Source organism: Delphinapterus leucas, chromosome 3 (genome assembly GCF_059928025.1).
Source record: "Delphinapterus leucas isolate spDelLeu-1000000601 "Yukka" chromosome 3, BTC_Dleu_Yukka2, whole genome shotgun sequence".
Lineage (NCBI taxonomy): Eukaryota > Metazoa > Chordata > Mammalia > Artiodactyla > Monodontidae > Delphinapterus > Delphinapterus leucas.
This window is the reverse complement of record NC_143131.1, coordinates 160695490-160983847: the sequence shown is the minus strand read 5'-3', so window position 1 is coordinate 160983847 and position 288358 is coordinate 160695490. Positions and strand designations below refer to the sequence as shown.

Sequence of the window (288358 nt, the reverse complement as noted above, 5' to 3'; positions counted from 1 at the left end):
CTGTATGATTCCAAGAGCAAATGCTGTACAATTCCACTTATATGATCCTATAGCAGTCAAATTCAGAGACAGAAAGTAGAATGAGGATTGCAGGATTGGGGGAAGGGAAGTGGAGAGTCATTAATAAATACAGTCTTAGTTTTACAAGATGAAAAGATATGGATGTTGGTGATGGCTGCACACAATATGAATGTATTTCATACCACTGAAATGTACACTAAAAATGGTTAAGATGGTAAGCTTTATGTTATGTGTATTTTGCCACAATAAAAAATCTAAAAATGAGTAAAGAGGCAAACCACAGAATTGGAAAAAATATTTGCAAATCACATAAAGGATTAATATTCAGAATATATAAACAATGCCTAAAACTCTACAACAACAGAAAGCAAGCAAATAAAAAATGGGCAAGGGGTTTGAATAAACATTTCTCCAAAGAAATGGCCAATAAACACATGAAGAGATGTTTAACATCACTAATAATTAGGGAAACGTAAATCCAAACACAAGACTACACATACATTAGAATGGCTATTATAAAAAATCAGAAAACAAGTGTTTTCGAAGTTGTGGAGAAGTTGGACCTCTTGTACATTGCTGCTGAGAATGTAAAATGGTGCACCTGCTGTGAAAACAGTATGGAAGTTCCTCAAAAAATTAAATATAGAATTACCATATGATCCAGCAATTCTACTTCTGGGTATATACACAAAAGAATTGAAAGCAGGACTCAGATATTTGTACACAAATGTGCATAGCAGCATTATTCACATTAGCCAAAAGGTAGAAACAACGCAAATGCCCAATGACAGATGAATGGACAAACAAAATGTAGTGTATACATCTGATGGAATATTATTCACTCTCGAAAGGAATTAAATTCTGGTACAGATTACAACATGGAAGAACCCTGAAAACATTATGCTAAGTGAAATGTCAGACACAAAATGACAAATACTGTGTCATTCCTCTTATATGAGTTTCTTGGAGTAGCAAATTCATAGAGACAGAAAGTGGAATGGTGGGTTCCAGGGACTAGGGAAGGAGGGAATAAGAGTTATTGTTTAACGGGCAAAGAGTTTCAGTTTGGGAAGGTGAAAAAGTTCTGGTGATGAGTAGTGGTGATGGTTGTACAACAATGTAAACTGAACTTAATGCCACTGAAATAACTGTACGCTTTTAAATGGTCTAAATGCTAATTTTTATGTTATGTGTATTTACCACAATAAAAAAAGTTTAAAACAAAACAGTAAGTGGAAACTTTAGTCTTGGAGAACTTACCAAGACATCATAAAAGTTTGACCACCTAATACCTTGTTTAAACATTGGTTGAACCTTCTAAATGTGTGTTCTCTTTGATTCTCTGTAAATATTATTGTGATCATGCCTGAAAAACAAATTCTTTCACATTAGCAGTGTTGATGAACTGCACTCACAGTGGAAGAACATGGGACTTACCAAGATCAACAAATTCATCAAAACAACCTGCTGTGCCCACCCTTCTGGCCCTCTCACTATGTGTTGTCACTTTCACTTCTGCTGTTTCAGTTCGTGATTAGAATGTCCTTGTTCTCATAAACTGCTTCGACTCTTCTGTTGTCATTTCCATTCTCTCGCAACTGGTTCTCATGACTGTTATCCTTATTTCCTTCATGATTTTGACTACCAGAGTCTTTAGTTTGCATTTGGATGTAATAAGAGAAGTTTTGTCTCTGAAGTCTTTTCTTTTTTTTTCTGGTTTGCATTTTTGGCTTCTTTTTCTCTTGATTATTGTTTGACTAGGTTACTCCCTGCCTGTCATTATTTGCATTTTAATATGATCAAGAATACTGAAAAAATGTACAAATTAATTTGATATTAAGGCCTCCACAAGAGCAATTCAAGATGCATTTTAAGTTGCCACTTTGTACTACTGAGTGGTGGTCACTGATGCACTGACATGTGTGTAGGAGTTGTGTCATTGGAGCACTTACCTTTCCAGGCAGTTTGGCTGCATCTGCAGCCATAGTGTGTTTTTTCACCAGGAACCAACAAAACTTTTCCAAGGCAGACCAGGAAGAGGAATTAAGGCATGCAGGTCATCTGGGATGCATGAAGCACTCAGCTTCAATGGCCACTTTGCCATTGTGTACTTTAAGTTTTCTGGCCAACTGACACAGGGATTTGTAAGTTGTATTTCCTGAAATTCCATTCAAACAGGAGACGTTTGGTATGTTTACTACTGCACATGCTGCATTATCAGCTATATTCCTGACAGCAGAGAGCTTCCATCTTGACCTGTGTGGTAAGAACTAAACTCTCGCTCGCAGACGAGCTTGTGCCTCTGTGCCGCACAGCACAGGACCTGAGTGTTCCTGGCAGCATTGCTGCACCCAAATGGCTAGCAGTTACTCACCTTTTCACAGAAGGATGTATACCATGTAAATAAGTGCAATGCGGGAAGATGTATCACACACTGACTCTCCCTTAACTGGATCCCCAGTGGCCCTGGATGAGAATGAAGGAGAGGCAGGGAAAGACACCAAATGCAGTTAAAGTTTGTCTTAACCAATTGCTGTTAAAATACTCAAGTGTTGCAAACATCACAGATCACAATGATGGGAATGCATTGCTCTGGCCCCGAGTGCAGCTTCGTCTCAGCTTCACGCCAAGGTGCCTCTTGTCACTCCAAGGTCCTGACAGTGCTTGGCACACAGCAGTGTTCAACAAATATCTTGTGACTGTTGCATGGAATGAATGTGGTTATGTTTTGACTATTAAAAGAATTGTAGTGTTCAATCATTCCAAAATTCCTGGAATAAAGTCTACTTGGTCAGGATGTATACTGTTTCTGGGACCAACTTTTTATGGCCATGCCGAATTGCACTTTTGAAAACTTAAATACCTTCAGTGATTTAAAGTGACACATTTCCCATATACTGATTTTCCAACATGTACTTGGGCCCAGTTCTGAGTGTTTTATCCACTGGTGTGTATGCACAGACACAAACTGTCAAGTCTTTACAACATGTTATAATTGCAGCATCTTTATGGGATATTTTAATTTCTGCTGGGTTAGTCCCCACCATGGCCTTCATATTTAGTTTTATTCCTGGGTTTTCTCACTTTTTTGTGTTTCGATACAAACTCTGAAATCAATTTATCTAGCTCCAGAAAAAAAAATACACACACACACATTTTGAGTTGATCTGTTCAAGAATATAGGCTGCCTTATCATTCATCCAAATCTACTTTTTCTTTTGTATGTATGTGTGATGTTTTGTTTTGGTTTTTTTTTTCCCCAGGAGTATTTTAAAGATTTCCTCATATCTATGTTCACATTTCTTGTTAAGGTCATAGGTATCTTATCTCTTTCATTATTATAATTGGAGTCTTGTCTTCCATTATGTAACTTCTAACTGGAATATAGACTGGTTTTGTCTTGTTTTATCTAATGACTTTACCGAATTTTCTTACTATTTGTGGTAGTTTCATAGTTTTCTCTTGGGTGTTCCAGATATGCTCTCTTTTTATAATAGGAGGTAGTTTAAAAGGCTCTTTTCCATTTCCCTGGTTGATCCTCTTGTGCCGCTGTGGTGGCCAATCTTCCAATACGGTGTTAATTAAGCAGCAGGGGATAGAGGAGCAACATTTCTGTGACCCTAACTTCAGCAGAAAGGCACTCAATGTTTCCTCACTAAGGAAAGTGCTAACTTTTAGGCTGAGGTATATATATCTTATTATCCATTGATTCCTTTTTTAAAAGTTGGAAATGGGTTTTGAATTTGTTAAGCACCTTTTCATTAATTTTATTCTCCTTAGAAAAGCAATTAGTATGGTGAATTATATCTATGGGTTTTCTAATACTTAATCATCTTTGCGTTACTGGAATAAATCCTACATGATTATAATGTACTATTTAAAAAATAATGTTGAATTGTTTGTTAATCTTTCATCAGGATTTTTTTTTAATTGACAAGTTGGATTGTCTTGTTTTCTGTGTGATCAGTTTTTGTCTTCACAACACTCTGCTCCCTTGTCTGTGTCTGGAACAGCATGGACAGCATTGGGACAATCCTGTGGTTGAAGGCCTGATATGATTCCCAAGGAGGCCATCTCAGCTAAGGACTTTTACTAGGATAGAGAATTTTTTCTTAAATTTCCCCATTTCTTCTATGGAAACTGGTCTCTAGTCTTCTGTCTCTACTGAGGTTAGTTTTGGTAAATTAGTTATTTCCTAAAAAGTGATACTTTTCATTTTGAATTTATTTATATAGAGGTGTACAGTATCTCTTATGATTTCTTAAATTTTCTGCGCTTAATTGTCGTTTCTTGTTTTGTGTATTTTTGGTCTTACATTATATCTCTTTTTGTGTGTGGCTGCATTGGGTCTTCGTTGAGGTGCGCAGGCTTCTCACTGCAGTGGCTTCTCTTGTTGTGGAGCACGGGCTGTAGGTGCGCGGGCCTCAGTTGTTGTGGCTCGCAGGCTCTAGAGTGCAGGCTCAGTAGTTGTGGCACACGGGCTTAGTTGCTCTGCGGCATGTGGGATCTTCCCGGACCAGGGATCGAACCCGTGTCCCCTGCATTGGCAGGCGTATTCTTAACAACTGCACCACCAGGGAAGTCCCCTCACATTATATCTTGATTATATTCATGATTTATTTTCCTACTTCTTGATTTTTTTTCAAAATCTATATTTCTAAAATGCTAGTTTTAGAGTTTTCTGATGTTTGGCTATTGAATTCTGCTTTTATCTTTTTTAGTTTCCTGTGTGCCTACTCTCAGCTCATGTTTTCCATTTTCCAAATTAGATGTTTGAATATTTAAAACTCTCTGATATTGATAGGTCTAAGTTTTTAAGATGACGACCTTCCCTTTGCCCTGGCTTTGGTCACACCCTGGATTCTATATCCAGACACCAGGGTTTGTATGGCTATCCTTTCTAGAGATGCTGCAGTTTGGTTTATTCTTCTCCTCTCACCCTTCTGCCTGTCATTCTGATAAGGCAGGGTGATGAACATACTCTGTGTGCATGAGGGAGCCTGCACTCTGGATAGAAAATGAACATAAGACTTCTGGGACACTTGCTTTGTAAATATTTAATATCTTACCAAATCTCAGGTGCCCAGAGCACTCAACCAATGTGCTCTGCTCTCCCATGTACCCCTGCCCTTCTGTGATGAGACCAGCCTCTGCCTTCCTGGGTGTGGCCCTGGTCAGCCTCCTCTTGGACCTCACATGTGGGCCTGGCTGATTGCCCACACCTTGCTCAGGTGTGTGAAGGCTTCGGCTGGAGCTGGGTAGGAACAGAGGCATGCAGCCATGAAGAAGCTGGATGAGTGCTGTGGTCCTTACAACATTGACAGGACAGCCAGTGAAGTCACAAGGACATCGATGGCAGCCCCCGGAGTGGAGGAGAGGGTAGGGAGTGGCTGAAGAGGTAAGGGTGTGTTTTCTATGTGATAACGAATCCATTCTGAGAAAAAGGAGACTCGGGCATAAACTGCAGGATACATAGGGTATGTACAACCATGCCCCCAGCTCACTACTCCAATTTGCATCCAGGTGCGGTTGAATTCACAGACAAGTGGGCCCCCAGAGTCACCCTGGAAAAAAGAGGAGTTTCTTGTGAACTGGGAGTTTGGGGCCTCCTGCATGAGGGTGGCCCAATGCCAACACTGTGGGATGGGGCCAGGATCCTGCCACTCATGCAGCCCCACCTTGTTAGTGGGGAGGCCCTGCTGCAGGCAAGCAGTGTTCACTGCATTGTCCTGCAAGTAGAGGGTGGGTGCTATGGAGTGACAGTCAACAGGCATGGCCCCTGGGCAGACGTGGAGCCCTGGGCTGCTCTGGCCAGCACTGGGGTCCACAGGGCCTGACTGAGGCCTGTGTTCCATTTGCACATAAGCTACCCTGTGGCTTCCCACTCAACCCATGGCTGCATGGAGATGTACTTCTGATCCCCACAGGAGCCAGGTGGTCTGGGACCACCTACCCAACTGGCAGAAGTGCCCTGGGCTTAAAGCAGATGGAAGATCTGAAATCCCTGGGCTTAGCCTCCCGCCCCCACAGTGGGTTGTACCTCACAAGCAGTCTTCATGTTCCTGAGGTCCCCGGCACACAGCATGTCCGGCAGAATGTAGGACGTGTGTCCATAGAGCAGCTGGCATAGGGGCAATGGGACCAGAGGCAGCTGCACCTCCTGCAGCTTGTCTGAAGTGTCTCCTGTCAGAAAGGAGTGCAGGCCCAGTGAATGGTCTTCTCACACCTGTTCCACAGGGCACACCAAGCCCCAGGGCCTAGTGGGCTCACACTGGAGTTCCTTCTCTTACTCCCACCCTCCACATGGCTCCTTTCTCTGCAATGGGGACTGAGGCTTTGGTCAATAAAGTTTAAACATATGTCACATGACACTTCCTAAGAGAGATGTTAAGAGCCAGGACTTGGTTCAGCCCATTACATTCCCATTGCCGTGGCTCAAGTGCAAACAGCTCCATCAGCTGAGTCCCTGGGTGAGAGTGAGCGGATGACACAGTGTGTGCAAGAAAGTAGCCTCCAATTTTTGTGGGTTGTCACTCCATGTGTCCTTGTCTATACCAATGGATATAGTAATTGCTCCCAGAAAACTTGCACTTTCCTGACCAATGTGCAAGTGGGCCTGCTCCGCCTGGAAAGGAGCTGTTCTCACAGGTTAAAGACTCAAACGATTGGGTATCAAGTGGGGGCATGTATTTGGGGATGGCATAGCCTGCGGTAGGTGGGGAATCAGTTTTAGAGCTAACGAATGTGTACCTCGAAGGAAGAAAATGGGAAGCAGAATATCAGCAGTGTTTGCAGTTGCTGCTGTGTTGGCAAGTTAATATCAGGAGAGGAGCCATGGAAGAATTAGATGATTGCAAATAGGAATGCAGAGCAACAGAAGGAGTCAAAAAACTCAGGGTGGGGGATGATGGAGAAGCAACACAGTGAAATGCAGTTGGGAAATACTTTTAACTACTAAGCCAGCTAAAAATCTACCTGAGGCCTTTCATTGTGCCCACAGTGGGGTGACTGGGAGTGAACTTCCCTCTACCATAAGCTAGCAGTAAACATGTCTACCCAGCAGGAAATTATTTCCCACTGGACCTGAGTCAGGGCAGGGCTGTGGCCCCTGAGCAAAGAGAACAGATGAGGCAAGGTCTACAAGGGCCCCATCATCCTGCCTGGGGCACACTCCAGGCTGTGGCATGAGGAGGAGCACAGGCAGCTGGAATCCGCAAAGGCAGATGCCAGAAGGAGGGTGCTCCAGAGAGAAGGACCCTAGAGGGAACACAGGGGGCCTCAGTGCCCCACGTCTGCCATTGGACCCCGAGCCATGTGTGCAGAATGTACAATTCCACAGGAAGGGCAGAATGGCCAGGTTAGACTTCACAGTTCCCAGAGTCAAGAGTGGAGAGTCTTGTGGCGCAACCAAGACATTGAGTGAAAACAGTGTAGATGCAGGGTAAAATATCCCTTACACAGATGCCAAGGCCCACATGGAACCAGGTGGACAGAGGGCCAGAATGATGGGCTCTGCACAATTATTAGCACAGCACAAAGGAAGAGGTGTATCACAGAAGTGGAAGGGAGAAATCAGCTAGCTGTAACTTCAATGAGTTCTTCAATTGTGGGCTAGTGTGCCAGTTCAGAATGATGAGAAATCAGACAAGAGGAGGATTGCACTCACTGGTAGGTCTTTCCCTTAGCTCTCCACTAGCAGCTCATGAAATATAGGGGCACAGCAGGGGTCCACAGAGAGGGAACCTCAGTGCAGGTGTTCAGAAAATGACCACTACCACTGGGGACCTGTAAGAATACAGCTTGCTTCCCTACTCACATGTGGAGCAAAAGCCTTCTACTGGTTGTGTGTGTGTGTGTGTGTGTGGGGCCACCACATACTCCTGCCCTCAGAACCTGGTACAGGTGGACTATTCTGGAGGAAGAGTAGAAACAAGCCCTACATCCCTGGAAAACCTGAGGTGCCAAGAGCCCACATCAGTAACATGAGAGGTCTGCTAACATGAGGGCAGGGTCTAGATTCTCTCAGAGCCATCACAGATACAAAGCAGAGCTTAGCTGCCCCAAAGGTAGAGTAGTGGTGCACAGAGGTCCATTTCCAAATCTAAGACCTACAGCTCTGCCTGAGGCTGAGGCTGGATCAGGGGATCAAGTTTCCTCCTTCTCAATAGCAGCCTAGTAATGAACACCAAGAACAGTAATTTTCTTCTGGAGGGCAGGCAAAATGTGCTGTGGATGTACAGAGATGTGAAGTGAAGGGTGAAGCAGGAACAGAGAAACACCCCAGGTCTCACACAGAGCACAACATTGCAGCAGCCCACCATGGAGGGACCTGAAGCCTCTGGTGCTCTGAAGTCAGTAAGAGCAACAACAGAAGCCACAACCCAGCTCAAGTTCTCACTAGCCTGAATCAGCCCTGCCCCACCCTACTAATGCTTTGGCAGAAGAAGAGGAATGCCTATTTTGGGGTACAGAATATTTAGTCTTAAATATTCTTCTATAATGTCTAACATTCAACCAAAAATTAAAAGATACACATATATCCACACACACATGCACAGACACAAAGGTATGGGGAAGGCAGGAATAAAACACTGGACCCACTGTCAAGAGATAAAACATTGAAGACAGTCAGGCCCAGAGATGACCAAAATGTTGAAAGTATATTTAAGGAACATTAAAATAACTATGATTAATATGTTGAAGAAATTATTAAGAAGTAAACAACAAGCATGAAAAAAATGAAGAATTTAAGCAGAGATATGGAAACTACAAAAAAAAGGACCAACTGGAAATGCCAGAAATACACATTATCAGAGATTAAAAAATTACTTCAATGGGTGTATCAGCAGACTGGACACAAATGAGGAAAAAAAATCAATGAATGTGAAAATAGGTTAATAGCTATTACCCATGCTGAAACACAAAAGGAAAAGAGTGGGGAATAAAGCAAAACAGAGCACTTAAGAGCTGTGGGACAATAGCAGCGTAACATATGTGGAATTATTCCCAGAAGAAGAGAGTACAGAGGATAAGAAATATGTGGAGATATAATGGTCAAGAAATTTCCAAAATTAAAGACTATAATAACCAGAGATTCAAGAAGTTCAGAGAGCCCCAGGCCAGAATAAAACAAGCAAACACATACACTTAGAAACATCATAGTCAATGGAATTCCCTGGTGGACCAGTTGTTGGGACTCTGCCCTTCCACTGCAGGGGGCATGGATTCAATCCTTGGTCAGGGAAATAAGGATCCTGCAGGCTGCATGGCTGAAAGAAAGAAAGAAAGAAAGAAAGAAGGAATCATAGTCAAATGGCTGTGAAACAAAGTCAAGGAAAAGCCTGAAGACAGGGAGGGTGGGGAAATATTTCATACAGAATATCATGAATAAGAGTTACAAGTTTATCATCAAAAACTATGCAAGCCAGAATAAAATGAAGCAGCCTCTTGCAAAGCAAAATAAAACCAGAAAACCGTCTACCCAGAATTCTGTATCTAGAATTATCTTTCAAAACTGAAGGTAAAATAAAGACTTCTTCAGACAAAGAGATCTGTAACTCTTATTCATTGCTGACAGTGTAAAATTGTACATACATTTTGGAAAATCCTTTGTAGTTTCTCAGAACTGCATAAATAAGTAAACACATTGTCATGTATGCACCCAAGAGCAATGAAAGCACATATGTAGAGAGAGTTGTGAGAGAATGTTCCTAAGAGTTTTATTCACAATAGCCCCAAACTGAAGCAACCCAAATGTCAGTCAACAGAAGAATAGACAAATGAATTTTGGTATTTATGTGATTAAATATTCCTCAACAATAAACAAAAAGGAACTAATGATACATGCAAAACATGAATAAATCTTACAGAGTATATTGAGCAAAAGAGTACTGTAATTCCATTTATATAAAGTCCAAAAATATAAAACTCATTAATAGGGACAGAAATGAGAACAATACTTACCTTAGAAGAAAGAGTTTGGCTGCAGAGCAGTAAGAGAGCTTTTAGAGATGATGAAAATGTTAAATGTATTGATTTGCGAGATTCATGAATGTTTATAAGAAAAAGAAACAATCCTAAAAGCTAAAAAAAAAGACCAGAGAAGCTCACTGAAGAACATTCAAAGAAGAGTTGAGTGAGTGGGAAACGGTGTGGTCTTGTGAGCTGAGTGTCAGAGAATTCTTTTTGTTGGTAATTTTCAGAGGTTTGCTGGTGTAGAATAGGAGAAGAGGGGAATAAAGAAGAAATATGTATTGTATTGAAGTCAGAACCCATGTAATGTTATCTAAGCGACCTAAATAAAGATGGGGCTACTTTCTAGTTATTTTTGGTTTGTTGGCCTTGACTGAGAAACTGCAAAACTGCATTAGGTGGTCCTAGGGTTACTTGGACCACTTTTTTTTTTTTTTTTTTTTTTGCAGTATGCGGGCCTCTCACTGTTGTGGCCTCTCCCGCTGCAGAGCACAGGCTCCAGACGCACAGGCCCAGCGGCCATGGCTCATGGGCCCAGCCACTCCACAGCGTGTGGGATCTTCCTGGACTGGGGCACGAACCCGTGACCCCTGCATCGGCAGGCAGACTCTCAACCACTGCGCCACCAGGGAAGCCTTTGGACCACTTTTGATTTGTGCATCCTAGAGCATGTTCTTGCATTCTAGATGGTTCTCTCACTGAGTGCTGCTGAGGGAAGGCCATAATGCTGTGGTTGTATCTTGAATGAAGGGTAAGTCAGGCCCAGGGTCTCATACAGGATGAGAAGATATATAAAGGCAGCTTCCAGCTAGAAGAGAATGGAACCTGCCATTCTTTTATTTAGGTCCAAGCTTCCCAATCTGTGGCCTTAGTTCCTGAGGGGTAGTGGATTCTATGCCCTGGAATCCATGTATATACCATGATTGTCTGTGAGAGATTTGCGGAGAGGATCCTGGGAGATGGCCAAGTAGGAAACACGGAATCTGTCTCCCACCAGGACAACTGCACTGGCAGAATTTGTCTGATATAAGTATTTTGGAACTCTAGAATCTGTTGAAGGCTTGGAGGGTAAATTGCAGTCAACTTTAGTCAGTTTCAGCTCTTAGCACAGTAACAGCTACAAACCCCCACCCCTGGGACAGGCAGCTGTACACATATCCCTGGAGAGCTTGCACACAGCATGTGAGAGCCAAGGTGAGCAAAGAAGACCCTGTCCTCTGTATATTGGGGATCTGTGCTTTGATTGCTGTTCTGATCACAGAGGTACACACAAAGAGGGAGGCAGCCATTGTTGTTGCATCTCTCCCAATTGTCACAAGCACCTCCTGCTCCAGATGAAGTGACTTCTAGGGAATTTATGGGGCCATGGCCCTTTTCTCCCTTCATTTTTCTTTTTTTGGGATCCAGACATTAAAGACTAGGACATTCAAAAGCAACTGAATATATGGGGAAAATTAGAAAGTAACCATGCATGCCCAGGTAAAGGTTCAGAAAAAACATAAGATCTCAACCTCAAACTGGTCCTCTGCACAGAGACAGCCTACAACAATCACTAACACACACAAATTTTTTTAAACCCAGAAAACCCTGGGTAAGGGGGAGGATCTGATTTCCATAGCTACCACATTGTTAGATTAAAATGTCCAGTGTTCGACAAAAAACCACAAGACACACAGAGAAACAGGAAATGGCTCAATCAAAGGAAAAATATAATTAACAGAATCTGTCCCTAAGAAAGACATAAAGGCAGATATATTAGATAAACTTTAAAACATGGTCTTAAAGATGCTCAAAGAACTAAAAGATGTGGAGAAAGTCAAGAAAATAATGTGTGAGCAAAGTGGAACTATCAACCAAGATAGAAAATCTAAAAATAAAACAAAAAGGAGGGGCTTCCCTGGTGGCGCAGTGGTTGAGAGACCGCCTGCCAATGCAGAGGACATGGTTTCATGCCCTGGTCCGGGAGGATCCCACATGCCGCGGAGCAGCTGGGCCCGTGAGCCATGGCCGCTGAGCCTGCATGTCCGGAGCCTGTGCTCCGCAACGGGAGAGGCCACAACAGTGAGAGGCCCACATGCCGCAAAAAAAACCAACAACAAAACAAAACAAAAAGGAACTCCAAAGCTGAAAAGTACAATGACTGAAATGAAAACTTCACTAGATGGATTCAAAGGCAGCTCTGAGCAGGCAGAAGAAAGAAGCGGTGAACTTCAAGATAGGACAATGGAAATTATTGAGGTTGAGGAACAGAAATAAAAAAGATGGAAGAAAAGCAAACAGAGCCTAAGGGACCTGTGGGACACCATCAAGAAGCCAACATACACATTATGGGTGTCCCAGGAGAAGAGAGAGATAAAGGGGCAGAAAGAATATTTTAAGAAATAATAGCTGAAAAATTTGCAAATTTAATGAAAGACATAAATATAAAAATCCAAGGGGCTCAACAAACTCCAGGAAAGATGAATTCAAAAGGATCCACACTGAAACACATTATAATCAAACTTTCAAAAGCCAAAGCCAGAGAGCGAATTCTGAAAGCAGTAAAAGAGAAGAGAATCATCACATACAAGGGATCCTCAATAAGATTATCAGTATATTTCTCATCAGAAACTTTGGAGACCAGAAGACAATGGACAGATATAGTTAAAGTGATAAAAGAGAAAAACTGTCAAACCAAGAATTTTAATCTGGCAAAAGTGTCTCTCCAAAGAGGGGAGGAACCAAGCTATTCTTAGAAATTCCTAGATAAACAAATGTAGAGTGGGTTTGTGACCACTAGACTTGCCATGCAAGAAATGCTCAGGGGAGTACTGCAGGTAAAAAAAAAATGGACACTAGACAGTAACTTAAAGGCATATTAAAAAATGAAGATCTCAATAAAAATAAATACATTGTTAGTGATAAGAGCCATTTTATTGTAACAATGTTTTGTAACTGCACTTTTTGTTTTCTACATGATTTAAAAGACCAATACATTTAAAAGAATTGTTAGTTTATGTTTGGGAGCACAAAATGTATAAGATGTAATTTTGTGACATCAACAACCAGATTGGCTGTGGATGGAACTCTAAAGGAGCAGAGTTTTTGTATGTTATTGAAGTTAAGCTGTTGTAAATTCAAATTAGAAAGTTAAAGGTAATCCCCAAGATAATCACAAAGAAAATAGCTATAAAATATACACAAAAGGAAAGAAATTTAAACATTTTACTACAAAAAATCAACTAAATACAAAAAAATAGTCATGCAGGAAATTAGAGACAAAAAAGCTATGGGGCATATAGAAAACTAGTATCACAATGACAGAAGTAAGTCCCTCCTTATCAATAATTATTTTAAATCTAAATAGACTTAAACTCTCCAATCAAAAGGCAGAGATTTTCAGAATGGATTAAAAACACGTGACCTAACTATATGATGACTACAAGAGTCACTTGAGATCCAAAGGCACAAACAAGTTGAAAGTGAAAAAATGGAAAAAGATAGTTCATGCAAATAGTAACCAAAAAAGAGCAGGAGTGGTTATTCTAATATCAGACAAAAAAAAGATTTTTAAATCAAAAAACTTTATAAGAGACAAAGAAGGACATTACATATTAATAAAAGACTCAAAACAGCAAGAAGATATAACAATTATAAATATTTACATCTAAATATATGAAGCAAAAACTGACAGAATTCAAGGGAGAAATAGAAAGTTCTACAATAATATTTGCAGACTTCTATACCTCTCTCACAATAATGGATAGGACAATCAGACATAAGATAAACAAGGAAACAGAGGACTTAACACAATAAACCAACTAGATATAATAGACATATACAAAACATTCCACCCAACAACAGCATAAACATTTTCCTCAAGTACACGTGGGACATTTTCCAGGAGAGACCATATTTTAGGCCACAAATTAAATCTCAATAGATTTAAAAATATTGATAGGATGAAAATTTCATGACATTGGATTTGGCCGTGATTTCTTGGATACGACACCAAAGGCACATGTAGCAGAAGAAAAAATAGACAAACTGGACTTCATGAAGATTTTAAAATTTTGTACATGAAAGACACTATCCACAGTTGCCTTTTTAAGGCAACCTATGGTCTAGGAATAAATATTTGCAAATCATATATCTTATAAGGTATTAGCATCCAAAATATATAGAAAACTCCTAAAACTCAACAACAAAAATACCCAAACAACCCGATTCCAAAATGGGCAAAGAACTCAAATAGACATTTCTCCGAAGAAGACATATGAATTGCCAATCAACTCATGAAAAGATGCTCAACATGCACATCAAAACTGCAATGAGATACCACTCCACACCCATAAGGATGGCTACCATCAAAACACAGAAAACAACAAGGGTTGGCAAGGATGTGGAGAAATTGGAACACTTGTGCACTCTTGGTGGGAATATAAAACGGTACAGCTACTATGAGAAACAGAATGGAGGTTGCTCAAAAAATTAAAAATATGATTACCATTTGACCCAGTACTTCTATTTCTGGGTATATACCTAAAGAATTGAAAGCAGGGGCTAAAATAGCTATTTGTACATCCATTTTCATACCACCATTATTCACAATAGCTAAAACATGGAAGCAACCCAAGTGTCCACTGACTGATGAATGGATTACCAAAATGTGGTGTGTGCACACTATGGAATATTATTCAGCCTTCAAAAGGAAGGAAATTTTGCAGGCCTGATAGACATTTCTCCAAAGAAGACATACAGATGGCCAACAGGCACATGAAAAGATGCTCAACATCGCTAATCATTAGAGAAATGCAAATCAAAACTACTGGTGTATCACCTCACACCAGTCAGAATAGCCATTATTAAAAAGACTACAAATAATAAATGCTAAAAAGGTGTGGAGAAAAAGAAACACTCCTATACTGTTGGTGGCTTCAGCCACTATGGAGAACAGTATGGAGGTTCCTTAAAAAACTAAAAATACAGTTACCATATGATCCTGCAATCCCACTCCTGGGCATATACCCAGAGTAATTCGAAAAGATACATGCATCCCAATGTTCATAGCAGCACTATTTACAATAGCCAAGACATGGAAGCAACCTAAATGTCCATTGACACATGAATAGATAAAGAAGATGTGGTATATATACACAGTAGAATATTAGTCATCCATAAAAAGAATGAAATAATGCCATTTGCAGCAACATGGATGGATCTAGAGATTATCATATTAAGTGAAGTAAGTCAAAGGCAAATATCATATGATATCACTTATATGTGGAATCTAAAAAAATGATACAAATGAACTTATTTATAAAACAGAAACAGACTCACAGACATGGAAAACAAACTTATGATTACCAAAGGGGATAGTGGGGGTGGGGGCAGACAAACTGAGATATATGTACTACTATATATAAAATAGATAAACAAGGACCTACTGTATAGCACAGGGAACTATATTCAATATCTTATAATAATCTGTTATGGAAAAATATCTGAGAATATATATATATATATATATATATATATATATATATATAGTTTAATGGGTATACAGTTTCAGATTTACAAGATGACAAGAATCCTGGGGATGGATGGTGGTGATGGATGCACACCAATGTGAATGTATTTAACACCACTGAACTGAACACTTAAAAATAGTTAATGTGGTAAATTTTATATTTTGTGTATTTTAACACAGTAAAAAAAAATAAAGATTTGTGCTAAGAAGTTCCCTCAACTGAGAAGACCCAAGAGGGTCAGGATCATAAAGCAGATACAAGTTACAGTGTACTAATTTCCCTATTTGAGAGATGTTTACATAGGTATGCATTATATTATTACAAACAAACATAAAGAAGATCACATATGAACCAATGAATAATATTTTTTGAACCATGAATTAGGATGACTCCCATTCTCTGCCCCTGATGGCCAAAGAAAGCAAGATAGACAGATACCAGACATATGAAATGACACTGGATGTCTGATAAGAGAGAGAGGACTGGGATGAATTTGGGAAAGGTCTCCTAGAATGAGAATACCGTGGAGAATTCATATGATCTGGGCCTACAGAGATCATGGGTGTGCATCCCCCCATTCCCCTGCAGAGGTTGGGGTGCAGACATTTGTAAGATAAACCTGGGGGACGAGAAATATTGCTAGGAGATGAGTGGTCCTGGTTTCAGAGTAAACTGAATTTGAGCGTTGGGTCAATCATTTCCTGAATGAGGTTAAAAACGAGACTATTGAAAAGTATGTTGGAAGATTACTGAAGGTTTAAAGCAACAATAATGTCAATATAGTGTGCAGAAGTAAAATATAGAACAATAGCATAAGGAATTGAAGGGGGAAATGGAGTTATACTATGCTAAGTGTTTATCTGTTAAGCAGTAAACTATAAACTGAGGGGAGATAAATTTCATTAATGAATCCAATTCTCCACACTTTCCGACATATATGCCCTTTGCCATATGTCTTTGCAGTCACTCCTGTTGAGAGGTGTAATGTATTTTCTCAGTCCTTAGGTCTGAATTTTACCACATGACATGCTTTGTCAATGGGATTTGAGCAGAACTGTTGCAAACAAAGGCTTCAAAACGTGTTGTGTTTCTCCCATAATTCAAAAGAGTCATGTACACAACGTTCATTGCAGCACTATTTACAATAGTCAGGACATGGAAGCAACCTAAGTGTCCATCGACAGATGAATGGATAAAGAAGATGTGGCACATATATACAATGGAATATTACTCAGCCATAAAAAGAAACGAAATTGAGTTATTTGTAGTGAGGTGGATGGACCTAGAGTCTGTCATACAGAGTGAAGTAAGTCAGAAAGAGAAAAACAAATACTGTATGCTAACACATATATATGGAATCTAAAAAAAAAAAAAAGATTCTGAAGAACCTAGGGGCAGGACAGGAATAAAGACGCAGATGTAGAGAATGGACTTGAGGACACTGGGAAGGGGAAGGGGAAGCTGGGGCGAAGTGAGAGAGTAGCATTGACATATATACACTACCAAATGTAAAATAGATAGCTAGTGGGAAGCAGCTGCATAGCACAGGGAGATCAGCTCGGTGCTTTGTGACCACCTAGACGGATGAGGTAAGAAGGATGGGAGGGAGACGCAAGAGGGAGGGGATATGGGGATATATGTGTACATATAGCTGATTCACTTTGTTATACAGCAGAAACTAACATGACATTCTAAAGCAATTATACTCCAAAAAGATGTTTTAAAAAAGGTGTTGTGTTTCTCCACCACTGCCTGTGTACATTTTCTGGCCAGCCTGCTGGACAGTGAAAGATGCATGAATCAGAGTCTAGCACTCCAGCTCAGTATGTCACAGGCCAGCCCATAGAGAGACAACGATTAGATACACAGGCAAGCTCAGCCATAATCAGCAGGACCACACAGCTCAAGACCTGTTCATGTAAAAGTGTTGCCAGTCTGGGCTAAAAGGTAGTGTGATGTTCAAAATGTCAAAAAGGCTCTGGGCCCCAGGAGAGGCTGGGAAATTTGCTCAATGTGATATTTTTCAAGGCCCTTTTAAGAAGTAGCTAAGGAGCAGGATATCTCAGAGAACAGTGCCAAGAGCCATGGAAAACAATGAGTCATTCAAAATCTTAGGAGGTTTATTGTAGAAATTGGGGAACTAATTCTAAAATTCATATGGAAACGCAAAGGACCCAGAATGCTCATGATAATCTTGAAGAAGAGAAACAACTGTGGAGGATGTGTTAAGACCAGACTCATCATAAAGTTATGGTAAACACAGCACTGTTGTACTGGAGAGATCCATGTGGCAGAATAGTAAGCCTGGAAGTAGACCCCCACACATACGGTCACAAGATGTTTGACAAAGGTGCCAATACAGGTCAGTGGGAAAAGGCGATATTCTTTACAAATGGTGCTAGAGCAAGTGAATATCAATATAGAAAAAAGTGAACCTTTTTTTCCCTCACATCACATGCAAAAAATTAATTTTAGATGGATCTTATAACTAAAGGTAAAAATTAAACTCATAATGCTTCTAGGATAAATGGAGAAATTATCTTCATGAGCTTACAATAAGCAAATCTTCATAAGCAGGATACAAAAGACCCTACGTATGAAAGAAAAAAAACAAGCCATAGTCTAGCAGAGAATATTTACATACCTATCAAAGTACATGTATCTAGAATATATAAAAAATTCTACAAATCATAAAACCTCAAGAAGCTATCATGACACAATGACCGGCATAGCTAAAGTGAAAAAGACTGATACTATCAAGTGTTGGCAATGATGTGGAGCAACTAGCACTCTCATACATTGGTGATGGGAATATAAAAAGTCACAACCAGTTTATAAAACTGTTTGGCCATTTCTAATAGAGTTAAATTTACCCCACTCAATAGCCAACACATTCTATATTACCAAGTATATCCCCAAGATAAGCAAGTACGTATGTTCACAAAAGGACTTATACAATAATATTTGTTGTAGACTTTTTCATATGACCTAAAAACTGGGGACAACTCAGATGTCTATCTAAAGGAATATGGATAAAATAACTTTTGCCAAGTTCATACAATGGAAGATTAAATGACAGAAAAACAAGATGACTACTGATATGAACAACAATGTGGATGAATCTCACAAACAGCAGGATGAAGGAAAGAGAAAAAAGAATACATGCTATGTGATTTCTTAAACATGAGGTTTAAGACAAAGCATATCTGGGCTTCCCTGGTGGCGCAGTGGTTGAGAGTCTGCCTGCCAATGCAGGGGACACGGGTTCATGCCCCTGTCCAGGAGGATCCCCCATGCCGCACAGCGGCTGGGCCCGTGAGCCATGGCCGCTGAGCCTGTGCGTCTGGAGCCTGTGCTCCACAACGGGAGAGGCCACAACAGTGAGAGGCCCACGTACCGAAAAAAAAAAAAAAAAAAGACAAAGTGTATCTAAGAATCCACTGCCAAATCCAAGGTCATGAAGATTTACTCCTATGTTTTCTTCTAAGATGTTTTTTGTTGTTTTTTTTTTTGGTACGCAGGCCTCTCACTGCTGTGGCCTCTCCCGTTGCGGAGCACAGGCTCTGGATGTGCAGGCTCAGCAGCCATGGCTCACGGGCCCAGCCGCTCCGCGGTATGTGGGATCCTCCCAGACTGGGGCACGAACCCGTGTCCCCTGCATTGGCAGGCAGACTCTCAACCACTGTGCCACCAGGGAAGCCCCTAAGAGTTTTATATTAACTCTTAATTTTAGGTTGTTGACCCATTTAAAATTTTGTGTATGGTGTGAGATGGGGGTCCAACTTCATTCTTCTGAATGTGGGTATTCAGTTGTCCCACCATCATTTGTTGAACAAACTATTCTTTCCCCATTTAATGGAGTGGCACCCTTGTCAAAAGTCAATTGGCTATAGATGTATGCATTTATTTCTGGGCTTTCAATACTATTCCACTGATCTATATATCTATTCTTATGCCAGTACCACATTGTTTTGATTATTGTAGCTTTGTAGAAAATTTTGAAATCAGGAAGTGTGAGTCTTTCAACTTTGATCTTTTTCAAGACTGTTTTGGCTATGCAGGCTCCCTTCCAATTCCACAGGATTTTGAGGATCAGTTTTTCCATTTCTGCAAAATGTTGGAATTTTGATAGAGACTGCACTGAGTATGTAGATCACTTTGGGGAGTGCTGACATCTTAACAGTATTAAGTTTTCCAATTCAGGAACGTGACTTGTCTTTACATTTATTTAGGTCTTGTAAAATTTCTTTTAGCAATGTTTTATAGCTTTCAGTATACCAGTCTTTCACTTCCTTGGATAAATTTATTTATAGGTAATTTTCCTTCTGGATGATATGGAATTGTTTTCTTAATTTCCTTTTTCAATTGTTCATTAATGTGTATAGAAACTGATTTTTTTTGTGTGTGTTGATCTTGTGCCCTGCAAATTTGTTGAATTTGTTTATTGTCTGTCATCTGCGAAGAGAGATAGTTTTACTTCTTCATTTCCTATTTGGATGTCTTTCATTTCTTTTTATTGCCTAATGTATCTGTCTAGAGTCTGGTACAATATAGAACACCAGTGGTGAAAATGAGCATCCCGTCTTGTTCCTGATATTAGGGGTAAGTTCTCAGTCTTTCTTCACTGAGTATAATGTTAGCTGTGAGTTTTTCATAAACGCCTTTAATCATCTTGAAGAAGTACCTTCCTATCCCTAGTTTTATGAGTGTTTCTTTAAACTATGAAAGGATGTTGGATCCTGTCAAATACTTTTTATCCATCATTTGAGATTATCATATGGTTTTTTTCCACTTTTTAATGTGGTATATTACATTGATCAATTATTGTGTGTTGAACCTCCTTTGTATTCCAGGAATAAATCCTACTTTGTTGTAGTGTATAATCTTTCTAATATACTGTTGGATTCAGTTTGCTGGTATTGGTTGATGATTTTTGCATATATATTCATGAGGGATAGTGGTCTGTGATTTTCTTTTCTTGTGGCATCTTTGTCTGGCTTTGGTGTCTGCGTAATGTTAGCCCCATAGAATGAGCTCCTCTCCTGTTTTTTGGAGAATCTGAAAATAATTGGTGTTAATTTTTCTTAAAATGTTTGGTAGTATTTACCAGGGAAGTCATCTGGTCCTGGACTATTCTTTGTTGAGAGGTTTTTGAATATTGATTCAATCTTTTTACTTGTTATAAATCTATCCAGAAACTTTATTTTTTCTTGATTCAGTTTTGATAATTTGACTGTTTATAGTAATTTTCCCATTTCATGTTAATTATCTAATTTGTTGATATAGAATTCATTGTAGTATTATCTTATAATCCTTTTTATTTCTGTAAGGTCAGTTGTGATGTTCCCTGTTTCATTTCTGATTTTAGCTATTTGTACTTTACCTTGTTTTTCTATTTTTGTGGTCAGTCTAGCTAAAGTTTTGTTAATTTTGTCAATCTATTCAAATAACTAACTTTTATTTCATTCACTCTAATTTTTTCTATTCTCTATTTCATTTTTTTCTGCTCTAATCTTCATTATTTCCTTCCTCTTGCTAGCTTTGGGTTTAGCTTATTCTTTTTACAGTTCCTTAAGTCATAAAATGAAGCTATTTATTTGGGGTCTGACTTCTTGTATAGCTATAAATTTCCCTCTGAGCATTGATTTCACTGCATTCTATAAGTTTTGGTAATGTGTTTTTGTTTTTATTCACCTCAAAATATTTTCTAATTTAATATGTGATTTCTCCTTTAATCCTTGTTTGTTTAAGAGTTGTAACATGTTCTTTGGAAATAAGGAAAGTAAACCTAATTGAAAGAAGTATAATGCTAGGAATAAAGAAATTAGATTAACATGTGCATAAAGCCAGATAAGCATGTGCTGTATAAAACAGCAGTAAAAGAGAATAACCTTGATTGTATAAAAAAGATGGAATGAAAATACTGGAAAACAGTAACATACAGAATGGAAGTAACATATGAAATAATAAAACATATATATGTTCATATATATAAATATATGAAACGGTATTTTTTCCTTTGGATAACATGTATAACTGAACATACATGAGTATATATGTTCATAACTCATGTATGTTCAGGTATGCATGTTAAAAATTTAAGAAGAGCTACAAGAAGATTAAAAATTGTAAATTTAACTTGCAGAACAGTAGACAGTAAAAAAGTAATATAGAAAATCAGGGACTTCCCTGGTGGTGCAGTGGTTAAGAATCCACCTGCCAATGAAGGGGACATGGGTTTGAGCCCTGGTCCAGGAAGATCCCACATGCCACGTGGCAACTAAGCCCATGTGCCACAACTACTGAACCTCCATTTTAGAGCCTGCAAGCCACAACTACTGAGCCTGTGTGCCACAACTACTGAAGCCCACATGCCTAGAGCCCATGCTCCACAACAAGAGAAGCCACTGTAATGAGAAGCCCGTGCACCACAACGAAGAGTAGCCTCCACTCTCAGCAACTAGAGAAAGCCTACATGCAGCAACAGACCCAACACACCCCAAACTAAAATAAATTAATTAATAAAAAAAGGAAATCAGTCTATTGGAAAGGGAGAATGACAGGGAAAATATTTAAAAGAAAGCAGCAAACAGACAGTACAAAATAATAATTTAGAAATAAGTCTACACATGAGATTTCTGGCTAGGATGGAGTGAAGAGGTCAGCAAACCCTTTCTCCAATAAACAAGTATAAAACTGAACAAAATTATTTTTAAAAATTTCAGGGCTCCATAGGTCAAACAAAAGCAAAGGAAACTTGAGAGGTGCTTATTCATGAACAACTGGTAGAACTTTGGATAACAATGGCAAAAGTCTGACCTAGTTGTCTGGGGCTTCACCACTCTTGACACTCCTCTATCTCTGCTCTGTCACTGTGGTAGTTTTACCTTGGTAGGGCTGGCTGGGAAAGCAGTTTTTCTGCCAGAGGGAGAGAACTTGATTTGGAGGGGACAGCTAAAAAAAAACAACACTTTGTACTGTCATTTAAAGTATTTAGATTTGTAGGAAATGAGTAAGGAAGACCTAAAGCAGTATTGGTCTGAGACTGTCATTCTGGGTGGGGTGAACAGTGTCTCTGATGGAAATTTATGGGGACTCTGGAAATAAAAGGGCAATAGAAAGGCTAGATAAATCTCCACTGATCCCTGGGATGACTGTGTAACTATATGTATAAACATGGAGGCACAAGTGGGCTCAGGGAAAAGTAAAAGCTGAGGCAGACTCAAGAGTCACACAGACTCTAAATGTGTTCACCAGCCTCCACACAAAACCCACTGTCAAAGGTGGAAGCCTTAGAAGTTTGAGATGTCCAAATCATTGGCTAACCAATGAGATATTAAGACACAGTGGTGACACTTAGGAAGCCAGAATAAAAATAATAAATAGAAGAATTAAGAATAAAAAAATGAGCACAGACCTCAGCAACTACAAACTACAAGAGAGATTCTGCAAACTAAGTCCAGGCAAATTACTCAAAACAAAGCAAAAGAAATCAAAACCTTCAGGGAAAATCAGAATCCAAAGTTCTTACAATGTTTTATGTATGTCCAATTTTCAACAATAAAAATTCTATGCAAAAAATAAGAAAGTATGACCCATATTCAGGAAAAAACAAGTCAATATAAAGAAGCTCTGTGTGGCCCCAGGTGTTGATTTTAGTTGATAAATATTTCAAAACAGTTGTTATAAGTATGTTTAAAGAATTTTTTAAACTACATTAAAAAAGTTAAATGAAAATATCATGATAATGAGTCAACACATAGGGAATCTTAGCAGAAATACAAAAACTATAAATAAAAAGAATAAAATGAAAATTCTAAAGTTGAAAAGTTCAGTAACCAGTATTAATAATTCAGTAGGTTGGATCAACAGAAGATATGAGATAGCAGAAAAAATAATCAGTGAAATTGAAGCTAGATTAGTAGAAGTTATCTAATTTAAAAAATAGAGCACAGACTTCCCTGGTGGCACAGTGGTTAAGAATTTGCCTGCAAATGCAGGGGAAATGGGTTTAAGCCCTGGTCTGTGAAGATCCCACATGCTGTGGAGCAACTAAGCCCATGTGTCACAACTACTGAGCCTGCACTCTAGAGCCCATGAGCCATGACTACTGAAGCCCATGTGCCCAGAGCCTGTGCTCCACAACAAAGACAAGCCACTGCAATGAGAAGCCCACACACTGCAATGAAGAGTAGCCCCTGCTCACCGCAACTAGAGAAAGCCCAAGAGCAGCAATGAAGACCCATGCAGCCAAAAATAAATTAATTCATTTTTAAAAAAGAATAGAGCAAAAAAAGTGAAGAAAAGTGAACAGGCCCTAGAGACCTGTGGATGCCATGAAGCGCATCAACACACATGTAACAAGACTGCCAGAAAGAGGGGAAAGGAGAGAGGTGAGAAGAGGAGAGGAAAGAGAGAGAAAGGGAGGTGGGGAGGAGGGAGAGAGAGAAGTGCAAAAAAAATTGAAGAAAATGTGGCCCAAAACATCCTGAATTTGATGAAAAAGAATCTTCATATCTGAGAATCTCACTGAACCTCAGGAAAGATAAACACAAAGAGATACACATCTAGACACAATATGATTAAACTCCTGAAAACCAAAGACAAAAGAAAATCCTGAGATCAGTAAGAGAAAAGCAACCAATTACATGGTGATAAACAGTATGGTTAATAGCTGACTTCTCACCAGAAACAATGAAAGCCAGAGGCAGTAGAACAACAGGTTCAAAAGTGTTGAAAGAAAAAACCCTTCAAGGAAGAATTCTGTATCCAACAGAACTATCCTTCAGACATGAAGGTGAAATCAAAATATTCCAAGATAAATAATGTATAAATATATGTATCTATTATAGATTTTATTTGTGGTTAACATGTGGTTAGCATTGTATAATGCTTCTATATATACACATGATTATTTTACATTGCTGATCTTTTATTTTCAAATGCATTTTAACAACACTGCATTTTTACTCCCCTTTCTTCAAGATTACTGTTTTTGACAACATATTTTACTTCTTTTTGTTTTGTGTATTACTTAACTACTTATTGTGGATATAGATGGTTTTGTTACTTTCATCTTTTAACCTTCTTACTAGTTTTGTATGTGGTTGATTTACTATCTTTACTGTATAAATATACAGTAAAAAATATACAGTGCCTTTACTGATGAGTTTCTTCCTTTCATAATTTTCATGTTCTAGTTGTGGCTCTTTTTCACTTAGAGAAGTCCCTTTAACATTTCTTGTAAAGCTGGTTTGGTGGTGCTGAACTCTTTTAATTTTTCTTGTCTGTAAAACTTTGGATCTCTCCATCAAATCTGAATGAAAGCCTTGCCAGGTAGATTATTCTTAGTTGTATGCTTTTCCCTTTCACTCTTTAAATATACCATGCCATTCACTTCTAGCCTGCAGAGTTTCTGCTGAAAAGTCAGCTGATAGCCTTATGGGAGTTCCCTGTATGTAACTTGTTGCTTTTCCCTTGCTGCTTTTAATATTCTTTCTTTATCTTTAACTTTCGCCATTTTAATTACAATGTGTCTTGGTGTGGTTGATCCTGTTTGGGACTCTGTGCTTCCTGGACCTGATGTCTGTTTCCTTTCCCCAGTTAGGAAAGTTTTTAGCTATTATGTCTTCACATATATTCTCTGCCTCTTTCTCTCTCTCTTCTCATTCTGGGACTCCTATCATGCAATTGTTAGTATGCTTGATGTTGTCCCAGAGGTCTCTTAAACCGTCCTCATTTCTCTCTATTTTTTCTTTTTTCTGTTCTGTTTAGCTTCATTGATTTCCACTACTCTGTCTTCCAGCTTGCTGATCTGTTCCTCTGTATCACCTAATCTATTGTTGATTCCTTCTAGTGTATTTTTCATTTCAGTCATTGTATTCTTCATCTCTATTTGGTTCTTCTTTATATTTTCAAATTCTTTGTTAAAACATCTAACTGCTCACTCTGTTCATCCATTCTTCTCCTGAGTTCTTTGGTCATCTTTATGATCACTACCTTGAACTCTATCAGGTAGATTACCTATCTCCACTTCACTTAGTTCTTCTTCTGGGGTTTCATCTTGTTCCTTTATTTGGAATATGTTCCCCTGTCACCTCATTTTGACTAATTTGCTGTGTTAATATCTATGTATCTGGTATGTTGGTTGCACTTTCCCACCTTGGATAAATAGCCTTTTGTAGGAGACATTCTATGCATCCCAGCTGTGTAATCCCCTCTGGTCACCAGAGCTATATGCTCTAGTGATGCCCCCTATGTGGGCTGCGTGGGTCCTCCTACTGTGGCAAGCTGAGTTCTGAGGATTGTCTGGTAGGCATGGCTGACCCCCAGTCAGATTGGTTGCCAGGCCCTGCTTTGTGTGGAGGCTGCCAGTTGATTGTTGGTGCCAGGTCATGAGGTGGCTGCCTGAGTAACACTGTGGGGTCCTGGTGCTAGTGCTGGCTCACTCGTGGAAAGAGTCAAGGTTCTGGTGTGGGTGGTTGTGGGGTCAAGATTCTTGGATCTAGTGTTGGCCTACTGGTAAGTGGGGCTGGATCCCAGGGTGGTTGGCTGAGGAGTCCAAGATATCTCAGAGCTGGTGTTGGTCTGCTGGTGAGTTGGCTGCTTCCTACAAGATAGGATGAAAGGCTGTGGTGTTTCTGGGGTGAAAGGCTGTGGTGTTTCTGGGGCTGGTATACGTCTGGTGGTGCGTGGGGCCAGGGGCCAGGAGATCTGGACCTGGTGTCTGCCCACTGGTGGGCAGAGCCAGGTCCTGGGGTTTCTCGTTGCAGATCCTAGAGGCCCCAAATCTTGTGTATTGCTCTGCTGGTGGGCAGTGCTCAGGCCCAGCTTGTCTCAGGGCTGGTGCCAGCTTGATGGTAGATGAGCTGGATCCTGCCATAGCAGGCTGTGTATCTGCAGTTGTCCTGGGCCTGTTGTCCACCCACTGGTGGGTGAGGCTGGTCCTGAGGCCAGAGCCAGCTCACTGATGGGTAGGGCCAAGCCCCAGGGGCTTCTGGGGCTTGTGCCTCCCCACTGGTGGATGGAGCTGTGTCCTGGTGTCTCTGGCTGCAGGGCCTTGTGTGCCCTGGGTCTACTGCCTGCACAGTGACATGTGGCGCCAGGTCCTGAGCCATCTGGTAGACAGGGCCATGTCCAGTGGTGGCTGTTGTCTCAGGAAGTCTTAAGGTAACCTGTCTATTGGTGGATGGACCTGTAACCAGCCCAGCTAGTTGCTAGAGTTGAGGAGTCCCAGTACTGGTGACTATAGGCTGGTGGGCAAGGACAGGGCTGAGTTCTGAGGCTGATAAGCTAGATGGAGGATTCCAAAATTAGTGCTTGTCAACACAAATGTCCATGTGGTAGAAAGAGCTCCCCAAAATAGCGCCACCAGTGTCTGTGTCCCCAGGGTGAACTCCAGTTGCCTCCTGCCTCTCTGGGAGACCCTCCAAGATCAGTAGGTGGGTCTGACCTAGGTCCCTTTCAAATCACTGCTTCTGCTCTGGGTCCTGGAGCATGTAAGATTTTGCATGTGCCTTTTAAGAGTCTTTATTTCTCACAGCTTTCTGGGTCTCCCAAAATTAAGCCTTGTTGGCCTCCAAAACCAAATATTCCTGGTGCATGACTCCAGGACTGGGGAGCCCAATGTGGGGCTCAGACCCTTTACTCCTTGGGGAGAAGCTCCATATTTGTAATTATTCTCCTGTTTATGGGTCAGCCACCCAAGGGTATAGGTCTTGACTATACTATGACTTTGCCCCTCTTATCCATCTCTTTGTGGTTCCTTCTTTATATCTTTAGTTGTAGAAAACCTTTTCCGGTGGATTCCAGTCTTTCTCATCAATAGTTGTTGTATCAGTAGTTGTAATTTTGATGCTCCAGTGAGAAGAGGTGAGCTCAGGGTCTTCCTATTCCACCGTCTTGGCTATATCTCCCTAACTCTGGTCTCTGTCTTTTGATTTGCGAGTTTAACCCATTTACATTTAAAGTAATTACTGACAAGGAGGAACTTGCTTCTGTCATTTTGCTACTTATTTTCTACATGCCCTATAGCTTTTTCCCCCCTCATTTTCTTGTATTCCTGTCTTCTTTGCATTTAGTTGATTTTTTGTAGTGAAATGTTTAAATTCCTTCTTAATTTCCTTTTGTGGTTACCATTGGGACTACATTTAACATTTAAAGTTTTAACATTCTAATCTGAATTTATATCCACTTAACTGCAATAATGTTTTTATACTTAAGTAAACCAGATATGAAACTTTCTTAAACTGGTATAAGATATCAACCTGAAATCTCCAAACCAAGCCACAGACTTAATAGTAAACCATTAGAAGCATTTCCATTAAAATAAAAAACAAGAAAAGTAAACCTAGCAACATTTCTACTAGAGGTTCTAACCATTGCAATAAGAAAAATAAATATAAAATATAGGAAAGGAAGTGATGAAACAATATTTATTTGAAGAAAATATATTTAAAAATCTAGAACAATTAAATAATCAACTGACAAAATATTATAAATGAGTACTGTATGGTGGCTGGAAACAAGATCAATGCGCAGAAATTAACAGCTGTGTCTGATTAGCAAATGCAATTGAAAATAATCTTTTAAATAACCATAAAAATTCTAAATTATGCAGATTTAAACCTAGAAAGAAAGTACAAGGCTTTTATGGATAATTAGAATAACTAAAATGTTTTTTCATAGGTTAAAAAAAGATTATCTCTAAATTGAATTTAAAATCTTAAGAAAAACTATGTTTGGAAATTTGTGTTCTCAGTATACTAAATATTCATTCCACACTCAAAGTAGATGTAACTACTTCTCTGTAAACTACAAAGCCAGCCAGGAGTAAAACAAAATTCTACATTGACAGAGAAACAGATAGCGATTGATGGATAGGGATTCCAGTCCTCAGATACTTGCAACCCCTTAATGAACAGAACATGTTCTCTACTGTAATGTCATAGAGCCATCATCCCTCCCTCAAGCTCCAATAATGGGATCGACCCTGCACTTTGTTTTCTTACCTTGTTGGGAGATGGATCCCCATCCTGTAGCCCAGCAAGAAAGGTTTGAAAGAGTCACATCTGGGGGTGCAATACAGATGGGAAGCACAGAGTCGGAAAACACAATGCGAGTTTTCAGCTGCACCAGAGCGATGTCACCTCCAACAGGATGGTACATTTCATATGTGGGGTGTATGATCACCTTATTCACCTCAAACCATTGGGTGTGATTGCCTGCAACCCTGAGGTCCACAAGGCCCACATACATATCAAATGCTTCAGTGACCTTGTTCCTGTAGGGACAGAGGACAAAGGCATAGTGGTTTGAGCACCTTGAACCTGGGAAGAGGAGCTTCCATGAGATCACAGACTCAGGGAGTCCTGGAGCATGGCAGCCTGGGTATCCAAGCTCTCAGCCAGGATGTGGAAAGCAAGCCCTTCCAGCACATTAGGGACCTGACTGTCTGGCAGAATTGCTCCCAACAAAGTCCTGACCTGAGCCCATGGAGGATTCAGGGACCCACCAAGACCTGCTGGACAGCCCAGGATGGTGAGCTTGTCAGATGTACAATGAGCTGCCAATGAAGATAACTCTTTCATCACCTCTCATCCTGTGATTTGTCCTCTCTTCTCTCCTCTCATCTAAGATGTGGCTCCTCTCCTCACCTCTCACCCTATTATGTGGTTCCACACCTTTCTGGAAGAGCTGAGGTCCCTAAAGGAGCCCTCAGCCCTGTGCAAGAAATTGTAGTGGATGGAGCTGTGTGCTGGGTCCCACTCTCTCCCCTGCCTCCAAGAAGTCCCAGTCCTATGTGACCCACGTGGTTGGTCTTGCAGCCCTAGACCTCCATGGGAGTGGTATCCAGCACTGCCCACTCACCTGTCAAAGCAGTGGGCGGCTGACAGGATCCAGTATTCATCAATGATGGACCCACCACAGATGTGGAAGCCTGCATAGTGCACACTGACCTGCCATGGCCACTTTTTCTCGAGGGTATCCACGCCTCCCATGATCCTCCCCTGCATATGACGCTGGCCACAAGCTGAGGAAAGAAGTACCAAGTATGCGAGTAGCAGTGGCACCAGGGCAGGGCTGGCCACAGGCAAAGCCGAGGAGGGTGAGTGGGAGGAGGGAAAAGGGGGAGGGCCGCGGAAGACTGGGTCTCCACCCTTGGGGGGAGGAAGGCCGGGATTCACCGCAGGGACCACGGCCAACCCGGGCTTGGAGGGGTCCTACCCACATCACGGCTAAAGGCGACCCCTTCACTGGCAGGGTGCCTGTGGGCCGTGGCTGCAGCCTGGGTGTGAGGCAGGAGAAACAGGAGCAGGAGGAGGCTCGGGGTCCTGGACTCTCCAGGCCCAGTGCGAGGGCCGGTCAGCGTGGCGGCCATGAAGTGGGAGTGCCTCATGGATGCGAGGGCTAGAGCACACAACTTGTGACGTCACAAACATGCGACAGTGCCCAGGCACACGATGGCATTAAAGCGCGACAGCATAAACACCGGCTCTCTCACTCCTCAGCTGGGAGCCGTCTCTCAATGGTCCTCCCCTCCATCACCCCCCAACCCCGCTATGGCTGGCTCGCTGTGGTCTCATTCCCTAGAGAGTAGTCAGTAGACTCTGGGTGGTCTTGCTCCCCGGATGGTGGTGGTCATTGGTTTCTCTCCCCACTCTTGGCTGATGTAATGGAAAGAATTTCGTCCTGAGTCTCCCAACATCCAGCCAGTAAGTTGGGGTTTGGTCATGTCTCAGTTGCAGCATTCCAGAAATGTACAAACACTTTTCACGCCTCTTCTTGATCATATTTGCTAATGTGCCATTGAATAGAGCAAGTTATACAGGTGTTGGGAAAAAAGCGATGGAAAAATGCCTTATACTACTTAAGCCTTCTCCCTGGAAACTCCAGAACTCTGCTGCTGTGACAATACATACGGAAATGAACAGGACTGTATTCCAATAAAACTGTATTTACAGACACTGAAACTTGAAGTTCATTTAATTTTCACGTCTCACAAAATATTCTCTTGTTTTACCCCCAAGCAATAAAAAGTGTACAAACCATTCTTAGTTCAGAATGTACAGATGTACATTAGTTCAGATGTACAGAAACAGGTAGTTTGCCAACCTCTACTCTGTTTCTTATATCTCTTTTTTTTAAAATAGATTTTATTTTCTATAGCAGTTTTGGGATCACAGCAAAATTAAACAGAAGGCACAGATATTGTTAATGGGGCAGGCAATGCATGTGTTAGGGTAGGAGGTATTGGGAAATCTCTGTACCTTCTATTTCTTGATATTAATCCCTTGTCTTTTATATGTATTGCCAATAATTTCTCTTTCTTCATTGTTCCTTGTCCTTTAATATGTTTCAAGTGTGTTCATAACTGTTCAATGGAGAATTTTTATAATGGCTGCTTTAAAATCCTTGTCTAATAATTCAACAGCTATGTTAGCTTGATGTTGGTGTCTATTAATTGTCTTTTCTTATTGGAATTGAGAGTTTACTAGTTCTTAGTGTGACAAGTCACTTTGGACTGTGTCCTAGGCATTTTGAGTATTACTCTATGAGACTCTCTGGTTCCCACTTAAATCTTCTACTGATATTTTAGCAAGTTGCAAACCTGTTTAGGTTCAGAACGCACATTCTGGTTCACTCTGGTGGACTGTGGTTCCAACAGCAATTTAGTTTATCACGTCTCTGCAGGGCTATTCTGGTCTGTCCACTTGCATGTTTCCCAGATGACAGGACTCCACCTCATGGTCTTCTCAGTGCTGGCTTGAGATGGGGAATGGTGTTACTTCCTACTACAGGTGGGGAGAGAAGACAGTCTCCACAATGTGTCTGGCTTGTGTGTCCCATCCTTCCTGCAGGGGGTTGTGGAAGTCAGATAGCACTGGTTCTCAATCAGGGGTGATGTTGCAAGGGCACATTTGGTAGTAACTGGATACATTTCAGAATTGGGGGAGTGTGCTATTGGCATCTGATGGGTTTTACAGGGATACTGCTATACATCCTATAATGCATAGGATACCCTTCTAGAACAAAGACTTTTTCAGCCCCAGATGTCAATAATGCTGAGGTTGAGATATCTTGGCTTATAGATTCCACGAGGAGCACCTTACTGCGGGGCAAAGTGGTTGGAACATAGCCTCTTACCAGTGAACTCAGTGTCTGCGATGCTTGTTAGGGAACAGAGGGGTGCAGCTCTCCTCATGTTTGCCCCAAGAACAGGCAGGGTGGCGAAAATGTTTCTGTCATGGTGGGCAACCCTTTTCTGGGCCTTTGACTTTTCTTAAGGTGTGTGTGTGTGTGTGTGTGATCGTGTGTTGGTATTTCGAGGTTGCAGGCTTCTCTAACCCCAAGTCGGACACATGGGAGGAAAGAAAACCCCAGGAAACTCCCCACTGGGTTGTTCTTCAAGTCCTGGAATCCCTAGCTAGTCTGCCTCCTTTTTTCTACATTTCAGAATCTTCTAGTAGGTGATTTGTGGCCTTGTGATCAGTGGGAGGAATAAAATGAAATGTATTCGTCATTTTTATCTAAGCCTTAAGGAACTTGAAATCTTTAATAACTTAATTGTTTTCTTCTCCCAGCTGAGTTTGTTTCCTACGCATTGCTATTTTCAACTTGATTGATTTGGTGCTTATTTTCTGTGTTTAGAGGCTTTCCTTGGATATCTGGTCTATTTGAAATTATGAGTGTTGGAATAAAAGGTGATTGGAAACTCTGGGATGTGGACATGGCTTGTTTACTTTGAGCTTCCAAGTGAGAGAACAGGATGAGTCATGGGAGAGCTGCTGATGTCAGTATCATTAGGTGGTCCCTCTTGGGCTTGTCAGCTTCTCCAGAGGATCCCAAACTCCTTCCTGAATGGCAGGAGTCTTACTGCAGGGTTCTGGTAGCTCAGGTTGAAGACGGCTATGTCTTTTTTAATAAATTTATTTATTTTATTTTTGGCTGCATTGGGTCTTCATTGTGACTCGCAGGCTTTCTCTAGTTGCGGGGAGTGGGGGCTACTCTTTGTTGCGGTGTGCGGGCTTCTCATTGCAGTGGCTTCTCTTTTTTATTTTAATTTTTTTAGTTATAATATTTTTAACATCTTTATTGGGGTATAATTGCTCTACAACGTTGTGTTAGTTTCTGCTGTATAACAAAGTGAATCAGATATATGTACACATATATCCCCATATCTCCTCCCTCTTACACCTCCCTCCCACCCTCCCTATCCCACCCCTCTAGGTGGTCACAAAACACCGAGCTGATCTCCCTGTGCTATGTAGATCCTTCCCACGAGCTCTCTATTTTACATTTGGTAGTATATATATGTCAATGCTACTCTCTCCCTTCGTCACAGCTTACCCTTCCCCCTACCCGTCTCCTCAAGTCCATTTTCTACATCTGCATCTTTATTACTGTCCTATCACTAGGTTCATCAGAACCTTTTTTTTTTTTTTAGATTCCATACATATGTGTTAGCATACAGTATTTGTTTTTCTCTTTCTGACTTACTTCACTCTGTATGACAGTCTCTAGGTCCACGCACCTCACTACAAATAGTTCAATTTCCTTTCTTGTTATGGCTGAGTAATATTCCATTGCAATATGTGCCACATCTTATTTATCCATTCATCTGTTGATGCACACTTAGGTTGCTTCCATGTCCTGGCTATTGTAAATAGTGCTGCAATGAACATTGTGGTACATGTCTCTTTTGAATTATGGCTTTCTCAGGGTATATGCCCAGTAGTGGGATTGCTGGGTCATATGGTAGTTCTATTTTTAGTTTTTTAAGGAACCTCCATACTGTTCTCCATAGTGGCTGTATCAATTTACATTCCCACCAACAGTGCAAGAGGGTTCCCTTTTCTCCACACCCTCTCCAGTATTTATTATTCGTAGATTTTTTGATGATGGCCATTCTGACTGGTGTGAGGTAATACCTCATTTTAGTTTTCATTTGCATTTCTCTGATTAGTGATGTTGAGCATCCTTTCATGTGTTTATTTGCAATCTGTATATCTTCTTTGGAGAAATGTCTATTTAGGTCTTCTGCCAATTTTTGGATTGGGTTGTTTGTTTTTTTGATATTTAGCTGCATGAGATGTTTGTATATTTGGGAGATTAATCCTTTGTCAGTTGCTTCATTTGCAAATATTTTCTCCCATTCTGAGGGTTGTCTTTTGGTCTTGTTTATGGTTTCCTTTGCTGTGCAAAAGCTTTGAAGTTTCATTAGGTCTCATTTGTTTATTTTTGATTTATTTCCATTTCTCTAGGAGGTGGGTCAAAAAGGATCTTGCTGTGATTTATGTCATAGAGTGTTCTGCCTATGTTTTCCTCTAAGAGTTTTATAGTGTCTGGCCTTACATTTAGGTCTTTAGTCCATTTTGAGTTTATTTTTGTAAGCGGTGTTAGGGAGAGTCTAATTTCCTTCTTTTACATGTAGCTGTCCAGTTTTCCCAGCACCACTTATTGAAGAGGCTGTCTTTTCTCCATTGTATATTCTTGCCTCCTTTATCAAAGATAAGGTGATCATATGTGCGTGGGTTTATCTCTGGGCTATCTGTCCTGTTCCATTGGTCTATATTTCTATTTTTGTGCCAGTACCATACTGTCTTGATTACTGTAGCTTTGTAGCATAGTCTGAAGTCCAGTAGCCTGATTCCTCCAGCTCCATTTTTCTTTCTCAAGATTGCTTTGTCTATTTGGGGTCTTTTGTGTTTCCATACAAGTTGTGAATTTTTTTGTTCTAGTTCTGTGAATAATGCCATTGGTACTTTGAGAGGGAATGCATTGAATCTGTAGATTGCTTTGGGTAGTGTAGTCATTTTCACAATATTTATTCTTCCAGTCCAAGAACATGGTATATCTCTCCATCTGTTTATATCATCTTTAATTTCTTTCATCAGTGTCTTATAGTTTTCTGCGCACAGGTCTTTTGTCTCCTTAGGGAGGTTTATTCCTAAATATTCCTAAAGAGCTATTCCTAGATATTTTATTCTTTATGTTGCAATGGTAAATGGGAGTGTTTCCTTATTTTCTTTTTCTGATTTTTCATTGTCAGTGTATAGGAATGCAAGAGATTTATGTACATTAATTTTGTATCCTGCTACCTTTCCAAACTCATTGATTAGCTCTAGTAGTTTTCTGGTAACAACTTTAGGATTCTCTATGTATAGTATCATGTCATCTGAAGACAGTGAAAGCTTTATTTCTTCTTTTCCACTTTGGATGCCTTTCATTTCTTTTTCTTCTCTGATTGCTGTGGCTAAAAATTACAAAATTATGTTGAATAATACTGGTGAGAGTGGACAACCTTCTCTTGTTCCTGATCTTAGAGGAAATGGTGTCAGTTTTTCACCATTGAGAATGATGTTGGCTGTGGGTTTGTCATATATGGCCTTTATCATGTTGAGGTAAGTTCCCTCTATGCCTACTTTCTGGAGGGTTTTTATCATATATTGGTGTTGAATTTTGTCAAAAGCTTTTTCTGCATCTATTGAGATGATCATATGGTTTTTCTCCTTCAATTTGTTAATATGGTGTATCACAGTGATTGATTTGCATATATTGAAGAATCCTTGCATTCCTGGGATAAACCCCACTTGATCATGGTGTATGATCCTTTTAATGTGGGGTTGGATTCTGTTTGCTAGTATTTTGTCCAGGATTACTGCATCTGTGTTCATAAGTGATATTGGCCTGTAGTTTTCTTTCTTTCTGACATCTTTGTCTTGTTTTGGTATCAGGGTGATGGTGGCCTCATAGAATGAGTTTGGGAGTGTTCCTCCCTCTGCTATATTTTGGAAGAGTTTGAAAAGGATAGCTCTTCTCTAAATGTTTGATAGAATTCCCCTGTGAAGTCATCTGGTCCTGGACTTTTGTTCGAAGATTTTAAATCACAGTCTCAGTTTCAGTGCTTGTGATTGGTCTGTTTATATTTTCTATTTCTTGCTGATTCAGTCTCAGAAGGTTGTGCTTTTCTAAGAATTTGTCCGGGCTTCCATGATGGTGCAGTGGTTGAGAGTCCACCTGCCAATGCAGGGGACATGGGTTTGTGCCCTGGTCTGGGAGGATCCCGCATGCCGCGGAGCGGCTGGGCCTGTGAGCCATGGCTATGGAGCCTGTGCGTCTGGAGCCTGTGCTCCGCAATGGGAGAGGCCACAACAGTGAGAGGCTCGTGTAACACAAAAAAAAAAAAAAAAAAGAATTTGTCCATTTCTTCCAGGTTATCTATTTTATTGGCATATAGTTGCTTGTAGTAATCTCTCATGATCCTTTATTTCTACAGAGTCAGTTGTTAATCCTCCTTTTTCTTTTGTAATTCTGTTGATTTGAGTCTTCTTGCTTTTTCACTTGATGAGTCTGGTTAATGGTTTATCAATTTTGTTTATCTTCTCAAAGAACCAGCTTTTAGTTTTATTGATCTTTGCAATTGTTTCCTTCATTTCTTTTTCATTTATTTCTGATCTTATCTTTATGATTTCTTTGCTTCTGCTAACTTTGTGTTTTTTTTGTTCTTCTTTCTCTAATTGCTTTAAGTGTAAGGTTAGGTTGTTTATTTGAGATTTTTCTTGTTTCTTGAGGTAGGATTGTATTGTTATAAGCTTCTCTCTTAGAACTGCTTCTGCTACACCCCATAGGCTTTGGGTCATCGTGTTTTCATTGTCATTTGTCTCTAGGTATTTTTTGATTTCCTCTTTGATGTGGTGGCTTCTCTTGTTGTGGAGCACAGGCTCTAGGTGCACAGGCTTCAGTAGTTGTGGCTCGCAGGTTCAGAGTGCAGGCCCCGTAGTTGTGGTGTGCATGCTTATTTGCTCCATGGCATGTGGGATCTTCCCAGACCAGGGCTTGAACCCTTGTCCCCTGCATTGGCAGGCGGATTCTTAAACACTGCGCCACCAAGGAAGTCCAAAGATGGCTATGTCTTAACATTCTTCATTAAGTATGTCATCTCCTAACCTTCCAGTTTTGGCATCCAGAGCCTTAAACTGGCCTGAGACTCCTCAATGTGAATTACCTGTTTCACTCCTGGCAGAAAACAAAACTCCAGATTTCTGCAACAGTCTGTAAGGTACTCTAGACTAGAGATATGTAGTGGGGAGAAGTTTTAGGGATATAACTGCTTCTCAAACCACTTTTTCCCCAATAGTCCTTCCTTCCTAGTCAGATCTAGACACACCGGTTCTTTTTGAGAATTCTGTATTATAGATCATTTTGTTTTCAGCTTTCTCCATGTTGTACTTAATTCTTTTAGGTCAATTACTATTTATAGATCTGCCATCCACTTGCCAAGACCTTTTTGATTAAGATATAATTTACAAACAGTAAATTGTAGCCAATCATGCAAGTTTTGACAAATATATACAGTCCTGTTACCACCACCATCAAGCTATAGAAGAGTTCCATTGTACCCCCTCAGCCCCACCACCATTTTCCCTGTGCACCTTTGTTGTCAAGCCCTCCTTCTTCCCCCAGCCCCTTTAAACCACTAATCTAGTTTTCCATCCACATAGTCTGGCCTTTTCCAGAATGTCACATAGATAGTCTTCTAAGTCTGGCTTCCTCTACTTAGCATAATGCAACTGAGGTTCATCCATATGATGGCCAGTAAAATCCCTGGGCCTAGAATTTTCTTTTCTGAAGGGTTTTTAACCATGAATTTAATTTCTGTAATACATATAGGACTATTCAAATGATTGAGTTCTCCCTGAGTTAATTTTAGTACTTTGTATCTTTTAAGGAAATTATCCATTTCACTTGAGTTGTTGAATTTACATTTATAAAATTAGTAAATATCCCCTTATTATTCTTTCAATGCCTGTAGTTATCACCCACCTTCATTCCTGATATTGGTATCTTCTAACACGTTATTAATTAATTAATTAATTTATTTATTTATTTTTACCTGTGCTGCCCAACTTGTGGGATCTTAGTTCCCTGACCAAGGATTGAACCCAGGCCCCGTCAGTGAAAGTGCCTAGTCCTAACCATTGGACTGCCAGGGAATTCCCTAACATGTTATCATTTTATATATGCAGGCTATTTGGTTTTTGTATGCTACTTTACTGAATATTCTTTCAGTTTGTGATAGTTTCACATTGATACTTTTTTGTTATTGAGTTGTAAGAATGCTTTATAAATTCTTGATATAAGTCTCATCAGATATATGGTTTGCAAATATCTTCTCACAGTAGGTTGGCTGTCTTTTCACTGTCTTGAATGTGCTTTATGACACATAAAATTTTTAATTGTAAAGAAGTCCAAATTATCTATTTTCTTTTGCCATTTGGGCCTTTAGTGTCATATCTAAGAAACCATTGCTTAACCTAAGGTCATAAAGATTTATTCCTGTGTTTTCCTATAAGCAGTTTATCATTTTAACTCTTACATTTAGGCCTATGATCCATTATCAGTTAAATTTTGTGTCATGATGTGAGGTAGGAGGTCCAACTTCATTCATTTGCATGGGATATTCAGTTGTCCCAACATCATTTGTTGAACAGATTAATCTTTTCTCACTTATTTTCTTGGAATCCTGGCCAAAAAAATGTTGATAATAAGTGTATGGGGTTTTTTTTTCTAGACTTTTAATTGTAATTGATCTATATTTCTATCCTTATGCCAGTTCTACACTGTCACAATTACTGTAATCTTGTAGTAAGTTTGTAATCATGAAAATTTAAGTCTTCCAACTTCGCTTTTTTCTTTTTCAAGATTGTCTTGGCTAGTCTGAGTATTTTTCCATATGAATTTTAGGGTCAGCTTGTTAATTTCTGTAGAAAATCCAGCTGGAATTTTGATAAGGATGCAATCAATCTGTAGATCAACTTTGAGAGTATTACCATCTGTTATGGGTTGAATTGTATTCCCCAACAGATACGTCCTACCCTCAGTATTTCAGAATGTGACCTCATTTGGAAATACGGTTATTGAATATGAAATTAAAGTTATGATGAGGTCAAACTGGAGTAGGGTGGGCCCTTAATCCAATATAACTGGTATCTTTATAAGAAGCAGTTGACCAGATGATGCCCACTAACATATCAGGGATAATCTCCTTTATTTAAAGTCAACTGATTGTAAATGTTAATTACACCTACAAAATACCTTCACAGCAACATCTAAACAACATTTGAAGAAACAATTGGGCATCATAACCTAGACATGTTGACACATAAAATTAACCAAGACAGTCCTCCCTTCTCAACTTGGCACCCATACACATCTAATCCATACTTAATCTCCAAATAAAGACAACAGCAGAGTCATACTTCTGTCTAACATGATGTACCCATATTGAGTACAACTGAAAATGCAGTAAACCTTTTCCCAGGAGAAAATCCAAGTCCTTGAGTGATGTTGTCTCTTCTCTTTGGCATCCTGAAACGTACACACACACACACACACACACACACACACACACACACACCTCTCTCTCTCTCTCTCTCTCTCTCTCTCTCTCTCATAGAAAAATGAGGAAAAAATACTCATAACACCTATAATCCTAGTTTCTGCAAATGGTCGCATGGTCCTAGCTGGTATTTACACTTCCCTCTTCCACGGCTCATTCCATATTCCCCTTGCCCAGCAAGCACCCTAAGATGGTCATGGTTCTTTATCTCATAGGTCATAGGTGACTCAAACTTTCATTCCTGAAGGATCTGGGCCATTACTAGTCCTACCTGAATTGGGTTGTAGTTTTTCATTGATTTTAATCATAGCGTGGTGATATGGAGAGACACTGTAAGGGATCTTCTGGGTTCCAGACATATTCTTCCTCACTTCCACTGTGGAGTAGTAGTCCAGTTTCCCTTTGGTAATCAGCCTTAATCATCCCAGCTAGTAACTCCCTTTTTTTGCCTGTTGATTCAGAAGCATGAGGAGCAAAAATTAGCTGGGTGGCAGTCTTAAATTCCAATTCAATGGCATCATTGTTGTGTTTCCTTATGGAAGCATTCCTCTCTGTGGAACAAAGACCTCTATATCAGGATTAGGAAACTAATACACAATCTTAACAATATTAAATCTGATCCATGAACACGAATGTCTTTTTATTTATTTATATTTTAAATTTCTTTCAAGATTTCTCCCAAGTCTTGCATTTCTCTCATTAAATTTATTCCTAAATATTTTATTCTTTTTGGTGCAACTGTAAATTGAGTTAATTTCCTAATTTCATTTTTGGATTATTTGTTGCTAGTGTACACAAATACAATTGATTGCTGTCTATTGATCTTATGTCCTACAACTATTATAAGTTATAACAGATTTTTAGTGGCTTCTTTAGGATTTTTGTATATACATGATCATGTTATCTCCAAGTAGAGATCATTTTACTTCTTCCTTTCCAATCTGGATTAAAATTTTAATTGTCTTTTATTTCATTTTCTCACCTAATTTTGAATAGAAGTGGCAAGAGCAGACATCCTTACCTTGTTTCTGGTCTTAGTGGGAAAGCTTCCAGTCTTTCATTATTAACTATGGTGCTAGCTGTGGATTTTTCCTAGATACCCTTTATAAGGGCGAGAAAATTCCCTCAAATTCCTAGTTTGTTGGGTTTTTTTAAATCATGAAAGGGTGCTGAATTTTGTAAAATGCTTTTTCTACATGTATAAGATAATCATGTGGGGTTTTGGCCTTTATTCTATTAATATGTTTTATTATATTAGTTAATTTTGGAATGTTAACACAACCTTGCATTCCAGGACAAATCCCACTTGGTCATGGTGTATAATCCAGTTGCTATGTTGCTGAATTCAGTTTAATACCATTTTTTAAAAAACATCTTTATTGGAGTATAATTGCTTTACAATGGTGTGTTAGTTTCTGCATTATAACAAAGTGAATCGGCTATACATATAAATATAACCCCATATCTCTTCCCTCTTGCATCTCCCCCCTGCACCCTTCCTATCCCACCCCTCTAGGGGGTCACAAAGCATCGAGCTGATCTCCCTGTACTATGCAGCTGCTTCCCACTAGCTATCTATTTTACATTTGGTAGTGTATATATGTCAATGCTATTCTCTCACTTTGTCCCAGCTTACACATCCCCCTCCCAGTGTCCTCAAGTCCATTCTCTACATCTGCATCTTTATTCCTGTCCTGCCCCTGGGTTCTTCAGACCTTTTTTTTTTTTCAGATTCCATATATATGTGTTAGCATACAGTATTTGTTTTTCTCTTTCTGACTTACTTCACTCTGTATGACAGTCTCTAGGTCCATCCACCTCACTACAAATAACTCAATTTTGTTTCTTTTTATGGCGAGTAATATTCCATTGTATATATGTGCCACATCTTCTTTATCCATTCATCTGTCGATGGACACTTAGGTTGCTTCTATATCCTGGCTATTGTAAATAGTGCTGCAATGGACATTGTGGTACATGACTCTTTTTGAATTATGGTTTTCTCAGGGTATATGCCCAGTAGTGGGATTGCTGAGTTGTATGGTAGTTCTATTTTTAGTTTTTTAAGGAACCTCCATACTGTTCTCCATAGTGGCTGTATCAATTTACATTCCCGCCAACAGTGTAAGAGGGTTCCCTTTTCTCCACACCCTCTCCAGCATTTATTGTTTGTAGACTTTCTGATGATGGCCATTCTGACTGGTATGAAGTGATACCTCACTGTGGTTGCAATTTGCATTTCTCTAATGATTAGTGATGTTGAGCATCCTTTTATGTGTTTGTTGGCAATCTGTATATCTTCTTTGGAGAAATGTCTATTTAGGACTTCTCCCCATTTTTGAATTGGGTTTTTGTTTTATTGATATTGAGCTGCATGAGCTGCTTGTATATTTGGGAGATTAATCCTGTGTCAGTTGCTTCATTTGCAAATATTTTCTCCCATTTTTAGGGTTGTCTTTTTTATGTTTTCCTTTGCTATGCAAAGTTTTTCAGTTTCATTAGGTCCCATTTGTTTATATTTGTTATTTCCATTTCTCTAGTAGGTGGGTCAAAAAGGATCTTGCTGTGATTTATACCATAGAGTGTTCTGCCTATGTTTTCCTCTAAGACTTTTATAGTGTCTGGCTTATATTTAGGTCTTTAATCCATTTTGAGTTTATTTTTGTGTCTGGTGTTAGGGAGAGTTCTAATTTCCTTCTTTTACATGTAGCTGTCCAGTTTTCCCAGCACCACTTATTGAAGAGGTGTATATGTTCTCCATTGTATATTCTTGCCTCCTTTATCAAAGATAAGGTGACCATACATGCGTGGATTTATCTCTGGGTTTTCTATCCTGTTCCATTGATCTATATTCCTGTTTTTGTGCCAGTACCATACTGTCTTAATTACTGTAGCTTTGTAGTATGGTCTGAAGTCAGGGAGCCTGATTCCTCCAGCTCTGTTTTTTTGTTTTTCTCAAGATTGCTTTGTCTACTCGGAGTCTTTTGTGTTTCCATACAAATTGTGAAATTTTTGGTTCTACTTCTGTGAAAAATGCCATTGGTAGCTTGATAGGGATTGCATTGAATCTGTAGATTGCTTTGGGTAGTAGAGTCATTTTCACAATGTTGATTCTTCTAGTCCAAGAACATGGTATATCTCTCCATCTGTTTGTATCATCTTTAATTTCTTTCATCAGTGTCTTATAATTTTCTGCATACAGGTCTTTTGTCTCCTTAGGTAGGTTTATTCCTAGATATTTTATTCTTTTTGTTGCAATGGTAAATGGGAGTGTTTCCTTAATTTCTTTTTCTGATTTTTCAACATTAGTATATAGAAAGGCAAGAGATTTCTGTGCATTAATTTTGTATCCTGTTACTATACCAAATTCATTGATTAGCTCTAGTAGTTTTCTGGTAGCATCTTTAGGATTCTCTATGGATAGTATCATGTCATCTGCAAACAGTGAAATCTTTACTTCTTCTTTTCCAGTTTGGATTCCTTTTATTTCTTTTCCTTCTCTGATTGCTGTGGCTAAAACTTACAAAATTATGTTGAATAACACTGGTAAGAGTGGACAACCTTGTCTTGTTCCAGATCTTAGAGGAAATGGTGTCAGTTTTTCACCATTGAGAATGACGTTGGTTGTGTGTTTGTCATATATGGCCTTTATTATGTTGAGGTAAGTTCCCTCTATGCCTACTTTCTGGAGGGTTTTTATCATAAATCAGTGTTGAATTTTGTCAAAAGCTTTTTCTGCATCTATTGAGATGATCATATGGTTTTTCTCCTTCAATTTGTTAATATGGTGTATCACAGTGATTGATTTGCATATATTGAAGAATCCTTGCATTCCTGGGAAAAACTCACTCGATCATGGTGTATGATCCTTTTAGTGTGGGGTTGGATTCTGTTTGCTAGTATTTTGTCCAGGATTACTGCATCTGTGTTCATAAGTGATATTGGCCTGTACTTTTCTTTCTTTCTGACATTTTTGTCTGGTTTTGGTATCAGGATAATGGTGGCCTCATAGATTGAGTTTGGGAGTGTTCCTCCCTCTGCTATATTTTGGAAGAGTTTGAGAAGGATAGTTGTTAGCTCTTCTCTAAATGTTTGATAGAATTCGCCTGTGAAGCCATCTGGTCCTGGGCTTTTGTTTCTTTGAAGGTTTTAAATCACAGTCTCAGTTTTAGTGCTTGTGATTGGTCTGTTAATATTTTCTATTTCTTGCTTATTCAGTCTCAAAAGTTGTGTTTTTCTAAGAATTTGTCCATTTCTTCCAGGTTGTCCATTTTATTGGCATAGAGTTGCTTGTAGTAATCTCTCATGATCCTTTGTATTTCTGCAGTGTCAGATGTTACTTCTTTTTCATTTCTAATTTTGTTGATTTGAGTCTTCTCTCTTTTTATGGATGAGTCTGACTAATGGTTTATCAATTTTGTTTATCTTCTCAAAGAAACAGCTTTTAGTTTTATTGACCTTTGCAATTGTTTCCTTCATTTCTTTTTCATTTAATTCTGATCTGATCTTTATGATTTATTTCTTTCTGCTAACTTTAGGATTTGTTGTTTTTGTTGTTGTTGTTCTTTCTCTAATAGCTTTAGGTGTAAGTTTAGGTTGTTTATTTGAGATGTTTCTTGTTTCTTGAGGTAGGATTGTATTGCTATAAACTTCGCTCTTAGAACTGCTGTTGTTGCATCCCATAGGTTTTGGGTCGTCATGTTTTCATTGTCATTTGTTTCAAGGTATTTTTTTATTTCCTCTTTGATTTCTTCAGTGATCTCTTGGTTATTAAGTAGTGTATTGTTTAGCCTCCATGTTTTTGTATTTTTTACACATTTTTTCCTGTAATTGATATCTAGTCTCATAACGTTGTGGTTGAAAAAGATGATACTTGATATGATTTCAATTTTCTTAAATTTCCCAAGGCTTGATTTGTGACCCAAGATATGATCTATCCTGGAGAAAGTTCCATGAGCACTTGAGAAGAAAGTGTATTCTGTTGGTTTTGGATGGAATGTACTATAAATATCAGTTGAGTCCATCTTGTTTAATGTTTCATTTTAAGCTTGCATTTCCTTATTTATTTTCATTTTGGTTGATCTGTCCATTGGTGAAAGTGAGGTGTTAAACTCCCCTACTATTATTGTGTTACTGTTGATTTCCCCTTTTATGCCTGTTAGCATTTGCCTTATGTATTGACGTGCTCCTATGTTGCTTGCATAAATATTTACCATTGTTATATCTTCTTCTTGGATTGATCCCTTGATCATTATGTAGTGTCCTTCTTTTCTCTTGTAATAGTCTTTATTTTAAAGTCTATTTTGTCTGACATGAGAATTGCTACTGCAGCTTTCTTTTGATTTCCATTTGCATGGAATATGTTTTTCCATCACCTCACTTTCAGTCTCTATGTGTCCCTAGGTCTGAAGTGGGTCTGAAGTGGGTCAAAATTTTAATCAAAATTTTATAAGTTTCTTTAAATCTATAGATTGATTGGAAGATAACTATATTTATAACATTAAGTCTTTGTATCCATGAACATTGGGTATCTCACCATTTATAATTTATCTTATCCTTTGTTATCTTTTTTAAAAATTTATTTATTTCATTTATTTTTGGCTGTGTTGAGTCTTTGTTGCTGTGTGCAGGCTTTCTCTAGTTGCAACAAGTGGGGGCTACTCTTTGTTGCGGTGCATGTGTTTCTCATTGCAGTGGCTTCTCTTGTTTGTGGAGCACAGGTTCTCAGCGTGCAGGCTACAGTAGTTGTGGCACGCAGGCTCAGTAGTTGTGGCTCATGGGCTCAGTAGTTGTGGCTCATGGGCTGTAGAGTGCAGGTTCAGTAGTTTTGGTGCACGGGCTTAGTTGCTCCGTGGCATGTGGATCTTCCTGGACCAGGGCACGAATCTGTGTCCCCTGCATTGGCAGGCAGATCCTTAACCCCTGCACCACCAGGGATGTCCCTGTTGGTTTATCTTAAATACTTGAATATTTTTGTTTTATGGTAAATGTTCTCATCTTTTTAAATTTGTGTCCCAGATGTTTGTTGCTTATATATACAATATGATTATTTATATTTGATCTTCAATCCAGTCAATTTGCTAAATTTTTCTATAACTAGAATAATTTTTCTTTAGATTCTTCTGACTTTTCAGTGCAGAACCCAGGTTATCTCTATATGACACAGTTATTTCCTCTCTCATTTTCTTTATTGCAGGAATGTAATGATATAAATAATAGAATTATTATTAGAGTAACAATCTCATTAATAGAATAAAAGAGAGCTCATTTCAATAGAGAAGACATTTAATAATGGTCATTATAAACACATGATTAAAAATCTTAGTAAAGTGGAAACAAAAGGGAAATTTCCTAACTTGATGGAGAGTATCAAAAAAAACCCCACCACCAACAACAAAGCCTGTAGGAAACATCATTATAATTGGGGAGGAGTTTTGACCATTTATTATAAAATCAGGATGGGAACAGATGCTATCATAGTTCTATTTGACACTGGGGAGAAGCTAGGGTACTCACTCTAAAATCAGGAATGGGAAAGGATGCTATCACCATCATATAAGACACAGGGCAGAAACTAGATATCAGGTATAGGAAATAATGCTATCATTGTTTTATTTGACATTGGGAGAAGCTAGGAGCATTCACTCTAAAATTGAAAATAGAAAAGGATGTTGTCACCCTTCAATTTGACGTTGGGGAGAAGTTAGAAGAATTCATTCTAGAATCGAGAATAGGAAAAGATGCTATCACCATTTTATTTGACACTGGGGAGAATCTAGAGCATTTACTCTGAAATCAGGAATAAGAAAGAGTGCTATCACGATTCTATTTCGCATTGCTTTGGATCTCCTCACCTGATTCTCTACCTCAGCACTGATCCCTCTCAACTTCAGCCATGATTGTTACTATGCTTGCTGGTGCTTTCATTTTCAAGAAGTGAGAATTTAAGCACTTTTGTCTCCACCATGAAACACAGGTGCATGGATAAGACTTGGTACATGAATGCATGTTGCCCTAGTGTGTTTGCATCCATTTATGCTCAATGATGATTATGCCTGGTTTGTTGGTTACACCTCATGTTTTCCACTGGGGCTTGAAGAAATGAAAGAAAGTGTTCCTCTTGTCCATTAGCTCTTAGTCCTTCTTCTAACAGCCATAAGTTCAGAGTTTCTCTAGGAGCTTGAAATGCACATGTATCCTGGTGCTCTTTTTAACAAATTTTAGAGTTTTTACCTAGGAAGTGTCCAAGGTAACTTGCTATGTGTCAAGATGATAGAACAAAGTTTTCTTGTGAAATGAGTGCCACAAATGAGTGTGGGTGGATGGTTGTAGAAGAAATGAGAAGGAAAAGCTAATGGTTTTCAAAGGCCCTAGTTTTTTAAGGGACTGCTTTCACCAAATAGAAGCTTGCATTTGGGTCTAAGTATGGGACACTAGTCACTGGTCCCAGGAATATGACTGCACGCTCTGGTCTGGATTATGGGAAAGTTTCTGCAAGGGTTTACCTGGGGCATGGAAGTGAAAGCAGAAAAGGCCAGAATCCTGAGGCCTAGAGCTAGTGATAACTGCCTAGGGCTGCAAGATTCATTATAGCACAATGGTCCAAAGGTGTGGGAACTGCAGCCATGGGCATCCCTGGCCTACAGGTCTGTGGACAGAAAAGCTTCCAAGTGTCCTCTCTTCCTCAGTTCTCCTTTGTCCTGTAGAGCTTCCAGCTCTGCAGGATGGTGTTGGTTAACTCTTCATGCACAGAATCATAACCCCTGGACTCTGCAGCTCACTTAGGTGAGGTGAGGAGAGGTGAGACATGTCTTTAGGGCAGGAACATATGGAAAGAGACACCTCATAAGCTGGCCAGATCCAGACCTTGGTTGGTTCCCAGCATAGCCACACTGGGCACTTGGCCATGAAATCCTGGGGACTGAGTTGTGAGGGTGGGAGACAGGCAAGCCCACTCTTTTTCCAGCTGAAAGCAAACTCTCCTTCTTCCCAGGGTGCTGTACTTACAGAAAACAGCTACAAATCAGAATGATGATCTGGCCCAAATTTCTCAAGGATAAATGGAAACATGCCATATTCTTATGTTTCATTAATGTTGCCAGCCATATTGAATGGGTCAGTATGACTGCAAGAGTTGTCTCCCTATCCATCTGTTCCACCTAACCCACTAAAAATATAGGTCTTAGCCCTGTGGGCAAATTCATCACCTGGTGACTATGCTTGTCTCTTTACCATGATGTGGTCTCTTTACCAGGCTCATACAAAATTTCTCAAGACCCTCCTTCTCAGGCTGCTACACCATCCCTCTCCTGCCCTTGCCTTTTCAAATAGGGTGGGCTTTCTTCTCAAAATTGCTGTTTGTTTTCTGCCAATTTCATGGATTGTCCAAAGAGTCAGGGCCATCCATAGGAGTGTGCTCCAGCCTGGGGGTCTGGTGAGGGATTGAAGGAGAGAGTTCAGGATTTCAGACACCCCTGAAGGCAGGGCATGGATCTGGCAAGCCTTGAAGGGTGGTGGTCCTGAAGCACACTTATGGGATGCAAGATTTCCTAGGGACTAGATGTAAGAGAAAATAGTCTCTACTGAATGATAATTGCCCCTAAGGTACTGAGAGATTCCTTAAAGGTTTATGAACTGAGAGGCCCTAGGATTTCTTCATTTAACTTTGTGACATCAGGACTCCATGATTCCTTTGCATATACATGAATGGGATCTATACATGTAGCCACAGGAACCTTGTGAGAACCAAGTAATGCAGCCTGAAATGAGAAGAGGAACTCTGTGCAGCAAACCTTTTAAATGACACCACAGTGTGTTAGAATGACAGCACTGACTTCCCTCCCAACTTAAGAGGGGGTACCACAGATGCATTTTCTCTTCCCATTGAAAGGATGAAAGAAGAACCAAAATTGCATCACCATAGAAATAAGGGTAATGATGACACTACATTAAATGTACAATGCATTTCTCATTAAAACACTTAAAAAAAAGAATTTATGGATGCATAATATTCATCATATTCTTAAGGGAAAATCCCAGATGCATTCCCCATGAAGCAACTAATTCACTGAATAACCTGTTAGGAAATTATTAGCCCAATATCAGATAGGAGAAAATAATCTGAAGAATTGGGAAAGAATGACTTTATACTCTTATTGATAACCCTAAAGAATCAATGTGATTTAGCTAGACTGACCAAGGAAAACAAAGGGAGAAAATTCAAATTACTAAACTCAGGAATGAAAGCAAAGTCATCACTACCAACCCTAAAGAAATAAAAAGGATTATAAAGGAAACCAAGAACAACTACACCAACAAATGGGATAATGTAGAGAGACTGAACAATTTATTCTTTCTTTTTGAAAACTAGAAAATCACATTTTTTATTAGAAATATTTAATATAAACCAATAAAACAAAATTTATACCAATGACTAAACTAGAACCAAATATCAAAATATGAAATATCAGATATAAAACAGTATTATTTTGTTCTACTATACTGTCAAATTTTGTTATTTCATTGTATGGTACGTAAGATATTTAATTTTTTTTCTTTTCCTTTATATGAACAATTTCTTAAAATTAACTCAAGAAGAAATACAAAATATAAATAGATCTACAACAAATAAAGAGATTGAATTAGTAGAAACTTCCCACTAATAAATGTCCAGGCTCCAAATTCTTCAATGGTAAATTCTATCAGACATAAAAATCAAGACCTGTACTCAGAAAACTATAAGATACTGATGAAAGAAATATAAAAGATGACACAAACAAATGGAGAGATATACAATGTTCTTGGATTGGAAGAATCACCATTGTGAAAATGACTATACTACCCAAACAATCTACAGATTTAATGCATTCCCTATAAAATTACCAATGACATTTTTCACAGAATTAGAATAAAAATTTTTTAATTTGTATGGAAACACAAAAGGCCACAAATAGCCAGAGCAATCTTGTGAAAGAAAAACAGATAGAGGAATCAGGCTCCCTGACTTCAGATTATACTACAAAGCTACAGTCATCCAAACAGTATGGTATTGGCACAAAAACAGAAATATAGATCAATGGAACAGGATAGAAAGTCCAGAGATAAACCTATGGTCACCTAATCTATGACAAATGAGGCAAGAATATACAATAGAGAGAGGACAGTCTTTCAATAAGTGGTGCTGGGAAAACAGGACAACTACATGTAAAAGAATGAAATTATAACACTCCCTAATACCATACACAAAAATAAACTCAAAATGAATTAAAGGCCTAAATGTAAGGCTGGCTACTATAAAGCTCTTAGAGGAAAATATAGGCAGAACACCCTCTGACATAAATCACAGCAAGATCTTTTTCGATCCACCACCTAGAGTAATGAAAATAAAAACAAAAATAAACAAATGGGACCTAATGAAACTTAAAAGCTTTTGCACAGCAAAGGAAACCATAAACAAGACAAAAAGACAACCCTCAGAGTGGGAGAAAATATTTGCAAACGAAGCAACCGATAAGGGATTAATCTCCCCAATATACAACCAGCTCATGCAGCTCAATATCAAAAAAACCCAAACAACCCAATCAAAAGATGTGTGGAAGACCAAAATAGACATTTCTCCAAAGAAGACATACAGATGGCCAAGAGGCACATGAAAAGATGCTCAACATCACTAATTATTAGGGAAATGCAAATCAAAACTACAATGAGGTTATCACCTCACACTGGTCAGAATGGCCATATCAAAAAATCTACAAACAATAAATACTGGAGAGGGTGTGGAGAAATGGGAACCCTCCTACACTGTTGGTGGGAATGTAAATTGGTACAGCTACTATAGAGAACAGTATGGAGGTTCCTTGAAAAACTAAAAATAGAGCTACCATATGATCCAGCAATCCCACTCCTGGCATATATCCTGAGGAAACCATAATTCAAAAAGATACAGGCACCCCAATGTTCATTGCAACACTATTTACAATAGTCAGGACATGGAAGCAACCTAAATGTCCATTGACAGAGGAATAAAAGAAGCTGTGGTACACATATATAATGGAATATTAGCCATAAAAAAAGAATGAAATAATGTCGTTTGCAGCAACATGGATGGGCCTAGAGTTTGTCATACTGAGTGAAGTAGGTCAGACAGAAAAAGACAAATATCATATGATATCGCTTATATGTGGGATCTAATAAAAGGGTACAAGTGAACTTACCTACAGAACAGAAATAGAGTTATATATGTAGAAAACAAACTTATGGTTATCAGGGGAAAAGGGGGAGAGGGACAAATTGGGAGATTGGGATTGACATATACACACTACTATATATAAAATAAATAACTAATAAGGACCTACTGCATAGGACAGGAAACTCTACTCAATACTCTGTAATGGGCTATATGGGAAAAGAATCTAAAAAAGAGTGGATATATGTATATGTATAACTGATTCACTTTTCTGTACACCTGAAACTAACACAACATTGTAAAGCAACTATACTCCAATAAAAATTTTTAAAAATCAATACCAACGCTTCACAAACTCTTCTAAAAAATAGAAGAGGGAACATTTATTAATTCATTCTTTGAGGATAGAATTTCTCTGACATCAAAACCAGATAAAAACATCAGAAGAAAACTACAGATCATTATCTTTTATGATATAGACACAAAAATTCTCAACATAATGCTATTAAACTAGAGGGGAGCTTCAAGATGATGGAGGAGTAAGATGTGGAGATCACCTTCCTCCCCACAAATACATCAGAAATACATCTACATGTGGAAAAACTCCTACAGAACACCTACTGAACGCTGGCAGAAGACCTCAGACTTCCTAAAAGGCAAGATACTCCCCATGCACCTGGGTAGGGCAAAAGAAAAAAGAAAAAACAGAGGCAAAAGAATAGGGATGGGACCTGAACCTCGGGGAGGGAGCTGTGAAGGAGGAAAAGTTTCCACACACTAGGAAGCCCCTTCACTGGTGGAGATAGGGGATGGGCTGTGGGGAAGCTTTGGAGCCACGGAGGAGAGAGAAGCAACAGGGATGCAGAAGGCAAAGCAGAGAGATTTCTGCACGGAGGATCACTGCCGACCAACACTCACCAGCCTGAGAGGCTTGTCTGCTCACCCGCTGGGATGGGTGGGGGCTGGGAGCTGAAGCTCCGGCTTTGGAGGTCAGATCCCAGGGAGAGGACTGGGGTTGGCTGCGTGAACACAGCCTGAAGAGGGCTAGTGCACCACAGCTAGCTGGCAGGGAGTCCAGGAAAAAGTCTGGACCTGCCTAAGAGGCAAGAGACGTTTGTTTTGGGGTGCACGAGGAGAGGGGATTCAGAGAACTGCCTAAACGGGCTCCAGAGATGGGTGTGAGCCACGGCTATCAGTGCGGACACCAGAGATGGGCATGAAACTCTAAGTCTGCTGCTGCAGCCACCAAGAAGCCTGTGTGCAACCACAGGTCACTATCCACACCTCCCCTCCCAGGAGCCTGAGCAGCCCACCACTGCCAGGGTCCCGTGATCCAGGGACAACATCCCAAGGAGAACACACGGCACGCCTCACGCAGTTGCAACGTCACGCCGGTCTCTGCCACTGCCGCAGGCTCTCCCCACATTCGGTACACCTCCTTCCCCCTGGTCTGAGTGAGCCAGAGCACCCTAATCAGCTGCTACTTTAACCCCGTCCTGTCTGGGCGGCAACAGATGCCCTCAGGTGACCTACACACAGAGGCGGGGCCAATCCAAAGCTGAACCCCAGGAGCTGTGCAAACAAAGAAGAGAAAGGGAAATTTCTCCCAGCAGCCTCAGGAGCAGCGGATTAAATCTCCACAATCAACTTGCTGTACCCTGCATCTGTGGAATACCTGAATAGAAAACGAATCATCCCAAAATTGAGGTGGTGGACTTTGGGAGCAACTGTAGACTTGGGCTTTGCAGTATGCAACTGACTGGTTTCTGGTTTTATGTTTATCTTAGTTTCGTATTTAGAGTTTATTACCATTGGTAGGTTTGCTTATTGCTTCTGTTGCTCTCTTCCATTTTTTTAAATATATATAGATACATATTTTCTTTTCCTTTTTCTCTTTTTGTGAGTTTGTATGTGTATGCTTCATTGTGTGATTTTGTCTGCATAGCTTTGCTTTTACCATTTGTCCTAAGTTTCTATCTGTCCGTTTTTGTTTTGTTTTGTTTTGTTTTTGAGTATAGTTTTTAGCACTTGTTATCACTGCTGGATTAGTATTTTGGTTTAGTTGCTCTCCTCTTTCTTTCTTTTTTTTATTACTTGTTAATTTTTAATAATTTTTAAAATATTTTATTTTAATACCTTTATTTCTTTTTCTTTTATTTATTTCTTTCTTTTTTTTCCTCCCTTTTCTTCTGAGCCGAGTGGCTGACAGGGTCTTGGTGCTTCGGCCGGGTGTCAGGCCTGTGCCTCTGAGGTGGGAGAGACGAGTTCAGGACATTGGCCCTAAAGAGACATCCTGGCTCCACATACTATCAAATGGTGAAAGCTCTCCCAGAGATCTCCATGTCAACGCTAAGACCCAGGTCCACTCAACAGCCAGCAAGCTACAGTGCTGGACACCCCATGCCAAACAGCTAGCAAGACAGGAACACAACCCCACCCATTAGCAGAGAGGTTACCTAAAACCATAATAAGTTCACAGACATCCCAAAACACACACCAGATGCGGTCTTGCCCAGAAAGACAAGATCCAGCCTCATCCATCAGAACACAGGCACTAGTCCCCTCCACAAGGAAGCCTACATAACCCACTGAACCAAACTTACCCACTGGAGGCAGACACCAGAAACAACGGGAATTATGAACCTGCAGCCTGTGAAAAGGAGACCCCAAACACAGTAAGTTAAGAAAAATGAGAAGACAGAGAAACACACAGCAGATGAAGGAGCAAGGTAAAACCCCACCAGACCAAATGGAAATAGACAGTCTACTTGAAAAAGAATTCAGAGTAATAATAGTAAAGATGATCCAAAATCTTGGAAATAGAATGGAGAAAATACAAGAAACGTTTAAAAAGGACCTAGAAGAACTAAAGAGCAAACAAACAATGATGAACAACACAATAAATGAAATTTAAAATTCTCTAGAAGGAATCAAGAGCAGAATAACTGAGGCAGAAGAACGGATAAGTGACCTGGAAGATAAAATATTGGAAATAACCACTGCAGAGAGAATAAAGAAAACAGAATGAAAAGAATTGAGGACAATCTCAGCGACCTCTGGGACAACATTAAACACACCAACATTCGAATTATAGAGGTCCCAGAAGAAGAAGAGAAAAAGAAGGGGTCTGAGTAAATATTTGAAGAGATTATAGTCAAAAAATTCCCTAACATGGGAAAGGAAATAGTGAATCAAATCCAGGAAGCACAAGGAGTCCCATACAATATAAATCCAAGGAGAAACACGCCAAGACACATATTAATCAAACTATCAAAAATTAAATACAAAGAAAAAAAATTAAAAGGAGCAAGGGAAAAGCGACAAATAAAATACAAGGGAATCCCCATAAAGTTACTGCTGATCTTTCAGCAGAAACTCTGCAAGCCAGATGGGAGTGGCAGGACATATTTAAAGTGAGGAAAGGGAAAAACCTACAACAAAGATTACTCTACCCAGCCAAGGTCTCATTCAGATTCGATGGAGAAATTAAAACCTTTATAGACAAGCAAAAGCTAAGAGAAATCAGCACCACCAAACCGCTTTACAACAAATGCTAAAGGAACTTCTCTAGACAGGAAACACAAGAGAAAGATAAGACCTAGAATAACAAACTCAAAACAATTTAAAAATGGTAATCGGAACATACATATCAATAATTACCTTAAATGTAAATGGATTAAATGCTCCCACCAAAAGACATAGACTGGTTGAATGGATACAAAAACAAGACCCGCATATATACTGTCTACAAGACCCACTTTAGACCTAGGGACACATAGAGACTGAAAGTGAGGTGATGGAAAAACATATTCCATGCAAATGGAAATCAAAAGAAAGCTGCAGTAGCAATTCTCATGTCAGACAAAAAGACTTTAAAATAAAGACTATTACAAGAGACAAAGAAGGACACTACATAATGATCAAGGGACCAATCCAAGAAGAAGATATAACAATGGTAAATATTTATGCAAGCAACATAGGAGCACGTCAATACATAAGGCAAATGCTAACAGGCATAAAAGGGGAAATCGACAGTAACACAATAATAGTAGGGGAGTTTAACACCTCACTTTCACCAATGGACAGATCAACCAAAATGAAAATAAATAAGGAAATGCAAGCTTAAAATGAAACATTAAACAAGATGGACTCAATTGATATTTGTAGTACATTCCATCCAAAACCAACAGAATACACTTTCTTCTCAAGTGCTCATGGAACTTTCTCCAGGATAGATCATATCTTGGGTCACAAATCAAACCTTGGGAAATTTAAGAAAATTGAAATCGTATCAACTATCATCTTTTCCAACCACAACGCTATGAGACTATATATCAATTACAGGAAAAAATGTGTAAAAAATACAAACACATGGAGGCTAAACAATACACTACTTAATAACCAAGAGGTCACTGAAGAAATCAAAGAGGAAATCAAAAAGTACCTAGAAACAGGGGCTTCCCTGGTGGTGCAGTGGTTGGGAGTCCGCCTGCCAATGCAGGGGACACGGGTTCATGCCCCGGTCTGTGAGGATCCCACATGCTGTGGAACGGCTGGGCCCGTGAGCCATGGTTGCTGAGCCTGCACGTCCGGAGCCTGTGCTCCACAGCGGGAGAGGCCACAGCAGTGGGAGGCCCGCATACCGAAAAAAAAAAGTACCTAGAAACAAATGACAATTAAAACATGAAGACCCCAAACCTATGGGATGCAGCAATAGCAGTTCTAAGAGGGAATTTTATAGCAATACAATCCTACCTCAAGAGCGAAGAAACATCTCAAATAAACAACCTAACCTTACACCTAAAGCAATTAATTAGAGAAAGAACAACAACAACAACAACAAACCCTAAAGTTAGCAGAAGGAAAGAAATCATAAAGATCAAATCAGAAATAAATGAAAAAGAAATGAAGGAAACAATTGCAAAGATAAAACTAAAAGCTAATTCTTCAAGAAGATAAACAAAATTGATAAACCATTAGCCAGACTCATCCAGAAAAAAGGGAGAAGACTCAAATCAACAAAATTAGAAATGAAAAAGAAGTAACATCTGACACTGCAGAAATACAAAGGATCATGAGAGATTACTACAAGCAACTATATGCCAATAAAATGGACAACCTGGAAGAAATGGACAAATTCTTAGAAAAGCACAACCTCCTGAGACTGATCCAACAAGAAATAGAAAACATAAACAGACCAATCACAAGCTCTAAAAGTGAGATTGTGAATTAAAACCTTTGAAGAAACAAAAGCCCAGGACCAGATGGCTTCATAGGCAAATTCTATCAAACATTTAGAGAAGAGCTAATACCAATCCTTCTCAAACTCTTCCAAAATATAGCAGAGGGAAGAACACTCCCAAGCTCATTCTACGAGGCCACTATCACTTTGATACCAAAACCAGACAAAGATGTCACAAAAAAAGAAAAGTACAGGCCAATATCACTGATGAACAGAGATGCAAAAATCCTGGACAAAATACTAGAAAACAGAATCCAACAGCACATTAAAACGATCATACACCATGATCAAGTGGGGTTTTTCCCAAGAATGCAAGGATTCTTCAATGTACGCAAATCAATGTGATACACCACATTAACAAATTAAAGGAGAAAAAACATATGATCTTATCAATAGATGCAGAAAAAGCTTTTGAAAAAATTCAACACTGATTTATGATAAAAAAAACTCTAGAAAGTAGGCATAGAGGGAACTTACCTCAACATAATAAAGGCCAATATGACAAACCCACAGCCAACGTGGTTCTCAATGGTGAAAAACTGAAACCATTTCCTCTAAGATCTGGAACAAGACATGCTTGTCCACTCTCACCACTATTATTCAACATAGTTTTGGAAGTTTTAGCCACAGGAATCAGAGAAGAAAAAGAAATAAAAAGAATCCAAGTTGGAAAAGAAGAATTAAAACTGTCACTGTTTGCAGATGACATGATACTATACATACAGAGTCCTAAAGATTCTATCAGAATACTACTAGAGTTAATCAATGAATTTGGTAAGGTATCAGGATACAATATTAATGCACAGAAATCCCTTTCATTCATATACACTAATGATGAAATATCTGAAAGAGAAATTAAGGAAACAGTCCCATTTACCATTGCAACAAAAAGAATAAAATACCTAAGATTAAACCTACCTAAGGAGACAAAAGACCTGTATGCAGAAAACTATAAGACACTGATGAAAGAAATTAAAGATGATACAAACAGATGGAGAGATATACCATGTTCTTGGATTGGAAGAATCAACATTGTGAAAATGACTATAGTACCCAAAGCAATCTACAGATTCAATGCATTCCCTATCAAAGTACCAATAGCATTTTTCACAGAACTAGAAAAATTTTTTTCACAATTTGTATTGAAACACAAAAGACCCCGGATAGCCAAATCAATCTTGAGAATGAAAAACGGAGCTGAAGGAATCAGGCTCCCTGACTTAAGACTATACTACAAAGCTACAGTAATCAAGACAGTATGGTACTGGCACAAAAACAAAAATATACATCAATGGAACAGGATAGAAAGCCTAGAGATAAACCCATGCACATATGGTGACCTTATCTTTGTTTAAGGATGCAAGAATATACAATGGAAAAAAGACAGCCTTTTCAATAAGTGCTGCTGGGAAAACTGGCAGCTACATGTAAAAGAATGGAACTGGAACACTCCCTAGCACCATACACAAGAATAAACTCAAAATGGATTAAAGACCTAAATGTAAGGCCAGACACTATAAAACTCTTAGAGGAAAACATAGGCAGAACACTCTTACATAAATCACAGCAAGATCCTTTCTGACCCACCTCCTAGAGAAATGGAAATAAAAACAAAAATAAACAAATGGGACCTAATGAAACTTAAAAGCTTTTGCACACCAAAGGAAACCATAAACAAGAAAAAAAGAGAATCCTCAGAATGGGAGAAAATATTTGCAGATGAAGCAACTGACAAAGGATTAATCTCCAAAGTTTACAAGCAGCTCATGCAGCTCAATAACAAAAAAACAAACAACCCAATCCAAAAATGGGCAGAATACCTAAACAGACATTTCTCCAGAGAAGATATACAGATTGCCAACAAACACATGAAAGGATGCTCAACATCATTAATCATTAGAGAAATGCAAATCAAAACTACAATGAAGTATCACCTCACACCGGTCAGAATGGCCATCATGAAAAAATCTACAAACAATAAATACTGGAGAGGGTGTGGAGAAAAAGGAACCCTCTTGCACTGTTGTTGGGAATGTAAATTGATACAGCCACTATGGAGAACAGTATGGAGTTTCCTTAGAAAATTAAAAATAGAACTACCATATGACCCTGCAATCCCACTGCTGGGTATATACCCTGAGAAAACCATAATTCAAAAAGAGTCCTGTACCACAATGTTCATTGCAGCACTATTTACAATAGCCAGGACACAGAAGCAACCTAAGTGTCCACTGACAGATGAATGGATAAAGAAGATGTGGCACATATATACAATGGAATATTACTCAGCCATAAAAAACAAAACTGAGTTATTTGTAGTGAGGTGGATGTACATAGAGTCTGTCATACAGAGTGAAGTAAGTCAGAAAGAGAAAAATAAATTCCATATGCTAACATATATATATGTATATGGAATCTAAAAGAAAAATGGTTCTGAAGAACCTAGGGTTAGGGCTGGAATAAAGATGCAGACATAGAGAATGGACTTATGGACATGGGGAGGGGGAAGGATAAGCTGGGATGAAGTGAGAGAGTGGCATTGGCATATATACACTACCAAATGTAAAATAGATAGCTAGTGGGAAGCAGTCGCATAGCACAGGGAGATCAGCTCGGTGTTTTGTGACCACCTAGAGGGGTGGGATAGGGAGGGTGGGAGGGAGACATAAGAGGAAGGGGATATGGGGATATAAGTATATGTATAGCTGATTCACTTTGCTATACAGCAGAAAGTAACACAAAAATGTAAAGCAATTATACTCCAAGTAAAAAGTTTTAAAAAAAATTAACCCAACCCCCCCAAAAAAATTCAGTGGTGCATATGCCAGGATAAAAATGGACTGGTAATTGATAATGGAATAGAGCCCAAGATTAAAGCTTTATGTATATGGACCTTTGATGTAAGTGCACTGGCATGTGAAATCAACACTGAGAGGAGGAGCTTTTCAATAAAAGGTATTTGGAAAATTGACTATCCACAAGAAGAAAAATAAAATAAGAACTCTACTTCACACTTCATACAAAAATAAATATAAATGACAGAGAAAAGACTTAAAAACTTTTAGTTTAAGTATGGATACGTTTCCAATAATGGCAAACAATGTAATATGATCTTCTCAATGAAGACAGTTAAAAATTCATGACAAAACATAATACCTGTCTCCAAGATCTAGAGGTAAGTTAGGCATTCAAGGCTATTTCTGCCTCAGAAATGGCAGCTAAATGATTTTGTGTCACTGTTTTTTTTTTTTTTTTTTGCGGTACGTGGGCCTCTCACTGTTGTGGCCTCTCCCGTTGCGGAGCACAGGCTCCGGACGCACAGGCTCAGCGGCCATGGCTCACGGGCCCAGCCGCTCCGCGGCATGTGGTATCTTCCCGGACCGGGGCACGAACCCGTGTCCCCTGCATCGGCAGGCGGACTCTCAACCACTGCGCCACCAGGGAAGACCCTTGTGTCACTTTTGACAGTCTTTTGGGATTACAGAAACAAAAGTAGGAGTCCAGCATTCACCAAGGGTGTGGACCATGATGAATTACACCTGCTTTGGTTTGAAACAAGTAAGGATTCACCCTAGGAATGAGTCAGCAGAGGGCCAGCAGCCTAGCCTTGAATCACACTGGTGGCTCAGAAAATCTTAAAACTGAACTTGGTGTAAGGTAACTCCAGATTGCAAGTGCACCCTGTGCCTAGCAAATATCCTCTTAGAAAAATGGTAATATCATCCTTAACTTTAAATTATTCCCAAAAGTAACATTTAAATTCCTTTCCAGCACATAAACAGAGATGACCGGAAACTTGAGACAATATACCATGACTGAGAAACAAGAAAAACAGCCCTAAGGAGGAATCAGGATGGCGGAGTAAGAGGACATGGAACTCACCTCTCCCCATGAACACATCAAAAATACACCTACATGTGGAACAGTTCTTACTGAAAACTAACTGGAGATAAACAGAAAGACTCCCATACAACCAAGGCTATAGGAAAGATCCACATAGAATTGTGGGAAGAGAAGAGGAAGGGAAGAAAAGCAATCAGGCCAGGACCTGTGCCCCTGGGAGAGGACACAGAAGGAAAGGTGGAAGACCCTTCTTGGGGAGAGAGGAGTTCAAGCCACATATTGGGCACCTGAGCCCTGGCGTCCAACAAAGGGAAGATGAACCCCAGCAGTGGGGTTGAACCCCCTTGGCTGGTTGGAGGGCTGGTGGGACTAACAGGAGGGCTGTAGGAAGCCTAGAATCCACTTGTGAGGAGTGTGGAGACACTTACTTGCTCCCAAGGCAAGGTGGAGGGAGCAGATTGAAATTAAAATTGCATGGGTAGCTGACTTGTTTCCTGTGACCAGCCCAGCACATGCCCCAGACTGAGCCAAGGGAATGCTCTAGCACCACTTGCCTCATGTCCCAGCTCCACACTTGAGTGAGAGCTACTATGACTGAGGAAAGAGCTCAGCCAGTGGTGAGATGTTGAGGGGACTCTGAACAGGGAGAGGACAGCCATTACTGGCGATTGCACAGGTGGTGCATCAGAGGCCATCTGGATTTCTGAGGGTGGCCAGACCACAACAGCCTGTGCCCTGACCCTTGCCAAATATGCACACTTGCTCCAGCACTGCTCCCCTTTGGGGCAAGGGTGCTGGGGTTGGTAGGGAGAAGAACACACACTTAAAGGAAACTGAGTCAGCTAGGACTTGACCCTCAGGCCTTCTGCTCCAGCAACATAAGACCCCACCCCCAATAGGGTGTTGACAACCACTGAGCAGGGGAGGAGCCCCACCTCACACCTAGCTCTTGCCCTAACCCCTCCATCTCCAGTCCAACCTCCTACCAAGGTGATAGCTGCCAGCACACCTTGAGGAAAGGCATGACTTGTGTTCGTGTCAAATCCAGCTCTCCCACCAAAGCCAGTGGACACACACAGACTGTATAGGGATCTTTCAAGACTACCATAGGTACCTGTGTCACCTAATTCATAGAGACAGAGGAAGATAAGCAAAATGAGAAGACTGAGGAATGAATTTGTCTCAATTGACAGAGAGAGAAAAAAACCCTGAAAAAACAACTAATGAAACAGAAAAAAACAATTTACTAGATAAAGATTCAAAGCGTTAGTAATAAGAATGCTAACTGAATTAGGGAAAAGAATAGATGAACACAATGAGAATTTTAACAAGGAACAAGAAAATTTAAAAAAGAAACAGGCAGAACTGAAGAATACAATAACTGAAATAAAAAAGCACATTGCAAGAAATGAACAGCAGACTAGGTGATAGAGAAGAATGCATAAGTGATCTGGAAAATAGAATAATGAAAATCACCCCAAAAGAAAAACAAATAAAAAATGAATGCAATTTAAGGGATCTTTGGGATAACATGAGGTGTAACAATATTTGCATTATAGGGGTCCCAGAAAGAGAAGAGAGAAATAAGGGGTTTGAAAATGTATTTAATGAAATTGTGGCTGAAAAATCCCCAAGGCTGCAGATGGAAACAAATATCCAGGTACAGGAAACACAGAGGGTCCTAAACAAGATGAACCCAAACAGAGCTACAAGACATATCATAACGGCAAGAGTTAGAGAGAGAATCTAAGGCAGAAAGAGAAAAACAGAGTTATATACAAAGGAACTCCCATAAGGGTAACAGGTGATCTTTCTGCAGAAACTTTGCAGGCCAGAAGGCATACACATAATATGCATATTTAAAGTGCTAAAAGGGAAAAACTTGCAACCTAGGATACTCTACCCAGCAAGACTATCATTTCAATTGAAGGAGAGATAAAGAACTTCCCAGAAAAGCAAATACTAAGAGTTCATTAATACTAAATCAACTCTGAAAGAAATGTTACATGTTTTTCTCTAATTGGAAAAGAAAAGGCTATAATAAGAAGTAAGTATATATAGGAAAGGAAAAATCCCACTAGTAAAGACAAATGTAGGTGGCATCAAGATGGTGGAGGAGTAGGAGGATGTGGAGTTCATCTGTCCCCACAAATGCATCAAGAATACATCTACAGGGCTTCCCTGGTGGCGCAGCGGTTAAGAGTCCGCCTGCCGATGCAGGGGACACGGGTTCGTGCCCCGGTCCGGGAAGATCCCACATACCGCAGAGCGGCTGGGCCCGTGAGCCATGGCTGCTGAGCCTGCACATCCGGAGCCTGTGCTCCGCAACGGGAGAGGCCACAACAGTGAGAGGCCCGCGTACCGCAAAAAAAAAAAAAAAAGAATACATCTACAAATGGAAAACTCTCATGGAGCATTGGCTGAACACTATCAGAGGACCTCAGACACCTAAAAGGACAAGAAAGATACCCACGTAAATGGGTAGGATGAAAGAAAAAAGAAAAGAAAAAGAAGAGGTGAGGAAATGGGACAGGAACGGCACCCCTGGGAGAGAAGCTGTAGGTGAGGAGAGGTTCCCGCATCCGGGGAAGACCCCCTCACCTGCAGAGAGGACAGTTGGGATAAGAAGGGGAGCTTTGGGTGCTATCGGAAGAGAGTATAGCAACTGGTTTGTGGCAGGCAGGATAGAGTAAGACTTACACACATGGTCTGTGCCACAGCCCTGCTGCATGCCCCAGGCTGAGACGTGTGTCTCCAGTGCAGATGAGGGCTGGGTGTTGGAACATGGGGTTTCCAGAACAAACTAGGAAGAGGACTGCTGTTGGCTGTAAGGAGATAGCCTGAGGGGATGGGAGTGAGGAAATCTGCAACTGGGAATGCTTGTGGAGGAAACCCAGACTGCCATAGAATCAAAGCTCCATTGTTAAGTGACACATACGGGGCAGAACTGTCATTGCAGCCTCTCTCCCCATGCACCTGCCCCTGCCTCCCCTGGTATCAGGAAAGGCCCCCACCAGGGCTGGCTCTCTCACCCCACAGCTGCTGGCTTTCCCGCATGCCTCATCACCACCAGGGCCGTCTCTCTTGCACCCACAGCCAGGCAATAGGAAGGGTCTCTGCTGGGTTGGCTCTATCATGCCCACGACTGCTGGCTCCCCCATGTGCCTAGTCACTGCTGGGGCCGGCTCTCTCACATGTGTGACCAGACAGTAGGAAGGGTCCCTGCCAGGGCCGACTCTTGTGCCCATGGCCTCTGGCTCCCCTACGCACCTGTTGCCACTGGGCCTCCTGCATCCCTGGCCACTGTGCCACCTCTGCACCTCCTCCACACTGGGGCAGACTTGTGTGCTCCAGGGAAGCCTCAGGAGCAGACCCGTGTGGGTGGCCCACATGCAGAGGTAGGGCTGAAACTACAGCTGAGCCCCTGGGGACATGCAACTAAGGAAGTAAAGCTGAAACCTCTCCTTGCAGCTGTGCAAACCATGAATTGATACCCCTGCAACTGGCCTTGTCAACTCAGCACCTACAGAACATTTGAACAGACAACAAGTGCTCCCACAGCTAAGACAGGCCTAGCTTTAGCAGCTGTAGACTTTGTGGTCACATACACAGGAGGGTTGGGCCAGGCTAGAGTCAGAACTGCTCCCATAGCACCCACAGTGGGTCCAGATCCATGATTACTGCAATCCTGGAACCTAACTTCAGTGGATCTACACTGGTGGCCTGGTGAAAACAACGTCTGAGAGACACCAGGGCCAATTGCCGGCATACCCATAGTTAAGGTGGGGCCATAGGCAGTGCCAACAACAGTGTAATCTGAGAGCTCACACAATGGGTGACACAACAGAGCACACCCATAGGTAAACAGCTCCAGAGGAGGAATACTCAGTGGCTTCCCTCCCAGTGGGAGTGCTCCAATCCCACCTACCTCACACCGCAGATCAGAAACACAGCTAAGAAACAGAACTGGGGGCCTATACTTCAACATCTAAGGAGCAGATCCCTCCTCTGACAGGGCAGTGACAACCACAGAGCAAAGGGGAGGCCCTGCTCAATATCCAGTGCAGGCTCTGGTCCTCACAACATCAGTCACACCTCCTATAAAGGGGATAATGGCCAGCATACACTGAGGAAAGAGGTGGCAGACATCTATAATAAAAACAACACTTGCATCAAAAAGTATTAAACCCACACAGGCTACACAAGGATGTTTTTACATAAAATAGTCCTCCAAGACAGTCTGAGGGGCTGGCATCAGGCAGAAGAACCACCAGAGCATTTAGGATTGAAGGCCAGCAAGGCTTGAGTTCAGGAGCTCCACCGGGCTGGGAGAAAAGACTCCACTCTTGGAGGGCTCACACAAGGTCTCACTTGCACTGGGACCCAGCACAAAGCAGTACCTCCATAGAACCCTGGGCTACACCTACCTAGGGGTCTTAGAGGGTCTCCGGGGAAGGTGAAAGTTGACTATTGCTCACTGTGGAGTCAAGGACACTGGTAGTGAAAGCCCCAGGGAATAGTGATTGGAGTGAGATCTCCCAGAGGTCCACATTTTGGCACCAAGGCCCAGCCCCACCCAACAGCCTGTAGGATCCAGAGTTGGAAAGCCTCAGGCCAAACAACCACCAAGATAGAAACACAGCCCCATCCATCAGAAGACAGGCTGCCTAAAGTTGTACTGAGCTCAAAGTCACGTCAAAACACACCCCTTGACACGGCACTGTCCATCAGAGGGACAATACCCAGCTCCACCCACAAGAGGGCAGGTACCAGTTCCTCACACCAGGAAGTGTACACAAGCCCCTGGATCAACCTCACCCACCAGAGAGCAGACACCAGAAATAAGAGGAGCTATATCCTGCAGCCTGTGGAAAGGAGACCACAAACACAGAAAGTTAGACAAAATGAGATGACAGAGAAATATGTTGCAAAAGAAGGAGCAAGATAAAAACACACAAGAACAACTAAATGAAGAGAAGATAGGCAATCTACCTGAAAAAGAATTCAGAGTACTGATAGGAAAGATGATCCAAAATCTCTGAAAATGAGTGGAGGCACAGATCAAGAAGATATAAGAAATGTTTAACAAGGGGCTAGAAGATTTAAAGAACAAACAAACAGAGGTGAATGATACAATAACTGAAATGAAAAATACACTAGAAGGAATCAATATCAGAAAAACGGAGGCAGAAGAACGAAAAAGTGAGCTGGAAGACAGAGTGGTGGAAATCAATGCCACAGAGCAGAATAAAGAAAAAAGAGTGAAAAGAAGTGAGGACAGTCTCAGAGACTTCTGGGACAGTATTAAATGCACCAACATTTGCATAATAGGGGTCACAGAAGGAGAAGAGAAAGAAAAAGGGCCTGAGAAAATTTTTGAACATATTATAGCTGAAAACTTCCTTAATGTGAGAAAGGAAACACTTACTCAAGTCCAGGAAGTGCAGAGAATCCCATACAGAATGAACCAAAGGAGGAACATGTCAAGACACATATTAATCAAACTGACAAAAAATTTTGAGACAGAAAAAATATTAAAAGCACAAGGGAAAAGCAACAAATAACAAGAAAGGGAATGCCCATAAGGTTATCAGCTGATTGTTCAGCAGAAACACAGCAGGCCAGAATGGAGTGGCAGGATATATTTCAAGTGATGAAAGGGAAAAATCTACAACCAAGAATACTCTACCCAACAAGGCTCTCATTCAGATTTGATGGAAAATCAAAGGCTTTACCAACAAGAATCTCTAAGAGAATTCAGCACCACCAAATCAGCTTTACAACAAATGCTAAAGGAAATACTTTAGGTGGGAAAGAGAGCAGCAACTTACAACAATCTTGTATATATAGAGACAGATGAATCAAAACCTCATGTGAACAGCAAACCCAAAAACTACAATAGATACACACACACACAAAAAAAGAAAAAGCAACCCAAACACAACACTGAAAGTGGTCATCAAACCAAAGAGAAGAGAACGAAAGAGGAAGGGAAGAAAAAAGACCTACAAAAACGAACCCAAAACAATTAAGAAAATGGTAATAGGAACATACATATTGATAATTACCTTAAATGTAAATGGATTAAATGTGCCAACCAAAAGACGTAGACTGGCTGAATGGATACAAAAAAAACCCCGTATATATGCTGTCTACAACAGACCCACTTCAGATCTAGAGACACATACAGACTGAAAGTGAGGGGATGGAAAAAGATACTCCATGCAAATGGAAATCAAAAGAAAGCTGGAGTAGCAATACTTATATCAGACAAAATGGACTTTAAAATAAAGACTGTTACAAGACACAAGGAAGGACACTACGTAATAAGCAATAGATTAATCCAAAAGAAGGTATAACAATTGTAAATATATATGCACCCAACATAGGAGCACCTCAATATATAAGGCAAATGCTAACAGCCATCAAAGGGGAAATTGAAAGTAACACAGTAAGAGTGGGGGACTTTAATGCCCCACTTACACCAATGGACAAATCATCCAGACAGAAAATTAATAAGGAAACACAAGCCTAAATGACACATTAGATCAGATGGACTTAATTGATATCTACAGAACATTCTATCTGAAAGCAGCAGAGTAAACTTTCTTCTCAAGTACACATGGAACATTCTCCAGGATAGATCACATCTTGAACCACAAATCAAGCCTTGGTAAATTTAAGAAAACTGAAATCATATCAAGCATCATTTCCAACCACAAGGCTATAAGATCAGAAATCAATTACAGGGGGGAAAAACTGTAAAAAAAACCCCACAAACATATGGAGACTAAACAATATGTTACTAACCAAGCAATGGATCACTGAAGAAATAAAAAAGGAAATAAAAAAATACCTAGAGACAAATGACAAAGAAAATACAACCATCCAAAACCTATGGGATGCAGCAAAAGCAGTTCTAAGAGGGAAGTTTATAGCTTCAATTCTCTGTAATGACCTATATAAGAATAGAATCTAAAAAAAGAGTGGATATATGTGTATGTATAACTGAGTCACTTTGCCGTACAGAGAAACAAATGCAACATTTTAAATCAACAATACTCCAATAAGTTTTTTTAAAAACCAAATACATAGTAATGGCTGAGTATCAACCACTTAAATATGCTAGTACAAAGATTAATAGCCAAGAAATTGTAAAATCAAAAATAAATGAGGCCACCATTACCCTGATACCAAAACCAGACAAAGACACTGCAAAAAAAAATTACCAGTATCTTTGATAAATGAAGAGGCAAACTACTCAACAAAATATTAGCAAACCTTCACAGGTAAATGCTATCAAATATTTAGAGAAGAGTTAACACCTATCCTTTTGAAACTCTTCCCCAAAATTGCAGACAAAGAAACACTCCCAAAGTCATTCTATGAGGCCACCATCACTCTATACCAAAACCAAACAAAGATATCATAAAAAAAGAAATTTACGGGCCAATATCACTGTTGAACATAGACAAAAACCCTGAAGAAAATACTAGCAAAGGGAATCCGACAACACATTAAAAGGATCATACACCATGATCAAGTTGGATTTATCCCAGGGATGCAAGGATTTTTCAATATCCAGAAATCAATCAGTGTGCTACACCACATTAACAAATTGAAGAATAGAAATCACATGATCATCTCAATAGATGCAGAAAAAGATTTTGACAAAATTCAACACCCATTTATGATAAAAACTCTCAAGAAACTGGCCATAGAGGGAACATACCTCAACATAACAAAGGTCATATATGGCAAACCCACAGCTAACACTGGTATCAGTGGGGGGAAAGCTGACAGCATTTCATCTAAGATCAGGAACAAGACAAGGATGTCCACTCTCACCACTTTTATTCAACATAGATTTGGAAGTCCTAGCCATGGCAATCAAAGAAGAAAAATAAATAAAAGGATTCAATTTGGAAAGAAGTGAAACTGTCACTGTTTACAGATGACATGATACTATACATAGAAAATCCTAAAGATGCTACCAGAAAACTACTAGAGCTCATCAATGAATTTGGTAAAGTTGCAGGATACAAAATTAATACACAGAAATCTCTTGCATTCCTATACACTAACAACAAAAGATCACAAAGGGAAATTAAGGAAACAATCCCATTTACCATCTCATCAAAAAGAATAAAATTTCTAGATATAAATCTACCTAAGGATATAAAAGACCTGTATTCTGAAAGCTATATGATGCTGATGAAAGAAATCAAAGATGATACAAACAGATGGAGAGATATCATGTTCTGGGATTGGAATAATCAATATTGTCAAAATGACTATACTACCCAAAGCAATCTACAGATTCAATGCAATCCTTGTCAAACTACCAGTGGAATTTTGCACAGAACTAGAACAAACATTTTTTAAAAATTTTTATGAAAAAACAAAAGACCCTGAATAGCCAAGGCAAACTTGAGAAAGAAAAATGAAGGTGGAGGAATCAGGCTCCCTGACTTCAGACTATACTACAAAACTACAGTCATCAAAACAGTATGGTACTGGCACAAAAACAGAAATATAAATTAATAGGATAGAATAGAAAGCCCAAAAATACACCCATGCACCTACTGTCTGTTAACCTATGACAAAGGGGGCAAGACTATATGATGGAGAGAAGACAGGCTCTTCAGTAAGTGGTGCTGGGAAAACTGGACAGCTACATGTAAAGAATGAAATTAGAACATTCTCTAACACCACACACAAAAATAAACTCAAAGTGGATTAAAGACCTAAATGTAAGACTGCATACTGTAAAACACTTAAAGGAAAACATAGGCAGAACACGCTTTGACATAAATCTCAGCATATCTTTCTGGACCCACCTCCTAGAGTAATGAAAATAACAACAAAAATAAACAAATGGGACCTAATTAAACTTAAAAGCTTTGGCACAGCAAAGGAAACTATAAACAAAGACAACAACAGAATGGGGGAAAATAAATACAAACGAAGCAGCCAACAAGGGATTCATCTCCAAAATATACCAACAGCTCATGCAGCTCAATTAAAAAAAAAAAGGCAACCCAATCAAAAAGTGGGCAGAAGATCTAAATATACATTTCTCCAAAAAAACAGACAGATGCCCAAAAAGCACTTGAAAAAAGTTCAACAACCCTAATTATTAGAGAAATGCAAATCAAAACTACAATGGGGTATCACCTCACACCAAACAGAATGGCCATCATGAAAAAGTCTGCAAACAATAAATGCTGGTGAGGGTGCAGAGAAAAGGGAACCCTCCTACACTGTTGGTGGGAATGTAAATTGATGTAGCCACTATGGAGAACAGTATGGAGGTTTATTAGAAAAACTAAACATAGAGTTACTATATGATCCAGCAATCCCACTTCTGGGCATATATCTGGAGAAAACCATAATTTGAAAAGATACATACACCCCAGTGTTCACTGCAGCACTATTTACAATAGCCAGGACATAGAAGCAACTTAAATGTCCATCAACAGAGAAATGGATAAAGAAGATGTGGTACATATATACAATGGAATATTACTCGCCATAAAAAGAATGAAAAATACCATTTGCAACAACATGAATGGACATAGAGATTATCATACTAAGTGAAGTATGATAGACAGAGAAAGACAAATATCATATGATATCACTTATATGTGGAATCGAAAAAAATGATACAGATGAATTTATTTACAAAACAGAAACAGACACATAGACTTTGAAAACAAACTTATGGTTACCAAAGGGGAAACATCATTGGGGGGGAGGGATAAATTAGGAGTTTGGGATTAACATATACACATTACTATATATAAAATAGATAACAAATAAGGACCTACTGTATGGCACAGGGAACACTACTTAATATTCTGTAATAACCTATATGGGGAAAAATATGAAAAATAATGGATATATATATATGTGTAACAATCACTTTGCTGTACACCTGAAACTAACACAACATTGTGAATCAACTATACTCCAATATAAAATAAAAATCAAATTTAAAAAATAATTTTCTTAAAGAAAATAAGAGATAAAGAGATAAATTATTTTCTTAAATATCTGGAAATTGAAGAAATGTTATAAATTTTTAAACTCCAAATTGAAATGTGAAATAAATCATTAACAACTGGATAATCTGTTATATATTGTTAACAGAAATAATAGTAAAGGCTATTTCATGTGCCTATAAATGTAAAAAAAATATTGAAACCAAATCCAACAATGTATAAAAAGGATTATATGTCATGATCAAGTGGGATTTATTCCAGGGATGCAAGGATGATTCAATATTCACAAGGTGAATTCAATCAATGTAATACATCACATTAACAAACAGAAGGATAAAAATCACATGATCATCTCAATAGATGCAGAAAATGCATTTGACAAAATGCAACATCGATTCATCATAAAAACTCTCATCAAAGTTGGTATAGAGGAAACATATCTGAATATAATAAAGGGCATTTATGACAAAATCTTACCTAACATCATTCTCGACTGTGAAAAACTGAAAGTCTTTCCTCTAAATTCAGAAACAAGACAAAGGTGCCCACTCTTGCCACTTCAATTTAACATAGTGTTGGAAGTCCTAGCCACAGCAATCAGACAAGAAAAAGAAAAAGTCTCCACCAAAAAACGATTAGAACTAATAAGTGAATTCAATAAAATTGCAAGATAAAAGATTAATATACAAAAACCTGTTGCTTTTCAACATAATAATAATGACTATCAGAAAGAGAAAGTAAAAAACCAATCCCGTTTAAAATTGCATCAAAAAAATACCTAGGGTAAACTTAACCAAGAAGGTGAAAAACCTATACTTTGAAAACTATAAAATATTGATGAAGGAAATTTAAAATGATCCAAAGAAATGGAAAGATATCCCATGTTCTTGGGTTGGAAGAATTAATATTGTTAAAATATCCATACTACCAAAGCAATCTACATACGTAATGCAATCCCTATCAAAATATCCATGACAGTTTTACAGAACTGGAACAAATAATCTTAAAATTTATATTGAACCACAGAAAGACCCTGAATTGCCAAAGCATTCTTGAGAAAAAAGAACACAGTTCGAAGTATCACACTCCCTGGCTTGAGACTATACTACAAAGCAACAGTAATCAAAACAGCATGGCACACAGACACATAGATGAATGGAACTGAATAGAGAGCCCAGAAATAAACCCACACTTATGGTCAATTAATCTATGAAAAAGGAGGCAAGAATATACAATGAATAAAAGACTGTCTCTTCAACACGTGGTGCTGTGAAAACTGGACAGCTACATGTAAAAGAATGAGATTAGAACATTTCCTTATCTCATATACAAAAATAAATTCAAAGTGGATTAAGGACCTAAATGTAAGACCTGAAACCATAAAACTTCTAGCAGAGAACACAGGCAGAACACTCTTTGACATAAATAGTAGCAATATTTTTTGAAATCTGTCTCCTAAGGCAAAAGAAATAAAAGCAAAAATAAACAAATGGGATCTAATTAAACTTAAAATCTTTTGCACAGCAAAGGAAACCATCAGCAAAACAAAAAGACAACATACTGAATGGGAGAAAATATTTGCAAATGATATGACCAATGAGGGTTAATATCCAAAATATATAAAGAACTCATACAACTCAATATCAAGAAAACAAAGAATCTGATTTAAAAATTGGCAGAAGACTGAATAGAAATTTTTCCAAAGAAGATATACAGATAACAGCAGGTACATGAAAAAAATGCTCAATATTACTAATGATCAGAGAAATGCAAAGCAAAACCTCCATGAGATATCACCTCACACTTGTCAAAATGGCTATCATCAAAAGTCTACAAATAATAAATATTGTCAAGGCTGTGGAGAAATAGGAACTTTAGTACACTTGGTGGAATTGTAAATTGGTGCATCCACTATGGAAAACAGTATGGAGGTTTCTCAAAAAAAACTAAATATAGAACTACCATATGATCCAGTAATTCCACTGCTGACTATATATTCAAAGAAAATAAAAACACTAATTTGAAAAGATACGTGCACACCAATGGTCATAGCAGCATTATTTACAATATCCTAGATATGTAAGCACACTAAGTATCCATCAACAGATGAATGGACAAAGAAGATGTGGACTATTGCTCAGCCATAAAAAAGAATGAAATTCTGCCACTTGCAACAACATGGATGGACCTAGAGTATATTATGCTTAGTGAAATAAGTCAGACAGACAGAGAAAGACAAATACTCCATGTTATCACTTGTATATGGAATCTAAAAAAATAAAAGTGATGAACATAACAAAACAGACTCACAGATATAGAGAACAAAATGGTGGTTATTAGTAGAGAGAGGGAAGGGGGGAGGGGTGAGATAGTTGTATAAGATGAAGCGACACAAACTACAATGTATAGAATAAATAAGCAACAAAGACATATTGTAAAGCTCAGGAAATTTAGTCATTAATCTGTAATAACCTTAAATGGAGTGTAATCTATAAAAATATTGAATTACTATGTTGTACACCAGAAACTAATATAATATTGTAATTCATCTATACTTCTATAAAAAAAAGAAAAATCTGGGAAAGGAAGAAATCAGACCTCCACAATTAGTAAGATTTAGTGGACAGCAATCCTTTAAAGCAGGGGTCTCCAAAATTTTTCTGTGGAGGGCCAGATAAAAAAATATTTTACAATTTGTGTGTCACACTGTCTCTGTCACAACTGCTCAATTCTGCCATTATAGGGCAACAGCCTTAGGCAATATATAAAGAAATGAGCGCGGCTGTGTTTCAATAAAACTTTATTTATAAGTAAAAGGTGAAAGGCTAGATAAGAACCACAGGCCATACTGTCAAAATATTTTCCTCTGTTCTAAAGGAATCAAATGGGAATAATTAGGCAAATTTTTTTTGAATTGTAACTTTTCCAAGTTTATAAATAGGTTGCACCCAACTAGATATAAACTATTTAGACAGATGAAGGCGAATAACATAGGAATAGAATAAACAGTATTCTTTAGTAGGTAATGAAGAAGATATTAATGCCCTCAAAGGGTGGAGATGCTTTGAAATAGAAGATAATAAATGTTATTTTCATTATATATAAACATTATTTCCCTTCTAAATGTTTGGATTGTAAAACAATGCTGATAAAACAGCATAGGTTTCATGCAGAAAACTCCAAAACTTGAAAAGTATATTTGAAACAAACAAACAAAAGAAAAATTATTGAATCTTCCATTCTAAGGGTTTCTTTTCCTTTTTTCCTTCCCTCCCTCCCTCCCTCCCTTGCTCCCTCCCTTCCATCCTCCTTCCTTTCTTTCTCTCTTTTTCTTTGTTTTAATTTAGTCTGTCAGTCCTTCTAAAAAGAACTCATTTGGTATAGATAAACTAATTCTGAATCTCATTCCAGACTTTCAAAATATAAAAAGTTATACCAGGGAAAGGTATAGAATTCCAGGTAGAATAGCAACTGAAAGCTATTGTTCCCTCCAAAGGATTTTAAACACTAAATATTTTTTAAAAAAGAAAAACAGACCTGAAGAAATCCAAATACTTGGATTATCAGTAACACAAATGTAAACTATAAAACAAATGTCCTTATTATGTTCAAGGGGATAAAACCAAGCTTGTAAATTTCTGTAACAACTGGAAACTATAAATTTGACATAGAAGATTCAAAAAAGAACCAAAAATGAAAAACACAAAAATCAAAGTTCAGAATTCATTGACTGTCTTTAACAACAGTTTAGACCCAGTCTTAAAAATGAATGAAATTTTGATACATTCTAAAATATTGATGAGCCTTGAAAACATTATGCTGAGTGAAATAAGCAAGACACAAAAGAACAAATGCTGTATGATTCCACTTATATGAGATCCCTAGAACAGGCAAATTCATAGGGACAGTAAGTAGAGTGGTGGTAACCAAGGGCAGGGGGAGGTGCGAAATGGGGAGTTAGTTTAATGTGGACGGAGTTTCAGTTTGGGAAAATAGAAAGTTCTGGAGATGGATGGTGGTGATGGCTGCACAATGCTATGAGTGTACTTAATGCCACTGAACTGTACACTATAAATGTTTTAAAAGAGATTTCATACTACGTCTATTTCATCACAATAAAAATTTTAATCTAATCTTTATGAAGGGAATAAAACTATATTTTCACCAAATGTTTATATGTCTAATATAAAAATCTTTCAAAATTAAAATAATTGTCTTCCCTTCTACCCTCAGAGTATGGAAAGATTGTCTGGACTTGAGGGGCAGGTGACAGAGGGGAAGCAAGAGAGATACATCTCAAAACAGCTCTCAAAAGGGCCCTGTGCCTTGTTGTTCTGGGAAGCCAGACCCCCACAAAAGTGTTGGACATGAGAGCTGTAGTGGAAATACACTCCCTTTTCCTGAATAAGTAGGCATAAAGCATCAAAACCAGAGTTTCCCTATGGGTATAGGGAGCTTATTGGTGTTGAGCATATCAATGGTGGGCTTGAGAGCAGCTCAAATTTCCCAGGAGGATATATCTCTGAGAGGCTGAATGGAGCCCAGAGACCAGTGAAAGTGGGAGCCATGTGTTTTGGATCAGGAGGTCAATCCAGGAAGGGACAGGAGCCAATGACCAGAGTCCCATCAAAGTCCATGCACATCTGAAAGATGAATGATGACCAAAGATGAGATATCCCCATGTCAATGCCTTGGCATAAACAAAGTCATCATCCTTCCCAGGATGGGGATAACTCCTGAACTAAGTGAGATCTAGTTTTACATAACAAGCAGTTTGGGCTTGCAAAGTGGAATGTTCATTTACAGATAGATGAAGAAAAATACTATTCTTATTGTAATGTTGGATTAAGATTTATAACTGTGAACTCTGGAGAGAGAATACACATTCTTTTAAAACATAGGTAGAATGTCTTTCAAATAAAAGCCTATAATAGACTACAAGCAATATCTCAACAAGTCCCAAATTTTTATATAATACAGGTCGTGTCCACTGACTACAATGGCTTAAAGCTCAAAATCAGTAATAAAATGTGGGGCTTTTCCAAAACATCTCTAAACCTAGAAAAAAAAAAACCCCACAACTTCTAGAGGATTCTTGGGTGAAAGAGAAAGCCACCTACCACTCACATCACAGTTAAGGCTTTCCTCTTAAGATCAGAAAGAAGACAGGAATGTCCACTCTTACCACTCCTATTCAACATTGTCCTGGAGTTCCTGGCCAGTGTAACAAAAGAAGAAAAAGAAATAAAAAGAGTTTTATAAAAAGAGAAAGCAAGGAGTGAATCCATTTCTATTCACATGGTTGCCCATGTAGAAAATTCCAAATAATTTATCAAAAAGCTACTAGAGGCTGAGGGCGGGAACGCTGAGGTGGGACAGTTGCAAAGGCTGAGGACGCGGAAGCGTCAGAATGATGGAATTCTCGGAGAGAGGGGAGAGCGGTCCCTCTCTACACTCAGATAAGAGTGAGCTCTGTTCAAGAGGTCTCTTAGTGAGCTTCGACATTCGAAGGCCAGATGCGGCCCTCAGTACCCCACCTCACAGTGCGGCATGGAGGTCGAACAAACACCTAGACTCCAGCATGCGGTTTTGCTCAGAGACAGTTTGAACAAACATCCCAACTCTGTGAACTTCGGCTTGGGCATAAATTTCAGGTTGGTCATATGTGCCATTGTCTTAGCAAATGGCACCACCAAGTCCAGTCAACAGTATCCCTAACAGCAGCAGTGGGAGTACCTGTAAATGACCAGCTGAGTGAAATCAACTTCTACATCAGGGCATTGCAGCCAAGCACTACTGACCAGGACCTAGTCAAGTTGTGTCAGCCATATGGCAAGTTTGTCTCCACTAAGGCCATACTAGGCAAGACCACAAACAAGTGCAAAGGCTATGGCTTTGTGGACTTTGACAGCCCTTCAGCAACACAGAAAGCTGTAAAAGCACTGAAAACCAGTGGTGTACAAGCACAGATGGCAAAGCAACCGGAGCAGAACCCCACAAATTTATACATCTCAAACCTCCCATTGTCAACGGATGAGCAAAAACTGGAAGGAATGCTAAAGTCCTTTGGTCAGGTTATCTCCACTCGAATCCTTCGAAATACCAGTGGAACCAGCAGAGGGGTTGGCTTTGCAAGGATGGAGCCCCCACAGAGAAGTGTAAAACTATCATCACTTTGGAAAATATATTAAGGCACCTCCTGGTGTACCAGCCCCATCTGATCCCTTGCTTTGCAAATTTGCTGATGGGGGTCCAAAGAAATGACAGAACCAAGGAAATTTTATGCAAAATGGAAAGCCTGGCCAAGGAATGCAGACATGCGTGGTATGGCCTTGACCTATGACCCCACCACAGCTCTTCAGAATGGGTTTTACTCAGCTCCTTATAACATCACCCCCAACAAGATGCTTGCTCAGTCTGCACTGTCCCCATATCTTCCATCTCCTGTGTCTTCATATCAGAGAGTAACTCAGAAATCTCCTCTTATAAGTATCTAACCCATCTTGGATGCACCACCAGTCATATCTCATGTAGCCTTCAGGTTCAATTCTGACACCAGGAATGTATCATCCCATTTCTCTCCAGCCTGCCTCCATGATGGGATCTCTTACCCAGCAACTGGGCCACCTTTCCCTGAGCAGCAAGGGCATAAATATGCCAACAGCTGCAGCTATGCAAGGAGCTTACATCTCCCAATACACCCCTGTGCCTTCCTCTTTTTCAGTTGAGGAGAGCAGCGGCCAGCAAAATCAAGTGACCGTGGATGCTCCCTCAGACCATGGGGTCTATTCTTTCCAGTTCAACAAGTAACAGTGGATTTCCCTCCCCATATTTTTTGAATATAAATGAATTCTTGGAGATGCTGATGCTCCAGACTCAAGAGGGCTGACTAGGAATACAGCCCCTCTGTGGGCCCTGCTGAGGACTAACACTTGGCCATCGTTTTTCACAAGCCTAGGCCTGGAAAAAGAAATCTCTGCACTCTTGTCCTCTGCTCTTCCTCTACTCCTGGTGGAGCCTGGGAGAACTGTCACTTTTTGTGTGTGCTACAGTCAAGGAGATCAGAAAAACTTTTAAGAAAAAAAAAGCCACTAGAAATAATGAGTTTGCAAGGTTGCAGGATACAAGGTCAGTACACAAGTATCAGCTGTATTTCTACATAATAGCAATGAGCAATTGGAATCTGAACGTTTTAAAAATGCTACTTGTGATAATAACTAAAAATCATAAGGTGCAGAGGCATAAATATAGAAAAGTGTGTAATATCTAAATGTTGAATGATGTGTATAATAAAGGAAGTCAAAGAAGACCTAAATAAATTGTAGAGATATACCACATTCATGGACTAGAAGATTCAATATTGCTTAAGAATAGCTGCTTCCCCTAAATTGACCTATAGATTCAACACAATCATCATAAAAATCCCAGCAAGCTTTTTTTTTTCGTAGAAATTGGCAAAATGATGAAAAGATGATCCATGAGGGTAGGGGTAATTGCAAAACACATGTCGGATAGGTGACATATCCAGAATATATAAAAATCTCAAAACTTAATATAAGAAAATAACAAAAATATTTCAAGACACTTCATCAAATATATGTATAGCAATTAAGCATGTGAAAAGATACTCAACATCATTAGTTATTAGAAAAATGCATATTAAAACAACAATGTGATACTGCTATACATACAACACCATTGATATTACCAAGTGCTGACAAGGATGTGGAGCAACTGGAACTCTGAACCATTGTTGGTGGGAATGCAAAATGGTACTGCCACTGTGAAATCAGTTGATAATCTTCTGTAAAGTTAGATGTGCATTTGCCATATGACCCAGCAACCCCACATCTAGTTATCTATGCAAAGGAAATGGAAGCTTGTGTTTGTTCAAAACCTGTACATAAATGTTTATAGCTTTATTCATAATTGCCAAAAGAGTAAACAATCCAAATGTCCTATAACTGACAGATGCATGAACAAACTGTGGTACACTGATATGACAGAATACTACTGTGCAATGTAAAGGGAAAACTGCTGATAAAAGAAACAGCATGGATGAGAATTTTCAAAATCATCAAGCCCTGGTGTCTTTTTGTTTAACAGATCTTCCCTCAATTTATCTCTCCTTTTGCATTTTTCCTGTAGCAATAAGTAGAAACTAGGCCTCCTCTTGAAGTTTGGAAACAATTTTTGCTAAGCATTCTTCCACTACATAACAAGGATCCTCCTTCTTCCAGTCACCTGCAGCATTCTCAACATCCACTTTGCTACTATCATTTTCTTCTATACAATCTAGTCTTTTCCCATTATACTCTACAAAATATTTCCAGCCACCACCCACTGCCAGATTTCAAACCCACCCCACATTTAGGTACTTATTAAGGCACCAGCTTATGCTTGGTACCAAAATCTGTATTCATTTTCTATTGCTGCGTAACAAATTATCACAAACCTATCAGCTTAAATAAAAGCATATATATATTATCTCAGTTTCATTAGGTCAGAAGTGCAGAATGCTGTGGCTGAATTCTCTGCACAAAGCCAAAATCAACTTGTCAGCCAGACTGAGTTCTCGTGTGGAGGCTCTGGGCAAAAACTCACTTTCAAGCTTATTCTTGTTAGCAGTATTCAATTTCTTGAATCTGTATAACTGAGGTCCTTGTTTACCTGCTGGCTGTCAACCAGGGGCTACTTCCAGCTCCTAGAGGTCACCGACATTCCTCATCATATGGCTCCTCCATCTTCAAGTCAGCTGCAGTGCATCAAATCCTTCTTGTGTTTTGCATCTCTCTGACTTTTCCTTCTGCTATCAGCTGGGAAAAGCTCTCTGCTTTTCAAGGGTTCATGTGATTAGGTCAGACTCAGGATAATCTTCCTATCTTAAGGTCAACTGTGCCATATAACATAAATAATCATGGGAGTAAAATCCATAAAACCTAAGCCCCAGGGATTATTTTGGACATGATTTATAGATTTAACACCATTCTTATCAAAATACCAGAAAAAAAATTTTTGTAGACCTAAATAAGCTTCTTCTAAAATTTATATGGAAAGGCAATGGTTCTTTTGCATACCAAAAAAAATTTTAAAGAAGAATAAAGTGAGAGGAATTACTCTATCTGATGTTAAGGCCTACTACAATATCGGCAATAATCAAGACAGTGTGATATTAGTGGAGAGAAGACACATAGATCACTAGAATAAAATAGACAAACAGAAATATACCAATGAAATAAGCCCAACTAATTTCTGACAAAGGCAGAAAAGCATTTAAATATGGGTAAATATAGTCTTTCAACAAATGATGCTGGAGCAATTAGACATACATAAGGTAAAAAAGTGTAAACCAAACTCTATACTTCATAAAAAATTATTTCAAAATTGACCATGGGTTTATGAATAAATTTTAAAAGCTAAAAAAAAATTAGGAGAAAAATCTCCAGGGCCTAAAGCTAGGTGAACAGTTCATAGATGAGACACCAAAAGTATGATCCATAAAAGAAAAAATTAATAAATTATACATAATCAAAATTTAAAGCTTTTGCTCTACGACATACCATGCCAAGAGGATAAAGAGACAAGATAAAGAGTTGGAGAAAACATTTAAAAATTATATATCTGACACAAGACTCACACCTAGACTATATGAAGAACACTCAAAACTCAACAGTAAACAAACAATCTGATTATAAATGGGCAGAAGACATGAATAGACATTTTATCAAAGGGATGGTAAAGTTGATGGTAAATAGCAAATGAAAAGATGTTCAACATCATTAGCTATTAGGGGAATAAGATATCACTACACGCTTAATATAACAGGTAAAATTTTAAAAAATAGTGACAATACCAAACGTTGGTGAGGATATTGAGAATCTAGGCCTCTCAAAGATTGCTGGTGACAATGTAAAATGGCACAGGCTCTCTGGCAAATAGTTTGGCAGTTTCTTCCCAAATTAAACAAGCACTTACCATACAAGCCAGCAATTGCACTCTTGCACATGTATTTCAGAGAAATGAGCATTTTTGTTCACACAAAAATCTATATGTGAATGTCTATAGCAGCTTTACTCATAATAGCAAAAAACTGGAAATAATCTAAATGTCCTTCAATGGGTGAATGATTGTACAAATTCTAGTACATCCATACAAAAGAATACTACTCAGCAATAAAAAGAATGTGGTAAGATTTCCAGAATGGTGGTGTGAAGAGCTTAAGGAAACCTCTCCCCTGGAGAGACATCTATTAGCCTGGCCAAAATTTGCAGATATAAACATTTAAAGACTAGATATTGATCAAAGGGCTTACAACAAATTGAGAAATATTTATTTTAAAAAATCTATGGGGGCTTCCCCGGTGGTGCAGTGGTTGAGAATCCACCTGCCGATGCCCCGGTCCGGGAAGATCCCACATGCCACGGAGCGACTAGGCCTGTAAGCCATGGCCGCTGAGCCTGCGCATCCGGAGCCTGTGCTCCACAACGGGAGAGGCCACAACAGTGAGAGGCCTGCGTACCGCAAAAAAAAACCAAAAAAAAACAAAAAAAACAAAAAAATCTATAGAAACTCAATAAATGGGAGACTGTGGCATTCAAGCTAGGGACTGCATCCATTCCCTCACATCTCTGTCTTGCTGTTTCAGTTCAGTAGGCAGCCAGGTTGCATTTCCCATCTCTTCAAGTTCCATGGTATAGAAGAGCTATTCAGGATGGGTCTGGCAGCCAGTGAACATCAGCAGATGTTATCTTCCATTGCTCAATGCTACAGAAGGCCTATCTTGAGTGGGTAGTGGCAGCCAGGCAACATCCATCTTCCCACCCTCACCTTCCACCATGTAGGGAGGATCTGGGTGGGTGCCTGGTGAAGAGTGCAGAAACTCTTTCCAAAACAGCTTTGTGTACTGGGGAAGCTACTTTGGTGTTCTTAGCAGCAGAGTTGCAACTCCCATCTCCACCAGCTTCTTGGGGCAGAAGAACTATTCTGGGTAGATTCAACAGCCAGTGAACATATGCAGATCCCCTCCTTCCTGGCTCTGAGCTGTGGAAGCTCCATAGTGGGTAGTGCCAGGAACTGGAAAGCAATACCTGCTCCTGCGCACCGCCCCTACACACAACTCCTATTCCATAGCACAAAAGTACTTCCTAGGGGATGGGTGGAGCAAGCCTCAAAGACTGGCAACACCCTTGCCCCTACCAAGGAGCTTGACTTTAACTGGATCAGACTGTGGGGCAATTTATGTCACAGGGTTGTTATAAACATTGGAGGAGTCAGCTAACAGTTAGTGGAGGATAACAGCTGGGTGTGATACCAGTAGAGGCAGACCAGCCAAAAACTTGATGGGGAGACTGGACACAGAGACAAAGAGAGCCAGCTAAAACCACAGTCATCCTGGTGGACAGGGAGACTGCACACATTCCCAAGACTCTTAACTCTGTGGAGCAACACCAGAGGCTACATTGCAGGGGAAATGGATTTCACTGAACTAGACCAGCCAGGGCTCTAAACAACTGAACAAGCAAACAGTACAACAAGCCCCATTTCTGGGGGAGGGGGCAGTATTCAAAGTTACTACAATATATTATCTGAAATGTCCTGTTTTAACAAAATCTATATAAATAAACAGTAAAGTGTGACTGATACACAAGAAAAAAAACAGGTGATAGAAACTGCCTGTGAAAGAGCCTGTATATTTAAGCCACTAACATTCTGGTAAACAAAGATGTCAAAGAAGCTATTATAATATGTTCAAACTACTGATGACAATGTCTGGCCAAACAGATAATAGCAATAGAGATAAAAATCATGAAAAAGAATCAAATAAAGTTATGGGCCTAAAAGGAACAATAACCAAAAAGAAAAATTTACTACAGAAGTCAACAGTAGATTTGAAGTAGAAGAATAATCATCAATCTTGAAGAGAGTTGTGCAATCTGAAGGAATAAAGAAAAAAGAGTGAAGAAAAACTGACAGAGCCTCCAAGAAATGTTAGACACCATTAAGGGCAACATATACATAACATGAATACCAGAAGGTAAGGAGGAAGGAACAGAACAAATGTTAGAAGAAATCATTGTTGAACATTTTCCACATTAGGTGAAAAATAGTAATTGACACACCTGTTGTAAGCTGAAGAATGGCCTTCCCAAATATGTCCTCACCCTAATTCTCAGAGAATATTATCTTGTATGGCAAAGAGACTTTGCAGAAATGATTAAATTAAAGATCTTGAGAAAGGGAGATTTATCCTGGATTATTTGGGTGGGCCCAATGTAATGACAAGGGTCTTTATAAGAGGGAGGCAGAAGGGTCAGAGTGAGTAGTAGGAGATATGACAGTAGCAAGAGATTGGATTACTGTGGCCATAAACCAGGGAATATCAGCAGCCTCCAGAAGTTAGAGGAGACAGGGAACAGATTCTTCCCAGGAGCATCCAGAAGGAACTAGCCCTGATGGTATCTTAATTTTAGCCCTGTAAGACTCATTTCAGACTTCTGACATCCAGAACAATAAGAGAATAAATTTGTGTTGTTTTAAGCCCTAAATCTGTAGTAATTTGTTACAGCAGCAATAGGAAGCTAACACAACATCCAAGAAGCTCAAGAACTTCAAGTAGAAGAAATTCAAAGAGATACACACCCAGACACATCATAGTCGAAATATTGAAAGACAAAGACAAAAAGAAAAATCTTGAAACCAGAAAAAAAAAATGAATCATCAAAAGGGACCTCCAAAATATTAACAACAGACTTCTCATCAGAAACAATGGTAACCAGACGGCAGTGGATAACATATTCAAAATGCTGAAAGCAAAAACCATCAACTAAGAATCTTATATAGTAAAACTATCTTTAAAAAATGAAGGCATAGTAAAAACATTCCCAGATAAGAGAATTTTCTGCTTGCAGACTTGCTTCACAAGATTTATTAAAGAAATTCTTTGGGCTGGAAGCAAGTGACCACAGATGGCAATTTGAATCCATATGAAAAAATGAAGAGTTCTGGTAAAGGTAATTATATAGGTAATTACAAAAGACAGTATAATGTATACACCCTCTCTTTTCTTCCTTTAACTTATTTTAAGAGCAATTTCATAAAGCTATATGTATATAATTGTATTTGGGGGTCATTAACATATAAATGTAATACATTTGATAATGATAATAAGAGCACAAAGGTGGTGGTTGGGTAAGGAAGTCACATTAGATGGCAACACAAATTCACAGGAAGACATGAAGATAGAGATGGCAAATGAGAAAGTTAACATAAACTCTATAACTGTATGCTTGCTCTTCTTTCTTCCCTCAGATTCCTTAAAGAGACATAAAATTAGGTAAATTAATAATTATAGCAATGTATTATTGTGTTTGTAACACACACACACATACATGTAAAATATGTATAGTAATACAACAAAAGGGGGGAAAAGTAAAACTATAAAGGAGTAAAGTTTCTACATATCCTTGATTTAAGTTAATATAAATCTGGAGTCAACTTTGATAAGTTAAGATTTATACAGGCACATCTCATTTTACTGTGCTTCACTTTATTGTGTTTTGCAGATACTGCACTTTTTTACAAATTGAAGGTTTGCAGCAACCCTGTATCAAGCAAATCTATTGGTGCCATTTTTCCAGCAGCATTTGCTCATTTCATGTCTCTGTGTCATGGTAATTTTGGCAATATTTCAACCCCTTCACCAGCAAAAAGATTATGACTTGCTGAAGGCTCAGATGATGCTTAGCATGTTTTAGCAATAAAATATTTTTAAATTAAGGTCTGTACATTGTATTTTTAGACATAATGCTATTGCACACTTAACAGACTACAGTATAGTGTAAACATACCTTTCATACACACTAGGAAACAAAAAAATTTATGTGACTTGCTTTATTGCAATATTTGTTTTATGGCAATGGTGTGGAACCTAATCTGCAATATCTTCAAGGTATGGCTGTATTGTAAGCCTTAGCAATCACTAAGAAAATCACACAAAAAATACAGTTAAATATTATTAAATTAATTAAAATGTTACACCAGAAAATGTTAAAAATAATGCAAAAGAAAGCAGTAAGGGGAAACAAAATAAGTATGAGACATATAGAAAACAAAAAGCAGAACAAAATAGGTATGAGACATATAGAAAACAAAAATCAAAAGGTAGACATGTATGCAACAATAGCAACAATAACATTAACTATGAATGGATTAAAATATCCAATCAAAATGTAGAAAATATGAGACTGGATAAAACAAAATAAAACAAAGATCCTACTATTTGTTGTCCACAAGTGACACAAAGATACAAATAGGCCAAAAGAAAAGGTTGTAAAAAAATATACCATGAACACCACAGAAGAACTGAAGTAGCTATACCAATACCAGACAAAATAGATGCTAAAACAAAAATATTACTAGAGATAAAGAAGGACATTTAAAAATTATAAAAGTACAAACAGATGGAAAGATATACCATGTCCTTGGATTGGAAGAATCAACACTGTGAAAATGACTATACTACCCAAAGCATTCTACAGATTCAATGCAATCCCTATCAAATTTACCAATGGCATTTTTCACAGAACTAAAACAAACAATTTTAAAATTTGTATGGAAACACAAAAGACCTCGAATAGCCAAAGCAATCTTGAGAAAGAAAAAGGGAGCTGGAGGAATCAGGTTCCCTGACTTCAGACTATAGTACAAAGCTATGGTAATCAAGACAGTATGGAACTGGCACAAAAATAGAAATACAGATCAATGGAACAGGATAGAAAGCCCATAGATAAACCCACACACATATGGTCACCTTATTTTTGACAAAGGAGGCAAGAATATACAATGGAGAAAAGATAGCCTCTTCAATAAGTGATGCTGGGAAAACTGGACAGCTACATGTAAAAGAATGAAATTAGAATACTTCCTAACACCATACACAAAAATAAACTCCAAATGGATCAAAGACCTAAATGTAAGGCCAGACACTATAAAACTCTTACAGGAAAATATAGGCAGAACACTCTATGACATAAATCAGAGCAAGATCCTATTTGAACCACCTCCTAGAATAATGGAAATAAAATAAAAAATAAACAAATGGGACCTTATGAAACTTAAAAGCTTTTGCACAGCAAAGGAAACTATAAATAAGACAAAAAAAACAATCCTCAGAATGGGAGAAAATATTTGCCAACAAAGCAACTGACAAAGGATTAATCTCCAAAATATACAAGCAGATCATGCAGCTCAATATCAAAAAAACAAAGATCCCATTCCAAGAATGGTTGGAGACCTAAATAGACATTTCTCCAAAGTAAACATACAGATTGCCGACAAACACATGAAAAGATGCTCAACATCACTAATCATCATAGAAATGCAAATCAAAACTACAATGAGGTATTACCTCACACCAGTCAGAATGGCCATCATCAAAAAAATCTACAAACAATAAATGCTGGAGAGGGTGTGGAGAAAAGGGAACCCTCTTGCACTGTTGTTGGGAATGTAAATTGATACAGCCACTATGGAGAACAGTATGAAGGTTCCTTAAAAAACTAAAAATAGAACTACCAGATGACTCAGCAATTCCACTACTGGACATATACCTTGAGAAAACCATAATTCAAAAAGTCATGTCTCACAATGTTCATTGCAGCTCTATTTACAATAGCCAGGACATAGAAGCAACCTAAGTGTCCATCGACAGATGAATGCAGAAAGAAGATGTGGCACATATATACAATAGAATATTACTCAGCCATAAAAAGAAACGAAATTGAGCTATTTGTAATGAGGTGGATAGACCTACAGTCTGTCATACAGAGTGAAGTAAGTCAGAAAGAGAAAGACAAATACCGTATGCTAACACATATGTATGGAATTTAAGGAAAAAAATGTCATGAAGAACCTAGGGGTAAGACAGGAATAAAGACACAGACCTACTAGAGAATGGACTTGAGGATATGGGGAGGGGGAAGGGTAAGTTGTGACAAAGCAAGAGAGAGGCATGGACATATATACACTACCAAACATAAGGTAGATAGCTAGTAGGAAGCTGACGCATAGCACAGGGAGATCAGCTCTTGGTGATTTGTGACCGCCTAGAGGGGTGGGATAGGGAGGGTGGGAGGGAGGGAGACTCAAGAGGGAAGTGATACGGGAACATATGTATATGTATAACTGAATCACTTTGTTATAAAGCAAAAACTAACACACCATTGTAAAGCAATTATACTCCAATAAAGGTGTAAAAAAAAAAGATGTGGCACATATATACAATGGAATATTACTCAGCCATAAAAAGAAACGAAATTGAGTTATTTGTAGTGAGGTGGATGGACCTAGAGTCTGTCATACAGAGTGAAGTAAGTCAGAAAGAGAAAAACAAATACTGTATGCTAACACATATATATGGAATCTAAAAATTGTCTGAAGAGCCTAGGGGCAGGACAGAAATAAAGATGCAGATGTAGATAATGGACTTGAGGACACAGGGAGGGGGAAGGGTAAGCTAGGACGAAATCAGGGAGTGGCATGGACATATATACACTACCAAATGTAAAATAGATAACTAGTGGGAAGCAGCCGCATAGCACAGGGAGATCAGCTCGCTGCTTTGTGACCACCTTAAGGGGTGGGATAGGGAGGGTGGGAGGGAGATGCAAGAGGGAGGAGATATGGGGATATATGTATAGCTGAGTCACTTTGTTATAAAGCAGAAACTAACACACCATTGTAAAGCAATTATACTCCAATAAAGATGTTAAAAAAACAAAAAGATACATGTACCACAGTGTTCATTGCAGGTCTACTTACAATAGCCAGGACATGGAAGCAACCTAAGTGTCCATTAACAGATGATCGGATAAAGAAGATATGGCACATATATACAATGGAATATTACTCAGCCATAAAAAGGAACGAAATTGAGTTATTTGTAATGAGGTGGATGGACCTAGAGTCTGTCATACAGAGTGAAGTAAGTCAGAAAGAGAAAAATACTGGGTGCTAATGCACATATATGGAATCTAAAAGAACGGTACTGATGAACCTAGTGGCAGGGCAGGAATAAAGTCACAGATATAGAGAACGGACTTGAGGACACAGTGGGGGAAGGGGAAGCTGGGACTAAGTGAGAGAGTAGCACTGACATATATACACTACCAAATGTAAAATGGATGGCTAGTGGGAAGCTGCTAGAGATGAGCTCGATGCTTTGTGACACCTAGAGGGGTGGGATAGGGAGGGTGGGGGGGAGACTCAAGAGCGAGGATATATGTGTACATATAGCTGATCCACTTTGTTATACAGCAGAAACTAACACAACATTGTAAAGCAATTATACTTCAATAAAGATATAAAAAATTATAAAAGGGTCAATTCATCATGAAGATACCATAATTATAAACATATATGCATCTAAAAGAGAGTCCAAAATTCATGTAGCAAGAATTGAAGGGAGAAATAGACAATTAAACAATGTCAAGATGAATACTTTAATAACACATTTCAATAATAGATAAAACAAAAGTTGAAGATAAACAATGATGAACAGTACTGGAACAATACCATAAACCAACTAGACCTAAGATCTATAGAATGCTTCACCCAACAACAGCAAGATACGAATTCTTCTCTGGAACACATGGGATGTTCTCTAGAATAGACTGCATGCGAGATCAAAAAAAATAACCTCAATAAATTTAAAGGATTAAAATCATACCACTTATGTCCTTTAGCCAAAATGGAATTGTCTGAAATGAATAATAGAATAAAATCTGAGAAATAACACACCTCTAAATAACCAATGGGTCAAAGAAAATATGACAAGGTAAGTTAGAAAATACTATTAGATAAATGAAAATAAAGCACAGCATCATAACACATCAAAACATCAGATGTAGCTAAACCAAGTCTTAAGAGTAACTTTATGGCTTCAAATGCCTACATGAAGAAAAGAAAGTTCTCAAATCAATAACGACCTTAAGTAATAAGACGGAGGAGAAACTAAGCCCAAAGCAAACAAAAGGAAGGAGTTGATAAAGATTAGAGTGAATCAATGAAATAAAAAAATAGAATACAAAATACAAAATAGAGAAAATCAACAAAACCAAAAAGTTTTTCTTTGTAAAGAGCAACAAAATTGATCAACATCTTAATTAGACTGACAACGAAAAAAAGGACTCAAATACTATAATCAGGAATGATTTACCAAAAAAAGAAGTTTTATGAGGGAATACTATGAACAACTCTATGCCAACAAATGAGATAATTTAGATGAGATGGAGAGGTTCCTAAAAAGCACAAACAACCTAGACTCAAGTAGAAAGAGAGTATCTGAATAGAGCTATTACAAAGATTGGATTAGTAATTTTTAAGACTTTCCACAAAGAAAAGCCTTGGACCAGATGACTTCAATGGTGAATTCTACCAATAATTTAAAGAATTAATGTCATTCATTCACAAACTCCTCTGAAAATAGAAGAGGGAACACTTCTCAACTCATTCTCTGAGGCCAATGTTTCCCTGATCCAAAGACAAACAACACCATCACAAGAAAACTACAGACTATTATCTCATATAATGTAGACATAAATATTCTCAGTAAAATACTATCAAACCGAATCTAGCAACAAATGAAAGGAATTATACACCATGACTAAGTGGGATTCATGCCAGAAATGCAAGGTTGGATTAACACCCCAAAATCAATTAATGTAATAAACTACATTAATAGATTAAGAACAAAGTCTACATATCTACATTATCTATTGATAATCTCAATAGATGCAGTAAAAGCATTTGAAAAAATTCAACACCCTTTCACAATAAAACACTCAACAAACTGGGAATATAAAGGACTTCCTTAATGTGATCAAGACTGTCTGCAAAACCTCCACGGCTAACATCATACTTAATAGTGAATGATTGGATGCTTTCTCCATAAGATGAGGAACAAGACAAAGATGTCTGTTCTCACCACTTCTATTCAGCATTTTGCTGGAGCCTAGGAAATTAGACAAGAAAAGAAATAAAAAGTATCCAGATTGGAAAATAAGAAGTACTGAACAATTGAAATTAATAAAACAATCCATTTACAATAGCATCAAAAAGAATAAAATACTTAAATAGAAGAAGTGGAAGCTATGTACACTGAAAACCATAAAGCCTTCTAGAAAGAGTTTAAAGAATATCTAAATAAACAGAAAGACATTCAATGTTCATGGATCAGAAGACTTAATATTGTTAAGATGGCAATATTCCCCAGATTGATCTACAGAGTCAATAAAATTCCTATCAAAATTCCAGGTGCCTAGTCTTTTCATAATTCAACAAACTGATCCTAAAATTTATATGAAAATTCAAGGATTCAGAATTGCCAAAACAATTTTGAAAAAAAAAAACAACCCAAAACCCAAAGATGGAAGACTCATACTTCCTGATTTTAAAGCTGCAAAATTACACAAAGACAGTGTGGTGTTGGCATAAGGATATTACACATAAAAATTAGCTCAAAATGATCATAAAAACCTAAATGTAAGAGCTAAAACTTTTAGATGAGAACATAAGAGTAAATCTTCATGACTTTGGGTTAGCCAATGTTTTCTTAAATGTGATATAAATCACACCTCGTCATGGTATATAATCCTTTTTATATATTTTTCTTTATTAGATGCTCCTTGGGTTGTGGCAAATTTTTGATTAGTTTCCAGAGTACTGAGAAAGTTGGTTTTGACAACTTTTGATGTTGCTTTATGGAGAAGTGGGTTTTCGGGGCAGTGTAAGTCTAAAGGGGCAGTATTAGAGCTCCTCTGTGGTGACAGAGCAGTTCAGTACCTTGATGGTGGTTATTAATGAGATCCAATTGCAAGGAACTGGACACATGCACACATGCATGCACACATGCATGCACACACACATGAACATAGGTTTTTAAAAAGGTGAAAATTGACTAAGGTCTGTAGTCTAGTTCCCTTTATTGTATCAATGTCAATTTTCTGGTTTTGACATTATGCTGCACTTGTAAAAGATGTCAGTCTTGGATGAAAGTTACCTGGGTCACTTTGTACTATAACTGCAGCTTCCTATAAATCTATAATCATTTCACAATAAAAAGTTAAGAAAAGAAACAAATATCTTTCCCAAAGAAGCACTTTTAAAATGCCTGTGTTATCAGAAAGCAAGAAAGTAAAAAAGTAAGTAAAAAGGGTAATTTTAAAATTTCCAAAATATTTAAAGCTCATAAAGTGGCGTAACTTAAAGCTCATACTATTCATGGGATTATAATAGGATTTGGATGGACTTCAGAGTAAAAAATAATCTGGGGCTTCCCTGGGAGCGCAGTGGTTGAGAGTCCGCCTGCCGGTGCAGTGGACACAGGTTCGTGCCCCAGTCCGGGAGGGTCCCACGTGCCACGGAGCGGCTGGGCCCGTGAGCCATGGCCGTTGGGCCTGCATGTCCGGAGCCTGTGCTCCGCAACGGGAGAGGCCACAACAGTGAGTGGCCCGCGTACTGCAAAAAATAAAAATAAAAACCTAACCTGTCGTGCCATTACTCAAACCTGCATGTTACCTACATATGTGCAAGCAATACATAAAATGAGCAGTTTTGACTTTGGTTCATAAACACATAGGGGGAAAAGATTAACCTGAAGTGTGTGTAAAAACTTGTGCTTAATTTCAAGAACTAAATTAATCCACAAAATTGGAAAAAATTATTAGGACTGAAGTGCCAATAATAACAGAAATTATGACATGTTGGGGTATAAAGAATGTTGAGCCATAAATGTCATCAGAGATGGCAAATGTTTTTAGCTTTCCTTCCTCTCTAATGTTCAATGTCCCACTGCATGTTTTTCCATAGTTTATTGATTGATATTTAGTTTACTATTTCGCTACTACAAATAATGTTTTAGTGAATTTTCTTATCATATGTCTTCTTATTATAGTAAAATATACATAACATAATAATTATCATTTTAACAATTTATGAGCGTACAATTCAGTGGCATTAAGTTGCACATTCACAATGCTGTGCAACTATCACCACCATTTATTTCCAAAACTTTTTCATCACACCAAATAGAAACCGTGTACACATTAAATTATTTCCTGTTACCCTCCTCCTCCCAATCCCTGGTAACCTCTCTTCTCCTTTCATGTCTATGAATTTGCCTCTTCTAGAAACTTCATGTAAGTGGGATAATACAATATTTGTCCTTTTTGTCTGGCTTATTTCATTTAGCTTAATGTTTTCAAGGACTTTCCACGCTGTAGCATGTATCAGAATTTTATCTCTATTTAAGGCTGAATAATATTCCATCGTATGGATATACCACATTTTGTTTATCCATTCATCCATTGATGGGCACTTAGGTTGTTTCCACCTTTTGGCCTGATTGAGGCCGAGAGTTCTAGGATAGCTTGGGAGAGGCAGGGAGTCCTAGCACAGGCCTGGGGGTGGCAGGGGGCTCTGAACTTGCCTGGGAGGCAGCAAGGGCTTTTATTAGGCTCAAACTCAGAGCTAAGGTAAGAGGTGGGAGAAGTGCAGACCACCCAAGCTCACAGACTGGTAGGTCCTCCTTGTACCTGCCATGTGGGGACACCTCGTAAATATCCTTTTACTGGTGAGGGGACCATGTGTGAGCAGGACTGTGGAGGCCTGCACTCTGAACTTTAGGTTAGCACAGAGGTTATGGGAGAATCTGCTGAGAAGCTCTGAGAGCTCAGAGGCCCTAAATGTGGGTCAGCCAGGAGCTGAGTCAGTACAGAGCACCATGTACTGGCGACCAGCTGAGCCAGTGCTGCTCCAACCAGCCCAGCACCTAAATCAAGTCTGCTGCTGGGACCCCAGTCAGAGGGCTCCTGCAGCACTTCTGTGGGTCAGAGGACTTCAGTCAGAGCAGAGCCCCTGACTCCCCGGCTAATGCGACAAGACCTGGGAGCTGGAAGCAGCAGGGACAGACACACCCAGATCAGCCATCTGCCTTTGAACTTGGGAAAACGGGAGGCAGATTCCTACAGTCAGAAAAGCGTCTGACGGTGGAATAGTGAGGGCTGGTGGCTGGCCACGCTGACCTCTTCCTGGCACTTTCACCACCAGTGTTTGGAGCTTCCATGAGCCCTGGGGGTTGGGACTGAGCTGCAGTGATGAAAAAAAACCATGACCACAGTGTGATTGCAAGGGCATCTCCTACTTTGGGGGCTGGCAGAGGGAGCCGAGAGGCTGTTGCACTTGCTAAGGCCTTAAGGTTGGGTTCTGCGCGCTGTGCTGGCCTGTGCCCTCACCCAGGACACCCGACAGCTGTTCAGGGAGCTGTCAGTGACCACTGTCCCCAGGGGCCGCACAGATATATGCTATCCAGCCGCCCGTGACCCGAAGAGGTTCCTCCCCCTCCCTCCTCTGACCCCTCACCTGGCAGGGTTCCCTCACCTGGCAGGGTTCCTCCCCGAAGGCGTTCAGAGATGAGCATCGCATCATGAGGAGGGGCCTGGCCAGGTGCACGTTGACAGGAACTTCGGGCTGCCTTCCGAGGAGGAGCCAGGAGCCGGGTCAGCCAGAGGCCTCAAAAGGCTGCCGCCAGGCAGGCGAGGAAGGCCCGGCAGCGGCATCTGCGGAATGTTCTCTAATCCGCCTCCCGCCCCAGCTAGGGCGGCCACGGGTGAGGCCCCCTCTCCTTTGCTGCTCCAGCTCCACCGCCTCTCAACGAAGACTGTCCCAGCTCCTCCGCGACCAGGGAGAGGCCCCAATCCTCACGACCATCACTAGGGGATAATGTGTAGACACAGGTGGAAATGGATGTGAACCCACTTAACATACAGAAGTATGTTCCATGTAACCAACACATCCTTTCACAGATGTTAACTATCTCAATAACCCCCTAGTAAAAATCACAGTTTTCCAGTCTTACAGATAATGCCACATTCTTGCACTCTCAACATGTATTCCTGTGGGATGGATTTTCTTTTAAATGCAATTGCTGGTTGGAAGGTCAGCATATTTAAGTTGGTGGGCACTGTCAAATTCCCCTGAAAAGACTGTACTAGCTTAAACTCCCACCAATACACTGCCAAGGAGTTTCCTAGGAGAATCTGGGCTGCTTGACAGCATTTACCAGCAGTACCCACAGTTGCCCATCTCCACGGCCAGCTGAGTATTGCATATTATTGTATTTTCATGTTATAATTCTTAAAAGCTTTGCCATTCTAGCTCAACTTAACACTCTGGTTTATACCTGCTTTGGGATTGCCTGCCATCTAAGAGTGATTTTATGTTTTTAAATGAATGGGAAAAAAAAGTAAAATATATCATAACGTGAAAATTATATGAAATTCAAATTTCAGTGTGCATGAATAAGGTCTTATTGAAACCTAGTCATGCTCAATCATTTATGGGTCATCCTGGCTGCTTTTCTGAGACAGCCACAGAGGTAAGGGATGGGACTGTAGGGCCCAGGCCTCTGGCCCTTCAGAGAAAAAGTTTGCTGGCCCCTGACACAGCTCATGAAAACCATGGGAATTCACTGTTGTTTGTGAGTGTGGGTCCCCATGTGAAGGCTGCTCCTGCCATCCCCCATGTCCCCTACTGCAGCTCCTGACTGTCCTTACCACAGGCCTGCTTTTCCACCCCTCATGTCTTCTCTTTCCCTTCCCACTAACTGTTCCCCACAGGCCTATTCCTCCCCACCACCCCAAGTCCCCTCCTGCATCCTTCATGTCTCCTTCTGTCCTCCTGGGGCTGTCCTCCCACAGACCTGCTCCTTCTACGCTCATGTCCCCCTCTATACCTCCGACTGTCCCCACAGTCCTACTCCTTCCATCCTCCATGTTCCCTCCTGCCCCACCCATGTGTCCCCCATAGACCTGCTCCCTCCACCCCAGGCTGTCCGCTACTAGTACTTCCCACCCCTGCGATATGGCTCTTCCTCTGTTCATCTTGACCCAGGAGTCCACTGTGGCCCCACAGACCCTCCTGACTGCGCTTTCCACTTCATGGGCCTGTTTCTGCAGAGCCATGCTGCCCTCCAGCTGGCATGGATGATGCCCCTGGGTGGGAGGACTCAGGCTATCCCTGGGAACCTGCCCTTGTGGGGGCTTTCTGCTGGGCAACCTCTCCCAGGATCAATTCTGAGGATTCCCCGCCCCACATGTTGGGTCTCATGGGCCTTAGTCAGGGTCAGTGGGGTGGATGAGCTGCAAGATGGGCTCAGACCAGGCTGCCTCTGATTCCCTGGAGTTGCTATCTGAGGCCAGCATAGCAGGAAAATACCAGGAACAATACTGGGCTCCTGCCCGGGGACCAGCCCACCCACACCTTGGTTCATGCCCTCAGTGTTCTCTACCCACTCTTCGCCCCCATGAACTCCATGCCAGACAGACCCAGGACATACCTAGGAGGCCAGGAAGGAGAGGCCTGGCCCTGCAATAGGTCCTGAGTGACTGCGAGTGGCATGGGGTCCTGGGTCCCGGCATCAACCCCAGGTGTGGTCATCATTTATCCTCAGGCCTGACATAGGCCTCCCTCTGCTCAGAGCCTAGACCCAGGGGCTGGGCCAAGTAGCTCCCACCTGCCTCCTGCCTGGGAACCTCTGCCAGGCCTAAACCAGGCCATGGGCATCCTCACTCTACCTCTCACCCCACTGCAGTTCCCCACCCCTGTCCCTAGCCCTTTCCAGGAGGGCTCAACCAAACTGGAAGCCCCAATGAGCTGTAACTCCAGTGCCATCCAGCCTCTGACCCCTGTGGCCCTGCAGACACCTGTGTGAAGACATCATAACACTCAGCTCCAGCCAGCCACCTGGGAAGCCCATAGAGTCATGAGAAATGAGACATATCTGTTGTCCTAAGCCATCAAGTTTGGGAATGGTCTGTTATGCAGCAAAAACTAACTGATACATAGTTAGTAAGAGGTAGTAAGAGCTGAATTTTAGGATGTCTAGGGCTGAAGATCATGTGGTGGGGTAAGATCAGGCAGCTGGGATAAGCCTGGATTCTCCTACTGCCAGTGGCAGGCTGCTGGGGTTACACTCCCCACACCATGGCTATTACCCTTCCCAGAAACAACCCTAAGCTGACGGACCTGTGAATTATTCCTAATGTACAAAGCCTGTGTGCCCCCAAGACCTGGTGTGGGAAGAAACGCTCCTCACTCCTGAGTGCCCTAACCTGAGGGGAAGCTGTGAGGGTACTAAAGGGAAGCAAAGCAAACAAGAGCAAGCCAGAACATGCAAGTCTCACCCTGGGGAGCATGGAAACCAGACAGGCAGGTTCTGGTCAAGGAGGGCTGGGTGGGAGGCACACAGACCAGGAGCTGGGCCAACCCTGTTGGGGAGCTTTGCCTGGGCCTGAGGACAGTCCCCCTGGGCAGTGACCTCAAGGAGAAGCCATATGGAGGCCTGGCTCAAGGATCGCCAGCTGCAGTCTGTGTGGAGGAGCCCTGGACATGGGTCTATTGTGGCCCACCTCCCTGGGCCTCAGTTTCCCCAGCTGCAAAAGAAGTGTTATACGAAGTCTTCCCTGGGAGATGACTTGAGCAGGGAGTACGTGGCCTGTGCTCCTTCCAGACACAGCTTCCCCCTCCCACAGCTGGTTCCCATTAGAACAGGGCTCAGATCCCACTGGTTAAGTGAACTTGTCAAGCAAATGAGGAAACCTGATCCTTCTCTCATTCCACATTCCAGCCTTGGGAGCAGGCGGAGCAGCATGCTCCTGTCTCCTCAACCCTGCCCTCCTGGACCTTTATTCTCAACCGGCTACAGAGGGCAGGCAGGGACTCCCAGGAAGAGGAGCCCTGGATGTGGCCCATTCCAACAAGACAGCTATTTGGAGAGCCGCCTTCTTGTGGCCTAGCTTCTGGGGCCACTGGCTTTTGGCTTGAGTCCTGTTGACCTAAAACAAATAGACTGCCAGCTATTTCTCCAGCGAATATGGGTTTATTCGGGATCAGCAGAGAATTGAAATTCAGGGTCAGCCACCATGGCAAGCCATGTGCAAGCTCTTGCACAGCAAGGAAAGGAGAACTCTTTTATAGAGGGGAAAAGAAAGTTGGGAGGGCTACAGTAAACAAGGAGTCTATGGCTTTTCATTGGCTGAGTCCTTGCCGGAAAAAAAGAGGAGTCTTTCTTCTTCCTATTGGGCTGTGTTATTGACACAGGGAGTGAGAGCTCCCTTTTCTAGTGTCCCAACTCTATTTAATTGAGGTTTCTGTTTATTAGTTTTTTACATTTCTCTCTTTATGATCTCTGAAAGCATTGCAGATCAAGAGTCAGGTTTTCAGGTTTCAGCAGCTTTTTTTCTCTCAGAGCCAAGAAGGACCTTTCCTGGATGTAGTGTCCTATGTTGGAGGGTAAGTACGCAGATTGGAAACCTACTGAAGTTACATTTCAGTAACAAGAAGGGGTAGGAGGGAGAACTCTCAGGCACTTTTTATCTAAAGTCCATATGTTATCAAGATCATACCAAGGCTTGGTCTGGATATCTTAGGAAAGTTGTCTCATCAGATGTCATCTGCTTTAATTCTAGGAAATCTTTACTTTCAGGTCACCAGATGATGTGCAGGTCCAGTCAGAGTTTGGTGCTTTCTTTAGGTGTGTCATGTGAATCCAAAGGTTTATTCCCTGGAGATTGGTGGCACAACAGTTGGTTAGAAGTATTTGATGGACACTTTTTAGTGAGGTTGAAGAGAGTCTTTCTGGAGGTATCTTTTCCAATAGACAAAGTATCCAGGTTTCAAGGTATGATGCTTAAGGTCTTCATCTCTTGAGAGTACACTGTGAAAAGATTGTTCAACCAAAACATGGTAATTTTAAATAGAAGCAATTAGATCTTTGCAATATTGGAGTCTCTCTCCTTTTATCAGTAGTGGGTAAAAAGAGACAGGAGGTAAGTATGTTGGGCATCCTCTGACTATCTCAGTGGGTGAGAGTTTATGAGTTCTGAAATGCTTTTGGTCAAGATATTTGGAGAGTCTCTATGAATTTTGCCAATTGAGTGTTAATAGTGCCATTAGTGCCTTCGACTAACCAGAGTATTGAGGGTGGTAAGTGCAATAAAAGAGTCGTAAAATCAGCCAACCTGTAGAGACGTGTTGAAGTACCTGGCCAATAAAATGGGTTCCTTGATCACTATGAATTCAAGAGGAATTCTGCAGATAGGGATAATTTTTTCCAAAAGGGCTTTAGCCGCAAAAGGGGCAGTAGCCTGTCTGCAAGGGAAAGCTTCAGTCCAGTGTGAAAACATGCATACCATGACTAAAACATATTTACATCCACTAGACAGAGAAAGTTGTATGAAATCCATTTGCCAGAACTCAAATGGTCCATTAGGCAGTTTAAAACATCCAGGAGCAGTACAAGTAGGCCTCCTTGGGTTGTGATTTGGACCAGCAGGGCAAGTGAGGTAGGAAATTTTTGTAGCCTTGTTAATGTTTCCCCATCAATATTGATTCATGAAGGCTATCTTTTTTCAGTGGACCACTGGATTAAGGCATGTACCGTGGTGAGGAGTGGGAATTTTAGAGTCTCCAGTAGGACTGGGCTGTTATTTGGTCTGAACCAAATTATTTGGTCTGAACCAGAGCTTTCTCTTTTTATGGAACCAACAATTCTTGGATTTCCGATCTTATTTTTCCTTTTCTGAGGCCAGTTGTTGGGCTTCTCTAGCCAGTTTTTCTAAGTTATCCTTTGGGGGAAATATTCCTTTGGACCACGACAGAGGTTTGGCTGCTGTTGGTTCCTTTAAGGGCAGCATTCCTTGCAGAAATGTCAGCAAGGTGAGTTCCCTTAGCTTCCAGAAAGTCAAGTATAGGATGCCCCAGAATCTTACTAATAGCTAAAGCATCAGGTAAAATATCGTATCCAATAATTCCTGAACATAGGGGTCATTTTAAACTTTATTTCTGCTGGAAGTAAGGAAGACACATTGCTTTCGCCATATCCCAAAATCGTGAGCTATCTGAAAGTATATTTACTATCAACATAAATATTGTCCGTTTTGTCCTTGGCTAAAGGGTAAGCCTATGTAAGAATGTATCGGGCTGAGGTAGCCACAGGTAAAGATGCTGCCTCAACAACATCAAAAGGGGTTGCAATAGCATTCCCAGCACAATATTTACCATTGTTACCTTTTATTTATTTTCTTATAAATGGCTGCTACATTTTAATCCTGAATTATGTGATTATCCCTAGAAAGGTAAAAGAAAAATACATAAACATGATGACTATCTGGATTATAATATGGTGATATTACTTGTAAGATGATATTAAACCTCATTTTTTAAATTTCTTTTTTTATTAATTTTTATTGGTGTATAGTTGCTTTACAATGTTGTGTTAGTTTCTGCTGTACAGCAAAGTGAATCAGCTATACATAAACATATATGCCCTCTTTCCTGAATTTCCTTCAATCTCACTCCTGGACATATACCAGGAGAAAACCATAATTCAAAAAGATACATGTACCCCAATGTTCATTGCAGCACTATTTACAATAGCCAGGACATGGAAGCAACCTAAATGTCCAGAGGAATGGATAAAGAAGATGTGGTACATATATACAATGGTATATTACTCAGCCATATAAAGGAAATAAATTGTGCCATTTGCAGAGATGCGGATGGACCTAGAGACTGTCATACAGAGTGAAGTAAATCAGAAAGAGAAAAGCAAATATCGTATAATATTGCTTATATGTGGAATCTAGAAAAATGGTACAGGTGAACTTATTTGCAAAGCAGAAATAGAGACACAGATGTAGAAAACAAACATATGTATACCAAGGGGAGAAGGGGGTGGTGGAATGAATTGGATGATTGGGATTGGCATATATACACTACTATGTATAAAATAGATAACTAATGAGAGCCTACTCTATAGCACAGGGAACTCTACTCAATGCTCTGTGGTGACCATTGTTACCTTTTAAATAAGAACCATCAGTGAACCATGAGACTTAGCATTACGCAGAGGAGCTTCATCACAAGGAGTCAGGAGGTGGTCCATCAGCATTAAGCAGTTGAAGAAGAGTAACAGGGTTAAAGTTACCACAGTGCAAAAGCATTACATGAGGAACAGTTAACAAAAGGACTTCACAGGAGGTGAGGCAGCTGGCTGAGAAATATTGGGTGGGATGAAAATTCAGGAGAGCTTCTACTGCACGAGGTACAAAAATAGTTAAAGAAGATCCCACAGTGATTTTCTCAGTGACCTTCACCAAAAAGACAGTGGCAGTAATGGCCCTAAGGCAAAGTGAGTCATCCACATGCCACAGGGACCAGCTTCTGGTTATAATACTCTGTGGGTTGATGGTGGTTCCCTTGTTTTTGGGTGAGTACCCCAAGGGCATTCCCTTTCTTTTCACATACAAAAAAGAAAAATGGAATCTGATAATTATGATGCCCAAGGGCAGGTGGGTTCATCACACTCTCCTTTAAGGCCTTAAAAGTTATATTATTCAGTTCTGCCCATAAAATTGGGTTGGGGTTGTTATTCTTTAGTTAAAAAAATAAATAAATACAGAGATTTGGCCATAAGAGATAAATTTGGAATCCAATTTCACCAATAACTGACTAACCTAAGAAAACCTTGCAGTTGGCACTTATTCTTGGGTTTTGGGAAACTTAGGTCACAATGAAGCATATCTGGATCTAGATATAGCCCTTGTTCTGATATCAGATGCCCTAAATATCAAACCTGGGTTTGGTCAAACTGCAGTTTTTCTTTAGTGACCTTATATTCCTTTAAGGCTAAAAGTTTTAGCAAGTGGAAGGTGCCTTTCCGTGAGGAGGCTTGAGAAGGAGAGCAAAGAAGCAAATTATCCACATACTGCAACAGAGTAGACCCTCTAGGGAACCTAATGTCATCCATATCAGCCTTCAGGATTTGTGAGACTCCCAGTAAAACCCTGAGGCAATACTGTCCAGGTGAATTGTTTTTCTTCCCAAGTGAGGGCAAAAGGTATCGGCTAGCTCTATCAACTGGAGTATGAAGAATGCACTGCACAAAGCAATTCTGGTGGGAATGGATGTTAGTACAAGGGTTAGGAACAACAGGGTGTCGAGGGATAACAATGTTGTTTATTGCTTGGGGGTCCTGGACAAACCTCCACCCTTGGCCCTTAGGTTTTATCATTGATAAAATGGGAGTGCTACAGGGGCTAGTCCAAGGGATAATAAGATCTTGAACTTTGTAATCTTCTATTATGGGCCTTGTGCCTTAAAGGGCTTCTTTACTTATATTACTATATATATACATTCTGGGAAGAGGCTTTGAAGGATATATTTGAATCTTGATGAGATGTACATGTGAATTTTGCCAAAATCAGTTGGAGATTTTGCCCAAAGGAGGATGGTAGCTAATTCAATATGGACAAATTATCAGTGTTCCCAGAATCAGCTCTGCTATCAGAGACAGAGCAAATAAAAGGTGTCAAAAGGTCATTTAATTCACCTGATTGGTTACTTTGATGACTACTGTCAAATTCTAGAATTATTTACTCTTTTTGGAGAAAATTCCAGTATAATACTTCTTTAAGAAATCTTGGCCTAATAAATGGATAGGGGCAGAGGAACTAAAGAGAAAAGGGTGTGGATCTCTCAGAGGGCCTAAGAAAAACAGAATAGGTTCAGAAACAGGAATCTGTTGAGGTTCATTAGAGATCCCCACTATTTAAACATTTTGGTACTAGAGTGTGGCTCCCTTGTCAGTTAGTACTGGAAGAGACCCAACCCTAATCTGGAGAAGTGTTTCTCCAAGATGATTAAGAGGGAATATTGGGAACAGCCTCTGTTGTTCCTTTGAGCCTCATCATTGAGAACTGGACGGACATTGGAAAAGTTGGTCAAAGGGCTGCAGGTGCCTAAAGCACTTAAATTTGTAACAATCTCTTTTCCAATATCATTGTTTTGCAGTAACAGCAGAAACAAGAAGAGTTTTGGTTTCCCTTAGGGGCCCTCATTTGCTGGAGTTGAAGATTAAGCATTTTAGCAGTCTTCCTTTTAGGTGACTCATTTAGAAAGTTTGTTTGCCAGATTAACTAAATGTGGAGTAGACACAGTTTCCCATTCCATCCCGGTCATTTTTACTAGAAAGGTAAGGCCCTGATTCAGTCCATTAATAAACATAGAGTTAAAATCTACCTTGGTGGAATCAATATCTGAAGGAAGACCAGAATTTTCTTTAAAAATAATCCGAAGTCAATTATAATAGTCATGAACATGTTCTTCAGATTTTTGTGTGCAAGTCTGACTTTTGTCCTAATCAACAACCTTTGGAAAAGCCCTAGGAATTGTCCAATGAAGTTGTGTAGTGATTGCCTGAACCTAATCATATAATAAGTTAGAAGGCTGATCTCCTGGTTGTAATACTAGAGACCTTTCAAGGTTTTCCCAGTTATCAGTTTTCATCAATGCTGGGCCTGGCCTTCAGTGACAAGCATATGAACTAGCTGATGTAAGTCAGAGAAACCAGGTTGATAAGTTTGAATGACTGTATTAAATTCCTCAGAAAATATCTGAGGATCTTTGGTTATTTTGGGAAATTCCTTGACTATGACTCACAGTTCAGCTTTAGTGTAGGGCATATAAGGAATTAAAGATTTAGCCTCTGGATCCTTAGAAGACTTAATTTTAAAGGAACAGATTCTAACAAATTCAGAGGAAAGGGGAGTGGAGAGAGTTTCAGAGAAAAGGGAAATATGGTGACAGAAATAAGATAGGGGAATTGAGAGTATAGCCTCAAAATACCAATCAAAATAGGCATTCCATTCAGTTTGGGAAATTTTAGAGCTATGGTAGCCTAATTTGGTTTTAAGAAAATTAAATTTGGGGATTTCAAACTTTCCCATAATGGTCATTAACGTTCTAAATTGCCTTTGGTTAGGTTGGTCCATTTAGTTAGAATTGTGCATGAGGAAGGACGGTGGTTTTTAAACATAAAATCAGCCAAAGTCCCTGTGTCGGGGGTAACCTCAAAATATTTAGGTAACTAGGATCCCGTTTATCAGGGTTTCTTCTCTAGAGTGGAAGAATAATTTTCAAATGGCCTAAACAGCTTACAGCTCAAACAGTTTACAGTTCAAACAGTTTAAAGAGCTCAGATAGCTGTGGAGGCTTGAAACTCAAACAGCCTGCAGGCCTAATACCAGCCAGTTCTAAGGAAACAGCTTGGTCCTGGAGGAGCCAGGCCGAAGCCTCAGCTCAGTTCCCATAGGACAACCCCTATTTCAAAGGAATGGGCCAAAGGCTGAACTGGCACAGCTCCAATAAACCAGCCTCCCCCTCACCCCCTACCCCATTCCCAAATGGGTTGAAGACTAGCCACTTCCAGGAGAAACAGCCCCTGTTCCAAAGGGAATTTGCTGAAAGCTAACACAGAATGCCAAATGAGTACTCACATACAAAACAAGGCCTTAACCAGAAAGGATGAAACTTTAAATTGATCCCAAGTAAAACCTGGAGAGCTTCAAAATGCAAAGAGAACATGAGCTCAGATCCAGGAGAAAGATGTACCTTCAAATCCCAGGGTCAGCAAGAAAAGCAGTGAGTGACAGTGGGGTCTCACATCTGTTTGATTACTAGCTCTGGAGCCTTCTATGACCCCCATGTGGGCCACCAAAATGTTGACCTAAAACAGACTGCCAGTTATTTCTCCAGCAAAAATGTGAAATAACTGGAGACTGCCAGTTATTACTCCAGCAGAGAATTGCATTTTGGGGTCTGCAACCACGGTGAGCCACAGGCAAGTCCCTGTGTGGCTAGGGTAGGAGAACACTTTTATAGAGGGGAAAAGGAAGTTGGGTGGGCTACAGTAAACAAAGAGTCTATGACCTTTCATTGGCTGAGTCCTTGCCAGGAAAGAAGAGGAGTTGCAGGGTGTGAGAGCTCCCCCTTCTGGTCTCCTGACTCCATTTAATTGGGGTTTCTGTTCATTAATTTTTTTTTACATCCCTGAGGGAGGCTGGGCTGCTTGCCCCACTTCCAGGACGAAACACCACCCTGTCCTCTGATGTGAGAGAGATCCCCTTACCCTGCGAGGGCCTACCCAGTGAGAAGGAAGGAAAGAAGCTGCCCCAGGACCCCCAGAAGCCCACCCTGCTTGTGCCTGTGGAGTCATAACTCTGAGCACTGCATATGTTGTGCTGTGGCCCCACATCTCCACCTGCCCCAGCCTGTCTTCTTTCCCCATTCTGTCCACCTGGCCTGTGTCTGCCCCCAGACAGGCCAAGCCATGGGACATTGTCCCTTGTCCAGGAGACCCAAGCTGGAATGGCCAGGGTCCAGTGTCCTTGCTTGCTGCAGAGCTCCCTGCCCCACCTGCCTGGAGGTTGCTACGTCCTCCCCACACCACTGCGGGGGCTCCTTGGCATTGTACAGATGAAGGTTAAAGGGACGGGGAAGCCCTGACCCCAGGGAAGCTGATCCTCAGGACATGCCATGCATGCACAGCAGGGATTGTGGCCTTGCTGTGCACACGTGTGGAGCTGTGTGTGGGTGCCATGTGTGGGTACAGGGGTTGTGTCCTGTGCACTTTTCTTGGGGGCACCATGAAGGGGCCATTGGTGCCCCTGGTTCGTAGCCCCCAGCCTGGCCCTGGTGACAGGGGAGATTCACACTGGCATGTCCCTCCGGAGAGCAGAGGCCTCAGCCACTGTCCCTGAGGCCCACGAGGGAAGCTGCCATGAGTCTTCATTCTCTAGAACAGGAAATGAGGCTTGCCCCTGGCCAAACATGCTGCCCCTCTTCTCAGACCTTGTCTTACTCCTGACCCTGTGGCCTCTTGGTGGGGCCTGCTGGGAGAAGGGCAGGTGGGGCAGGGGGCACTGAGCTCCTGTTCTAGGCTGGGCCTCATGCCCAGTGTCCACTTCTCCTTATTCCCCACCTGCCCTGGGGCACGTTCCCCTAGGGCTTCTTGACCCCAGGGGCCTCCTGGGGTTTCACTGTGTCTCACTGAGGAGAAAGCTAGAGACTGTTCTAGGTCCTGGGACCCTTTGCCTTCAGGTACCAGGGCTCTCGCAGCTGTAGGGGAGGCCCTGAGGCAGCACAGGTTGGGTAGCTCGTGGCCCTGGGAGATCCTGGTCATGGGGCTCAGGACCCTGGGGACAAGTGCCAGCCAGGCTGTGCTGGAGGAGTGGTCCAAACCTTAGCTGAGACCAACAGGGACTCAGGAGGTGGAGCTGACCCTGCTCCACAGTCTGGGAGCCAGCCAGACCCGTCCTTGAGTGCGACCCTTCAGGCCCATGTCCAACCCGGCTATGGGGGTCTGTGATTCCAGATTACCTGGAATCTGGCAGGACAGGGTCTCTTGCTCCCAAGTCCTGAGACCTCTTTACTCTCAACTGAGGATCACCACTTCCCTTGGGTACCCACCTATCTGTCCATTTCACTTGTGCTCTGGGCTTGTCCCTCTTACTGTTTGGACCATAGCTCTCAGCCTCCATCTGACCCTGGTCCTCACCACCTGGGTTCTAGGAGCCTGTCTGCACCAATCTATAGCAATTCTGCTCCACACCCTAGGAGGCCTCACTGATGCTGCAGGATGTCCACCTGGGGGGTGTTGCTGGAGCCCCTGCCCTTTATCAACCATCTAGGGCATTGGTCCATACTGGACACACAAACAGGTACTCTGGAATGCACACATGCACACACATACTCGTACATATGCACTGTGCACACACACACACATTTGTACTCACATGGGCAAACATACAAATGAACACTTGCATATGCACACACATGCACTCGTAGGTGCACTTGCATAACACACTCACACACTTGTATTCACACATGCATGCACTCACACTAGTATACTTGCATGCACGAGCACACTGGCATACATGCAGTCACGTGCACACAATATACACGTACACACATGAGCATTTCCACACATGCATTCACATACATGAACACATTGCACACACTCTGGCATGCTTGCACACATGCAATCACATGTATACATTACACCCACACCCATGCAGTCACACACACAAACACTTGCATGTATGCACACTTGTACGTATATGCACACATTTGCACATGCACAGGTACACTTGCACACATGTGATGACACTCATAGGAACTCATAAGAATTCAGGTTCACATGTGCTCTGGTCACACCAGCTGTGCCCACCTTCACCCATACAAGCCATCCTCTTTTCTTCTCTGGACTTTGAGTTTCAGTTGCCCCCCACACCCTCCCTGTTCCCTCTATCTGGTCAGCTTGTGGTCCGCCCTCAGGGTCCAGTTCCTACAGGCTTCCACTCTGCAACGCCAAGCCTCTCAGATGGTTATCTATAATCCTATACCTGAGCAGTGGTTAGCTGTCCCCACATGCTTCTTGAGGGCAGGACTGTTCCAGGAACATAACCCCACCCAGGAAATTCCTGCCTGGTTTAATCAGCAGTGACTCACCCTGGCTGCAGTCTTCCCAGGGGCTCTGAAGGCTCAGGCCCAAGCAGGGGTAGAAAAGATGGGCTCAGCCCCTCACGGCACTAGGTCACTCTCTACTACAGGGTGGGCAGCCAGTCCAGGTTCAGACCATGGACGTGGTCGAGCTGGGAGCTGAGCCCATGGGCGTGGGTGTCAGAACTGGGCCTTTACATGTACATACACAGGATCACCAACAAGTCCTGAATTCCCAGAACTGGGGCTTCCCCATAGCCCTAGGGTTTTGATGGGGCCACACTCCCGACCAGGATGGCTCATGGATGAGGGGTGCTGGACCTCTGCTCTGAGACTTAAACATGGAGCAGGGACCCAGGCCCAGCCCCGCTCAGGAGAGGGCCAACTGCATGGAGGTGGAAGGAGGGGAGGAGGGTGAGAATTGGGTGAGAAGGACCCACTGCCCTCCTCATTAGTGGGGCACTACCCAGGATGGACACAGGTAACAGTGGTGGAGAAGGGCCAGCACAGATACCCACAGGCCACAGCTGGAGTAGACTTAGTGTGAAGCATGTCTAACCCCCCTTCAGGCAGGGACAGTAAATCAGAGGTAAAGCTGGGAAGAGGCTCAGGACCCAGGTACCCAGGAAGAATGTGAGTCCTGGTGAAGCTGAAGGAACAGTGATGGTTCAAATGCAAGGCAGGTTGTTGCACAGGGATAGACATAGGACCAATGGGATGGAGCTGGGAGTACAGGGACACATCAAGCATCTATGGCCAGTGGATTTCACCAGGAGTACAAAGACCATTTGGGGAAAGAAGAATCTCATCAACAAATGATGCTGGGACAATTGGATAGCCACACACAAGTGGAGTTGGACCCCTACCTCAAATTAACCCCCCACGTCAATTAATCAAAACGGGTCCTAGATGTAAAACTATAAAACTCATAGAAGAAAACACAGGGACAAATCATGATCTGGGATTTGGCAATGAATTCTTAAATATGACACTACAAGCAATAAAAGAAAAATAGACCATCAAAATTAAAAACTTTTGTGTATCAGAGGACATTATTAATAAAGTGAAAGACAATGTATAGGAGAAAAATTTTGCAAATCATACATCTGAAAAGAGTTTAGTATACAGAATATATAAGGAATTCTTTCAACTCACCAACAAAAGGACAAACAACCCAGTTAAAATGGGCAAAGGACTAATAGACATTTTAAAGACAATATACAAATGGTCAGCAAGCACATGATAAGATGTTCATTATTACCAGTCATTAGGGTCATGCAAATTAAAACCACAACAAAATACTACTTTACACATGCTGAGATACAAGAAAAAGGGTGTGTGTGTGGGGGGGGAATAACAACAAGGATGTGTAGAAATTGGAACCTGTGTACAATGCTGGTGAGAATGTAAAGTGGTACATCCACTGTGGAAAACAGAATGATGGTTTCTCAAATATAGAATTACCATATGACCCAGCAACTTCACTCCTAGGTAATGGAGTCCCTAGGACCGAAAACAGGGACTCGAGCAAATACATGTACACCCATGTTCACAGCAGCACTATTCACAATAGTCAAAAAATGAAAACAGCCCAATATCCACCAATGGATCATTCAGCCATAAAAGGGAATGAAGTACTGACACATGCCACAACATGGATGAATCTCAAGAATATTGTGCTAAGTTAAAGAAGCCAGACACAAAAGGCCACATTTTATTTGATTCCATTTATATGAAATGTCCAGAGTAGGCAAATTCACAGAGACAGAAAGCAAGTTGGCGGTTGCTAGGGACCAGGGGGAAAGGAATGGGTAGAAACTGTTTATTGGCATTTTATTTGGGGGTAACAAAATGTTCTGGAACTAGATAAAGATGGTGGCTTCACAACATTGTGAAAGCACCAAATACCACTGAACTTAAAATGGTTACTTAGAGGGCTTCCCTGGTGGCGCAGTGGTTGAGAGTCCGCCTGCCGATGCAGGGGACACGGGTTCGTGCCCCGGTCCGGGAAGATACCACATGCCGCGGAGCGGCTGGGCCCGTGAGCCATGGCCGCTGAGCCTGTGCGACCGGAGCCTGTGCTCCTCAGTGGGAGAGGCCGCAGCAGTGAAAGGCCCGCGTACCGCAAAAAAAAAAAAAAAGGTTACTTAAAAATGGTTACTTGCATGTTATGCAAATTTCACCTCAGTAAAAAGTATAAGGGCAGGTGGGGTAGTTGGGGGTGACCAGGACAGGGTGCACAGAGAGAGAGTGCAGTAGGACTGGAGCAGAGACTCTGTCCTGTAGGGATGAGGGGACCACCAGTGGTGTCTTCTCAGAGACTGTTGACAGCCCGCTCAGTGTGGACTGGGGAGTCCCAGGAAAGGTGGGACCTCTCCCATAGCACCTCAGCCTCATCAACACCTCTGCACCCCACGCCCCTGTGCTGACTCAAGACAGGCAAGGAAAAGGAGAGTCAGACAGGGCCAAGCCACACCTGCCTAGGGTAGATGGCCATGGGGGGGTCAGCAAACCTGCCTGTAGTGTTGGCTTCCCCCAGTGGACATCAGACTGCTGCCTGAGGGTGGGGCCCAGGACTTGGAAGACCCTGGCCCATGTACTCAGCATCATAGCCCACCCTGGGCCTGCAGGGAGCCATCTCCCACCCCAGGCAGGCCAGCTGGTCCATACAAGTTCAGTGATACCTGTCTTAGTGCCTCTGGGCCACCCCTCAGGGAAAGCTCAGAGGTGTCCACACCGAGGCTCCCTCCCCTCCCAGGGCCCTGGCCACCCTGTGGCCTTCTCAGCAGTCTCCCTTGGCCCCTCTACTGCACCCCCAGGCCCTGGGCCACACCCTCCAGACCCTACCACAGGTGAGTCCTCTAGCCTACTCTACCCTAACCCCAGTCATGGAGCCCACGGCCAGGGCACACTGCCATGATGGGTGACCATTCCCTGGCTGTGTGGGTCATGTGGAACGAGGAGTACTTCCGTCAGACTTTTTTCAGGGGAGGGGTCTTAGTAACTGGGTACTATCGCTTCTGGAGAAAGGGGTTCACACACCACAGGCTTCAGAGTCATTAGGCTACAAATGCAGATCTCTGGGCTCCCTAGGGTTCTGGTCCTGGCCTGTTGTGGGGCTCAGGAATCTGTATTTGTACCTTGAAACCCAGGTGAGGCAGGGAGGGGTCAGAGCCCTACAGACCCTGAAGGAGTGAGCCTCAGGTGCTGGAGGGTGTCACCCCTTCCCCTGCCCAACTCAGCTGCATCCCTGAAGCCCCTTCCCTTGGTGACCCAGCAACTCCACTGATGTGCTGGGTGCTACAGCTGAGCCTCCTCCTTCAACTGGCTCTCTGAGGGGAGGACACCCAGAAAACCAACACGGCCCTCAAGAAGCCCACACTCTGGATGCTAAGACAGCCTAACTCCAGAGAAGGAAGCAGAGATCCCAGCCACTCCTTTTTTTTTTTTTAAGGAATCCCTTAATTTTTATTGTTTATTTATTTATTTATTTATGGCTGTGTTGGGTCTTCGTTTCTGTGCGAGGGCTTTCTCTAGTTGCAGCGAGCGGGGGCCACTCTTCATCGCAGTGCGCGGGCCTCTCACTATCGCGGCCTCTCTTGTTGCAGAGCACAGGCTCCAGATGCGCAGGCTCAGTAGTTGTGGCTCACGGGCCTAGTTGCTCCGCAGCATGTGGGATCCTCCCAGACCAGGGCTCGAACCCATGTCCCCTGCATTGGCAGGCAGATTCTCAACCACTGCGTCACCAGGGAAGCCCCACTCCTGTTCTTGAAGTCTGTCGAGTATGTGTGAAATCAGATATTCTGAGTATCTCACCATTCAGGACTTTCCAAAGCTTTCAGGAGACAATGCAGGGCCAGAGGCAAGCAGCACTGGGTGAGACCCTGGGCAGCAGCCCACCTCTTTTAGCCCTTCCGAGGGATGACGCTCTGGAGTCCAGCGGGCCAGAAGGCTATGTGGAGGAACAGCCTGTGCTGAGCTCTGAGAGAAGGAACTATACTATCCCGGTAAGCTGGGGTCTTGGCCAAGCTTGTGCAGCAGGAGAGAGCAGGAGCAGGGTGCTGGGAACTGCTGGCAGAGAGAGGTAAAGCCCCTGCCTGGGAGGGGTCTCTGGGGAGTTGGGGCAGGGCCAGGAGGGGACTGATGAGCTTAGCGTCCTTGGGGTGGGGAGCCCAGGCAAGAGTGGGGCGGGGCCTGGGTGGGACATGGTGGCCAAGCTGGGGCTGCAAGACCCACTTGGCCTGAGGACCAGATGGTGGGGGTACCTGGGAGATCCCAGCTCCTAGCCACCCAGGGCAAGTTCGGGCCTCTCTCCTGCCTGTACAGCTCTCTTTCATGCATCACCCTCTCATTCATTCAGGAGGTCCATCCCTACTCAGAGAGTGCAGCCAGCCTGGGGTATAGGGACCCCTCCAAGGGTAATAGGGGGCAGGTTAAAGGAGGTGATGTGTACGTCAGTCCCAGCCAACCCAGGGGTTGCCTAAGCACAAGGAAAACCCTAACTGCAGAGCCCAGGCTTGATTGCCCAGGAGAGAGCATATACCTGTGGGCCTAAGACACCAGAAACTCAAGGCTGGGATTGGCTGTGGGCCTTTGGCCCTCCTGTGAGTCATCTTGGTGGCCCCACTGGTCCTGGCCCACCCCAGGGGACAAGAGGGTGGTTCCACCCTTCCTGGAAGCAGCAGGCCAGTCTAGTTCCGGTGATGCCATGAGGATTTTCTAAATTACGTTTCCAGTCCATCACATGGGTCAGAGGCAGCCTCGAGGGACAGGCCAGGAGCTGGTCCCTTCCCTCTCTCCTCCAGACTGCAGCCCAGACATCCCACCCCTACTGCTTTGCCCCACAGAGCCCACCGAGTGTCTCTCCAGCATCTGGGGACCTGAGTCTAGATTCTGCCAAGAGGAACTGGGATTCAGAGCGGCTTCCTGGACCCTGGGCCTGGCCTCCCCTGCTGTCTCTGACTAGGGAAGTTCCAGCATGTCCTCCTGAGCCAAGGCCCCTCTGCCACCCCCTGCAAACCCCGTTACATCCCAGCAGTTCGTCAACAATCCATGGGCATCCAGGGCTGCACAGTTTGTGAATCAGAGCACCCCTTGGTCAGCACCCAGAGTCCCACTCTGGTCAGGAGACCCCAGGTCTCCCTTTCCTCACTGCAAAAAACCTGACTGTGAGTGTGCATGGAGCTCCCACTCACTGTGGGCCTCTCTACAGTGGTGAGGCCACCCTGTATCCCATTGCTCAGTCCTCTCCCAGGACATCACAGATAGAATTCATAGGTGGTACCCTCCAAGCACCTCACAGGTAGATGTTAAGTATCAGTGAGTGGCGGGGACAGGAGCCTGTCTGGAGGGGGAGATTCCCAGCTGGTGGCTGGGGGGCAAGCACAGGGAAGCATTTGGAGTCTCTTGGAGGAGCAGTAAGTGGAGAGGACTGCGGGGATGAGGGGAGGGTGTCTGTTTTAAGATGGTCTTCGAGCGTGAGTGTAAACTGATGAGATGATCTAGGACGGGTTGGTAAACTATGGCCCGTGGGCCAAGTCTGACTGCCACCTGTTTCATAAATGAAGTTTTATTGGAACAGCCACACCCCTTTGTTTCTATATTGTCGCTGGCTGCTTCTACTCTACAATGGCAGAGTTAAGTACCTAGTTGTAACAGAGACCATAATCAGCTAGATTAAAGCCACCGGGGACCACTGGGGAGGATGGGAAAGATTTACACGATGTGCTCCTGTCCTCATTAAAGGAAACTGCATGGTTGATGAGGCTTGGACAGAAACAACCAAGTATGACAGCTGAGCACCCTTCAAACTGTCCCCTGGGGGGCTATAGCTGTGACTCAACTCCAGCATGCTGTTGCTCAGAGAGTGAAGTACACATGTGCAGGCCTTGGACCTTCTCCTCTCTTGAGGCCTATGTCTCAACACCTGCTCTACTTCACCTGGGCTGCTCCACCTCACTCAGGCTGCCAATGAGGCCCGATGTGCACCTGAGATGGAACCTCCAACTCATCGATAATTTTGGATAAAGTCCCAGGTCTTATGGGTCTTACACCGCAGTTGTTGGGTGGGGACAGATAAGGATTTAAACAAACAGGAGAGCTTCAGACAGTATGAGTGCTACAAAGACTCTGGCAGGATCCTGATCATGCACCTGCCCCATGAGGATCCTGTTCACTTGGTGGGGTTTTACCTGAGTTTTTGCTTCTCTTCCACTCTAGCTTTTCCAGGCTGCCAGATGGTATCTATCGGTTGAGAATTCGCACCTGTTCTGTTCTGAGGTCCCGCCTGTGGTTTCTATTCCCATCATGTGAGTGCAGAGTCTAGTCTTACCAGAAAAACAAGCTCATTTAAAGGGCCTGAAGATGGTTTTTCAGAGACACTAGTCTGCCATTTCTTGATCTACCAGCTTTCCGAATAAAGTCGTATTCCTTGCCTCAAAAAATAAATAAATAAAGGGCCCAAGAAGCAGCAGGCCCTTACTGACCAGGTGGCCAAGCTGCAAAGGCCTGGAGAGGGAAGGAAATGCCTGGGACCACATGGCCATACAGCTGGGACAGGTCTCTTGGCTGCCAATCATTCCTCTGAACAAAAAGGACAGAGATGATGACACAGGGGTTGTCCAAACATGAGCCCCCCCACCCCTCCTTAAAATATCTTCTCTGACTCCAAACCATATTTGGGTCCAAGAGAACAGCCCACAATGCTCCAGCAATGGCCTTTGTAAATGCCAAAGCCACAGCATTCATCTGGGGCATGAGAGATGCCAGACACAGGCTGCGGGAGCAGAGCACACACACAGAGACCTCAGGAGGGAATCCCGTTCTGTCACCAAGAGGCACCGACCTGTGCGAGGCATTGCCTGGCGCTGGTCACAAACGTGGCTCAGAGGGGTTCCTGATGGATGGTTCTGTGCTTCACATGCTGACACCATCAAAAGATGCCAGAAGAGGTGGCTGGACATGCAGCTTCTCACCTGGGAAATGCAGGATAATCACACATGCCTCAGCCCAGGCACATGGTGAGTGATGTAGGAGAGCTAGCTCTCACTGCATTAGCATCGTTATGCTTTCTGTTAGCTTTTATTCCTACCTCCATCTGAAGTCACTATCCTTTTCCCAAATTTTCTTTCTTGTAACTAATCTATTTTCTGAGATATTTTATGCATCTTTTAGAAGCTGCTCTAAAAACTTTTGGAACAAGGTACATTGAGTATATGCTGTGTGTGTGCCTGTCTGCATGTGCCTGCACGTTTCCATGTGTCTGTGTGTCTGCATGTTTCTGTGTGGGACTGCAGGTCTCCTCATGCCTGTGTGTCTCCATGTGCATCATGTGCCTGAGTCTGTCTGCACATATGTGTCTGTGTGTGTGTGTATGCCTCTGTGTGTGCACACACAGGGACATATGAATAAATAACTGCATAATTACCTCTGAGTTGGTGGGGGATGAAGTCCCAGAACAGCTCCCCCACATTGGTTTTAGTGGATTAGCACATGCTCCAGGAGCCCATGTGATGAAAGGCTTGCTTCCATGGAGTGGCCACCAAAGGTGATGGAGATACAACCTCCTCCTTCTGGGCCCAGTTCCATGGGAAAGAAGTTTGTGTGACAAAATCTTGAATGTATAGAAACATTGCATAACATTACAAATGTACCTGACATCATAGGAAGACATGAAACTTGACAGCAGCTCACGGTTGGCATTGCTCCTCAGGGCATGCGTGGCCAGAAAGTTCTTCTGATGGCCCTTGGAGCATGGGCTTCCAGAGTCAAACACTCTAGCTGTGTCCGCAAGTCAGAGTTTTACCTGAAAATAACCTCTTTTTCCTTATGTAGATTAAAAGGTAACTAGGAAAGAAAACTATTTTTCCAGCATAAATTTCCCCTCTTCTTTCCTCTCACAAAGAATATCTGCTAAAATAGTTTTGAGAATATCACCACAAGGTGTACTGAAAAGCAACCATCAGTCTGGAGGGGAGATGCACAGGCTCCCACCCTGCAGGGCACCTGGTGAAAATGTGTCTGCACAGTTACTACTGCATACAGTTCTTCAGGACCAGTTATTATCATAGGAATTAATGTTTAATGGTCAATCCATAAATAAGATGAGAATTGCAATTGAAGAACAATCCCAGAGAGAAGGTCATGAATTTAAAGCTTGATCTCAAATCAGTCTAATGATACAATTACTACTATGTGTTTAAACTGTGACTTTTACCATGGTAGTCAAGGAAGAGGCTGTTTTATGGTCAGTCTCAGCTACAATTTATTTTGTTGGTTTTACAGGAAATTTAATGTTTTGTTTTTAAGTTTGCCTTGCAATGTCAAGACACGGATCCAGAAGCTCCAGGGAAGGCAAACTTGTGTTGCAAAGCTCCACACAGATGCTTGCATTTTTAATCATAAATTAGAAAAGTCAGTAAGAAGCACCCAACACTTGCAAGGACCCTGGAGCCATCCCTAATCTATGCAGACATTTAGTTCCAATGTTTGTGGGTCACGGAAGAACCAGGAGGGTTCCAGAACTGCAGCATGCAGTTAGTACCTTAAAGAAGGACCCCAGACGGCTCTGCATGGAAGGTGGTGTGTGGGAAAAACCTATTTCTGCCGTGAACTCTTCAGCTTGCCCACATTCATCCAGAGATATGACAAAAGTAGGTATTTACATGCCCGTTTGGCCTTGGCCTAGCCTCCCGAGGTGACTCCACCCAGTATCCTGGTTTGTTTCCTCCTCCACAAGCCAGAGTTTCCTAAGCTTTTTTCCAGTTTTAAGCATTCCAAATACATGTTTTTATTTTAAGCCAGCATGATCCTTTCTGAGAGAAAGTAAACATAAACCATTAATTAGTTGACCCTCATTATTTGCAGATTCTGTATTTGTGAATTTTTCTACTTTTTAATTTTGATTTCCTTAAAATTTTTGAAACTCATTTGGCCTCTTTCAGTGAAGACCTGAAAATACAGGACTAGAATTGGGGAGAAACACCTGACCTCCTGGGCAGGATGGTTTGGCCCAGAGGGTGGACTCAGAGGTTGTCTGCCCTATGCTCCTTCTCAGGGTAATACTGTTTTTGGCTCTCACCACAGTGGGGCCCTGAGCTGCCTAGGGGATGGTCCACTCTCCTTCTGCAGAGCCTCAGCTTCCCTTCCCTTTGTCAGGGGGTGGAGATTAAACCAGGAGCCTCTCTTCCTCCTAAACCCTCCTCAGCTGCCTCTCCTTGAGCTCTGTGCAGTATCGTCCGTCACTCAAGGAGAAGATGAGCCAGGCTTAGGAAGGGAGGTTGGACAGCAGCCTCCCTTTCCTCAGTGGAAAGTTGGTCCAAAGGCTTCCTTTGGCTGTAACAAGGCACTGCGTACACTGCAGTGGGGAGTGGGACCAACAGCAACTGGGGAGGAACTGACAGCACTCAGGGAGGATGGGGTCCAAGAGATGAGGCCATGAGGGTCCTACTTCCCCTTGGAGTGAGGAGCTGGGTGTGGGCCCACTCGCGGGGGTCACCATCCCTGTCTGGAGCCTGTGCCTAGGTGAGCTGGCGTAGCTGTCTCATGCACATTTCCTTCTCCCATCCTTGGCTCTCAGCTGGCCAGGAGCCAAAGCCTGGCCAGCTAGGAGAGGCACCCCGCCCAGGGGGGCAGGAGGGTGGGGTGATACCAGGGAAGATGGTGATACCATTCTCTGCTGGTCTGCAGAGAACTTGGGGTGCCACAACTCCTGTCCTTCCAAGAGAAATTCTATGTCTGACCCAGCTTCCCCAGCCTTCCCAGAGTCCAGAGCTCGACCCAAGTTTCCCTGGGTGGTGCATTAAGAACAGGGCCCTTGGTGTCCGGTGGGGCGTTGGGCCACTCAAAGCCAGCAGCAGATGGGCCGAAGGGAGCCCCGTGGCTGCGCACATCCTGTGCCCTTCCCAGCTAGTCCTTGGAGTGCTCTGATGAGCATGTGGTCCCTCTCGCATGGAGGGAGGAAGCAGTGGAGGTGGAGATGGGAGAGCACAGGAAACTAGTGTAGCATGCCCCCACAAAGGATGTGTGTGCCTTGCTTATTTGAGAAACACAGGTGGGAGGTTTTAGCGCTGTGAAGCCACTTTGGCTAATGAATTTCTTTACCGCTGTGCCTTTTCAGAGGGACCATGTGGACCCTGCATTCACTAGGGTTCCTCAGGTCCCAGGACAGGGAAGTGACATCCTAGTGTTCATGCCAAAGTCCCACATCCTGGGAAACTCCCCCCTGGGGTGTGAAAGGTCCAGGGTCTGTGACTGAAGCAGAAGACTGGGAGAAGAGTAAAAAGTTCGTATGGTGGCCCCAAAACTTGATGAAAGCAGTACTGTTTGGTGTCCACTGGATAGGGCACAGATTGCTGGTCTTCCATAGTTACTGGGTGCTGTGACCTGTGACTCACACTGGTGGGCCACTCAGATGGAGTGATGTAGTCCAAGGACTGCTGTGCTCCGTGCTGAGGTGGTACTAGTTAACTGTTGCATGGGGAGTGCACAGAGTATGAAAAACTAGTGCCAGTACAACCTGGCTGTCACCAATAGGAAGGCTTCAACATCAGACGGAAGGACCACACACCTGGATGGGAAGCCAGAGCCCACACAGAGCACAGGTATCACACGCTGGATCTGGAGTGGGCAAGGAGCAAGGGTTGACCACACACGTGGAGACCAAACTCAAGTCCCTCTGAGACGACAACACTTCTGCCCCAGACACAGGTTTCCATCTCCCTAAGGGACACCAATGTGCAGCTGACAGTAGTGGCTGCTAAGTATCTTTGGCACGCCACCCAAACGAGCACCATTCCCTCAACCGCCGTGGCTGAGAATACTCACATTTCCTGATTCAGATGTTGCAACTAATGTACTGTGGGTGGTAGAGGGGAAAGTCTGGAGCAGACAGCCTCAGATCCACCCTTGCCCAGGGCTGCACAGCTTCTTTGGCAGCTACTGCCCGGCGACAGAACAGAACATGGCTGACCTCGGCTATTAGGAAGCAGAATTCCTTGTCCTGCCACAGGGCACCCTGGTCCAGGCTCCCAACCCACCCAGATCCTCTCACACACCCATGCACACACACTCACACCCCAACCCCTTCACGTGCACATAGGTCCCACACCCAAATCCATATACATACTCATGCACACATTCATTCACATCCACACACTCACACAAATCCTAAAACCACATGCACACACACATATACATACACCCATGCACATACACACTCATGCACACTGAAACCTACACACATACCCATACACACACACCTCTAAATCCACCCACATACCCTCCATCACACACACCTGACCCCACACCCAATACACACACACACACACACACTCACGTACACACACCATTGTCCCGTGATGTGTCTTCACCCAGGCTCAGGAACACTGACAGCAACAGCACCAAGGGAGCCTGGTGGGCTACAGGTCAGAATACTCTCTCCCACTGGCTCCTCTGCCCTAGAGCCAGGCTAGCCCTCTCTCTTCCACCCCACAAGGCTGTTCCTGCTGCACCCTTGGACACCCCAGGCATGCATCCCCTGACCAAACCTAGCTCTGGAATCGGGAGGGAGAGAGGCCGGCCCTGGGCAGGGCTCCTGGTTAGTATCCTGTGCAAATCCTGGTGACCAAGGCCTGAGGAGCTGAAGGTTAGGAATTGAGGAGGCCAGGGGTCTGGTCAGAAAGTGAGACCCTAAGGATCTATTGTACAGCACAGGAAACTCTGCTCAATGTTATGTAGCAGCCTGGATGGGAGGGGAGTTTGGGGGAGAATGGATACATGTATGCGTACGGCTGAGCTGCCTGGCTGTGCACCTGAAACTATCACAACGCTGTTAATCAGCGATACTCCAATGTAAAATTAAAAGTTTAAAGAAAAACAGGTGGGACGCTCATCAAGGAGCAGGGAGCCTCCCGTGGTCTGCTGATGCCTGCCCAAGCTGAGGGCGGCCTACGTGCAGAAACACTTGTCCAGGAGGCTCCACGGTGTGTGCAGGTACCACTGTATCAGCTCAGTTATTGTTTTCAGAACACCAATCAGGGTTTCACCGTCTCCCTGTCTAGGCGTGGTGCCTGGAGGGTGTGGGTCCTTTGCTCCCCTCACCCTGATGCTTTACCAAAGACAAGCAGCTCATCACAGTCCACCCCTTCCCACCTTCCATACACCCCAGATTCCAGCTGCTGGGAGATGCCACCTGAGCTCTGCACCAGCTGCACCCTGCCCCTTCCATCGCCTGTCCCCTCCACTTGGATGCCCTCCCCCTGCCCGTGTCCAAATTCCCTGCCATCTGACCATTGCCCAGCCCACTTCTGCCTCGCTGTGGCTATAAGCTCACTCTCACATCTTCCCAGGGGTCCTGAGGCGGGGGTCCAGGCAAGCCCACACTCAGAGGTGAGTGTGCTCAACAAATGAATGAGCAAAATACTTCCCGCACAAAATTTTATCTTGATCCTTTAGCACTACACAGATAGCAGGACTGTATTAAAATAGGCCTCAATCTGTATCTCATTTTTATCAGACTCTGAACATAAGGAAAGAATTAAGCTTTGAAGGAGGTATCATTTCCAAATCCAAGCAGACTTTTGTTTTGGAACTTTCTCCCTTGAAAATTACTGAAAGCCAATACTGACAGGCATGCTTTACTTCTGAAATTGCAGAGTAATTTATTTATTTATTCAGGCCATGTGCTCGCTGGGATGGCATCTGGAGATAAACATCTGCTTTTGGTGAGAGCCTGCGATTTAGTCATGCCAAGCACACAGCAACTTCAGTCATACAAACGCACAAAATGTCCGGCCCTCTTTCTAAAATAAGAGCCTGGTCAGAGGCGGGTGCCAAGTGTGGAGTCCTTCCACAGGGACCGCCGACACCCTCCTGCAGGACTGTGCTTGTCCCAAGCAATGGGGCCTTCTTCTTTACAGGAAGGGGCCTTAGGAACGCCCACCCCTCCCTCTCCCCAGGACGCTGCCCAGGCCCTCTGCTTTCTGCTTCCTCACTCCCACCACCCATGCTCACCACTCCCCTGCTCAGAGACACACCCAAGCTGGAGGCTTGAGGTTTAGGGCAATAAAAATAGCTTTTCCCGGCGGCATACACATCAGGAGCCCTCCCCTATGCCATCCAACTGGACTTCATGTAGCCACGACCCTAAATGGGGTTTGGCGCCAACTGTGTGCCAGGAATGCCCTTATGGGTATAAATGTGCCCACTTGACCCCTGGCAGGCCCCACGGGAAGGGTGGAGGAACCCAGCTGCACGTGGGTATAGCTGATGCACCTAGACCCTAATGGGGGCTCCAGTATCACCTCTGGGCCTGCTTAGGGCTCACCCTGAATGCCAGCATGCTGCAGCCACCTGCCCTATCTCCCCAGGGGGAGTGGGGGCCAAAACCAGAGAGCACAGACTGGGGCCTTGTCTCTGCTTCCTCTGCCAAGCACCCTCCTACAGGTGGGCCCCTCCCCACGGGGTTCCTGCAGCCCTGGTGCAAAGAGGAGAGAGAAGACGGTAGCCCCAAGGGGCTGCCACCTGGAGAATCTGCATCTCTGTCTCCCAGAGACTCACTCCATGGCAATTTCCAGAAAGGTTCCCAGGCACTGGACAGGTGAGCTTTGCTCCGTGCAGTCAGTCAATTCATCACAAGATCTGTCAACAGCACTGAGAACTTCACCCAGAACTTCAGACACCCTGGCTAGTTCTCCCCATTCTGTTTCAATCAGAGGGAGCCTCCTAGTGCCCTGGGTGCTATCAGAAGATCTCTGCCCCACTTTGGACCTCGGCCCCTCTCTCCATGGATGCTGAGCCCTTCCAAGGCAGGGACTGCCTCTCTTCCCTCCCAGAAGCTGAGGTGTGTTTGTTGAACAAAGTGCTGATCTCAGTGCTGGCCAGGAGGGCCAGACTTGTCTCAGGCCCAAACACGAGCAATTTGAGTTAGTGACCCTCTTGTAACAAGCAGGTAGGAAGGCGGGTTTTTGAACCACAGCATTACATGATGTTACATGATGGACAGGTCCCTATGGCAGTTTCTCCAAAAAAAGTACAGTCACTGTTCGAGAGTGCCCTGGTTCCTGGAACACCTCCAGTGATAGGAGCTCACCACCTGTGCTCGATGACTGTCAGAAATGCTTGATGTCTACTGCACTGAAATGCTGTGGGAAGGAACTAAATTCAAGGGGATCCTGCTTTCAAACAGACAAGGTTCAAGCCCCAGAGGGCAGAGTGCTCTGGACTTGCTCTCCAATCAGGCAGAGCCAGTTTCCCATCAGAAACACTGTCTCACCGATCCATCCACAGCATGCAGAGCGCTGAGGGACCCCACATGGAGCAGAGTGAGCTCCGTAGAGGCCTCACCCCTCAGGTCTGCATCTCTTCCTGCTCTCCCTTTGCACCGCCCTTCTCTTGGTGTGAGCTGTACCCACAAACAGCAGCAAACCACGATGTCCCCTCTCAGACCCTTACTCACACCCCTGGTCACTGGCAACTGGGCAGTGCCCTACTCGCTATATGGGGATCCTGGGCCCACAGTTACCTCCTGTCTGTCCTGACTTTACTGCTGGAAACACTGTGCACCACAATAGAAACCATTAAACTAAAAACACGCCGAACATGTGGAACAAATAGGAACATTTCTGTGGATGGGGCTGGTGTCCAGCTGGCCATTTTCATTGGAAGTCCCCAGCTGTACCTCCCTGGCCCGCTGCAGGTTCTGGTCTGGCTGTCACCCTGAAAATAGCCTGCTAGAACCATAGCAAGAGGTTCCTTTTGAGACGACAAAGGCACCTGGTCACCTCGCCCTCCAGGCCAAGAGGGTGAGGGGGTTTCTTCCCCACAGCTGCAGCCCTCATGATTGGCTTCATCGTGCTCCTTCCGTCTCCTCAAACGTGTGAAGGAGAGGAAGGGGACTTCTCCCAGGCCCTCGGCACTAACAGCCTCCTGGAACAGGAGTGGCTTCATAAAGCCCTTTCTTCACTCTCTCCTAGCTCCTGAAGCCAGCGTGAGGACATCTCACAGCCGTCAGGGGTGGGGGCGTCTCACAGAGAAGCAGAGAGGAAGTAAGCCTGGGCCAGGGGCTCTGCCTGGTTGTGACAGTGGATCTTCAGAATCCACCTATTATAGGTGCAGAAATGAATCTTCAAAGGTGGGAGGTAACTTACTGAAGTCCTACAGTCAGCAAGGAGAGCCAGCACTGTGGGTCGATGCGTCTACTCCTTGTGGGTGAGGAATGAGGGACGGGCCACAGCTTTCCTGGATGCTGGAAACAAAGAGGGGCAGATCCTAAGATACCCTCAAAATTCCTGCCCTGGTGTACACACAGCCTCTCCCAGTTATTTGATCAAACACTAATAAGGTGCTGTTGCAAAGGGATTTTGCAGATATATAGAATCAAAGTCCCAGATCAGTGGACCTTAAGATAGGAAGATATCCAGGTGGGCCTGACCTAATCACATGACTTCCTTTAAAAGTAGTTTTCTCCAGCTGGTTGCAAAGGGAGAGTCCTAGGCTCACAGCATGAGAGGGATTTGGCCTCTGCTGCTAGTGTGAAGATGGAGGGGCCATGTGGCAAGGAACATGGGTGACCTCCAAGGGCTCAGAGTGGCCCAGCTGACAGCCAGAAAGGAAATGAGGACCTCAGTCTCACTGCTGCAAGGAGCTGAATTCTGCCAACAACCTGGATGAGCTTGGAGCCCCAGATGAGCCCAGATGAGGACGCAGCCCAGCCAACACCCTGATTTCAGAATTCTGGCCTCCGAAACTATGAGAGTAACTTTCTGTTGTTTCAAGCCACCCAGTTCGTAGTACTTTGTTATGGTCCCGGGAAACAAATACAGATTCTATTACCCAGGAGTGGGGTGCCACTGCAACAAATACCTAAAAATAAGGAAGTGGCTTTAGAATTAGGTAATGCCTTGAAAAGTTTTGAGACACGTGATAGAAAAAGCCTAAACTGCCTTGAATAGACTATTAGTAGAAATATGGATGTTAAAAACTCTGCCAGTGAGTGCTCAGAAGGAAATGAGTAACATGTTATTGGAAACTGGAGGAAACTTATTATAAAGTGGCAGAGAACTCAGCTGAACTGTATTCTACTGTTGGGTGGAAAGCATAACTTGTAAATGAACATGAAGAGATAGATTTCTAAGCAAAGTTTTGAAGGTGTAGCCTGGTACCTCCTGGCTGTTTACAGTAACATTTGAGAGGGAAGAGATAAATTGAGGAAGGAACTAACAGAAATGATGAGCACCTGATGATTTGGGAAATTCTCAGCCTGTTCAGATAGCAAAAGAGGCTAAAATTAGGAGATTCATGGTTGGGAAAGTGTGCACTGGTGAGAAAGCCAACAGTGTGGCTGAAGAGATTAAGGGTGTGACCTCATGGATGCACTCAACCATCTCAGCAGAAGCCAGGAATAGAGATGGTGTTACCCAGGAAGGATCTATGGAGGATCTTCTTGTCTATGGTGTGGATCCCCATGACAAACACAGGCAACCCACAAGTTTTTTGAGAATGTTAATCAGCAGAAACACTGACAGCTTAAACTGAAAGGGATGGAGCGAAAAAAGGGCTGTTGGACTTCTGAAATTCTACAGGCAGCAAACAGGCTGATAGGACTACTGAGCTGTTGACATGTTCTATCCTTCAAGAAAAAGGAAGAACGACTCCAAGAGTGGAGTTGGGCCCAGAGGGCGAAGCCTTGAATCACAGAGGATTATTCTCAGGTCTTGAAACTGAAAGGACTTTACTGGATTTTAGTATTGCTTGGGACTGGAGACTGCTTTCATTCCTTCCTTTACCTCCCTCTCTCCTTCCCTCCTTTCCCTTTTTTTTTTTTTTTAAGTAGTCTTTCTTTCTTAGAGCAGATTTATGCAGCAAAATTGAGTGCAAGGTATAGAGATGGTACTCCCTGTCCCTACATACACAGAGTGTCTCCCACTACCAAAATCCCACAACAGAGGGGTACATATGTTATAATCGATAAGCTTACACTGACACATCATTACCACCCAAAGTCCATAGTTTACATTAGGGTTCACTCTTGGTGTTATATTCTATGGGTTTTGACAAATATAACCATTATTATGTTTGTATCATACGGAGTAGTTTCACTGCCCTAAAAACCCTCTGTGCTCTGCCTATCCATCCCTTTCTCCCTGAAATCCCTGGAAACCATTGGTCTTCTTACTGTCTCCACGGTCTTGACTTTTCCAGAACATCATATTGTTGGAATCGTATAGTATGTAGCCTTCTCATATTGTTTTCTTTCACTTAGTAATACACATTTAAGGGTCTTCCATGTCTTTTCATGACTTGATAGCTCATTTCTTTTTAGTGCTAACATTCCATTGTCTAGATGCTCCGCAGTTTGTTCATTCAGTCCTTTGGATAACAGTCCTTATCAGGTATGTCTTTTGCAAATATTTTCTCCCATTCTGTGGCTTGACTTGTCATTCTCTTGACAGTATCTTTCACAGAGCAGACAATTTAAATTTTAATGAAGTCCAACTTATCAGTTATTTCTTCCATGGATCATGACTTTGGTGTTGTATCTAAAAGGCAACACTATACCCAAGATCATCTAGGTTTTCTCCTATGTTATCTTCTAGGTATAGTTTCATGTTTTACATTTAGGCCTATGATCCATTTTGAGTTAATTTTTGTGAAGGATGTAAGGTATGTGCCTAGATTCATATTTTTTATTTTTGCATGTGGATGTCCAGTTGTTCCAGCACCATTTGTTGAAAAGACTATATTTGCTCCATTGTATTGCCTTTGCCCTTTTATCAAAGATCCATTGACTATATGCATGTGAGTCTACTTCTGGGCTGTCTATTCTGTTTCACTTATTTGTCTATTTTTTCACCAATACCACACTGTCTTGATTACTACAGCATTATAGTAGTCTTGAAGTCAGGTTATGCTCTGACTCTGTTCTTCTCATTGAATATTAAGTCACCTATTCTGAGTCTTTTGCCTCTCCAGATAAACTTTAGAATCAGTTTGTTGACATCCACGCAATGATTTACTGGGATTTTGATTGGAATTGCATTGAATTTATAGATCTAGTTGGGAAATACTGACATCTTGACAATATTGAGTCTTCCTATCCATGAACATAGAATATCTATTTAGCTCTTCTTTGATTTCTTTCATTAGTATTTTGTAGTTTTTCTCATAGAGATCTTGTACATATTTTTTTAGATTTCTACCTAAGTATTTCATTTGGAGGGGTGCTAATGCAAATGACGTTGTTTTTAATTTCAAATTACACATGTTCATCAACAGTATATAGGAAAGTGACTTTTGTATATTAACATTGTATCCTGCAAATTTGCTATAATGGTTTATTAGTTCCAGCAGATTGTTTGGGTTTTTTTGGTCAATTCTATCAGATTTTCTACATAGACAATCATATTCTCTGCAAGCATAAAGTTTTATTTTTTCCTTCCCAATCAGTATACTTTTCTTTTTCTTATCTTATTGCATTAGCTTTCAGTACAATGTTGAAAAGGGTGAGAAGGAACACCTTTGTCTTGTTCCTGATTCTAGCAGGAAAACGTCTAGTTTTTCACCATTATGATATTTGCTGTAGATTTTTTTGTAGATGTTCCTTATGAAGTTGAGAAATCTCCCCTCTGTTCCTAGCTTGCTGTTTTTATCATGAATATTGGATTTTATCATATGCTTTTTCTATATCTATTGATATGATCATGTGATTTTCATTCTTTAGTCTGTTGATGTGATGGACTATATTGATTGTTTTTTGAATGTTAAACTAGCCTTGCAAACATGGGATAAATCCCACTTGGTCATTGTGTGTAATCATTTTATGCATTGTTGATTTGGTTTGCTAATATTTTGTTGAGGGTTTTTGCATCTATGGTCATGAGAAATATTGGTCTGTAGTTTTCCTGTAATGCCTTTGTCTGGTTTTGTATTAAGGAAATGCTGGCCTCCTAGAATGAGTTAGGAAGTTTGCCCTGTGAACTCACTTCTTTAATGGATCCAAGAAGGGTTGTTCATTTTCTGTCTGTTCAGTTTTTAAATTGTTGTTAGGATGGAGTAGGGACTTCCCAGCTCCTCACATGCCAGACAGGAAACAAGCAACTCTGGTGACCCTTCCTAACTTCCACTCCCCCTCTCCTCCCCCAACCTTTTGGAGTAGGAACAGTCTGTCATGTATCACATGCTTGTCCCACCACTGTATTTTGGAAGCAGATAATTTGTTTTCTGGTTTCACAGATCAGAGATGGAGAGGAATTTTGCCCCAGAAGGACCATACCAAGAGTCTCACCAATACTGGATTTAGATGATTCAGATGATGAGATCAGAGCTGATGATATTTAGATGAGATTTTGGATGAAGAGCTGTTATATAATGGGTTGAGACTCTTGGAGATGTTGGGATGGAGTGAATGTATTTTGTATGCGGGATGAATGTGAATTTAGGAGGAACAGCAGGCAGACTATAATAGGCTGAACTGTTGCCCTCAAAAGATATGTCCAATCCTAATTCCAGGAACCTGTAAATATGACCTACTTGGAAAATGTGTCTCTACATATGCAGTTAGGTTAAGAATCTTAAGATGAGCAGATCACGCGGGATTGCCTGGTGGATGCTAAATCCACTGACAAGTGTCCTTATAGGACAGAGGCAGTGGGAATTTTGAGACAGACACACAGAAGAGGAAGAGGCAATGCGAAGATGCAGTGGAAATGGAGAGACGTAGCCTCAGAAGGTGGAAAGGCGAAAGAATTCTCCCCTAGAGCCTCTGAGGAGAGCAGGGCCCTGCCGACACCTTGATTTCAGAATTCTGACCTCCAGAATTGTGAGAGCTTAAATTCTGGTGTTTCAAGACACCCAGTTCGTGGTATTTTGTTATAGCAGCCCCAGGAAGATCATACACCTCCATCTGCTCTTTTGTACAGTTTGCAGCCAGGCCAGGTGAGGGGGAGACCCTACTCCATGCTGTAAGGTCTGGTAAGAGTGAAGGGCTGGGTGATGGGGAGAACCCACCCATGCTGAGGTCTGTGGACCCTGAGGGCAGAGTAACAGGGAGACCCCACCCATGATGATGTTTCTGTGCTGGGCAGTGTGACAAGGGAGAGCTAAGCAAGCAAGAGTGGGTCGAGCTGTGAGCAGCCTCAGGCTAGCTTATGATGCCAAGAGGGCAGAGTGCTTACTTCATAGGACCCAGAGGTCAGAGTGGGCTTGAACAAGATGCAATGGTGTCTTTCCTCATGACCGCACACTCCAGCAAGCACACAGAGTGAGTGAGGCTCCAGGTTCAGGCACCTCCTGATTTGGGGTTAAGCTGGAGGGATCAGGACAGTGAGTGTCCCAGAGGGCATCTCACCGCCTCCCCAGCTACTGCTTCAACCCCTCTCTGTGACCCTCCTGCACCAAGGCAATGTCCTACATGAACAAGCCAATTGGTAAGAAAGGTGGTCTGAAAGTTTAGCAGGCAGCTACTGCTTCCGAAAAGAAACCAGTTTTCTATGAGATGGGGCATAAATGGGTGGGTTTGGATCTGTAAGTAACCCTGGCTCATCCAGACCACACCCACGACCTGGGACACTTTCCCTTCTCCCCACAGTCCTTCCTGTGGGTTTGCTCCTGTTGGGCAGTCAGGATCTCAGCAGCCCCCAGAGGCTTGAGTGCAGACCCTGGGTGGGAGTTAGGTGTTTGTTTCCTTGCCCATAAGAAAGGTAAACAGAGCTCCCCTCTGGGGAGCTTCTGTAAGCACTCAGAGCAAGGTAAGCACTCAGAGCAAGGCAAGCACACATGAGCAGACTTGAGTGTTTGATTCACAGATGACCCACTTACTGGGCACTTGGGAATGGGATCCCTGGCCTTGCCCTCTGACCCATCCCTATCATCTTCATTCCCATGCTGTGCATCTCAATGCTGCCATCACATTAGGAAACAGACTGCCCTCTAGAGCGTCATTTCCATTGGAAAATGCAGCGCAAGGTCCAAACAACTACACCCAAGGGACTTCACAAGGCTGTGCATTCTCTGCTTTTCCTCACCTTCCATGGTGTGGGAGCCCAATGGCTGCACCCCACCTCCCACCCCTTTCCAAGGCATCTGCCCTGAGCCTCTAAAAAACGGCCAGCCTCATTAATCTCTCAGCACCAGCTCCATGGGCCAGGCGTGGGAACAGAACAGCCACTGCTGATGGGTGGAAGCAGCCTAAGAGTGTGGAGAAAGAGGCATCCTGGGACACCTGTGAGGCCCTGACCCTCCTTCATGTACAGCTGGGTTTCTGCACCCTGCCCTTTACTCATTCTAGGAAACATGCCCTAGATCTCCCTAACCCTCCGACTTCCAGAAGGGATAGATGGGGGAAGTGAGTTGCCCATTCCCTAGCTCACACTTGCCTCCCCAGGGTGAGACAAAGGGGCAGAGGTTGTGATAGGTGATAAGAGTAAAATCCAGAGGGCTCTGAGGAACAAGTTCTGCTTCAGACCTGGTGGGAGAACATGTTGGACAGTTAGTGCAGCACCAGTGCCCCCCAGGACAGTAGCCACTCATGATGGGATGGCCTGGACTCGGTTGCCTAACCAGCGAGAGCCCAGGACATGAGTCAGGCCCACAGAACACAGCCTTGGCCATGGTCCTGCTCATAGCTCCCCACCCCTGCAGCCTGGGTCTCCTCACCTGGACACTGCATGTGTCCCCTGAATGGCTCTCCTGGGCTGGCGAGCAGCTCCTGCTGTCTCTGAATCTATGCCTTCCCCACTCTGCCCATGCCAGTCTACTTCTCACTGAGGAAGCTGAGGGATGAGACTGAGCAGTCCTTTTGGGAAGCAGGACCACCCTAGCTGAAGGACCAACCCTGTGACTTTTCACTTTCAAAATGAATCAGGGAAAATTACCTCCTGAGCAAACCCACTGCTGTTCTTAGTTTCCAGATGGGTGCCAAAAGCTTGAGATATTATGTGGCTGTGGAAATCAGTTGCAAATGTGAAAACTGATTACAACTTGCAAGTGTTTCAAGTTTTATTCAAACCCATAGCTAATAATTAAACTGGGATCAGTGAAAGGGGAGAGGGCTCCTCACAGGTGAGACCAGTGGGGCCTTGGAGGCACCTGCTTGTCGTGTAGTCTCATGCCAGGGTTGAGGCCCCAATCAATACAAGTGTCTCCAAGAGGCCATTTCATCAAACCCAAAACCAAAGCCCCCACCCCAACTGACTGCATATAGTTGAGTTCCCTGTGTTATTTGAAAATGTCTCAAGGATTGACTTTTTTATTTTTTATTTTTTTTTTGCGGTACGCGGGCCTCTCACTGTTGTGGCCTCTCCCATTGCAGAGCACAGGCTCCGGACACGCAGGCTCAGCGGCCATGGCTCACAGGCCTAGCTGCTCCGCGGCATGTGGGATCTTCCCAGACCGGGGCACGAACCCGTGTCCCCTGCATCGGCAGGCGGACTCTCAACCACTCCGCCACCAGGGAAGCCCTCAAGGATTGACTTTTGTTTTTTCCTCTCTCCTAAAATTTGTGTGTGTGCTGATTTGGGGCCTCCAGAGAAGATCACTTGTGGAAACCAGTACCTGCCATTTCCCATCTCACTCCCCTCTCTCTACAATTTCCTGTTTCTGCCTTTAAAAGGAACAGGACTGACTTTGTGCCATCAGTGCAGGCTTTGAGGCTCTGAACAGCTGAGCACAGTCAAGAAACAAGGTGGTAGGGGTCTCCCAGCCTATGACCGGTATGTTTGCTGTAAGCATCTTTGCTGCAAGCATTTCGGTCACACAACTAATTGGCTGTACGGCAACTGTGCCATAAAAGATAAAGTAACTAATTCACAACAGTCTTTGAGGGCATTAATTATCGATTATTTAGCTAATTTAGATATGGCAGCTTGTTCTCTGCTTTCTTTACCAAACTTATGCAATATTAGAAGTTGGAGGGAAAAGAAGAATCTAGGACCTCCTATCCCTCACAAAAATAAATGGTTACATGATTCCTGATGAGCATAAGTTTCTTGAAAATGGTGAAACGTTTTTGCTATTTGATAGCGGAGTACATGATGTAACCAGAATTTTGGCATTTGGCACAGATCTTGCTAGATGATTTGGTTAAATATAAGAACTGGACATGTGATGGAACATTTAAATGTAGTCCAGATATGTACTACCAGTTATACACAAGAAATATATTGATAAGAAATAGCATCCTTCATCTGTTATTTTACTTCCAGAAAAATCTGAAGAGACAACAGATTTTTTTATATCGTAAAGAACTTACAACTGACATTAGATCCTGAATCCCTAATGACTGACTTTGAGAAAGGAAGTATCATCACTTCCTCTAAGTTATACCCAAATACAACTATAACCATGAATCTACACACATTTTAATTGTATTAAAATATGTTTAGTATTTTCATTTTCCCATAATAAAATCTTTTAAAGATTTTGTCATTAATTTTTCATGTTTCATTATGCCATTTTTGTCTTTTTCATTATGCCCTTTTTATTTTTTATGGCAAAAATACCCAGAACCCTCCCAGCCGCAACCCTAGGCTCAGCTTTGGCCACCAGCAGCAGTGGCATGTGAAGAGCTCAGGCCATGCTTGAGTTTGGGGCTGAGGAGGGAAGTAAGTTGCCCTCCAGGACAGACAATGCTGGAGAACTTTATGTGAAACCTCAAAAGGAACACACCCACCTGGGCAGGTGACTACAAAGCCCTGCAGTCTGTTCTCCTATGGTCTGCAAGCTAAGGACATGTCTGAATTTTCAAATGGTTGAACGAAGAAAATCAAAACAAGAATAACATTTCAGGACACATGACATACATGAAATTCTAATCTCACAGGTAGTTTTACTGGAACATAGCATGGCCATTTGTTCACAACAGACACCATATGGCTTGAAAGATGAAATATTTTCTACCTGACCCTTATATAGAAACAAAACAAACAAAAGGATCAGCCATTTTTGATGAAATGTCAAAGCAGTTTCATTTCAGCTCAATATTGGTCTCACAGCTGCATCAGACGTGGGTCTTGTATTCTGCCCACCTCTACAGAGTGTAAAACTGAGCTCAAAGTGTTACATGTTTTAGGAAGTACAAACACCTTATGGGGTGACAACAAACTAACATAATCCCCTCATAATTCCCTCAGTCACAGGCTAAACAGCGGCAAATAGAGTTTGGTACTCATGTGGGTGAGCCTGACCCCACACGTAAACCTAATGTCAATGTTAGAGGACATACTCCACATCAGGAAAGTAAAAAACAAAACAGGAGACACAATAGGTCCTGATCCAAACACCAGCAATGATGATGCCAACAGGCTCAGTGTGCCCTTCCTGCCACTCTCCAAAGGGTCTACTCACCTGATGGGATCCACTTGGTTCTAACCATCACGGCACTTACCACCTGGGCTGCCTGAGGATGGCAGGAGAGATCACCAGCCTACCTGCTCATCTCCTTCCCCTGGTACTGCTTCTAGGAGCATCATAATATCTGTTCCCCCTCGTGTCCTTCCCATGTCTGAAGTGTGGAGGCAGAGTCAGTGCACCATAAGTTGAGGGAGCAATGGGAGGTGGAATTAGTGCACCTGGGGTGGGGAATCAGTGTGCCGTGGGAATCAATGCCTGGTGTTATACGGTTCCTGGCAATTTTGTTTCAGCCTTGGTGACTAACAGTTTGGCACATGGATTTTCTGCTACTGGAAGGGTTTAAGGTTAAAAAAGTTAACTCTAGGGCCAAGGTTAAAAAAAATAGCATAAAATGGCCCTTGATGGCCTTTTTTTTTTTTACACTCTAAGTCTCCACATAAACAGACCATAGTCTCTATCAATTTAACTATTCATGGGAGAGAAAAGGCCCAGAGAATAATCCTCTAGCAGTACAATGTCTTCTGTACCACACACCTTCATGCCCAGAGTGTCTGGGCTTTATGCATCCCCAGGTGATGGATTAGGAGAGCGTGAGGCCCAGAGAGCTCAGGGCTTGCTCCTGGCGAGGGATCACCAAGAGCCCTGGCCCCCTGCTTTCCAGAGGCCTGTTAGCAGCCGAGGTGTGTACAGCCCTGATGCCACATGAGTGCTGGGTGGTATCTGTTTTCAGGACAAGCAGAGGCTGGCTGGCTGCTGGAGGCTGCACTGGGAACTCCTGAGCAGTGCCCACCTGGATTCAGAAGAGCATCATGAGTGGGACAGATTCGTTTTCATTTCAGCTGTTCAGGGCTCTCTAGAGCTAGATGTAGAGAGAGAGCAGGTCTAGTGGCAGTAAGTCACCTGGCCTGTGGATCTTCCCCTTCTGCTCATTAGAAACATCTGGGTAATGTATATACCCTCAGAGATTCTGACTGAGGGGTCTGGGGTCAGTGCACGTGTGTGTGCGTGTGTGTTTGTATCTTCTGAGTTCCTGGCATGAGCCCAGTGTGTGGCCACGGTGAGAACCACATACTCTACCTCAGGGGAACTCACTCTTCATGGGCTGCTGTGAGAAGCTACAGTATTTGGGCGCAGCCTGCACACCTGCACTTGCCCTGTGCCCAGGGCACGAGCTGCCTTTCCTCCAGCATTCCTCCAAGTTCCCTAGGGATGTGATCCAGCTGCCGCTGCCTTTAGGCATGAGCTCTCAATAACTGTCCTTGCTGACACATCTTCACACCTGCCATGTCCTCCCCGACCTCCTTGTCATCAAGCACTAGAAGGGGCTGCATGGGGCTCAGACCCCCTGGAAGGACCATGAGCTCCAAGAGCTCCATCACTTGATGTGCCAGGAAAGGTCAAGAGCAAACTGCTCACATGCTGCATTAGCGTGAGAAACCTTGACAGAACAGGTCCACCCGTCATTTTGGAAGTTGGTAAGTACTAACCAAGTAAGACAAACAGAGACTAGGAATATAATATACCAAATTGCAAAACAGGAAAGAACTGAAAGACTCCTATGAACATTACTTTCTAAAAGTGCTACTTTCCATGTCTTTTTGGAATGGGTCAGCTATGACAAGGCTGGGCATCCCTAGGTGACCCAAAATTCATACTCACTGGGAACCTCTGAATGTGACCTTATCTGGAAATGGGGTCTCTGTAGATGTCATCAAGGTAAGGATCTCAAGATAAGATGACCTTGGATTAGGATGGATCCTTGTAAGAGAGAGGAGAGGGAGATTTGAGACACAGAAACACAGGAAGATGGCCACATGACGATGGAGGCAGAGATTGGGGTGATGTGGCCATAAGCTCAGGGATACATGGAGGTACCAGCAACTAGAAGTGGCAGGAATGATCCTCTCCTAGAGCCTCCAGAAGGAGCACAGCCTGCCTACACCTCGATCCTGGACTTCTGGCCTCCGGAAGTACATTCCTATTGTTGTAAGCCTCCTGTTTGTGGTACTTTGTTGGGGCAGCCCCAGAAAACTTACACTGCATCTGTGAATTAATTCTTAAAACGATCCAGGACTTAGTATGCACGTGGAGTGGTGCAGCAGGGCAGCACAGGGCTTGCGAGCGCCATCCCAGGAGGGCTGTAGGAAACGCGCTTCAAAGTAACATCTCTACAAGGTCTAAGTGAGCAAGGTTCTTTGGGATGCTATTTCAAAGCAGTCTGGAGGTGGCTTGTTGTGAGAATCGGGGGAGGTCACCCACTTCTCTACTTTCCTCTTGTCTCCCCATGAGGGGCTCTCCCAGGGACACACTAAGATACCCAAAACCAAGCAAAAAGCAGCATCAACGCATAGCTTCAAAAAATATTCTAAAGCTAGCATTTCTCTTTTGTTTCTGGGTAGAAATGGGTCAAAAAAGCAAAAATTAACACTTTTTAAAATAGGTGCAGTATGTACTATTTTCATGTTTGACTAAAAACTGAGCAGTGAAAATATTTCAGGTGCTTATAGGATGACCTTGAGGTATACTAGACTCAGCTTTGGTTAGAAATTATAATACAACCAAAAAGAAACTGACCTGTTCACCAAAGAAAAATGGAACAAAGTGAAGGCAGTGGGGTCTGTGCTGAGCAGCCCATGTAGGAGAGGCAGGCTCAGACCTGAATGTGATCCTGGAGAAGAGATTTTGCTGACGTAGGATATGCCTAGAGTGTTCAGATAGGCAGAGGGTTAGAAATAAGTAGATTTCTTTCACAGAGACTTAAACCAACCTTTTTATGCTTATCAAGAGTGGAAAAAGGATGAAAATGCAGCTAGTTGTGCCACTGGAGACCTGGGATTGTGGCCAAGCAAAGTGGTCCCTGAGTGCTGGGTGCGGCCCACCCTCAGAATGAAGAGCCACCTTGCTGTCGTGGCCACCTCAATAGGGCTCAGCCCATGTTTGAATGCGTGTGTGCTCCTGACTCCACAAGCAGCCCGAGAGGGCCTTGGGAGGAAGTGGCTCGCTGTATTTGCAGGCAGAACTCCTCTCCTTCAGCTGCACTTTCAGCTCCCTGCAAGGGAATCCCTTGGTGGAAGCCACAATCACCCCAAGCTAAGCTGCTCACAGCTGTCAAAAGCAGCCCTTCACCCTGAGGCAGCTGTGCACCTCCTGGGGCAGGGCGCTTGGAATGACTTCCTGGGGTCTTCATCTCAAAGGAAGCATGCAGGAGTTGAGAACAACGTACTCAGAGAAGTGATTCTCAACAAAAGCAGTCACCTCTATGCTTTCTTGTCCTTCTAGGTCAGTTTTTTCACTCGTCGATTATGCTTGTCAATGGTTAAGGTTGTCCGGTCCACAGCTGCAGTGATGCCATCCAAGGCCTCATCCTGTCTCTCCAGCTCTGATTCGGCATCCAACGCGAGATCTTTTAGTTTCCTCAGGATCTGCAAGGGAAGTACAAATGATAGGAGGGGTGCCTTTTCTTATACTCTCAAAAACAGACAATATTTCTTTCCGTTATTTTTACAGTACTTGTAAAATTACAAGAAAATTACAGAAAATTTGTAAGTCAATGGGAATGATGAACACTCTGAGCAGAGCCAGAGCTTGCAGCTCTGACCCTGGGTTTGGGTCTCAGTTCTGCCACTTTCTGGCACTGACCTTCAGTGAGGTAGAGCTGTTGGAAGATGATGTATTTGCTCTCTGGCCCTGCTCCAAGCCATAAGCAAGGAGACTGACCACACAGCCCCAGGAGATGCACCCCTGCGGCACTGCTGTTTCCAACCCACGGTTTGCTGTTTCACCAACCCTGACAGCCTTGCTGGGAATGTTACCACATCCACGTGGAATTCCTGCAAACAGTAGCAGCACAGGGCAGAACCAGGGATCTGGATCCTACAACTCAGATCTGAGTTCCAGCTCTCACCCAATCATTGTTTTCATTACCTTTCTGCATCCAAGTGCCTAACTGCAGACTGAAGCTGGAAAAACAAAATTTAAGAAGAAAGGCAAAACACTTTTTTGTCTACATGTTTGAAATATTTCACATACAAATACAAAAGGCAGAACAAAACACAGCACAAATAACCCAAGGTGATGAAGCAGTTACACAACATAACCCCGTGGGCCTACTGAGAAAAACTGGGAGACGGCAGGGTTCTGTGGAGAGGCAAAAAGGATATCTGTGGGCACAGACACGTGGAGGACACTCAGAAATGCCATAAACACACAGTGATGCCACAGGGGAGGATGGCGCCCACAGCATGGAGGGCTGCTCCAGCATGGCTAGACCAAGGGAGCCGACCAGGCTGGATGGCAGCTCCTCGTCCCCATTTCTGTGACTCATGTCATACTTCATACAGTTTCATAAACTAGTTAAGAGCAGCACTGTATTACAATTCTATTGGGACTAGTTGCATTGTGAAATGCACTTTAATTACATACTTACTGAACCTTGGTTTAAAAATTTAATATCCCCAAGCCGAAACAAAAAGTAATGATTTTAAGAGAAATCTTAATGACCAACTACTTGCAATGAATGTTAATACCTCTTTTCTTTTAGGGAAAGTTTCAGATCATTGGTTAGGTCAAGAAAAAGGAACTGCAGAATCTGAATTATTAAGATGAGCCCTTGGTGCCCTGCTTACTAACTCCCAGTGGATGAACCTGCCTACAGAGCCATTCAAAGTCCTTTATCACACAGGGATGGATGTTACTAGTGAACAGCCTGGGTGACCACCTCAGAGGACCCCAAGTGCAATCTACTGATAATATATCATACTCCACACTGAAATCCTGCCCCCTGCTCCCAGAGGTCCCACCAGGTGACACAGGCAAGAAAGCTCTAGGTTCCACAGGTGGCCTGGGACAATCCTGAGCAGTGCTACTGCCGGGAAAGGAGGCCACACCTCAAGGAGAGTAAACTGTACCCGTGTGGTGTCTCAGAAGGCATAATAGTACCCGTGAGGTCAAATGGAAGCAGCTCTGTGCTTAGAATCAAAAGGAATGCCTGACCACCTGGCCCAGCACCCACTGCCTGGAAGAACTGCTTCATCTGATTAACAAGAAACAATAAAGGCAGGGAGATGGCCAGGAGAATAATAAGATCAACTCCTGCCCTAAGAACGGTGAGGCTCAAATGAGATCACAAATGTGAACAAGCTGTGAAAACCATAAAGTGCTATGTAAGGTGCCGCCGCCAAGTCTTAGAACACTCAGACTGAAGGAGCCCAGCAAAGCACCCCCACTTTTGGAGGGGGATGTGGAGATGAGGTGAGCTGGGGTCATCCGCAGTCATCCGCAAGCTAGTGACAGAGGTGGGATTCACCCCCACATCTCTCTTTGAACAAAGCATCATCGCTGGGATCTTCGTCATGAGAAAGAATAAATCCAGATCCAAGTTAGCTGTCTCAGACACCACCTTTCTGCACCTTCTGGGAGCTGGTGGAAACTCCATCAGTTGAGTCACTTGAAAAACTGGACGGAGCTCTGGAAAGCACACTGTGGGGTCAGTCAGCTCTGGAGGGGATGGGCTGGATGACCTAATACAGGAGGTCTTTTCCATCTCTCATTTCTATGATCTCATATGGCTGAGGCCCAGAGAGCATAATAAAAAAGTCACCACTCATCACTATGTTAGGCAGGTCCTTCCATGCTGTTCTCTCTGGTCAACTATTCCTTCCTCATTACCTCCATTTTAGTGCGATAATAAGGCCGTTCTACCAGGAACTTGCATAAAATGTCCCCTTTGTCACACACCTGCATCCGATTTGACACCCTCGAGGAGGGTGTCAAATCTCTATCCTATGCTGAGTGATCAGCCCGCACAGACCTTGCGGCTCTCTTTGCTACCTCTACATCCTTGTCAATCATATCAAAATGTGGTCAAGTTTATTTTCAATTGAACTGTCTTTCAGGACCACCAGATTCTGAACTGTAAACAATCAGTGTTTGCACGTGCACTGATGGCAGGAGATGGGCTTTCAGCAAGGCAGCCATGTACTCCCTTTAGTGCACGCAGACAGTCAACTGTCCTGTTCTGTTCCGATAATTACAGTGCACATAGAAAACCAGGGAACAGAACTTAGAACTGAGAAAATAAAATTCCTCCAAAATTCAAATGCAAATTACTGCCTGTCAGATAAGCACTGCTGATAATATTGTGTGGCCTTCTCATCTTGCTTTCTCATCCCAACATCCGTACACTTTCAGAGAAAAGAAAAACTGGCGATTAAAGTATATATATATATATATATATATATACATGGTTTTGTTTTCTGTTTCCTCATCCTCCAGTTATCCTAAATAAGGATAGGAGTTATGAGACCCCTGCAATGTGCCCTAACTATTCACTGTTGATCCTCGATCTAACTCTGTTTCACAGATGAGGTTGAGAAGGGTGGGTGACTTGCTCAAGCTCTTGGGGTCCAGCTCCCAGAGCAGCCCTGACATGACTGTTGCGTGGACAATAGATGTCATGGCCATGACTCAGAGGTCACATCACTGAGACACTGAAAGAAATTGCCTAAGACCCTTAAAAAATGGCAAAAGGGCTCCCACCAGGAATAGGCAGTCCATTCACACACCCCAGAACCTGTGCCAGCTCTTAGAGTCCTGAGCAACTGTGGCAAGATGTCCAGTTAGGGGAGAGCCATACCTGTAATTTCAAATTTTCTAATAAAAAGTAAATAGTATAATTAATTTTAATAATATATTTTATTTAAACCCATCAACCCAAAACATTATCATTTCAACATGAAGTCAATATAAACAATTATTAATGAGATATTTTATATTCTTTTTTTATATGAAGTCCTAGCAAGTTAGTATGAACTTGGACCAGCTGCTTTTTTTTAATCAATTTATTTTATTTATTTATTTATTTTTGGCTGTGTTGGGTCTTCAACGCTGCACACGGGCTTTCTCTAGTTGTGGCAAGTGGGGACTACTCTTCATTGTGGTGTGCGGGCTTCTCACTGCGGTCGCTTCTCTCGTTGCAGAGCACAGGTTCTAGGTGCGCAGGCTTCAGTAGTTGTGGCAGGCAGGCTCAGTAGTTGTGGCTCACGGGCTCTAGAGTACAGGCTCAGTAGTTGTGGTGCTCTGCAGCATGTGGGATCCTCCCGGACCAGGGCTCGAACCTGTGTCCCCTGCATGAGCAGGCAGATTCTTAACCACTGTGCCACCAGGGAAGTCACGGACCAACTGCTTTTTAAGTGCTCAGTAGCCAGTGGCTACTGTGCCAGGTAGCACAGGACCACATCACCACATGATAGCACTTCCACCAAGGGCCACTTTGTGTGACTGACCTTATGTGTCCTACGTTTCCATGGCCATCTTTCTCTAGGGAATGAATCAACTGCCTCTTTCCAAAATGAAACAGTGGCAAAAACAAGAACACCTACGTTCCTGAGTCTACACTTAAGCACAGTAATAAAAGGCACATACAACTTATTTTGTAAGAACTGCTGACATGCCTACAAAAGTTGAGCATTTTACTGAGTGTACAGTCCAAATAAAGGCTGGTTCCTGTTGAATTTCATTTGGAAAAAGCTTCACTGAGATGATGGCCTTAAAAATAGCACCCATTCTATGCAGCCTGTTGAGACCCTTGGTTTGTCTGCCAAAACTGCACTTGAAATTAATTAATACCACAAAAATATAAACGAGATCTTTACAGCTACTAAGTCTGCAAAGAAAATTACTGAGTAAACTTTCAAACTACTAGTACTGCTGGAATATTGGTCCAGTGTCTTTTTCCTTTAAGAAAGGGACTGAAGTAATTAAATGGCATCGTGTGCATTCCATATAACATGCGATGGAAAGAATGGAGAATATGAAGTCTGGCCAAACCTTAAAAACAGTTGTTACTTCTGTGGCCCAGGATGACAAGCTGTCTAGTCATCAATGTATGATGTTGCCAGCCTCTGGAATATCAACTGGCCTCTCAGATGAGACTTCGCTGGGCTCTGAGTCAAAGACCAGGGTCAAAATGGACTTTTCCCCAAGTTTCTGCTCCACTAATAAATAAACCCAGCAGCCAGCCATCTTTCCAGCCACATTTGTACCTACACAGAAATTACCTGATTAATAGTACATTGAGTTGTAGGAGAAACTAACTCCAAAGAAATATATAATGCACATAACCACAAGTTAAGACATAAAAACATACAGGCCAATACCTCTGGGAGCAGTATCTTGGAAATAAAACCCACAGAAACATTCAGTGCTCTTCAGCTCAGGGGTCACAGGCGCTCAACAAAGCCAGAGCAGGAGGCTTGGTTCCCCACAGGCAGGATGCTGGGCTCGCTCACAGCGTCAGTAACCGGCAAGGGGGATAGCCGAGATGACTCAGGCAGGAAGTGGGAGGCACCGCATGGTCCCCAGGGCAGAGAAGAAGTTATTGTCCTCTCTGGAAGAGGAAGACCTTCTGCTTTGGTCACATGCTACAGTGACCTCCATCTCTGCAATACCACAGACCTCGGAAAGGTGGCACAGACACCGTCTGGGTTGATATAAGAGCTGATATGGAGACATTTTAGCCTTCCAACCATTTCCAGTTTATTTATAAAAACAGAAAATAAATTATGGAAAAATAGCTCATCCAGTAGACGAGGTTCACTTATCAAAACAGATGTATTTAACTGTGTGCCTCATGCCAGCTATCAAGGTGTGCAAGTCTGGGAATCAGAGGCCCCAAGCTCTGCTGTAAGCTGTGCCCCCAAGGGGGTCCTGAAACAACCAAGCTTGTGCTTTCACTGTGTAAGGACATGGTACATACAAGTACGGGCCTTAATATTTCTAAAATGTCTACAATATGCTAGTTGTTGCCTCAACTTATAGTCTGAAAAAAAATGTTTTGCTCTACCTCATGACAGAACCGCAGGATTTAGAGCATTAGTATATTAATATTAAGCACCTAAAGTGAGTTAGAATTAGCTAGACTGTTTGCCTTGATCTTGTTATTAAACTGACCCACTGAAAAACTGAATTTTCTTGCAGTGAGAAACTAGCAACCATTTAAGCGTAGAGCTGGGATAAATCAAGTTGTCTGCAATTCCACCAGTTGGAGTAGAACATGCTGTAAAGAAGGTGAAGAGGGAAAAACTGGCTCCCTCTCAGCCAGAGCTCTGGAGGCTGTAAAGAATATCCTAAGCTGCAACCTGTCACTTTCAGCACTCACAGACCACCCCCCGCGTCCCACCCTGTCCTCTGTGCTGCATTCCTTGAGGACCTGAGGATGCTCTGTGGATGAACAGGGGCAGCACGGGGTTCTCTTTTAAGGAGCTCCCCCACCACGGTGCTCCCTTCCTCACGACCCCCTCTCAGTGCAGAGGGTGGAGGAGCACAAACCTGCCTTAGGCACCACGGCTGTGTCTGTATAGCAAGACTCAGAGCTGAGTCTTCAGGGATCTATTAGCCCTCACTTGAAGTCTGCTGACTGGCCTCCAGTTACAAATGGCCCCAATGGCCCACAGCAAAGACGGCCCCTGTAACTCAAGGTCTGGGCAGGGAAAGCACCTCCCAGGACTAGAGAGGGGTCCTGGGAGCCAAGCTGCTATCAGAGCTTCCCATGATGAGAACCACGTTTTTAAGAGAACAATGGAATCCCTACCAAGTGAAATGCTCAATAAACTGAAGGTTCATCTTACATGCGGAAGTAAATGCCTCAGCAGGGACATTCTCAGAATATGAAACAGACAGAAAATGCATTAAGTTTGGGGCTCTTCAGAGTTGACTAGGTCAAAGACAGTTGGGGTCCCACTGATACATTTATTTAGAACTCAATATGTGCTAGAATTCTGCTCCATATAGTACAGGCCTCATCCTCACTTCAAACCCATGCAAGCCTTAAGGCAGGACCCTGTTGTGTAAAAAGTGAAATGTGAAGCCTGCTGAAGGCCACATGGCTAACATGGCAAAGGTACTTATTGGCTACGAGAAACCATGTTTCCAACAATCAGTCCCCAGCCCTATGCCACAGATGGGATGGACAGACATATGCTGCCCAAGGCCACACAGCCTACTCAACACTGTGTTCATGCATACAGTCCAATTTCACATTTAAAAACTGCACAAAACCAACTACCCAGACTGAACCCAAAAACCGTCTAATACTTGTTAACTATTTTTAAAAGTTAATAAAAAGATGTTGGTAATGGATAATGCACCCAGATAGAAGATCAGTAAGGAAACAGAAGACTTGAACAACACTATAGACCATCTGGACCCAACAGACATACACAAAATACTCCATCCGAATCAGCAGAACCCACATTCTTCTCAAGTGCACACAGAACATCCTCCAGGACAGACCACATGGTAGGCCTCAAAATAAACCTCAAACTTAAGATTGAAGTAATAGAAAGTACCTTCACAGTGAAATGAAACTGGAAATCTAGACAACTAAAAAAGTCAAAAGTATGTAGAAATCAAACAACCAGTGGGTCAAAGAGGGAAATTAGTAAATTCTTTGAGACAAATGAAAACAAAACCACAACATACTAAAATACTAGCAAACTGAATCCAAGTAGGATTTATCTCAGAATACAAGGTTGGTTCACCCTTAGAAAATCAATTAATGCAATATACCACATTATTAGAACAAAGAGGAAAAAAACACAATCAACTCAATTGATGGAGAAATGGCAACGACAAACCCAACACCCTTTCACGATAAAAATTCAGAAAACTGGGACTAGAAGAGAACTTCTTCAACATGATAAAAGGCACCTAACCTATCCTTCTGAAACTATTCCAAAAAGCTGCAGAGGAAGGAATATCCCCAAACTAATTCTATGAGGCCACCATCACCCTGATACCAAAACCAGACAAAGATACCACAAAAGAAAATTACAGACCAATATCACTGATGAACATAGACGCAAAAATCCTCAACAAAATACTAGCAAACTGAATCCAACAATACATTAAAAGGATCATACACCATGATCAAGTGGAATTTATCCCAGGGATGCAAGGATTTTTCACTGCCTCAAATCAATCAGTGTGATACACCATATCAACAAATTGAAGAATAAAAACCATATGATCATCTCAATAGATGCAGAAAAAGTTTTTGACAAAATTCAACACGCATTCATGATAAAACTCTCCAGGAAGTGGGCATAGAGGGAACAAACCTCAACATAATAGAGGCTATATATGACAAACCTACAGCTAACATCATACACAACAGTGAAAAGCTGAAAGCATTTTCTCTAAGATCAGGAAAAAGACAAAGATGTCCACTCTCGCCACTTTTGGAAGTCCTAGCCACAGCAATCAAAGAAGAAAAAGAAATAGAAGGAATCGGGCTTCCCTGGTGGCGCAGTGGTTGAGAGTCCGCCTGCCAATGCAGGGGATGTGGGTTCGTGCCCCGGTCCGGGAGGATCCCACGTGCCGCGGAGCGGCTGGGCCCGTGAGCCATGGCCGCTGGGCCTGCGTGTCCGGAGCCTGTGCTCCACAACAGGAGAGGTCACATCATTGAGAGGCCTGCATACCGCAAAGAAAAAAAAAAAGAAATAGAAGGAATCCAAATTAGAAAAGAATAAGTAAAACTGTCACTGTTTGCAGATGAGATAATACTATACATAACAAATCCTAAACAGCTACCAGAAAATTACTAGTGCTCATCAATGAATTTGGTAAAGTTTCAGGTTACAAAATACACGAAAATCTCTCGCATTCCTATACACTAACAACGAAAGATCAGAAAGAGAAATTAAGGAAACAATCCCATTTATCATCACATCAAAAAGAATAAAATACCTAGGAATAAACCTACCTAAGGAGACAAAAGGCCTGTACTCTGAAAACTATACGACACTGATGAAAGAAATCAAAGATGATACAAACAGAAAGATATACCATGTTCTTGGATTGGAAGAATCAATATTGTCAAAATGACTATACTACCCTAGGCAACCTGCAGATTCAATGCAATCCCTATCAAATTACCAACGGCATTTTTCACAGAACTAGAACAAAATACTTTACAATTTGTATGGAAACACAAAAGACCCCAAATAGCCAAAGCAATCCTGAGAAAGAAAAATGGAGCTGGAGGAATCAGGCCCCCTGACTTCAGACTATACTACAAAGCTACAGTCATCAAAACAGTATGGTACTGGCACAAAAAGAGAAATATAGACTGATGCGTGAACAGGATAGAAAACCCAGAACTAAACCCACACACCTATGGTCAATTAATCTATGACAGAGGAAGCAAGACTCTACAATGCAGAGAAGAGAGTCTCTTCAGTAAATGGTGCTGGGAAAACTGGTCAGCTACATGTGAAATTAGAACATTATTTAACACCATACACAAAAATAACTCAGAAAACATAGGCAGAACACTCTTTGACATAAATTGCAGCAATATCTTTTTTGAGCCGTCTCCTAGAATAATGGGAAAAAAAATAAACAAATGGGACCTAGTGAAACTCAAAAGTTTTTGCACAACAAAGGAAACCATAGACAAAACGAAAAAAACCCTCAGAATGGGAGAAAATATTTGCAAACAATGTGACTGACAAGGAATTAGTCTCCAAAATTTACAAACAACAGCTCATATGGCTCAATATCAAAAAAAAATCAACAACCCAATCCAAAAATGGACGGAAGATCTAAGTAGACATTTCCCAAAGAAGACACACAGATGGCCAAGAGGCACATGAAAAGATGCTCAACATCACTAATTATTAGAGAAATGTAAATCAAAACTACAGTGAGGTATCACCTCACACTGGTCAGAATGGCCATCATTAAAAAATCTACAAACAATAATGCTGGAGAGTGTGTGGAGAAAAGGGAACCCTCCTACACTGTTAGTGGGAACGTAAATTGCTACAACCACTATGGAGAACAGTATGGAGGTTCCTTAAAAAACTAAAAATAGAGCTACTATACGATCCAGCAATCTCACTCCTGGGCATATATCCGGCGAAAACCATAATTTAGAAGATACATGCACACCATTCATTGCAGAACTCTTTACAATAGTCAGGATGTGGAAGCAACCTAAATGTCCATCGACAGAGGAATGGATAAAGAAGATGTGGTACAATGAAATGAAATATTACTATGAAATAATACAATGAAATATTACTGAGCCATTGCAAAGAATGAAATGATGCCATTTGCAGCAACATGGATGAACCTGGAGATTATCATACTAAGTGAAGTAAGTCAGACAAAGACAAATATCATACGATATCGCTTATATGCAGAACCCCCCCCTCAAAATGATAAAAGGAACTTATTTACAAAACAGAAACAGACTCACACACTTAGAGAATGAACTTATAGTTACCAGAGGGGAAGGGTGGGAGGGAGGGATAGACTGGGAGTTTGGGATTGACATGTACACACTACTATATTTAAAATAGATAACCAACAAACCCCTATTATATAGCACTGGGAACTCTGCTCAAAATTCTCTAATAACCTAAATGGGAAAAGAATTTATAAAAGAATAGATACATGTATATGTACAACTGAATCACTTTGCTGTACACCTGAGACTAACACAATATTATTAATCAACTATGCTCCAGTATAAGATAAAAATTTAAAAAAAAGAAAATAGTAGACATAACTTGAATATATGATAGACAGATGGGAATCATAATGAAATATAAATGGAATACAATGGAGCAGATAAATGAAATGTTGAAAACATTTGTAATGATTAGAAATAGAAAAGCCTGTAATAAAGTAAAAACTTAAAACACTTTTTAAAAAAAGGGGGGACTTGTGAAAAATTCAGCTAATAGGATACTCAATGGGGAAAGACTGAAAGCCCTAAGATCAGAAAAAGACAAGAATGCCTACTTTCACCACTGCCACACAGTACTGCTATGCACTGGAAGTCCTAGACAGAGCAAGTAGGCAAGAAAAAGAAATAAAAGGTATCCAAACTGGAAAAGAAGAAGTAAAACTATCTCTATTTTCATATGACATGACCCTATATATATAGAATATCCCAAAGAATCCACAAGAAAACTAGAAGAACTAATTAACAAATTTAGCAAAGTTACGGTATACAAGAGCAACACACAAAAATCAGTTGTGTTTCTATACAGCAGCAATGAAGAATCAGAAAAAGAAATTAAGAAAATAATCCCATTTATAATAGCATCCAAAAGAATAAAATACCTAGGAAAAAAGAACCATGCAGGTGAAAGACTAAAAATTATAAAATCATGCTGGCATAAAGACTACCTAAATAAATAAAAGACATCTTGTGTTCCTAGACTGGAAGACAATATTGGCAAGAGGGCAATACTCCTCAAAGTGATATACAGATTCAATGTAATCCCTATCAAATTTCCAACAGCCCCCCTACTCGGAAATGGAAAAGCTAATCCTCAAATTCATATAGAATTGCAAGGGGCCCTGAATAGTAAAAACAAGTTGAAAAAGAAGAATGAAATTAAACTCACACTTCCCAATTTAAAATCTTACCCAAAGTTATAGTAATAAAAACAGCTTGGTACTGGCATAAGAATAGACTAATGGAATAAAGAGTCCTCAGATCAACAGATTTTTGACAAGGGTGCCAAGTCTACTCAATGGAGAAAGGATAGTCTGTTCAACAAGTGGTGCTGGGACAACTAGACAGCCACATGCAAAAGAATGAAGTTGGACCCTTACCTCCAACACTTACCTCCTTATCTATTCTATTTGATAGTTAGAATAATTTTAAAATTTAAAAAAAAGAAAATAAGTGTTGGCAGGGATGTGGAAAAACTGGAATCCTCATACATTGCTGGTGAGAGTGTAAAATGGTGTAGCTGCTAAGGAGATAATTTGGCAGCTCATCAAAAAGTTAAACATAGAATTATCCTATAACCAAGCAATTCTACTCTTAGGTATATGTCCAAAAGAACTGAAAGGTGGAAATAATCCAAGTGTCCATCGACGATGAATGGATAAACCAAGTATGTTTTAACCATACAACAGAATATTATTCACCTATAAAAAGGAAAGAAGTACCAATTCATGCTACAAGATGGATCAGCCTTGAAAACATTATGCTAAGTGAAAAAAGCCAGATGCAAAAGGATTACACTTATAGGAGGTTCCTAGAATAGGCAAATTCATAGAGACAGAGAGAAGATTAGAGGTTACCAGGGACTGGGGGGAGGCAAAATGTGGAGTTACTGCTTCATGGTAACAGAGTTTCTGTTGGGGTGATAAATGAGCTTTGGAAATAAAATAGATAGCGGTGATGGTTGCACAATATTTTGAATGTAATTAATGATATTAAATTATACACTTAAAATAGTTAAAATGGCAAGATTTTATTCTATATATTTTACCACAATAAAAACATGGTTATAATATATGAAACCTTCCATAGCCAAGCACTCAATAACAATATAATCAAACACTTGATTTTAAGACTTGAGGTTCATTTGAAAGCTGACCAAGAGCACAGGAAAATGTTCCAAAGGGGGAACAAGTCATCCTCCCAGTCTAAATGCCTGAGGATCTGTTTCTTGCTCCTTGGCATTCTACCTTCTGCACAGCCAAGCAGCTGCTCTAGAATTTGTTTGCTGAGATGCTGGTACATTCTGGAATCCTGCCCTTGGCACAATATCTTAAGAGTTCCTTATTTGGCAGCTTCCTCCCTGTCCACAGTTCCCAGGGGCAGTGGAAGGGACAGAATACACCCCCAAGATTCATCTGCATGGGTATTTGGACCTGAAGGGCAGATGCCACCTCCATGCAGCTCAGGTTTACACCATGGCCTCTATGTGAGGGAGGTCCGGTGTGCCCACATAGCCTTCTCTGTCAACTGCAGAGGACACACAGCCACACGCTTTGATAAGTCCTCCCACTCCGAACAACCACTGCCACAGACAACATGGGCCTCTGCTAGAGTGGTGACCACATCCAACCTAATGGGAGTTCTGAAGGCTGCTGTGGAGAAGAGCTGGTTGTCCCAGGCAATTACAGAAGGCAGCAGTGGGAGGCACATGAAACCACAGCAGGCAGGGCTGGGCTAGCGGTGGGGGCACCGTGTGTCTGTCTCCTGTCTGTCAAAGTAATGCTCATCGTTACCAGTGACCTAGTTAACCAACAGAGCAGACAGGAAAACCATGAACGAATATTTAAAAGTAAGGCGTGACATTTTTCTGTAACTCAGCTTTCATTTCATTGCGGTGGATTCTACAGTAGACGGTAGATACTGGAATACGCTACAAGTCAGTGCCCTTTTCAGAGCTGGAGACTGAGGACAGGGAAGCAAACCAGCCTTCCCAGGACTACAGAGCTGACAGGGAGGGGCTGGGACCAGCGCCAGGATGCCAGGTTCCTAGGCCAGGGCTCATCCTAAGACATATGACCTCTCATTGAAATGTCCACTGTGTGTGGACATCAAAAGTTACTAGGTATGTTTTCCTGGTTACCAAGGCTCTTCTTATGGTTTAACGTTTAGAAGTGACATAGGATATGATGTCAGAAACATTTATTAATAATTCACAATTAGAGTAACACATATTTAAATAAACGGCCTAGCTCATTGCTAATATCCAGGCTGGTATCAAAGCCACAAATAAAAACACTAACCATCTAACTGTGCCCCATAATTAACTAATGAAATGATACAGTCTGAAAGATTCAGAAGGCAGCAGAGGACAATAGGAGAACCTGAGGAGAATGGGTAAAAATCTGAAATTATCTCATGACTCCTTGCTTAAAAATCTTCAATGATTCCAAACTGCTTACAGGACAAAACCCAGACTAAATGAAGGTACTGATAAGTGAGTGGACATGTCCAGCTCTCTGTCCCCAGACCCCTCCACAGAGCTCACTCCAACAAAGGTGTCTGCACACCGTCCCAGCACTGTTCGGTGGTCCTATAGCTGGAGTGCATTGCCCTTGCCTTTCTACTTTTGAGGGCCCACCAGTTTAGCCATCCCCTCCTTCCTAAGAAGTATCAGTTCTGGAATCTGCATTCCTGAAGTGTGGTCTAGTCCATTGCCACAACTGATGAGAAGCATCATGGATATCACCCCTTGCTCATTATCTCATGACTTTGTCCTGACAATTATCCAAGGAAACCCAGATCTGTTGTCTTCTCCAAATAACTCACTGAAGCCACAGCTAAATAATTCACTGATTCAGACATTTGGTTTAGGCTGAAGAACACTTGCTAAACACAATTCTTTTACATAGATTAGGTATGCAAGAAATGACAGATTTTTTTTTTTTTTCCCTGACTAGTAGGAGAGGAGACAGATGAATTGGGACAAATTTAAATAACTGGGAACAAAGTACAGGGGAAAAGACCAGAATGGTGGAGTTACTGAAGATGAAATGTATTCTACAATTTCTAAAAAAAGAAAATAAGATTATTTTATAATAAACCATAATGGAAAAGAATGTGAAAATGAATATATGTATCTGTTAAAAAAAAAAGAAAAGAAAAGAAGGACATTAATTTCTTAAGATAGTTTCACAGCAAGTAGAGAACCACAGCATCCTTTCCGGCCTAGAATTATTTCAGGAAAGATCCAGTGAATTGCCAGTGCAGATACATGTGGAACTTGGCTCTGCTAAGCAACACAGAGACAAAAGCCCTGGGCCTCACTCATCTCACCAGCACAGGCATCCGCAGGGCTGCCTTTTCAATAAACTCTTCTCCTCACGCCAGCTGACTAGCTAGGTTTTCCAGTAAACGAACTTTCTGACTGAACTGAATTAATCACCTCAGTTTTTAATTTTTGTGTTTTGCATTTACTGTTTATAAAGGTACCACATACAGTAGGCAGACTAAATGCAGAATACAATCAAACAGAAAGTTCAAAACTATGACCTAAAAACTTGCCATGAATCCACACTCTGTGCATCCCTCTTTATTGGAAATGATGAGAACATCCAGTGCAAGTCTTCCTTCATTGCTGTTTCCAGTGCCAGGGCTGTTGCAGAGCCTGACAAACCATGAGACCAGACCTGGGTCAGCTTTTCATTCTGATTCCTTCTTGGTGAAAGAGGGAGGCGGGATGAAAAAACACCAAACGCAGGACAAGACAGAGAAGTGCGGATTAAGAAGTTATGAAGAAACTTTATGTAAAACTGCAATGTCCTCAGGACAGAGCCATCCTGCTTTTTGTTTTATCACTTCCAAATGTTGTATCAAATATATGGTAGCCACAGACTTAGTAACGAAAGAGCAGGAGTTCTGAGGCAGGAAAGGTTAGCACATCAGACACTGGAAATGATTTGAGGGACTCTGCCAAACCCATCTGAGGGACTCTGATTCCTCTCCCAGCCTCCTCCACCACGTGCCCTCCCACAGCGGATGGTGGACGGCCACAGCTACGCAGCAGATGGGGCCTAACCGCAGCCCACATGCCCGCTCCAGGGGCCCAGCACAGAGGGAGCTGGCACACTGCACTAAGCACGGCTGCTCCCTGAGGAAATCACGGCAAATCCTCTCTCTAGCACCCCAACTGCAGTTTAAGTCACCAAAACCCATTTCCACGTAATGACTTTAATAGCATCTGCAACAGAAACCACAGATGAATGGAGGGAGATTTTCTTGCATTTTCGTTTTCCCCAGAAATTTAACTCATTCCTACCTATGCTTGAGCTTCAACTACACAGCTCACAATTCTTCTCTAAATATGAAACATGTGTTTTACCTCAAAAGGACAATCTCTTATGAAATTAGGTTCTCCCTGCAGGGAAGGAGAATGAGGCAGCTAACTAGCACAAAGCCCTGCCCCTCCTGTGGGTGGGTCTTCCCAGCCTAACTGCTCAGGGATCACCGTGTCCTCTGCCCCCAAGCCAGCCTCCTGATTCATGACCATGGCATCTGCTGTTCCCAGCATGGACGGCACAGGGCTCACTAAGACTTGTTGATGACAGTCAGGACCAACCACATAAGAAACACACTTTCATGGGAAAGAATGGTGACCTCAGTGGTCACTGAGGAATTTTATTCTACTCACAGCTGTTGGTGCATTCATCCTGACCTCTCCCATTCTATCACAGCTTTTAGGGGAAGGGCACGTTGTATATACATGGTACTAGCGATTGGTTATTTGAAATTGCAAGGGCCCTCTCAAACTACATGGCCACCACTAGAATTAACAGATAAAATTCCTACATTTCCCATGTCCTACAAAACCCATGTTCTTGCTTCAGCCTCAACACAACTGTGGGACATAGAAGAGCTCATCTCAGCCACAGACACCTTCATTGGAGGATGGGAGAGGAGGGTCTCAGATCCTACCAGCCTGAGGCCTATATGCAATCTTACCCACTTTCATGAGAACAGGTTAAGTTTGCCTTTATAGTATGAGGATTTCTCAAGCCCCAAGGCAGACAAGATCTGCAGTGTTCTGGAGTCACTAAGCCTATCAAAAGAAGTGATTAGTAACCTGCAGAATTTCCTAGTTGCAGCTAGAAAGTGGCATGTCTCTGTGTCATTACTTAAAGTGATTAAAAGTTAGACCAGAAGCAAAAAGTGACAAATCATGTATATTTAAAATATCCCATAGCAAAAGATGAACACTTTTTTCCCAAAATGGAAAAGGCTGAGCTTAAAGGAGTCTATGCCTATGTAGACACACAGAATAAAATTATTTAAAAACAGGTTTAAAAGACATACAGTCTCTTGTATGCCTTGATGTTAAGTGTGGGTTGCCACCAATGAAACAGTCTCTCCAAAATGGAGCCTGAATCTGATGGAGCCTCTAGAGGTACAAACCGACCTACAAGAGTACCAGGGCAGACAGCAGGCAGTTCACCACCTGCTGGGAGCTGGGGAAACCAAGTCAGGAAGATACAAGCTGCAAAATCTTGACAGAGGAACAATTTAGTTTTTTCATCAAATAAACTTCAAAGGAAAAAGATGACAGAGGAAAGAAGGCTATGCATTAAAGGCACTTCACTAAATGCAACACACGGGCCTCATGAGGATCCTGATCTGAATAAACATGTAACACATTTTCCTAAATGAGGTAACTAGGGAAATGTGAGCACTGGCTTGATGTCTGATGATACCAAGGAATTTACTTTTTACTTTTTTAAGGTGAGTATGGTATTGTGCTGATTTTTTAAAACGGTTCTTATCTTTTAAAGCTACATACTGAAATATTTATGAATGAAATGATATAATGTCTAGGTATTTGCTACATAATTATTAAAAAAGGAAAAAGAAAAGGCCACTGTGTTGTCCAGCATTAACATAGGAAGATAAGTTGCAAGTATTTCTATCAAATATTGTTTAAATTTCAACTTCCTGGACAAAAAGTGGCAAGCCTCCGCAAGAACCTGTGTTGAGCACTTGAGAGCAAGTGCCCTCAACTGTACATGCCCAGGTAGTGCACACACAGATGGCACACACATACAGGTCTGCACACGTGTGCACACAGTACACACTCCACACATGCATCCATGTACGTGTACAGAGCCCAGCTGGACACACAACACACATCGTGCACATACACAGCCTACATGTGCATCTGAGCCCACATGTACAGACATACACACACATACAACAGACATAGGCAGCTGCCAAGACCACTGTGTATGCACAGGAATGCTATGTGTGTCTGCATGCCACAAAACGCAAGGACTCAGAATGGGCACCGCCCTTCCTCAAGCTATAGGGAGCTGAGCAAATCAGGTGGATGTCCCAGCATTTCCGTGCAGGTGACAGACAAGCATAAATCAGTGGAGAGTTGTTTTTAGACAAGAAAGAGAAGTGAGTTGCCTGCAGGGGAGGACATGACACTACGAATGCATGTTACCTGTCTCAGTTCCTGGCTGTCCCCCTCGGAAATTAACGGTTCGCTCATCTGTAGCTGAAGTGGCCTCCCTTCCTGGTTCCCTGAGGAGGCCTCACAGTGCATGGCTCGGTCCGAAAGCCCAGATGCTGAAATGGAAAGTCAAACAGAGTGGCATCTTCTAGAAGGTGTGAACAACGCAAGGGCATTCAGAACTTTACAAAAAGTGTTTAAGACCGTCAGAGCTCTTTGGGTTGACGAAGTGTTTTCCCAGGCATTTACTGGTTTAGAGCTTCTGTGTTTGCGGGAGCGGTGAGTCCACCTCTCTGAACCTCTGCTGAGTTGACTGAATGTGGGACCCGCCTGATCCTTGCCTTCTACCCCAGTCCAGGGCTGCTTCCTTACCCCACACTGATTAGAGTGTGCAACACTGTAAATACTCAGGATCTAGTTCTATAACTGGCTTTTAGAAGAAAGATGCTTTATCCAGGAGTGATTTTTTTTCTTTTTGAGAGGACAATAGATTGGAGTATGAAACATAATACTTGTTGAGCCCTGGTGAAATGTACATGAAATACACTACTAGGAACTGCATTACCATCTGATTACCCCACAAAATACTGTGGTTCTAGAGAGCACATGAAATGGTCAGCTAGTCAGGTCAAGCAAAGTTGAATGTGGACCTGTACTGAGGTAGGGGTGAGCCAGACTGCTGCACGTGGCAAGGCATTGCTCAGGGGTGTTTCCACTCACATATCTATGCCTGGGTAGTCTTGCTAAGAAGCGGAAGAGCAGCTTGGCAAGGAACAGTGAAAATCCTTTATTTAAAGAGCTGCCTCCATCTGCAACCCTGGCACTGTAAGGCCCAGATAAGAGCATAGCTTAGAGTCTGTCACCTGCTTTTCTCCATAATACAGACCACCTCAGATGTGTCAATATAGCCATGTTTATTTATTAGGATGCTGGAAAGCATTCTGGGGTGAGAACCAGCAGTGTGGATTCCAGCACCAGCTCCTTTGAGCAGATTTCCCTGCTTCAGCAAAATGGGAGGGCAAAAGCAGGACACCCCACTTCCTTCCTAGGACACTAGTGGCAGTCAGCAGAGCTGCCTTTCATCCGAGCAGCCTGGAGCAACTGATAAATGCATTGTTAGGAAAGGAAATCCATCTTGGGGTAAAGGTCTTGCTGGGCCTGAACAGCAGGAACCCAGGTGGTGAATCCAGGACACACCAACTGCACAAGCCCCTCCTCCCCAGGGAGAGACCAGCCACCTCCAACAGGTACACAAACATCCCCTTATTCTTATTTCTCAAAAAATTTCTTACAAATTAACACTCCCTGAGATTACCTAGCTGAGCAAAGAAGACATGATGACAAGAAAGCATGTCTCTTGGGATCCTAGAGAGGAAAAGGGTCTTGGCCAGATGGAGTGTTCAGGAACCAGTTGATGCGAAGCAAAACCTGCATGGAGGCAAGACCCGAGGGTTCCACACTGCGGGCCTGAGCCCTCCCCAGGCCCATCTCCACTGGGAAGGAGGCCCTTTGTGAGAGTCTTCGTGCCCTTTAACTGTGCACCACTGTGCGAAGTGCTTCCTACACAGAACTGCTACACCCGTACAAGCACCTTGGAGGTCTGAAAAAGTTTCACAAGACAAAAACCTTAGTACACACCATGTGCTCAGATGTGCTTTTCTATTCTATTCTTTATATAAAAGCTGGTTGCAACCAACCAAATTGATTTTACAACCTGTGTCCTGGAATCTCCAAAGTGCCACTACTTCAACATCCTAAGGGCTTATTAATTAGCACAGAACTTTCCATAGCATACAACTCACTGTCGGTTGGTCTTACATGATCTAAATGTCACTAACATGTTACATAATGAAAAGCACTTTTCTAAAACAGCAATAGAACACCATCAGAGCTAAACTAGACAACAGAGGACATGTTTTACTAGATATTATTAGCCTAAAGGAAAGGCCAACTAACATACCTGACGTTAAAACATTATCAGTGATAACATGATGGCAAAGCGCACTTCACTTGTCTATGTTAACAGTGGTTCTATGGCCTAATGGGTGAAAGCAAACTCCCCATTCAGCCTACACCCTCCTCCTTCCTAGTCTGCTCTTGATCCTGCAGACTCCTGTTCCAGCCACCCCGGCACCCTGGCCCCAGCATGCTATTCCTGCCCACCTTGCCCCCGCTCTGCACATGTCATGCAGACAGATGTCCCCTAGCCCAAGTTTGGAGACATGCTCTCCACTCAGCCCTTCCATTAGCAGCAATCTTCCCTCATCTGTCCTGGTACCATTCAGTTTACACACCTTTGACAGTCACTTGCTTGGTACTGCACTGCTATTTATCTTTTTCAGCATCTTTTCAAACTGGGATCTCCCCAGCTAGCTTCTCTGAGAGCATGGCCCATGTCTAATTCACACTTGTGCCCAGCACTATGCTCCTGCACTGTCACTCTGGTTTCCATTTCAACACCTACAGCTATATTACAGTTAGAGACATACTATTTTTGAATGTTTAACAAATGGGATTACTTAAACAACCAGAAAACCAAAACTGAGGATTCTTCTTCCTGGAACATACTAATAAGAGATGTTTTTCACAACGAGCTGTGGGATCAGCAGGATCCTGCCTAATACAAAACTCGGCCACCCCCGTGAACTTTGTGTTGAGACTTGGGTTGCTGACTCAGTTACTTCAATGCTTTGAAATATCTTCTGAAAAAATTAATTTAGTTCAGTATAAGATGGTTTTTGTCTCAAAAGTCATTAGTTATCTCAGTTAAACAAAATAATCACAAATTGTTCAAGCTACATGCTACCTTACAGATGATTCCACTTTCCAAGAACAAGGAGGCATCGAGGGAAACCCTGAGTAAGGACTACGCTGGCAGGGGCAGCACTGGGACGCCAGTCTCCTTTGCGCATCAGACATAGACTCCTGACCTCATTGCAAGTTCAGACCAAAGACCACCAGGGCCTGACCTGGGAGCAGAAAAACCGCTCCAAGCCTGTCCAGCCTTGAGCAAATCTTTCTCCCTGTCTCTGGGCCCCGTACGCCTCACTGATGACACAGGAAAATGCCTACTCTACCCAGGGATGGATCCAGCAGCTTATATAACTGGGGTGGGAAGCCCTTTCAGAAAAAAAACACAAAACGGCCCATGTCCTCAATACAACAGGAAGTGTAACAGAGAGAAAACTGAAATGGAGAGAGACAGCAGTCTCAACTGACTCATGGGTCCTTGGAAGGGATCAAGTGGGTGAGGGCCAAGCAGCTCTCCAGGGGTCTGTTGATAGTCAGGGGGTCACCATGTCCTAATAAACTAATAACATGGGGCTTGTCTGAAGTCAGTGCAGTGCTTGTGTCCTAGTGACCACATGGAGGGGTCTGTTGGTGGTCAACCTGATACCCATATCCTAGTGACCACATGGAGTCTGTTGGTGGTCAGCATGGTGCTGTGTCCCAGGGTCAGAACTTTACTATTTCAAAAGATGATCTTAAATTAATGACCCTATGCAGAGACTTCAATGCCTCAGAAGTTTATTTATCATTACACAGAGATGCGCGTGCCTTCTGGTTACCTGGGCCTGTCCTGGGTGCTGGAGATGGGGTGAGAAAAGACAGACTTGTGTCTGATTCTGGAGCACACATCCCAGTGTGGGAAGTTGAACAGCAAACCAGAGGGTACCAGCACCAGAGGGCAAGTGCTAGGCAAGATTTCTATAGGATAAGTGAATGGGAAACTAGTCCTCTTAAATTAGGTGGTCAGAGAAGGCCCCTCTCAGAAGGCGACAGTTCGCAAACAGTGAAAACAAAAATCAGTACCAAAAAAACTCTTTAAAAATGCTATGCATGGACCTTGCTCTTATATGATAAGAGCTTTGTGGGCTTCCTCCCAAAACCCATCACCCCAGTGGATCATGAGACAACATGACACAAAGTCCAACTAGGGGAGTCTACAAAAACCTGACCACTACTCCTGAAGACCATCAAGATCATCAAAGCAAAGAGAGTCTGAGAAACTGTAACAGTCAAGAAGAGTCCAAGGAGATGAAATGCCAAAATATCATGTGGGGTCCTGGATGGGATTCTGGAACAGTAAAACATAAGGAAATCTGAATAAAATATGGACTTTAGTGAATAAAGATGTATCAGTACAGGCTCATTAGTAGTGACAATGAACGATACTAATGTAAGATGACAAGAATAGGGAAAACTGGGTGTGGGAGACATGGGAACTCTCTGTACTATCCTCACAACTTTTTCTCAAGTCTGAAACTATTCTAAAATTTAAAAGATTATTTTAAAGATACTATGCAGAAAAACAGCAATTTGCAACTGCTCTTCCTTAAGGTGGGATCTGCCCACTTGTATCATTTCCAGTCCTTGAAGCCCAGGAGACTCTCTTCCTCCCCCAGTCCTGGCCTGGCCACCCCAGGCCCTCAACCTGTCTACTCTATACATTACTACAGAGGTCTCTGGAAAGTTCTTCTAGGACACTGGTCCCCTGTTACTAGACCGCCACCTTCTGGCCACACACAATTTACCAAAATAGCTCATAGAGGAGAGAAATATGTTTCTGAGAGGTCAAAGTCATGGTTTCTACCTCCACTGTTTCTGTAGTTTCCAGTGCAGAACAGTAAAAACAGAGGTGCTGACAGATGCAACAACAAGAGAGGTAACAATGAGAAGTAAGTTCTCATTGCTGGGCTTATGCAGGATTACTGTGAAGTTCCAAGCAAATGAGATACCGTCTTGCTTATTGAACTCAGCATGCCAGCTTCTTCCAAACATAACTCCTTGTCATCTGTACCTCTCCAAATCCACAGCTGTAAGGTACACCTGCCTCGCCTACGCAGGGAGGCTTCATCAGGGGAGGATGGCACTTCATGCTCAGTCCAGACTCAGACACACTGTAGGGATCCTACCCACAGGCTAAAGTTAGCACTGAGATGAAAACCCATCTGTCACCGTGGATGTGGCTCAGCTCATTCCATACATATACAATCCGTTACTGTGATGGGTGAGGCCATAGTCCCCAGTTATTCAATCCAACCCTAATCTAGGTGTTACTGGGAAGGTATTTGTAGACGTGGTGAAGGCTCTCAGTCAGCTGACTTTAGTGAAGGGAGCATGTCCTAGACAATCTGGTGGGCCTGGTTCAATCAGCTGAAAAACCTTAAAAGTATATCTGCAGCTCCCTTGAGGAGAAAGACGTTCAGCCTCTGGTCAGCAGCCTCAGCTTGTGCACAAGAGGTTCATTTTCCCCTTCCTGATGGGTGACCCTGCAGAATTTGCACTCACTCAGCTTCCTGCAGTCTGATTATGGCTGCAGAGGCCCTGACACTCACTCCCTCCTCTCTAGGCCCATCTGCCACCTGTATGCTTGGAGTCAGAGCTTACCATCCCATCTTCCTCGGGACCCACCCTCCATGACAGCAAGGCACAGCAAGCTTGCACCCTTCTCACTTGTACAGTGTGACTTTCTGTGACACACGTGACATGCTCGCATCTGCCATCTCATTTGTAACATTCTATGTCGTGTTCTCTCTCTGAAACCACCATGCCTAACATAAAACCCACGAATATGGTAGAGCTCCATAAGAAGAAGGATTGTTTTCAGGACTGTAGGTACCTGGCACCATGCCTGGCACAGAGGGATTCTCCAACAGCACTGTCAGAACCAACAGCCCACGGTGCTCTGCATCTGGTCCCACCAGCCAGGGCCTCCTCCCTCCTCTCACTGCTGAGGCTCCTCCCAGAGGAAAACAGCAGTGAGGGGGACTCAGAGATTTGGGGTATCAGAGAGGCTACCCAGCTGAGCTTGCAAATGGCCTTTCCTGAAGGGCCCTTCTGGTCAGGATCTTATGTTGGCTGGTACAGTGTACCCTTCTTGGCCCTTTTATGGGCCAGCTTCTGAGCCCTGCCTTGAATGAGGGGCCAAAGAAAAATCTGGAAATGTAAGTTTCTAAATTAAGAAAGTAAGTTTCTAAATTAAGTTTTTACATTAAGATTTCCAACATTTTGATACTTATGGGACCAGATCTATTATCAAGCAATTTCTTTTTGAAACTTGAAGTCATCTAGAATAACATCAAAATATTCATATGTTAGGGAAACAGATTACATATTGGAATTGAAATCAATCACTTAAGAGGAAAAAAGAAAAGGAACTGGAATAGTAACAAACATATCTCTTACTTTATTTTTTGTTTTGGTTTTTGGTTTTTTTTTGCGGTACGCAGGCCTCTCACTGTTGTGGCCTCTCCCGCTGCAGAGCACAGGCTCCGGACGCACGGGCCCAGGTGCTCCGCGGCATGTGGGATCTTCCCGGACTGGGGCACGAACCCGTGTCCCCTGCATTGGCAGGCGGACTCTCAACCACTGTGCCACCAGGGAAGCCCATATCTCTTACTTTAAACAAACTCTAGCAATCGAAGTTAATAAGAAAAGACTATTACTTGTTAGAAAAATCACTATAACATAGAAGTAATGTCACCTATAATGCTAGTATTAGAATATTTTATGACTTTGGGATTCCTTAAGCAGGGCTCAAAAATAAACTTAAGGGGAAAAATGGTAAATCTGACCATAGCAAAATTAAAGATTTCTGTAATGGAAGCTGACAATCTAGGAGAAGTATTGGTAGCTTCTAAAGTCAACAAGGGATGAATATCTAGAATGAATAATGAACTCCTGCAAATCAGAGAGGAAAAAAAAAAAAAGCCCAGTGGGGAAAAAAAAAAAAAAACCAGAACAAGCAACCCACAGAGCAAAATCTGTGGGACCAAAAAGCAACTAAAAGGCGTCAGATGCTCCACCTCACAATCAATCAAAAAAATAAAAATACCTTTAAGATACCACTTGACATCAGTCAGAATGGCAAAACCGAGAAGTCAGATACCACCAAGTTATTCTATGCTAGGGAGGAGGCTGGGACCTGGGGACATATCCACATGTCCTGCCACCCACACTAGAACCTCAGGCCAAACTCAGCTATACCCTCTATGCTCCACAGAGACCTAAAAGAGGATACTGCAGCCATAATGCCAAGAAAAGCAAGGGTTTCACAATACTTCTGGGATGCTAAAAAAAAAAACACACAGAAACTACGTTGCGTAATTTTCAAAAATTCTGATATCCAAATGCCCATCTGGAAGGTGGGCTGGGAATACCTCAATTAAGTGCCAAGAAAACCGAGTGTGATGCTGGGTCAGGGGAAGGGACTGGAGACACACCAGAGCAGGTGGGGATGATGTTAGTTAAGACCCTAAAGTGTTGGTTCTCAAATCAAACAGAGGAAAGAGGTGAAAACGTCTAACTTGGAGCTTTCCTTTGTTCTGAAAGCATCACCAAAACCATTTCTGACCTATTTGAAAAGGCACAGCTCTCAAGTACATGATAAACCTGAGTGATTTGAGATTCAGGTGGCAAGTACTAAGGAAAACGGTCTGAAATTATTTTTATTTACAAACAAATAGGTAGTCACTAGTGAGCTGAAACTGGCAGTTGCTCTATGTGATGCATCACGGCAACGCACCATGGGTGTGTTGAGTTTGACTGTGACTTTAGAGGTCTTGCGCACAGATTGTTTTGATGATCACTCACCTGCATGCCAGACTGAGTAGCCCTTCTCTGCTAGGGGAGAGGTTCTAGTGCTTCTGAGCATCAAGGCATCTTCTAAAAACTCGATCTTCTTGCTGAACTGCACTTCCAAAATGGGGATAACCTCTGGCATCTTGGCAGATATCAAACGATAAGCTATATCTGGCTTCCCAATGAACCGCTGGCGGATGCTAATTTCATAAGGTGTATGAACCTTGATGTCATCTACTTCTTCTCTTTCAAATCTGTGCATGAGCAGAGAATCTGAGTTGTGGATTTCCAACCCAGAAACAAAGACGGTGAGCCTTCCTGGTTTAACATGAGATTCTGTTTTTTGGGAAATAACAGCAGGAATTTTGATCACTATCCCTTCTTTTCCCAAAGCTTTGGAACTAGCCATTGAGGCGTCCCACTTGGGCTTTGTTTCTGATGGCATCTTCCAAAGCTTGAAGCTAAAGGGCCACCAAGAAGGAGACTCCAGTTCTGTCAGCAGCCTAAAAAAGCAAACACAACACAGAAAGTAGTCAATGAGTTAATTTTTTGTTTTTGAAAACTGTTTTGACTTTTATAAAGAATGTTACCATTTTAGTTTTCTTTTCCACAAGCACTCCATGAAGCAGAAAAAGCAGGCATTATTATCCCCACATTTTAGAAAAGAAAACTGAGGCTAAGAGCAGTGGGACATTTGCCTACAGATACAAAACTAACCAGAAGTAGACACACAACAAAAACACACATCTTGCGACTAGAATATTGCTCTTTTCACACTTGACCTGGTGTAATTTTGACCAAAATAAATCCTGATCATAATCTCTAGAGAGCTGTCTAATAGAACTTTCTTCAGTAATCTGCATTGCCTAATCCAGTAGTGGGGACATGTGGCTACTGGGCACCTGAAATGCAGCTAATGCAATGATGAATTGAATTTTAAACTTAATTTTTTTTTTTTTTTTTTTGCGGTACACGGGCCTCTCACTGTTGTGGCCTCTCCCATTGCGGAGCACAGGGTCCGGACGCGCTGGCTCAGCAGCCATGGCTTACGGGCCCAGCCGCTCCGCGGCATGTGGGATCTTCCCGGACCAGGGCACGAACCTGTGTCCCCTGCATCGGCAGGTGGACTCTCAACCACTGAGCCACCAGGGAAGCCCTAAACTTAATTTTAATGTGGCTAGTGGCTACCATATTGGACAACTCTAAATTAACCACTTATAATATCCAGAGATATATCTAAAAAGACAATAAGAGAGGAAAACGGTGGAAGCAGAAAAGGAAAAGCAAAGGAACAAAGATCAAATGGAATAAACAGAAAACAAATAACAAGATGGTGGAATTATCACAACCATATTAGTAATCATACTAAATGTAAGTGGACTAAATTCTCTAATCAAAAAGCAGATTGTCAGCCTTTAAAGGCAGATGGTCAGTCTATGACAAGACAAAGTTATATCTTGTCGACAAGAAGCAATGTGAAATATAAAGATACAGATACACTGAAAGTAAAGGGATTGGAAAAGTAAAGTAAAAAGATATCATGCCAAAAGTAAACTTTAAGACAAGGAGTGTTACTGGGGAAAAAGAGGGACAATGCATAATAATAAGAGGATCAATCCAAAAGAGAGACTTAATGATAGTAAATATGCGTGCATCTAATAACAGAACTTCAAAATTCATTAAGCAAAAACTGGCAAAACTAAAATAAGAAATAGACAATCATGCCTGTAGTTGTAGATTTTAACAAACTGCTCTCCACAACTGATACAGCAAGAAGACAAAAGTAATTAATAAGAATATAGACATTTTGAACAACACTATTCAACCATCTCAAACATGACTGATATTTACAGAAACATCATCCAAATGCTGAATGCACTCTGTTAAGTATATTCAGAATATAAACAATAATAACAAAAAGATTATATATAACAGAGTGGTCAACATGGCAGAGAAGAAACACCTGGAGCTCACCTCCTCCCACAGGTACACCAAACTTAACAACTACTTACAGAGGAACTAACGATGAGAAGGACCTGAAGACTAGAAGAAAAAGTTGTCCACAACTAAAGTTATCAAGAAGGAACTACAATGAGATGGGTAGAAGGGGCAGAGACACAGTATAGTTAAGACCCACATCCCCAGGTAGGTGACATACAAAAGGGAGGACAATCACAATTGCAGAGGTTCTCTCCAAGGAGTGATGGGTCCAAGCCTCACACTGGGCTCCCCAGCCCAGTATTACACAGAAGATAAGCCTCCATAACATCTGACTTTGAAGGCCAGTGGGACTTACATAAGACAGAGCTAGAGGGCTGTAGGAAACAGAAACTCTGCTCTTAAACAACACAAGCAGGCTTCCCTGGTGGCACAGTGGTTGAGTGACCACCTGCCGATGCAGGGGATGCGGGTTTGTGCCCCAGTCCGGGAAGATCCCACATGCCGCGGAGCGGCTGGGCCCGTGAGCCATGGCTGCTGAGCCTGCGTGTCTGGAGCCTGTGCTCCACAACGGGAGAGGCCGCAACAGTGAGGGGTCCGCGTACCGCAAAAAAAAAAACCACAAGCAAAACCTCACATGCTCTTAGACCCAGCACAGAGGGAGTAATCTGAAAGAAGCCTAGGTCAGTCCCACTTGTTGAACTTGGAGAAGGCTGCCAGAGAGGGAGGAGGCCACCAGAACTCCCCCTGGGGACATAGATGCTGGTGGCAGCCATTTATGGGGGCCATTTAGGTTCTACCACGAGGACACTGGTGCTGGCAAGGGCCATTTTGGTGTCTAGACTATCTGCACCAGGACACGGTCCCACCCACCAGCAGGTTGGCCACAGTCCTGGGACCTCCCACACTGACAAGCCAGTTACATGAGGAAATGACCCTGACTACCAGCAGGCTGAGACCAGTCCTGGACCCACGGCCCTCTAGTCAGCCACACAAGGACCTGGCACCACCCACCAATGGACTGGAGCCAGCCCCATGACCTCAGGCCCTATAGCCGACCATACTGGGACACAGCTCTGCCCACAAGCAGGCTGGCACCAGCCCCAGGAGTTTCAAGGCCCTTGCTCCACATACTAGCAAGCCAGTACCAGTACCGGGACTTGTCAGCACCTGCAGACAGCAGTCCAAGGCCCCCCAGGCCCCAAAGTCAACTGCACTGGGACCAGGCACCACCCACCAGCAGGCTGAGATAAGCCTCAGGCAACCCCAGGGCCACTCAGTTGGCCGCTCTGGGACCTAGCCTTGCCCACCAGTGGCCAACAGCCTCTGCATGAGGCAAGGCCTGGTAACCAACTGGGACAGGGACAGCCCTGCCTACCAACATGCCCAAAGGGGCATCCCTAGATCATATAACTCTGGTGCTGCTGGGCACCATAGGATGTCTCCTACACAAGCCTACTTCTCCAAGATCAAAAACATAACCAACCTACCTAATTCATAGAAATAAACACAGAAAATTAGGTAAACAAAAGAAGGTGACAAAGGAGCATGTTCCAAATGAAGGAAAAGATAAAATCCCAGGAGAAGAACTAAGTGCAGTGGAGATAAGCAACGTACCCAGTAAACAGTTCAAGGTAATGATCATAAAGAAGCTCAATAAACTCAGGGAAAGAATGAATGGCCACAGTGAGAAGTTTAAGAAGAGATAGAAAATATAAAGAAGAACCAAATAGTAACTGAAACTAAAAAATACACTAGAAGGAATCAATAGATTAGATGATACAGAGGAACAGACAGGTGATCTGGAAGACGGAGTAGTTGAAATCACCCAAGTTGAACAGAAAAAAGAAAGAGAAATTTTTAAAAATGAGGACAGTTTAAGATAACTCTAGTCTCATATCACAGTACTATGAGACAAGAAATCAACTATAAGAAAAAAACTGCAAAAAACACAAACACATGGAGGCTAAACAATATGCTAGTAAAACCCAATGGGGTCATAGAAGAAATCAAAGAGGAAATAAAAAAATACTTGGAGACAAAAGAAAATGGAAACATACAATCCAAAATCTGTATCTAGTCTCATATCACAGTACTATGAGACAAGAAATCAACTATAAGAAAAAAACTGCAAAAAACACAAACACATGGAGGCTAAACAATATGCTAGTAAAACCCAATGGGGTCATAGAAGAAATCAAAGAGGAAATAAAAAAATACTTGGAGACAAAAGAAAATGGAAACATACAATCCAAAATCTGTAAGACACAGCAAAAGCAGTGCTAAGAAGGAAATTTATAGTGATATATGCCTACCTCAGGAAACAACAAAAATCTCAAATAAACAACCTAACCTTACACCTGAAGGAAGTAGAAAATGAAAAACAAACAAAACCCAAAGTTAGAAGGAAAGAAGTCATAAAGATCAGAGTGGAAATTAATGAAATAGAGACTAAAAAAACAATAGAAAAGATCAATGAAACTTAGAGCTGGTTCTTTGAAAAGATAAATCTTTAGCCAGACTCATCAAGGAAAAAAAGAGAGAGGACCCAAATACACAAAATCAGAAATGAAAAGGAAGTTACAAATGAAACCTCAGAAATACAGAGGACTGTAAGAGATTACTACAAACAATTACATGCCAATAAGACGGACAATCTAGAAGAAATGGATAAATTCCTAGAAATGTACAATCTTCCAAGATTGAGTCAGGAAGAAATACGAACAGACTAATTATAATTATTAATTTAAAAACTCCCAACAAACAAAATTCCAGGACTAGTGGGCTTCACAGGTGAATTCCACAGAACATTTAAAAAGGAACTAATGCCTATCCTTCTCAAAGTATTCCAAAAAATTAAACAGGAAAGAATGCTTCCCAACTCATTCTACAAGGCCAGCATCACCTTGATACCAAACCAGACAGACACTACAAAAAAAGAAAATTACAGGCAAACATCACTGATGAACATAGAAGCAAAAATCCTCCACAAAATATCTGCAAAGCAAATTCAACAATACATTAAAAGGACCACACACCATGATCAGGTGGGATCTATCCCAGGGATGCAAGAATGGCTCAATACCTGCATAGCAATCAATGTGATACACCACATTAACAAACTGAAGAATAAGAAGTATATGATCTCAAAAGATGCAGAAAAAGCTTCTGATAAAATTCATCATCGATTTATGATAAAAATGTTCAACACTGGGTCTAGAGGGAACATACCTCAACATAATAAACACCACATATGACAAACCTACAGCCAACATCATACTCAACAGTGAAAAGCTGAAAGCATTTTCTTTAAGATCAGGAATAAGACAAAAATGCCCACTCTTACCACTTTTATGCAACATAGTATTGGAAGTCCAACTCATAGCAATTAGACAAGAAAGAGAAATAAGAGGAATCCAGATTGGAAAGGAAAAATTAAAACTGTCACTGTTTGTAAATGTCACGATACTATACGTAGAAAATCCAAAAGATGCCACCAAAAAACTACTAGAACTCATCAATGAATTCAGTAAAATTTCAGGATACATTGCATTAATTGTTAATGGGATTATTTTTTAATTTCTCTGATAGTTTGTTATTAGTGTATAGAAATGCTGCATTTCTATACACTAATAACAAACTATCAGAGAAATTAAAAAATAATCCCATTAACAATTACATCAAAAAGAATGAAATACCTAGGAATAAATCTAACTAAGGCAGTTAAAGACCTATATTTGGAAAACTATAAGACACTGATGAAAGAAATCAAAGGTGACAAAAACAAATGGAAAGATACCATGCTTATGGATTGGAAGAATTAATATTATTAAAATGGCCATACTATCCAAGGCAATCTACAGATTCAAAGCAATTCTTATCAAAATATCAATGGCATTTTTCACAAAACTAGAAAAAAAATCCTAAAATTTGTATGGAAACACAAAAGACGCAGAAATAGCCAAAGCAATCCTGAGAAAGAAGAACAAAGTGGGAGGTATCACGCTCTGATTTCAAACTATACTACAAAGCTACAGTAATCAAAAAAGTAAGGTACTGGCACAAAAACAGACACAAAGATCAATGGAACAGAACAGATAGCCCAGAAATGAAGTCACACTTATATGGTCCATTAATCTACAATAAAGAAGGCAAGAATATACAACCCGGAAAAGACAGCCTCTTCAATAAATAGTTTTGGGAAAACTGGACAGCTACATGCAAAAGAGTCTAACTGGACTACTTTCTCACACCATACACAAAAATAGACGCAAAATGGATTAAAGAGCTAAATTTAAGATCTGAAACCATAAAACTCCTCTCCTATAAGAAAACATAGGCAGTACGCCCTTTGACATCAGTCTTAGCAATATTTTTTGGATATGTCTCCGCAGGCAAGGGAAACATAAGAAAAATAAGACACTTGCAAACAATATACATGCACGGGGTTACTATCTAAAATATACAAAGACCTCATACAACTCAACATCAAAAAAAACTAAACAACCCAATTAAAAAAATGGGCAGAGGACCCGAACAGGCATTTTTTCCAAAGAAGACATACAGATGGCCAACATACACATGAAAAGATGCTCAATATCACTAATTATCAGGGAAATGCAAATCAAAATTACAATGAGATATCACTTCACATCTGTCAGTTGGCTGTTATCAAAAAGACAACAAATAAGAAATGTTGACAAAGAAATGGATAAAGGGGAACTCTGGAACACTGTTGGTGGGAATGTAAATTGGTACAGCTACAGAAAACTATAGAAAACATTATGGAAATTCCTCAAAAAATTAAAACTAGAACTACCATGCGTTCCAGCAATTCCACTCCTGGGTATTTTTCTGAGGAAAACAAAAACACTAATTCAAAAAGATATATGTACCTCTATTTTCAATGAAGCATTAATCACAACAGCCAAATTACAGAAGCAACCTAAGTGCCCACTGACAGATGAATGCATAAATATGTAGTATATATATAGAATGGAAACCATAAAAAAAGATTGAAATCTTTCCATTTGCAACAACATGGATGGACTTGAAGGGTACTATGCAACGTGAAATAAGTCAGAGAAAGACAAATACTGTATGATTTCACTTACATGTGGAATCTAAAATAAAACAAATGAACAAACATAACAAACCAGAAACAGAGTCAAAGATACAGAGAACAAGCAGGTGGTTGCCAGAAGGGAGAGGAGGATGAGTAAAACAGGTGAGGAAGATTAAGAGGTACAAAGTTCCAGGCACAAAATAAATGAGTCAAAGGGATGAAATTCAGCATGGGGAATATAGTCAATAATAATGTAATATCTTTGAATGGTGACAGACAGTAACTAGACTTATCATGGTGATTGTTTTGTAATGTACAGAAATTTCAAAACACTTATGTTGTGCACCTGGAACTAATATAGTGCTGTAGGTAAATTACACTTCAAAAAATGATACAGATGAACTTATTTACAAAACAGAAACAGCATCACAGACAAAAGAGAACAAATTTATGGTTACCTAAGGGGAAGGTGGGGCAGACAGATTAGGAATTTGGGATTAAAAGATACACACTACCATATACAAAACAGATAACCAACAAGGACCTACTGTACAGCACAGGGAACTATATTCAGTATCTTGTAATAACCTGTAATGGAAAAGAATCTGAAAAAGAATACACATGCACATATATATGTATAACTGAATCACTTTGCTGTATACCTGAAACATTGTAAATCAATTATACTTCAATTAAAATAAATAAAAATCTTTAAAAAGAAAAAAAACAAAGAAACAAACTAATAAAAAAGGACATCAGTTTTGTGGTTACTGGAGGTGGAGACTGGGGGAAGGGGAAATTGGATGAAGGTAGTCAAAAGGTACAAACTTCCAATAATAAGATTAAGTACTAGGGATGTAATGTATACAACATGATTAATTTAATTAACACTGATGTATGTTATACATGAAAGTTGATAAGAGAGTAAATCCTGTAAGTTCTTATCCCAAGGAAAAAAAAAATTTCTGTTCTATTTTGTATCTATCAGAGACAATGGATGTTCACTAAACTTACTGTGTTAATCATTTCATAATGTATGTAAGTCAAATCATTATACTGGACATCAAACTTACACAGTATGGTAGGGCAGTTATATCTCAATAACACTGTAAGAAAAAAAAAGAGTATAACAAGTCTCAATAAATTTCAAGTATTGAAATTATATAGAGCACATCCTTTGTCCTCAAAGAAATGAAACTAGAAATCAATAACAAAAAGCTAACTAGAAAATCCTCAAATATTTGGAAACTAAACACAATTCTAAAATAAAGGAAATTAGAAAATATTTGAAGTGAACAAAACTAAAAACATGATAACAAAAAAACAGGGGGATGCAAATAGACCAGTCATAAGAGGGAAATTCATATCTCTCAATGCATATATTTGAAAACTTCTTAGGAAGGTTTAAAATCAGTGATCTAAGTCTCTACCTCAAAAAGTTGCAGATTATACCCAGAGTAAGTAGAAGAAAGGAAAAGTAGGAATCAATGAAATGGGGGCTTCCCTGGTGGCACAGTGGTTAAGAATCTGCCTGCCAAGGCAGGGGACATGGGTTTGAACCCTGGTCTGGGAAGATCCCTCATGCCGCGGAGCAACTATGCCTGCGTGCGCCACAACTACTGAGCCTGCGCTCTGGAGCCCATGAGCCACAACTATTGAGCCCATGTGCCACAACTACTGAAGCCCACGCACCTAGAGCCCATGCTCCGCAACAAGACAAGCCACCACAATGAGAAGCCCACACACCGCAACGAAGAGTAGCTCCTGTTCGCTGGAACTAGAGAAAGCCCGTGTGCAGCAACAAAGACCCAATGCAGCCAAAAATAAATAAATAAATAAATTTATTTTTTAAAAACTCAATGAAATGGAAAACAGAAGAAATACAAAAATTAACAAAGCCAGAAGTTGCTTCTTTGAAGTAATTTTAAAAATTAAACACCTAGCAAGAAATAATAAAGAAAAAAATAAAGAAAATGCAAATTACCAATGTCAGGAATAAAAAAAGGGGCATCAGCACAGATCATTTAGCCTTTGAAAGGTTTATGGGGAATTTTATACTCAACTCTATACCTATAAATGGGACAACTTACATGAAAAACACAAAACACTTGAAAAACCCAAAATTTCAAAACTGAAGCAAGAAATAGTTTAATAATAAGAATAGCCTCACAAGGAAATTGAATCTGTAATTTAAAATCTTGCCATAGAGAAAACTGTGGTCCAAGTGGCTTCACTGATGAATTCTGCCAAATATATAGAGAGGAAATCATCATAACTGTATACCAACTCTTTCAAAGAACAGAACAAGAGTGAATGTTTTGCCCATTTAGTTCACAAGACCAATATAACTCCTATACGTAAACCTGATGAGGACATTACAAGGAAATACGTACATAACAATATGCTTCAGTAACACAGATATAGAGTTCCGTGAAAATATTAAGTCAAATCTAATAATATATAAAAAAAGAATATAATATCATGATTAAGTGATATTAATCCCAGGAAACTGAAGTTGGTTTAACATTTGAAAATTAATCACTGCAACTTATTTCATTGGTAGAAAAACAAAAGGGAAACTCTATGATCATCACAAAAGATGCAAAAACAGATTCTGATGAAATTCAGTACTCATTCATGTTAAAACCCCAGCAAGCTAGAAGGAAATTTCTTCAATCTGATAAAGGATATCTATAAAAGCATACATGTATGTATGTATAAAAAACATACATGTAACTGTATGCCTCATGTTGAAAAAGTCAATGTCTTCTGTTTAAGATCAGAAACAAATTTTTAAAAATGGGCAGACTTCTAAAGTATCTGAATTTTGAAAGTATTCCCCAAATCTACACAGAGATCCAATGGCAAAGGGTAGAGCCTTGTCAGCACAAGGCACTTAAACATAACCTGACTAATCAATGACTGACCACTAAGCTATGCTGATGCAGGGACAACCACCAGGAACCAAGCCATGCTTAAAAATTAAAACATAAAAAAAAACAAAAATAAAAAAGCTGCACATGACAGTGGAAACACACTCCACAGAGTTAGTTCAGGCAAATTACTAAAATGAGTAAACAAATAAAAACAAACACCACCATCCTGTGGCAAGGAGGGAGATCAGAATCCAGAGTTGCAACAATGTATTATTTAAAATGCCAAGTTTTCTACAAAGAAGTATTAGATATGCAAGGAAACAGAAAAATGTGACTCATACACAGGAGTAGAAAAAAAAGTCAACAGAATCCATTTCTGAGAGCACTCATATACTGGACTTAAGAGGTGAAGATGTCAAAGAAGTAATTCTAAATGTTCAAGAGTTAAAGAAAACCATGTTAAGAAGAGTAAAGAAAAGTATAGTGACAATGATTCATCAGACTATCAAATCAGAGAGAGAAATTATATAAAAAAGAACCAAATGGAATTTCTTAAATTAAAACAATAGTAAGATACATCCTAGTTAAACCACTGAAAGCCAAAGACAGAGAGAGAAAACTGTGAAAGCAGCAACAGAAAAATGATTTATCATGAATAAGGGAATCATAATAATATTAACGGTTGACCTCTATCATAAACAATGAGCACCAGAAGGTAATGGGATGACAAAAGCCAAGTTCTGAGAGAAATAAAACTGCCAGTAGAGAATTCTACACCAGCAAAACTATCAGGGAAAATACATTACCAAACACATAAATGCTGAGAAACTTCACTGCTAGCAAGCCTGTTTCCTGAAAAAAAGACTAAAGGATGTTCCTTGGGCTGAAAAGAAATGACACCCCCAGAAGGAAACTCAAATCCACACAAAGAAACAAAAAGCACTGGTAATGAGATCATGCAGGTAATTAGAGAATGTAAGTATTTTGTTTACTTTTCCTAACTGATTTAAAAGATAATTGCATAAAATAATAATTTTAAATTATACTGAGGCTTATAACATATGAAGATATAATATATATGACAAATAATGGCATAAAAGGGGGTTAGGAGTGTGACAACGGATTGTAACTCAAGTCCACAGGTAGAAATGATGTGTACTGAAAGCAGTATCTGGATTAGAATAAAATATTCTATATTTTTCTTTCTTCTCTTAATTTCTTTAAAATATACAAGACTGTACAAAGTAATAATTATAGTACTGTTTTATTGCATTTAAAATATATATAGATGTACTATATATGACAATGGCACAAAGGTAGGGGAGGGAATGAAGCTATAATGGAGTACATTAAATTGGCATTAATCTGAAATAGATCATAAGATGTACATTGTAATATCTAACATAACAATTAAGAAAATAATTTTTAAAATATTAATGAAATAATTTAAATAGTACACTAGAAAAAAATCTAATGCACACACAGAGGTGGTAAAGGAGAAACAGAAAGAAAAAAGCTACAGACATACAGAAAACACATAGCAAAGTCACAGAAGTAAATCCAACCATACCAATAATTAGAATAAATGTAAATGAATAACACTGTAATCAAAAGGCAGAAGTTGTCACTCTGGATTAAAAAAAAAGATCAGACTATATGTTGTTCGTAAGTGACACATTTTAAATTCAAAGATATAGACTGCAAGTAAAAAGAGAAAAGATACACCACACAAACAGTGATCCTAAGGGAGGTATAGAGTTATACTACTGTTATTAGACAAAATAAAAAATTTTTAAAAATTAACACAGATGAAGAGAGTCATTTTATAATGATAAAAGGGTCAATTCATTATGAAGAAACAATAATTATGAATATATACACACCTAACAGTAGAATCACAAAATACATTATGAAAACATTGACAGAATTGAAGGAGAAATAGACAATTCAACAATAATAGTTGGAGACTTCAATGCCCTACTCTCAAAATGGACTGAAAAAACCATCAAAGATACAGAACACTTGAACATTATCGACCAATTCCATCTAACTGGTATCTAAATAACGTTTCATCTGACAACACTGGGATGTACACTCTTCTCAAGTATAAATGGAACATTCTCCCACATAGATGCTATGCTAGACCATGGGTCAGAAAACTTTTTATACAAAGGGCCAAACAATAAATATTTTAGGCTTTGAGGACCAACTGTCTCTGTTACAAATATTCAACTCTTCCATTAGACCAGGAAAACAACCACAAATGAATGGGCATGGCTGTGTCCCAATAAAACTTCATTTGTAAAAATAGGAGGTGGGATGAATTTAGTCTGCTGTCATTTGCCAGCTCCTTGCTAAGTCATAAAACAGGTCTCAATAAATTCAAAAAGATTTAGATAATGCAAAGTATCTTTGTTCCCTGACCATGATGGAATGAAATAGAAATCAACAGAACGGAATTTCAGAAGACCACAAATATTTGGAAATTAACCCACTTCCAAATAACCAATAGGTTAAAGAAAGAATCCTGAGGACAATTAGAAAATGGTCTGAGCTACATAAAAATAAAAATACTGCATACCAAAGTTTATGGGATGCAGCTAAAGCAGTAATTAGAGGGAAATTTATAACCATAAAACCTGTATTACAAAAGAAGATCTCAAATCAAAAACATAAGCTTCCACATTAAGAAACAAGAAAATAGAAGAGCAAATTAAAGAGGGGAGGAAATCAATGAAATGGAAAAGAGAAATATAAAAGAAAAATCATTGAAAACAAAAATTAATTATTAGAAAATATCAACAAAATTGACAAACTGTTCAGTTGGACCAACCAAGAAGAAAGAACACAAAAATTACTAAAATCAGGACTTCCCTGGTGGTCCTGTAGGTAAGACTCCGCGCTCCCAATGCAGAGGTCCCAGGTTCAACCCCTGGTTGGGGGACTAGATCCCACATGCATGCCACAACTAAGAGTTCACATGTGGCAACTAAGAAGCCCTCATGCCGCAACTAAAAGATCCCACATGCCACAATGAAGATCCTGCGTGCCACAACTAAGACCCAGCACAGCCAAAATAAATAAATAATCTTTTTAAAAAATTACTAAAATTGGGAATGAAAGCAGAACATTAATACAGACGTTACATAAATGAAAAGGATTATAAAGGAAGCCACAAGCAACTTTACGCTACAACATTAGACAATTTAGATAACATTTAAAAATTCCTAGAACAACACAAACTACTAAACTGACTCAAGAAGAAAAGGAAAATTTGAATATACCTATTCAAGTAAAGAAATGAATTGGTAATTATATTCCACACACATAAAAAACTCAGGCCCAGTTGGCATCAGTGGTAAATTCTATTAAGATTTAAAGAAGAAATAATACCAATCCTTCACAAATTTCTCCAGAAACTACAGATGAGGGACAGTATTACCCAAACCAAATTTAGATAAACACATCACAAGAAAGAGAACTACAGACCAATAAACCTCATGACTACAGACACAAAATCCCCAACAAAGTTACCAAACCAAACCCAAAAGGACTATGTACCATGACCAAGTGGGACTTATCACAAGAACAAAAATATCTGAAATGTTTAGTATCTGAAAATCAATTAAGATACTACACTGCATTAACAGAATCAAGGACAAAAACCACATGACCATCTCAATAGATGGTGAAAATGCTTTTGATAAAACCCAATATTCATTCTTAATAAAAACACTAAATGAACCAGATATAGAAGTGAACTTCCTCAATCTGATATCAGAAACCTACAGGCAACATCAAACTTAACAGTGAAAGACTGAATGCTTTCTCCCCTAATACTGGGAACAAGTAAAGGATGTCTGCACTCACCACTTCCAGCCAACACTGTATTACAAATTCTAGATAGTACAATTAGGTAAGAAATAGAAATAAAAGGCATCAAGATTAGAAGCAAAAAAGTAAAACAATCTTTATTCACAGAAGACATGATTCTGCAGGTGGAAAATCCTACAGATCCACACAGAAGCTACTAGGACTAATAAACGAATTCAGAAAGTTGGCTGGATACAAGACAAGATCAATTGAAGGCCTTCCAATTTGAGGACTAGATAGAGTAGATACGCTTCTCCCTGTTCTCCCCACTAAATACAGCTTAAAACCCTGGATATTATATATGAAACACACATAAGATTATGGAGAGTGGGGAGAAAAAGTCAGGCTGGTAGGTCTCAGGACTTCAGAAACTCTGAGGAAGCGAGTTCTCTTTTTATTTACTATATTCTGAACTGAGTCCTGAAGAAGCCAGAAACCTGGATAAACAGACAATAAATAAATAAATAAAAGAAAGCCTACTCTCCCTACCCTATAGAAAAGGGGAAGCTGACAAGACAGAGAACTTTTAGTCAATAACAGCTCTACTCCAGCCAAACTCCCCAGAAGGAAGTGCAGCCCACTCCCGCCCTCATCAGCAAACACCACATGAGGAGCCTAGACATGGACCCTCTCCTACCTGCACTGAGGGGTACTTCTTCCTAACTGGGGTAGTGTCAGAGAAGGCCATGTGAGGAGCCAGCAGTAATGAGGGAAACCTTACAGGTCAACATAGGCCAGGAGGGGGTAACAAGACAGCCCTCATTCTCCCAATCAGGGTGGTATTAGCAGAGGCCTATGGGGAAACCTGAAATTCCACTCCCAGTCAGTAGCAACAGGTGTCCTTTTCCATCCCAAGGCATAAACTAGGGCCAAGAGAAGAATCTGGACTCTCATCCCCACATGGCAGTGAGAAGAATCAGCTTCTTGCTCCCCGGGGCAATGTGTCAAAGAAAGATCTGCTAAAACAGAATATAATGTCCAGAGTCCCATAAGATAATACCCTATACAATAGAGAAAAGAGAATAGATAGATTAGTGGTGACCTGGGCTAGGGTGAGAACAGAGAGTGACAGCAAATGGGCTTGAGGCAACTTTTGGGGGTGATGGAAATGTCCTAAAATTGAACTATAGTGATGTTTGTCCAACTCTGTAAATTTATTAAAAATCATTGTTCATATAAAATGAGTGAATTTTGTGGTATATAATTTAGAAAGCTGTTCTAAAATATCTACACAGACACAATGGAGTAAAAAAACATCTAAAATAGGGGAAAAAAAAAACATTAGCCACAAAGAAACAGTAAATTCTCTTTAGCAATAACATACGCAAAGAGGACAATGGAAAAACATCTTCAAAACGTTGTGCTAAATTTGGCTCAACTGTGAAGAGCCAAATTATCATTCAGACTGTCAGTAAAATAAAGGCATTTTCCAACATATAAAGACTGAGACAATACTACTTACTCACAGACCCCAGTGAAAACAGAATCAGACCAATTATTTCACCAAGTAGATTCCAGCAAACTGCGATCAAGTCTGCGTTACTAACACGTCCTCGTTTCATTTAAAGAGACATGTGTGAACCTGTGTGCTTAACTGAACAGAACAGACTGCATTTTGGATTTGACCTCCACCTTATGCTGATATAGCATGAACCAAATTTTACTCTTGTACTGGGCAAAGGCAGATGGCTGACCACATGACTGCTATGGCCACATTTCCAAGATAAAATCTGGACACTCCAACAACAGATTTCCTAGTATCCTATGCAAAGTGCTTAGAAACCCAATGAAACGTAAATTGTAATTATATCTTCCAATCACAATTCTTGACAAACAACTGAGGTAATGGTTCTAAGACACCAAATAAATTCTTTTCTTTATTTTAGCTGTGCCTCTTTTCTCGGTTGACATACATAATACCAAAAAGTAGGAAGTGTCTAATCCAGAATTTTAATATATGTAAATAAACTTTGTTTTCTAAAAATTCACTATGTAGTCCTTACTTTACCACAGAATGTGAGGAAGTGGTGAAGATCTGATTAAAGAATGGCATGGCTGTTGAATGAGCATTAGGGAACCAGGGCTCTTAACTCCCTCCCAAGAGGCAGCTGCAAATAAAGCCTCTGGATGCCAACCTCACTGACAAGACTTGCTCCAGTCACTCTGACGTTCTGCGCCACCCCTTGCTACTGCTCTGTAATGTGGACTTTATCTGGTATTTGTCTGCCCATTCACCCAACATAGTTATATTTAAAGTGTAAAAAATGGTCACAGGAACTGTCCAGGAACCCATGATATTATATAATTTAAGGTTTACAATCCTAGACATTACTCCTTGCTAAATTATTGGATTAAAAATGTCACAACATGCTCAAAGATGGAAGTTTAAAGTTCAATAAGATACTAATTGCAACAGATTGCAACTCAAATATTTTTAAATCCAGGGATTCAAAAGGATTTTAAAAATAATAACTGAACATCTTTTGAGGATAAAGAACAAAGTCATTACCTTGAAAACTGCTAAATACAGAAAAACAGCAAACCTCCATGAAATCTGCCCCAGAATGAAATGGTACATGAAGGGCAGCATCTATTCATAAAAGCCATATAGTTAGTGGCAGCAGGGAAGATGGTGGAATAGGAAGCTGCAGGAATCTGTCCCTCCAGCAAAATGAAGGAACTGGCAGAACTGTCTGAAGCAACTATTTTGGAACTCTAGGTCAGGGAGACCATCTGCAGCATCCAGCAGTGAGTTTGATGGAGAGACCAATAAATTTCAATCAACTTCTGCTTTCAAGCAGTAGCAGCTACCAACCCCCATCCCACAAATCCATAACTGGCAGCTGTGAGACAGCCGCAAGTATTCTTAGTATGGCCTGTTGAAGCCAGGGTGGGCAATAAAGACCTTTCCTCCAAAAACTGGGACTGTGAGTCTGATTGGGGTTTCTGATTGCTGAGAGGTTGGCATAGAGTTTTCTACCACCATGAGCTGAAGTGGCTTCCCAGCCAGGAGGGAATTGAGAGAAACAAGACCTATTTACTTTTTCCTTCTTCGGAAATTCAGTGACCACACTTAACAAGGAATACACACTTTGAAAAAATAATCTGGAAAAGTCACAAAAAGTCAGTTCCAACCCTCAGCAAGCAAAACCCAGCAACCCCTGAGGCATAGGAGAATTAGATTTCCAGAGTATTATCAGTTAGCTTGGGCTGCCACAGACTGGGTAGCTTAAGCAACAAATATTTATTTCTTACAGTTCTGGAAGCTGAAAAGTCCAAAGTGTTCAGTCTCTACTAAGGCCTAGTAGCAGGCCAAGGACTGTTTCTCAAAAGGAAAGTAGTTATCTGCAGAGGATAGCAGGGCTTTGCTCCAAAATCCTAAGGGTGAGCACTGTGATTCCCTATAGAGGTCTGCAAAAGGCTCCAAAGAGCACCCCTATCTGCCACTGACCCATCATATACCACTGGATCATATGGCCCAAGTGACAGAGCAGCTCTGTGGCAATCTGGACCTGTTTCAGAGCCTTCTCTTGCTCTAGGCCCTACTCAAAACTGGCAGTTTTCGAGTCACTTGGTAAATGTGCCAGAGTAACACACCCAAATGAGGAATACGTTGCTTCCAAAACACTAAGAAGCATTGTGCCTCCTTTCTGGTTGTAGGAAGAGCCAGATGCAACAACTTAACGTTCACCATAGAAGAGATACTCCAATAAGCCATACACCATTGGACTTCTAAAAATTTCACTGAAGTAGAAGGCCCTTGAATTTGTCAGATTTCCCATCCTCTGACATGCAAATGTCTTATGAGTCTAGAGTAGTTGCTACTTCTTACTCAGTCCAATCAGCATTAATAGCATGCTATCTTGTGGATCAAGATCTTTGTTAACTATATTATGACATAGGGCTGAAAAGTTGGTATACCCTTGAAGTAGGACAGTGAAGGTGTATTGCTGGCCTTGTCAGCTGATAGAAACTGCTTCTGGTGGTCTTTACTAACAGGGATGGAAAAAAAGCATTTACCAGAGCAGGTGCTGCATACCAGGTACCAGAGGATGTGTTAATTTGCTCAAGCAGTAAAACTACATCTGGAATAGCAACTGCAATTATAGTCACCACCTGGTTAAGTTTAAGATAATCCACTGTCCTGAAAGATCCATCTTTTTTCTGCACAAATAGGTGACCTGAATGGAGATGGGGTAGGACTCACTATCCATGCATCCTTCAAGTCCTTGAAGGTGGTACTAATCTCTATAATCCCTCCAGGAATGCAAAATTGCTTTTGGTATACTATTTTTCTAGGTAGAAGCAGTTCTAGTGACTTTTACTTGGTCTTTCCCACCAGAATCTCTCTCATTCCAGAGGTCAGGGAACCAGTGTGGGGATTCTGCCAGTTACTGAGTATGTCTATTCCAATTATATACTCCAGAACTAGGAAAAATTACCATAGGATGGGTTCAGGGGCCATCTCACTGTGAGGTGAACCTGAGCTAAAACTCTACTGATCACGACCTCCATAAGCCCCTAGGTGAGCCACAGTGATCTTTTAGGTCTCCTAGAATCAGTGTCGGTTTGGAGCCAGTGTCCAGTAGTCCCTGAAAAATCTGATTTCCTTTTCCCCAATGCACAGTCACCCTGGTAAAACGCCGTATGTCTCTCTGGGAAAGGCTGGGAGAAAGATTAACAGTACAAAATTTGGTAGCATACTGAGGTCCTTCCACAAGGGGATCCACCTTCCCCGTCATTCAAGGGGTTCTGGGTGTGTAAACCGGGTCAAATCTAGAAATCAATTAAGGAGCCATGACTTTTTTTTTTTTAATTCAGGATAGATGCTTGTTCACATGACCTAGAACTCTTCTGCTTAACAGATCAAGTAAGAATTGAGCAGACTGCCCAACTGTTTCTCTTCTAGGGGCACATGACCAACTAGCTAATGCCATAGGTCTCTGGGAGTCAGACTATTCTGATTGCTGCTTTGACTCTGCTGTCCATTATGGTAACCAACCCCAATTGTCTTTGGTGATTAAGTGCTACCACTTAGCCCTGCCACCCCAGGATCCAATTATCCCTGCTGCATTTAAGGATCCCAGCTCAGTGGCTTCCCAGCTCAGATCCCAGCCAATTCCCACTGTAATTTCTGGCCTACAGAGAAGAGCAACCACACAGCTCAAGGATGCTGGGGCTCCCCTTAAAAATTTATTTCTCACAGTCATGGTAAAAAGTGTGTCTTCTTGGACCCTGCCAGGATGGGTGAGGAGATCTCACATAATAAATCTATTCTACCATTCCAATCTTCCTCAGTCTTGGATCCTTCCTCTGGAGTATACCAAGGCAGTTCTGACATTTCATACTCCATTTAGAGTAAGCCACCTTTTAGTCCACATCTCAGCCAACCAACCAAACTGTTAGAGCCTTTCTAACTCCTCGAGCCATGGTACCAAATCCAGGATCTCTGCTTAGTGGGTCCATTTCAGTAAAGTCAGCCCCATCCAACTTCATATTCCTCTCACCATCACCCCACACCCAAGATATCCATTCCCACAGGATTTCTGTCTGTATAAATTGGAAAAATCATGCAGTTCTTTCAGAGTGCAGTGCACCTCTTCATGGGCCACACTTTATGCCTCATCTTCTGGGCTGTGCTGAGACTTAACTCTAACAATATACCTGGAAGCAAAGGGGGGTGGTGGGGGTGGGTCTTGAAAGAAATCTGCACCGTCTTGCAAAGCAATCATCTCGGGGGAGGCCATTACAGCTTCCTCAGGCAAAGTGTGGTTAATCACCTCAGATAGGGGAGGAAGGGCTGCTTCTACTGGCAAAGAAGACTCATCAGAATTTAGGGGTTCTATTTTCTCAGTTTCATCAGGATCTTCCCATATGTCTACATTCCAATTTTCAGGATCCCATTTCTCCCCTATCAATACCCTCAGTTTAACAGCAGACACCATGCAAAGTTGAGAATTCAATTTACATTGTAATTTAGTCACTCACAGGATGACACTCCGGATCTGAATTTCAGAAATCTCAGTGCTGCAGCTACGGGACCTAAGGTTTTCTTTCAAGGCAGATATAGAAATGTTCAGGTCATTATGGGGCACTCTGAACTCATCCTTTCCTTTCCACACTTTGTCCAGTAGAGTTAGAGCAGCCAGCCAATCTCATTACTCATTAGTTTGACAAAAATGTTATTAGGTATCAAATACATGGTCACTCAGAGCCTTTTTAAAATATTTGATTACGAGTATCCCATAACGATTATTTTACATATCACCATTGCCACATCATCAGTGCCTTCTACACCACTTGAAATAAGAGTTATTAGTCGCTTTAAATCTAATCAGATTAGAGATTCCAAAAACCTTAGAATTCATAAAACTCACCCTTCACTCTCAGTACAGAAAGAGAAAGAGGGAGGGGGCCAGGGAGATAGAAAGGGAGACAGAGAGGGAAGGAGGGACAGAGGGACAGAGAAACACAGAGAGAGAGAGAGAGAGAGAGAAGAGACCACATTTTGTGAAGACTACTGAAAACACTATAACTGCACAAATCTAGGACTGTCATGGGAAGAGAGACCAGATATTCTCAGACCACAGAGCACTGCTCTCAAACACTGTGACCACAGCCCTTTTCAGCAGAACCAAAAATTTCACAGTCCACGCAGGCCTTCCCATACAAGACATAACATACTAAGACAAGGCTATCCATAACAACCCAAGAGATAAGAGAATAGGGCATCCATGAAACAATAATAGGCTGCTATTCAAAAGGAACATTGGAAAACAAAAAATAAGTCTTGGAAATTAAAAACATGATAACAGAAATAGAAGGTAGGGAGATAAAATTCAAGAAATAAAACCAGAACAAAAGGATGAGGAGAAAGAAAAATGAGAACAATATTAGAAGATCAGTTCAGGAAGTCAGATAACAAAAAAAGGAGGAGTTCCAAAAGGAACACATTTTAAAAACTGAGGGGGAAAAATTATCAAAGAAATAATACAGGAAATTTCCCCAGCTCTGATGGACAAATTAGAGAGCTCACTGAGGGCCTACCACAATCGACTTGAAAGGACCCACGCCAAAGAGCATGATGAACCACAAGACCACTCCAGGAACATCAGTCAGCTGCTCTCTGGATAACTCACCACAGAGCTACACAGTGTGGTGCCCTGCATGCACCCTTCCTGTTCAGGTTTTCATATTTTAACTCAATGTTTTTCCTATAGTATTATTTGGCATATTAAAAAAAAAAAAAACCTTATAGGGCTTCCCTGGTGGCGCAGTGGTTGAGAGTCCGCCTGCCGATGTAGGGGAAACGGGTTCGTGCCCCGGTCCGGGAAGATCCCACATGCCACGGAGCGGCTGGGCCCGTGAGCCACGGCTGCCGAGCCTGCGCGTCCGGAGCCTGTGCTCCGCAGCGGGAGAGGCCACAACAGTGAGAGGCCCGCGTACCGCAAAAAAAAAAAAAAAAAAAAAGCCTTATAGATGGTATCCTGCTGTACACATCTCTTTGCAACTTGCTTTGTTTTTTTAATACTGCTTTGGGATTTATTCAAGCTGATATGTATAGATCTAACTTATAACAGTTACCATGAAAGAATTAATCTATTTTGTGACTAAAACACAGCTTATATATCCAATCCCCCTTGAGAAGCAACTGACTGCAATCACTCGCTACCATCCACAATCCTTTAATGAAAGTTCATCTCCACACATGCTGTGCACAAGTGCCAGTGTTTCCCTAAGATACACATCTGAAAGAGCAAGGTCACAGTCATAGGTTCTGTGCACCTCTGGCTTCACTAGGTATTGACAATTGCTCTCCTAAGTGGCTGAACCATTTCATATTATGGACAAAAACATTAGAGTTCTTATCACCCCACATCTTAACCAACAGCTGGTGTTACCCAACTAATACATGTGTTGGTTTAATTTACCTTTCCCTAATCACTAGGGATGCTAAACTCCCTTTTCATTGGTCTTTTGGGATTTCTCATTTGTGAGACACTGTGGCAGACAACTAATGATCCCTAGTATCCATTTTCCTGTTCTTCCTTCCATAATGGAATACCTGAGTAATCTCTCACAACTACCCCACTTCTTTGTTCCTAGGTGTAACTATGAGATTAAGTCCTACCAGTGGGATATGAGCAGAAGTAATATGTGCAACTTTGGGGTCACCTTCTTAAAGACAAGGCTGTGTTCCCTGGCCTCCCTCTTTGTTCCCCTTTCCCATTGGCTGCGAATGAGTGATACCAGCAACTTTTGATGTAGTGATGGTTCCATGTGATAAGACAGGAGACCTTCTAGCCAACATGCAGCCAGAGGTGAAGGCCTAAAGCAGAGCTTTCTATCTGCCTGGGATAACTACCTTCCTCTGGATCATTATATGGAGGTCTAGCTTATTTCAACCACAATATTTTTGGATCTCTGTTATAGTAGCTTCTTAGCCTAAACTCCAGTCAACGGCCTTTACTAACTTTTCTGCTGAATTGCCTTTTTCTCATTTTGTCTTTAACTAGCTGGGTATTAATCCTTTGTTGGGATATGGGTAGGTATCACAAATACTTTCTCCCAGCCTCAGGTTCATCCTTTCACTTTGTTGTTTGTCAAAAGAAGATTTACAAATCACCCAATTGTTCTCCAAAAGGATTATACCAATTGTCATTCCTAATAAGCAGTCTATGAAAATGCTTATTCACTATCCTCAGTTGGTATTGTGTATTCTTACTTTTAATTGTTACTAATTTGATCATTAAAACCTAGATTTCCATTATTTTAGTGTGCATTTCTTAGATTTCCAGTGCAAATGAACATGCTTCTAAATCTCTGGTCTCTATGTCCTGTTATGTATTGAAGATATTTAATAGATGTCTCAATTTCCTACAGGAATGTTGTGTTATTCTGCGAGGGCTGACTGCTATAACAAACAACTCCTGAAATCTTAAGGGCCTAGCCCCAATAGAGGATTATTTCTTGCTCACACTGTAGTCCAATTGAGGGCTGGGGTCAGCGTTCTGCTCTGGGAAGCCATTTGAGGCCCTAAACTCTGTCTAACTAATGCTTCTGTCCTAGGGCCTTCGAGTCCTGGAGGATTCCAGCAGGTAAAGGGGAAGACAGTACTAGAGACTGGGTAGCAGGGCTTTTAGAGACTAGGCCTTCAAGTGACCTACATCACTTCTGCCACAACTCAGTCATATAAACCCCAAATTGCAAGGGAGGGTGGAAAAATGTCTAGCCATGTTCCCATGAGGAAAACTCACAAAGGTCTGGTGATCTTACATCTCAACCACCATAAGCACCCCCTCTAAGAATAAGATGCAGGACCCTGTTCCCTGTAGCTCTAGCACGATGCCCTTTACCACATAGTGCTTAGAAATAGCAACAGATGGTAACTGCAGAGTGGGGTCACTCAGAGGCAAGGGGTCTCACAAACAGCAGCCATGCAGCCCTGGTCTGAGACAGGGGGCCCACACTCAGGGCCCATCACTGAGAGGCTGCCACCTCATCCTGAGCTCTCAAGCAACCATTCCAGACATGGGGGAGAGGTTATTCCTACTAGACTCTAAGATCCCTGACTTACCTTATATGTCTTATAGTCAGTGCAGCGCTTCTCAAAGTGTGGTCTTTGAGACCCTCCAAAGGAGTCTGGGAGGTCAAAGTCACCTCATACAATACCACAACACTATTTGGCTATTTGGCTTTTTACTCTCATTCTCTCATGAGTGTAGAGTGGAGTTTCCAGAGACCATGTGACCAGTGATAATCACAGCAGACTGACTGCAGAAGCAGGAATGAGAATCCAGCTGTTTTCTGCTAAGCTTTACTTTAAAGAGAGGTACAAAAATCTCAAACAGTGCCACTCTTCTCACTACACGTTTTGCTTTATAAAAGTTATTTTTCATTAAAAAATGTTATTTATGTTACTAGGTCATGGATTTATCATTGTACTTTTTAAATAAATAATTATTTAATTTCTTAGTTTTAAAAAAATATGGTACATATCAGTATATATAACCCACATCAAAAAAAGTTCTTTGGGTCCTCAGTTTTTAAGGTGGGTGGAGTGGCCCCCAAGACTGAAGGTTTGAGAGTGGCTAGTGCAGTGGCTAAGATGGCAGCTTCTGAAGCCAAAATGCTTTGGCTCAAACCTTGCTGCTCTACAGCTATGGAAAAGAAATTAAGATAAACTACGCTAACGAACTTAGTGTGTGTGATCTTGAACAAATTCCCCGGCCTCTTAGCCTCAGTTTCCCCATGGGTAAAATGAAGAACAACACACTCTTCTTGACTTGTCTGCTGATTCAGGGAGGTAATCCCCCTTCAACACTTAAAACTGTCCTTGGCACATACTGCACACTTAGCGAACGCTGGCCCTCATTACTTGCACGCCCACAGCAGTCAGCCCAGTGTAACTGTCCACAACAGGGGCACAGCTTGTGTTTTCAGAAGGCTGAATGTGTAATAAATACGGGATGATGGAAAAGATACCATACCTCAGCCATCCAAAGGTCAGGTTATGATTACAGTGTTTGTTTACCTGTCAGCCACATCCAGGTCAGATTCCATCTTGTCCAGGCCTCTCGAGATACTGTCAAGCTGCTCGCCCTGATGGTGAAGGACTCTGGCTGTGTCTTCCAGACGCTTCTGGGTACAGGCCATCAGACCAGTCAACTCCTTACCCTTGGTCATGGGGGAGGATGATTCCTCAACAGCAGCTCCTGACTGGGACAACAGCATCTCTCTCCAGAAATGCTCGATGATGCTGAAAACGACATTTCGACTAGGCTGCAAGGAACTGAACCAGTGCTTGTTGTGGTCCTTTTCCAGGATGGTAATAGAACTGAAGATAAAATAAGAAGCTTCTTTCTTGATCTCAATTATACTAGAAAGAGGAAAGTTGACAAGAATTTCTCTAGTTTTATCAGTCATAAATTTTAGTGAGAGAGAAGTTAATGAAAGTTTTCCAGGGACCCATTGCTTCTCAAGTTCTAAATAATAGGAGCATGGCCAGGTGTGGACGCAGATGTCTCTGCTCATCTGGTTCCTAGGTCGGTTTGTACTACGGCCAAGGTCACTCTGCCTCTGAAGGAGAGGGGGACAAATTAGTGGATAGATGAGCCTAAAATAGGACATCACACTTGGACTAGAGATACTAGGACACTGACAGCAAGGATATGGTCTGGATTCCAAGCACACTGGAGACTCCACCACATGGCCAAGTCCTCACCTAGCAAGGACTCTCACACCACCTGTGATAGGCAGGATGAAGACCTTGCCCTACTCAGCAGAGAGGTAAGGGCTGGGGCCAGACTTGTGCTTGACCCAAAGCATCAAGGTCCCCAGGGGCTCTTCACTCACCAGAGCACCCACATTGGGACCAGGGTCCACAGCTGATGTGACCAAAAGAAGAAAATCACTGGAAAAGACCACCCAAGGATTCTTCATAGGAACACCATCAGCTGTGATGACCCCTATCAACTACACACTCTACAAGTTTCCAAACTAACATTCTCCTTTTGAAATTTTTATAAATTTACTTAGTTTCATATAGAAAATAATCTTACAGACAACCTTTTCCATTCTTGTAATCCCAACTAATTTTATAGGGTTCTACATAATTATATAATTATATGTATATATTTTATATATAGTTATACATAACAAAGGTGTACTATTCACCATTTGCACTTATCAATGCATTTTTTTTTTTTTTTTTGACACGCTGCACGGCTTGTGTGATCTTAGTTCCCCGACCAGGGACTGAACCCAGGCCCTCGGCAGTGAGAGTGTGGAGTCCTAACCACTGGACTGCCATGGAATTCCCTATGGATGCATTTTAAAGTCATGAATCACAGATTTGAAACAACCATTGTAGAACACTTAGTCCAACCTTCTCATTGTACAGATAAAGAATATAAGTCCAAGAACAGATGAGGACTTTGTACAAGGTCAAACCACAAGTTCATGATATTAACATGGCTAGAACTAGGCAGGGTAATGCCTAGTCCAATGCTCTTCCAATTAGAGGTCCACCTGTAATATGGCGTTTCTTCTTTCCTTTCTCCTCCTTCTTTCCTTCTTTCTTTCCTTCCTTCCCTCTTTCCTCAAATCCTCGTTCTCTCTCTCTTGCCTGCACGCACGCACGCGCATGTGCGCACACACACACACACACGAGTTTAATTATGACATGATTTCACTTATAAAAACAGAAGAAGACATAATATTATCCCTAAAAATGTTGAAACATGTGGATTTTCACAGAATGGGTACAGGGATTCTCTGCATTTGGTTAACAAGTTTTAAGCCCCCACCATGCCATGCTGGGCTGCAAGTACAAAAGAAACAACAATGACATAGTCCTTGGCTCATGGAGCTTAGAGTCCACTGGAATTCTATAAACTTCCTCATTGAGTTATATTCTAAAGACTCAGGCTCTTCAATGTAATTACTGTACTAGATGCCACATCAAGCAGCACAAGCCTGGACAGCAAAAGAAAAAGGCAGTACCTGCACCTGAAGAACCTGAATTGAATTGAGATTCCTAATTATGAAGAAACAAAGTGATTTGAGATTAGGCAATGTATCATCAAATATGAAATATGTTAATGTAAACAAAACCCCAAAGCTCATAGGGTTGTAGGCATGATACGGAATGTAAGGAAGTCTTAAGTGGACTACAGTGGCAGTCTAATTGGTCTCCTGCCTTTGGTACTCCAAAATACCCCCCCACTGCCACTGCAATCTTCTTTCCAGAGTAAGAGAGGCCCCATCCAGCCCTCGGCCTCTCCCACCCTCTCTCTCCCTTGTGGGGCTGTATGGAACTTATGCACACTTACTGTACCTGTTAAATGGTAGGATGACCACTTGTTATTTGACTGCAAGCTCTCAAAGGGCAATGACCATATTTTATTCATAATCCTAACTCAGGAAACACTTTGTGACTGAATAAATGGAACAGACACTCGTGGTTTATGGTATCTGTCCACCTGTGACTCTCAGCATAGCTGAGGTCAATGCTCAGGCTGGTCTCATCCTACTGCTTAATTAAATACTGCATATACAAGGTATGGACATTATGGAGGCAATTCTTCACGGTGCTTCTCCACATTTTATGTCAAAAACTGACATAAAATTTTATGTACCAAAAACTGTCCCAGGCTATCTTCCTTGTAACTGTGGACAGTGTCTCCCTCCTGGCTGAAAGAAGATCTGCTTCCTGACCAGGATAATAGGTCAGTGTCCCCTTGGAGGCAAGTGTTGGGCAGATTTGCTAGCAGCCCCCTCATAAGCTGTGACACAAACCCATGGTATATGCAGCATCCACCTGTGCCCTCAGAATGTAGGGGGCAAGGGGAACAGATGCACACATGATTCCTGCTGTGCCATGCATAACAGGCCCTTTCTGCCAGAGGGCCTCCTCTCTTCTGCCACATCTACAAAACTATGGCAGGCTCACTCTTCAACCCGCAATAAAGTCTCAGACCCTTCACAATCCCCAACAGTGAGGTGCAACACAAAGATCATTCTACTTTGGGTATGGGTTCTTCATATGAGAATCTCTATTAAGCTAAATATTTAGGAAGCAAACTTTACAAATTGACTCTATCGATTCATAACACCCTAGGATGTTTTTATTTGACTTATGGGAATTAAAACTTTCCCCAAACTTTAATTCATTTTAAAAATAAGTACATGAAAAGTTCAGAAACAGGAGTCAGAATGGTGGTTATAACTGGGGAGAAAGGAGGCCTTGACTCTGTGGTGCTGGTAATGTTCTATTTCTTGCCCTGGGTGTATTAATTTTCTGATAATTCAAGATTTGTGCATTTTCAGTTCTTATGATTTGTTCACTTTTCTTCATTAATACTTCAATGAAGGATTTACTAAATATTTAGTAATAATATAAAATTTTATTAAAAATTAATAATAAATGTACGTATGAAAGATATACCAAAACTAAATTTCAGCTGGGCATTACAATTTCAAAAACATCTGAAATCACTGCCTTAGGTAGCAGCACAGCTGGAAGACTACAGCACAAACCTTTCATATGGACGACGGCAGGTATTCCCACTCATCTGTGTGTGACCCCTGGCTACTCAGCCCCGCTGCCTCCACTTCCTGATCTGTCAATGGGATAATAATTGTACCTATCCCATACTGCATCTGTAAGGCTTAACTGAACTGATAATGTGAAAGGTGCTTAGAAGAGTACTTGGCACCTAATATATGCTATAGGTGTTATTACAATCATTGTGAATACTACAAAGTATCTACAGAACTAACTCAGCTCATCTATTAGGAATGTGAAGAGTCTACTCTTGATTCCATTTCTTTAACGACTGCTAAAACATCACCATACCCAGAATCTGTTATTTGGTCTCATTAGTTTTCACCACCTGATCAGAGTTGGCTATAGACAGCACCTGGCCACAAAAACAAACATGACAGTGAAAAAGAGGAGAAAGAAAGAAGGAAGAATGTGCCTAGTATACACAAAATTAAAGTGCCAAACAGCTTGATTCCATTATAAGAGAAATAAATTTAACTCCTATGTTAATCAGATTGAAGTACTTCCCAAGTACACTCTAGAACTTCTCTTAATCACAGTAGCAAGGGCTGACCCAAACTTCCCAGATATGTGTATGTGCCAATCAACCCCTGTTACTCAGGACTACAAATCAGTCCAGTCTACCAGCTCTGCTAATACCTGAAATTAGGACAAACCTAAAAGAAAGCTGCCATATTAAGCATGAGAATTTTGTCATCACGACAAAATGATGTCAGGGCTGGAGGGACCACAGAGATCATCTCCAACTCACTTCATTCAACAAATGAATGAGCACAACTCTATCATGGCAGAAGCTCTAAAAGTCCACTGATAGCTTGGCTAATACTCTTTCAGGAGTATTAGCATCTTCAAGTGTTTTCTCTGAGTGTCAATTCTGAAAAAGCAATAGCCTTAGGACCTACATATTTAAGGAGATACAGTACAGTGCAGGGACCAGAGGGTACAGGGGGTAAGGAGACAGAACATATACAGTTAAAGATAAGCAACAATTAGACTGCAGATACTTGCACTGAACTGCAAAAACAGTAAGTGGTAAAGAACATTCTAGAAGAGACTACTGCAGATTAAGACTATAAGGAAGGCAAGCCTCCTACTTGAAGAATGTAGCAGGGCTGGAGCAGGAAGAAGCAGAGACTTTCCACTCTCAGGTCTGGTGCCACCTTCTTGTGCGTCAGTAGGAATGACCATTCTGAGTCACAGAGGAGCCTGAGGCTTATGGGGTCAGAAACTTCCCCAAGGAGACACAAACCCAAGAATCCATCTTCTTAGGCAACATGATGATGAATGCCAGACCAAGGGGAATCTCAACACTACAAACAAACAATCTCATACTCCCAACTCAGCAGGGCTCTGTAAAGGATCCAGGAAACCCATGCTCTTATGTCGCTGGAAAGCTAACAAAGATCTCAGGTGTTTAAAACTCCTGACCTCCTGTACAGAAGACTGGTGTCTTCTTTAGGGGCTTTATCTGTGAGCTCCCTGCACACAGTGGGACTGTGTGGAAGCTCCCTGCGTGGGGCAGAGCAGCTGGGAGGGTGCCTTTCCTCTTTAACAATGGTTCACTCTGGACAAAAGGAACTGTAAAGCCAAAGTGTCTTCATCAGACCTTTCTCCCTAGTAAGAAGGACACTCACCTGAGCACTCTGAAACAGACATAAAACAGACTACAGAGTGTCGCTGGACTAGGGATTCTCACAGGACAGGGAAGCAAGGATGTGTAGACCTTCAGCTTTTATGACTCACACACCTACAGTTCCCCATGAGCTGTGAGGTCCCCGGCGAGCCACCGGCACAACCTGCTAGCACTGTCCTGCCATGAGGCCACTCGGCAGTTATTCAGATGTGAATAATAGAAAAGTTTTTACTCTCAGCATTAGGGACTACTAACCCCATCAACCATGGTTTTCAGTGTTTCCACGTCCAAAACAAATGTCAGAGGCAAGGTACCTCTGGCCTCAGTCACTGCAATGTGCTCACAGCTCGGGTCAGCCCCTGAAACCAGCTAGACTCTGGTCCTCCTGGCTGAAAAGAGCCTCCTGCCACTTGGCCACCCCCTGTCTGCCATAAACCACCCCCAAGAGAGTCGAGGAGGGGCGATATCTTGTTTACCGCTATTCCCCATACTTTGAGACACTGATTTAGCATGAAAATTGAATTTATATTAACAATTGCCTGACCCGAGCTGTCATTCCTGAGTGTGTACTCTGAGAGGTATTCCCTAAGCACTGAGTGAGATTATGCACAAATTCCCCAAAGAATTACTGAGTCTGGCATTGCAGCATCCAAGGAACCATGCTGTAGTTCCAACTCCAGCTCTGCCACAAACTTTATGACTGTGGAAAAGCTATTTCATCTTCTGGGCCTCTGTTTAACCATGAAAATAACTAAAAGACCTAAGGACAATATCAGCTCTAAATTATTCTAAAATTCAAAAAGAGAGAAAAGTTAGAGGAAAGAAAATTTAAGAGAAGAACGAAAACACTTCTCATGATTGTACTAATACAAGAAATATGAGAAAAGTACTCAGGTTTGACAAATACCAAGGAAAAAGCAAAAGGAAAAACCTGTGGCCACAACTTTTCCTACCACAGATTTCCATGGCAGCTTTCCCAACAGCCCAAAATAAATGAGGATTAAGTGGAAGGGCCAAAGTGAGAACAACATTCCCGTGTGCATTAGAATGACCCCACCCACACCCTCCCTCTCCCTCAGCTGAGGACTCTGATACCACACCTGTTCCTGGGTGTCCTGCCTTTCCTCTGGTCTCCGTGCACAGTTTGCGGGAAGCAGTGTCCCCGCTCCCTCCCTCAAAGACCAGATTCTAGTCTGGTCTCCATCCCTTCGACACTAGGAAAGGGCATGCTTTTTTTCCCCTAAGGGCCAGGTAGTAAATATTTTAGGCTTTGTGAGCACATGGTCTCCCTTAAACTATTCTGCCATTGAAGAGTAGAAGCAGCCAGCGACAATACAGAAACAAAGGGGTGTGACTGTTCCAATAAAACTTCACTTATAAAACAGGTGGCAGCCAGACTTGGCCCATGGGCCATAGTTTACCAACCCGTCCTAGATCATCTCATCAGTTTACACTCATGCTCTAAAACCATCTTAAAACAGACACCCTCCCCACATCCTCACAGTCCTCTCCACTTATTGCTCCTCCAAGAGACTCCAAATGCTTCCCTGTGCTTGCCCCCCAACCACCAGCCAGGAATCTCCCCCTCCAGACAAGGCTCCTGTCCCCGCCACTCACTGACACTTCTCTGTCCAGGCCTCCAGGTGGCCAAATCCAATGCCCACATCTGTTCTAACCTCTGTCCAACACACCTGCCCATCTCCTGAGACACATCACGTCTTGGTTTCCTGGATACCATGCTCCCCTGGTCTCCCACCCCCTGGGGCCTGTCTTCAGTCTCCTCTGCTGATTCTTCCTCTTCCACCTGACTGCTAAATGCTGGAATGACCAGGTCACAACCTTGGTCCTCTTAATCAATACTCTCTAAGTGAGTCAACACAGCTTCACAGCATTAAATATCACCTTCCAGCTGTTGCCTGGCCTGCCAAACTTTCCTCTCCAGCCCAGACTCTCTGAGACTTGAGTATTGCCTGGGCATCTCCACATGACCATCTAACAGGCATCTGCAATTTAGCAAGCCCCTCCTTCTGCTCCTGCATTTCAGTGAAGGCACTGCCAGGTGAGTTCTCCTGGATCCCCTCTTCCTCATCCCTCTCGATCTGTCAGCAAGTTTTGGCAGTTGTATCTCACATCTGCCGTCTGCACCGCCCCCCATCTCCACAGCCACACGACTATGCAACACTGTCATTACACTCCTGGACAACCTCCCACCTGACCTCCTTGTTTCACTCTGCCTCCCACTACCTGTTCTCTAGCCAGCAGCCAATGTGACAGTCATAAAACAAAATTAGAAAATATCATTCTTCTGCTGAAACCCTTCCCCATGTACCTCGAGTAAAGTCCAAAGTCGCCATCCAAGTCATGTAGGCTTTACTAACTACAGCCTCACCGACCAGCCCGTACCCTCTCTCTGCTCTGCTCTGTTCCTGTCTCAGGCTCCCCACCTGCTGCTCCTGGGACTCTGAACAGCCAACTCTACCTCACTCTCTAGGTCTCTGCTCCAGTGGCATCCTTGCCCCTTCACCAACCACAGCACTCACCAACCACAGTACTCACCATAATTCCAAAAAGCCTGTGAATGTGCTTACATGTTGACCAACTCAGTCAAAACAATGGAGAAGGCAAACATTACAAGGAGGGTGCCTTGTGCACAATGCTGGTGCACCATAGGAACCCATTAAATATGTGTTGAGTGAACCACAAATCATATGATGTGAAAACATTAACTGTGTCCACTGTGGACAGTTTTCTTCCATCTATCTGCTGAACTAGGTCTTCACTCTATGCTAAGTTCACAGAGTCCTTACTTGGTCCTTACCTCCTGTAAACTGGAACCCACACCTTCCAGTGAAAACACAACATGCCTGCTGAACTAGGGAGAAGAGGTCGTGGCAAGGTACCTCAAGAGTCTTTGAGACTAATCCACACAGTGATGCTCCTGGGGAAGAAATGAATGGTCACAGGGACTGAACTTATTAACACACTGCAATTAGTATAATGGATCTCTCTTAGCACTTCCATCAGACCTGTGTCCTGGAGTAGACTCAGTATCAAGTAAACATCCTATTTTTAGTTAATTTCCAAAGTAACAGACCAAGCAACATTTTATACACCTTCCAATAACTCCTGACCACAAGAAGGCTTAGAGTCAGAACACTGGGAGCAGTGTCTCCAGGCACCAGTGGCCAGTCTTTTCCATTACCTTCACCTCCTGCTCCTCAGAGGCTCTCACTTTCAACTGGGAAGGTTTGTGGGTGTTCGTTTCAACGCAATAACACAGCCTATTCACATGGTACGAGCTATCTTTCTAACCTCTCAGAGCAGACAACTAGGATTTTATGTTATTCCCAGTGCATCTCCTACAAAATGCTAACTTTTAAACTCCACTCCTGCCATTTTTCTTTCTGGCCCTCTGTGGGGTGTGTCACTGAGATGTGACAAGGCTTAGAGCAGTACCCTGCTCCCAGATTCTGAGTCAGGTCTGGGTGGGGCCCAAGAATGTGCATTTCCCACCAGTTCCCAGGTGATGCCAGGGCTGCCGTCTAGTGGCCTTGGAGGGACACAGACCTGTGTTCCAGTCCCCTTTCTCACTAGTTATGTCAGAGCCTCATGTGTACAGTTGTGATAATACTGTCAACACCAGCGAGCCATCATGTGAACTAGGGGAAATACAGGACAAAATGCCTGGCCCAGGGCAAATGCTCAAGAAAGGAGACCTTCTTTCCTACCCTGAGTTACTGGTTCAGTTGCCCCAACAATCCTGGGGAGCATGTGGACCTGCTGGCCTAAAGCGTCCCCTTTCTTATGAAACTTAGTCTCAACCACAGAGCTTCAGAAGCTAGAATCCTGGGATTCTTCCCAGGCAATGTCTATCTGAATTTCATATTTCCCCTGTGAGGCAAGCTTTGAGCCTTATTTCCCAGTTCTTTAGACAATTATGAACATTCTGCTTCCCACACTTTTTCTATTTGCCTTCCATGATCTGCACTCACCACAACTAAAACCAAATAATTAAGGAACATCTGGTCAATATGTGGCAAGAAATTGACATTTGTTAATCTTTTTTAAAAAGTTAAAAGCAGCAAAAGCTTATATATATAAACTTACATACATATAAAATAGAAAGAGAGACTGTGTCTTTGTGTGTGTGCGTGTGTGTGTGTGTGTGTGTGTGTGTGTACAGGGAGGGACAAAGAGAAAAAAAATGAATGAATGAGTGCATGCCTGGAAGGATAACTCTACATCAAGAAACAAAAACTGTTCATCTCTGGATGGAATTAAGGGTGACTCTTTTTCTCCATTTTAACTTCCCAGTGCATTCTAACTTTCTGCCCAACACTGGCCCAATGAAGAATTCCACAGCTTGACCATGTGAGGTACAATGAGACAGACTGGGAAGGGAGCACAGTGCACACAGAATCACACAACCCCTCACACTGCTCTGCTTGCAACGAACTCTCCACTCAAACATCTTGCCCATGTTCTCAGCTCCCACTTTAGACCCCTCCTATACCTGGACTTCAGACTCTCCCTAACTCACTTTTTCCTAGTCCTCCCCTTCTCTGCCTTTCCCCACTTCTGGTCCTCGCTGTTCACCTTCTGCATAAGCTCCATACCCCTTGGAAAGAGTCCCCCCTCAAGCCCCGCTCCAAAGCTCAGAGCCCTCATATCCCCAGAATCTCACTTATGCCATCTATAAGGGTAAATAAACAAGATTACATCTTCACTGTTTCACAAAGGGGAAGAAGTTGCCCCTTCCCTGCCCTTTGAGTGTTTCCTTTCGTCAGGAATGAAACAAACGCAGCGTTCCGATTTTACACGGCACAGTCACCACCTGCTGACTCAGAGCAGTAAACACGGACCTCCAGAGCTGAGGCGGGAGTCTCTCATCAGCTGCAGACTACATGGTGCATCTATTTTTCCCTCAAGGAGGTGAGAGAGGTCTTAACAGTTCATTCTTCTACTTCCTTGCGTATAAAATGTGTGACGTTCTGCCCAGCTCTGTACTCTCTTGAAGATGCCTTACATGCATGTAATCTGCTCATACAGTAATGAAACTGCTTTCTTCCTTTCCATATTGATATGGGTAGGAAGGACATCTATTCCTCCAACGTGCTGAGACCCTGACGTGTCACCCCCACCCAAGTTCCTCTTTGATGTCCCCCATTTCAGGTCTGCTGGTGTGCACAGCCTCATATCCCCACCCTTGATGCCCCCACACCTTCACTTCAGACCCACCCTATTCCCCCAGCATCCCCTCCGGGTCCCCACCATCGCCCTAGTCCCCCAGCATGCCTCCAGGTCCCCACCATGCCCTTCAGGTCCCACCATCCTCTCCTAGTCCACAGCATCTCCTCCGGGTCCACAGCATTTCCTCCGGGTCCCCAGCATCGCCCTAGGCCCTCAGAACCTCCCTAGTCTCCCACATTCCCACCAGGTCCCACCATCACCGGCAAGTTACAGCATTCCTTCCAAGTCCCCATCAGCCCCCTAGGCCTCCATCATCGCCCTAGTCCCCCAGCATCCCCTCCAGGTTCCCAGCATCCCCTTAGACACCCAGCATCCCTCAGAACACTACCTTTGGCCCTTGTGCCTCTCTGGTAGCCCAGCCCACATCCCACCACCTTCCGTAGTCCTTGGAGCATTGGAAAGAGGAGGAGTCCTCACTTCGGCGGTAGCGTTAGGAGGGACCCTGACGGAAGAGCACAAGCCCAGCTGCAGACTGGAGACACGCCTTACCTGAGTCGCGGGGGAGGCGCGAAGTCGACAAGACAGGAGGCCGACACCGCTCAACAATCTCTGAAGCCGCGGGGGGGCGGGGGAACCCGGAGCTGGGAGGACTGTGCTGTGGGCCACTCCTGTGCCTCCGCCGGGTGAGGGCCGTAGAATGCAGCGAGCATGCGCCCAAGAACTGGCTCGCCGTGTTTCCGGCTCGGCCAGGAACTTAGACCGCGGGCTGTAGGTTCCGGTCGAGTGCTTCGGGACGACCGCGGCCTATGAGTGTCTGTACCTCGCCGCTTTCGCTCTGGCCGGCGCGGGGCTGTGAGCCGCGGGTTCTCAGAGCGTGTGCTCCGGAAGCAGGTTTAACAAATACTTCCTTTTTCACCTCCCTGTTTAAAGAGCAGAGAAGTGGGAATCCGGAAGCCGGATTCTGGGCCTCCAGGAGCACTCCGTCCCCAGCAGCTCCTCCGACTCCGCGCAGCCTCTGTGACCGCCCCGCAGCCCTCCTTGTGCCCTGCAGCTCCTCCGACACCCCCCCCCGAGCCCCGCCCTGTTCCCGGCAGCCCTCCAGATCCCCCCGGCAGACTCCCACCCCACGCACCCCGCACGCCAGGGACGCCGAACCTGGCCCGGGATGGACAGGGAGGCGCGCGTGTTCGCCGAGAGCCACTTCCGAAGCCTCGAGGGGTGTCTCCCCCGCAGGGTCTGCCCGAAACTGGACCGCGTGGACTTCATCGAGAAGCCGGACTCCTTTTCCTACGCCGACTTTTTCAAGGGTTACCTGCTCCCTAACTTACCCTGTGTTTTCTCCAGCGCCTTCACCGAGGGCTGGGGTAGCAGGAGGCTCTGGGTGACACCCAGCGGAAAGCCCAACTTCGATTATCTGCTTCAGAACTATGGTAAGGACTGAGCGCGAGTGACCCGGGCAAGAACAGCATGGAGTGCAAACACAGGACTAGACTCTTAGGTCGGACTGTGAGGGAGGGCGCAAACGAGGACAGCCACAGAGGGCTTGAGGGAGGCAAGGCATGAGTCACTCCCCAGAAGAATTCACCTGGAGACCGTGTAGCAATGAGTTGGAGGGCAGACAGGGTCAGGGAGGATTGACAGGCTGGAGGACTCTCAGAAAAGTCTTGTCCCTGACCCTTTCCTTTCAGGAGACGTGGTTGTACCTGTTGCAAATTGTGGGGTCCGGGAATACAACTCCAACCCCAAAGAACACATGACCCTCAGAGACTACATCAGCTACTGGAAAGAGTACATTCAGGGAAACTACTCCTCTTCACGGGGCTGTCTCTATCTCAAAGACTGGCATCTGTGCAGGTAAAGGAGCCTGGAGCACTGGCCACAGCACTGTCTTTCAGTTCTGAGTGAGCCCTGGCTGCACACGGAGGAACTCATCTTTTCCCCAGTTCGGAATTTAACCCATTTTCCTCGGCCTGGTTGGAAGTGTCATTCTCTCCAATCATGGCCATCTCACCATTCCTGCACAGGCTTGGTTGCTATGGGGAATGTGGGCCTGGCAGAGGCACAGATGGGCTATGGTTACCCACCTCTTCTTTGTCACATTTGCCCAGAACCATGCTTGTCAGCTTCACCTCCATCTAACTGGCAGCATCCAGCCTTTGCCTGTTCTCTCAGATGCCCCTGGGACCAGCCTCCCCTGTCCAGACCTACTTCTCCAAGTCAGGCCTGTTATCATCCACCTTGGCTGTTGCCAGTCTCCAGACTAGCTGCCCCGCCTCAAGTCCTGCACCCCACTGCTAAAGTCCAAGTGAGCTTTCAAGCAGGACTGTGCCCCACCCCTTTAAAATCTCCATCACTAACAAGCAATGCCAACTCTTTAACAAGGCCTTCCGAGATCTGTTGCCACTCACCATATGCTTCTTCCACCTGGGGAGCTCAAAGGATGTGCTCTGAGAAACGCCTCGCTCTTGAAGGCAGCCCCACCCCTTCTGCTGGCCTTCCCACTCTCTGAGGTGGTCCTTAGGTTTTGTAGCCATTTCCCCTGCCAGGGGTGTGCTTTTCACAAGCAGAGAGGAGGTCCTAGTCAGACCCCCGCCATCTAGCACAGGGCCCTGGCACAGATCAGGTGCTCATTTAATGAATGAGTGAACAGTGGAATTCTTGTTTTGCTGATGCAGGAACTAAGACTCAAAAAGAAAAAAAAAAAATTCAGGCCCTTGTGATTCCCAAGAGCAATCCAAGAGTACATGAAGTTTGCTCAAAGTTTGCCCTTGGTACTGTCTGCCACACAGCTTCTTACTTGTCAGAGAGACCTGGCCCGGCAGATAGTCACTAAGATGCAACCAAACTCTGGTCCTAGACCTCACGGACTCACATTCCAACAGCACAGATGGACTCATAGATTCAGACACTCGTGCACTGTGAATTTGTGCTTCAGATAAGCAACGAGTAGCTTTTTGGGTATAAGTATGTCCCAGGTATTACAAGGGGCATACTTATCCTAGAAACTTGTTCACTGTTTATTTGAAATTCAGTCTTGAGGAAGTGTCTTGCGTTTTCCTTGGCAACCCCAAAATAAAAAGAACAAAGGAAGGCCTGGATCAGGCACGCAGGGGTAGCCACAGGGGAGGTGATATCTGAGCAGGGTTTTGAACGATAAGCAGGAGTCTGTCACTGTACAAAGGCATGGCAGCGGAGGGACCTGCATGGTGTTTTGGGGAACTACTGGTGGTTTGGTACTACTAAGGCTCTCCCCTGTCATGGCCTCTGACCGAGAGTGTTGTGTGACCATGTTGTTGGTAGAACTGCACTCTCCCTTGGGCTGGTTTAGAATGCTCCTCTGTTTGGGAGCCCATTGGTTGGGTTGTGGGGATGGATCCAGGGAAATGAGGGGTTGAAAAGGACCTCCGTGTACCTGGGCTGTCCTCATGCCTGGGCCTGCGGCTTTGAATCTGCTCGGCAGAATCAAGGTCACTGGTGTGGTTAAAAAAGTGGAGGAGGCCCCCAAATTTGGGAAGCCAGCATGACACAGATGATGCATTTAAACCCCAGCTCAGCCCGAAGCTGAAATCCTGGAATGGGTGTGGGAGTGGCCAGGAACATCTAGGTCACTGCCTGTACAAGTTGTCTAGGCTGTGTCACAGCACCCCCAAAGCCATTTCATCTGCTTACAATTCTGGTTCAGTCATTTGGGCAGGGATCAGCTAGGGCTACTTGGGGCTGTGGTCATCTGGTGACTGGACTATGGCTGGGTGGTCTGAGGTGGCCCCACTTCTGGTGGTTGGTGCTGACTCCAGAAGGCAGGTCAGGGTCATTCACATAATTTCAAAGCTCTCATGATATTTCATGCACTCAGGACGTGGGTGCCGGGAGGTTGGCTTGTAGCCACTTCTGCTGTAGCTTCATGCCGCTTTCTAAAGGGACTCCTCAGCGGAGGGCGTGTTCACCCTGCCCATATACTTCTCATCTGACTGGCTCAACGAGTACTGGGATGCCCTGGACGTGGATGACTACCGCTTCATCTACATGGGGCCCACCGGCACCTGGTAACCGCCTGTCTGCTCCCACCCACCATCCTACACCCCATCCCTGGTCACTCTCCTGAACCTTCCTGCTGGTGTGTCAGCTCTTGCCCAGAGCCTCTCAGAGATTCCTGTTAGCCAGGTAATGGAGTCGGCTGCCAGGTCTGGCATTTCTAAGCCCACTTACCTCTTTCGTCTGTGGAAAGAGCTCATGCACCTCCTGTGTGATGTTCTGGGGTGGGGGAGGTTTGGCCCTCCCACCTGGCTCACAGGCCAGGTGTGAGAGCTGGGGACCACTGAGCCTGGCCAGTCTACTCAGAAGAAGTACAGCCCACATCCAAGCCACACAGTGCCAACAGAAGCTCTCGCACAGGTCGCCGTTCCATGCTGACATTTTCCGCTCCTTCAGCTGGTCCGTCAACATCTGCGGGAGGAAAAAGTGGTTCTTCTTCCCACCGGGGCAAGAAGAAGCCCTGCGGGATTGCCACGGTAGCCTGCCCTACGACGTGACCTCCCCCACACTCCTGGATAGCCGCCTACACCCCATGCGAGATCACTGTAGCCCACCACTGGAGGTCACACAGGAGGCAGGCGAGATGGTGTTTGTGCCCAGTGGGTGGCACCATCAAGTCCACAACCTGGTATGCTGGGCACTCCCTACCCCATGTGCTGTGGCCCAGATGGGTCAGGGAGACAGGCCACAGGGCTCCACTGAGCTGACTCTTACCCCTGTTCACCTGTGCCCCTTGGCCTGCTCAGCAGCTCTTCTTGCCCTCGGCACCTTCCTAAATGCATTCCTGCAGAGAGAGGGCTGAGCCCACCCGCCCTGATCCCATAGAGTGGGCAGGCTGTCCCTCTGGGAGAGCCTGGGTATGGGATGGGGCAGGCCATGGGCAAGGCTGGTACTGCATGTGGCTATATTGGTTCCCTGCACGCAGCACTGCTGAGGGCCCCCAGCCTCTTTCCCTGCCTCCCATGTTGCTTTCCTGGGTAACAGTGGGCAAGGGGTCCACACACTGTGGTGTCCCAGCCCTTACGGAGCCCCATTCTGGGCTAATTGTGGATTCAAATGATCCCAGCTCCCTCTTCTCTGCTGGCTCCCATTGGGAGATGGAAGCAGCTCCTCCCAGCTGAGGAAAGCTGAGAGGACCTCAGGACGGGGAGGGGACGGTGCCCCCTGTGGGCTCACGGGGACAGCCTGTGCCCTACCCCTTCCAGGAGGACACCATCTCCATCAACCACAACTGGGTCAACGGCTGTAACCTGGCCAACATGTGGCACTTCCTGCAGCAGGAGCTCTGTGCCGTGCAGCAGGAGATCATTGAGTGGAGGGACAGCATGCCCGACTGGCACCACCACTGCCAGGTGGGACAACTGGTCTGAGCAGGAGGGGGGGCACAGGATGAGGCTCACCAGGGCTATCTATAGTGGGAGGATTGGTAGGGGGCTCACCTGAACCAGGACCACAGTCAAGGGCAAGAGGGTGCTCACCTGGCCCAGGGCGTCAGTGGGGGGAGGGTATGGAAAAGCCCCAGGACAGCCTGCAGTCTTAAGGGAGGGTGTGGTCTCTAAGGTCAGATCTGTAGTCTTGGGGGCCTGGTGGCAACCAGGCCTACCTATTTGAGTGAGGGTTCTGGGGCTTCCAGGCTGCAGGACTCAGACCCATTTGATCACTGGCTGGCCCCCAGGTGTCTCCATCCTCGAGGACTGGACTGTGTCTCAGGGCCCTTTGTAGCCTAGACTCGATGCAGGGTCAGCAGAACTTGCCTAGAGCTGTGAGTGAGCAGCAGCTCACTGGTTGTTCTTTCTGGCCCAGGTCATCATGAAGTCCTGCTCCGGGATTAATTTCGAGGAATTTTATCACTTCCTCAAGGTCGTTGCTGAAAGGAGGCTTCTCCTCCTGGCGAAGGGGATGGGTCCTGGCAAGGTGGAGGGCGGCAAGGGCACCGGGCTGGGCCCCCAGCAGGCCGCTTTTGACATTTGCCGCATAGCTGAGGTGCTGGAGTCGGTGGTGGCCCACCCTGACTTCCAGAGAGTGGACACCAGTGCATTCTCACCACGGCCAGAGGAGCTCCTACAGCAGCTGGAGGAGGCTGTGGCCGCCACCACATCCCTTTAGTGCATGCTACAAGGATCGGGTGCAGCACATCCTTGGGGGACCCTCGAGGCACCAGTGTGGAAGGCAGTCACCCTGTGCAAGGGTCCCTTCTGGAAATAAAGCTCTGTCCTCCTTTGTGGCCTGGGATGTGTCACCTCCCTGTTGAACTGTCACCTCGGCGTCCCAGGCACAATTCCTGCTCTTTGGGGTCTGATAGGTCCTGGCTGTCTCTTGGCATCCCTGGGGCCCCAATGCCTGTCCAGAGGGTCCAGGCTCCTTGTCCTCGTGAGGCCCAGCCAGGACTGGGAACTGGATCTGGTGAGGGGGGGTGCATGGGGAGGTGTTGGTCATTTGGACCCACAGCAAGGAGGCTGGAAATGTGCTGGGGACTCAGGAGTGGGGGTGGCATGTGGCTAGGTTTTCTTCTCCCCCACCCCCCCAGCCTTCCCTCAGCAAAGGCCAGCATCCAAGCTGACAGGCCTCCCATCCTCAGCAGTGCAGGGCAGCTGGCTCGTCTGGCAGGGCCCCCTCTGCAGTAGCACCACATCCCTGCATGAGTCCACACATCTCCCACTGGAGCAAGACCCTCAGTGTAGGGTGGAGACACTGGGCCCCAAGGCAGCCCCAAGACCAAAGGCCTGTGTCTCTATCCCACACTAGAACCACCTGTGCCCACCTCCTCCCCAGCAGGATCCTGAGCCAAAGATGTCTGTTGGTCAGGGCTCTAGGCCTCATGTGCTGTCCTTCATGCAAGCCCCCCAAGTGTCATAGGTACATCATTGACGTGCCACTTGGGCCCTGCTGGCAGTAGGGCAAGGCAAAGCACCAGTGAGTTTATCCCCCTCCTGCTTGCTACAGCACCACCTTTCCCCTTCAGAGACTAAGCCCACCCTAGCAGCTGCATACCCAGTGAGGGAGAGGGCCTTGCCCAAGGTCTCCCTGCAGGCCAGGTAGGGCCCAAAAGGCCAGCTGGAACCTGGGCCTCTTCCACACTTCATACACCTGTTCTGCACCATACTACTTCAACTCACTGAACACCCACTATCCGCCATCTAAAGTCACTTTGCAAACAGTGTTTGATTCAACAACGACTCTTTGTGCACTCATTCTGCCCTGCCCAGAATTTTTTGTCATTGCAGACTCTTTACACTTGTATGTACTATCCAGTTTCCACTTCTTGCACACCTATATTACACCCAATAGTCAGAGTTTCAGGATTCTCCAGAGAAATGGAACCAATAGAGTATGTGTAGAAAGAGAGGTGTTAAGGGCTGTTGATTGTTAAATCTGCAGGATAGGCTGGAGACCCAGGGAAGAGTTGACCTTGCAGTCTTGAGTCTGAAGGCTGGAAACTCAGGCAGGGTTTCTGTGTTGCAGTCTAGAGGCAGAAGTGCTTCTTCGGGAAACCTAGGTCCTTTGCTCTTAAGATCTTCAACTGATTCGATGAGGCCCACCCATGTTATGGAAGGTAATCTGCTTAAAGTCGGTTGAGTTCACAGCAACATCCAGACACTGGCATTTAGCCAAACAACTGTGCACCATGACCTGACCACACTGGCACATAAAATGCACCATTGTAACCACTCCCCGCATATTCACTGGTCACTCTGCTTCATCCAGTGCCCACTTCTTATGATATTGACCAGTGTCTCCTTGCTCACTCACTGTGCAATTCAAAAGCCAATGACTGTATTTCCATTTGACTTAACGCTTTGCACACCTCTTTGCCATTCAGTCACTGTTCACACACTCGCCATGTGCAGTTCAACAGCCAATCTATGCATGTGCATCCCACTTTCACTCCAGCACACTCTTGCAGCATTTAACAATTGCTCCTCCCATGCTCCCATCAAATTTTCTATTCTCACACACCCACTGTGTGCTATTCAACAACGTCTTGTCGCACCCACTGCAAGTCACTGCATACTCCCGGGGGCCATGTTGTCAACTGCTCTTAACTATTCCAGCTTCCCCTCCTATACAGCCACTGTGTGCCATTTAACAGTCAGTGCTTGCGCACTCACTGCAAAACAACTACTCTTTTGCACGTTTCTGTCAACTTATCAATCTTTCCTTGCACATTCTGCACCATCCAAATTCCACTAAGCCATCAATAATCAACTCCTTTGCAATCGCTATCTGTAGTTCAACAATCATTTGCTCCATTTTGCTCTATTCTGTGTCTGCTTCTTGCACTCCCATTTGCATTCAACAGTCACTTGCACAAATCACTTAGGGCCTGGCAGAGGTGAGCCCTGCTCTGTGTCTGAGTGACAGAGCCATCACGGAGGAAAGGGTAACTCAGAATTGCCCTGCATTTCATCTGTCTCTTGCCTTTATAGGCTGTATATTTAGGGGATGTTACTGAAAATAGGTGACAGGGTGTAGGCTGAAGGCTGTATAGGGTCCCAGGGGCTCCCTTCCTGTGCCTGGCATTAGCCCTTTAGCTCCCAATCCTGGGAGAAGCCCCAGGAGGGCACTCAGGTGAGTGCAGGGCAGTGTTTGTTTCCCACCCAGATTGGAAGCACTCTAGTGTTTAATTGGTAGAGCTGTGTCTGTGCTGCCCATGGATTGTTGGTCCTGGTGGTACACCTCCTCCCCTGCTTATCAGGCTGCATCTTTTAGCCCTTCCGACATGAAAGGTTGACATCCCCTTGACATAACCAAAGTACATTCATCAGGCCCCAGCCAGAGAGGAGTGACCTGATGTACCTGATTAGTGTACCTGATGGTGGACTGGGGGCCATCTAGGGCATTTCTGGGTTAAAACAATTATACAGGGCATTGCAGGGATGCTTATAGAATGACACCCAGCTATAGGCCTAAACTCTGCATCACAGATCTTTCCCCTGGATAAGAAATAAGCAGGAAAAGGAATTCTGAAGTCAGAGGAGTATTCAAATTTAGGTAGAGTGCTGACCTTGGTGGGGAGGGATGATGAAAAATCCTGCCTGCCCTCAGTCTGTTTGCAAATAATCTTCCTCTGGCTTTTTCCTTTCCATGTTGTATTTTTTTTTTTTTTTAACCATTTTCCCCACTTAGGGCTTATAGAATTCTACACTCGCCAGAGTGTAGAAAAGCAGCCATTGTCCTGGGGCAGGAAATGGTCCTGGCAAGAGTTACTTTTAAAGATGCCCAGTTTTCAGTGGTTGTTGCTATGCCTGTGAAAGTACCTTCAACCTCCCTCCAAGCCCCTGAGTTCTGAGGGGCTTTCTCAGCTCCTTGCCCAGTTTAATGATACTGAAACAAACATCTCTGTGAAAGATGGACTTGGGCATGTCCTTCAGAGAAGGGTAGCTGGCCCTTCCTACTTCCACATACAATAAACTGATGGCCCTAAAGACTTATTGAATGAAGAGTGAGAGTGTCTATCTCTTTTTAAACACAAGAAATGAAAGAACAAAACCACAACTCCCAGGCTATAGTAGAAATGGGATTTTAATATAATATTCCAGTACAGCTTTTGCTATTTACAACTATAGTAAACCTTTTTTTTACCTTTTATACAAAAAAATCAATCACCCTCTCACCTCCTCTTAACTTTTCCCTTCCCACTGACCCCATCTCCTGTGGTCTCATAAAGTCCTTGGTGTCTGGCACTTGCAGTGGCACCAGACAACATCAGTGGGACTCAGCTGCCCCTCACCTGGTGAAGAGCAAGGTATGTGAAGTGGGGTCTCTCCTCTACTGGGGGAGGGGGGTAGGTAAGTCCATCACTCTCAGTTGGCCTTGATGGAATCTAGCCTGAGAACACGGTGGGAGGCAGGGCCAGGACCCCTGGGAGGGTAACAGGCAGGTGCTGTAAGTCATGAAGATAGAACTGAAGTTGTCAGACCCATTGGGTGGGTGAGTGCTCTGGGATGCCTGTGGGCACAGATGACAACGACTAGTACCTGTGAAGGAATGAGAGAAGTGTACAGAGGGCAATATCTGGCAGCAGGCAGGGCACTGTGCCCATTGGTAGTGCTCCTCAGCTAAACTTAACTAGCCTTCTGGTTCCCAGAGAGTACAAGGCAACTAAGGCAGTAAGAAGGTCCACAGGAGTCCAGGTCAGCCTGTCAACTGTTAGGTGTCATACCCAGCCAGAAGAGGTTCAGTGGTGAAACAAGCCTGGAGGTGGCCTGGGCTGTCACGTTGGGAGCATGGTGCCTGTCTGGCCTGGGCCACTCCAGTCTGTAAGTTTTTAGCTCACCCTGGAGAGGGTGATCCTGAGGCTAGCTATTGCCAGGAGTCAGTTAGAAGATGCCCTTTGTGAACCAGAAAAAGAGCAAAGTAAACCTAAAAAATAAATATTAGAGCCGAGATGAATAGAATAGGGAACAACACAGCAATAGAGAAAATCAACAAACTAAAAGTTGTTTCTCTGAAAAAATGAAAAAATTGATGAACCTTTAGCTAGATTGATTAAGAAAAAAGTAGAGAAGACTCAAGTAACTAAAGTCAGAAACAAAGTTGGGACAACACTACCAACCCCACAGGAATAAAAGGGTTTATAAGAAACTGTGAACAATTATACACCTACAAATTGCATACTCTAGATGAAATGGGAAAATTCTAACAAGCACACAAATTACAAAACAGGTGAATCCTACCAAACATTTAAAGAAAAACTAACACCAATTCTTAAACTCTTCCAATAAGTAGAAGAGGAGGGAACACTTAGGATTTCTGTGAGAGCAACATTACACTAATACAAAACCTAGACAAAGATCTCACAAGAAAAATCTAGAGACCAATATCCCCCATGAGTATAGATGCAAAAATCCTTGATAAATACCAGCAAACAGAATCCAGCAGCATATTAAAGGATTATGCATCATGGTCAAGTGGGATTTATCCCAGGGGTTAAAGTACTGCTCGATATATGAAATGCAAACTATACCACATTAGTAAAATGAAGGGGGAAAAAATCCACACGATCATCTCAACTGATGAAGAAAAGGCATTTGACAAAAGCCAACACTCTTTCAGAATAAGAGAACTCAATAAGTAGAAATAAAAGGGAACATCCTCAACATGATAGAGGACATGTATAAAACCCCACAACTAGCATCATGTTCAGTTTTGGAAGACTGAAAGCTTTCTTCCTAAGATCAGAACACAAGACAAAGACATCCACCTTTACCACTTCTATTCAACATTCATTTCATTGGAGGCTCTGGCCAGAGCAATTAGGCAAGCAAAGCAAAAAGCATCCAAATTGGAAAGTAGGAGGTAAGATTATTTACAGATGACAAAAGTTTATATGTAGAAAATCCTAAAAAATTCACACACATACACACAACTGTTAGAGCTAGCAAATGAATTTAGTCAAGCTGCGGGATCAATGGAATAGAAATTGAGACTTAAAATTTAAACCCATGCCAGTGGATTTTTCAACAAAGGCATTAAGACCATCCAATGAAGGAAAAACAGTCTTTCTACAAATAGCGTTGGGAAAACTGGATATCCCAGTTTTCAACATGCAAACAAGTGGAGTTGGAACCTTATCTCACACCATATGCAAAAATTAACTCAAAATGGATTCAAGAGCTAAAATTCCAAAACCCTTAGGGGAAAGAAAACAAACAAACAAACATAGAGGCCAATCTTTATGTCCTTTGATTTAGCAATGGTTTCTTAAATATGACACCAAAGGTACAAGCAACAAAATATAAAACAAATGGACTTCATCAGGATTGGACTGCAATTGGACTGATAAACAGCTAGTCAACCCAGCAGACCAGTGCCCAAGGCCAAGTCCAGGATGCCCAAGACACCCAAGACAAACAGCTGATTGACCTGGCAGCCCAGTGCCTGAGGCCAAGTCTTGGATGCTCAGGAGCCCACGTCAGACTGCTGGTCACTTGGAAACCTGGCACCCAGGGCCGAGCTCAGGATGGATAACTCGCCAACCCAGCAGCCTAGTGCCCAAGACCAAGTCTGGGAAAACTGGTACAAACAACTGATTGACCCAGCAGCCCAGCACCCTAGGTGGGATCCTCTGGGTGGACAGCTGGCTGACCCAGCACTCTGAAGTCTAAGGCCAAGTCTTGGAACACCCAGGAGGCTCAGAATGAATAGCCCAGTCTATTCAGCAGCCTGGAAACTCTGGCCAAGTCCAGGATACCCAGAACAAACAGCTGGTAGACCTGGCAGCCTGGCACTTGACATAAAGTTCAGAAGGACCAGGCTGGACAGCTGGTTGACTTGGTTACCCAGAGCCCCAGGCCAAGTATGGAATGTCTAAAACAAACTACTAGTTGACATGGCAACCTGAATCCAGAGGCTAAGTTTGGGATGCCCAAGATTGATGGTTAGACAGGCCAGTATCCTGGTGCCCAAGGCCAAGTCCAGGATGCCCAAATGGACAGGTGTTCAACCCAGCAGTCCAGCACCTGAGGTCAATTTTAGGATGCCCAGGATGAGCAGCTGGTTAAACCAGCAACCTGTCTTGTGAGGCCAATTCCAGGATGACTAGGATGACTGTTGGCCCCCCAGTCTGGTGCCAGTGCCTAGACAGGGACACTCAGAACAGGCAACTGGCCAACCCAGTGCCCGAGGCCAAGTCCAAGATCAGAATGAATGGCTGGTCCATCTGGTATCTCAGTGCCTGAGGCCAGTTCGTGACTCCTGGGACCAGAAAGGTGGTCTACCCAGCAGACAGGTACCCAAGGGAAGTTTTGAATGACCAGGATGCATATCTGTTTGACTGGGCAGCCCCATGCCTGAGGCTAAGTCCAAGATATCCAGAATGCCTGGGACAGACAGCTGTTTGATTCAGCAGCCTGTTACCTAAGGCAAGTTCAGGGTGCCAGGCAGCTGGTTGACCTGGATGCTCATCACCTGATGCCAAATATGGGATGCCTGGGACAAACTACTGGTCAAAACAGCAGCCTGATTCCAGAGGGCAAGTCTGGGACAAAAAGTTGGTTGAGCAGGCAGCCCAGGGCCAAGGCCAAGGCTGGGACACCTTGGAAAGATGGGTGATTGACCTGGCAGCCAGGTGCTAGAGGCCAAATCTAGGATGATTGGGTCAGACAAGTCAACACGACAGCTTAAAGCCTGAGGCCAACTCCAGGATTCCCAGAAAGGACAGTGGTCTCCTCACACATTGGCACTAGAGGTCAAGTCCAGGATGCCTGGGACAGACAGCTGGTTGACATGGCAGCCTGGCACAAAAGGCCAAGTCTGGGACACCCTGGAAAGACAGCTGGCCAACCCAGCAACGTGGTGACCAAGGCCAAGTCTGGGATGCCCAGGACAAACAGCTCTTCAACCCAGAAGACCAACGCCCAAGTCCAAGTCTGGGAGGCCTAGGGAAAACAGCTGGTAGACACAGCAGCTCAGTGCCCAAGGCCAAGTCTAGGACATATGGGACAAAGAGCTGGATGATTCAGTATCCCAGCACCCAAGATTAAGTCTGGGAGGCCCAAGACATACAGGTGGTCAACTAAAGTCGGGCAGTAGAGGCCAAGTCCAGGACACTTGCGATGGACGGCTGGTTGACCCAGTAGTACAGTATCCAAGGCCAAGTTCAGGAAGCCTGAGATGCCAGTGATAACTCGACCTGGCAGCTCAGTGCCCAAGGCCAAGTCTGGGACCCTCCGAGACACACAGGACACCCAAGTCAACCCAGCAGCCCAGTGCCTGATGCCAAGTCTAGGACTCCTAGGATTGTCAGCTGGTTTACCTGACGGTCTAGCACCCAAGGCCAAGTCAGGGATACAAGGGATGCCCAGGATTGACATGTGGTTGATCCAGAAACTTGACACTTAAAGCCAAATCCAGTATGCCCAAACAGGACAGCTAGTTACCTGGCAGACCAGCACCTGAGGCCAAGTTTGGGATGCCCAGGTCAAAGAGCTGGTGAACCTGCCAACCAAATCCAGGACACTAGGGTGATCAGGAAGGACAGCTTGTTGACCTGGCAGCCTAACACTGGAGGCCAAGTCTGGGATACTTCAAATTGACAGCTGGTCAACTCTTCACAACATCTGAGGCCACGTCTGAGACACCCCAGATAGATACCGGGTTGACCCAGCAGCCCAACACTGTACCACGTGTGGGATGCTTGGGACAAACAACTGGTTTCACCTGGTAGCTGGGTGTCTGAGACCAAGTTCCCTATGCCACAGAATTCACAGTTGGTCAACCCCACAGAACAGCACCAGAGGCCCAGTCCGGGGCACCTCAGACTACTGGTCAATGCAGCTCGATACAGGAGTCCAAGACTGTGATGCTTCTGAGGGACAGCTGGTCAACTTGGCAGCCCAGGGTCTGAGGCCAAGTCTGGAATGCCATGGGATGCACAGATGATCAACCTGGCAGCTCAGCATTCAAGGCCAAGTCTGGGACTCTCAAACAGTCCAGGACATCCTGAAAGGACAGCTGGTCAATCCAGTAGCCTGACCTGATGCCAAGTCTCAGACATTCAGGATACCCAGTATTGTGTGCTTGCTGACCCAGTAGCTCAGTGCCAGAGGCCAAGTCTGGGAGGCCCAGGAAAGATATCTGGTCATGCTGGCACTCTGGCACCTAAGGCCCACTCAGGGTTGTCCAGGATGCCCAGGATAGACAGCTGTCCAGCCCAGGAGCCTGAAGGCAGAGGCCAAGTCTAGGTCCACCAGAATGGACAGCTCATTGGCCTGGCAGCCTGGTGCTTGAGGCAAAGTTTGGGATTTCCAAAATGCATGAGACAAATTGCTGGTCAACCCAAGCTTGTCACCAAAGGCCAAGCCGGGGATGTTTGAGACATAGAGCTGGAGAGCTTAGCTGCCTGGCACTATAGACCAAGTCCAAGACTTCCAGGAAGGCTGGGACAGACAGTTGGTTTACCTGGTAACCTGGTGGTGAGGTCAACTATGGAATGCCCAAGCTGGGCAACCTCAGATCTGGCGCCTGAGGCCAAGTTCAGGATGCCTGAAAAAAAGCTGAACTACCCAGCAGCTTGGTGCCCAAAGTTGTCCCAGTATTCTGGCACCCAAGGCCGAGTCTGGGATGCCCAGGACACCTGAGATTGACAGCAGGTCAACCCAGCATCCCAACACTGAGACCAGATGTGAGATGAACAAAAAGCTGGTTGACTTGGAAGCATGATGCCTGAGGCCAGGATTTTGACAGCTGGGACAAACAGCTTGTTAACCCAGAAGCATGGCTCCTGAGGCCAAGACCAGGAAACAGGATGGATAGCTGGTCAACCCAGCAGCTTGGCACTTAAGGAAGGCCAATTCTGGGGCAGAGAGGAAGGACAGCTCATTAACCCAGAAAGCCAGTGCACAAGGCCAAATTAGAATGCATCAGACAAAGAGTTGGTTGACCTGGAAGCCTGGCTTACATGGCCAAAACCAGGACACTTGGGATAGACAGTTGGTTGACTTACCAGCCCAACACCTGAAACCAAGTTTGGGACATCCAAGATGGACAATCCAGCAGCCTAGCACATTAGGCCAAGTCTAGGATGTACCAGAATGACAGCTGGTCAACCTGGAAACAGGCACCTAAGACCAAGTCCAGGATTCCAGGATGGACAGCTGGTTGATCCAAAAGTCCAGAGCTCAAGACCAAGTGTTGGATGCCTGGGAAGCCTGGGAAAGATAGCTATTTGACATTGCAGCCTGACACTGGAGGCCAATTCCAGGACACCTAAGATGGATAGCTGGTTGGCCTGACTTCCTGGCTTCTGAGGCCAAGCTCAGGATGCCTCAGATAGACAGTTGGTCAACTCATTAGCCTGAATCTGGAGGCCAAGTCTAGGACACCCTGTTGACCTGGCAGCCCAACACTGGAGGTCAAGTCCAAGATGGACAAGTGGTCTACTCGGCAGCGTGGTGCCACAGCTCAAGTCCAGGATGCTAGGGATGGACACTTGGTCAATCCAGCAGCACCCTCTGAGGCCAAATCCAGGACACCCCAAATGGTAGGCTGGTCAACACAGCAGCCTGGCAACTGAGGCCAACTCAGGGATGCCCAAGGTTGACATCTGGTTGAATTGGTGATCCTACATCGAAGGCCAAGGCTGGGATGGACAATTGGTCGACTCAAAAGCATAGCATCCGAGGCCAAGTACATGACACCAGGGACAGACAGCTGGTCAACTCTAAGTCTGGGATGCTTGGGAAGAACTGCTGGTCATCTGGCACCCTGGAGCCCATGGTCAACTTTGGGATGCCCTGGAAGAAAAGCTGGTCAGCCAGGCAGCCTGGCACTCAAGGCATATAATTTGGTGATCTGGAAGCTTCAGATGGACAACTGGTTTACCAGTCCAGTGCTGATGGAAAGTCCAAATGCCTAGGGCAAAGAGCTGGTTAACCAAACAGCCCATGCCTGTAAAGTTAAAAACTTTACTACATTTATTACAGAATGGTTATCAGTCTTATTCACTGAAAGAACAATGTGCAGTATGCAGCTTGTAAGGGGCGTTTTAGAAAATAATTTCTTACAAGTCTCTTACACATATTACAACATGCATTACACATGGGGTATCACTTTCATTCACTGAAGAACACTACTGAAAACATCTTGCTGTTAGAAAAATGCCTTTATACAAGACTTTAAACATTTCATTACATGCATTACAGAATGGGTATCACATCAATTCACTGAATAATGTGCTACATACAGCTTGCATGAAGCTTGTTAGAAACCACAAATTTCTTAAACACTTTGCTACATGCATTACAGAATAGTATCACTTCCTTTCTCTGAGAGAACACTTGCTGAATGCAGTTTTCAAGTGGCTTATTAGAAACACTGTTATTAGTCTCTTAAGCACTTTACAATATGCAGTAAAGAATGGGATTCACTTCCATTCACTGAAAGAAAACTAAACTGAACACATCTTGCAAGTAGCTTGCTAGAAACACGTTTATTACAGTTTCTTAAACACTTTAGTACATGCATTACAGAAAGGACATCATTTCCATTCATTGAGAGAACATTATGCAGAACACATATTGCAAGTGGCTTTTAAGAAACACTGTTGTTACAAGTCCTTGTTAGAAACAATTTTATTACAAGTCACATAAATACTTCACTACATGCACTACAGTATCTATTTCCATCCCTGAAAGAATACCATGCTGAAAGCAGCTTGCAAATAGTTTGTTAGAAAAACTTTCATTACTAGTCGCTTAAACACCTCAGTAAATGCATCACAGAATAAATATCACTCCTATCCAATGAATAAACTCTGTGATAAACATGGTTTGCAAGTGTCTTGTTAGAAACACCTTTCTTACAAGAACTTAAAACACACACAGCATGCCTTAGTGAATGGGTATCACTCCATTCACTGAAAGAAACTGCTGAACAAAGCTTGCTAGTAGGCTGAAAGGAACATCTTTATTACTTTTAAAAATAAACACATTACTACATGCATTACAGAATAAGTATCACGTCCATTCAGTGAAAGAAACTGCACTGAACACAGCTTGCAAGTGTTTTCAGAAACAGTTTTATTGTACGTCCTCTAAATAGTTCTCAAATGCAATACACAACAGGTATCAGTTTCATTCACTGAAATAACACCGTAGCAAATGCATTTTGCAAGCAGCTTGTTAGAAACTCCTTGACTACAAGTTTCTTAAACACTTCACTCCATGCATTATGGAAGAATATCAATTTATTCAATGAATGAATACTGTGCTGAATATCGCACACAAATACCTTTTTAGGAACACTTTTATTATGTCTCTTAAACAATCATGATATGCATTACAGAATGAGTATCACTTCCATGAACCGAAAAACAAATTGTGCTTGTGGTGCAACTTGCAAGTGGCTTGTTATAACCATCTTTACTTCAAGTATTGTAAACAATTCAGTATATGCGTTACAGAATGACTATCACTTCCAATCATGGAAAGAACACTGTATCAAACACATCTTGCAATTAACTTGTTAGAAACTATGACAAGTCTTGGTAACACTATACTACATGAATTAAAGAATGGATTTCACTTGCATATACTGAAAGAGTACCATGGTTAACACACCTGTGAACACCTCTATAGAAAAATCTTTAGTTCAATTTTTGACACAATTCTTTACAGTTATTATATAGTGGGTTTCACTTTCTTTCACTGAAAGAACTCTGTACTTAATGCATAATGCAAAGTAGCTTGTTAGAAATACCTTTATTACAAGATTCTAATCATATCACTACATGCCTTAGTGAACAGGAATCATTTCCATTCACTGAAAGAATACTCTACTGAATGCATCTGGCAAACAGGTTGTTAGAAAACACCTTTTATTACCAGTATCTTACCATTTCACTTAATTTTTTAAAATTGAAGTGTAGTTCACGTAAAATATTATATTAGTTTCAGGTGTACAACACAGTGATTCAATATTTTTATAGATTATGAACCATACAAAATTATTATAAAATATTGACTATAGTCCCTGTGCTGTACATTACATTCCACTGACTTATTTATTTTATAACTTGTAGTTTGTACTTCTTAATTCCCTTCACTTATTTTACCTCTTCCCCCACTCCTCCTCTCTGGCAACCAGTAGTTTATTATCTGTATCTGAGTAATTTTCTCTCTTGTTATATTTGTTCATTTGCTTTGGTTTTTTAAAATTCCACATATAAGTGAAAATATACAGTATTTGTCTTTGATTTATTTCGCTAAGACTTATACCCTCCAGGTTCATCCATGTTGTCACAAACGGCAAGATTTCATTCTTTTTTAAGGCTGAGTAATATTCCATTGTGTATACATACCACATTTTCTTTATCCATTTATCTGTTGATGAACACTTAGGATGCTTCCACATCTTGAGTATTGTACTGCTGTAAACATTCAGGTGCAGTGTGAGGGAGCTGTGAAGGAGGAAAAGTTTCCACACACTAGGAAGCCCCTTCGCGGGCGGAGACTGCGGGAGGCCGAGGGGGGAGCTTCGGGGCCGCGGAGGAGTGCACAGCAACGGGTGCGGAGGGCAAAGCGGGGAGATTCCCACACAGAGGATCGGTGCCGACGGGCACTCACCAGCCCGAGAGGCTTGTCTGCTCACCCGCCGGGGCGGGCGGGGCTGCGAGCTGAGGCTCGGGTTTCGGTTTCGGACGGAGCGCAGGGAGAGGACTGGGGTTGGCGGCTTGAACATAGCCTGAAGGGGTTAGTGCACCACGGCTAGCCGGAGGGAGTCCGGGGAAAAGTCTGCACCTGCCGAAGAGGAAAGAGACTTTTTCTTCCCTCTTTGTTGCCTGGTGCGCGAGGAGAGGGGTTTAAGAGCGCTGCTTAAAGGAGCTCCAGAGACGGGCGCGAGCCGCGGCTAAAAGCGCGAACCCCAGAGACGGGCGCGAGCCGCGGCTAAAAGCGCGGACCCCAGAGACGGGCGCGAGCCGCGGCTAAAAGCGCGGACCCCAGAGACGGGCGGGAGACGCTAAGGCTGCTGCTGCCGCCACCAAGGGGCCTGTGTGCGAGCACAGGTCACTCTCCACACCCCTCTACCGCGGAGCCTGTGCAGCCCGCCACTGCCAGATTCCCGGGATCCAGGGACAACTTCCCCGGGAGAACGCACGGCGGGCCTCAGGCTGGTACAACGTCACGCCGGCCTCTGCCGCAGCAGGCCCCCCCCGCACGCAGTGCCCCTCCCTCCCCCCCGGCCTGAGTGCGCCAGAGCCCCCGAATCAGCGGCTCCTTTAACCCCGTCCTGTCTGAGCAAAACACAGACGCCCTCCAGTGACCTACACGCAGAGGCAGGGCCAAATCCAAAGCTGAGCCCCTGTGAGCTGTGAGAACAAAGAAGAGAAAGGGAAATCTCTCCCAGCAGCCTCAGAAGCAGCGGATTAAAGCTCCACAATCAACTTGATATACCCTGCATATGTGGAATACCTGAATAGACAAGGAATGATCCCAAATTGAGGCGGTGGACTTTAGGAGCAAGATCTATGATTTTTTCCCCTTTTCCTCTTTTTGTGAATGTGTATGTGTATGCTTCTGTGTGAGATCTTGTCTGTATAGTATTGCTTCCACCATTTGTCCTAGGGTTCTATCCGTCCATGGTTTTTTTAAAAAGTTTTTTTCTTAATAATTAATAACTTTATTATACTTTACCTTCTTTCTTTCTTTCTTTTTCTTTCTTTCTTTCTTTCTTTCTTTCTTTCCTTCCTTCCTTCCTTCCCTCCTTTAGACAACGAATCATCCCAAATTGAGGAGGTGGTCTCTGAGAGCAAGATTTATGATGTTTCCCCCTTTACCTCTTTTTGTGAGGGTGTATGTGTATGCTTCTGTGTAAGATTTTGTCTGTATATCTTTGCTTCCAACATTTGTCCTAAGGTTCTATCCGTCCCTTTTTCTTTTTTTCTAAATAAGTATTTTTTAATTCAATAACTTTATTATACTTTATTTTATTTTTACTGTATCTTCTTTCTTTCTGTCTTTTTTCCTTCTTTCCCTCCTTCCTTCCTTCCTCCCTCCCTCTTTCCTTCTTGCCTTCTTTCCTTCCTTGCTTCTTTCTTTCTTTCTTCCTTCCTTCCTTCCTTCCCTCCTTTCCTTCTTTCTTTCCTCATACTTCTACTAATTCTCTCTACTTTTTCTCCCTTTTATTCTGAGCCGTGTGGATGAAAGGCTCTTGGTGCTCCAGCCAGGAGTCAGGGCTCTGCCTCTGAGGTAGGAGAGACAACTTCAGGACACTGGTCAACAAGAGACCTCCCAGCTCCACATAATATCAAACGGCGAAAATCTCCCAGAGACCTCCATCTTAACACCAGCACCCAGCTTCACTCAACGACCAGCAAGCCACAGTGCTGGACAACCTATGCCAAACAACTAGCAAAACAGGAACACAACCCCACCCATTAGCAGAGAAGCTGCCTAAAATCATAATAAGGCCACAGACACCCCAAAACACACCACCAGACGTGAGCCTGCCCACTAGAGAGACAAGATCCAGCCTCATCCACCACAACACAGGCACTAGTCCCCTCCACCAGGAAGCCTACACAACCCACTGAACCAACCTTAGCCACTGGAGACAGACATCAAAAACAGCGGGAACTACGAACCTGCAGCCTGCAAAAAGGAGACCCCAAACACAGTAAGATAAGCAAAATGATAAGCAAAAAAAATAAGCAAAATGAGAAGACAGAAAAACACACAGCAGATAAAGGAGCAAGATAAAAATGCACCAGACCTAACAAATGAAGAGGAAATAGGCAGTCTACCTGAAAAAGAATTCAGAATAATGATAGTAAGGGTGATCCGAAATCTTGGAAATAGAACGGACAAAATGCAAGAAACAGTTAACAAGGACCTAGAAGAAATAAAGATGAAACAAGCAACGATGAACAATACAATAAATGAAATTAAAAGTACTCTAGATGGGATCAATAGCAGAATAACTGAGGCAGAAGAACGGATAAGTGACCTGGAAGATAAAAGAGTGGAAATAACTACTGCAGAGCAGAATAAAGGAAAAAGAATGAAAAGAACTGAGGACAGTCTCAGAGACCTCTGGGACAACATTAAATGCACCAACATTCGAATTATAGGGGTTCCAGAAGAAGAAGAGAAAAAGAAAGGGACTGAGGAAATATTTGAAGAGATTATAGTTGAAAACTTCCCTAATATGGTAAAGGAAATAGTTAATCAAGTCCAGGAAGCACAGAGAGTCCCATACAGGATAAATACAAGGAGAAATACGCCAAGACACATATTAATCAAACTGTCAAAAATTAAATACAAAGAAAACATATTAAAAGCAGCAAGGGAAAAATAACACACAAGGGAATCCCCATAAGGTTAAAAGCTGATCTCTCAGCAGAAACCCTACAAGCCAGAAGGGAGTGGCAGGACATACTGAAAGTGATGAAGGAGAAAAACCTGCAACCAAGACTACTCTACCCATCAAGGATCTCATTCAGATTTGATGGAGAAATTAAAACCTTTACAGACAAGCAAAAGCTGAGAGAGTTCAGCACCACCAAACCAGCTTTACAACAAATGCTAAAGGAACTTCTCTAGACAAGAAACACAAGAGAAGGAAAAGACCTATAATAACGAACCCAAAACAATTTAGAAAATGGGAATAGGAACATACATATCGATAATTACCTTAAATGTAAATGGACTAAATGCTCCCACCAAAAGACACAGATTGGCTGAATGGATACAAAAACAAGACCTTATATATGCTGTCTACAAGAGACTCACTTCAGACCTAGAGACACATACAGACTGAAAGTACGGGAATGGAAAAAGATATTCCATGCAAATGGAAACCAAAAGAAAGCTGGAGTAGCAATTCTCATATCAGACAAAATAGACTTTAAAGTAAGGACTATTAAAAGAGACAAAGAAGGACACTACATAATGATCAAGGGATCGATCCAAGAAGAAGATATAACAATTGTAAATATTTATGCACCCAACATAGGAGCACCTCAATACATAAGGCAAATACTAACAGCCATAAAAGGGGAAATCGACAGTAACACATTCATAGTAGAGGACTTTAACACCCCACTTTCACCCATGGACAGATCATCCAAAATGAAAATAAATAAGGAAACACAAGCTTTAAATGATACATTAAACAAGATGGACTTAATTGATATTTATAGGACACTCCATCCAAAAACAACAGAATACACATTTTTCTCAAGTGCTCATGGAACATTCTCCAGGGTAGATCATATCTTGGGTCACATGAGACTAGATATCAATTACAGGAAAGATCTGTAAAAAATACAAACACATGGAGGCTAAACAATACACTACTTAATAATGAAGTGATCACTGAAGAAATCAAAGAGGAAATTAAAAAATACCTAGAAACAAATGACAATGGAGACACGACGACCCAAAACCTGTGGGATGCAGCAAAAGCAGTTCTACGTGGGAAGTTTATAGCAATACAAGCCCACCTTAAGAAGCAGGAAACATCTCAAATAAACAACCTAACCTTGCACCTCAAGCAGTTAGAGAAAGAAGAACAAAAAAACCCCGAAGCTAGCAGAAGGAAAGAAATCATAAAAATCAGATCAGAAATAAATGAAAAAGAAATGAAGGAAACAATAGCAAAGATCAATAAAACTAAAAGCTGGTTCTTTGAGAAGATAAACAAAATAGATAAACCACTAGCCAGACTCATCAAGAAAAAAAGGGAGACTACTCAAATCAATAGAATTAGAAATGAAAAAGGAGAAGTAACAACTGACACTGCAGAAATAAAAAAGATCATGAGAGATTACTACAAGCAACTCTATGCCAATAAAATGGACAATCTGGAAGAAATGGACAAATTCTTAGAAATGCACAACCTGCCAAGACTGAATCAGGAAGAAATAGAAAATATGAACAGACCAATCACAAGCACTGAAATTGAAACTGTGATTAAAAATATTCCAACAAACAAAAGCCCAGGACCAGATGGCTTCACAGGTGAATTCTATCAAACATTTAGAGAAGAGCTAAAACCTATCCTTCTCAAACTCTTCCAAAATATAGCAGAGGGAGGAACACTCCCAAATTCATTCTACAAGGCCACCATCACCTAGATACCAATACCAGACAAGGATGTCACAAAGAAAGAAAACTACAGGCCAATATCACTGATGAACAGAGATGCAAAAATCCTCAACAAAATACTAGCAAACAGAATCCAACAGCACATTAAAAGGATCATACACCATGATCAAGTGGGGTTTATTCCAGGAATGCAAGGATTCTTCAATATATGCAAATCTATCAATGTGATAAATCATATTAACAAATTGAAGGAGAAAAACCATATGATCATCTCAATAGGTGCAGAGAAAGCTTTTGACAAAATTCAACACCCATTTACGATAAAAACCCTGCAGAAAGTAGGCATAGAGGGAACTTTCCTCAACATAATAAAGGCCATATATGACAAGCCCACAGCAAACATCATCCTCAATGGTGAAAAACTGAAAGCATTTCCACTAAGATCAGGAACAAGACAAGGTTGCCCACTCTCACCACTCTTATTCAACATAGTTTTGGAAGTTTTAGCCACAGCAATCAGAGAAGAAAAGGAAATAAAAGGAATCCAAATAGGAAAAGAAGAAGTAAAGCTGTCACTGTTTGCAGATGACATGATACTATACATAGAGAATCCTAAAGATGCTACCAGAAAACTACTAGAGCTAATCAATGAATTTGGTAAAGTAGCAGGATACAAAATTAATGCACAGAAATCTCTGGCATTCCTATATACTAATGATGAAAAATCTGAAAGTGAAATCAAGAAAACACTCCCATTTACCATTGCAACAAAAAGAATAAAATATCTAGGAATAAACCTACCTAAGGAGACAAAAGACCTGTATGCAGAAAATTATAAGACACTGATGAAAGACATTAAAGATGATACAAATAGATGGAGAGATATACCATGTTCTTGGATTGGAAGAATCAACATTGTGAAAATGACTCTACTACCCAAAGCAATCTATAGATTCAATGCAATCCCTATCAAACTACCACTGGCATTTTTCACAGAACTAGAACAAAAAATTTCGCAATTTGTATGGAAACACAAAAGACCCCGAATAGCCAAAGCAATCTTTAGAACGAAAAAAGGAGCTGGAGGAATCAGGCTCTCTGACTTCAGACTATACTACAAGGCTACAGTAATCAAGATAGTATGGTACTGGCACAAAAACAGAAAGATAGATCAATGGAACAGGATAGAAAGCCCAGAGATAAACCCACGCACATATGGACACCTTATCTTTGATAAAGGTGGCAGGAATGTACAGTGGAGAAAGGACAGCCTCTTCAATAAGTTGTGCTGGGAAAACTGGACAGGTACATGTAAAAGTATGAGGTTAGATCACTCCCTAACACCATACACAAAAATAAGCTCAAAATGGATTAAAGACCTAAATGTAAGGCCAGAAACTATCAAACTCTTAGAGGAAAACATAGGCAGAACACTCTATGACATAAATCACAGCAAGATTCTTTCTGACCCACCTCCTAGAGTAATGGAAATAAAAACAAAAATAAACAAATGGCACCTAATGAAACTTCAAAGCTTTTGCACAGCAAAGGAAACCATAAACAAGACCAAAAGACAACCCTCAGAATGGGAGAACATATTTGCAAATGAAGCAACTGACAAAGGATTAATCTCCAAAATTTACAAGCAGCTCATGCAGCTCAATAACAAAAAAACAAACAACCCAATCCAAAAATGGGCAGAAGACCTAAACAGACATTTCTCCAAAGAAGTTTACAGACTGCCAACAAACACATGAAAGAATGCTCAACATCATTAATCATTAGAGAAATGCAAATCAAAACTACAAAGAGATATAATCTCACACCAGTCAGAATGGCCATCATCAAAAAATCTAGAAACAATAAATGCTGGAGAGGGTGTGGAGAAAAGGGAACACTCTTGCACTGCTGGTGGGAATGTGAATTGGTTCAGCCACTATGGAGAACAGTATGGAGGTTCCTTAAAAAACTACAAATAGAACTACCATATGACCCAGCAATCCCACTACTGGGCATATACCCTGAGAAAACCAAAATTCAAAAAGAGTCATGTACCAAAATGTTCATTGCAGCTCTATTTACAATAGCCCAGAGATGGAAACAACCTAAGTGCCCATCATCGGATGAATGGATAAAGAAGATGTGGCACATATACACAATGGAATATTACTCAGCCATAAAAAGAAACGAAATTGAGCTATTTGTAATGAAGTGGATAGACCTAGAGTCTGTCATACAGAGTGAAGTAAGTCAGAAAGAAAAAGACAAATACCGTATGCTAACACATATATATGGAATTTAAGAAAAAAAATGTCATGAGGAACCTAGGGGTAAGACAGGAATAAAGACGCAGACCTATTGGAGAACGGACTTGAGGATATGGGGAGGGGGAAGGGTGAGCGGTGACAGGGCGAGAGAGAGTCATGGACATACACACACTAACAAACGTAGTAAGGTAGATAGCTAGTGGGAAGTAGCCCCATGGCACAGGCATATTGGCTCGATGCTTTGTGACAGCCTGGAGGGGTGGGATAGGGAGGGTGGGAGGGAGGGAGACGCAAGAGGGCAGACATATGGGAACATATGTATATGTGTAACTGATTCACTTTGTTATAAAGCAGAAACTAACACACCATTGTAAAGCAATTATACCCCAATAAAGATGTTAAAAAATTTAAAAAATTAAAAAAAAAATTCAGGTGCATATATCTTTTTGAAATAGTGTTTTCATTTTCTTCAAATAAATACCCAGGAGTGTAATTGCTGGATTGTATGGTAGTTCTATTTTTAATTTTTTGAGGAACTGCCATAAAGTTTTCCATATTGGGTGTACCAATTTACATTCCCATCGCAGTGTACTAGGGTGCCTTTTCTCCACATCCACTTCAACACTTGTTATTTGTAGTTTTTGTTTTGTTTTGTTTTGTTTGTTGTTGTTGTTGTTTTGCAGTACGCGGGCCTCTCACTGTTGTGGCCTCTCCCATTGCGGAGCACAGGCTCCGGATGCGCAGGCTCAGCGGCCATGGCTCACGGGTCCAGCCACTCCGCGGCATGTGGGATCCTCCCGGACTGGGGCACAAACCCATGTCCCCTGCATTGGCAGGCGGACTCTCAACCACTGTGCCACCAGGGAAGCCCTTGTAGTTTTTTTGACAATAACATTCTACCAGGTATGAGGTGCTATCCCGTGGTTTTGATTTGCATTTCCCTAATGAGTAGTGATATTTGTTACTGAACCTGGACGTGGGTCCACTCACCTGACACTCAGCAAAGTCAGTCTTATGACACTGGGTTGTGGTTAAAGAAAGTAAAGCATTTATTGCAGGGAACGAAGCAAGGAGAATCAGCAGCTCATGCTCAAAAAAGACCTGATCTCCTTGCTTGGCACCTTACAATAAAAGCTGTACCTTCCTTTAATACAACTCAGTGTCAGCAGACTGGCTTTGCTGTGCATTTGGTGAGCAGACCCAATCTAAGTTCAGTAAAATGTTGATCATCTTTTCATGTGCCTGTTGGCCATCTGTAGGTCTTCTTTGAAAATATGCCTATTCAGGTCATCTTCCCAATTTTTTAATCAGATTTTTTTATATTGAGTTGTATGAGTTCTTTATATATTTTGGGATATTAATTCCTCATCTGACATATCATTTGCAAATATCTTCTCCCATTCAATAGGTTGACTTTTCAAATGGTTGATCGTTTTCATCACTGTGCAAAACATTTTTAGTTAGATTTGGTCCCACCTGTTTTTTTGCTTTTGTTGTCCTAGCCTGAGGAGACATATCCAAAAAATGTTGCTAAGACCAGTGTCAAAGAGATTATTGCCCATGTTTTTTTCTTGGAGCTTCAGGTCATACATTTAAGTCTTCCATTCGTTTTGAGTTTATTTTTGTGTATGATGTGAGAAAGTAGTCCAGTTTGATTCTTTTACATGTAGCTGTCTGGTTTTCCCAACAACATTTATTGAAGAGGCTGTCTCTTCCTCACTATATATTTTTGCCTCCTTTGTCATAGATTAACTGACAATATATGCATGGGCTTATTTCTAGGTTGTTTATTTTGTTTCACTGATCTGTGTGTGTGCTGTGTGTGTGTCTGTGTGTGTGTGTGTGTGCCAGTACCATACTATTTTGATTACTTAGCTTTGTAGTATAGTTTGAAGCCAGGAAGCATTCTTTTTTCAAGATTGCTTTGGTTATCTGGTGTCTTTTGTATTTATATACAAATTTTTGGATTGTTCGTTCTAGTTCTGAGAAAAATGTCATGGGTATTTTGATAGGAAATGCATTAAATTTGTAGATTGCTTTGGATAGTATGGACATTTTAACTATGTTAATTCTTACAATCCATGAACACAGATATCTTTCCATTTATTTGTATCATCTTCAATTTGCTTCAGTGTCTTATATTTTTCAGAGAACAGTACTTTCACCTCCTTGGTTAAATTTATTCCTATGCATTTTATTCTTTTCCTATGCATCTGCAAACAGTAACATTTTTACTTCTTCCCTTCCTTCTTGGATGCCTTTTATTTCTTTTTCTTGTCTAATTGCTGTGGCTAGGTCTTCCAATACTATGTTAAATAGGAGTGGCAAGAGTGGACATCCTTGTCTTGTTCCTGACATTACAGGATATTTTTCAGATTTTCACTATTGAGTATAATGTTGGCTCTGGGTTTGCCATAAATGGCCCTTATTATGTTCCCTCTATACCCATTTTGTTGATAGGTTTTACCATAAATGGATATTGAATTTTATTTTATCAAATAGTTTTCTGCTTCTATTTAGATGATGATATGATTTTCATGCTTCAGGGTGCTAATGTGGTGTATCACAGTGATTGATTTGAGGATATTGCACCTTCCTTGCATCCTGAAATAAATCCCACTTAATCATGATATAAGATCCATTTAATATATTGTTGAATTCAGATCGTTAATATTTTGTCGAGGATTTTTATATTTATGTTTGACCTGTAATTTTCTTTTTTTGAAGTGTTTTGGGTTTTGATATCAGCGTAATGTTGGCCTCATAGAATGAGTTTGGAAATGTTCTTTCCAATTTTTTAAGAATAGTCTGAGAAGGACAGGTATTGACTCTTTATTAATCCTTTTATTTTTTTTAGTTTTTATTATTAGCTTAATAGTTATTGAAATATAGTTGATTTACAATATTGTGTTAGTTTCAGGTGTACAGCAAAGTGATTCAGTTACACACACACATATTTTTTTACATTCTCTTCCACTGTAGGTTATTACACCTATTGATGTATACACATAGAGCTGAGCAAAACTTTAAAGTACATCTCAAAAGAGCAGTATTATAGATCTCTTAAACAATATAATTCATACGTCACACTTCAAAAACATCTTCCACTCAATAAAAGAATGCAATGCACAGAAGTTCCTTCCTATGGTAAGAAACATTGGCTACATTTCTTCTGTGAGAATCAAGTTTAATTCTGCCCTCTGAAAGCCTTTACCTTCCAATCACATTGAGCACACTTAGTTGAGGTCAACAGGACTTAGCAAATAAAGTTGCTAGATTTACAAGTTTAGGGAACACATCTCTGCCTCTATCACATACAAGGTATAACGTTCCTTCATGAAAAGAACACTGTCAGAGAAAGTTTATACTGGTAGCCAGGTACAAAGTTCTTCTGGTTGTGATGGGAGGCTCTTCATTGTATGCATGTTGACAAGGCCATTAATTATATTCTCAGTTAGTAACCTGTATTGAGAAAAGACTCAAATTACCTGTAAAACAATAGTGTTAGACAGCTATGAAATAAAACTTCAGTCACTTGGGGTCAGCTCCCAACACTGAAAGAACACTGTGCCTAAGAGTTCTTTCCTCTATCTTGTGAAAAACACATACTTTTACTATGGGGGAAAGAGGCCTTGGCATACAGTCTCACTCTCATTTGGCATCTGAACATGGAGCATCTCGCAGCTTTTGATGCCAATTTTCAAAGGGTTGGTTTACAGGTCTCTCAAACATTTAACTAGCTATTCCAAATCCTGAGAACAATTTCCAAACACTGAAAGAACACTCTGTATAAAACCTCGTCCTTCTACTCAGTATGATACATGTATTTTCTATATAGAAACCAGGCCTGTTCCACAGTGTGAAAGACCTTCACACCAACTGCCACAGCTTTAAAGTACCTCTCCAAAGACCAGTATCACAGATCTCTTAAACAATATACTTCATGCATGACAATTCACATATATCTTCCATACAATGAAAGAACGGAGGGTATAGGATTTCTTTCTTATGGTAAAGAAACAGTTGGCTACATTCCTTCCATGAGAATCATGTTTAACTATGGCTTCTGAAGAAAGGCTTTACCTTCCAATCGCATTGAGCACACTTAGCTGAGCTCAACCTCACTTAGCAACTACAGTTGCTAGATTTACAGGTTTAGGGAACACATCTCTGCCTCTATCACATACAAGGTATAACTTTACTTTAGAGAAAGAACACTGTTGGAGAAACTCTGTATTGGTAGCCTGGCACAAAATGCTTCTGGTCGCAACTGGAGACTCTTCATTGTATTAGGGTTGACGAGGCCCTTGATCACATTCTCATTTAGTAGCCTGTTGTGAGGAAAGACTCAAAGTAGCCTGTAAAACCATAGTGTTAAAGACAGCTGTGAAATAAAACACTACCTGATTCGGGCACTTGGGGTAAAGTGCAAACACTGAAAGGGCACTGTGCCTAAAAGTTCTTTCACCTATCTTGTGAAAAACACATATTTTACAATGAGAGAAACAAGGCTTGGCATGCAGTCTGCAAGGATTTCACTCTCATTTTGCCTCTGAACCCTGAGCTTCTTGCAGTTTTTGATGCCACTTTTCATAGGGGTGGTTTGAGGTCTCTCAAACATTTCACTCCAAATCCTGGGTACATGTTCCATACACTGAAAGATCAATGTGTATAAAACTTCATCCTTCTACACTGTAGGACACGTATATTTTCTCTATGGGAAACAGTCCTTTTCCTTATGTGGGAAAGGCCTTCACAGCTACTGGCATAAAAACAAAGCTGAATGCAGCTTTAAATTACCCCTCGAAAGACCTGTATTACATCTCTTAAACAATATAATTCATGCATCACACTTCAAATACATCTTCTACTCTATTAAAAAAAAAAACCACAGTGCATAGAAGTTTAACAGAAACAATTGGCTACATTCCTTCTGTGAGAATCATGTTTATGCCATCTGAAAGGCCTGACCTTCCAATTGCATTGAGCACACTTAGTTGAGCTCAACCTCACTTAGCAATTACAGTTGCCAATTTACAAGTTCAGGGAACACACCTCTGCCCATATCACATACAAGGTATAATTTTCCTTCATGGAAACAACACTGTTGGAGAAACTTTGTACTGGTATGGTAGCCTGGTGCAAAGCGGTTCTGGTTGTGATGGGAGACTCTTCATTGCATGTGGGTTGACAAGGCCAGTGATTATATTCTCAGTTAGTAACCTGTTTTGAGGAAAGACTCAAAGTGCCCTGGAAAACACTTGTTATATATGTCTGAGAATTAAATTACCACCATCTTCAGTCACTTGCAGTAAGTTCCATACAGTGTAAGAACAGTGTGCCAAAAATTCCTTAGTCCATCTTGTGAAAATCACACAGTTTTTTTGAAGGGGGAAGAAGCCTTGACATGTAATCTGCAAGAATTTCACTCTCATTTCGCCTCTGAACACAGAGCTTCTCTCAGCTTTCCATGCAACTATACAAAGGATTGGTTTGTCAGTCTCTGAAACATTTCACTAGCTACTCCAAATCATGGGTAAAAATTCCATACACTGGAAGAAAAATATGTATAAAACTTAGTCCTCATACGTGTATGACAAGTACATTTTCTTATGGAAATCTGGACAATTCCACAGTGTGAAAGGACTTCACACCTATTGGGGTTTACACAGAGAGCTGAGAGCAGCTTTAAAGTACCTCTCCAAAGAGAAGTATTACAACTCTTAACAACATACTTCATGCATCATAAATATAACTTCCACTCAATAAAAAAAACACAGTGCATTCTTATCTGTGAAATAAAACACTACCTGCTTCAGTAACTCGAGGTCAGTTATGAACAATGAAAGAACACTGTGCCTAAAAATTCTTTCGTCTAACTTGTGAAAAACACATACTTTTACTATGGAGGAAACAAGCCCTCATATGAAGTCTGGAAGAATTTCACTCTCATTTTGCCTCTGAACACAGAGCCTCTAGCAGCTCCTTTTACTCTGTATGATATGTACATTATCCCTGTGGGAAACAGGACTTTCCTTACTTCACACTTATGTGCTTTACACTCAGAGCTGAGCACAGTTTTAAAGGATATCTCAAAAAGAAGTATTATAGTTACCATGGGAAACTCTTCATCGGATGCAGGTTGAGGATGCCATTGCTTATATTCTCAGGTAGTAAACCTGTTTTGAGGAAGACTCAAAGTAGTCTGTAAAAAACACTCATCTTGTAAGTCTGTGAAATAAATCACTACCTTCTTCAGTCACTTCGGTTACCTTCCATACACCAAAAGACCACTGTCCCTAAAAATTCTTGCGTCTATCTTGTGAAAACAAATGCTTTTACTACAGGTGAAACAAGCCTAGGCACGCAGTCTGCAAGGATTTCACTCTCATTCCGCCTAGGACCACTGAGCATCTTGCAGCTTTAGAAGCCACCTTCTAAACTGAGCGCAACCTCACTTAGCAATTACAGTTGCTAGATTTACAAGTTCCAGGGACACATGTCTGCCTCTATCACATACAAGGTAGAACTCTCCTTGATGGGAAAACACTGCTGGAAAAACTCTCTGCTGGTAGCCTGATCCAAAAGGCTTCCGGTTGCTCAGGAGCCTCTTCTTGGTTTGCAGCTTGACAAGGCCATTGATTACATTCTCACACCTGTTTTGCAGAGACTCAAAGTAGCCTGGAAACAGTGGTGATAGACAACTGTGAAATAAATCACTACCCACTTCACTCACTTGATGTACATTCCACATCCTGAAAAAGCACTGTGCCCTAAAAATTTTTGCATCCGTCTTTTAAAACAAATACTCTTACTAAGGGTTAAGCAGGCCTTGGCATGCAATCGGCAAAGATTTCACTCTTATTTTGCCTACAATCTCAGACCATCTCGCCACTTTTGATGCCATGTTTCAAAATGTTGGTTTTCAGGTGTCTCAAACATGGCCCTAGCTACTCCAAATCCTATGGACGTGTTCCGTACCATGAAAGTACAATCTGTATAAACTTTTGTCTTACCACTCTGTAAGACAAATACATTTTCTCTATGGGAAACAGTCTTTACCCTTCTGTGGGAAGAAGCTTTCACATCAACCAGCTTTTACAAATAGAGCTGAGCCCCTGCAACTTTTATGGTGAAAAAACACCTTACCTAGAGGAACAAAGAATACATACAGCATATTTTCAGAAACCATGCAGGCAAAAAGAGAGAACAGTGAAATATTTAGAGTGTTGAGGAAAAAACCCACCAACCTAGAATTCTGTGCCCTGCAAACTATCCTTAAGAAGTGAAAGAGAAATAAAGACTTTATCAGACAAACAAAACTAAGAGAATTTGCTGTCAGGACACCTGTCTTTCAAGAAATGTTAAAAGAACTTCTTTAGAGAGAAGGAAATAATATAAGTCAAAAACTCAGATCTACATAAAGAAAGGAAAAGCACTGAAGAAGGATTAAGCAAAGATAAAACTAAAACTTTTGTTTTTTTAATTCTTAATTGATCTAATAGATAACAGCTTTTTCAAAACAATAATATTAACAATGTATTTGATTTTGTATGCTTGTGTACATAATATAGATAGGTAGATAAAAAGACAGATGCTTCTGTATGCTTATATATAAGTGAAATGAATGACAGCAATGATACATGGAACAGGAGGGAGGAATTAGAATTATTTTGCTATTGTTATAAGGTACTCACACAACCTATGAAGTGGTACAGTGTTATTTGAAAGTGGACATGTATTAGTTGTAAATGTATATTGCAAACTCCAGGGCAACCACTAAAGAAAATAATAAAAGAAGTATTACTGGGCTTCCCTGGTGGCGCAGTGGTTGAGAGTCCGCCTGCCGATGCAGGGAACACAGGTTCGTGCCCCGGTCCGGGAAGATCCCACATGCTGCAGAGCGGCTGGGCCCATGAGCCATGGCTGCTGAGCCTGCGCATCCGGAGCCTGTGCTCCGCAATGGGAGAGGCCACAACAGTGAGAGGCCCGCGTACGGGAAAAAAAAAAAGAAGTATTACTGAAATGCTATGAAACGAGAAAATGAAACCATATATAATGCTCAATTACCCACACACCTATGGTCAATTACTCTTCGACAAAGGAGGCAAAAATATAAAAGGAGAAAAGTCTCTTCAGCAAGTGGTGCTGGGAAAGCTGGAGAGCCACATGTAAATCAATGAAGGTAGAACACTCCCTAACACCATATACAAAAATAAATTCAAAATGGCTTAAAGACTTAAATATAAGACATGATACCATAAAACTCCTAGATGAGAACACAGGCAGAACATTCTCTGACATAAATAGTACAAATAGTTTCTTGGGTCAGTCTCCCAAGGCAATAGAAATAAAATAAAAAATAAACAAATGGGACCTAATCAAACTTACAAGCTTTTACACAGCAAAGGAAATCATAAACAAAATGAAAAGACAACCTACGGAATGGGAGAAAATATTAGCAAACAATGCAACCAACAAGGGCTTAATTTCCAAAATATGCAAACAGCTCATACATCTCAATAACAACAACAGCAAAAACAACCCACCCAATCAAAAAATGGGCAAAAGGCCTAAACGGACATTTCTCCAAACAAGATATACAGATGACCAATAGGCTCATGAAAAGATGCTCAACATCACTAATTATTAGAGAAATGCAAATCAAAAGTACAATGAGGCATCACCTCACACCAGTCAGAATGGCCATCATTAAAAAGTCTACAAATAACAAATGCTGGAGAGGGTGTGGAGAAAATGGACTCCTCCTACACTGTTGGTGGAAATGTAAATTGGTGCAGCCACTGTGGAAAACAGTATAGAGGTTCCTCAAAAAACTGAAAATAGAGTTGCCATATGATCTAGCAATCCCACTCCTGGGCATATATCTGGAGAAAACTACAATTCCAAAAGATACATGTACCCCAATGTTCATATCAGCACTATTTCCAATAGCCAAAACAAGGAAACAACCTAAACATTCATTAACAGATGAATGGATAAAGAAGATGTGGTATATATACACAATGGAATACTACTTAACCATAAAAAAGAATGAAATAATGCCATTTACCACAACATGGATGGACCTAGAGATTATAATACTAAGTCAAGTAAGTCATAAAGAGAAAGACAAATACCATGATTATCACTTACACATGGAACCTAAAATATGACACAAATGAGCTGATTTATGAAACAGAAACAGACTCACAGACATAGAAAACAAACTTATGGTTACCAAAGGGGAAATGGGGTGGGGGAAGGATAAATTAGGAGTTTGGGATTAGCAGATACAAACTACTATATATAAAATAGATAAACAACAAGGTCCTACTGTACAGACCAGGGAACTATATTCAATATCCAGTAATAGACCATAATAGAAAAGAATATGAAAAGAATATATATATATATAAATAACCAAATCACTTTGCTGCACACCAGAAACTAACACAACATTGTAAATCCACTATACTTCAATTGAAAAAATTAAAACTTTAAAAAAAAACAGTAAACAGTATGTAAAATTAAAAGAAAAACTTTTAAATAAATAAAACAATTAAAATCTCAAAGGCAGAAAGAGGGTGGAAGACAAAAACAGGAACAAAGAACATAAGCAACAAATAGAAAACAGTAACAAATATGATAATATTAATCTACATCAATTTGAATGTTAGTGGTCTAAATGCACCAAGACAGAGATTGTCAGATGGATCAAACATGATCAAAAACATGATTCAACTGTATGTTGTCTGTAAGATATGTTGTTTTCATTTTAAATATAAAGACACACAAAGTAAAAGTAAATAAATGGAGAAAAACATAATATGTTAACACTAATCAAAAGAAAGTTGGAGTAACTATTAATTTCAGACAGAGGAAATGTCAAAGTGAGGAACATTATCAGGGATAAAGAAAGGGAATTACATAATGATAAAGGGGTTAATTCTCCAAGAAGACATAACAATCCTTAACATGAATGCACATAACAATGTATCATCAAACTACATGAGGTAAAAACTGATCAAACTTCAAGGAGAAGTAGATGAATCAACTATCATAATTGGAGACTTCCACACTCCTCTATCAGAAATGGACAGAAACAGCAGGCAGAAAATCAGTAAGGATATATCTGAACTCAGTAACACCATGGATCAACTGGATATAATGGGCATCTACAGAACACTTCATCCAACAACAGCAGAATATACTTTTTTCTCAAACTAACCGGGAACATTCACCAAGATAGACCACATTCTGGGCGATAAAACACACTTAATAAATTTAAAATAACACCAATGTCTGCTCTCAGATCACAATGGAATTAAACTAGAAATGACTAACAGAAGATAGCTGAAAAAATCTCCCAAGTTCTTGGAGATTAAATGATACACTTTTATATATCACATGGGTCAAAGAAGAACTCTCAAGAGAAATTCTTAAATATTTTGAATGAAATGAAAATGAAAACACAACTTATCAAAATCTGTGGGGTATAAGGAAAGCAGTGCTTAGAGAGAAATTTATAGCACTGAATACATCTATGAGGAGATGAAAGATCTAAAATTAATAATCCAAGCTTCCACCTTAGAAAACTAGAAAAAGAACAGCAAATTAAATCCAAAGTAAGCAAAAGAAAAGAAATCATAAAAAAGCAGAATGAAGTTGAAAACAGGAAATCAATAGTTAAAATCAATGAAACCAATAGCTGGTTCTTTGAGAAGATCAATATCAAAAAGTCTCCAGCTGTGCCAACTAAGAAAAAAAGAGCTAGGACATGAATTACTAATATGAGATATGAAATAGGGGACATCACTACAGAACACATTGAAAGTATAATAAAGGAATACTATGAACAACTATATGCCAACTAATTTGATAATCTAGATAAAATGGACTAACTCCTTTTGAAAGTCACAATCTGCCAAAACTCATGCAAGAAGAAATAGACAATCTGAATATGCCTATATTAAAGAAATTGAGTCAATAATTAATAACCCTCTAGAATGAAAAGCACCAGGCCCAGATGGGTTCTACCATATTTAAGGAGAATCTATACCAATTCTCTACAATATCTTTCACAATATAGGATTAGAAGGGTATACTTCTATTTCTCATAAAATGGTAACTCATTTTATGAGGCTACCATTACCCCAATACCAAAACTTGACAAAGAAAATACAGGATAAAAGAAAACAAGACCAATGTCTCTCATGAAGATCCTCATACCAGGCAAAATCCTCAACAAAATATTAGCAAATCAAATACAACAATGTATGAAAAGAATTACACACCAGTACCAAGTGGGATTTATCCCAGGTATACAAGGTTGGTTGGCTCAACACTTGAAAATCAATTAATGTAATACATCATATTAACAAGCTAAAGAAGAAAATCACATGAGCATATCAATAGATGCAGAAAAAACATTTGACAAAAAACAATACCCACTCATAATAAAAACTATCATAAAAACCCTATAGCTAACTCACTTAATGGTCAGAAACTCAGAGCTTTCCATTAAGATCAGGAACAAGACAAGGATGTCTCCTCTCACCATTGCTTTTCAACATCATACTGGAAGTTCTACCTAATACAACAAGACATGAAAAGGAAATAAAAGGCATGCAGATTAGGAAGGGAAAGAAACTATATTTGTTCACAGATGACTGTTCATTTGCAAAGTCAGGACTTCACTGGTTGAAATTTAAAACTGGACCCCATACACAGAGGGCAAGGAGAGACTGAAGAAAGAGGCAGACCACTCCAGGCTAGTAGGTGGCAGTTTTAATAAACAACGGAACTTACATATGAGGCTTATGTTCGTCAGTTGCAAGACAAGTAGATCTTTGCATCCTCCCACCAGAATCTTAAAGTTTATAGAGAGGCTTTAACGGGATTCATCACACATCCAGTCCAGATGGTCTCAACAACACATTACTCTCTCAAGGCTGCATCCTCAAAACGGCTGCTGGTATGGAAATAGTAGGTGGAACATAAATTCCAAGGACGGGGGAGAGGTTAAGGAGCCTCTGATTGCCTGGGTCAACTAGCAGTCACATCTTCTTGATGACCTCCTCCAACAATGACATGATCATCTATGTAGAAAATCCAAAAAACTCCTAGAATAAGCAACTATAGCAAGGTTGCAGGACGCATGGTTAATATACAAAAATCAATTGCTTTCCTCTATACCATCAATGAACATGTAGAATTTGAGATTAAAAATATAATACCATTATACTGACACCCCCCAAAATGAAATACTAAGGTATAAATCTAACAAAATATGTGTAAGATCTATGTGAAGAAAACTATTAAACTCTGATGAACAAAATCAGGGAAGAACTAAATAAATGGAGAAATATTCCTTTTTCATGGATAGGAAGACTCAGTACTGTCAAGATGTCAGCTCTTCCCAAATTGATCTATAGATTCAGTGCAATCCCAATCAAAATGCCTGTAAGTTATTTTGTGCATATTGACAAGCTGAGTATGAAGTTTATATGGAAAGGCGTAAGATCCAGAATAGCTAATACAATACTGAAGGAGAAGAACAAAGTTGCAAGACTGATGCTACCTGACGTCAAGACTTACTACAGGCATATCTCAGAGATATTGCAGGTTTGGTTTCAGACCACAGCAATAAACTGAATATCAAAATAAAGTCACATGAATGTTTTTGTTTCCCAGTGCATATAAAAGTTATGTTTACACTATACTGTAGTCTATTAAGTGTGCAACAGCATTATGTCTAAAAGAACAATGTACATACCTTAACTAAAAAATAGTTTTTAATATCTTTATTGGAGTATAATTGCTTTACAATATTGTGTTAGTTTCTGCTGTACAACAAAGTGAATCAGCTATAAGTATACATATATCCCCATATCTCCTCCCTCTTGCGTCTCCCTCCCGCCCTCCCTATCCCACCCCTCTAGGTGGTCACAAAGCCCCGAGCTGATCTCCCTGTGCTATGCAGCTGCTTCCCACTAGCTATCTATTTTACATTTGGTAGTGTATATATGTCCATGCCACTCTCTCACTTCGTCCCAGCTTACCCTTCCCCCTCCCCGTGTCCTCAAGTCCATTTTCTATGTCTGTATCTTTATTTCTGTCCTGCCCCTAGGCTCTTCAGAACCTGTTTTTTTTTAGATTCCATATATATGTGTGAGCATACGGTATTTGTTTTTCTCTTTCTGACTTACTTCACTCTGTATGACAGACTCTAGGTCCATCCACATCATTACAAATAATTCAATTTTGTTTCTTTTTATGGCTGAGTAATATTCCATTGTATATGTGTGCCACATCTTCTTTATCCATTCATCCGTCGATGGACACTTAGGATGCTTCCATGTCCTGGCTATTGTAAATAGTGCTGCAATGAACATTGTAGTACATGACTCTTTTTGAATTATGGTTTTCTCAGGGTATATGCCCAGTAGTGGGATTGCTGGGTCATATGGTAGTCCTATTTTTAGGTTTAAAAAATACTTTATTGCTAAAAATTGCTAACCCATCTGGGCCTCCAATAAGTCATAATCTTTTTGCAATAGTAACATTAAATATCATTGATCAGAGATCTCCGTAACAAATATAATCGTAATGAATATGACTGTGAATTCATAATGAATTGAAATATTGTGGGAATTACCAAAATGTGACACAGAGACACAAGGTGAGCAAATGCTGTTGGAAAAATGCCACTGATAGACTTGCTCCAGGCACAATGCTACAAACCTTCAATTTGTAAAAAATGTAATATCTGCAAAGTGCAATAAAGCAAAGCACAATAAAACGAGATATGCCTGTATAGAGCTACAGTAATCAAGATAGCATGATCTTGGTGAAAGAACAGATCAGTGAAACACAACAGAAATCCCACATAACTATAGCCAATAGATCTTTGACAAGGTGCCAGGGCAATACAATGGAGCAATGATAGTCTCTTCAACAAACAGTGCTGGAACAACTGGACATCCACATGCAAAAAACATGACTCTAGACACAGACCTTACACCCTTCACAAAAATCAACTCAAAATGGACCAAAGAACTAAATGTAAAGCACAAAATGTAAAACTTTAAAAGATAACGTAGGAGAAAATCTAGACGACCTTTGGTATGGTAATGACTTTAGATACAATGCCAAAAACATGATTGATGAAAGAAATAATTGTTAAGTTGGACTTCATTAAAATTTAAAATGTCTGCTCTGTGAAAGGCACTGTCAACATAATGAGAAGACAAGCCATAGACTGGGAGAAAATATCGCAAAAGAATATATCTGATAAAGGACCTGTCAGATGTTATCCAAAATATACAAAGAACACTTAAAACTCAATAAGAAAATAAACAACCAGATTAAAAAATGGGCCAAAGACCTTTATGGACACCTCACTAAAGAAGATATATGGCAAATAAGCATATGAAAAGATCGTCATATACCCTACATTGTATGTCATTAGGGAAATGCAAATTAGAACAACAATGAGATACCTCTACATGCCTATTAGAATGGCCAAAATCCAGAACACTGACAAATGCTGTGGAGGATGTGGAGCAACAGGAAGTCTCATACTTTGCTGAAGGGAATGCAAAATGGTACAGCCACTTTGGAAAAGAGTTTGGCAGTTTCTTACAAAACTAAACATATTCTTATCATATGATTCAGAAGTCATGCTCAGAAGAGTTGAAAGCTATGTCCACACAAAAACTTGCACATGGCTGTTTATAGCAGCTTTATTCATAATTGCCCAAATTTGGAAGCAACCTAGATGTCCTTCAGTAGGTGAACAGATAAATAAAATGTGGTACATTCAGGGCTTCCCTTCCCTGGTGGCGCAGTGGTTGAGAGTCCGCCTGCCGATGCAGGGGACACGGGTTCGTGCCCCGGTCCGGGAAGATCCCACATGCCGCGGAGCGGCTGAGCCCGTGGGCCATGGCCGCTGAGCCTGCGCGTTCGGGGCCTGTGCTCCGCGGCGGGAGAGGCCACAGCAGTGAGAGGCCCGTGCACCGCAAAAAAAAAAAAAAAAAAATGTGGTACATTCAGACAATGGAATATTATTCCGCTCTAAAAAGAAACGACCTATCAAGCCATGAAAAGATGCAGAGGAAACTTAAATGCATATTACAGAGTGAAAGAAGCCAATCTGAAAAGGCTGCATACTTTATGATACCAACTATATGACATTCTGAAAAAGGCAAAACTATGGAGACAGTAAAAATATCAGTGGTTGCCAGTTAGGGAACAGGGAGGGATGAATAGGCAGAGCACAGAGGATTTAAGGCAGTGAAACTACCCTGTAATGGCAGACATGTCATTCATTATACATTTTTTCAAACCTATAGAATGTACAACACCAAGGGTGAGCCCTAAACTATGGATTTTGGGTAACTGGGATATGTCAGTGTAGGTTCATCAATTGTAACAAATGTGCCACTGTGGTGAGTGATGTTGATAATGGGGGAGGCTATGATGTGCTGGGGTAGAGAATAAATGAGAAATCGCTATACCTTCCTCTCAATTTTGCTGTGAACCTAAAACTGCTCTTTAACACTTTTTTGTCTTTTCTTAAAAAACAGAACAAAACGAGAAACTAGTTACCTCTCCCAGTCTTTGCAGACTGGTTCTCTGCTACAGCAGTCCTTTACTAATTAGCTGGCTTGTTCTCAGCCTAGGGATCAGATGGAGGTGAAAACTTAAGAGCTCCTTAGGTCTTTTGTGGTTGGGCCTTATGTTGGTTTTTCAGCTGCTTTTAAGTCTTGATTTCCCAAAGCTTAACCATAGCCTCTCCTCAGGGTTTTAGATGGTCTATCTTATGTTTCTACCCTCACTGTCTTGCCCCAGGTGTCTGTGGGACTGTAGTCCACCCACAAGTTTTAGGAGCAGTGCCTACTGCTTCTCCCCATCTGAGTTCCGAGATAGACAAGATAGAGCCCAGTACTTCTGGCAGCCCTCAGACAGGGTAGAACTTTACAAATAAAAGCTCCTCTGTTCCCTCTCTGTTGGAGCAAGGGAATTGGGAACTTAGCTTTGGCCACTCCAGACCAAGATTTTGCTACACTGAGGAAGGGATGGGGCAAGGGCAAGTAAAAACATCACAGTATTACCATGATTTCAAATGTGGTTTTTTCCTTGATTGAGTTTTCGGGGTTTTTTTGCTGTAGATATTTTACTGTTTTCCAGAGCTTTCATATGGTTATTTTAGCCAGTTCCTAGTTGCTTTTTATGTTTCCAAGGGGGGCTGTGGGCTTGGAGTTCCCTGCTAAGCCATTTTGCTGACGTGCCTCTACTTTGACTTTATATTAACATTGTACTAGAAATCACAGCCCACTCAATATGGCGATTAAAAGAAATAAAATATAAAAGAAGCAAAAGTTTTGCAAAAGAAACAAAACTGTCATTCACATAGTATATTACATAGAAAATCCAAAACACAAAATAAATTCATTATTGGAATTTATAAGACTTCAGGCAGTAAGCTATACACAAAACCGGTACTTTACAAATGAAATTCAAAAAGAGATACCACTTACAATAGCCTCAAAAAGTATGAAACATACTCAAATAAAACTCAAAAAATATGTAATATTGCTATGGAGAAAATATATGGAGACCTAAATAAAAAGATTGCTGTACCATAGTAATGGATTGTTAAAGTCCATATTGTTAGATATTAATTTTCCTCAGGTTGATTTATGGATTCAAAGAATCCAGTCAAAGTCTCAGCATTTTTATTTACAAGTTGACACGATGATGATTATTCATATGAGTTGATTATAGCCTAGGCAGTTGAACAAGAACTTATGGAAGGATACTCATTCTACTTTATCGAGGTTGTTTCCTAATATGTTAACAAAGAGCAGTATTCGTGACCCTATTCCGTGCTGCAACTTGCCTCCGTACCTACCCCAGACACTTCCAACCCTGCTTTCCTTTCGCTTTTTCCGTTAATGCTTATTTTCTAAAATGCTATATAATTATGTTCATGGCTTACTGTCTGCTCCCTCCCTCCTTCCCCCACCCCCACCCCCCAAAAAAGTTCTCCAGAGCAATGATCTCTGTTTTGCTCACTGAGGTATTTCAAATCCTTTACAATAGGGCTTGGCGCGTAGCAGGTGCCCAATATACTTGTTCAAAGACTGAAGAGGAAATAGGTTTGTTTTTTGAAGGTTGTCTACTTGCCTTACTATCAATTACGCAGATGCAGAGCTACAATACACTGTCCTCGGCGAAACTCCGCTTCCTCTGGGAAGAACCGGGAACCTAGGAGCCGGCAACTCACGGAGCGCGGCCCCTAGCCCAGAATGAGTACCTGGGCACGTGACAGGCTCAGCCGGGCCTCTCCACGCAGCAAGCGCGGAGAACTACACTTCCCAGAATCCTTGTGTTCTCGCGTGGACTACATTTCCCAGAGGGGTTAGCGACCGTTCCCCCGCCTCCACCGCACTACCCAGCTCCGGACCTGCACAGGGAGTTGGGCGTTTGTCGCTGGCGTGAGCGGCGTTCTGGGCTGAGGTCGGCACAGACAGCACGCCGGGGAGTCCCGACCCGAAGTTGCTGTTCGGCCGTGGCAGTTCTGGAGCCTCCCGCCTGCGGCCCGCGGAACACCCGAAGCCTGGGTGAGGTGAGTGGCGGAGGCTCGGCAGGATGCGGGAGGGAGGACCGGGCTTCGGGAGGATGCGGCGCCGGGGTATGGGACAAAGGCCCAGGAGGCGCGAGCCGGGCCTTTGTGGGCGCCGGCGGGCCGAGGGCCGGGCACCCCGGCTCTGTCCGCCTGCCGCCACCAGCCATCCCACAGTACCCGTGAACGAGACAGGTCGGGCACTTCGTCCCCATTGGCTGGACCCAGCCACCCTTCTGCTTCCTCCCGACCCGTTCCCAGTGCGCTACCTGCCCAGCGCCTTACGGCATTTGAATTTGTTTCGGGCCGGCAGTGAACGTGAGAAATTTCCTCCCCTTACCATCACTCCTGCACTCCCGAGTGACAGGCTTGTTTTGCGCGAGAAGTGAGTCGCCGGCTTCCCCCAGTGGCAGAGCCAGGACTGGAACCCAGGTTTTTGGTTTTCTGTGCCCTTTTCTCAGGACAGCAGCCCCCTCCCCGCCATAGGAGAGCTGATGTTTTCCCTTTCCGAAAAAGCTTTCTCTAGAAATCTGGAAATTGTTTCCTTGACAGGAGGGGGAGGAATTGGGTGGGAAGGCTTGAGGTGGAGAAAAGTTGTCACATGCACGCAGGGAGGTTAGAGCAGGTGCTCTGGAGCCCGCGGTGCTTGGAATACTGGTGCCACCCTCCCTGGCTGTGTGGACTGGGGCAAGTTGATCCCACTCTGCCCTCAGTTTCCTGATCTATAAAATGGGGTGCTGACAGTGCCAACTGTGCTGTGGGACTCGATGATGTATTGATAGGTAGTGCCTGGCACGCGGTGAGGCTCAGGGAGTTGCTGCTACTGCTGATGGAGTCCTAGGACCTTTTCCTCTGACCCAGGGAAAGAGCTGGGCCTGGACCAGGACCCAGCCCTTCTCTCTGGTCCTGTCTACTCCTAGCTCCTGACTTCCTTCCTGAGGGCACATGGCATCATTCTCAGGTGGTGTAAAGGTTTCAGAGCTGCTGATTCTGAGGGGTGCAAAGCAGAAGGGGCTTCCTCCTGGCTCCCATTTTCTTCTCTCAGATTTGGCTTCTGGAGACTTCTCCCAACCTAAGGGGAAACTGCCCAGAAAGAGGACATGGCTACTGAACAGAGGGAAGCAAGGTCTCAGGTGAGTGCATTACCATCTCAAGTGTTACGGACAAATAGTTTTGTTTTTTAACCCTCAAACTGAAGTTCTGTCCCCAGTACAGTCTTTGCCAGGATTTGGAGCCCATGTCCTTCTCCCTTTGAAGAGTTGGTCCATCCTGGTAGATGGTGAATTGCATAGGGATTGCTTGCCTCCAACCCCCCAATCCATGTGTTGTGTTTCTTTTTTTTTTTTTTCTGACAGACACTCTTTTATTCATTAATCTCAATTTACTGTATGATTACTGAATTGACAGGTAGGATGCCACATGTTTTATACCACTTGGGGTCAGAACAAACAAACATGCGCACTTGGCAGAGTTCCTTTCTGGCCTGCCTCCTTTGCTCAGTCATGTTCCCCTCCCTACCCTTGGCCAGAATGGGCTTTCCACCCCTGAGAATCTTCATGATACCTTACCCAGGCTTTTCCCAGTCCAGAGTTTTTAGTTTTTTCTCCCTCTTAACTTTCTGGATCATGTGCCTTGCTTCTATCACTCTCTTGAAAACTGATCTTGACCTGCCATTGTCATCTTTATTCTGTGGGAATGAGGGTGGGACCCCATCCAGGTGAGGTGGTGTGTGAACAAAGGATAGCCATTTTGGTGGGGACACAGATGGAGAGGTCTCTTGACTTTAAGAGCTGAGAGAAGACTCCTCTGGAAGTGGCAGGGAGGGTGTTGTGGGATATCAGTAGTGGAGAAGCAAGGTATACAGGGTGTACAGTTAGAAGTGGGGCTCTCAAGCCAGACAGCCAAGTTTGAACCCGTATCTTCTGTTACCATTTATGGGCCTTAGGCAATTGCATCTCTCTGTGCCTCAGTTTCCTCACCTGTAGAATGGGAATAACAACCATGCGTACCTCATAGGGTAGATGAGAGGAATTGCAGCATGGCAAGTGTTTCAATAAGGGCCGGGCACATAGTTGATGTTGAATATGTGGTGGTTGTGGTAGCTAAACAATATTATTCTAGTACATGATACTATTACTGTTGATAGATAAAAATTAACTGTACAGTGTTTTTAGGACCCAGAAAATACTGTTCATTCTGTACTCATTTTCATCTAACAATAGTAGTTAACGTTGCTGGGGAATATCCCGAGGGCTTCACCTTTGTTCTCACTCTCATAGCGAAGCAGAAGTTATTACCCCCATTTTACACATGAGGAAACTGAGGCTTAAAGAAGTCAAGTGACCTGAAATCAAACCCAGGTATGTCTGGCCTCTGAGTTCATGCTGGTTATTGTCCAGCCATTCCTCTGGTGCATCTCTCAGAACACATGGCAGGCCCAGCCCCTGTGTTACCAGAGCTCTCTGCAGTGCGATGTCGTATATCATTTGGACCCACGAAATGTGATGGTGGTTGATCTTCTGAGGCTATGGCTAGGACCTGCCTTTGCATATTTGGACTGGTTTTTTCTAAGGCTTTCACATTCCATTCCAACAGAGCCAAGCTGCTCTCTTGCCCAGAATTTTCTCTGTCCCTGTGTGTGAGTCCTATGTGACATTTCTCCCTAACCTCACCTGCTGTGTGGAATTGTGTGTAAAACTCAGTAATAGGATGTTTCAGATAAGAGAGAGAGTATACCAAGTGCTGTGTTGGAAGAAAACTTTAGTTATCATCCTGTCTCTGCCATTAATAAAGTATGTGACCTGGAATCTTGACTGTCCTGGATCTTGTGTTCCTCGTCTCTAAAATGAGGATTAGCAGATATGGTGTATGGTCCTATCCAGCTACACATTTTCCTTTTAGTGTTCAAATTCATGCACTTTTCTTGTCTGCTAGTTAGATTGTAAGTTCTTTGAGAGCAGAGATCATTTCTTGTATTCCTCCCAATGTGCCAATAATTTAATGCCTTTTCTTACTATAAAAATATTGCATGAGCATGGCAAAAAACTTTATAGAGAATAAAACATGCACATATATATATATGGGTATATGTATATATGCTTGTAAATGTACATATGTGCATAGATGTGTGTATGTACATGTATTTGTCTATATATTTAGCAAAAAAAAAGTAAAATCACCCTTAATCCCACCATCTGGAGATGATTGCTGTCAGCCATTTGTTATGCATCTCTCAGCATCACTTGCTATGTACATATATAATTTTTTTTCAAAAATGGGACCAAACTATACATACTGATATGTAACTTGCTTTTTATACTTAACATTATTATGAATGCCTTTTTAAGTCAAAAATACTGACTTACACCATCAATTTTAATGATTCATAGTACTTTATATTGACATGATAATAGGTAAGAGCTGAACCTTTAATATGAGCCATGTATGGTTTTAAGTACATTGTATGGATTATTTCATTTATTTATTAACTATTTGGTAGGTTTTGAGAGGCAGTTTTACAGAGTGGTTAAGAATGGAGCCTTAGACATCCACCTGGAATTGGAATCCCAGCACTACCACTGACCAATTGTGTGACTTTAGACAAATTTCTTATCCTCTCTGTGACTTCTCTTGTGTAAAATGAGGACAATAATAGTACCTTCTTCCTAGCGTTGTTGTGAAGGTAAAATAAAGATTTACACTAAAGATTAATATAAAGCTCTAAGAATAGTACTTGTCCTGAAGAAAGCATTCAGTTAATGATAGCTGTTTTAATTTCCATTATTACTGTCCTCAGGCTGCAGAGAGCACACAGATAGTGCCCTTAAATTATTTAACCAAGCCTCTGTCAGTGATTATTTAGGTTGTAGGTGTTTCTGTTTCTCTGCTGTTAACTAACACCATAATAAATGTCCTTTTGTGTGCATTTTTTTGCACTGTTCGTTATCAAACAAATATAGTAATTGGAGAGTTAAAAAGTATGCACATTTTAAAGCTCTTAATATGTATTACCAAATTGCTATTAGAAAGATTATTCTAATTAACACTCCCACTAATGGTCTTAATACCTCCACACATCTCTGTTTGGTTAACACAGGGCCTGGTTCGTACTTCATGGTACTCAGTATGTATTTGTCACAGGTCAAGTGTTCATTAAACCAGTGACTTGAAACCTTAAGAACCTAGAATAATATAGAAGCATTCCATGGTAGCCTGTCTACTTCCCACTGCAGCCCTCTTCACCCTGTGTGATGGGTGGTCTTGGGTGAGCTGGGATGCTTGTCTCTACAGCTGTCAGTGACGTTCGAAGATGTGGCTGTGCTCTTTACGCGGGATGAGTGGAGAAAGCTGGCTCCTTCACAGAGAAACTTGTACCAAGATGTGATGCTGGAGAACTATAGCAACTTGGTGTCATTGGGTAAGGAAATTTCCTCTGTTTAGAAATTGGGATAACTCAGCATCTGACTCCCTGGATAAAAGCCATGGATCATCAAAACTTTAGCTGAGTTTTGCCTTAGCACTGTACAAATTGGATCTCCACAAATAAACCTGAAAAACTTTTTTCTGCTAATAGGCATGGATGCCTCATGCCCCACGGATGGGACAGTCTACAGAGCTGCACTTTAGAAATTCCCTCATAGTTCAGGCATTTCCCACTATGATTGTTCTATGATGTGTCTGCTCATCTCTAAGCAGAGAGCATCTTTCATCCCTCTTCTTTGACCCACCACTTGCCTTTCCCGTTCACTTTTCCAGCTAGATGAACACTGTATAATCCATATTTGAAAGGGAACCAGATAGTGTTTTCTCATTTTAAACAGTCTACCTGGTATCTTCTCCATAGATACCTGTTTATAAATATGAATTTAGTCTGTACATCTCATATATTTCCTCTTTTATAGAAAGCTAATGGTACCCTATTTCAAGGGTACATGTTTATTGTATTTTCCTAACATGCAACTAATTATTACATTGTTATGTTTTACAAGTCCCTTGCTTTTTCCCTAACACACCCCTCACATCATGGGGGCAGAACTTGAGCACCCTAAGGAGCTCTTTATATCATCCTGTAAGTTTCCACTCAGATCTCAGATACCTCTTCGTGTCAAAACCAAGTTTGTTGTTGTTTTTATTTTTTTGTTTTTTTTTTCTATGAGCAGGACTCCTATTTTCCAAACCTGAGGTGATCTCCCTGTTGCAGCAAGGAGAAGATCCCTGGAAGGTAGAGAAAGAAAGCCCTGGAGGCTCCTCTGTAGGTGAGTGGGTGGGGAATCTCTGCAGGCAGCAGTCTGGTAAATGAGTACATGTGCAACTTGGAGATGTTGGTCAGGGAAATTTCTCCAAGTTCTCAGTCCTCAAGAAGTTTTGGAGAAGGGTCACAAACTTCTGCGTCATCTCTGATAATCACTTCACAGGTAAATCTCTCAGGATCTTTATTCTTTCCTGTTGTTTCGGAGGAGGGCTACATTTTCATGTATTCATTGAGCAAACTTAGTCCATTTAAGGAACTACAGATAATTCATTCTGACTGAAGCCCAGGGTTGTGGGAAAAGAAAGAGATGAGGAAGGAAATGAGATCAGAAAGCCAGGTGGGGGCCACACTCTGAAGTGCTTTGGTACAGTTCTTAGAGATGGGAACTGTCCGTGGGTGACTGGAAATAATTCAAGGATTTTAAGCAGAAGAATTACATGGTCCTTGATATTTTAGAAAAAATGGTCAGAGTCTGAAACACTTTAAATGTCCTTCAGTAAAGGCATAGCTAAAGAAGCTGAGGTGGGTCCCTACACTGGCACACAGCACCACAGTCAGAAACAAGAAGCACTGGTGTGGGTGGAGCTCCAAGGCACGTGAAGGACTAAAGCTAGTTACGGTGCATGATTATGACATGTCGCCATTTATGTGTAAAGAAAATTACGTGGGTGTTTGTCTATATGCATAATAATGCATGTAAGTGCTGAGAGAAAGGTCGCGGGACACCTAAGGTGGTAACTAGTTACATTTGGATTAGGATCGAGAATGAGTATTGATGAAAGGGGACTTTATTTACATGTAATGTTATTAAAATTTTCACAGAGAATATATTCATAAAGTCCTTATTATGCAATTTCAATTTAATAAGAATGGTCACTTTGGAAACACTGTTGGTCTTAGATTTGAAGTGAGGAAAAACTAGAGGTGGGAATCTTCTGGAGATTATTGTGTAATGCAGGCAAGACGTTACCTGCAGGAAGGCACGTGCAGTGGGTTCAGGAAAGAGGAGAGAGAGACTTCCCTGGTGGTGCACTGGTTAAGAATCTGCCTGCCAATGCAGGGGACATGGGTTCGATCCCTGGTCTGGGAAGATCCCACATCCCGCAGAACAGCTAAGCCTGTGCGCCACAACTACTGAGCCTACGCGTCACAATTACTGAAGCCGGCGTGCCTAGAGCAGCCCAAGCTTCACAACAAGAGAAGCCACCACAATGAGAAGCCTGCGCACTGCAACAAAGAGTAGCCCCGACTTGACACAGCTAGAGAAAGCCCGTGCGCGGCAACAAAGACCCAATGCAGCCAAAAATAAATAAATAAATATAACATTTTTTTTAAAAAAAGGAAAATGGAGAGGTCCCTTTGTTAAGGGTTCAGGACGAGTTCGGTGTGGCATGGGTTTCATTTGAGATGTGAGTGAAATATGGGTAGAGGTCGCCAGTGGACAGCTGTAGAAGGTATACAGGGTTGGAACTCAACAGGGAGGTCAGGGAGCCGTCAGTGAGAAGGTAGCATTTGAAACCTTGAGCTGAGCAGACGAGGGAACGGAGGAGAGGACAGAGTCCCAGGAAACCTCAATGTTTATGAGGTGGGTTAAGAAGGAAGAATCTGTGGCTGAGCCTGAGAAGAAGTCACCAGAGGAGAAAACTGGCAGATTCAGCTGTCATGGAAGTTGAGGACTGAGAGCTGTTGAATTGGGGAGGCCAGGGCTCTGGGGGAGCCAGGTTCTAACCCTTGCCCACTGCTTTCCTGTCCCGTGATAAACAGCAGTGCAACCTTGGACAGAAGGACGCAGGTCCTGCCCTGGCGGAGCTCAGTGGAGGGGGAGGCTAAGCGCACACAGGGCTGTGGAATGACAGACTCCAGTGAGGACCTCGGGAGAAGAGCCACAGGTGCTGTGAGAACGTGGAACAGGAGGGGTGCTGTGGGCAAGGCTTTCCGAGGAAGGGCCGGATCCCACGTTGTGAGAAGCGTTCAGGCACAGGAAGAGCATGTCCGAGAGTCCAGACAAAGGAAGCCGGCGTGTAGAGACGGGAGCAGGGAGAGGGGGCCGGGACCTGAGAGCCAGGCACAGCCTCTGAGGAGTTGAAGTACCCTGGCCACGGGCCCAGGTTTATATTCTGCAAGGATCAGCCTGCAACCAATGTGGAGCCACCTGGCATAGACGTGGTAGGACTTGTCTGAGGTTGCTGTTGGGTCCAGACGGGTCAGTGATGCCCCCACACAATGGGGGCCCAGCAGAAGGGCTGTGGGACAGGCTGTCTCGATCCCTAAGGCGCCCACACCTTTAGTAGAGCTCATTCTTTCCCGTATAAGGTGAGATCTTTTGAGGTGGGAACCACACTTATCTCTCCTTATATCTTTTAACTGTCATTTGGGAGAAATATTCTAATTTTGTGGGAACTGCTGGAGACCACCACAAAGTAAACAGAGAATGCAGGCAGCAGGGAACCAGTGGAGAGTTTAGGAGGGGCGTCAGGTGTGGACTGAGTATGGCGTGGAAGATTAAAGGAAGAGAAGGAAGAATTGTTCACTTTCCATTCGCCTCAGGAGCCTCTGATCCATGAGGAGTCCCCCTTCCTGAGTGAAGTGTTAGTTGGATCCATGAGGAGTCCCCCTTCCTGAGTGAAGTGTTAGTTGGATTAAACTGAATAGAAAGTATGACTGGAGTCGAAACCTGTCCAGAGAGACCCTGAAGACACCTAGTGGTGATGTCAAGTCCTTCTCAGGTTTGGGAAGCTGTCCCTGAAGGAAAACTCTGGGTGTCTGGAGGAAATAAGGACATCAGAGCCAACCAGTGTGTGCATTTCTCTGGATGGGATGAACCTCCTCTCTTTGGTCAAAGGTGACAGTCAGATGGAGCATCCTGGGAGTGCTGGCCTGTGGTGTCTCTCCTGCAACCCTGGCGAGTCTCCCATCTGCCTGGACTAAAGTGCCCTCAGAACAGTTTCCCTTCCAAGGGGAGCTCAGTTCTCTGAGCTCAGGTGAAGGATCTGGATGTTCTTGGAGGCACCTTGATCATTAACTCTAGACCAGAACCAAAAACCGACCCTTCGAACAGCCGGTGACGGAAAAGCTTATGCTTCCAGGATAAGACTCCTAGAACCTCTAATTGCCTCCAAATGTGCTTTTAAAATATTATTTTCACATCAAAACTATTTACAACTAGGAAAAATAAAACGAACAGAAAAAACAAACTGTGTCACCCCTGGCTCTGTATGTTTTATAGAAATGGGAGGAAATGGCTCAAAGAGACTCATCTGAGTCTCTTCCTTAAGAAATGAACCCAGGGCTTCCCTGGTGGCGCAGTGGTTGAGAGTCTGCCTGCCGATGCATGGGACACGGGTTCGTGCCCCAGTCCGGGAAGATCCCACATGCCGCGGAGCGGCTGGGCCCGTGAGCCATGGCCGCTGAGCCTGCGCGTCCGGAGCCTGTGCTCCGCAACGGGAGAGGCCACAACAGTGAGAGGCCTGCATACGACAAAAAAAAAAAAAAAAAAAATGAGAAAAGAAATGAACCCAAAGTCTAATCACTTTTCTGGAATATTTTATATGTATATATATGTATACATATATACATATATATATATAATATGGATAATGTGATTAAATCAACTTGAACGTCTCATGAGTTTGGTTGACATCCAATGTGAAAATATTCTTAAAATCAAAAATTTAAAAATTCAGGGATGATTAGGTAAATTACCTCCAATGAAAAAGTGTTTGTCTTTTTCTCTTTCTTTGTTATATTTATGCTAGAATTCAGGGCAGACTGAACCTGGCAGGGTGGTTGGCTGAGGGGTCCCTTGTGGGCTGCCCTCCACCCACCAAGATTTGATGAGGCTGCATCTGCAAATTTTTTTAATTTGCAGAAAGGTGCTGTAGGGGTTAGAGCAGCAGTGGTTTTAAAATAACATGCAGTGGTTTTAAAGAGTTAATTTACAAGGTGAAAGTTGAGCCCAAATGCTCTGTAGTCCTGTTTAATATGTTTGATTTAGTCTTGTTCTCATCCCCTGCCACCAACATCTGTTGTCCTTGTAGCTGCCAGAATGGTCTATTTAAAAGGTAGATCAGGTTATCTCACTCCCATGCTCAAAACCTTTAGTAGCTTCTGTCACATAGAACACAATCCAAAGCCCCTAGTGTGGCCTTCGTGGTCTGGTCTTGGCTACCTTTTCACTTTCACCTCCTTCCTCTCTGCCCTTCATTCAAGAACTCTCATCCCCTGGTCTCCTTGTAGTTCTTCAGACAGGCCACCTCAGGGCCTCTGCACTTGTTTTTTCCTCTCCTGGACCTTTCTTCCTGAGCCACAAGCCCACGTGACTGACTTCCTTGAGTTGCACAGGTTTCTGTTAAGATGGCACTTTGTCTATTAGACACAGCACATCTGAACATGGCCCTCTGTCCTCCACATTCTTTTTTTTTTTAATTTTATTGAAGTATAGTTGATTTACAATGTTATGTTAATTTCTGCTGTACAGCAAAGTGATTCAGTTATACATATATGTATTCTTTTTCATATTCTTTTCCATTATGGTTTATCACAGGATATTGATTATAGTCTCCTGTACTATATACAGTAGGACCTTGTTGTTTATCCATTCTATATATAATAGTTTGCATCTGCTAATCCCAAACTCCTAATTTAACCCTCCCCCACCCCCTTCCCCCTTGACAACCACAAGTCTGTTCTCTGTATCTGCAAATCTGTTTCTGTTTCATAGATAAGTTCATTTGCGTCATACTTCAGATTCCCCATGTAAGTGATATCATATGGTATTTGTCTTTCTCTTTCTGGCTTACTTTACTTAGTATAATCTCTAGATCCATTCGTGTTGCTGCAAATGGCATTATTTCATTCATTTTTATGGCTGAGTAGTATTCCATTCTGTGTATATACCACATCTTCTTTATCCATTCATCTGTTGATGGACATTTAGGTTGTTTCCTTGTCTTGGCTATTGTAAATAGTGCTGCTGTGAACATAGGGGTGCATGTATCGCCTCTTTCTTTTTTTTTTTTGACAAAGGAAACACAACATTTTTATACTTAATGCATTCTTTAAAACATGCATGCAAGTTAAACATGTAAAATCCAAGCAACAGACTTAAATGTTATAAGAAGGTCTCCATTCTCAGAGAGCTAAAAAATAAATGTGGACATGAATTTTAGTGGTGTAATCTCCATTTCACTTATAGTTTTAATTTTGTTCATTTCCTTTACAGTTCAGTGGCTTGACTCCTTTTTTTGTGGAGGGGAGGGCTAGCTGTCTACTTTTTTTAAAAATTTTTATGGGAGTATAGTTGCTTTACAATGTTGTGTTAGTTTCTACTGTATAACAGAGTGAATCGGCTGTACGTATACATATATCCCCTCTCTTTTGGATTCCTTCCAATTTAGGTCACCACAGAGCATTGAGTAGAGTTCCCTGTGCTATACAGTAGGTTCTCATTAGTTATCTATTTTATACATAGTCTCAATAGTGTGTATATGTCAATCCCAATCTCCCAATTCATCCCACTCCCCCTTCCCCCTCAGTATCCATATGTTTCTTCTCTACGTCTGTGTCTCTATTTTTGCTTTGCAAATAAGATCATCTATACCATCTTTCTAGATTCCATATATATGTGTTAATATACGATATCTGTTTTTCTCTTTCTGGCTTATTTCACTCTGTATGACAGTCCCTACGTCCATCTAAGTCTCTATAAATGACCCAATTTCACTCCTGTTTATGGCTGAGTAATATTCCATTGTGTATATGTACCATATCTTCTATATCCATTCCTCTGTTGATGGACATTTATGTTGCTTCCATGTGCTGGCTATTGTAAATAGTGCTGCAGTGAACGTTGGAGTGCCTGTGTCTTTTTGAATTATGGTTTTCTCAGGGTATATGCCCAGTAGTGGGATTGCTGAGTTGTATGGTAGTTCTATTTTTAGTTTTTTAAGGAACCTCCATACTGTTCTCCATAGTGGCTGTATCAATTTACATTCCCACCAACAGTGCAAGAGGGTTCCCTGTTGTCCACACCCTCTCCAGCATTTATTGTTTCTAGATTTTTTTGATGATGGGCCATTCTGACCAGTATGAGGTGATACCACATTGTAGTTTTTTGGGGGGTTTTTTTTGTTTTTTTTTCCGGTACGCGGGCCTCTCACTGTTGTGGCCTCTCCCGTTGTGGAGCACAGGCTCCAGACGTGCAGACTCAGCGGCCATGGCTCACGGGCCTAGCTGCTCCGCAGTATGTGGGATCTTCCCAGACTGGGGCACGAACCCGTGTCCCCTGCATCGGCAGGCAAACTATCAACCACTGCGCCACCAGGGAAGCCCCTCATTGTAGTTTTGATTTGCATTTCTCTAATAATTAGTGATGTTGAGCATCTTATCATGTGTTTTTTGGCCATCTATATGTCTTCTTTGGAGAAATGTCTATTTAGGTCTTCCGCCCATTTTTTAATTTTTAATTTTTTTTTTTGATATTGAGCTGCATGAGCTGTTTGTATATTTTGGAGATTAATCCTTTGTCAGTTGCTTCATTTGCAAATATTTTCTCCCATTCTGAGGGTTTTCGTTTTGTTATGGTTTCCTTTGCTGTCAAAAGCTTTTAAGTTTAATTAGGTCCCATTTTTTACTTTTGTTTTTCTTTTCATAACTGTAGGAGGTGGGTTAAAAAAGATCTTGCTGTGACTTATATCAAAGAGTGTTCTGCCTATATTTTCCTCAAGGAATTTTATAGTGTCTGGCCTTACATTTAGGTCTTTCATCCATTTTGAGTTTATTTTTGTGTATGGTGTTAGGGAGTATTCTAATTTTCTTCTTTTACGTGTAGCTGTCCAGTTTTCCTAGCACCACTTATTGAAGAGGCTGTCTTTTCTCCATTGTATATTGTTGCTTCCTTTGTCATAGATTAGGTGACCATATGTGTGGGGGTTTATCTCTGGGTTTTCTATCCTGTTCCATTGATGTATATTTCTTTTTTTGTGCCAGTACCATACTGTCTTGATTACTGTAGCTTTGTAGTATAGTCTGAAATCAGGGAGCCTGATTCCTCCAGCTCCCTTTTTCTTTCTCAAGATCACTTTAGCTATTTGGGGTCTTTCGTGTTTCCATACAAATTGTAAAATTTTTTGTTCTAATTCTGTGAAAAATGCCATTGGTAATTTGATAGGGATTGCACTGAATCTGTAGATTGCTTTGGGTAGTATAGTCATTTTCACAATGTTGATTCTTCCAATCCAAGAACATGGTATATCTCTCCATCTGTTTGTGTAGTCCTTGATTTCTTTCATCAGTATCTTATAGTTTTCTGCATACAGGTCTTTTGTCTCCTTAGGTAGGTTTATTTCTCGGTATTTTATTCTTTCTGTTGCAATGCTAAATGTAATTGTTTCCTTAATTTCTATTTCTGATCTTTCATTGTTAGTGTATAGGAATGCAAGAGATTTGTGTATTAATTTTGTATACTGCAGCTTTACTAAATCCATTGATTAGCTCTAGCTGTTTTCTGGTGGCATCTTTAGGATTTTCTATGTATAGTATCATGTCATCTGCAAATAGTGACAGTTTTACTTTTTCTTTTCCAATTTGGATTCCTTTTATTTCTTTTTCTTCTCTAATTGCCGTGTCTAGGAGTTCCAAAACTATGTTGAATAATAGTGGCAAGAGTGGGCACTAGGGGTGCATGTATGTTTTCAAATTATAGTTTTTTCTGGATATATGCCCAGGAGTGGGATTACTGGATCATATGGCAACTCTATTTTTAGTTTTTGAGGAACCTCCATACTGTTTTCCATTGTGACTGCACCAATTTACATTCCCACCAACAGTGTAAGAGGGTTCCCTTTTCTCCACACCCTCTCCAGCATTCTTCCACAGTCTTTATGCCCTCACCATGTGTTATTTTCTCTCAGAGTACTTATCACTGCAAAATAGTACATATTTATTTATAATCTGCTCTTCCTCTGAATTATAAACTCTCTTGTGCTGGGTTGTCTGTTTCATTTGTACCCATTTCTCCAGTACCTAAAATAGTGCTCGGTCAGAGTTGGCTTCCAGTTAATGAATGCATGAATGACTTGGCTAGGTTAGTGGTGATGGACACAGAAAGAAGGGAACCAGTTTCAGAGACATTTAGGAGATAAATGCAGCAGGACTTAAAGATGAATTGGATATGGAAGATAAAGGAGATTGAGTTGTCAAGGATGGTTGCTTGGTTTGTGACTTGTTCAGGGATGGATAATGATATAATTCACTGAGATAGTGGTAGTAGGAGATCAGATTTGGAGGAATGATACCAATTTGATTTTTTACTTTAGAGGGAATTTTACTTTAAAAAAATTTTTTTTGATTTTAAGATAATTTTAGATTCACATAAGAAGTAGTACAGAGAGATCCCATTGGTCCTTTACCCAGTTTCAAAACTATAGTTCAAGACTGCAAACAAGATATTGATGTTGATACAGCAAAGATATGGAAGAATTCCTTCTGTCACCATAAGGATCCTTCCTGTTACTCATTTTTAGACACCCACTTTCATCTTGTTCCTTGTCCCTGTTCCTCACCTCCTCTTATTCTTAACCCTTTGTAACCACTAGTCCATTTCTATAATTTTGTCATTTCAGGAATGTTATTTAAATGGAGTCATACAGTATGCAACCTTTTAGGACTGTTTTCTTTTTCACTCAGCATAATTCTCTGGAAATTTATTCAGGTAGTTCCTTGTCAGTATTTCCTTGTTACTTATCAATATTTCATTCCTTTTGATTGCTGAATAGTTTTTTGTAAAACACATATACCACAGTTACATAACCATTCACTGTTGAAGGACATATGGGTTGTCTCCAGTTTCTGACAATTACAAGTAACATTGCTATAAACATTTGTGTATAGGTTTTTGTGCAAAAGTAAGTTTTTATTTCTCTGTGATAAATGTGGAAGAGTGCAATTACTGGGTCGTGTTGTAGTTGCATGTTTAGTTTGAAAGACACAGCTAAATTGTGTTCCAGAGTGGCTGTACCAATTTACATTCCACCAGCAACGCAGCAGCATATGAGTGATTCAGTTTCTGTGCATCCTTGCCAACATTTTGCGTTGTCAATACTTTTATTTTAGCCATTCTGATAGGTATATGGTGATATACACTGTGATTTTAATTTGCATCTTCCTAAGTTCTAATGATGTTATTTCCATGTGCTTTTTTGCCATCTGTATATCTTCTTTGATGAAATGTCTGTTCGTGTCTTTTGTCCATTTTCTAATTGTTTGGTTTTTTGCTGTTGAGATTTGAGAGTTTTTTATATATTCTAGATGGTAGTCATTTGATGGATATGTGGTTTGCAAATATTTTTTCCTAGTCTTTAGTTTCCTTTCATCCTCTTAATTGTGTCTCTGAGGAACAAAAGTTTTAATTTTGAGAGGTCTGGTTCATCAGTGTTTCCTTTTATGGATTGTCCTTTCGTTGTCAAGTCTAAGAACTCTTTGCCTATCCTCAGATCTTGTAGATTTTCTTCTGTGTTTCTTCTAAAAATGCTGTAGTTTTACACTGTACATTTATTTCTGTGATTCTTTTGCATTTAATTTTTGTATTAGATGTAGGATTCGGTCAAGATTCTTTTTTTTTGCTTATGGACAGTCAGTTGTCCCAGCATTATTTGTTGAATAAGCTATCTTCCTCCACTCAGTTCTTTTACACCTTTGTCAAAAAGCTGTTGAGCCCATTTGTGAGTCTGTTTCTAGGTGTTCTGTTTCACTGATCTGTGTGTTTATCCCTCCACCCACATCACACAGTGTTGATTACTGTAGCTATATATAGGCTTTAAAATTGGATGGGTTGATTGTTTCTTTGTTCTTTTTCAAAGTTGCTTTAACTATTCTAGTTTCTTTGCTTTTCCATATAAATTTTAGAATAATCTTATTTATATCTACGAAAAAATCTTGCTGAGATATTGCAGTAAACCAAGTAAACTTGGAGACAGTTGAGATCTTTACTATGCTGAATCTTCCAATCCATCAATATGGTGTATCTTACCATGTATTTAGCTTGTTTTTGTTTTTGGCCACAATGTGCAGCTTATGGGATCTTAGTTCCCCGACCAGGGATTGAACCTGGGCCCTCAGGCCCTCAGCAGTGAAAGCGCTGAGTCCTAACCGCTAGACCACGAGGGAATTCCCTATTTAGCTCTTACTTAATTTCTTTCATCAGTGTTTTGTAGTTCGCAGAATACAAGTCCTGTACATATTTTGTTACATTTACACCTAAGTATTTTTTGAGTCATTATAAATGGTATTGTAAATATAATTTCAGTGCCCACATGTCCATAGTATATGGAAATAATATTGATTTTTGTATGTTTATCCTTATATCCTGTGACCTTCCTAAACTCCTAATAGTTCTAGGAAATGTTTTGTAGATTCCTAGGGATTTTTTTAATGTACTATCATCTCAAGATAGGGATAGTTTCATTTCTTCCTTTCCGATTTGTCTGATTTTTATTTCCTTTTCTTACCATATTGTACTAAGTAGACTTTCAGTACTATACTGATTAAGAGTGGTGAGAACAGACATTCTTGCCTTGTTCCCAATCTTAAGTATAAAGCATTTAGCCTTTCACCATCAAGTATACTGTTAGCTCTAGATTGCTGCAGATGCTCTTTATCAGGTTAAGATATTTTTCTGGGAGGCCAAATGACCTTCACTTCAGCAGATTACATTTATAACATAGTGACTAAGAGATTTAAGAGTCATAGCAACCAAATACAGTGGGTGAACCTTGATTGTTTCCTAATTGAAAAAATTTATGAAGCAATTAGGGAAGTTCAAACACTTCCATGTATATAAGATGCTACTAGTGAGTAGTGTTAAGTTCATTGGCTGTGAGATGTTTTGCTTTTTTTGTTTTTTTTTTTTAAGACCTTATCCTTGAGAAATGCATTTGGAAACATTATTAGATGAAATGATACGATGTTTAGGATTTGCTTTAGCCAGTCTGATGGAGGAGGAGTAAGAGCTTATATATGAAGTGTTGGTGGTTGTTGTTGCATTGTACAATTCTCTCTATTTTTGTATATATTGAAATTTTTCCATAATAAAAAGTTTTAAAAATTGGAGTTACGAAAAACAAATTGTCTAGACCAGCATTCCTTTTTTCAGTAAGACACAGGATGTTCACAAATGTGCAGTACCACACCCATCTATAATTATACTGTTATGTGTAATTCCCAGCATACCAATTTTAAGTCTTTCAATCCTCTGGTTCTCAAGAAAGCCCTGTGAGAGTGCCAATTAAAGTCACATTTTTATTGAGCTATGATATTGAATCTGACTGATTATTGGATAAATCAGGGAAATACTTCAGGAAATAAGGCCAAAAAGCCATTTGGGGTAAAAAAAAAATGTTGATTCTGCCTTCAACCCTCACCCGTATTCCTTCATGTAGTATTGGGGAAAGTTTTTTTTTTATCTCCTGCCAACTCAGAAAAACCTCTCCAAAAGACAGAAAACAGTTACTATTGAATAAACATTAAACCAGTTTTCCGCATGCATCATAGGTAACCTGCTGATGAGATTAAAAAGGGTGGGGTTTCTTTCTGTTTTTACGCGGGCCTCTCACTGTTGTGGCCTCTCCCATTGCGGAGCACAGGCTCCCGACGCACAGGCTCAGCGGCGGCACGTGGGATCCTCCCGGACCGGGGCACGAACTCGTGCCCCCCGCATCGGCAGGCAGACTCTCAACCACTGCGCCACCAGGGAAGCCCTCTTTCTGTTTTTGTAATGTAGCTGAGCAATTATATACATGTTCTCGAGGTTAATTGTAATTTGTCCTCATTTAAGGGGACTGACGACACAGTTAGCTATACATTCTTTCATATTTATCCTAAATTCACCTGGCAGTTGGGCTATCTGTGCTAGTGAAAAGAAAACTGGTATAGTGTGATGAGCAGGTGGTAACAGTTTGGAGTTCGGCACTAGGTAAACTTCCACAATGACAGGGAGATAGGATCACTATCTTTCTTGATGTTTACATTTCAAAGAGATGGCTCCCAGGCTCTCAAGAAAAACATTCCTGGTTTGTAATGCTCACAGAGGCTTTACAAGTTTACATACATATCAGAGGCATAGAGGAAGGATTTACAAATACAAATTTTCTCAAAGAATATTCTAAGAAAAAGGGCAGGGGTGGAGGCACATATCTTTCCCTTTTGGCAAAAGGGAAGATTCAATTTTTAAGTTTTCACTAGCAAACTGCCAATCCCCTAAAATCCTAGAAAATCGTAACCACTGCCTGTACCTCTTTCCTGCCTACATCCTCCACTATCTAAGGATAGTTTGGATACTATTCAAAGCTCACATTTGCTTCTGTTTCTATCTTTTGTTTTTGTTGTAGAAATGATCACATTGTGTTGTGACTGCATGTTGAATTATTCGTTTCTAATGTTAAATTAGGCTCCTGGAGGAAACGAATTATTTCTTTTCATTACTAGATCTCTGGTGTCTTACAGAGCACCAGTGCCTAGAATAGAGTCTGGCACATTGTAGCAACACAGTAAATATTTGTTGAATGAATAAAATAAAAGAGTAATCAGTGTCTTTTAAATAACAGAATGTGATAGGCTGAATAATGGCCCCTCAAGATACCTGGGACCCTGTGATGTTACCTTTTGTTTTGTTTTTTTTATTTATTTATTTTTGGCTGTGTTGGGCCTTCTTTGCTGCACGCAGGCTTTCTCTAGTTGTGGTGAGCAGGGCTACTCTTCGATGGGGTGCATGGGTTTCTCATTGCGGTGGATTCTCTTGTGGAGCATGGGCTCCAGGAGCGTGGGCCTCAGTAGTTGTGGCTCACGGGCTCCAGAGCACAGGCTCACTAGTTGCGGTGCACGGGCTTAGTTGCTCCGCGGCATTTGGGATCTTCCCGGACCAGGGCTCGAACCCGTGTCCCCTGCATTGGCAGGTGGATTCTTAATGACTGCGCCACCAGGGAAGTCCCTGTGATGTTACCTTAATATCGCCTTACGTTATCTTAATATGATTGAATTAGGGATTTTGAGATGGTGAAGTTATCCTGGATTATCTAGGGGTGCCCAAGTGTAATCACAGTTGACTTTTTATGAGAGAGGCAGAAGGAAATTTGACAAGAAAGCGGAGGTAGTATAATGATGGAAGCAAAGAGAAATATGAAGATGCTATGCTGTTGGCTTTCAAGGTGGAGGAAGAGACCATGAGCCAAAGAACGCAGCTCTAGTGGTTGGAAAAAGAAAGGGAGTGGATTCTCCCCTTGAGCTCTACTAACACCTTGGTTTCAGCCCAGTGAAACTGATTTCAGACTTTTGACCTCTAGACAGTAAGAGAATAAAATGCGTTGTTTTAAGCCACCAAGTTTGTGATACTCTGTTACAGCAGCCATAGGAAACTAATACACAAGATGAGTTCTCTAAGGATAAAAACAGTGGAAAATAATACTGGATAGGTAGGAGACTGGGATCAAAGGAACATAGTGAGAGTCAGTAGCAGTAACCATTATAGGGTAATGAGACCCTCAACCTAGGCATACTTTAGGGATGGCTGTTAGAGACATTTCAGTGATGGAATTTAATTAAGAGCATTTGGTGACTAGGCTTGGAATGCAGGGGGCAGAAAGTTTTGACATGGGATTAAGAACTTATGGCAGAGCAACTGTAAGATTATGATGTCATTCTGAACTAGGGAAAATAGTAAAAAGGTTTGAAAAAGCATGTGCCAGGTTCAGATTTGGACAGACTGAATTTGAAGCATAAGAAAAATACTAAAATGGAAATGCTAGTAGGCAGTTAGAAATACCACTTAAAGTATTTTGAGGAAAGTTGGGATAGTCATTCATGCAGCAGGATTTAGAGTGGATAAAATCAACTAGGGAAAGAAGAAGGTTGAAGATAGAATCTCAGAGTCTTAAGAGCCAAGGAGAGAGAATCTAGACCTAATGACAGAAACTAGTCAGGGTGGTAACCATGCACAGATGACAACTGTTTGTCATTTGTTAGACTTTCTGCCCCCTGGCAGAGGAGAGATAAGATCATTTTGGTCTCTATAAACTTCTGACTTGTTCATGAGGTAGCTCAGGCTTGGTCTAAGATAGACCAATGTTTGATCTGCATTTCAGGAGATAGGTTTGTAGACCTTGCTAAAACCAAAATAAAAGGAAGAAAACCCTAAGCTGGTCATAAGGAACACTTAGGAGGTCCATGGTCCAAGGCTCTTCTTTGCATGAATTTAGGACTCTGGTGTTAGCACTTGATGGTGTAGTTGGGATGAGTAGAACTGATACAGCGCCTTGTAGCTAGGCTTACAAGATTGTCATCCTATCTTGCAGATCATGACCTTTTTTCATCCAAGCCGACTGATAGGGCCTCTTATCTGAATGGAATGTCTTGATATGGATTTTTAATGCTTTGTAATAGTCTACACCTTTATAATTTGGCATATAAAGTGAGTGTCCTTGACACTATTCCTTTTAGATTTTTGAAGCTGTTTTTTTTTTCCTTCAAACTTTTTATTAATGATGAATATACAAGGCTTTATGTGTGGGTAGTCATCTGTCAATCTTGATAACATATTTAAAACTGAATAATAATTTTCTCAAAAATATTAATCTAGTTATAGTTCTTTTTTTAAATTAAGAATTATATTTTTTTCTTTCTGTTATCATTATGAACTCATGGCTTTTTATGATGTAGTATTTTTGATACAGCTTGTCGACTTAGTCATCAGGAACTCTTTTAAAGCAGGTCCTATGTCCCTTGACACAGCCCTTACACACACACACTCACACACGTATATGTTTGTGTATATATGTTTTTGAATCTCAAGGGCAGAGGATTGAGTTAGCCATACTCTGTTTAGTAGCACATTTTTTACACTCATGTCTACAAGGCCCATTTTTTCATTCTTATATTTCTACTCCATTCTCTTCCCTATTCCCTATCTCACCCCACACCACGATAGGCAAACATGCTAATGAATTTAATGCATATCTTACTAACCTTATAAATTTTGTTAGCATCCTTGCTTTCTACTAATATCAGTATGTCCCACACTCACTGTGTACCACCTTCCAGAGCCCATACAAAGAAATCTCACACATATTTTGTACCTCTCATAGGCCATAAAGGAAATAGCCATCCTTCTAAGGAGTCCTCACTCATTTTAGTGTTAGAGATCAAAATCTTGAAGACTGTAACACACATGTACTGGTGGGATGATATTGTTTAGAGCTCCTTTAGAAAGCAGAGCCAGAGATTTATTTACAGGATATTTTATTTTCCATTTTAGTTCCAACATTACTTTAAAACTTACCTATTGAAATTTGACTTTTTGTAAACTAAAACTGTGCTTTTTTTTTTTTTTTTGCGGTACACGGGCCTCTCACTGTTGTGGCCTCTCCCGTTGTGGAGCACAGGCTCCAGACATGCAGGCTCAACGGCCATGGCTTACGGGCCCAGCCACTCCGCAGCATGCGGGATCTTCCTGGACCGGGGCACGAACCCATGTCCGCTGCATCGGCAGGCGGACTCTCAACCACTGCACCACCAGGGAAACCCTGTGCTATCTTTTATAGTTCAGTGAACCATATAAATATTCTAGCTGAAATCATTGAATTACGGCCTTAATAAAATTTTAGTTGAATTCAGTTTTTTACTATTATCATGTTAGCCCTCCTTTACCTCCTTCTGTCCTTGGCTGTCCATATTACTGACCCTTGACTTTTCAGTATTGCATGCAATTCATTATTGCCTCTTGCTTGAGGCACATACTGGCTTTTCCTAGCTCACAACTTTTGGCTTCATCTTATATTTTGACACTTCCATACACTACCTCAATAATGCCTACCTGTTTCCCTGCTTGGATTGGTCCTGAAACCTCCCCACAACCCAACTATTCTATAATACAATTTCTAATATGAGTTTAAAAGATGTGTGTATATATCAACTAAGAGTATTTGACATTGTTCAAAAAGATTAAAAAACTGTGTTTAAAGAAGATTAGTAAAACAAAAATTGTAATTTGAGTGCCATATTGAGGAATTTATAGTGAGTAGGAGATGATTTCTGGTCATAACCCACAAGGTAGAAGAGGAAACTATATGATATTAATGGATATACTAATATTGAAGCAACTTTGCTTGCATTCCTGGAATAATGCGGTGTTGGAATCTGTTTGCTAAAGATAATTTTCTTAGAATGTTTGCACTAATATTGATAACTGATACTGTTATGTAGTTTTCTTTCTTTGCATTATTATCTGGTTTGTTTTCATATTATATTTCCTTCATAAAAGGAACTAGGAACTTTTCCTTTCTTTTAAATGCACTGGCATAATTTATAGAGCCTTGGGACTATCTGGTCCTTCAAGATGTGGTAGAATTCTCCAGTGCTTTTTTATAGGATTGCTCTTTAATAACTTAATTTTTTCAATGATAATTGGTCTGTCCCAGATTTCTAATTGTAATGGGGTCAGTTTTGGTAACCTGCATTTCTCTAGAGAATTATCTGTTTCATATAGGTTTTCATAGATTTTAATAGAGATATCTGTTCTCTTCATTATTAATTCCTGTTTTTATCCTTACTTTTTTCTTCCATGGCTTTCTTTCCATTTACTTAGTTTTTCTAGTGTTGTGAGCTGGGAATTTAAATTAAGCTGTACTTTATGTTTCCTGTGCTCCTGTTCCGATCTTCTTGGTTATTTTTTTCATATTTTTCAATTCAAAGTGGGATTAATCTTTTTGGTGGTCACTTCAGCTCTTCTTCAGGCTCTTTGCTAGAGTTCTTCCTTTCTCTGGCATTTTTTTTCAGTCTACCATTGCTCATCACAGAGCCTTTTACCTGGGGAAGTGAGGATCAGGAGCATACAGGGCTATGATGCTGGGAATTGTTGCTTTTTCTCTCTCTCTCTTTTAAACAACTGTGTTGAGGTATAATTCACATACTATAAAATTCATGCTTTTAAAGTGTACAATTTAATGGTTTTAAGTATGTTCACAAAGATCTTCAACTATTGCCACTAATTGTAGAACATTTTCATTACCCCAGAAAGAAATCCTGTACCAATTAGCAATCACTCCACATTCCTGCATCCTCCTAACCCCTGGGAACTCCTAACCTACTTTCTGTCTTTGTGGATTTGACTGTTCTGGACATTTCATGTAAGTGGAATCATATAATATGTAGATCTTTCTATCTGGCTTCTTTTACTTAGCATAGTTTCAAGATTCATTCATGTTGTAATATGTATCAGTACCTCATTCCTTTTTATGGATGACTAATATTCCATTGTATGGATATATCACCTTTTGTTTATCCATTCATCTGTTGATGGACATTTGAGTTTCCATTTTTGGTTATTACAAATAATGCTGCTATGACCATTTGTGTAAAAGTTTTTATTTTGACATATGTTTCATTTCTCATGGGTGTATACTTAGGATGAAATTACTGAGTCATATGTTTAGGCTATGTTTAACTTTTTAAGTAACTACCAAACTGTTTCCCAGAGCAGTTGTATTTACTATTTTACATTCCCACCAGCTATGTATGTAGGTTCCAGTTTACCCAAATTCTCGACAAAACATTTTATTGTTCCCTAATTTTTTTTTTTATTGTGGTAAGATAAAAATAATGTAAAATTTACCATTTTAACTATTTGTAAGTATACACTTTGATGCCATTAAGTACATTCACAGTGTTGTAACCATTATCATTATCCATCTGGAGAAGTTTTTTATAATCCCTTACTGAAACTCTCTACCCATTAAATAATAATTCTCCATCTGCTTTTCTCCCCAGCCTCTGATAATCACTATTCTACTTTCTGTCTCTGCATTTGACTGTTCTAGAATCCTCAGAATTGGAATCATATAACACTTGTCATTTTATGTCTGGCTTATTTCACGCTGCATGATGTCTTCAAGGTTCATCCATGTTGTAGCATCTATCACAATTTCATTTCTCTGTAAAGCTGAGTAATAATCCATTATATGTATATACTACTTCTTGTTTATCCATTCATCTGTCAATGGACATTTGGGTTGTTTCCACCTTTTGGCTACCGTGAATAATGCTATTATGAGCATGGGTGTACAAATATCTCTTTGAGCCTTTGCTTTCAGTTCTTTTGGGTATATCTGTAGGAATGGAATTACTGAATCCCATGGTAATTCTCTGCTTAACTTTTTGAAGAACTGCCATACTGTTCACTGTGGCTATATTATTTTACATTCCCAACAGCAGTGCACAAGGGTTCCAGTTTCTCCACATCCTTGCCAACATTTGTTATTTTCTGTGTGTATACACACACACATACACACATGTATATAAAATATACACACACACATATATATTAGCCATATTAACAGACGTGAAGTGGAATATTGTGGTTTGAATTTTTATTTCCTGACATGTTGAACATCTTTTCATGTGCTTATTGGCCATTGGTATGTCTTCTATAGAGATATGTCTATTCAAGTCCTTTGCTTATTTTTGAATTGGATTGTTTGTTTTCTTATTGTTGAGTTGTAGGAATTCTTTATATATTCTGGATATTAACCCTTTATCAGATACATAATTAGAAAATATTTTTTCCTGTTCTGCAGGTTGTCTTTTTATTCTGCTGATAGTGTTCTTTGATGTACCAAAGCTTTTATTTATTTTTAATTTTTCTTTTTTTTTTTTGGCCACACTGCTTGGCTTGCAGGATCTTAGTTCCCTGACCAGGGATAAAACCCTGGCCCTGGCAGTGAGAGTGCTGAGTCCTAACCACTGGACTGCCAGGGAATTCCCCCAGAAGCTTTTAATTTTGATGAAATCCAATTATTTGTCTATTTTTTTCCTTTGTTGCCTGTGCTTTTGGTATCCTGTCCCAGAAATCATTGCTAAATCCTAAGTCGTGAAGCTTTTACCCTATGTTTTCGTCTGAGAATTTTATAGTTTTAGATCTTACATTTAAGTCATGTATTCATTTTGAGTTAATTTTTGTGTATGGTGTTAGGTAAAGGGTCCAGCTTCATTTTTTTTGCAAGTGGATATCCAGCTTTCCCAGCACTATTTGTTGAAAAGACTGTCTTTTCCCCATTGAATAGTCTTGGCACCTTTTTATGGGCAAAATTCATTTGCCCATATATGTGAAGGTTTATTTCTAGACTTCCTATTCTATTCTATTGATCTATATGTTCATCTTTATGCCAGTACCACAATGCTTCGATTATTGTAACTTTGTATAAGTTTTGAAATCAGGAAGTATGAGTACTCCAAATTTGTTCTTCTTTTTCAAGATTATTTTGGCTTTTCAGGGTCCCTTGAGATTCCATATAAATTTTAAGATGAGTTTTACTATTTCTGCAAAAAAAACGGCATTGGAATTTTGATAGGGCTTGCATTTAATCTCTAGATCACTTTAGGTAGTATTGCCATCTTATGAGTATTAAATCTTACAGTCTGTAAATACCTGATGTTTTTCCATTTACCTATGTCTTCTTTACTTTCTGCAGTGTTTGTAGTTTTCAGTGTACAAATCTTTTACCTCCTTTGAGTTAATTCCTAAGTATTTTATTCTTTTTGATGCTATCGTAAATTAAATCCTTTTCTGTATTTCTGTTTTGGCTTGTTCATTGTTAGAGGATAAAAACACAACTTTTTTTGTGTTGATTTTTTATCCTGCTACTTTGCTGAATTTGTGTATTCTAACAATTTTTTTGTGGAACCTTTACATTTTCTACATATAAGATCATCTGTTGTCATCTGTTGCAGACTATTATATATATAATGGATAAACAAGATCCTACCGTATAGCACAGGGAACTATATTCAATATCCTGTGATAAACCATAAATAATGGAAAAGAATATGAAAAGAATGTATGTATGTGTAACTCAAATCACTTTGCTGTACAGCAGAAATTAACCCAACATTGTAAATCAACTATACTTCAAAAAAATAAATTTTTAAGAAAGGTCATGTCATCTGTGACTGAGATCATTTTACTTTTTCCTTTCCAATTTAGATATCTTTTATTTATTTTTCTTGCCTGATTGCTCTGGCTAGAAATTCCAATACTGTGTTGGGTTGAAGTGGTAAAAGTGGGCATCCTTATCTTGTTCCTGATCTCAGAGGAAAAGATTATAGTCTTTAACCATTGAGTATGATGTTAACTATGGGTTCTTTAAGGATGGTCTTTATTGTGTTGGGGTATTTTCCTTCCAGTCCCAGTTTATTAAGTGTTTTGGGGTTTTTTTAATCATGAAAAGGTGTTGAATTTTGAATTTTGTCAGATGCTTTTTTCTACATCACTTGAGATGATCATGTGATTTTGTGTCTTCTTTCTGTTAATGTGATGTGTTGCTTTAATTGGTTTTCATATGTTGAACCATTCTTGCATTCCAAGGATAAATCTCATGGTGTATAATCATTCTAATATTCTGAATTCTCTTTGCCTAGTACTTTATTGAGGATTTTAAAATCAATATTCACAAGGAATATTGGTCTTTAGTTTTCTATTCTTATAGGGTTTTTGTCTGGCTTTATTATCAGGGCAATGCTGGCCCCATAGAATAAGTTAGGAAATATTGCCTCCTCTTTAGTTTTTTGGAAGAATTTCAGAAGGAGTGGTGTTAGTTCATCTTTAATATTTGATAGACAATAAAACTATCTGGTACAGAGCATTTTTACTATTGGGAGGCTTTGATTACTGGTTCAATTGTTTTACTAGTTATATGTCTGTTCAGATTTTCTACTTCATAATTCAGTTTGGGTAAGTTTTGTGTTTCTCGGAATTTGTCCATATCATCTAGGCTATACAATTTTTTGTCATACAGTTATCCATGGTTTTTCCTTATAATCCTTTTTGTTTCTTTTGACTCCATGGTAATGTTGCCAACTTGCATTTCTGATTTTAGTACTTTGTGTCTTCTCTCTTTTATTTTTAGTCAGTCTCACTAAAGTTTTGTCAATTTTGTAGATCTTTTCAAATAACTGATTTTGCATTTGTTGATTTTTTTCTCTACTGTTTTTCTATTTTATGTATCTAAGTTCTTGTCTTTATTATTTCTTCCTTCTGCTAGCTTTGGGTTTAGTTTGGTTTTTTTTCTAGTTCTTTAAGTTGTAAAGTTATGTTGTTAATTACAGCAGGATTTAAAATATCTTTATATTTCTTAATCCTTATATTTTTATAACATTGAAGTGTTTTATCCAAGAATAGGAGAGGTTTTTCAGGTGACTTTAATGTTATTCAAGACTGTTCTAGGGACTTCCCTGGCAGTCCAGTGGTTAAGACTTCACCTTCCAATACAGGGGGTGCGTGTTTGATCCCTGGTCAGGGAGCTAAGATCCCACATACCTCGGGGCCAAAAAACCAAAACATAAAACAGAAGCAATATTGTAACAAACTCAATAAAGACTTTAAAACTGGTCCACAACAACAATAAAAAAAATCTTAAAAAAATTTTTTTAAAGACTTTAAAATTTTTTCCCATATAAGTTTTTCATATTTCTTGTGAATTCATTTCCCTAAATCTTTGTATAAATGAAGATTATTGATTTTAGTGTGTTAATTTTATATTCTGGTATGTCACTGATCAAGGTTTATCATTGATTCTCTGAGGTTTAATTTCAGTTATAGTATTATATCATCAGCAAATAGAGATAGTTTTATTTCTTCTTTACTCATGCTTATGCCTCTAATTGATTTTGCTTGTGTACTTGTGTTGGTTGATACATCTAGTACAATGTTGAACAGAAGTGAAAGTAATGGGCATCCTTGCCTTGTTCTTGATCATAGTGGAAATGTCTCTAGAGTTTCTTCATTAAATAAGATACTGGCTTTAGGACTAAAGTATATGTATTTATCTTGTTGAGGAAGCATCCCTCAATTCCTGTTTTTCTTGAATATTTTTATTTTTATTATCAGTGGTGCTGAATTTTTTTAAGGCTTTCTCATTATCTCTAGATATACTCATAATTTTTTCCCTTAGGTACATATTATAATATACTGTGGTTAAGTGGTATAATAAGGGGAATAGATTTTTGGAGCTCAGAGTCAGGAAAGGGTGCAAAGAGGAGCTTAACACTGGAACTGAATCTGAAGGCTACAGAGAAGTTTGACATGTAGGAAGAGTAGGGAAGACATTCAAGATTAGAAATAATTACAGAAATGAGAGTGATGTCATGGAGATAATGTATGAGTCTGTCATAGGCTTTGGATACTAGACTGCATTTCCCAATTCATACTCCTCCTCTGATGCCTTCTCTCCATTCTCCTGGTAATGTGTATACTCTCACCTTCTTTAAATGAGCATCTTTGTTTTATTCACCCTAGTACTCCAGCTCTCATCCATTATTATTTTATACGGTGACACTGTTACTTTCCTATTTTTTCCTCTTGCTATAGGTTCTTTTAGCCAGAAAGCAATGCCTTATTTAGATATCATTAATATTTAGTCCTTCTACACATTTAGTCTCAGCTAATCATGTGGATCATTGGCAATTTCTTTCTTTTTTTGTTTTCTTCAGGATGTAAGAGCAGTCCTAAAACCACAAAGTCAACTCAAACTCAAGACTCATCATTTTGGGGGCCAGTAAGGAAAAGACTCCAAAAAAATGAACCCTGGAACTTCATATCAGAAAAATCCTGCTTATATGAAGACAGAATAAAGAAACAGAAGGACAAAAATGAAAGTTTACAAATAATTTCAGTCACCCATACAAAGATCCTCACTGTAGAAAGAAGCCATAAAAATAATGACTTTGGCCAGAATTTCAGCCTGAAATCAGTGTTTGTTAAGCAACAAAAGACTGCTAGAGAAAAAACACCCTCAAAATATGAAATACAAAGAAATAGCTTCAGGCAGGATTCAAATTTACTTAACCAACCAAAAATCAAGACAGCAGAAAAACGCTATAAATGTAACATTTGTGAAAAAGCCTTCATTCACAATTCATCCCTTCGTAAACATCAGAAAAACCATACTGGAGAGAAATTATTTAAATGTAAAGAATGTTTGAAAGCCTTCAGCCAAAGTTCAGCTCTTATACAACATCAAAGAACTCATACTGGAGAGAAACCCTATATATGTAAAGAATGTGGAAAAGCCTTCAGCCATAGTGCATCCCTTTGTAAACACCTAAGAACCCATACTGTGGAAAAATCCTATAGATGTAAAGAATGTGGTAAATCCTTCAGCAGAAGGTCTACCCTTTTTATACATCAAAAAATCCACGCTCGAGAAAATCCCCACAAATATAACCCAGGAAGGAAGGCATCCAGTTGTAGCACATCCCCTTCTGGATGTCAGAGAATTCATCTCAGAAAGAAGTCCTATTTATGTAATGAATGTGGCAATACCTTTAAGTCTAGTTCATCTCTTCGTTATCATCAGAGAATTCACACAGGAGAGAAACCTTTTAAATGTAGTGAATGTGGGAGAGCGTTCAGTCAGAGTGCATCTCTTATTCAACATGAAAGAATTCACACTGGAGAAAAGCCTTATAGATGTAATGAATGTGGAAAAGGTTTCACTTCTATTTCACGACTTAATAGACACCGAATAATTCATACTGGAGAGAAACTGTATAATTGTAATGAATGTGGTAAAGCCTTAAGTTCCCACTCGACACTCATTATTCATGAGCGCATTCATACTGGAGAGAAACCATGTAAGTGTAAAGTGTGTGGGAAAGCCTTCAGACAAAGTTCAGCTCTCATTCAACATCAGAGAATGCATACTGGAGAAAGACCCTATAAATGTAATGAGTGTGGGAAAACATTCAGGTGTAACTCATCCCTTAGTAATCACCAGAGAATTCATACAGGAGAGAAACCGTATCAATGTCTGGAATGTGGGATATCCTTTGGCCAAAGTGCAGCTCTTATTCAACATCAAAGAATTCATACAGGAGAAAAACCCTTTGCATGTAGTACATGTGGGAAAACTTTTAGGCAGAGCTCATCACTTATTGCGCATCAAAGAATTCATACTGGAGAGAAACCCTATGAATGTAATGCATGTGGGAAACTCTTCAGCCAGAGGTCGTCCCTTACTAACCATTATAAAATTCACATTGAAGAGAACTCCTTCAAAGTGGATTTGCATGTGTGAAATCCTTAAACCAAAGCTTATTAGAATACAGTTGGCCTTGCTTATCTCTGGGTTCCACATCCACTGATTCAAATAACTGCAAATTTTAAATATTCAGAAAAAAAATTCCAGTAAGTTCCAAAAAGCAAAATTTAAATTTACCACACACCAGCAACTATTTTCATGGCATTTGCATTGTATTAGGTATTACAAGTAATTTAGAGAGGATGTGCATAGGTTATATCTAAATTCTACACCATTTTATATAAGGGAATTGATCATCCTCAGATTTTGGTATCTGTTGGGGGGGGGTCCTGGAAACAGTCCCCAATAGATACTGAGGGACAACTGTATACATACTAGAGAATGATTTAGTAAATGTAATGAATATGATAAAATTTCTATTTTAATTTAGTCCTCACAGTTATTAAAGTCTAAGGATAAATCTTGACTGTGTAATAAATACGTGGGACACTTTCATACCTGTCAGTCACTTTTTTAAATATCCTGAGACAAATCACAAAATACTGATTTTGGCCATTTGTAAGATAAAAGGTAAGGTTTTTCTCTTATACAGCATTATACACTTTATGCAACACATAAACAGAAAAATTTGGATGCAGGGGTACTGGATTTCTCATTAGAAACCAACTGTATAAGCTAATAGCATATTTATTACAACTAACATTTTAATAGCAAACAAAATCTTAAAATATATGCACTTATAGAGCCAAGGACCAAATAATAGATAAAAATAAACTGCAAACTACCTCAGTCTGGAACTTGCCTTTTCTTAAACTATTGTCAAACTTTGTACATGGTTTTCATCAAAAAAGAGGCAAAACAAAAACAAAACCCTCTGTTCTCTTCCTCCTTTATTTTTCTAGTTACTTCCAAACTACACATGTTTCCCAAATTTTTATGCAATTTCTAATTTTGTTTTTAGAATTATTTTTCTTTGTATTGAAGTCATATTTATTCTATAACTGTACTTGCTATGTTCTATACAGCGTGCTAATTTAAGTAGGAAAAATATACTTTGATTAGGTAATCACTTTGAAGTTAAAGCTGTTTTTTTAGTTCACTGCAGAAGAATTCCTAAGAACCTATCACCTGTAGCAAAGTCTTAAAAAGGGATCAACTTCATGAAATAAAAGCATGTTTTCCCCACTTGAGGTTTTCTAATTTTTTAAAATCTCAGACTCCAAAGGAAAATAAAAGAAGGGAAAGAATTCTAAACCATTTAAAAGCCAGTTTACTCAGTAAATGTTTCTTTAACCCCTGAGCCAGGTATTATCCCAGGCACTGGAAATTGTTCAGGAGAAAAGAACAGGCCTTCAAGAAGTCATGAATTGAGGGGCAAAAGGAGAGGGTTGAAGAGGTAACAAAGTAAGTAAATTACCATGTGTTAGAGTAGTTTTCACAGAGAAATAGATGATACAATGATACTATGTTACCGAACACAAATACTGTAGAGATTTGTGCAGGATGTGGAAAGAAAGAATGGACCTAACGAAGGGAACCCCAAAGGAGCAGGGACAGTCATTCCTGAGCCCAATTTTGGAAGAATAATGGAAATTCTCCAGAGAGTGAGATGAGTGCTTCAAGGGGAGGGAGCCACATAAGCAAAGGTAAAGGTGGGTGACAGCATGACATGTTTGTAGAACACCTGTTAAGTTGTGAGAATGACAGGTTGAAGCTTGAAAAGAAGGCAGAACTGAAGGTCTTACTGCCATCCTAAAGAACTTGAATTTGATTCTGAAATTTCTAGAACCAATGAAAGATTTTCTATAAGGGAAATTGTTCTGGCAGTAAGGTGTAGAGACTGAATTTAGGAGGTTGAAGACAGCTGAACAGACAAACCTAGAAGACTAGAGCCAGAAGACTAGAATTCAGAGTAATTACACAGTTGGTAGTCAAAACCACACTATGTGAACTTGGCCAGCAGAGTGTACAGATTAGAATGAGAAGCAGGGATCATGGATAAACCCTACAAAAAATATCAGTAAATAAGGAGTTGGTAGAGGAAAAGGAATTTAACTAAGATGAAATGGAATGGCCCTAGAGGTAGGAGAAAAGCCAGAAGAGTGATGTTACTGAGCCCAAAGGAGAACTGAATCTCTGTAGTGTCGGGTGCCACAGATCACATAACAGAGTAAATTGGAATTGGTAGCTAGAATGTTGGAGACCTTGGCAAGAGCAATTTCTGTTAATTAGGGTGAACAGAAGCCACATTATTCTAGGTTAGAAGATGAGAACTAGTGCGCTGTTTTACACTATGTTTCAAGAAGTTTAAATGAAGGGAAGAAAAGAGGGTTGCATTTAGAAGGGAGAAAATTACTTAGGGAGCATTTCTGTGTTAAGTGAGGCAATGTATACACATGTTGAAGATGAACTAATGAGATCATTGTGTGGAACATATTTTCTGAGAGATTCTGAAAGAATTAGAGCATAGGTGGAAGACTTTACCTTAGGCTGGAGAGAAAGGTAGCCTACAGAAAGATAGGAATGCAGATAAGTTTCTGTTATAATTTGAAGGTGAAGGAATTTCTATCTGCTGACCTTATTTTCTGTAAAGCCGGAGAAAGATTTCACTTTTTTAAGATGTTGACTATAGTAGCAATTTTTGGATCTTTGGGTGCTTAAAAATGTTAATGAGTTTCAATCTGTGTTTTGGAGACTTTTTAGGAAGTCATGGCTCTGAGTTCACTCTATACTCATGTTTCAGTAAGAAAGCTCCACTTTTATTCTATATGTTTGATATCTGTTACTTTTTGTGTTTTTTTTTAAGAAAAGAATTTGCTGGTAAATTAAAGTTTAAAAAGTACTTAGGATAAGAAAGAATGCTTTAAAAGAGTGATAAGTCTGAACAGAGACTGGAAAGGATTATAGGAGTTCAACAAGTGCGTGGAGGTAGATGGAAAGACATTCACGTAGGGGAAAAGTTTGTGCAATGGAAAGGAAGCATAAGAGGACATGATGTCCTCACTGTACTCTTGTAAGTAGTATTTTCTAAACTTCATTTTCCAATTATTTGTTACTAGTACATAGAAACAAATTGATTTTTATATATTGACCGTATAGCCAATAACCTTGCTAAATTGACTTTTTCTAATAGCTTGTTTGTAGATTCTTTGGAATTTTCTGCAAACACAATGATCATCTGTAAATAATGACCATTTTATTTTTCTCTTCTAGTTGTAATACATTTAAAATTTTCTTCTTACATTATAGTACTATATACAAGCCAGTACAATGTTGAATATGAATGATGGCATTCATTTTTCACCATTTAATGATGTTACCTTTAATTTGTCTGTGGATATCTGTTATCAAAATAGAAACATACCCCTGTATTCCCAGTGTGCTGTGAGTTTTTATCATAAATGGGAGTAGTATTTTGTCATATTTATTTTCTGCATTTAGTGAAATAATCATAATTTCTCTCTTCACACTTTTAATAGGTGATTATATGGACTGAATTTTTATGCTAACCGATGTGTTCCTGAAATAAATTCTACCTGGTCATGATACATCATCATCTACGTTGTATGTGTTTATAAGATCAGGTTTCTTCCTTAATAAGTAGAAGCTTGATGAAGTGACCAATATGTGTTTAAGAACTCAGAGCAAATTTTTTTATCATCCAAATCTGAAGGATGAATGGAATCATAATACCTAGAGAGAGGAAGGGGATGGCAAGGACAAGAGTACCACAGGAGCAAAAGGCTCAGAAGGAGAGTGTATGTAGCATCTGTAGAGACCAGCAGATAAACAAGCCTTGCTGATGTGGAGGATTCCTGGTAGGATAAAAGAAAAAATAATATTGGCAATGAAAACTAGAGTTAGGTTATTAGAAACTTTAAATGCTATCTGAGAGTACAGGAATTTGGATATGATCCTTAGATATTAAATCAGTATATTTCTGAGGAGCAAATGGCCAATTTGAAACCTGTTTTAGGAAGACTGATGGGACAGAAGGTTCAAAGTTTCTGGCTTGAGAAACTGGCTGAAGGATGGATTCTTGAGAATAGTAGTTTGGGACAGTCTGTGAGAAATGTTTAGTGAAAAGATAAAAAAACAAAAACAAAACCAGAGGTTAGCTCTGCTCTTAGTGCTTGACAATTGTCCTGCACAAACTGACATACCACAGATGCTAAAATTCTTCAAGCTGATGGTGTTATTTTCTTTTTAATTAAGGTGCAGTTATGCTTTCAAAATGAGAACATATAATTTCAGTTAGTATTGTAAGTCAGTATGCTTCAGGTTATAAAAACAGTTGTTTAAGGAATACAACTTTCAAGAACTATTTTTAAAGTTTTTTTTTGTTGTTTTCTTTGAGAGAGAGAACTTTCAATGAGAGCATTGGACAAAAAGTCAAGAGACCTGTGTGTTTTCCTGCCCCCATTCTGGTTCAAGTTACATAGTCCCTGGCCTTTTCAACCCTAGAAATTCCACTGTGTTTTTTCATATACTGCTTTACGGTTCCTAATGGTATAGATTAACTCAAATTTTTAAATGTTCATCTTATGTATTTTGGGGGTAGAAACATCATTAGTAACAATATTAGCATATATTGTTGGATAAAATAGTCAAGTTATAGATTACAAACTAAAATTTTCAATCTAAAAATCAAATTGTTCTAGGAAGATGGAGTAGGCAGATATATACTTTTTGCTATTTGCCCACTAAGTACATTTTAAACCCCTGTATATTATATTTAAAACAATCACAAGAAGATTCTGAAGAATGGAGAGAAGCATATAGGCCAGCTAGGAACCTCAGGACCGGTGATACGGTAGTTCTTTTTGCCTCATATATCCCAAGTGTAGAGCTGAAGTAGCAGGAACCCAGAAACAGCAAGAGACATAGACACAAAAAAATTTACAAAACCCCAACAAAGCCTACTTTCATTAGCCAAAGGACCAGGAACAGGGTGCCCTAGCAAGACAGAAAACTCTTAGATAATAACACTCTACTCCAGCCAAACAACACGGAAAAAACTGGTCCCATCACTACACACACCAGCAAAGGCTGAGTGGAGAGCCTAGACTTCCACCCTTATAAGGCTGTAAAGAGGGGCCATAAAACTTTGCTGGTGTGTGTAGTGCCAAGAGCTAGGACATTCATTCATGCCCGGTGGTAATAACCTCTCTTCCCAGCAATAATAGTGGAGACTACATGGGGAACTGGGACACCACCCTCCCTTCCACTCAGTACTAAGAGCATCGCATCCTCTCCCTGCTGGGGTGGCATCAGAGGGGGCCTAGTGTAGGGACAGAATTTTTACCACTGCCCAACAGTGATGAGGCCACACTCCCACCCCATAGTGCCATAGGAGGCCAAGTAGGGAGCATACAAGGCACTCTTATCTGTCTCAGCCAGAGTGATATCAGTGAAGGCTTAGTGAGGAACTAGAAATCCCACCCTCATCAAGGAATAAAAAGGAGACCCTTAACTCCTTGGGTGTCTAGGGAGGCCAAATAGGAAAGCTGAGCTTCTACCCCACATGGCCATTATGAGGTGGAACTTCATAATGCCATATTTGCTGTAGCAGTATCAAAGCAAGTCAGCTGAAGCAAAAGATTCAAATAAGATCCGGAGCTTCATAACATAATACCCAAGTTTTCCAGGATTCAACAAAAGACTTTCATCATACCAAGAACCAGGAAGATCACTTGAATGAAAAAGACAATTAGTAAACATTAAGAATTAGGCGACAGAGATGTTAAAATAATCTAACAAAGATTTTTATAGCAGCAATCATAAAAATACTTTGATGAGCAATTTCAAAAATGTTTGAAACAGGGCTTCCCTGGTGGCACAGTGGTTGAGAGTCCAGCTGCCGATGCAGGGGACGTGGGTTCGTGCCCCGGTCCGGGAAAATCCCACATGCCGCAGAGCAGCTGGGCCTGTGAGCCATGGCCGCTGAGCCTGCGCGTCCATAGCCTGTGCTCCGCAACAGGAGGTCCGTGTACTGAAAAAAAAAAAGTTTGAAACAAAAAATAGAGCCTTATCAAAGAAATTTAAGTCTCAGCAAAGAAGTAGAAAAGATAAAAAAGAAACAAATGGAAATTTTGGAACTGAAAACATGCAGTAACAGAAATTTTAAAAATTCACTGTATGGGCTCAAGAACAGAACTGAGTGTATAGAGAATATGTATGAACTTAAAGTTAGTCTCCTGAGTCCTGTTTAAAAATATTGGTTCCTGGGACTTCCCTGGTGGTGCAGTGGTTAAGAATCTGCCTGCCAGTGCAAGGGACACAGGTTCGAGCCCTGGTCAGGGAAGATCCCACATGCCACGGAGCAGCTAATCCTGTGTGCCACAACTACTGAGCCTGAACTCTAGAGCCCACAAACCACAACTACTAAAGCCCACGTGCCTAGATCCCGTGCTCTGCAACAAGAGAAGCCACCGCAGTGAGAAGCCCATGCACCACAACAAAGAGTAGCCCCTGTTTGCCACAACTAGAGAAAGCCCACACGCAGCAACGAAGACCCAACACAGCCAAAAATAATAAATAAAAATGCATAAATTTATTTTTAAAAATCCTTTGTTCATTTAAAAAGATTATATCAGAAAATGAAGACATTATTTATTAATGAATTAATTTACTTATTCAATTTATTTTACCATCAAAAACAGTCCATTCTTTCTTTGCCCACTCTTAATTGGATTATTTGTCTTATTATTGAGTTGTGAGTTCTCTGTATGTTCCAGATACTAGTTCCATGTCAGATATATGATTTACAATCATTTTTTCCTATTGTGTGAGTTAACTTTTTTCAGTAAGCGGGCCTCTCACTGTTGTGGCCTCTCCCGTAGTGGAGCACAGGCTCCGGACGCACAGGCCCAGCGGCCATGGCTCACGGGCCTAGCCACTCCGCGGCATGTGGGATCTTCCCAGACCGGGGCACGAACCCGTGTCCCCTGCATCGGCAGGCGGACTCTCAACCACTGTGCCACCAGAGAAGCCCAAACTTTTCATTTTTTGATGGTATACTTTGAAACACAAACATTTATCTCGAAGTACTTTCTAATATCTCTTTTGAATTGTTCTTTGACCCATTGATCTTTTTAAGAGTGTGTAGTTTAATATCCGCATATTTGTGAGTTTTCCATACTCTTGTTATTGATTTTTAATTTCATTCCATTGTGGTTGGATAACATACATTGTATTACTTCAATACTTTTAATTTATTTAGGGTTTTCTGTTTTTGTTTTTGTTTGTTTCTTTTTGTCTAGTACATGATCTATCCTTGAGAATTTTTCATGTGCCCTTGAGATTATATAATCTGTGTTGCTGGGGGAATTGTTTTACCAATATCTGTTAGGTCTAATTTGTTTATAGTGTTGTTCAAGCCTTCTCTTTCCCTGTTTATAGTCTGCCTGGTTGTTCTGTTGTTGAAATGGGATGTTAAAGTCTCCAAGTATTAATATTTAACTATTAGTTCTTCCTTCACTTCTGTCAGCTTTTGGTTCATGTTTTTGGAGCTCTGTTTTTTTTTTGTTGTTGGTTGGTTTTTTAATGTCTTTATTGGGCTATAATTACTTTACAATGTTGTGTTATTTTCTGCTATACAACACACAAAGCAAATCAGCTATATGTATACATATATCACAATATCCCCTCCCTCTTGAGCCTCCCTCCCACCCTCCCTATCCCACCCCTCTAGGTCGTCACAAAGCATCAAGCTGATCTCCCTGTGCTATGCAACAACTTCCCACTAGCCATCCATTTTACATTTGGTAGTGTATGTATGTTAATGCTACTCTCTCACTTCGTCCCAGCTTCCGCTTCCCTCCTGTGTCCTCAGGTGCATTCTCTATGTCTGTGTCTTTATTCCTTCCCTGCCACTAGGTTCATAAGTACCATTTTTTAGATTTCATATATGTGTGTTAGCATCTGGTATTTGTTTTTCTCTTTCTGACTTACTTCACTCTGTGTGACAGTCTCTAGGTCCATCTACCTCATTACAAATAACTCAATTTCATTCCTTTCTATGGCTGAGTAATATTCCATTGTATGTATGTGCCACATCTTCTTTATCCATTCATCTGACGATGGACATTTATTTAGTTTGCTTCCATGTCCTGGCTATTGTAAATAGTGTTGCAATGAACATTGTGATACATGTATCTTTTTAAGTTATGGTTTTCTCAAGGTATATGCTGAATAGTGGGATTGCTGGGTCCTATGGTAGTTCTATTTTTAGTTTTTTAAGGAACCTCCATACTGTTCTCCATATTGGCTGTATCAATTTATATTCCCACCAACAGTGCAGGAGGGTTCCCATTTCTCCACACCTTCTCCAGCATTTATTGTTTGTAGATATTTTGATGATGGCCACTCTGGTGTGAGGTGATACCTCATTGTGGCTTTGATATGCATTTCTCTAATGATTAGTGATGTTGAGCATCTTTTCCTGTGTTTGTTGGGAATCTGTATGTCTTCTTTGGAGAAATGTCTCTTTAGGTCTTCTGCCGATTTTTGGACTGGCTTGTTTGTGTTTTTTATATTGAGCTGCATGAGCTCCTTGTATATTTTGGAGATTAATCCTTTGTCAGTTTCTTGGTTTGCCAATATTTGCTCCCATTTCTGAGGGTTGCCTTTTCGTCTTCTTTATGGTTTCCTTTGCTGTGCAAAAGCTTTTAAGTTTCATAAGTTTCCATTTGTTTATTTTTGATTTTACTTCCATTACTCTAGGAGGTGGGTCAAAAAAGATCTTGCTGTGATTTATGTCATATAGTGTTGTGCCTATGTTTTCCTCTAAGAATTCTGTAGTGTCTAGCCTTACATTTAGGTCTTTAATCCATTTTAAGTTTATTTTTGTGTATGGTGTTAGGAACTGTTCTAATTTCATTCTTTTACATGTAGCTATCCAGTTTTCCCAGCACCACTTATTGAAGAGGCTGTCTTTTCTCCATTGTGTATTCTTGCTTCCTTTGTCAAAGGTAAGGTGACCATATGTGCGTGGGTTTGTCTCTGGGTTTTCTATCCTGTTCCATTGATCTATATTTCTGTTTTTGTGCCAGTACCATACTGTCTTGATTACTGTAGCTTTGTAGTATAGTCTGAAGTCAGGGAGCATGATTCCTCAAGCTCCGTTTTACTTTCTCAAGATTGCTTTGGCTATTCGGGGTCTTTTGTGTTTCCATACAAATTGTAAAATTCTTTGTTCTAGTTCTTTGAAAAATGCCATTGGTAATTTGATAGGGATTGCACTGAATCTGTAGCTTGCTTTGGGTAGTAGAGTCATTTTCACAATGTTGATTATTCCAATGCAAGAACATGGTATATCTTTCCATCTGTTTATATCGTCTTTGATTTCTTTCATCAGTGCCTTATAGTTTTCTGCATACAGTTCTTTTGCCTCCTTAAGTAGGTTTATTCCTAGGTATTTTATTCTTTTTATTGCAGTGGTAAATGAGAGTGTTTCCTTAATTTCTCTTTCTGATTTTTGTTGTTAGTGTATAGGAATGCAAGAGATTTCTGTGTATTAATTTTGTATCCTGCTACTTTACCAAATTCATTGATTAGCTCTAGTGGTTTCCAGGTGGCATCTTTAGGCTGTTCAGTGTATAGCATCATGTCATCTGCAAACAGTGAAAGGTTTACTTCTTCTTTTCCAGTTTGGATTCCCTTTATTTCTTTTCCTTCTCTGATTGCTGTGGCTAAAACTTACAAAATTATGTTGAATAATACTGGTGAGAGTGGACAACCTTGTCTTGTTCATGATCTTAGAGGAAATCGTTTCAGTTTTTCACCATTGAGAATGATGTTGGCTGTGGGTTTGTCATATATGGCCTTTATTATGTTGAGGAAAGTTCCCTCTATGCCTACTTTCTGCAGGGTTTTTATCATAAATGGGTGTTGAATTTTGTCGAAAGCTTTTTTTGCATCTATTGAGATGATCATATGGTTTTTCTCCTTCCATTTGTTAATATGGTTTATCACATTGATTGATTTGCACATATTGAAGAATCCTTGCATTTCTTGGATTAACCCCACTTGATCATGGTGTATGATCCTTTTAATGTGCTGTTGGATTCTGTTTGCTAGTGTTTTGTTGAGGATATTTGCATCTATGTTCATCAGTGATATTGGCCTGTAGTTTTCTTTTTCTGTGACATCTTTTTCTCCTTTTGATATCAGGGTGATGGTGGCCTTGTAGAATGAGTTTGGGAGTGTTCCTCCCTCTGCTATATTTTGGAAAAGTTTGAGAAAGATAGGTGTTAGCTCTTCTCTAAATGTTTGATAGAATTTCGCCCATGAAGCCATCTGGTCCTAGGCTTTTGTTTGCTGGAAGATTTTTAATCACAGTTTCAATTTCAGTGCTTGTGATTAGTCTGTTTATATTTTTTATTTCTTCCTGGTCCAGTCTCAGAAGATTGTGCTTTTCTAAGAATTTGTCCATTTCTTCGAGGTTGTATGTTTTATTGGCATATAGTTGCTTGTAGTAATCTCTCATGATCCTTTGTATTTCTGCAGTGTCAGTTGTTACTTCTTTTTCATTTCTAATTCTATTGATTTTTCTCCCTTTTTTTCTTGATGAATCTGGCTAATAGTTTATCAATTTTGTTTATCTTCTCAAAGAATCAGCTTTTAGTTTTATTGATCTTTGCAATTGTTTCCTTCATTTCTTTTTCATTTATTTCTGATCTGATCTTTATGATTTCTTTCCTTCTGCTAACTTTGGGGGTTTTTTTGTTCTTCTTTCTGTAATTGCTTTAGGTGTAAGGTTAGGTTGTTTATTTGAAATTTTTCTTGTGTCTTGAGGTAGGATTGTATTGCTATAAACTCCCCTCTTAAAACTGCTTTTGCTGCATCCTATAGGTTTTGGGTCATCGTGTTTTCATTGTCATTTGTTTCTAGGTATGTTTTGATTTCCTCTTTGATTTCTTCTGTGGTTTCTTGGTTGTTTAGTAGCATATTGTTTAGCCTCCGTGTGTTTGTATTTTTTACAGTTTTTTTCCTGTAATCAATATCTAGTCTCATAGAGTTGTTGTCAGGAAAGATGCTTGATACGATTTTAATTTTCTTAAATTTACCAAGGTTTGATTTGTGACAGAAGATTTGATCTGTCCTGGAAAATGTTCCGTGTGCACTTGAGAAGAAAGTGTATTCAGTTGTTTTTGGATGGACTGTCTTATAAATATCAATTAAGTCCATCTGGTCTAATGTGTCATTTAAAGCTTGTGTTTCCTTATTTATTTTTTGTTTGGATGATCTTTCCATTGGTGTAAGTGGGATGTTAACATCACCTACTATTGTTGTGTTACTGTTGATTTTCCCTTTCATGGCTGTTAGCATTTGCCTTATGTATTGAAGTGCTCCTGTGTTGGGTGCATAGATATTTACAATTGTTATATCTTCTTCTTGGATTGAAGAAGAAGATATAACTACTCCAGCTTTCTTTTGATCTCCATTTTCATGGAATATCTTTTTCCATCCCCTCACTTTCGGTTGGTATGTGTCCCTAGGTCTGAAGTGAGTCTCTTGTAGACAGCATATATATGGGTCTTGTTTTTGTATCCATTCAGCCAGTCTGTGTCTTTTGGTTGGGGCATTCAATCCATTTACATTTCAGGTAGTTATTGATATATATGCTCCTATTACCATTTTCTTAATTGTTTTGGGTTTGTTTTTGTAAGTCTTTTCCTTCTCTTATGTTTCCTGCCTAGAGAAGTTCCTTTAACCTTCATTGTAAAGCTGGTTTGGTGTTACTGAATTCTCTTAACTTTTGCTTGTCTGCAAACCTTTTGATTTCTGCATTGAATCTGAATGAGATCCTGCTGGGTAGAGTAATCTTGGTTGTAGGTTTTCCCCTTTCATCATTTTAAATATATCTTGCCACTCCCTTCTGGCATGTAGAGTTTCTGCTGAAAGATCAGCTGTTAATTTTATGTGGATTCCTTTTTATGTTATTTGTTGCTTTTCCCTTGCTGCTTTTAATATTTTTTCTTTGATTTTAATTTTTGTTAGTTTGATTAATTTATGTCTTGGCATGTTTCTCCTTGGGTTTATCCTGTATGGGACTCTGTGCACTTCTTGGACTTGGTTGACACTTTCCTTTCCCATGTTGGGGAAATTTTCAACTGTAATCTCTTCACATATTTTCTGAGACCATTTCTTTTTTCTTCTGCTTCTGGATGCCTATAATTCGGATGCTGGTGTGCTTAATGTTGTCCCTGAGGTCTCTGAGCCTTGTGCTCTGTTATTAGGTTCATATATGTTTTGAATTATTATATTTTCTTTTTCTCTGATTAAGGGCTTTAACACAGAATATATAAAGAACATTCACAGTTAAATAAGAAGGCAAATAACCCCTAAAAAACTATTTGAACCCTTTACCAAAGAAGATACATAAATGTCAATTAAGTACATGAAAAGCTATTCAAAAATAGTTATTGGAGAAATGAAAATTATGAGACTGATACGGTGCCTACTTTGCTAAGGAGGCAAGTTTGGAGAAATGCAAATTAAAACCACAATGAGACACCACCACGCACACACCAGAATGCCTTAAATGTTAAAAACTGATAATACCAAGTGCAGACAAGGATATAGTACAATAGAACACTCACACAGCTGAGGGGTTAAAAATGGTTCACGCACCTTGAATTATTTTATCTTCTCAGTGGATTGGCTCTTTTATCACTATAAATGTCCTCTTCATCTCTACTAACTTTATTGTTTTGAAGTTTACCTTGTCTGGTATTAGTATAGCCACTCCGGCAATTATCTTTGTTCTTTGCATGAAATATATTTTTCATCCTTTTACTTTTAATCTTTTTGTAGCTTTGAATCTAACATCTGTCTCCTATGGGTAGTATATAGATAGATCTTGTTTTTTTATCTAGACTGATGATCTCTGCCTTTTTATTATGTTTTGTGTAATCTACTCATATGTAAAATATTTTATTTACAAACTACATTTTACTTTTGGATTTCTATGTCTCAGGTATTTTATGTTCCTCTATTCCTCTTACACTGCTGTCTTTTACATTAAAGTGGATATTTTCCATAATAGCATTTTAATTTCTATGATTTTTTCATTATAATTTTTAAAGTTGTTACCTTCATGCTTCCTCTAGGGCTTACCTTACACATCTTAACTTATCAAAATAAGCTTCAAATTTATTTTAACTTAATTCCAGTGATGTATAGAAACATTACTTCTATATAATTATATTCTCTTTCCCCCCCTTTTGCAGTATTATTGTTATACATATTACATCTATAAATATAACAAACCCAACAGTACATTGTTATAATGATTATCTTATGTCATATTTTGACTTTTAAGAAGCTGAGAAAAGAAAGGAGTACAAGTAAATGTTTGTAGCTTTTGTTATATTAACCTCATTATCATTTCTGGTTCTCATCATTTGTTCCTGTGGATTACCATCTGGAATTATCTTCTTATCCCAGTACAGCTTTGTTTCCACCCACCTTTTTTGTACTATAATTGACAAATATAATACCTTTCTAAATGTTAGGCTTGACAATACATTACATGATTACTGTTTTATTCAGCTACTTTTTAAAATCAGTTGAGACAAATAAGAAATATGTATATATATTATCTATTAGAATTACATAATTACCTTTTCCAGTGCTTTGTTTTTTTCATTTGGATTTGAACTACAATCTGAAGAATTTCCTTTTAAGTTTCTTGCTAGGCGGGTCTGGTAGAAACAAATTTTTGTTTTTGTTTATCTGGGGATGTCTTTATTTTGTCATCATTTTTTAAAAGATAGCTTTGCTGAATATATGATTCTTGGTTGACAGGTTGGTATTTTTTTTCCTTTAGCTTTTTGAATATCCCACTGCTTTCTAGACTCCATTGTTTCTGATAAGAAGTTAGCTGTTATTCTTATTAGGTTTCCCTTATAGGTGACAAGGGGTTATTCTCTTGCTGTCTTCAAGATTATGTTTTTGTTTTGGCTTTCAGTATTTTTAGTGTGATGTATATAATTGTGGCTCTCTTTGCATTTATTTTACTTGGAGTTTGTTGAGTTTCCTGAATGTGTAGGTTATTGTGTTTTTTAAATAAATTTGCGTTATTTTCAGTTATTGTTTCCTCAAAATAATTTTCTGCTCCCTTCTCTCTTATCCTTCTGATACTCCCATTATGTATTCATTGGTGTACTTAACCATGGCCAACATTTATGTGAGTCTCCTTGCATTTTTCTTCATTCTCTCTTCTCTCTCTTTTTCAGATTACATAATTTTTATTATCTACATTCAAGTTTGCTAATTCTTTCTTCTACTAATTCAAATCTATTGAGACACTCTAGCAAGTTTTTAATCTCGATTGTACTTTTTCAGCTATTTTGAAGTATTTTTCTGTTTCATCTGACATCTATTCACAGGCAGTTTCTGGTACCTGCTTATTTTCCAGCATATGGGCCATGCTTTTCTATTTTTTTGTGTGTCTCATATCTTTTGTTGTATTTTGGAATATCTTTTGTTGTATTTTTGGAGTATTTCTAATACCTGTAGATCATTACTTTTATGTTCATATTTATACTGTTAATGACTGGCTGGATTATTTTAGCAAACTCTACCCCCCCCCCACACACACACACCCCACTCACGGTGTTAACCTTCTGATATTATACAATTCAATGGATGCAACACTTGTCTCTCAAACAGAATTGGGATCCAGATTTACGTGACTTTAAGTCCTGTCTTTAAGACCAGGATCTGGTTCAGAATCAGATGGAGTCTACCACTGCTGCTGGGCCTGAGGTCTGTCAACAGAAGACCAGGAAATGGGTGTCGAGATTACCAGACAGGACCCAAGTTTCACAGAACCCATAACAGTACTCGAGTGTCTCAATATAGTTCACTTTTGAGGGGGCAGATCCAGAGCTCTGACCCTCAGAAATGTGGATGGACCAAGCCTGGAGCTGGTCCTGGGAAGTGGGAGGTGGCCATGTGCACAGGAAAGAGCTGGCTGGAACAAACACCATCAGGGCTGGGTTAGGTGGCCCAGACCTACTCCTTGGCTCTCTGCCTCTGAACCTGCCTTTCTCAGGGGCCATGAACATTCTACACAATATCCCCAGATGATTCCCTCAGCATTGTTGCTTTGGGCCTCAGCTGTTGAGGAGCAGCTAGGAGAGAGAGGCAGGGCAAGCTCAGTGTGTGAAGTCCTTTCCAGTCTTGTGAAGACAGGACCATGGGCAGAGGCTGGTCTCATAATTCTCTACTCTGCTCCGGGCAGTGTGATGAGCTAGGCCAGCCCATGTTGGTCACCTAAGGATCATGAAGTGGAATATAGAAGAGACATACACCTGAGGGTATATGTTCCTCCCAGTCTGGCCCAGGTTCTGCTGTAGGGCTTCTCCATAATGACGGGCCAGTGTTCACTTGGCCTCTTGTATATTCAAGTCTTACACACTAATCTGGGGACATTGTTTCCAGTTCTTCTTTGTGGCCCTGGGCTTGAGACTCTGGGCAGTTGTCTTTGCTGTACATTATTCTTCTTCCTTGACCCAAGATGAAACTTCCAAAGGATTCCCCATTCTTACAGCAAGGACTGGCCAGGAAGGGACAGAGAAATGTGGATGCACCTTGGCATGACTCACTCTGTATATTCGAGTGGTTTTCAGAGACCCTCCCCCTACACTGACAAGGCCCACACATGCCTTTGTGTCTGTCGGTGGGAGAGGATAAAACATTAACAAGAAGGTCAGAACCCAGCATCATTGGGAAAAGTAATGTCCAATCCCTGTACTCAAGGGCTTGTCAGGAAGCATCGGTGTGCCTGGGTATTGTTCAACTTCACTAATGAATAACGAAATCTGAAAACTCACAGAACACAAGGACTTTGATTAAGTATTTCACTGCCTGAAAGGGCTCATCCTTTGTTTCAGGAATGTAATCTATCCTCAGAAGGGGCCTTGATTACCCTCTGCTTACCACTCTGTAGACAAAGACGGAGCTGTAGGTACAGGAAGCCACAGGCCCTGTCAGCCTCAGAGATGCCCCTGTGGGCCTGGGAGGGGAATTTAGAGCTGGTGCAGGTCCTGAGGCTGAGACAGAAAGTTTAGAGAGAAAGAAAAGTGACTGATAGAATGTTGTAACCAGAAAGCTTCTCTTGTCCCTGAGTTTCCTTTTCTTCCTTAATGACTTAAAATTTTTAATATTTCAGTCATCACCTAATTTTTAAAAATGAAGATATTTTAACATGAGGTAATCACTATTAATTCACAATCCTTGCTTGTGAATCTGTTAAAATACGGAAAATCACACTATTGAAAATAAAAATCTAACATTCTTAACACTAAGAAGTAAGCTAGAATTACATTATATGAAAGTAACAGGACTTCCCTGGTGGCGCAGTGTTTAAGAATCCACCTGCCAGTGCAGGGGACACGGGTTCGAGCCCTGGTCCGGGAAGATCCCACATGCCACAGAGCAACTGAGCCCATGTACCACAACTACTGAGCCTGTGCTCTAGAGCCCTCGAACCACAACTACTGAGCCCATGCTCAGAGCCCATGCTCTGCAACAAGAGAAGCCACAGCAATGAGAAGCCCACGCACCCCAACAAAGAGTAGCCCCCACTTGCCACAACTAAAGAAATCCTGCATGCAGCAACAAAGACCCAGTGCAGCCAAAAATAAATAAATAAATTTATTTTTTTTAAAAAAGTAACAAAGATTCTCAGTCCCAAGTTAATAATCAAGAATTTATTTCAAAATCCTTTCAGAGCCTCCCCTTCTGCCTGTAATGAAATAATAAGATCCAGACTTCCTTCCAACATCAAATGAGTAAAAAGCCAGATGAACTATGTAAAGGAAATATTTCAGACACTGGATGAGAAGAGCGCAGGACAGTGGTCTAGAGGCAGGTAGCAAGTGAGGGGAGGCCCAAAGCTGCCCCAGCTCAGAGCCTGCAGAGCTTCCAGGATACAGTGATGAGGAGATCCAGGCAGAGAGTGAATTAAGTTAAGGAAACAGGAATAACATTTTGAGGAGGGAAAGGCAGCTATAAATCTAGGGCCACAGTATAAAGAGAAGGTTCCTGCGCACAGAGAGAACTCTGGAGATCTTCATGGGTGTTTGCTGAACTCTTTGCACAGGCACTAATGAGTATATGCACATGAGGAAACTATCCAGGCTGGATAAGAACCATGGATAGGGGAACAAGCTGAACGATCCCTGGGGTCACTCAAGTGGGTCATTCTGTGTCCGCAGAAGTCAGAATGTAAAACCTCCTACCTGGTGGGTCATGCTATAGAGTCCTTAGAAATGTATTGCCCCACTAGCAAAGCCACATTAGCCTATCCTGGTCCTGCCTTACAAAGCTTTTATAGTATCCTCAAAAGACCAAGCTCTTTAAAGCAACTGCATCATTTTAAAAAGTCTAAAAATATTTAAAATAATTCTGTGATGGTTAATTTTATGTGTCAACTTGTTTGGGTGAAGTGATGCCCAGATAGCTGGTCAAACATTATTTCTGGGTGTCTCTGTGAGGATGCTTCCAGAAGAGATTAGCATTTGTATGGTAGACTCAACGAAGAAGATCCACCCTCACCAATGTGGGCGAGCATCATTCAATCTGTTGAGGGCCGAAATAGCACAAAAAAAATGTGGAGGAAGTGTGAATTTTCTTTCTCCCTCCTTGACCTGGGACATTCATCTTCTCCTGCCCTTGAACATCCAAGCTCCTGCTTCCCAGGCCTTTGGACTTGGACTGCATTATACCACCAGCTTTTCTGGTTCTCCAGCTTGCAGACAGTAGATCATGAGACTTCTTGGCCTCCAAAACTGTGTGAGCCAATTCCTATAACAAATCTCTTTTTATATATAATATAATATTGGTTACAGAAACAATGGGATATATGTATATTACATATAATAGGTCCTCTGGAAAACCCTGACTAATACAAATACACACACACACACACACACACACACACATATACAGTCTACCAACCACCAACATAAAATTAATGATGTCTAGCCTCCAGGCCCAAATTACAAGGTATGCAAGAAATCCAGTTCATGACAAGGAGAGATACCAATCAATAGAAACAAACCGATAAGTGATACTTATAAAAGAATTAGTAGACAAGGACTTGAAAATAACTATTACATAAATAACTGAGATGTGAAAGACATAAACTGAGCTGAAAAATCAAAGCACCTTCACATTCTCATTAAAATTAGAATGGTAGCATAGCACAGTGGTTAAGGTCATGCACTCCAGGGCCAAGTGGCAAGTTCTAGTCCCAGCTCTGAAAATTACAACTCTGGAGCCCTGCTCCAGTGAGGAAAACATGCTGGACCTTAGTTTTCTATTTTGGAAAATAGGGATTGTAATAATACCTTCCTTGTAAGTTTCTATGAAAACAAGTGACTTAATATTTGTTATAAACATAGAAGATATTTCAGGGCTGTATAAATACATATGAAATAACTGAAAGACACATAAGCCAGTGACCTGCCATAAGCAGAGTAAGTAGATAGCTCTATTTTACCTCCTTTATTGCTGAGATTTCAGCTGCACTTAACACTGAAATTCTGGACAGCAGTCTGTATTTCTTTTCTCTGCATCTTCAAGGCCTATTCTATTGCCCAGAGGACAGGCAATGTTCTCTTAGTGGAAATTTTTGTTATTGATACTGTTTGTTGTTTAAAGGTTTTATTTTTTATGATCACAAATAATTGGAGCTGATGAGCATCAAAGCCATCACCTATAGAGACTGTGCTCCAACTCGGCCATAGGTCCCCACTGTGTAGAGAAGAGTGGCTGCTAGGAGAGCTGGTGGCAAATGCAAGAGCATATGACAGAAATCTTAAAAGTTCAAAGTCCACACTGGTGTCAGAGTCAGGGCCAGAGTGGTCTTAGGCACAGCAACCCCTGCAGCCACAGGGCACACACCCAACATTCCTGCCGTCTTCCTGCTGGCTTTGGGGAACCCAGCAAAGGCAGCTGGTTCCAGAATTGGTATTCCGAGTCTATTCATTTAGATACACAAGCTTTATGTGTTGTTGTTAATGTTTCAGTCAAATCTCTTTTCTTTTTTTAAAAATTAATTAATTTATTTTTGACTGCATTGGGTTTTTGTTGCTGCATGTGGGCTTTCTCTAGTTGTGATGAGTGGTGGCTATTCTTTGTTGCAGCATGCGGGCTTCTCACTGCGGTGGCTTCTCTTGTTGTGGAGCATGAGCTCTAGGCATGTGGGCTTCAGTAGTTGTAGCACACGGGCTCAGTAGTTGTGGTTTGCGGGCTCTAGAGCACAGGTTCAGTAGTTGTGGCACACGGGCTTAGTTGCTCCGTGGGATGTGAGATCTTCCCAGACCAGGGCTCAAACCCGTGTCCCCTGCATTGGCAGGTGGATACTTAACTGCTGTGCCACCAGGGAAGTCCCTCAAATCTCTTTTCAACTTCAACCTTTCAGTATTTCTTGTTTTAGATATTTTGCTTATAAAATGCATATAATTAAATATTGTTTGCTTTTTCCACTCTAATAAGTCATTTAACTGGAAGATTTGGTCCACTTACACACTTACATTGAACATAAGTACTGATACATTTATATTTAAATAGGCCATATTACTTTGTGCTTTCCATTTGTTCCATCTGTTCTGTGTCCCCTCTCTTTTCTCCATCCTTGAATTCTTTTTTTTTTTTTTTTTTTGCGGTACACGGGCCCCTCGCTGTTGTGGCCTCTCCCATTGCAGAGCACAGGCTCCAGACGCGCAGGCTCAGCAGCCATGGCTCACGGGCCCAGCCGCTCTGCGGCATGTGGGATCTTCCCAGACCGGGGCACGAACCAGTGTCCCCTACATTGGCAGGCAGACTCTCAACCACTGCGCCACCAGGGAAGCCCCATTCTTGAATTCTTTTGGATTAATAACTTTTAATCATTCTATCTTTTTTCTCTCTTCCAAGCAGAAGTTACTCACTCTGTCATTTTTATTCTAGTGATTAGCCTAGAAATGCACCACGTGCATTAGTATTTATCAAAGCCCAATATCAATTGATGTTAACTGAGGATTAATTACTATCCTCCTAGAAAATAAAAGGACTAGATCTACAAAACACTTTTCTGCATGTGTTTTGGAGAGTATAGGTATCCATATCTGTTGGAAATAGGAGTGAAATTGCTGAATAGTAGGGGTAGACATGTGTCAGCTTTAATATTTAATAGATACTGCCAAACAATTTTATAATGTGATTGTACCAATTTATATTTCCCTTATCATTGCAAACAAGGTGTTGCCTATCTATTATTGTAATGGATCTGGTGAGTATGTATTGGTACCTCACTGTGATTTTATTTTATGATTTCCTGGTGTCTAATCAAGTTGAGCATCTTTCCCTATGTTTATTGGTTATTTGGATATCCTACTTTTTTTTTCCATTTTGATATCCTTCTTGTGTATTCATGTTTCATGCCCATCTTTCTATTGGGTTGTCTGTTTTTTACTGATTTCTAGGAGTCCTTTATATTTCATGAATTCAAGTCTTTGTAGATATTTAAGTATTACAAATATCTTCTCCCACTCAACTGCCTGCCTCTCATTATCTTAGTTCTCTGCCCACTTCCTCAAGTACTAATTAGGTTACCTTTTGGAGGACTTCTGGTGAAGGGATGCTAGTTGTTGTTGAAGGCCCTTCTTAGAGGCAGCTTCTAACTGCATTTCCAGATTTGAGTCCAGTTCTCTTTCAGATTCACAAACTGACTTTCTGAGGGCAAACAAAAATGAGCATACCCTTGGTGACAGACTCAAACTATTAAAAATCAAAGAGTCTTATGGACATCTTAATGGAATTGCTGGCTCATAAGGATGTAAATGTTCAATTTGAGTAGTTACAGCTAAAGAGTTTTCCAAAGAAGTTGTACAATACACATTTTGTATCCAGCCAGCTACTGCACATCCTCATGAACACTAGATATTATCAGTCTTTTAATGTTTCCCATTCTGCTGGGGATGTAGTAATATTGTGTTGTGATTTAAATTTGCATTTCCCTGATAATTAAAAAAGTTTATTGGCCATTTTGATATCTTTCTGTTCAAATTACTTGTTCTTTTTAAATTGGATTTTCTGCTTTTTTTCTCATTTATTTTTAGGAGCTTTTCATATATTCTGGATGTGTCCTTTGTCAGTTAAGTGTGCTACAAATATCTCTTCCCATTGTGTGTCTTGCATTTGAATTACCTTAACTATCTTTTGATAAACAGAAAATTCTAATTTGAACGCATGGTGGTGCCAACTAAAAATTGTCACTTGCCATCTGCCTCTACAAGAATTAGGTCATTAGCCACTGCAGTCACTGACCTTCAATACACTCTGAAAAGAGTTCAGGGTGGAGATCAGGAATGAGTCACTCTGTGCTCTGGGAAAAAACCGGCAGAACAAGCCTTCAGATAGTTAGATATTTTTAGGAGAAGATTTTATGAGCCCAATTTCTTGCATCTTCTCATATCTAGAAAAACACTAAAATCAATGGACATAGATTTTAGTAACTATTACTTGCCTCTTGGTTGTCACTAGAAATCAAGGTTTTTAAGAGTAGGGGATTCTAATTTAAATACATAATTAAAGCTACTGAAAATAATAAAACATTTCAGTATGGTAGAATGTGTGTTTTCCATTAAGATGGTATGAGAAATGGAATTACATTTTGCTGAGAAAGTTTTGTACCTGGTCAGGATTAACTACATTTAGATTGAAGTTAACTAAGTAAGTGGATTTTTTTTTAAGTAAGCTAATACAAGACTGGAATTTGATTTCTCTCTGTTAGACGTGCTCTTTTTGATAACAGATTATATAAGTTTCTGTGCCCTTAGGTGATGCGTATTTGTTTTCTTTTAATCATTTTGTGCCTTTAGTTAAATGAATAAGTATTGTTTCACAGTACCTGTTGTGTTTTAAAACTGTTTTGATATTTTTAACAAACTTCCCAAATATCAAATCTAAGCTTTTTAGCCTCCAGCTGACTGTGGGATACTTCGAAAGAACATCTCTGAGACATCTCAGAGAGAAATGTCAAACTAGGTTTATTTGGTATGTTAAACTACTTCAAAAACATTGTCAAGTGATTGGAGATGAATCTTAGGTTATAGTGTATGGATAAATGTCATTTATATAGATATTCCAAAATTTATATGGAATCCCTAACATCTGATATGTCCTGATATGTTATCAACCATAATACTAGTTATTCTAAAATGGTATACCCAAGTTTCCTGCTAATTGCTTTGGGACTAATGGGAAACCTGATTATTTCATCCAGATCAACGGGAATTAATTACATGGCACTGAATGAACCGGTAAATATGATTTATAACTTTATGACTTTGGGAAATATACTGGCTTTAATCTTTGTTTTTCGGAAAAACCTTTTCTCTTATGCTATGACCTACAACAAGTTGATAAAGTATACCTTTGTAAACAAAGATGAAACCTTTTTTTTCTCTCTACTTGATCCTGCCAAAATTTGTTGTCTCTAGCTGGCTCTCCTGTGGACTTAATATTATGCTAATTATTGTTTTAATTTGTTCTTTGTTTCCAAATTGTTTGTGCTTTGTGTCTCCCTGCTGCACTATGTCTTTGTCAATATTACTAGCTACATTACTTATATCCTGTCTATTTTATAAGATTGTTGCCTCTTGTAGTACCTAGTGTGTAACCAGGCCTCCAACAAAACTTCTTCTATGGCTAAACATCTTAAGGAAATAGATCACATTTATAACATAAAATAATTGTAATAATGTGATTCTAGGTATGGGAAGAAGCAACAAGGGAAAATGTCTTCTGGATCATAATTAGACAGAGGATCCAGAGAATCTTTAATTATCAATAGGGCCTAATCCAAAAATTAGCACCTGGAGTAGCATATCAAGAATTTTCACCTGACCTCGGATAAGCCTCCCGGCACTGTGGGACAAAATTTGGTCATAAAATGTCTCCCAAATATTGGTCAAATTCCTGACCAAGAGGAGAAGATCAATCATCAGGGATTGCAGCCCTCCAACGTGAGCCAGTGAAGCCTGAGAAAACTCAGGAAGGAGAAGAATACCTGCCATCTAGCAGCCATCAGACTGCAACCACTCCCTATGGTGAGTCCTGAGGAAACTCAGGATATGAAAATACAGGATACAGGCCCCAGATAGCTGTGGTATATATCAAAGGAATGATTTCATTGAGCCCAGACTCTTGCATCTTCCCATACATAGAAAAATGCTAAATTCCTTAACTTGAGATGTGGCCTCCTAAGCTAGAAGCCCTCAAAATTCCTGTTAACTCTCAACTTTTAGGCTGTAAATATTTTTAAGTCTACAGGTGTAAAGTAGACTCTTCCAAAGCGGAACAAAAGACAAATCTCAACATTTGGAACTCTGACACCGATGGCAGACACTCCCAGAAAGATCCATCTTACTGAGCAGTTAAAGCGTTGTCACCCCTTTTTCCACAAGATTGTGGGTTGGACATTGACAGTGGGGAATTGTAACAGGGAAGAGCTAAATTGGACTCTATGTGATCTGTTTCTTTCACTTTAACCTTTGCTTTTCGTTGCTTTTGTTATTATAATCATACATAATGGCCGGCCTCAGGGAATCCTGCCCCTCTGCCTGAATGTTAAACTAAAGTGCCTCTGTTCAG

General features: G+C 41.5%; 4 protein-coding genes and 1 pseudogene across 13 annotated transcripts; 3 read left to right on the top strand and 2 right to left on the bottom strand.

The window, feature by feature from the left end:
* Positions 1-1890: 1890 nt before the first annotated feature.
* Positions 1891-31069, bottom strand: PRSS38 (serine protease 38). Its single transcript, XM_089909841.1, has 5 exons — positions 29709-31069; positions 29373-29535; positions 28514-28785; positions 6062-6204; positions 1891-5585 (listed from the first exon to the last, which is right to left on the bottom strand). Exons 1-5 carry the CDS (start codon positions 29899-29901, stop codon positions 5331-5333), a joined length of 1026 nt encoding a protein of 341 aa, XP_089765967.1. The 5' UTR covers positions 29902-31069; the 3' UTR covers positions 1891-5330.
* A 43664-nt stretch (positions 31070-74733) lies between these two features.
* LOC111169313 (RNA-binding motif, single-stranded-interacting protein 2 pseudogene) lies at positions 74734-76210 on the top strand (annotated as a pseudogene).
* A 16246-nt stretch (positions 76211-92456) lies between these two features.
* SNAP47 (synaptosome associated protein 47) lies at positions 92457-192699 on the bottom strand. Of its 7 annotated transcripts, none has more exons than XM_089909837.1 (5): positions 181541-191342; positions 157267-157757; positions 149662-149786; positions 132173-132339; positions 92457-119816 (listed from the first exon to the last, which is right to left on the bottom strand). In XM_089909837.1, exons 1-4 carry the CDS (start codon positions 182134-182136, stop codon positions 132193-132195), a joined length of 1359 nt encoding a protein of 452 aa, XP_089765963.1. In that variant the 5' UTR covers positions 182137-191342; the 3' UTR covers positions 92457-119816; positions 132173-132192. The 7 variants fall into 7 exon arrangements, 6 of the variants coding, with proteins under 6 accessions (XP_089765963.1, XP_089765964.1, XP_030616432.2 ...); XM_089909838.1 differs by lacking the exon at positions 92457-119816 and adding an exon at positions 128365-130675 and having other exon boundaries at positions 181541-191343; XM_089909839.1 differs by lacking the exons at positions 92457-119816; positions 132173-132339 and adding exons at positions 134473-136041; positions 192447-192699 and having other exon boundaries at positions 181541-182085.
* On the top strand, positions 192394-214797 carry JMJD4 (jumonji domain containing 4). 2 transcript variants are annotated; one of them, XM_022563295.3, is made up of 6 exons: positions 192394-193327; positions 193586-193751; positions 195815-195940; positions 196326-196557; positions 197135-197281; positions 197733-214797. In XM_022563295.3, exons 1-6 carry the CDS (start codon positions 193063-193065, stop codon positions 198033-198035), a joined length of 1239 nt encoding a protein of 412 aa, XP_022419003.1. In that variant the 5' UTR covers positions 192394-193062; the 3' UTR covers positions 198036-214797. The 2 variants fall into 2 exon arrangements, with proteins under 2 accessions (XP_022419003.1, XP_022419002.1); XM_022563294.3 differs by having other exon boundaries at positions 192396-193327; positions 196290-196557; positions 197733-214796.
* Positions 214798-235200: 20403 nt separating this feature from the next.
* ZNF354B (zinc finger protein 354B) lies at positions 235201-268251 on the top strand. Of its 3 annotated transcripts, none has more exons than XM_022563363.2 (5): positions 235201-235378; positions 236421-236508; positions 239666-239792; positions 240535-240630; positions 263154-268251. In XM_022563363.2, exons 2-5 carry the CDS (start codon positions 236476-236478, stop codon positions 264737-264739), a joined length of 1842 nt encoding a protein of 613 aa, XP_022419071.1. In that variant the 5' UTR covers positions 235201-235378; positions 236421-236475; the 3' UTR covers positions 264740-268251. The 3 variants fall into 3 exon arrangements, with proteins under 3 accessions (XP_022419071.1, XP_022419070.1, XP_089765959.1); XM_022563362.2 differs by having other exon boundaries at positions 236296-236508; XM_089909833.1 differs by adding an exon at positions 237655-237735 and having other exon boundaries at positions 235201-236508.
* Positions 268252-288358: the final 20107 nt, after the last annotated feature.

Coding starts and splice junctions, on each gene's coding strand:
- PRSS38 (XM_089909841.1), bottom strand. CDS start 29,901: ATGAGGCACTCCCACTTCATGGCCGCCACGCTGACCGGCCCTCGCACT. Junction 28,786..29,372: donor GCCGCCCACTGCTTTGACAG/GTGAGTGGGCAG, acceptor CTGTCCCTACAG/GAACAAGGTCACTGAAGCAT. Junction 6,205..28,513: donor GGGATCCATCTCCCAACAAG/GTAAGAAAACAA, acceptor CCTTTCTGACAG/GAGACACTTCAGACAAGCTG.
- SNAP47 (XM_089909836.1), bottom strand. CDS start 182,136: ATGTCCTATTTTAGGCTCATCTATCCACTAATTTGTCCCCCTCTCCTT. Junction 157,758..181,540: donor GACCTGGATGTGGCTGACAG/GTAAACAAACAC, acceptor TTGCTTTTTTAG/GCTGCTGACAGAACTGGAGT. Junction 136,042..149,661: donor ACAGCCAGGAACTGAGACAG/GTAACATGCATT, acceptor CTGCTCATGCAG/GGGACACAGGTTCGAGCCCT.
- JMJD4 (XM_022563294.3), top strand. CDS start 193,063: ATGGACAGGGAGGCGCGCGTGTTCGCCGAGAGCCACTTCCGAAGCCTC. Junction 193,328..193,585: donor TTATCTGCTTCAGAACTATG/GTAAGGACTGAG, acceptor CTTTCCTTTCAG/GAGACGTGGTTGTACCTGTT. Junction 197,282..197,732: donor ACTGGCACCACCACTGCCAG/GTGGGACAACTG, acceptor TTTCTGGCCCAG/GTCATCATGAAGTCCTGCTC.
- ZNF354B (XM_022563363.2), top strand. CDS start 236,476: ATGGCTACTGAACAGAGGGAAGCAAGGTCTCAG. Junction 236,509..239,665: donor AGAGGGAAGCAAGGTCTCAG/GTGAGTGCATTA, acceptor TTGTCTCTACAG/CTGTCAGTGACGTTCGAAGA. Junction 239,793..240,534: donor TAGCAACTTGGTGTCATTGG/GTAAGGAAATTT, acceptor TTCTATGAGCAG/GACTCCTATTTTCCAAACCT.